This window comes from Sitophilus oryzae, unplaced genomic scaffold (genome assembly GCF_002938485.1).
Source record: "Sitophilus oryzae breed Bouriz unplaced genomic scaffold, Soryzae_2.0 scaffold_227_pilon_pilon, whole genome shotgun sequence".
In the NCBI taxonomy this organism is placed as follows: Eukaryota; Metazoa; Arthropoda; class Insecta; order Coleoptera; family Curculionidae; genus Sitophilus; species Sitophilus oryzae.
Genome location: NW_022146782.1, coordinates 3,550,267 through 3,753,281, shown reverse-complemented (window position 1 = coordinate 3,753,281; position 203,015 = coordinate 3,550,267). Strand labels below are relative to the sequence as shown.

General features: G+C 32.0%; 6 protein-coding genes across 10 annotated transcripts in view; 3 read left to right on the top strand and 3 right to left on the bottom strand.

Moving 5' to 3' along the window:
• Positions 1-17,577: 17,577 nt before the first annotated feature.
• Positions 17,578-157,400, bottom strand: LOC115884291 (trypsin-like). 2 transcript variants are annotated; one of them, XM_030902831.1, is made up of 6 exons: positions 156,726-157,400; positions 114,641-114,724; positions 27,395-27,672; positions 22,837-23,000; positions 22,560-22,680; positions 17,578-17,759 (listed from the first exon to the last, which is right to left on the bottom strand). In XM_030902831.1, exons 2-6 carry the CDS (start codon positions 114,708-114,710, stop codon positions 17,598-17,600), a joined length of 795 nt encoding a protein of 264 aa, XP_030758691.1. In that variant the 5' UTR covers positions 114,711-114,724; positions 156,726-157,400; the 3' UTR covers positions 17,578-17,597. The 2 variants fall into 2 exon arrangements, with proteins under 2 accessions (XP_030758691.1, XP_030758690.1); XM_030902830.1 differs by having other exon boundaries at positions 157,166-157,399.
• Positions 35,488-158,488, top strand: LOC115884290 (tachykinins). Of its 4 annotated transcripts, XM_030902827.1 has the most exons (8): positions 35,488-35,714; positions 67,309-67,359; positions 145,437-145,632; positions 151,210-151,405; positions 155,239-155,352; positions 155,560-155,716; positions 155,807-155,986; positions 157,799-158,488. In XM_030902827.1, exons 3-7 carry the CDS (start codon positions 145,447-145,449, stop codon positions 155,949-155,951), a joined length of 798 nt encoding a protein of 265 aa, XP_030758687.1. In that variant the 5' UTR covers positions 35,488-35,714; positions 67,309-67,359; positions 145,437-145,446; the 3' UTR covers positions 155,952-155,986; positions 157,799-158,488. The 4 variants fall into 4 exon arrangements, with proteins under 4 accessions (XP_030758687.1, XP_030758689.1, XP_030758688.1 ...); XM_030902829.1 differs by lacking the exon at positions 67,309-67,359 and having other exon boundaries at positions 155,587-155,716; XM_030902828.1 differs by lacking the exon at positions 67,309-67,359 and having other exon boundaries at positions 155,807-155,971.
• On the bottom strand, positions 122,852-126,492 carry LOC115884289. Its single transcript, XM_030902825.1, has 2 exons — positions 126,295-126,492; positions 122,852-123,771 (listed from the first exon to the last, which is right to left on the bottom strand). Exons 1-2 carry the CDS (start codon positions 126,368-126,370, stop codon positions 123,041-123,043), a joined length of 807 nt encoding a protein of 268 aa, XP_030758685.1. The 5' UTR covers positions 126,371-126,492; the 3' UTR covers positions 122,852-123,040.
• On the top strand, positions 148,059-150,690 carry LOC115884288. The gene is made up of 3 exons (XM_030902824.1): positions 148,059-148,895; positions 148,951-149,134; positions 149,187-150,690. Exons 1-3 carry the CDS (start codon positions 148,779-148,781, stop codon positions 150,197-150,199), a joined length of 1,314 nt encoding a protein of 437 aa, XP_030758684.1. The 5' UTR covers positions 148,059-148,778; the 3' UTR covers positions 150,200-150,690.
• A 3,551-nt stretch (positions 158,489-162,039) lies between the features above and the next one.
• On the bottom strand, positions 162,040-180,477 carry LOC115884378 (exportin-6-A-like). Its single transcript, XM_030902938.1, has 10 exons — positions 180,289-180,477; positions 178,451-178,692; positions 177,841-177,981; positions 176,411-176,555; positions 173,995-174,526; positions 171,305-171,471; positions 171,051-171,245; positions 170,768-170,996; positions 163,758-163,994; positions 162,040-162,606 (listed from the first exon to the last, which is right to left on the bottom strand). The coding sequence occupies exons 1-10, from the start codon at positions 180,426-180,428 to the stop codon at positions 162,529-162,531; spliced, it is 2,106 nt and encodes a 701-aa protein (XP_030758798.1). The 5' UTR covers positions 180,429-180,477; the 3' UTR covers positions 162,040-162,528.
• A 17,765-nt stretch (positions 180,478-198,242) lies between these two features.
• LOC115884253 (1-acyl-sn-glycerol-3-phosphate acyltransferase alpha) overlaps positions 198,243-203,015 on the top strand; it is a 12,355-nt gene continuing 7,582 nt past the window's right edge. The window contains exons 1-2 of the mRNA XM_030902757.1: positions 198,243-198,370; positions 198,523-198,704. Coding sequence (XP_030758617.1) covers positions 198,534-198,704 — 171 coding nt within the window. The 5' untranslated portion in view covers positions 198,243-198,370; positions 198,523-198,533. The remainder of the gene's footprint in view (positions 198,371-198,522; positions 198,705-203,015) is intronic.

The window sequence follows — 203,015 nt, the reverse complement described above, 5'->3', positions numbered from 1 at the left end:
CCTGTATATATGTCATTTTCAGATTTAATATTATACTGCCATTTCGCGGTTTGACACTTGCCAAAATTCGAAGTAAAAAAAGTAGCCCTGGCAACATTGCGACAAATTACCTATAACGGATGCGAAAGAAAGCGACTGCATCGGAAACCGCTCGGCGATGAGTTTTGCACCGAAGAAAACATTCAGAGGCTGTTTGATATAATGAAAACTATAAAATTTGACCACCCATGTGAGAAATTTCCTCTTATTTACATCATTAAATTATTTATTGGATTGAAAATATTTTATGCATTAAAGTTTACCAAAAATAAAGATTTATATAGTCGAAAAAAGTCCGATAGAACCAATAGAAATTTAACTATTTTGTCACATCTTTAATTAAATTTTGTTAAATAAATTAATTTTTTATACTATAAATATCTTTTTTTTTCCTAATCTCCTACGAGCTGATATAATATGACGAGCAATCTATTAAATTACTGTGAGATTATACAGAAAAGTCCACAGACTTCGAGACATAGGAAAATCAAGTCCATTTAGCGTGTGTCCAAATTTTGACAAGTTTTCAAAAATGACAGTTTTGTTTAGGCTGACGTTTAATTTCACCTGACTTCTCGGTGAATGATTTCTTTTTATGGGGGTACATAAAATCTAAAATTTACGGCCATGAAGAAATTCAAAACTTGGAGCAGTTAAGGCAGAAAATATTTAATGCCTTTGACACTGTCACCCCTGATATGTTATCCAATGTGAGGAGGGGATTTTTTGATCGTTTGGGTTATTGTTTAATGCAAGAGGGGAGGCACTTTTGAACAATTTTTGTAATTTTTTAAATTTCATTATCCTGTTTTTTTACCGTTTACCCATTACCTACCTTGACGAACATGGGAAAACGAAGGTCCTTTTCAGGACCACAGATATTTTGATTGAGAAAATTGGTAACTTTTATTTGGATTAAAAAACAAAAGTGGTTAATATAATACCAATTTAAAAGTGTTTTAGTAGTTTTAATACACACTATGATATAAAATTTATTATTATTATAATGTACATTATTAATACTATTGTTCATTCGAAATGGCATTAAGGCCCAATTGCAACAATGATTTAAATTTTTCTTAAAGATAAGTAGAGCTTAGAATTAGCTGTACTTATATTTACTTTAATATTCACCTTAAATGAGGGAATTTGACTGATACAATTTTTGAATTTGAATTGTTTTTAATGATACTAACAATTTTAGTTCAATTTTTAATAAAATTTATTTAATATTAATAGAAATCCAAGAGATTTGAAACCTCTTTTAGCGATTTATAACATTCTCAAATGATTTACAGGTGCCCTTATTTTCTATGAAAATCACACAGCTTTTTTCATAGTCGCTGCAGTTGCTATAGCTATAAAAAACTATTTTTTTAAGGTGTGAAAATTGCGACACACGCTAAATGGACTTGATTTTTCGTATGTCTCGAAGTCTGTGGACCTTTTTGTATGCCTCGATAACATATTGGTGCAGATTATTTTCACTCAAACAAATAATAACCGAAACTATACATTGATGCGGATTGTCTATGAACTCTTTCTGAAGGTCACAGAAACCTGAACGCCTAATTCGGTGTTCTTTCGCATCTGTTATAGGTAATTTGTAACATTGCCACATACATTCGTCATATACTATTTTGATGACGTGCATCTCAATTTTTATTGCATTTACTATAGGTCTGCTCCAGTTAACATTTCGTCGATGGTTGAAGCTTCCGTTAGCTTGAGATTTTTACTGAGATTTTTCGACCTCAATGGTAAGGCAATGTGTATTGGCTATATATGGGGCAAATTAGAAGGTAACTGTTCGGTACCAAGGTTAATCAATGTCAATAACACAGGTATACAGACCAAAACACATAGGTTTAAAGAAAAAATAATTGGATGGGCGGATTTCGTTAATTTGTTTTGATGATGAATCTTTCCAAGAGTCTGCCTTTTTTTGGCTGGGTCTTATGGTGTCTTAGCCTTTTTTCTTGCAGATGACACATGAACTGATCGGTGATTCATTCATTATAATCAAATAATGTGTGATCTAATGAAAGTGACAACAGAATAGGCATAGAAATTTATAATATCATTGTATTTTTTGTAAATTTACTTATATTTTTATCAGTGTAGGCAAAATGATAGTTAGTTTGTTATAAAACCGAATGATCCCGTCAGTTCTATGGACGCTCTTCATATTTATAAACTTCAAAGGATCCTTTCAAAAATATATCCGTTTTTTAAAGATTATTACAGTGTTACTATACACTGTTTTCTTTAAATTTACCATTAAAAAGAGCCTAAAATACATTTATCTTATTTCTATATTCAGAAAAAAAATTGAAAAAACAACCAGAAATATATACTTTTTCCCATGTTTCCTTCATCAAACGTTCTTGTAAAAATAAAATGTCTCTTTTTTCCAAATGGTTCAGAATGTAATAAGACGCTATAAGTTTACAGAGTGGTTAAAAAATCTAATAAAATATACTTTTCTGGCATAATTTTTTTCGAAATGTTTAAATAAAATCAATGAGATAAATTCTAAATATACCGAAATTACACAATCCAGTGGATGTGCCATTGTTTAGTTATTATTGTTTCCTTGTCAATGTTATAAATTGAATTATTACTAACCGTATAATGAGCCGGTGTATTTGATTAGTAAACAATCGTTATATGAATATACATACGTACAAGATTTTTTTTTCAAATTTGAGTTGCGTTTACATTGTAGGTAAATTAGGTAAAAATAACAACATAGATGGTGTGTATATGTGATTACATAAATATACCCAACAAAATTTGTTCATAATTCATAATCATATTAAATTAATCTGCACATCATTTTTTTCATCATAAATAAAAGCAAAAATGAATTCAAGCAGTTCGACGAAACAAGTGAGTAAACAAAGCGTACGTTACATAATCAAAAAATTAAATAGACATACTATAGTCTGTGAAACGAATATATGTTACTGTAAATGTCCGAAATGTGGTAAAACCTAGAATAAGCGCGCTAAACCTAGGATTTACCAAAAGCATTAACTAATTAAGTTAGCCTGGTTATTTGGAGGGTCTTAATGCATTGGTTAGCCTGGTTATCTGGGGGGTGTTAATGCATTGGTTAGGTGGATATTTGGTGGGGTTGGTTGGTTTTTACTACCACTTGCTTTTGGTAAATCCTAGGTTTTACTGTATTTCGGACATTTACAGTAACATATATATTTAGAATATTTTATATATAATTTTTTGGATTATATTCGACACTATTTTTTTCATATGACACAACACTGATGAAGGCTATAATCAGAGTAAGCAGATCGCCGAGTAGCTCTCTCTCTTTTGACGTGTTTGACAGATAGACTACGTATTTAACTGCTCAACTTATGAAGTGGTCCTATAAACATGGTATACACTGCTCATAATTTGAAGTGGAATTAATTATAAAGTTTTATACAATTCGATGCCTGAGATATACTTGAAATAAAGTATATAGAGATATTTGATAAATGGCAACAGTGGCAACTTCGCTTCTTCATATGACAGATAACCTACTTATTTCGCGCAGCCGCAAAGAAAATTGAAAACGGGACTGTCGCTATTCGGCGGTTTACTTACTCTGCTATAATGTTAGCCGAAACATTTTTTTTTAACAAAAAAAAATGAAAAACCAAATGAAAACTTAATCAGCGTTTTTCCCGAACCTAAATCCCAAGAAAATCAAAAATTTTAGAATAATTTTACATATAAAATGACAGAGATCTTTATTTCATAGCCATCGCTGACGCCTTTTTTTCTATGATATTGTATTATTTGCAAATATAATTTTTCGAACATTGATACTTGCAAAATATGCATATAAATTTTGTGAATGTAAATAATAATACATCACTATTAGTAGATATTGAATGTTTTTTGTTAAATTAGATTTTCAAACCTCCAAATTTAAAATATATTTACATTTTACCCATTATCTTATGTACCTATTCATTATTTGTATATCGTAAAAACATTTGCTGCATTTGTATGGTTCATAGTTTATTTGCCAAAGTATTTATTACTATAAATAGGTTCATATATTGTATTTATTAACTGTATATTATGTATATTTCATGTAAACTATATCAATTTTAAAATACAAACCAAAAATACGAGGAATAATTATGTTTTCCATGTATTCTACAACATATTTATTAATCCGTAGTATCTAACTAGCGTGAGGTCATAAATCTCGCTCCGTGGCTGTTCTATTAGAGACGGCATTGGTCTGATATTTAAAAATGTTAAAAGCTGATAACATTTTACTTTTGACAATTATGTCATTCAAGTTGATTTTTGCAAGGAGAGGAAGAACTGTCACTTGTTTTATTATTTTCCTTTTCTATTTCACGAAAGTAAAAAGAGTTACCTATCTGATTCGTTCAGGCACTCAATTTAAAGAATATCAGTAACTTTTTTGACAGAAGGATTTTATATTTGCCATGTTGGAAAAAAATAACGGTCAAAATTCAAAGTTATTCATTTTATAGACTATATGAGAGGATAAAATATAATTTGAAATATTAATGGTATACTCTCTTTAATCAACTAGTGATTAAATGTTTTAAGAACATCTTCTAAAATTATAATTATGTACCTTTAAAAAAATTCGTTATAGCCGAAGTAGCTCCAATTATGACCCCGCTACCAAAACCGGTGATTAAAACTATGCTCGCTACCGTAGTTGAACTCATGTTTTTTTTAGCTGGAATAATAAATTATAATATAAGTTAGACATTCGGAAGATATCAAAATATTTACTTTTTTATTTTTATTTTTAGAATTTTCACAAATTATACTTTTAGAATAATTATATAATAAATTTTTCGTATACTAGCTATTTAAACCCGTGTATTTGTATATATCAGTTACTTACGATATCCTCCGATGGTGGCAGCACCGGCAGAGAATGCATATAGATATGTATATAATACATCTTATACAGGTCTATGGACCTTACTAATCATTTATATTTGCTATAACAGTATTAATGGTTATAGCAACTTAATCAAATTGAATAGATTTTTAGAACAATAGATTTCTAAGGCTAGGATTACAGTTCTAAACGAAATTTTGTCGGGATCCAGTCCATTCTGACAGTAGCTAACCCACTATCGGTCTTCAAATGAGGATTAATGAAAAGTACGCCTGGCAGGGTCCTACATCAATAAACAATACCGTGATTTATATAGGGTTTATTTGTTAAAAACATCACTTTTAAAAACCCTTTCCGTATAGCAGAGAGACCTAATCATAAATAATCGGTTTACTTCATAGAGGCAAAATATTGTCGGTTGTGTGTACGTCTTAAATTTATATAGAAAAATATATAGTAGGTAGCCAATTGTCAAATTGGATGATTTAATAGTTAATATTTCTATAACCTGATATGGGAAGATATGATTCATAAAAGATAATGCTTTTTAACATATTTTTTATTCATATTACTGAAAGGAAATACCATACGATCAAAAAAACCGCGTCGGAGTTGGCTTGGAAATGAAGATCGCTGTCTTGATTTTATATATAAAACTATATGGGGTATGTTATGGATTATGAATTTGAAAATTGAATTTTTGATCTGTTTTCTCATCTGGTTTGTATACAGGGTGTTAAAAAATAGTATATCTAACTGTATCTTGGTGTAAATTTCGGGGGACGATAATGCAATTTTTGGTTTCTATGTAATTTGACAAATAAATAAAGCTGTCTCTTCAGTTGTCACTGTTGTCAGTTTTGACTCAATATTTTTTAATTCTCTTTCGTGTCGAGTGCTGATTAAATTGGAGCCAGAAATGGCTCAAAACAAAATAAGTAAATTACCAACAGATGTTCCGGCTGAGGCGACACACAAACGCCATATCCAAACTACTTCAATTTAAATCCCGAATAACTTATGAAAAGGAATACAAAAATTTTCAAAAATGGAAGCAATTAAAAAACGTTCGAGAAGAAATAAAGTTTTTAACCTATCCTCGCTGTTAAAGTATCATTTAATCTACCCTTGTGGTTAAAGTACTATTTAATCTACTATTTTTGATAGATATAAGGGAATTTTAACAGTTGCTATGGAAAAAATAAACAGAATATATTATTTTTATTTAACCATTTGAGGGCTGTAACTTTTTCAGGAAGCATTATAGGACATACGTTCATAGGAACGTAGTTTTTTGACACTCTGTATGTTGGATATCTTGAATCGTTTTGTACAGTCACGTAAATACCATTCCCTTCAATATTCACTCTGTATACAGTAACTTTTTTTTAAAACTCAGTTGGATTTGTTACAACACAAAAAAAGGAATTCTTAAGAATCAGGAAAATAATAGCAATTTCTTAATCCTAGACGCGTGAAGTGAACCTGGACAAGCCGACACAAAACGGGAACAAAACGCTGAAAAGACTGGATAGAAAGTTGTCCGCAGCTCTGGATAAACCCTGAACGTTTCAAATGTATTTACCACGTCAACCTCAGGATCTTATTACTTCTCCACGAGCTATAGAATCGTTTATGACATTCTTTCGCTGCTACTTATTTTCGCTTTTTTTTTGTTAAGATCTGTATGTGCTCTATTTCGTTAAAAAAAAGTAAAAAAAAACATGTACAGGTTGTTCTCGAAGAGCAAATTAGTTTTAAGGAAAAAATATTTTCACTTAAAATATAGAAAAAATATATATATTTTATTTTTTAATATTTTTGATACTACTTAAAGACCTCAATTTAAATTATTTTAATCTATATAGCTTTTGACCAGAAAATTATGCTGTAAATCTGACAGTTTGGTTAATATAACCCGGAATTATAATACCGAACTCGTTATAAAGCCCTAATAAATTAGGCCATATCAAAATGTACCTGGATTTATTATAATTTATCTGGATATATGTATTTGTTGTAGTAAATTCGCGTATCTCATAATGTATTTGCGATTGTATCAGGTTTATTAAACGTTATTATTATATTGATTCGGATGTACGTAATTATTTACATCTATTACTGATATCTGACACCAAAAAATAATTTTCTAAAAATTATTATATTAATTTATTTTATACTAGTGTGTACTAGCGTGTACTTCGTTCGCGTCAAATTAATCATTTGTAATGGTGATGATAAAGCAAAGCAAGAATTTCCATTAAGATACAAACTGGATAAAATTTTCTCACATTTATGTCAGCATGAGAAAAAACAATATGGCGATATTATTATATAACTTGGTAATATTTGAGGGGTAGTTTTATCTCATTGGAATTTGACTTTCGAAAAATCCGTTTGCCAAAAATAAGCTTTTTACGTCAAGCAGTTTAAGCAGAATCGTGGTTAAGAAATTACCCAACTTTTTGAAACACCCTGTATGATTTTTTAAAAAATTTCAAAATATGTAAAAAACCAAATAAATTATGCTTGTCCAAGCGTTTTCTCGAAAGACTAATCGTTTTTTAAATAACAAATATTGTAATATTGGAGGGGCGTTTTCACCCTCTTGGAATTTGAGATTCGAGAAACCCCTCCTTATCGAACCTCTACACGCCACAGTCAATCCGTTTGCCAAAAATCAGCTTTAAACGTCAACCAGTTTAAGCAGAATCGTGATTACTCAATGGTCATATTTTACGAAACACCCTGTATAAATTTATAAAAAATCTTAAAATACGTAAAACAACAAAATAAAATATACGTGTTGTGTTTAAGAGTTTTTCCGAAAAACTCACCGGTTTTTAAATAAAAAATATTTTAATATTTGAGGGATAGTTTCACCCCCTTAGAATTCGAGTTTCGAAAAATCCCTTCTTATCGAACCTCTACACCCTAAAGTCAATCTGTTTTCCAAAAATCAGCTTTTTACGTCAAGCGCTTTAGGCAGGATCGTGATTAATCAATGACCAGATTTTTCGAAACACCCTCTATACATTTATAAAAAATCTTAAAATATGTAAAAAAACAAAATAAAATATACGTGTTTAAGCGTTTTTTTCGGAAACTTGACCGTTTTTTAAATAAAAAATATTGTAATATTTGAGGGGTGGTTTCACCCTCTTGGAACTGGAATTTAGAAAAATCCCTTCTTATCGAACCTCTACACCCTAGAATCAACCTATATGCCAAAATTGACCTTCTTACGTTGAGTGGTTTGAGCATGATCGTGATTAATCAGTATGTCAGTCACATAAGGATTTTATATATTAGTATAGATTACATCCCAAAAAATATACACAACGTTATTGGCGTAGTTTCAGGGTCTTCACATAAACAGAAAAAGTGTACCAAATATGAAAAATATGTACATTTTGAGACCGCATACAGTATATGAGACAATAGTTACTTTCCTGTTATTATTACAGTATTTCTTATTAACACACTGCAACAATCTATAAATTTTTGTTTAATACCCATGATTTTTCCTGAATCTAGCAAGCAAAGTTAGCTTCTAAATTCATATTTTTGGCGTAATAACCGAGAAAATTGGAGCAATAATATCCAGTTAAAAAAAAAGGAAAATATATCCTAGCTTCCCACGGCTGGATAAGTGTCAATTTTTCATTTTTGCTTTTGTTTTGGAACTGTAAAATAGTGAGAATGAGAGGTTGCCAAACCTAGATCACATAAGCTGTGTAGATACCGTTACACTATAAGATTTTTATAATAACCATGTTTCCTACATCTCTAACATGATATGAACTTATAGAGTTGTATTCACTTCCAAAATTAGATAATATTCATTATTACATCACTTAAATGAACCAATACCATAAATTTTTGGAAAAAAAACTGGTGATTTCGCCAATAAGTGGAGTAAATTTTATGAATTATTCTAAAAAATATTTCATATACATGGGTCTTGAACTTCCCCTAGGGGATGCAAGACCTTGTCGTTGGTGGGGAAGCTCCTGGTCAGGTGCTGGGGGGAATCCCCTCTAGCACTTGGCTTGGTCTAAGAAGCATCTCACTCATCGTCTTGTCCCTGACTGTAGTGTCGTGGCCAGGGAATTGCACCAAGACATATAACGATACCGGGCGGGGCTACGAACAGCCTCAACCTTGGGGTACCGGGGGGCACCCCATTGTATTTTACCCCTTACTTCTACATGCGGGGCTCTGTAGAAGTGGACCGACTGTCCCTAGCGACTCATAGGAACACTATGAGATCTGATAATAATAGTAATAAACACATCACCGGTGAAGCTGTGGGGAAACACCCTAGCGACACTGGGAACAGTAACAATGAAAGTTCCAAGGGGCCAAACCCAAAGAGAACTACAGGAGAGGTGGCTGACACTTGCGTGAGACCATCCTCCGCAAGTGGCATACAAGCTACCACCTCCTCCAAGGGTCGGGAGCCTACCTCCTACCTCTAAACCCAACAGGCGACACAAGCTACCGTTTCGTCTACCCGGCCTGGGTCGTAGCTCCTCGACTGTGAGGGACACGGGTCTCCGTAGGAAGTCCTGGGACTGTATGATGAGTTATAACTCAAGAAAGGGGGACACAATAGATCTCTAAGGTCGCAGAGATTAACCCCCCTCCCACTTATTCTAATTCTAATGGGTCTTGAAATGAAGTTAGCAAAAACTAAAGTATCATTTAGTTAGCAAAAACAATTATCATAGTAAATGGTGCCCGGTGGCGTAGAGGTACAGGCTCTCGTCTACCAATCTCAAGGTAGTGGGTTCGAATCCTGCAACCGGCATTTCATCAGCCGACTATTTTTATAAAAATAGTTTGGGTACCTAGGTCGACTCAGCCTTAAATGAGTACTTGGGATTCACAATCCTGAGGTAATAATAGGGGGTTGAAGCGTAGTGCTAGCCACATTACCTTATCATTCACAGAATCCAATCTTTGAAGTGGCAAGATATGTGCAGGACATCTGGCATGAAGGACCGACAAGAGAAGGATCATAAAAATCACATCATAGTACCCACGAAGAATTAAGAGACCTAGAAGAAGACAAAACCTAGGATGGAACCATGATATTAGGAAATTATCAGGTAAAACTTGGGCCCGCAAAACCAACAATAGTAACGTAAACGATATTTGCCGACATCAAAGTTGGCGCGTTATAGCTTTATCCACGAGAGTAAATATATGCTCTATGGTGCCAAAGAACGATGTTATCGTCAGACGGGGGTCATATAATGTCGAAATTTAATCTGTGGCCCGCAGGAGGCCCTAATCGGCAAATTTATCTCTTAATCCCGTGCGCGACTCTGTACAGATTTTAATGAAAATTTGTAATCAACGACCGCTTGGACAGTTTTTTTGCGCCACCGTGTAATACCGTTAGTTGTCTGGCGTTAGTGGATGCTAGTTGACCAAAAACAACAGAATAGAAGATAAAATAACTATTCAAAAACAGAACTATATGTATATATAGATTATATTATTAAATACACTTTTACCCACGTGATTAAGCTTGGCACAGCGTGGTCTACTTTTAGATATTTTCTTTTGATCAGAATATTTTAGAAAACAAAAATAAATTAATTATAAATATATAAACAGTTATTATTTACATCAACAAAACTCACCTCCTTAACAGAACTTAAGGCACATAAAGGGCTATTACTACCGATTTTCCGATCAAAATATTCTAATAAAGTTGCGATGAGTTTTTTTACGGCTATTAAGCTATCTTGTACACTTCGCACTAAAAGAGGTTCTAAAAAGAACAATGTTCGTTGTATGCTTAAAGTATCACACGATTAATTTAAACCAAAAACTCGTAATACAAAACTAAAGCAGAGTACGTAGATCGTCGAGTAGCGACAGAAACCGTCGGCTCTTTTGATGTGATGGGACCAAATTTTCTTTCTCTCTCTTTTGACGTGTTTGACAGATAGACTACGTATTTAACTGCTCAACTTATGGGCTGCGTTCAGGTATTGCGGACGACAGTCTGTTTGGACGTGACGTAACAACCTAAAGTTGTTTGTTCTTGTTCCACTACATTAAAATTTTATTAAGATGTCTCTCTCTATAAGAATATCCTTTATTTTAGAACGTTAAAGAACGTAAATTTTATGTCCGGAGTGCATATAGACCCTGAATATCTGAACGCAGCCATGAAGTGGTCCTATAAACAAAGAGTAGATAAGACAAGAGACGACAGTGAACAAAGAAGTCGAATTTCGCGAGAGAGACGCAGATATATTAAAATTTAAAGGTTCCATCAAGTCCCATTTTGTCTGTTGCCAAGTATATTTCTTTGAAAAATAAACAAGATTTTCTGAAAATAAATTAATAATATAAGAAGGATATAAGTAACGTATGTTAATACGGAAATGTAAATTTTTAGTTTAGGTTGGTTTAGGTTCTTTTTTCGCAATGTACTGATAATATCAAAGAAACAGAATGACTAACTAAGTTGATCGATTTCAAAGATTAACAGATAAAATCTGAGAATCTGACAACGGCGTATTTTATTAATTCTAACCTATGATTTTAGGACGCTAATCAGCTGTGCTAATCAGGCTTAAACATAAACAAATCTGATTAGTAGTTTTCTTGCATTTTTGCCTTTTTAAAGTGTGTTTTCAGAGTTTTTCGATATAATATCGTTTTGAGAGTTTTTAAGGTTTAATTTTAGTATCGTTTTTGTTGCGTACTAAATTGTAATTATTGTTAAATATGAATACTGAACAGGATTCGAGTAGCAGGAAAAGACGAGGAGGTGGCAATGTGTGTGCTTATAAAGACTGTAAAATTCTTCGACTGTCTTATTCTTCGACAAACATAATATTTCACTCTTTTCCAAAGGATCCTGAAAAGTATTTTTATAGAAATATACTATATAATTATGTTATTAAACTAAATGTAATCCATAGATCGAAGACATGGTTAGAAGCTTGTAATATATTTTTACAAAAAAAATTGAGCAACTATTTTTTTTACATAAACTCCAAATTGTGATATTACACTTGTTCAAGTCCATATGTAAAAAAATACACGTAAATAAAACATTTCTTACAAATCGACTTGATCACTTTATCTTGTTTACCAACGATATACAAAATATTGCTTTTATTATTTTTATTCCCCGACAAATATGTTTCTAATTATAATTTATTTTATATAATATTTAGAAAACTCATTTTTTTTCGTTTCTATTTATTTCTTTACCCATACAGTAACTATTTATAAGCTATACGGGCAAGTTTTAATAATAGTCTATTTCAAATTTCCCGCGAAAAAATTACGAAAATTTAAAGGGACAAGCGAGACGAGGTCACTCTCCCCACCACTCAAACATGAAAGGTACCGAGCGAACTGTCGTCTCTTGTCATATCTACTCTTTGCTATAAACATGGTATACACTGCTCACAATTTGAAGTGGAATTATTATAAAGTTTTATACATATCTTTTTTGTTTTGTTTTATCCTTATTTCTAAGTTTGAATGTATAAAATATCTTACTGCTAATAAATAATTAAAAAAACGATTCGTTGCCTGAGGTATACTTGAAATAAAGTATATAGAGATATTTGATAAATGGCAACAGTGGCAACTTCGCTTCTTCGTATGACAGATAACCTACTTATTTCGCAAAGAAAATTGAAAACAGGACTGTCGCTACTCGTCGGTTTAGGTACTCTGACTAAAGTGTCAAAACGAATGACAATATCAGGAAATAAATAAATAACTATGACAACTTGACATTTTTTACAGCAGAACTACCACCTGATTCCCCAGCGCGAAATTTACATTCCAGTTAGTCAGCCTGGCGCCGAATATGTCCATGGTTGGCAACAATGAATTTAAAAATGGCGCCCTCGATTACGTAACTTAAAGTTTAATTGGTATTGAATATATGTACATATATTAAGTGGAAAAAATAAGAGACTGATTAGGTTTCTTTGACAAGCTGCGAAATGTTGTGAGACTATTATAGAGCGAATATTCCGAGAGATGGAATGTAGAAAGTATATAATTTGCGGAATTTGCAACCAAAACGAAAACTTTCGTAAAGTTCGAAAAAAATTCTATTTATGTAATTCCTAAATTCTGGAATATTGGGTATATTCACTTGCTATAATATATGATAAAATTTAATACAAAACAATTCTACTACATTGTAATTCTTCCTTCAAAGTTACATTCACAAACCGTAAATTCTGGAATAACTTTTGTTACATTTGCTAGAATTGCTTTCAATGGAAAATCCTATAACTAGGTGAACTGCCAATAGGAAAAAGGTTGAAAATTTCGAAAAAAAGTTATAGTTGCACGTAAAATTTCGGCGAAAATCCGAATGCAAACAGGACTAAACGAACCGATTAATAAACTCGATAAGACAGAATCAGTTTAGGGCCTTGTGGGAAACCGAAACCTCCATAGAGACATCAGTGGCGTACAGCAAATATTAAAAAAAATCTATTAATTTTTTTACGTTGACGTTTAAATTTTTTTTACCATTTCCACAGTTGTGTTTCCAAACCAACACAATCGGTACGCACTTTGAATAAGAAGACTAAGGAAGGAGCATATCAAAAATCTTAGGTACACCGCGATGGGCCTCAAATATGGCCGACTTAAATTCCGGTTGATCAGTGTCGTTCTAATTTTATTTAAAAAATGTAAAACTATGATGTAGGGTAGACTCAATAATTTGTTGTTTTATTTTACGTTGTGAATAAATGTTGGTAGTTATTAAAATTGTTATAAAAATATATAATTCTAATAAAAATAGATAAGTTATAATAAGTATTTATTAACACAAACATCCGATACGCTACTGAAGCAGGTAAGTCAAATTAACGTATCTAAATTCTTTGACATCTAATCTTTGACAAGTAATAAATAAAAGCTAAAATGCAAGAAAAATATATAATTTAGTTAATTTAAGTGAATTTCATAAATGATCGGTTTACTACACGTATATATATTATATAGTCACTTACTAGCGAAAAGTTGTTCCACTATTTCACTCAATTTTTGCCGAGATCTACCGCACGCTACACAACCAACTATTTTAGAGTCTTTTTCGATAAATCGCGATAGTGTCACTGTTAATTTAAGGTCTGCCACAATTTCCATCTAGATTTACTACCTTTATACAACTATCAGTAGTAGAATAAATAATAAATAACATGAAATCAGCTCCGTAAAGACTGACAAATCCACAAAATTTCAAATCAAATTCAAATGTGTCAAATGAATCGTCAAACAGAACTGTCAAGGATCCCCACCCTAGAGAGCTTTTATGGTGCCTTTTCCGCCCACCATGCATGAATACATGGATAGCATTATGCTCCTTCCTTAGTCTTCTTATTCAAAGGGTACGCAGCTAGTCGGATCAGAAAGTTATTTTTATAAATATAGAGTTATGAAACAACAAACTGTTTTTTTTAAATAATATATACAAACGTTGATAAAATAGTAACGAGGGCACAAAACTAACGATAACTATGAAAATATTGTTCAACTCGTAAGAGATAAGCGGATTATATTTTTTTGATTGGAAAGGATTAAATATATAATGCGCACCTTTATAATTACTTGCTATGAAAACATTTTATATAACAAAATATTTTTTAGAATAATTTTAGGTAAAAATACGGTAAATTTATGTTATACAATAAATCATTATTCTATTGATTTTATGGATAGCACTGTTCATTAAAATGTTGTATCCTATGTTATAGGGATTGTTTCTCTCTACAATTTCCTGTCTCACAATGCACCGTTTGTGTCCGGGAAGGGTTCATAGTTTCATAGTTGTCGATTTTAGAAAAAAATCAGTACACGTATATTATTTCGTATATTTTAAATTTTAATTTTATTGATTTTATGGAAAGCACTGTTCATTAAAATGTTGTATCCTATGTTATAGGGCTTGTTTCTCTCTATAATTTACTGTCTCACAATGTACCATTTATGTCCAGGATGGGTTCGTAGTTTCATAGATGTCGATTTTTGAAAGAAATCAGTACATGTATATTATTTCGTCTATTTTTCATTTTATTGATTTTATGGAAAGCACTGTTCATTAAAATGTTGTATCCTATGTTATAGGGATTGTTTCTCTCTACAATTTACTGTCTCACAATGTACCGTTTGTGTCCAGGAAGGGTTCATAGTTTTATAGACGTCAATTTTTGAAAGAAATCAGTACATGTATATTATTTTGTATATTTTTCATTTTCTTGAGGAAAGCACTGTTCATTAAAATGTTGTATCCTATGTTATAGGGTTTGTTTCTCTCTACAATTTCCTGTCTCACAATGTACCGTTTGTGTTGGGAAAGGGATCATAACAGCTATTAAATTGAAGGATTTAATGGACATGTTTGAAAAAGTGACTTATAAAGTAATCAAAAAACAATTTCATATATACCACCCAAAATACGCACTTTTATGCAAATGCCTAATAATGTTAACCCTTAATTTTCTTTAAGAACAGAAAACATTTTGAACCTAACCAACAATTCGTATTTATAGTGGTTTACAGTAGTTTTGTTAACTTCTCTCTACAATTTCCTGTCTCATAATGTACCGTTTGTGTCGGGGAAGGGATCATAGTTTCATAGTTGTCAATATAATTAATGTCAATAAATTTTCGAAAGAAATCAGTACATGTATATTATTTCGTATATTTTTTTCCTTTATTAAAACCCTTTCTCTACGCCTCTGGATAACATTTTCAGGTTAACTAGTGTTTTCCAAATACGCGCCGTGAATGCTAAACAGGTTTCATTTATAGTCCGCCGTTACCGTTTTGAACTTTTATCCAAAAATATTTCGAATACACTCCGATATACATCCTTTGTTTTTTTTTTGAAATGTATAAAAAGCATGCCTACATAATAAACTCAAACCCCCCCAAAAAAAGGAATAAAGCATAATATAGATACATTTCCCGATAATATCTTTGACCTGTAATGCGTTTTGTGCTGTAAACATACGAATTTAGTGTGAGGGTTTGATTTCTGAGGATTTTTATTGTTACTATGGCTTTAAAACAGTAATAAAGGGATGTTTATGATCAATATAATAAAACAGGGCATAAAAGGGAAGGTAAAAGAAGGGTAGAGTGTCACATATAAAAGAAATATGTATGCAAAGAAAAACCTTTTTAACGCTGCCTAGTTTAGTAAGTTAGTGTTCGGATTTTATTAGATGATAACACCGAATAAATTCAGAATAGAGAAATTTTCAGCTACATTAGCTCATTTAAATCATACTTATAAAAACTTCAGGGGGTGATTCCTTGTTCAAAATAAAGGGTAGTTTGCTTTATAAACGTTAGGTCAAAAGTCAACCATTAGGGAGATACCGCGGTACAAAGATGGCGGAAAAATACTGTTTTTATTTTTTATCTTGAAAACGAAAAGAGATAGACTAATGAAATTGAGGTTGAAATAAACTACTCCTATCATTCTTGTTAATGAAATTTAAAGAAAAATCTTATCAAACACATGCAAAAAAAAATAATTTTGATAGTTTAGTTTATTTAGAAACTTTTTTATTTCTTGTGTTTTTTTGATAAAACTCACCGATTTGAAATTAAAAAATAAAATGTAAAGCATTACATGTCAGGACAAAAAACATTTTTAGATAAAGAATCTAGTGGGCAGCTGTAATTTTTTTAGGAAAAAATCTAGTCGGCCGCTGTCACTTTTTAGGATGTTTCTAATATTGTTTTATTTGACATTGCCCTACTGCAATACGTTATTATCTAGATTATTATTATTATCATTATTATCACTAGATTCTTAATCTAAAAATATTTTTAGTCCTGACATGTAATGCTTTACATTTGATTTTTTAATTTCAAATCGGTGAGTTTTATAAAAAAAATACAAGAGATAAAAACGTTTCTAAACAAACTAAACTATCCAAATTAATTTTTTTGCATGTGTTTGATAAGATTTTTCTTTAAATTTCGTTAACAAGAATGATAGGGGTAGTTTATTTCAACCCCTTCCACTCATTTTAAAAAAGTGAAAAAATTACCAGAAAGTGTGTTTCATAACAGTAATGCTTCCATAAAATTTCATTAGTCTATCTCTTTTCGTTTTCAAGATAAAAAATAAAAACATTATTTTTCCGCCATCTTTGTACCGCCATATCTCCCCAATGGTTGGCTTTTAACCCAACGTTTATAAAGCAAACTACCCTTTATTTTGGACAAGGAATCACCCCCTGAAGTTTTTCGCATTTGTTTTGAAACACCCTGTATATCTGTAATTAATTTATTTTTGTTTCCTAGAATATTTTCATTAAAAGAAAATATAAGTGATAACATAGACAACGCTGTGCCGGTCAAGCTTAATCATGTGACTAAAAGTTTATTGGGTAAGAACTGTATAATATGGTACAATATAATCGAAAAAAAAACCGGCGTCAGCGATGGCTTGGAAATGAAGATCGCTGTCATTTTATATGTAAATTTATATGGGGAATGTCATTGACATAGTCATTTCCAAGCCAACTGGACGCCGCTTTTCTTCGATCATACGGTAAAATATTATGTTAGGGGTTTTAAAAACAAAAAGAAGTTATGCGTACTGTTATAAAATATCTATTTAGTCTTCTCTGTATTCCTCCGGTAGTACTTCCTCCATGAAATCCAGGAAATTTCCCACTTTAGTGAAAACGGTGGTTTTCTTGTTCGGTTTTAATCTTCTGCCGAACGATACCAATCCTACTAATTTCCCATTAACTGTCAAAGGTCCACCGCTGTCACCCTAAAACATTGACAAATTTAAGAAGTCTTTAAAATTGAAAATTTTGATGTATATACAGGGTGAGTCATATATAAATGCAAATATTTTTAGGGGTAGTATATTACCATCCCAGAAACACGTCTGAGTTTTTTTTTATTTTTTTTTTAATTTTTAGTTAAGAAAGATAATATTCTTCTAATACTGTACTATGGCAACATATAGGTAGTAGATTACTAGAAATAAAACCTATAGAGAAAAGATCCAGCGGTTCCCAAAATTGAAGCAAAAAATATTTTTTTTATTTTCAAAGTAAAATAACTCGGTTATTTTGGGCTTTTAGAATTTAGAATTTAGAATGAGTGGGAGGGGGGTTAATCACTTCGACCTTACAGATCCATTGTGTCCCCCTTTCTTGAATCATAACTCATCATACAGTCCCAGGGCTTTGACAGAAGCCAGTATCTGGGACGGTTTTATAGAGGGTAGTTCTCCATCTCCAATATCAGTCGTACCAAAATTCATGGCACGAATGGTTGTCGTCTCGGCGCACTCAGTGATGAGGTGTACTGGTGTTTCCCCATCTTCCCCACAGAATCTGCATTCGCCGTTTCTTCTTAGTTTCAATCTACTGAGGTGTTCATTGAGGGAGACAGTGTCCTGTTAAAAACCCCTGACAATCCGAAGATTGTTCTTACTCAGACCTAGGAAGATCTGTGATTTTTATTGATCATAAGCCCTCAGAAACTTCTTCGAGTGTCCTAGACCATTGCAAGATTTCCATTCCAGGTTGCGGATGGAATCTTCCAAGTTCTTGAGTTCCTCCTTGAGTTGGTTACCACTTGGAAAGCAGAACGGTTCTGGTCCAGTTAGTGGAGTGTTCGCTCCTTTTCTACCTAGATTATTTGCTTTTTCATTGCCTTTTATCCCTTGGTGAGCAGGCACCCAGTGTAGGAGGACTTTGTTTTCTTTGCCTAATTTATTCAGCTTCTCTATGTATTCTTTGACCAATTTCGAATTGATTGAGACTGAGTTGATCGCCTTTAACGCTGCTTGACTATCAGATAAGATGGCTATTTCTTGTTTCCGATAGTTCCTATCTAAGATAAGTTGTACGCATCTCTCGATAGCGTAGATTTCTGCCTGTAGGATACTAGGGTAAGTGCCCATTGGTTCGGAGTAATTAGCTCTCGGCCCAAACACTCCGATCCCTGTTCCCGTATTGGTTTAGGAAGCATCAGTATACCAAGTTATGGTATGGTCTTTTAACTGCTGGGCAAGCGTTTTGCTCTTCCAATCCTTTTTATTGCCCAATACTACATTGAGATGTTTCTCAAAGTTGTAGGTTCTTGGCATATCGTCCACTGGGAGTTGCAGGAGTGGTATTTCCTTTATGAGGGTGTTCCAAGCCCCTGATCTGACAATTCTCCCAGTACTAATTCCGTTAGTGACCATTCTAATCATTGTCGCATTGGCATATATGCAATGACAATGTGCAGTGGTGTTAGATCTAGAATGACCTCCATTGCTGCTGTTGGACAGGTTCTCATGGCTCCTGTGATGCAAACGCATGCTAGTCTCTGGACTTTGCATAGGTTTAGCCTTGCCGTCCGTTGCTCTAGTTTTGTGTACCAGGCAACTGCTCCATAAGTAATCATGGGTCTTACTATCATGGTATACATCAAGCGCAAAATGTTAGGGGAGCAGCCCCTATTTTGGGCTTTACCCTAAGCCTTAGGGTACCTACATACTGAGGCATCTAGATGCATCGCGGCGAGCATCGCATCGAGATGCCCCACTATGTTTTTACAATTAGTTAAAAAACGGTAAAGAGAAAATATGACTCTTTTATCGAGATCTACCAGCCCCGAAAATATTTACACTTATTTTAGACTCACCCTGTATAATTTTGTCCTTAAGGACTAACTTAATTTAAATCTCTTCTCTCTAAATATTTGACATTTACAAATAAAAACATTTTTACGCAAATCTGAGCATTCAAATTAACAAATACAGTACGATACGCGCAGAGCAAATTTCAAAATATTAGTGTCTGTAATTCGTAATCTTCTTCATTAGGAAAAGACGTCATAATACAAAACCGTAGTAGATACACACGGAGAGAAGCACGCTTGGTTTAATATTTACCCCGTAGCAGCACCATCGATATGAAGGGGAAACTGTAGCTGTAGCTTTTGCCGCTCCAAGCTATGTTTGCCGATTCGTTAATAAGCTGTAGCGGGAGGAAAAATATAAAGGGAGAGAGTGGGGTGTTTAAGAACAGACGGCGGTATTAGGGGAAGTGGATGATAAATGCCTTAATATTGTTCACTTTGTTCACAGAGTTTAGAATTTAGTATGCTATTTTTTTACATTATACTCTGTTTTTTTTTCTCAGGTAAGATTTCGACAGACGATGACAGAAGAAAAGCAGATGACGTCCCATACCAATCTATTTATTTTACTAAAAAAAGTTTCTAATAATTTTTAAGTTTTTTTTAAATTTATGGATGGGTTTAAATATAAATCCGTCATGCGTCGTGTCTTGTTGTTTTTAACCAGTTTTATTGGTTTATTAAAAAAATGACAGATCGTATTTCAATTTTATTGGTTTGACGGAACGATGAACGACAAACGGACGCCGATGCGTATGAACTCGCCTTTAGATTTTTGTCATTTTTGACGCTTGTCAAAGTCTTGCCAAATTATAGGTTAGAATTTTGTGTCAACTTTTGTTAAATACCCTGCGTTTTGGAAGATGATGCATTTTGATTCGTATTATTACGTGTGTTTTGTGTATTTTGAAGTCAAGTGGAGGAAAAATCGAGTGAAAATTAACTGTAGACCCAGAGCACAGTTTATGGTTTATACTCGCTGCCCAGGCAGAAAGTTTTATACACCAATGAAGTTGCCATCGATAAAGTTTGTATACCATTTCGTCGTAGATAAGTGCATCTCGTATATGGTAGAAGGATCAAACTAAATGAGTAGCTGTAAAATATCTACATCGCACGATAGGTAAATAATGGATTTTAGTACTGCAGAAAAATAATGTCAAAAGGTACTGGTTTAAAAAAATTAAGATTAAAGTTAATTAATCAACCTTTAAGGTATAAAATTTGGTAGGTGTTATTATTAATAAAATAGTTTGTTTTATTTACCTATGTTGTTTTATTTATTCATGTGGAATATCACAAATTTGTATTTGTACATAAGTTATATTGATAAATATAATCATAAATGCGGGAAGTTTCATAAAGCTTGAAAGTAAATAATAGTTCTTTTTCATATTTTTTTGGTATGTAGTGTCTTGTTCTTGTTTGTTTTGTATTTACATATACCGTTTGTATTAAATAAAATTCTCTAAAAACTCGATTACATTTTTTCAGTTTTATACAGTTTTTTTCACAATATTTTGAAGTAATCACTTGTCATCTTGTCAATCAAATTTTAAATATATCCTGCTATGCGTTCCAGTTGTACCAACTTATTTCTTTGAAAAATAAAATAAACTACTTTGAAATTAAAATGACAGACACATCTATCACTGTCAAGGATCTTCTCGTTGGACAGACTATATGTAAAAGTACCCCTAAAAATATTTGCACGTATTTAAAACTTACCCTGTATAATAATTTTATTATAGTATTTTATTAAATTATAAAGAATTTTTTCCATGAACAAATTTCGATTTTTTTCTTCAAAAGAAGAAAAGAACATTTTTTAAGGATTATAATAAATTTGTGGTCATACAATCTGAAAACTGTATGTTTCTATATGTTGGTAATTACATTCAAAAATTATTTTAGTCCACCCTGTATACATTTAATACACCCTCCTACAGATAATGTGCGAATTATTTACAAACGATCTAAATTCAGATCAACATACATAAATTTCCTAGTTCATAAATAATATTAGAGCCAGGATGATATTGATCACACCACTCTATTTTGGATTGAATTCCTGTCATCTTTACAAGTTCAATTAGTAGCTTTGTCAGAACGTATCCATTTTGAATGCTGTAGGCCCCCTTTTGTAAATACGAAATCGAATTATTGTAAAATTAGAGATCGATTCAGTGATACAGGTATCTATTTTCCGCTCAGAGAATCAAGTGGACATAGAGATAGATGCCTTAACGAAAAATAATTATTTATTGTGTCTTATGCTGAGTCCACAACAAGGAGACAAAAAGTAAACACGATTTTGAGACAAAAACAAGACAAACTTGCGACAAAAAATGGGGAATTCTGAGAAGACAAACTCGAGACAAATTGTCCACACCGCAAGGACAGAAGAACAATAAGGTCAAAAGTTTGTTGCGAATCAGTTTTATTAACCATGTGTGATTTCACTGCGCCGACAATTTGTCGCAAAATATACGAACAAAACATAGACTAGATTTTGAAACAAAACAAAAATGAGACAAAAATGTTGCAGAAATGTATTGGATTTGTCGCAATTTTGTCGTAAAACATGAACGTTTCTGTTTTGTCGTTGTTTTGTCTTCTTGGTCTGGACCCGGCATTAGAGAACATTTTATCCCAGGCAGGAATGTTTAAACGTAATTTTGAAAATTTGATTTTAATGTCAATGAACACCACCTACACGTTTTTGAACTGTTTTGAAGATTAATAACTTTTCGCCCCTACCTGTATTGCACTACAAAGAGAAAAGAAAATAGTTGGTTGATGTTTTTGAGTAGCTTAAATTTTCATACAAAAATTGAATTAGGTTTGTTTCAAATAATGTGGCAGAAATAATTCCATATAAAGAAACAAAATCCTAGAAATATTTTTCTATACTCGATAAATTTCTTACGTAATAAGTCGATTTGTAGTGTGGTTTGACGCAGACCATGTTGTCGGTGATAACAGGATGAAACACTCCAGGGAAATGTTTTTGACAGTTGTTAGCATCATCTATGGTCAAATCTACAGCTCTGAAAGTCAACTAAATTAATATCAAAAATTACTATAATTTTATCCATAACATACAGGAATTTCAAACAATAAATATTTCTTGTATTAGTTAACATAAAGATTTTGTGTTAAAAAAGTTTGAAACTCTGGACATCAATCGAACTTAGAAGAAATACCTCAAATCCCTGGACTGAGAGCCTGTTTCTGTTCTACCCCATCCAGAGGCCATGGCTCTCGTTCCTTCTGGATGGTGATCTGTGGATACCTCAATATTTCTCGCCTTTTGGCTGAATCGGATTGGTTCTTTCAAGAGAATGACAGAGATGTCACTGTCCAAACCCTAGAATAAAGAAACATACATTTTATTTAGCTATTATTATAGGTTATTGTACTTAAAAAATATCTGAAATTTCTTTTTAAAGTGTATTTTAAACATTTCTTAATGTAACTAAAGCAAAAACATAACAAAATTCGTAATATCTTGTTATGTACCGTGCAATATTTGGCAAACTTTTTTAACAATTAGATTTCACAGTGAAATCTCTTATCGAACTCTTTCTTTACACAGGTAGGCGTTCATTATTACCAAAAATTCGATGTTTAATAAAAAAATCTCTTTCAAAACGTTTATTAATTTCTCAGTCGCTGTCAATGGAAAACTTTGTCAATTTCCGACATTTTCCCTCGGGTCTAATACGAACCTCGTTGTAGATTATAGTTTTTACAAGATTTTAGACATGGTAGTTTTAGTTGTTTTATTAAATGTTAATTATTATTTTAAAAATACAATTTATAGAAGTTTGTTTCTTTGTCTAAATTTTTTCTATTTTTTTTTAATTCTATTCTATTTTGAGGATATACATGGGGATTAAAAATAATTACAAACTATTTAAAGTTGCATTTTTTTAAACAAAATATACAGGGTGAGTTTCCTACGATGTTCTCTATGGGTATCTCGGAAACTACTGGAGATAGAGAGTCGTGTTAAGCCACACCTAAAATTCAAAACACACGGGCTTTGATTAAGGCTTGATTAAGGTTTGCAGAGCTTCAGCATTTGCCATAAAATATCGAGCAATTTGTTACAAAACCATATAAATTATATATCACTGTAATCACAAAACTTCAATCTATTTCCGTATTGTAACGGAATTTTAAATTGTGTCTTTATTTTCGAGAAAATTTAGTCCAAACATAAAGAAGTTTTTATTGATGTTTGACCATCAAAATCTCAAAAATAAAGAAGTTGTCTAAAAATGTGCTACAATACGGATATAGTATAATCCTTTATCTTTAATTTCCTTCTTCATTTGTGAGAATATACCTAGCCAATTTTACATAAAATGTTAAATGCCGAACGCTTATTCTGCTACTTTTTCGGACTAGTATGATATGGACTCTTAAGGCACAAATTACCTATAACAGATGCGAAAGAAAGCGACTGCATCGGAAACCGCTCGGCAAACCCGACACGCCTATTGAGTGGTGTAAATACACCAGTCGTTTAGACCGGAAACCTATGCTGTGTCGTATTCGCTTGCTAGAATGACATAGTGCGTGGTTTTGTATTTTTGTATATCTTATTTAAAATGGGATGCAAATGTGTTTATTTATAAGGAAAAAAAAGATATTTATAGTATAAAAAATTAATTTATTTAACAAAATTTAATTAAAAATGTGACAAAATAGTTACCTTTCTATTGGTTCTATCGGACTTTTTTCGACTATAATATAAATCTTTATTTGTAAACTTTAATACATCAAATATTTTCAATCTAATAAATCATTTAATGATGTAAATAAGAGGAAATTTCTCACATGGGTGGTCAAATTTTATAGTTTTCATTATATCAAACAGCCTCTGAGAAATGTTTTCAACTCAAAATGCGTTTAATTATGTTTGACTACATCATTAAAAAGGGTCTTCAAATACATCAATGTGATATTTGTCTAAAATTTGCAAAAGAATCCGAATCTCTGGATAAATCGAAAATTTTACCCATTTTAAAGCCTTTGATCATGAAAGTGGAAAAATTTGTTCATTTTATTTACTGGAAATGGAAAAATTATTTATATTAAATTTTGATGAGTTTTGCACTGAAGAAAACATTCAGAGGCTGTTTGATATAATGAAAACTATAGAATTTGACCACCCATGTGAGAAATTTCCTCTTATTTACATCATTAAATTATTTATTAGATTGACAATATTTTATGCATTAAAGTTTACAAAAATAAAGATTTATATAGTCCAAAAAGTCCGATAGAACCAATAGAAATGTAACTATTTTGTCACATCTTTAATTAAATTTTGTTAAATAAATTAATTTTTATACTATAAATGTCTTTTTTTTTTCCTAATCTCCTACGAGCTGATATAATATGACGAGCAATCTATTAAATTACTGTGAGATTATACAGAAAAAAGTCCACAGACTTCGAGACATAGGAAAATCAAGTCCATTTAGCGTGTGTCCAAATTTTGACAAGTTTTCAAAAATGACAGTTTTGTTTAGACTGACGTTTAATTTCACCTGACTTCTCGGTGAATGATTTCTTTTTATGGGGGTACATAAAATCTAAAATTTACGGCCATGAAGAAATTCAAAACTTGGAGCAGTTAAGGCAGAAAATATTTAATGCCTTTGACACTGTCACACCTGATATGTTATACAATGTGAGGAGGGGATTTTATGATCGTTTGGGTTATTGTTTAATGCAAGAGGGAGGCACTTTTGAACAATTTTTGTAATTTTTTAAATTTCATTATCCTGTTTTTTTACCGTTTACCCATTACAGTACGTCTGTCCGTTCTGTAGCTACGGGGTATCCGTGAGAGGGGAAACGATATTCTCTCGATGTTTTTCGTAAAAAAATAGACGACGCGTCCCATCAATAAAAATTCAACAAATTTGCAAGTAGCCAATAAAATGAGTGGGCGGAGCGATTTGCGGTGACGCACTCGTCAGATCGACGTATAAAATATATTGTTGTTTATTTAAATGTTTTTTGTCCGCATTTCTTTCATAGACACATATCCAGCAGATGTACTGTACCTACCTTGACGAACATGGGAAAACGAAGGTCCTTTTCAGGACCACAAATATTTTGATTGAGAAAATTGGTAACTTTTTTTTGGATTAAAAAACAAAAGTTGTTAATATAATACCAATTTAAAAGTGTTTTAGTAGTTTTAATACACACTATGATATAAAATTTATTATTATTATAATGTACATTATTAATACTATTGTTCATTCGAAATGGTATTAAGGCCCAATTGCAACAATGATTTAAATTTTTCTTAAAGATAAGTAGAGCTTAGAATGAGCTGTATTTATATTTACTTTAATATTCACTTTAAATGAGGGAATTTGACTGAAACAATTTTTGAATTTGAATTGTTTTTAATGATACTAACAATTTTAGTTCAATTTTTAATAAAATTTATTTAATATTAATAGAAATCCAAGAGATTTGAAACCTCTTTTAGCGATTTATAACATTCTCAAATGAATTACAGGTGCCCTTATTTTCTATGAAAATCACACAGCTTTTTTTCATAGTCGCTACAGTTGCTATAGCTATAAAAAACTAATTTTTAAGGTGTGAAAATTGCGATACACGCTAAATGGACTTGATTTTTCGTATGTCTCGAAGTCTGTGGACCTTTTTGTATGCCTCGATAACATATTGGTGCAGATTATTTTCACCCAAACAAATAATAACCCAAACTGTACATTGATGCGGATTGTCTATGAACTCTTTCTGAAGGTCACAGAAACCTGAACGCGTAATTCGGTGTTCTTTCGCATCTGTTATAGGTAATTTGTGCTTAAGGTATAAATAATAAATTATATTTCATAATCAATAATAACATACAATCTTATTTAGGATTACAAAATAGGAATTATTATGTGCTGTAATAGATTCTCTGGCCTTTAAAATATATCTAGATCTATATACCATGTATATGTTGGACAGAACCTTGCTCGGGGATAATCCTTTCCTTGAATAGACCCTGTTATGTCTGTGTATATACATATACCAAGCCATCTACTTCATCTTTAAATTAAAAATAAATATTGCAATTTCGCGAAAAGACATCGCGTGTTTACATGAGCTGCAATATAGAAAGAAACTTGCCTAAAAGATATCGGCAAAATTTCCGGTTGAATATTTGATATCTTCTTAAACTTGGTGTTGTTAAGTTTTCCAGCTTATAATTTCCCACGGGTGACTTAATGAAAAAATATTGTTTTCTACCGCATAAATATTTTGAAATTGTCTAATATTAAAATAACCTTAAGATTCTTAAATCAGCTTAAATGGTTTAAACTTCATTAGACTTGAAGATTTCTTAATTCCCAACGTTAACACCATCAAAATTGTATAATTTTACAGTAATAGATTAAATGTTGATTAAAAGCTGAAGAATTTAGGAATTTACAGAGTGGTTAACTTTAACCGTGAATAACTTTCGAAGGAGTAGGTTTATCGAAAAATTGTGAGAGACATTTTTTGTAAAACGTTCAATTCTGTATAAGAATATGTAATTACCATGGCTACAAGAGAACAAAATAGAGATAAAAAAATTATTTTTTTATCTCTAAGGTTTATTGTGAATATTAAGGATTTACAATGATCTGTTATTGTTATTGTTATTGTTTCGAGGGCGTCGTGCGTCGTGAGAGAAATGATCAATAAATAACGGTCACCCTACTGTATACTCACGTGATATGAGAAATCCGGATGTTTGAACACTTTTGCGATGTGATGCACGGCTCCATCGTCGTCTTCAACATGGTTGGCACCGGCCAGAACAGCTAGGTTCTTTCTGGGTTGAAGATCTCGGGTATGGGTACAATGGGCAGCAGTGAAAACCACTCTGGGTTTAACAATGACCCCTCCGCAAATTATTTTGTTGAATTTGGTGTTGAGCAGAGCTATTTGGTGAGGATGATCGGTGATGTCTACTACTTTACCATGAAGGATCTTCTCGTTCTTCCCACCTAGAATAGATATAGATAGTGTTTTAAAACTCTTTTTAGACACTTTTAATTATCTGGTGATGATTATGATTGCAAAATATAGTTGTTGCACAACAATATTTAGTAATGAATTAATTATGTCTTCTGTAAAAATGTGAAACACTGTAGCTAATTTGGTCTGGCCTTAAAATGACTTTTATATATTGTCAATCACCTCGCAAAAATATTTTTGTGACGTTTGAAAAAAAATATAATTTTTTCACCACTTCAGGAAATACTATGTATAAATGCAAATTAAAAATTTATTTTTGGAGTTTATTTAATTAAAATATACAGGATTGTGCAAAGAGAAATGCAGATTTCAATAATAACTTACATTGAGCTGGTCGGTGCCAAAAAAGAACAACCAAAAACAAGCAAAAGCGAGTCATTTTCGTACTGCGAGAGAATGAAAAATTAAAGTTGCGCCTTTTATAAGTGTTACGGTCCAGAGACTATTTGGTTTCGCGCGGCAAGCTAAGATTTCAGGCAAATCGGGCAGTTTGCGGTCTCAAACTATAGATATTATAAGTTATAGATAAAGTATTGTCCTTTTTATGCCTATTTGAGATTTTTCGATCTGTTATTTTTAAGGTTGCCTCTGTATGAGTTTTTGAGAGGCGGACTCCCAACTGTTTTTCAATCTTTTTGGAGGTCTTCCAGATCTTCTCTTACCAACAGGTTTCTAAAGGTGGGCAAAGAATGAACGAGTCGTTCTTTTGAACGAGTATTAAAAATGAATCGTGCGAATCGATTCAACGTTTAGAATACTGAATCGTGGTCAGCACGAATCCATAATATTTCAACGAACGAGTCGTAAGAATTGAATCGAATCACAATGCGATTCGTTCGTTTCTACGGTTCGTTCGTTCAAATAATAGCGAGAATTGATTCAGTGCTTAGAATATGATTCGTTCAATTAAATCCAGGCCAACACAGATCCATAAAATTTGAACGAACGAGTCGTAAAAAAGAGTGGTGAGAATTGAATCGGATCACAATGCGACTCGTTCATTTCTACAGCTCGTTCGTTCAGTGACAGGTGAGAATTGTTTCATTGCTTACAATATGGTTCGTTCAATTGAATCGTGGCCGGCACGGATCAATAAAATTTGAACAAATGAGTCGTAAAAAAGAGTCGTGAAAATTGAACCGGATCACAATGCGACTCGTTCATTTCTACAGCTCGTTCGTTCAGTGACAGGTGAGAATTGATTCATTGCTTACAATATGGTTCGTTCAATTGAATCGTCGCCAGCACGGATCCATAAAATTTGAACAAATGAGTCGTAAAAGAGAGTCGTAAAAAATGAATCGGATCACAATGCGACTCGTTCGTTTCTACGACTCGTTCAAAGAATCGTGAGAATTGATTCATTGCTTACAATATGGTTCGCTTAAAAATGAATATTATAATTATAGTTTGATTACTGGGTACCCAAACGTTTGTAATGTAGGTAGTAGCAATGATATAAATATAGAGAAGTAATAATTATCTTAGTAATAAAATGTTCTATTACACTAATTTGATAAATTAATAATTAAATAAAGTGTAATTTAACGCCATCTTCATAATTATGAAGAATGCATTTTTATGTAGCAGGGCATCAATAAACTCGAACAAAAACTCTAAACAAACATCATGAAATGTGTGAATGCAAACGATGTAAAAATTATTTACAAAAAAAACTATTTATATTGTGAAGCGTAAAATGTATTTGTAGTTTGTTCAAATGAATGAATCGTAAGAGTCGATTCAGTATGAGAAATTGAATCGCGTGATTCGATTTTAATGCCCATCACAAACGGTTTCTCGTCCAGAGCTATACGTGGTCGCCTTTTTCTTTTTATACCCAATTTTATTAAGACCTTTCTATATTCCACAAAGTCAAGAATTTTTCAAAATCTATTATTTTTAATATTAATGCTTCAAGTCGTTTGGGATTTAGACCAAATTTCCCTTTCTTTCAATCTTTGCTATTTACGCGTAATCCTCGTTTGGTATTTTTAATGCAATAAATTATCAATAAATATTGCGGTTTAAGAACTATATTAATCCAAATAGAAATATATTTCTGTTTTTTGTAGTAAAAATTTAAATTTATTAATCGTTGCTAGGTTTAGAGAATTGAAGTAGTAATTTTTGAACTTTCCTTGATACATTTTTTTTTTAATATCTATCAAATCTTTTTCTTCTAACTTTTGCTATTATAATAGTTTTTTGGTTTTATTTTTTTTTCATGTAGTTATCGTTTTTTTAGATTTTTCTTTCATTTTATTTCGTGTCCTAGAAGTAGGTATTAGCAAATAATATTAGTTTTGCAAAATACATTTTTAATTATATTTCAATGTTTAAATATTGTCTAAATGGAATTATTGCTTGCTTACAAAATTTTGTAGCCATATAAAAAAAACACCCTTACCTTTGTGAGGCTTTGTCTAAGTCAATTTAAATCTAAATGTATTATGTATTTTAAATTTCATGCCTATATTAAATCTTTTTATACCATTTTATTTTTTTCTGAAAAACATGATTGGTATACATGGTGCGTTTTCTTGTATTATGGGTTTATAATCTTATCTTCATGTTTATTTTATTTTTTTTTGATTAATCTGGGTAATATTTTAATTAAATCATGTTTTACATTACACAACAAAACAAAATGTTTAATTTATTACAAGTATGAGCAGTATTTGGAGACCACGGAACAGAATACTTTGCTGAGAAGAATTATAATATATACCGGTATGATTGAAAAAACGGCGTCAAAAAAGGTTGAACGATGATAATTTTGGCGAGGCCAAGCCTTGCACGTAATTTCCTTGGCCCGTACTCGTCTTTACTCTTTAGTGGCCCCTACTGCCAGCTGGTCTTAAGAAGGTTCTAATTTATTTTTATATAGACTAAGTTTTTAATCATCTGCTGATGATGCTAATATGGTTAGCGAAACGCGCGTCCAGTGTAAAAGTAAAAGTGTTTTGGTGTATTGTGGTGATTTAGTGTTTTATTTTGCTGTGTAACACCAAAGGGTCCAACCCTCAACTCTAATATAGACTAAAATATGATTTTTAAAGGCGTAGTTGAAAATTCGAGAAAATATGTTTTTGGATATAGACTTGCGTGTCTGGATGTAAGGAACACTCTGTACAGGGTGGGTCAAATTCGACGCTTTTAAATGCAAACACCCTTTTCTATAGGAGATAGACAAAAACTAATATCGGTGTCTGGAGCTCAATTTTTGTCAAAAACATGATGGTGAAAACCGCATATGGATATCTGTTACCGTTTCGGAGTTACGGGGTGTTTTTCAAAAATATGCATTTTTAACAAATCGCTCTAATTTTTTTGCTGTGGAAAATTTTGTATTTTTATGAAAACATTTCCGAAGCACCTTTTTACGTAGAATTTAATGGTTTAAGTATAATTTTTTTTAAATTAATAATTTAAGAATTATCAACAAAAAATTTGATTTTTTATATGGGACACCCTGTATATTTTTAATTTATTGAAAAGAATTTAAAATTATCTTTCTAAAAATATAACACACTTGATATTTTGCTCGATTCCTCTTCGAGATATAGAGTATATAAAAATTCGCCCGATTTAAATAAGTAGGCTTTGAACGGCTTTAATGCAAAAAAATTCTAGCTGTGAGCATCAATTAAAACGAAAATAATATTTGCTATAAGAGATGCAGAATTTTATAACAATTTAAAATATATTTAACCAACATCAGCACATTTAAACTACATCTAATAACAATAAAAATAAATAGCAAACCAAGACATGAAATTTTGCTACAGGTGTTCGACATATCAACCGTCTTCTGTTATGGACAGACGGGACAGTTTTTGAACATTTCTCGCGGAATTCACTAACTCAGTAGGGGTGAAAGATACCCTCTCATAACTGCTGAGTATTTGTAATTCTTGTCTAGATTATACGGAAGAATAAGGAACCTTTATTCTTCCGCAAATATATCTATAGGATTAGATCCATGGGCACTAAGTCAGGCGGCCTCGACGGCCAAGGGCTGGGATCTTGGTTAGCTACTCAATTATTCTTGAATTTGGCTGCAAAAATTTGTTGATAATTTCAGCGTTCGGAGGCGGTGCGTCGTCTTATTGGAAAAATATGTTTTCGAGTTCCATTAAGGGCATATCATCAATAGGGTGTCAAAAACCTACTAGTTAAAAGTGGCGAACTTTTAAAAATTCTGTATTTCGAAGGGGATTATAACAAAATATCAAGTGTGCTATATTTTTGGAAAGGTAATTTTAAATTATTTTCAGTTAATTAAAAATATAGAGGGTGTCCCAAATAAAAAATCATTTTTTCTGTTGATAACTCTTAAATTATTAATTTTAAAAAAATTATACATAAACCATTAAATTCTACGTAAAAAGGTGCTTTGGAAATGTTTTCATAGAAATACAAAATTTTCCATAGCAAAAAAGTTACAGCGATTTGTTAAAAATGCACATTTTTGAAAAACACCCCGTAACTCTGAAACGGTAACAGATATCGATATGCGGTTTTCACTGTCATGTTTTTGACAAAAATTGAGCTCCAGACACCGATATTAGTTTTCGTCTATCTTCTATAGAAAAGGGTGTTTCCATTTAAAAGCGTCGAATTTGACCCACCCTGTACATGTATAACTGTTTTGTATCATATTCATTTTTCTGGAACCTCTCCAAATAATACTGGAAAAAATGGGTATGGATTGTTTGCACGGCTGTCACAGATAATGAAGCACAAATTACAAATAAATGTTCGATTATTTATGAACTATCTGAAATCTATTTGTATCCACTCGAACTTTATCATAATGGATGTGTTTAGTCTCATTTAGATAGAGCAAAAACGTATATTATGTTTTATTTTTTCTCCTGTAAATAATCGGAGAAAAAATTGATTATGTACATAACAATGATTCAATCTGATGAAATTAGAAATTCTTAGATTTTTGAGTATTATAAAAATTTGATTCGGAATAGCAAATTATTTCACTATTATTAGTTAAGCTTCTTTCATAAAATAATTAGAAAATATAAACAGAAGTTTTTAGTTCAAAAATACCCGACTTTTGATGTACGGATGGAGATTTTCCAATATGTTTCATTAACTTTGAAAAAATTGATATAAAACATAGAAAAATGTTTTAACGATGTAAGCTTTGTATTAATTTTTCAATGGTATATATCTGTAATACCCTGCTAGTAGCAATTACTGGAAAATCCATAAAAGACAAAAAATTCTGTACTAAAAAAGTAGGGAATTCATAAATTCATATGCATAGATTTTTGATAAAAATATCTAGGATAAACAAGAAGATTTAGGAGAATTGAGAGTTTCAAAATATTTTTTGACCTATATATGGTACAGAAGACAAAATAAATATACTGAAAATAAGGATGGAAAATTCTGTTCTAATATCCTGACATTACATAAAATCAAAGTTATCATTCAGTACCTGATGTGGTGAGACAAAAAAGTTGAAAATGTCTGTATATGGAATATTTTTTTGCAAGATTTATGTTTATGGTGTTGTACTTCAAAAATCAAAGGAATAGAACATATATAGCTAACATCTACATAATATATACCTGAGCAAAATATTTATTTATATATGATTGGATTATAAGCCTCTTTTATTTCTCGTTTAGGCGATCATTTAGTTCTGTAGTTCAATTTTTCCATTGTTTGCAAGTATATATATTTTATGGCTTATGTCCGATGAATGGTTTAAAAATTTTAGATTTACAATTTTTTTCAATAATCTTTGTTAACCTTTTTAAAACCTCGCAATTAGTGAAATAAATAAGTGGTTTCAATTACAATTTATACTTTTTAGTTTACGATCATTCACAATGTTAAAAAAACACAATTAAAATTAATAGAATATCCTAGCAACAGCTGGGATTAGTCAGTTGTATCCATACAACAATCAACTTTTGAACTCAATTAAAACCACTTATTCCAGTATTTCGAGGTTCTGATTGAAGCTTACTAAATAAAATATGATCGAAAAAAAATGGGGTCAGCGATGGATTTGAAATAAAATCGCTGTCATTTCATATGTCAAATTATTAGTCTCATTTGTACTATTGTGTTTTCAATTTATTTTCTTACTGAAATTCAGGCCCGTTCCTGGGGTATCTGGCGCCTATATGGAGCATTCTTTGGTGCGCCTTTTTTATATTTAAATCAATTATATATTTTAATCTTAATCTCAAAAATTTAAAGAATTTATATTCTGCGACAAACGAGCAATATGTAATTGGAAATGTAAAAAACTATTCTAATTAAAGTATAAAAACATTTATTAAATAAATAAAATAAACAAAACCACAAAGATTTAGTAACAAAAATAGTACCCTAAAGAAAAAAACTGACCCATTTTATATGAAATACATAAAAACAATAAACTAAAATTCGGAAATAATACAGATGTACTGATTTCTTTCAAAAATCGACAACAATAAAACTATGAACCCTTCCTGGACACAAACGGTACATTGTGAGACAGGAAATTGTAGAGAGAAGCAAGTCCTATAACATAGAATACAACATTTTAATGAACGGTGCTTTCCATAAAATCAATAAAATAAAAAATATACGAAATAATATACATGTACTGATTTCTTTCGAAAATCGACAACTATGAAACTATGATCCATTCCCCGACACAAACAGTACATTGTGAGACGGGAAATTGTAGAGAGAAACAAGCCCTATAACATAGGATACAACATTTTAATGAACAGTGCTTTCCATAGTATCAATAAAATGAAAAATATACGAAATAATATACATGTACTGATTTCTTTCGAAAATCGACAACTATGAAACTATGATCCCTTCCCCGACACAAACGGTACATTGTGAGACAGGAAATTGTCGAGAGAAACAAGCCCTATAAGATAGGATACAACATTTTAATGAACAGTGCTTTCCATAAAATGAATAAAATGAAAAATAAATAGATGAGATCAATGTGTTGCCGACAGATTGCCCTATAGACTTGTTTATTCGTTCGGCCAACGCAAAAAAGACGCTAAGCAAACTTCATCCTATGATGGTTTAAGTATTTGTTTATTGGCAAGAAAGCGTATCGGTTTTTTGTTACAAAAAGTACTGATTGACCCTTGACGTGCGTGCACGCACTGCACGCTCGCCAGGAACGGCCCTGCTGAAATTATATAAATATTGTAACTAGTACATTATAGCTATATATGTAATACATTACATAGACTCTTCAGAAAAGTATTTTAGGAATCATATTTATATTAGGGTAAATTTGTGAGTGTTTTTAATATCTTGGGTGTTCTTTGTTAACATGTTCCACACTCATTTTGGGTTAATTTATGTAATTGTATTACTTGGAACTAATAAAGATTTATCTATCTATCTGTCTACGTGGTTAGGTGAATGTCATCAATCGAAGTTAACTGGACACCATTCTTTTTCGAGGAAAAAAATACAGTTATAACTAATAATGAAACTATTTGTATTAAAGGTAAAAGTAAACATTTTAAGACGATTTAAGTTATCTCTCATCAGTTACCACATCTTCTATTTTTGGCAGACGTCCATCCTCAAAACAGTTCTATGCAACTACGCTAAAAAATAGCTCCACTTTTCTTAAACGCATCCTACACATTCCTCGCCTACTCGTAGCTAACTTTTAACCGACACCTTCCCATTGGTCGTAGCGGAAAGCGACGCGTTTCCATTGGTCGGATAGCGCAACTTTAAAGCTGCCAAAGCTTTGGCGCGTCGCTAGTAAGCTTTCAAACACCTGCGAAATAAAGACCGAAGCGGCAGGTTTGTGGTGTGCTCCATTCTAATAAGACCTGCAGAAGTTGCGAGATTTTAACAATTTTTTTTCTAACTTGGTTTTGAGGGAAAATCAGTAAAAATTAGAAAGAATATTTTAATTTTTGTTTTTAATTTTCTTACACGAAAATTAGATTTTTTTCGGTTGACTTGTGGCAGACCCTAGAAGATTAATCTATCGGTAAGTCATTTAAACTTTAAAAAACTTTATAGACACTAATGAATTTTCAAAATTATATTTATTGAAATGTGTTTAATTCTATTATTTTGCGTGCAATATATAAATATAAATTTTATTAATATTAATTATAAATAAAATGATGTTAATAATTTCTAGCTAAATAATATAGACTCGTATTATTTGTATTATACAGTATGTCCCCTGATTGGCTTTGCAAGAGGGAATTCCTTTTATTATTAATTTTTTGAGACAAAATTCATTCTTTATTAAAAGTTTTTGCTTGTTTTAAAATAAGAAGAAAAATAAAAAGTATATCATTTTAAAACAAACAAAAGAAAAAAGTTATCAATAAAAAGGTTTTTCCTCTTCTAAACATAATCTGGGGACATACTGTATACTGAGTGTGGTTTATTGTACGGCATTATATTTGAAAAAAAAAAAAACGAAGAAACTATTTTTCGTAGTTTCTTCAATTTTATAACAGAACTTATTATTGTTTAGTTTTGTACAGGGTGAGTCAACGATAGTGTAAAATTTATATTTTCATTTATTTTGAGAATTACGAAAAAATGTTACATAGAAAAAAAATTAGAGAATATTAAGATACATAATTGAAAATTAATTTGGCTATACACAGTGCCTTAAAAAAGTGTGGCGGATGAACCATTACCCTATTTTTATATTTTGCGTAAAATTCTATAACTTTTTTATATTGATATTGTGTATAATTGGTAGATTTTGTAAATTTTAATTTATTTAAAAAATGTTAGATTTTTTGTTAGATTTAGTAAAAGAGTTTTATAGAGATGAGGAAAAATATATGTGAAGATATTTCAGTTAGAGGTTACAGGGTGTTCAAAATAAATCAATGAATTTCTATTGTTTAAAATTAAAAAATCCCAATTTTTTTAAATGACACACAAGGTATATTTTTTTCTGGTAGATTTGACAAAATTCTTCAACTCTTATGAAGTATGTCGTGTACTTATTTTTAATAGTTTGCGATTTATTCTAAATTTTTCAGATTTACTCTTCTTAATTAATTTGATTAATTTAGTCAAAACTTATAAGTTTTAAACACCCTGTATCATCTAGTTCTAATATCTTTACATATTATATCGTTTTCTTCATCTCTATAAAACTACCTTTACGAAATTTCAGTACACCAACTTCAGAAACAATAGTACTACCGACAATTTTTTACCTAACTGAAATCTAACATTTTCTTAAATAAATTGAAATATTACAAAATCTACTAATTTTAGGCAGGTAGTGTTACATACAGGGTGAGTCTTAAATAAAAGCAAATATTTTCAGGGCTAGTAGATCTCCATAAAAGAAACATATTTTTTATTGACCGTTTTTCAAATGAGTCCAAAATAGCTGAGTTTATTTTTACTTTGAAAATAAAAAAAAAATTGTGCCTACATTTTGAGAACAACTAGATTTTTTATATATGTTCAATCTGCTACCTATGTTGCCATATTATCAAAATATTATTTTTTAACTGGAAATTAAACAAAATTAGAACATTCAAAATTCGCATCTATTTTTTTCGCGAAAAAAAAAACATAGACGTGTTCCTTGAAACATCCTACCCCTAAAAATATTTGCACCTATTTAAGACTCATCCTGTATAGCTTCCATACAGTGCTTTTTTAAGTATGCACCCAGTAAAACAAAGTACCTAAGTAAAATTTAAAATAATATTTTTGAGAAATTTTTCTATAAAATATTTAAATTAAAGGTAACTTTCTGTTACACTTTGACAAACTTAAATAACAGTGAACCCAGTTCCTGCATTATTGAACTTCTTAGAACAATAGCCCTTTGCATGCGAAAGATAACATATTAGAAAAAGCATGTCGTGCGAGTATATTTAAAATAATTTATATTAGCATAACTCAAAAAACTTTACTTTAAATATAGGAAGTTTGTGTAGAAAATTTATATTTAAAAAATGTGTATATAATAAAAATTATAATTTTTTTTCCAAAACAGTTTTATAAATAATATTAAATAGATCAATGAAAAATCTGCCAGGCAAAAATTTAATTTGAAAATGTCCAATAATAGTAAAAGAGACCTCCCTATCCATTGAAAATATAATATGAGTTAAAAAAGTAATTTAAAAATTAATAAACTAACAAAGCGGTAATTTTCGCTTTATTTTAAATATAGTATCTTTATTAAAAATAAACGATGCTTTTGAATATATTTTTAATTAAGGTTAACTTTATTTAAAATTGAAGTAATAGTAGCTATCCAAAAAAATCCTTTATGGGTATTTCGCCACTGCACTGCAAGAAAATCTACAAAATAAAATAGTTATTTTTTGGAAACACTTCTGCGCTAAACCTAAACGGACGCTGCTTGTCAGAAGTTACGTTTACAGTAATACAAATTTGCCTAACAAAGAAAAAAATGCTTAACGTTTCGGAAAGTTATCTCCTTCCGTCGTCGGAAGCAAAAAAAATACAAAGAATAAAGAAAAAACTATTTAAAATATTTAAATTCAACTATTCGAGAACACTTTACTTTTTTAAAACAGATACGTCTACAACACAAAACATCCCCCTTTAGAACTTCGTCTGTCATGTTAAGAAATGAAAGTAAATAATAAAGCGCCTCTCGTGTTTGTTCGCACTCAAAAAATTTCAATTAATGCCTGTATATATTTTAATATATTTAAATTTACATTTTTTTAATTGTAAAGTAATATATTACATTTAAATGGAATATATTACATTACAATTATGTCAATTACACGATTACAAGCTTGTTTTCTAACATTTTTTAAATAAAACGAATTATTAAATTTCAATATATGCATATTTATTTGTCGTAGGTATGAAAAAAGTAAAATATAAAATGGACAAACGCTTACTTACATTGCAATAAAACTTCCACTTTTAGTTTTGCAATCCAAACGCAATATTTCTATTTCACAAATAAAAATATCCGACAACACTAAAATCACTGAAATTTCCGCGGCTGACAACGAAAACTGAAAAATATAACGGCACTTTCTGTTTTGAACCTGCATATCAACATTACGCGGTACTATTATGTGTTTGTTGTTGAAATAATATAAAATATCTAATTATAACTTTTAAATTTTAATATTTTAACATGGTTTTAACTACTTTTGACAATAACTAACTTTTTGTTATCAAGATGACATTTTAGACGGCAACTGACATATATGTCATAATATTTGAATCTTAAATATGTATGTAATATAATTTAAATTACTATAATGCAACTTTATACTTAGAAAACATTTATACATTTACAAAATACAACAAAGTCCAATAATATAGTTTGAAAGCAATGAATGTTGAATTAAAATTGAAAAAGTTAAGCCCGACCCCTTGTGTCAAAATTAGAAGATTAAATTTTCGCAATTTTTACACCATTTGATGACCGGTGGCGCCTCTAGTGTTTGTTCGGGCGGTTGGGCTTTTACTCCCGCTTATGGCCATTAAAGAAAAAGTTCTAAAGGGGGATGTTTTGTGGTCTACAAGAAACCGTTGACGTTCTGTTAAAATGACATTTTTAACTTGATTAAAATTAACAATTACTACCTGATAGCAATTACTTAATAAGGTAAAACCCAAGAGCCCCAAACTTTCTGTATGATTATTTTTACATTTTACGTAAAAATAATAATATTAATTTAAATTTAACTTGATATCATGTCATTGATATAATACCTTTTTTAGTTATCTTAATTTTATAAAAATCGTCTCAAAATATTTTATATATATTTTTTTCTTGATAGAATAATAAATACATATTTAATAACTATTATTTAATAAACTATTGTAGGCAAATTAAATAAAAGTAAACTGGTATAAATTTAAATAAAGTCCATAAACTAATTTTTATTTTGAAAATAAAAAACCCTAGAGAAAATACAGAGTGTTGTATTTGAATTAATAAAGTTTTTTTTGTAAAATAAATATTTAAAATAGACCAGCAATTTTTGATACCCCTGTATACATTAAACGAAGCAATCAAATTTTTCAGTAAAGTTTATTTCTTTGGCTTAAAAGTCAGTACAAGAATTAATTCTGAAAAGTAATGTACAATCTATTTTATTATAGCATGCATATTTAAATACCTTAAATATCTAAAAAACCAAAGTTTGTAAAAATATTTAACCCTTATAATAAAGGCCTTATTTTGTGTCCAAGGGTCCAAATATGAAATAAAATACCGAGTGTTAAAATATAACTTTGGTGTGGATCTTTGTTCTGACATACCCTGTACATTTCAAAATAATTTTAAATTATGCACATTCCTTCCCACATATACAACCATAATTTTTTTTTTCTACATCCTTCCGTTTTCGTATAATCAACCGAGACGAATGAGGTGCGTCACCCTGTATTTCTTTATTATATCATGAATTAAAATTTTAATTATTGCTAAAATCTCTGTCCTCTTTATATCCATAGTACCAAAACCCTGTGCAAAAGTCTTGTCATAAAACTCAATTTTGTTCAGTAAAAAAGTTCGTATAAATGTATGTCCTAATAGTTTCGGAGATACAGGGTGTAGAAGTTACATTTTTATTTCGATTTTTTCCAAATAATTTCTGAAGTAACGTCAATATTTGGATGAAAATTGGTGTCTGGAAGTTTTTTGACATGAGAAATTTAATTTTGATGTTAATATGACTCCTACTAGTAGAGGGCGCCACGTACACATTTTTTAACTGGTTTGACGAGTAATAACTTTTCGTCCGTACCTGTATAGAACTACTGAGTAAAAAAATATACATTTACGACGCTTTTTAAGTAGTAAAGGTTTCTTGGTAAAAATCACTACACGTAATGGTTCTGGAGATATTTGGAAATGAAATTATCAATACCTGTCATCATTGACATAAATTAAACATGTTGAACACATGAAATCATAAATTTGAAATGTTTTTGTGCCAAAAGTTCAACAGAAACTATTTTATCATCATTTTTGCAGAAAAATTTATGATTAATTTAAAAAAAAATTCCCGAATTTATTCAACTCAGCGTGTTTATTTTTCGTCAATAATGACATGTTTTGACTATTTCCATTCCAAATATCTTAAGAACGGTTGCTCGTAGCGATTTTTACAAAGAGATATTTTTTACGTAAAAAGTCACAGAGATTTATATTTTTTCGCTCGGTAGTTTTATACAGGTGCGGCCAAAACAGTTAAAACACATGTAGGTGGCGCCCTCTACTAGTAGGAGTAATATTGACATCAAAATCAAATTTCTCATGTCAAAAAATTCCCAGACACCAATTTTCGTCCAAATATTAACGTTGCTTCAAAAATTATTTACAAAAAATCGAAATAAAAATTACATTTCTACACCCTGTATCTCTGAAACTAAGCATTTTTGACCATACATTTATACGAACTTTTTTACTGATATTTATCTGCAGAATATGCTGCCCAAGTTTCCAAGTTCAATGTAATTTTTACCTGACAAGAATTTACTTAGATAGGTTCCTAATATAGAAGCACTAAATGAATATTCTTTGCCAGAATTTCTATATTAAGTGTATTCTTGCTTGAAGTTTAAATCTGAAGAGATTAGTTTTCAGCCGTACAATTACCAACGGAAGGAAATTATTTCCATTGAGATTGAAATTAAGAGACGATGTCTAATATCTCAAACTTGAGTTTGAAATGAAAGGAAATTACTTGATGTTTAACAGTTTCAACTACATATCATTAAAAAAAATGTCTTTATTTCGGTTTGCCAAGCTCTAAAAGCTTTTAATTCTTGCACCTTTACCGTAGAATTTATTCTAAACGTTGTTTAAACTTTTTACATTAACTTTAAAACCAACCGCGAGCTAGGTGTTTAACTTTTCTAATACATATACCTAACTTTTTCTTGAATTCGTGCTACTCTAATCTACACACTTTAGCACGAATAAATATATCTCTTTAAGGTCTACAAGAAAAAATAGCTATTTATGTAACTAGTACCTAAAATGATGTTTTTTAGGACGAATCATTACTGTTTGCGGACGAGGCGTTAGCCGAGTCCGAAATAGTAGATGAGTCCTAAAAAACATAATTTAGGTACGTGTTACATACACTATTTTTTGTCATACGCTTTTTACAGTTTTTTAGAACGCATATTTGCAAATTTTCCATATTTGAAATTATAATGTTTGAAAAAGTTGGCTTATAAATTCATATCTTAGTAACGAGTTTGTTTATTTCATCGCATTTTGACATGTCATTCGAAATTTGTCACAAAATCACACAAATTCATCAACAATTTTAAAATGTTCCAAAATCCCGAACATATTGCTAATAAGGCCAAAGAAATCGTGTTGGATTTACTTCCTGTGAAGTCTCGTGCCATTTACCAGAAAGAATATGATGTTTTTAATGAATGGAAAGACAAAATGGCGTATTCGTTGTAAATGAAGATGTATTGCTAAATTATTTCCACGAAAAGTAAGTACCTAGGTACCTATTTAAAAGAGGCTTTTTAAATTAAAATATTCTTAAATTACAGTCACAAACATTCAAACCATCGTCAATTTGGTCGAAATATTCCATGCTGAGAGCAGTGTTAAGTGTTAAAGAAGATATTTATATTGACAAATTTCCAAAACTTATTGCTTTTTTGAAGAGGAATTCGGTTGGTTACGAGCCTAAAAAGTCTAAGGTTTTGTCCATAAAAGAGATCGGTGATTTTTTGGCCACGGCTAGTGATGAAACTTATTTACTTACTAAGGTAAGTTTGCGATAATGATTTTTAAAATATATAGATGGTTTCTTATTCCATTGTATTTGATTTTTAGGTAGCTCTTGTCATTGGCCTTTGTGGAGCATGTAGAAGAGAAGAATTGTACTCTCTACGAGTGCAAGACATCATAGAAAAAAGACAACAGCTGCCTTTTAGTTACCCTTGCGGATACAAAACTAATATCAAAAGAGTGTTTCCGGTGGTGAACGAAGGGAACGTTGTCAATCCAGTTGAGTTGTATAGAAAATATGCTTGTCTTAGGCCAAAAAATGTACCACATGATTATGTCTTGTTTGTGACTGTAATTTAAGAATATTTTAATTTAAAAGCCTCTTTTAAATAGGTACCTAGGTACTTACTTTAAACAAATAACTTAGCTTTTGATATTGTTAGTATTTAATAATTTAATTATAAATATATGTATAATTTTATGTGATTTTGTGACAAATTTCGAATGACAAAATAAAACAACCAAATAACGAATTTAGACATTTTAGTCCATAAAGGTTGCCATGACGACCTTTACGGCCTAGGCCGAAAAAGAAACATTTTACGGACTGAAATGAGTCCGTAAAATAGCTGTTTTTGGGAGCGTATGACAAAAAACAATTTATTTAAACTCTGGTTACCTAAAATAAACCAAGACTTATAGTACGAGAGCTAGCAACGCCGGAAAAACAAGTATTTTAAGACGTCTGGCTCTTTGATACATCTTTTACTATGCTCCCTAGAACAGCATGCGGCCCGTCTGGCTGCCGGTAAACGTTGCGTTCCCTACTGCGCATTGAAAGAAGATCCTATATTTTTATTAGTCCTTTAAATTCTAGTTTCTTCTAATACTTTACTATCAGAATTTAAACGAAAATAAAATAAAAAAGTCTTTGACCTGACCCGGATTTGAACTCTGAATCATCGGTTCGTGGTCGGAAACTCTACGCACTGCGCTATGGAGACATGTTCGATTTACATTTAATACTAGAATTTATAGGACTAAATTAATAAAAAATATAGGATCTTCTTCCGATGCGCAGTAGTAAACGCAACGGGTATCGGCAGCCAGACGGGCCGCATGCAGTTCCAGAGAGCATACTAAAAGATATATGAAAGAGCCAGACGTGTTAAAATACTTTCTATCAAGGATATATCTTCATTAAAATAGGAAGTTAAAAAAAGGTTTAGATGTTTGCTTCAAGAGGTGTAATTTGTGTTTGTAATTGTGGTTTGTACAACTAATTTAGTCTAATAATAGTACCTAATCAAGGTAATTGATTAGTATTGTTTTGGCCTGACTAGTAGGTAGATCTTGAATTCAATTCAATTTTCTCTTACTCTTAGAGAACTATTATTACAAAGAAATGTATATAGTAATTAAATAAAATATACAAATAGTTCTGACGCTATTTTTAAACGAATAAAATTTTCTAGTATTATTACTAATAGTTATTTTTTTATACAAGACGATAAAATATTCTTTTTATTCTTTTTGTAATTTTAAAGGCTTAAATTTTTTTGAATTGTATTATTTGTATTGTGTATTTTTTGTTGTTTGTATTTTTTTGTGATTTTGTTGTTTGTGAGTGCTTTGTCGATGAAGCTGTTTTGACTTTTTGCACAATAAAGCGTTGTTTGTTTGGTATTTTATCGTCGATCGAAAAGATTTCGCCAGACGATAATGCAATTTTATCGTCGTATGTAAAACAATATTTTTTTCCATAGCGATTTACGTTTTAAAAAATATTCAGAAATTATTATTTCAAGGAATCTATTACGAGTAGAAAAAATATTGTGCTGGGTTGGCGTTGGTTTCTATGTAATTTGACAAATAAATAAAGCTGTCTCTTTACTTGTCAGTTTTGAGCAGGGGCGGGAAAGTGAAATAGCAAAAGCGGTTCCACCGTTTCCACGGAAATATCAAATAAAATAGTTCCAGCCTCAGGCGCTAGGTGGTAGTGCAATTAATTTTTAGGTTAAGAAGTTGCTACTAGTTATTGCCAGATGGCGTTAAATCAGAATTTTTTTATAGTTTCCATAGTTTCCAACGACCATTGTCATACTATTGTCAAATTCTCAAAAAATATTGTCGTTGTCATAGCGCCAATCATAATATTATTAAATGATTATATGATGATTATCAAAACGTTTTTCAAACTATAATTTGTTACATGTGTTTTAATTAGACAATTCCTTATGAATTCCTTTTGTTTGTGGCCCTAAAAATATAATATAAGTCTTTTATTTTTGCCATCATTTAAGTACCTATTTATAATTACTCCATTTACAAAACTTTGGGCGTATTGCGTTGGTCTTGTTTTATTATAATAAACGATGTTCCAATATTTGACTTATAAATAAAAACTTTAAATAATAAATAATATTTACACGTTTGGCTTTAACTTTATTAAATAATTGTATAAATTATACTGTTAAATCTTATTTTTTACACATCACAACGATACTTGTTATTACTATTGTTGAATTTGTGTAGAAAATAAGATTTAATAATCAAATTTAATTATTTTAGAGTAAAATTCAATAAATAAGCTGATTTAAAAAGCCCGCGCTTCGATCCATTTAAAACAAGCCCTACTCAATAGATGGCGCCACTTCTGTAGGACCATTTTTCAGTATGGCAGAGTCCACTCTTTTTCTAGCTAGGTATATTCTTTGGTTTTGAGTCAATATTTTTTAATTCTCTTTCGTGTCGATTGCTGATTGAATTGGAGCCAGAAATGGCTCAAAACAAAATGAGTAAAATTACCAACAGATATTCGATATATATATTCGATTATTATTCGATATATAGCGACAAACGCCATATCCAAACTACTTCCATTTAAATCCCGAGTAACTTATGAAAAGGAAAACAAACATTTTCAAAAATGGAAGCAATTAAAAAACGTGCGAGAAGAAATAAAGTTTTTAACCTATCCTCGCTGTCAAAGTATCATTTAATCTACCCTTGCGTAAAGTACTATTTTATCTACTATTTTTGATAGATATAACGCAATTTTAACAGTAGCCATGGAAAAAATGAAATTAATTCTAATAATTCGAATTTCCCTAAATAGTTCTGTTATTTTTTCCATACATATATTTTTTCTCATTTTTTTCATCGTAAAATGGGTTTAAAAATAAAATGTTTAACAAAAATCATTGTGACTATTAACTTTTTACTTATAATTCATAACTATATGGTGAAATGTAAGCTAATTTAACAGGATAAAGCTTGTATGGGTAGTTTTACTAACTATTTCTTTACCAGCTACGTCCTCAACATTTTGAAAACCGTCACGTTTAAACTTTATTAATAGGTTTAATTGAGACTACTCCAATTATTTCGGTACAATTATAATTACTGGAAATTATACAGAATTTTACGTCTAATTTAATAAAATACCATTTCTGCATTATTTTAATTGCATAATTTTATAAAATATCTTTTTAAAATAAAATTATCTAATAAAACTAATAATAATAGTACTTTACGTATCACAAATTTGAAGTCTTAAATGGTTTTATTAAGTCGATTTTCCCAACCCTTTTTTTAAATCATTTTTGATGATGGTTAAAAGTTCTCCTACATCCAGTACCATAGATATATCACTAAAAAGGACAATATTTTCTTATTCCACGCTTTTTCAATATTTAATAACAATAGTTTCATCAAAATCGCCCATTTTTATGGTGTATGAAAAAAAGTCGAAAAATTGGTATTTTTTTTTTATTTTTCACTCGATTTTAGAGTGCTTGGAAGACTAGTAAAAATAGTAATAATATTATAAACATTTTAATATTTTTAGAGAATTTTATGCACTTTTAGAATATGCAAACCTTTAAAGGCTTTAATGTTTCGGTTTTATTAGACACTCAATTTCTTCCACCCTTGTTTTTGAAAATTATTGAAACTTTACCTACATCTAGTAGTGTACTCGTCCAGCCCAAAAAGCCAATAGTTTTACATTCTACACATTTTATTTAGTTAAGAACAGTAGGTTCATCAAAATCAGAGACTTGATCAAAATCTAAAATTTTCATGTAAGGAAAAAATTTAAAGAAAATTGCCATTATTGGCTATTTTTTACGCGATTTCATAGGCCTTGGAAAAATAGTAAACATAGTGATAAAATTATGAAAATTTCAATATTTGTAGACAATTAGTCAAGAACAGTAGGTTCATCAAAATCAGAGACTTGATCAAAATCTAAAATTTTCATGTAAGGAAAAAATTAAAAAAAGTCCCATTATTGGCTGTTTTTTACGCGATTTCAGAGGCCTTGAAAAAATAGTAAACATAGTGATAAAATTATGAAAATTTCAATATTTGTAGACAATTAGTCAAGAACAGTAGGTTCATCAAAATCAGAGACTTGATCAAAATCTAAAATTTTCCTGTAAAGAAAAAATTTAAAAAAATCCCATTATTGGCTATTTTTTACGCGATTTCAGAGGCCTTGGAAAAATAGTAAACATAGTGATAAAATTATGAAAATTTCAATATTTGTAGACAATTAGTCAAGAACAGTAGGTTCATCAAAATCAGAGACTTGATCAAAATCTAAAATTTTCATGCAAGGAAAAAATTTAAAGAAAATTGCCATTATTGGCTATTTTTTACGCGATTTCAGAGGCCTTGGAAAAATAGTAAACATAGTGGTAAAATTATGAAAATTTCAATATTTGTAGACAATTAGTCAAGAACAGTAGGTTCATCAAAATCAGAGACTTGATCAAAATCTAAAATTTTCATGCAAGGAAAAAATTTAAAGAAAATTGCAATTATTGGCTATTTTTTACGCGATTTCAGAGGCTTTGAAAAAATAGTAAATATAGTGATAAAATTATGAAAATTTCAATATTTGTAGACAATTAGTCAAGAACAGTAGGTTCATCAAAATCAGAGAGTTGATCAAAATCTAAAATTTTCATGTAAGGAAAAAATTTAAAGAAAATTGCCATTATTGGCTATTTTTTACGCGATTTCAGAGGCCTTGGAAAAATAGTAAACATAGTGATAAAATTATGAAAATTTCAATATTTGTAGACAATTAGTCAAGAACAGTAGGTTCATCAAAATCAGAGACTTGATCAAAATCTAAAATTTTCATGTAAGGAAAAAATTTAAAAAAAATTGGCCATTATTGGCTATTATGAAAATTTCAATATTTGTAGAAAATTTTATACAGTTTTAAAATATATACACTTTTAAAGGCTTTAGTACTTTAATTTTATTATTAACTCAATTTTTTAAGGATGTATAGGAAATGTATAGGAAAAAGTCTGTATTAAAACAAGTAGAAAATTTTCCTGTACCTGTTTTGTCAATATAATATTTTTTTTATTAAAATCATATATTTTTCACTTATTATCATTTTGCAATTTCCTAATAAAAAAAAATTAGCTATTTTTAGTTTAAAATTAACAGGCTGTCTATGAAAACATATCTAAGCAAAGTACAGACCAAATTTAACGAGCAAAGGAATATTTATGTTAAAATGCTACACATTTTCATGCCTAATTGAAACTTATATAAAATTTATAGTAGCTTTTAGGTCTAATGTACTCAACTATTTCAAAAATAACACTGAAAAGAAAATACATATTTTTATTTACATTTTAAGCTTCTTTTAATATAATTATATTGAGAATTATTTCCTTGGATAAAATTTAAAAATAATTAAATTTGTTAATGCAAGGCAGCAATTGTAATTGCAATCTGTATTGTTTTAAGCCTTTGACGTTAAAATTAAATACATTTGTCACTTTTCTAAAAACAGTTTAAAAAACTTTTTGAAAACATTTCGGGATTATGTTTTTTCATTGATTTAGTTCTGTTTTTAAATATATTTTATCGGTCTTTTGAACTAAAACTGTGACTTAACAACTTTTAATTGGAATATTTACCCGTTAGTTAAAGTTAAAAGTAATTAGTCAACTAAACGACGTTACCTAATAGTAAAAAATATTTATTTTATATTTATTAAACTTTTTATTAATTGGATTTCTTTACCCCTTTCATGTTTTTGTGACAATTTTGATATATTTTTTTATATAATAACGGTTTGATATAAATTCAGTTCAACTATAAAAATCATTTCTAATCTTCGTTTTATAAAGGAGATTTTATATGTGGAAGCAAATTTTTGTTTGCCTTTCAAACTCAATAAATCAGAACAATCCTGCTTACATAAAGTCTTATATCATTTACTTTTTGTCGCAATAAATTTCAAATTTTTTCTTATATGCTAACAAATTCGATATATTATGTTCTTGATTATTGTTGTGTTTGTTCAATGCTTGTGTAGTGTTTGTTCAAATATGCTCAACATAAATATATAAACGGGATTTGGTTTAAGTATTTAATACTCATTTCCAACTACAGCCTATTGCTGCCTTCCCGTTACCCTACGCCACACATCTCGATTTAGAGCGTCATCAGCTTCTAGGTTACGAGCTTCCATAGCTTCCGCAACCGTTCCGTTCCAGGATTTTCTAGGTCTACCTCTCTTTCTTCTGCCCTGGGGAGCCCATTGAAAAACTCTTTTTGGCCACCTGTTCTCCGGCATACGCAGAACATGTCCAAACCATTTTAAGCTGGATTTTTCGATTCGATCCAGTACTGTCTCCTCCGATGCATTCATGATACGCCTGACCTCGATGTTTGTCTTTTTTTTATCCTAGATATACCTGCACTTCTTCTAAGGTAGTCCATTTCAAAAACTTGATTTTGCGCTTCGCGTCTGCACTCAGAGTCCATAGCTCTGAACCATAGCAAAGAACTGACTCCACCAATGTTCTTCCAAGTCTCTTTTTAGTTGTTGCAAACAAGTTTCGGTCCCATCAGAGGCTGTTAAGACATCCAATAACTTGTTTGCTCTTCTGAATTCGGGTTTGCATTTCTACTTTGCCCAAACCCTCGTTGTTGATAGTAGCACCCAGGTATTTAAATTTGTCTACTTGTTGAATCTGGACGTTATCATTAATGAAGACTTCAAAACAAGCATTGGAATTGACAGCTAAGTATTCGGTCTTCTTTAGACTAACCTGAAGTCCCCATTTGTTGTATTCTTGATAAAGCCTCTTAGTCATGAACTCTAGATCGTATGAGTCCTGCGCAATCACGACCTGATCGTCTGCAAAGCTCAGGGTAAATAGTGTGTTGTCCCCAATGGGTATTCCCATACCTTGACATTTCGTCTTCCATTCCCTAAGGGCTACTTCGACGTAAGCGTTAAAACATGCTCAACATAAATGGTATAAAATTAAGTCATTCTTTATCTGCTATATCTCAGAGGATAGATAAACAGAAACACAAAATATCTCACTAATCATTATTTTTTATCCTACATAAAATTTCCTACAAATGCTGAAATTTTCATAATTCTACAACTATGTTTACTATTTTTCTAGGCACCCTGAAAACATGTAAAAAATCGACAAAAATGGCCAATTTTTCGACATTTTTCCATACATACAGTCATGAAAATTATTGATTTTGGTCAAACCACCTATTTTTATAAAACCACTGTTATTGGTTAACAAAAAGGCATAGAATATTAAAATATAGTCCTTTCTGGTCATACTAGTACCATACAAGATGTAGCCGAACTTTTAGCCGTCATCAAAGTTTGTTCAAAAACAAGGGTTCAAAAAATGGCATTTATAATAAACCCATAGCATTTAAACCTATAATGGTTTATACAGGGTGTCCCAGAAATAAGTGCAAGTATTTTAACTGGTAGTATAGTTCAACCCTAGAAACTCGCCTATGAGGTTTTTTTCGCGAAAAAAAAAATTGAAAATTCGGAATTTTTTTTTTTCGCCAAAATTTTTTTGGTCAAGTCACCGATTTTGATAAAACTATTGGTATTAACTGATTAAATAGCGTAGAATATGAAAAGATAGTCCATATTGTTCGTACCCGTACGATACTAGATGTAGAAGAACTTTGATTCATCATCAAAAATTGTTCAAAAACAAGGATTGATAAAATCAATTTTATACTAAAAACGATACAAGCCTAGAAAGGTTTATTTTTTTATTAAGCCTAGAAAGGTTTATATATTATAAAAGTACATAACATTTCCTACATATCTTAAAATTTTCATAATTTTATCACTACGTTTACTATTCTTTGAAGCACACTGAAATCGAGTAAAAATTAGTCAAAAATGGCCAATTTTTTGAATTTTTTCCATACATATATATAGTCATGAGAATTGGCGATTTTGGCCAAGTCACCGATTTTAATGAAATTACTGTTATTAACTAATTAAAAGGCGCAGAATATGAAAATATAGTCATATTGATAAAACTTTTATTACCTAACTAAAGGACATTGAAATTGAAAATATGATTCAAATTTTCATATTTTATCACATACAATTAATTAAATTTTATTACATCCATTTCCCTTGCTGTTGGCCATAGAATATGTTTGTAAAGCTTAAATGAAACAACTCCAAAAGTTGCTTGCGGTGTAAAGCATTATGAAAATTAAAGTGCCTCCAAAATTTACCTTAAAAATATAAAACCGTTCTGTTGTATAGTCTGGAAGTGACACGTTCTACCTGTAATAAAGTACTTTATTTTATTCCGTTTGTAACAAAAATTCTATTCAGTTCGTTTTGAGTATTTTGGGCTATATATATGCTAGAAAGTCTTTCAACCATGAATGATATAAGGTTTAGGTACATTTCTCTGTGTAACCATAATATATTTTATAGATAAATGTATACAAAAATCAACAAAACGATATTTTTGAGAGTTACTATTGTGTCAATAAGTTTCTATGATGTAATATATAATTTTTCATGACTTACTTGTAAAAGAATAGTGCAATGTGTATCAAATTAAAAAAAACTTAGCAACTTATTTAAAAAAAATCTAAAATTTGGTTGAAAAGATGCATTTTTGGCCATTTATCATTTTTGAACATAAAATTTGAAAAATACTTGAATATATTTATCTAAATAAAACCAAATTTTAAGAAAATGGTAATCAGACTCTACTGGATTATGTAATTATTTTGAATTATTGTTTTAAAAAAAGCGTCACCAATTTTTTGCAAGTTCAACTGTCAATCCTCGTTTAGATATAATTCTGTTATATCAATTTTATTATAATGTCGGTCATATATCAAAGGGCTATGGGCAGACTGAGTAAACATTTTTTTGATGGAATTAACCCTCTGAAGGCTCATAAAAAAAGCACCACTAAACGCAAATTTTTTGATAGATTTGTTTTATATGCAAAATAGATTTTCAAACAAAATGAAATACTCTAAAAATTATATAATAATAGATATACTTAATAATTATATAATAATTATTATATATTATTTTTTATTAATATTTATTATATATTTAAATAAACTTCTAGTCACGTGATTAAGCTTGACCGGTACAGCGTTGCCCACATTTACATATTTTCTTTGAACCAAAATATTTTAGGAAACAAATGTAAGTTAATTATAAATACAGGGTGTCCCACTTAAGATTGATACAAGCCAATATCTTGGTTGTTTGTTGAGCGATCTTTTTTATTACGTCTTATAGCCATACAGTCTCCTGCCAGAAATGAAAAAGATCGCTCAACAAACAACCAAGATATTGGCTTGTATCCATCTTAAGTGGGACACCCTGTATATAATTATTCTCAAAAATGTTTATTTGAAAAAATATTATTGATTTTAAATTATAAAATATGCCGTTGGAATTTTAGTCTACATTTTAGTGTAATCTTCTGGTAATATTGCTACTAAAACAAAGATTTAAAAAACAAACTATCTGTTTGTATTTTATCTAAAAAAATTGCTTTGAAAATTTACTAAGACCATTTTAATGGGTTCTTTACATAAACACAAAGTGGTTAATCAATTAGTCTTCTTTTCGTAGTCAGAAATATCAAAGAATGAATGAAAAAAAAAAGATAAACAAATTACCAAAAGCATCTTTAAAATACTGGTTTTTTGATAAGCAAATCATACATAGTATAAGACAAATAAATATCTACGCACATATTTCAAATACCTGGATGTTATAGAGAAGTTCTGAGGCTACATCTACCGAATAATTCATAAGCTGTTTAAACTTTCCCTGAGCTGATAAAACTTTATTAGAATTAAATAAGTTTTGTGCACGGTATCGAACTTCATATCAATTTGACTCGAAATGATGTAGAATTTAAGCCCCAGCAAATTTACTGAAAAATTCCTCGATTCACAGTAAAAGTTAATTTTATTTTTATCTGGTCTTGAATGAAACCGATAAAAAAATTCTCAAATTTAATTTTCAGTTGATAAGAAATACAACTTTTAAAATAACTAATGTATAAATATAAAAAAATAGTAAGTTTGATTGAAATCTATAAATAGAACAGATTATTTTTGTTACAACATTTATTAATAAATCTATTTTAAAAGATACAAAAACGATAACTACTGGCGAGTGTGAAATGTCAGTGTAACACCAACACAATTGCGATATAAATTCTCGATAAAAAAGCAAGAAAATAATAATATATAAAGCTGTAATGGGTGGTGAAAATAACGAGGTGTGAGTTAGTGGGACGACAGTCTGTTATCCTGTTTCTTTTCGTAATTTCTTCATGTGTGATGCACGCTTCTTTTTTGGTTTGGTTTAGAGATAAACCAGTTTTTAGTCTGTTTTGTCTTACTCGGTTAGAAAAAAAAAACGTTTCCTTATTATTGAACTGTAGAAACTGTTATTTTTAATATACTGGGTGATCCTTGGGTTATACAAAATGTTTTTAAAAATCCATGACGTACGATTACGAGTTACGAGTACGTAATTAGGATTTTTTTTTGCGAAAAAAAATGAAATTTGGAATTTTCTGAAATTTTTTTACTTTTAAGTTAAAAAACAAAATTTCTTGATAATATCGCAACATATGTGGGTAGTAGATTAAATTTAGAAGAAAGAAAACCGAGAAAAGATTCAATGGTTCTCAAAATTTAAACAAAAAACAATTTTTCTAAATTTTTAAAGTAGAATAACTCGGTTATTTTGAAAAACGGTAAAAAATATGTTTGTTTTATAGAGATCTAACAGCCCTGAAAATATCTGTACTTATATAAGGCTCACTCTGTATATAAATAAGAAGAAAAAACATTCATTATTTAGTCTAAAACACATATACCTCCTAAACGTGTGTATGTAATACAAATGCTTGAAAAACTCAATAGGATAAATATAATTGACTTTCAGCATGGAGTACAATATCTTAAGCCTATGTTCTCAGGTCTTGCAAATCCCTTTAGGAATTTATAGCCATTGAATTGGATCTTCTAGCCTTTCAGTTGTCCAATAAATTTTATAATGTATTTCTATTATCATTTGATTGGATAATCAATTAAAGAAATGTGTAAGAATGACATTTTTAGTGCTATATTAGGTAACAAAAATATTTTTAAGTTATTTAACACTAAAATATTTAACTTTACCGCCTTTTGTGCCTTGGTGCCTCTGGTTTAGTTAGTTAAACAACATTTTAGAAAATGTTCATCATACCTTACTAGATTATGTAATTAGATTTTAATCATTTATTTAAAAAAAGAAACATCAACTTATTAACATTCCAAATGAAGATTTCTTAATAAGCTGGTAAACATTTTTTAGACAAAACTTAAGGTGCTAAAAAAGATCGTTTAATGTTTCTCATTTTTATATGTACCAGAACAATATATAAACCGAAATATAATCTCTTATATAGAGATAGTATACTATTTAGTAATCGATACCCCTATTTTATTAAATTAGGTGCCTAATCGCATTATTTAGGCCCTTTATAACACCATAATATTGAAAGGGAAAGCTGTATTTCAAACCAGCTCAACTGACGCGTCTTAGACTGAACGTTGTTGCTAAATAGAATGGTAGATTGGATAAAATAATCTAGAGATGCACATTTATTTTGTATTTTATATAAATTTCTGTTCATATATAACTTAGATAAAAATTAATATTAGATATACATAATTTGACTTTAAATTTAATTTGCAATCAAATTTTCACAACAACCAGTTTCCTAATTATCTTGCTAATTAACAAAGGAGCAAATCCATTATTACGTTTAGTTCCTTCCTAATGCAATATCTTTCTGCTTCATATCTTGCTCTATTAAGCGTAAAAATGAATGGTTTATGTGTTCGGAAGTTTAGGTAAGTAATTTTGTATTTAACAGAATACAAGTAGTGAGAAACTATCTAACTATAAGTATCTACTCGCAAGTGAAATCGTAAAAAAACATGAGAATATGGCACTACATTTTTTTACTCCACTGTGAGATAAAAAATAGCTGATGTAGTATAAGAATATATCAGATATTTATTCATACATAGAAAAGAATCTCAATTTTTGGAATTTTTAAGAAAATTCAATTGAAAATACTTTGCCACAACGTTCTTTACATAAATCCCTTCAATCGGGTATTAGAAATATCGGCAAAATAATTTCAAAGAAGCGTTTCTTTTAAGCCAATTGCATTTTGTTGAATTCCCTGTCAGGCTATAGACGCATAGTTTTCTAAAAGACGTCTAGATACCGACGTTAGAGTATAAATATTTTGTGGATACCCTAAGCAATACACAAACACCCAAACATCTCAAACATACCTAGTTTACTTTCTTGATTTTACTTTTCTTGGCTTAAAAAGTCCATGATAAGCTGGTGTAGTATGTGCCATAGTAACACATTTGCTTTCAGTGTTAATTCTTAAACGGTCAGGACTACATCTGCATTTCTTTCTTCAGCTTCATTCTTACTCTCTAATTGCCTGTAATTTGAGACTTGTTTAATTAATTTTAAATTATTAAGATCTAGACAGTGTTCTTTATCAACAATATGTTCGGCAACGCAAGATTTATCCGGTCTACCATATCTTATCTGAGCTAAATGTTCTTTAAATCTAGTTAATATTGATCTTCTAGTTTTCCCAACATATTTCTGATTACAATCTTTACAAGAAATTTCATAAATACCCGACTTTTCCAGTGGAGGTGTTTCATCCTTTAGATTACCTAATAATTGTTGTAATTTATTATTAGCACTATACACAAGTTTATAAATGACATTCTTAAAAATTCCTTTTAGACCACGGGATAACTCTCTATAAACGGTATTGAAAAAAATTTAGACGTATCTTTCCCCACTTGAAAAGTCGAATTTTCAGAAATCATTAATATACCTACGTTTTCTAATTAATTTATGAACTAGTGAAGAAGAATAATCATTACACTCAGCTACATTCCTAATATAATCTCTTTCTATTTCATATCTTTTGTTGGAAAGTGGGAAACTAAGTAATCTATGAACTAAGAAATTAAAACTAGCCATTTTATGTTCAACACTATGATATGATTCATTAGGGATATATCTGCGTGTGGTGGTATTTTTCCTATAGATATCAAATTCCAGGCAATTATTAGTATTTCTAATAACTAATACATCTAGAAATGGTAATCTGTCGTTGTTCTCAGTTTCATGCGTAAATTTAATGGAAGGAAAACGATTATTTAACTTTTTATCCTTTATAACCATATCCAATAAATTTATTAAATTAATAAAATTAATATGATTATTGCAAATAAGACATGATGTTTGTGTTTTAGATATGGAAGTATGGGATTCCCAAAATTGGACCAAGTAGCCATTCCAGATTTTGCAGCGGGTGCCATGGAAAACTGGGGTTTGGTAACATACAGGCAAGTCACAAATTAGTTTTAAATAAATTAATAATACAGCTTAGGTTACTAGCAGAGATATAAACAATTTTACCAAAGTACACCAAAACGTATTATGACAAAAATGATAAAAAATAAGTCACCACTAATAATTTTCTTTCAATGATATTCTAAAGTTTAAAATAACGTATCTTGGTGCTTTTTAGGGTTCGTACCCAAAGCACAAATTACCTATAACAGATGCGAAAGAAAGCGACTGCATCGGAAACCGCTCGGCAAACCCGACACGCTTATTGAGTGGTGTAAATACACCAGTCGTTTAGTCCGGAAACCTATGCTGTGTCGTATTCGCTTGCTGGAATGACATAGTGCGTGGTTATATGTTTCTTTTTAAAAACGCGTATATAAAGAAAATAAGAAGATCTGTGGTATATTATAGTCCCTTATCCAGGAAAGTACAAACGCTCTAAGGTTTCCACGCATACCACACATCGACCTATTACGGATATAGCAGCCGGACCTCTGCCGGCAAAGGAAGGAAATACTCTTGCTAGAAACGCAGGGGCTTTTGAAAATCGTGTACGAATTACCCAGTGTCGAGCAATTCGAAATAGAAAAGAACCAGAACGAAAAACCGACTTGAAATTTATGGATGGCTCTTGTAAAAGGCTCTTTCTTTCCTCCCTGCTTTAGTGGTTTACGAAAATCATCAACTAGAGAAAGAACTAGCTGGGGTTGTTAATGGACTAGTGATTACACTGACTTAACCGGTTCTGTACACTCTCGAATTTGCGGTGTAGGATTCTATACTTTAACCCTAAAAAGTAAAAAGAAACATATCGATAGAACTTCGAGTAATTTAGGATTATTATAAGCCATTCTAAAATGATTCCTAAATATTTTAATTTTAGCACTGAAATTGTAAAAATAAATTTGCTCACAAGAATGCTGACAAATCTTAGATTTTTGAAAATCTCCCTTTCCTAAATAATCTTTATGTTCTTTAATTCTAACATTTAAGGGTCTAGATGTTTCACCAATGTAAAATTTATCGCATCCACAGGGTATTTGGTATATTACATTTTTTGTTTATTGTTCTGTATTCATTGGTTTAGTATGTGATAAAATGGATCTAAGTGTATTTTGTGTTTTGAAAGATGTTCGTATGTTATATTGTTTTCCTATCCTTCTTATTTTTTCCGAGACGCCTCGTATGTATGGAATTATTGTAAGTTGTATATATTGTGTATTGTTATCATTGTGTCTATGATTTGGGGTTTGTATTTCGTTTAATGTTTTGTCCATAAAATATGGTGGATAGTCCTTTTTTCTTTCTGTATTTTTTATGTGGTTTATATCTCTATTTAGTGAAATGTCGCCTGTACATATTATTTTTGCCCTATCATAGAAACTTTTTATAACACCTTTTTTACACTTATACTGTGATTAGATGTGAAATTTAAGTATCTATCTGTGTTTGTGGGTTTTCTGTAAACATCTAAAATTAGTTTATTTTGAAACTTTGACACTACAACATCAAGAAATGGCAAACGATTATCTCTCTCTACTTCTAAAGTAAATTTTATGGTAGGTTCGCGAGAATTTATATAATCTAAAAAAATGTCTATTTCAGAAAAGTTTTGTTGCCATATTGCAAAAATATCATCAACATAACGCAGCCATATTACAGGCTGTTTTGAAAAACTATTTATTGTATTATTTTCAAAATCTTCCATAAAAATATTACTTAACAAAGGAGAGAGAGGTGATCCCATTGCCATACCGAAATCTTGTTGAAAATATTCATTATTTAATTGGAAGTAAATACTTTTAACACAAAGTGTCAACAATTCCAAAATACTATCTATGTTTAATTTTGTTCTATCTATTAAATGTATATCTTGTTCTAATCTATCCCTAACTATTTTAAGTGATTTATCTACCGGCACATTAGCGAAAAGACTAACAGCGTCAAAACTAACCATTAAACTGTTAGGAGTTATATTAATTTTTGAAATTTTTTCTATAAAGTGTGGTGTGTTTTTAATGTATGAATCGGTTTGGTTTGGTTGTTATTTGCAATCGGATTTAATATGTCTAGTAAACATTTTGCTAACGGATGGCATGGAGAATTTATACCACTGACTATAGGTCTAAAAGGTATACCCTGTTTGTGTATTTTCGGTAAACCGTATAAATGAGGTGGTTTACTGTAATGGGGTGTTTAATAATGTTCGTTGTAAGTCTGTTAATATATGTTTGTATTTGTATAAAGTTCTGTATATTTTTCTTTCAATAGTTGGTGTTGGGTCTTTTGAAAGTTTTGTGTAACTACCATTTTTTGCATTGTTAAAATCGACTCTGTGCCCTGTGGCCTATGAATGCTGACAAATCTGTGCGAAAATCTCCCTTTCTTAAATAATATTTATGTTCTTTAATTCGAACATTTATCGATCTAGATGTTTCACCAATATAAAATTTATCATATTCACATGGTATTTTGTATATTACATTTTTTGTTTGTCCAGTTTTCATTGGTTTAGTGTGGATTTAAAATGGATCTAGGTGTATTTTGTGTTTTGAAGTAAAGTAAAAACTAAGAATAATGTGAAATACTCTTTTTTATTCATACACTAGCCGTAGAAGTTAAAAAATTAATAAAAACAGTTCTTAAATGACATTTTATATATACTTCAAGTCGAAAACAAATTAAAACAAGTTCTAAAACAAAACGACTCAACTTACAAGCATCTCCTTTAAACAACCAGTTACTTAAGTCGCAACACTTAAGCCTTCTTTACATATATTGCGTTCCCACAACTTCTTTTCTGGATCTTAATCCTCACACGTGGTGCGGAGTTTGCCGCTGTCTATAAGTTCATTAAATTTACGAAGGGTAATTGGAAAATTATGCATAAATGCAATACGTGCGCGTGGGATCCCCAAGGATAACCGGGAAGGATACTGTGTCCCGAAAATTGCTTCCAAAACGATATAAATTTGGTGTTATCGGTTCGGAGTTTTAGAGTATAAGGATAATAAAGAGATACCTTGTTACTCTCTTTATATTTTTAAGTATTTATAAACAGTTTATAAGTTTTAATAACGTCGTTTTAATAACGTCTTTGACGCCTTTTTTTTTCGACAATATTAATAAGTATATAAAGTTACTTTTTCTAACATCATAATAAAAATTATGTGTTTATGTACTATATAAACAAATTACACATACTTTTACTTATTATAAAGTAAATAGTGAATCATAGTAAAATTGTGACAATATTTTAAGACCAAATTTTAAAATACAAACAATTTTGTAATAGCGATTAATTAAAAAATATTAATAAAATTAGTCTTTAAAATGTTAATAGTTTATAATCTTAAACTAAACAGAAAAACGCAAGAAATATGAATTATATTTTAATCAATCTTCTGGCTGTGTTTATAGTTCTTAGAAATTTAACGTTAACGTTAATACCACGTTTAAATAGTAGTCGTTTCGTTTGTTTTAATAGTCCCCGCTTCTACATCTAATGAAATATAGTAAATAAAACATTTTATTACTAGTTTAAGGCCAGTGTTAATTTAGTTTATTGGTGTAAAATAAATTGATGTATAAATACCCCGTCAAAACATAAAATGTAAAAAAATTTCAAGTCTCGCAATGCAGTTTTTCCACTACAAAAAGTTGTGAAGGAAAACAACAAAAAAAATTGAAATGTTCGCCTTAACTAATCCGCACCAATCGTCAAATCAAATTTTGAGTGATCTAGAATCTGTCAATATAAGCTCTAAGACCATCTAAAGAAGGAAGGGAAACAGGGTTATTTAGCAGAAGAGCAGCCAAAAACCACTCATCAGTAAGAAGAACCAGAAGGCCCGACTTACGTTTGCAAAAAAATTTTGCACTGGTCGACGAATGACTGTTTTAAGATGAAAGCAAATTCAATATATTTGGATCCGATGGCATATCGTGAATACATCGCTCAGAAGGGAAAAGATTTGATCCAAAGTATACCAAGGCCACTGTAAAGCGTGGTGGTGGATCTTGCATGGTGTGGTGATTCTTCTCGGGCTATGGCATGGAACCGCATGTAATAGAAGGAACAATGGATCGATTTATGTATTTGGACATCTTAAAGAAAGTGATGATTCTGTTTGCTGATGATAATTTGCCTATAACCCGGATGTTTCAGCAAGATAATGATCCAAAGCATAAATCGAAAGTCTTACAAGAATGGTTTTTGTCTGAACAAATTAGGGTAATGGACTTTCCTGGCCAAAGTCAATACCTTAACCCCATTGAAAACCTGTGGGAGGAACTAGATCGCCGGGTAAGACGAAGTCACATTAGCAATAAGAAAGATTAGATAAAAATTTTATAATATATAAAATAATAAGATAAGAACCAGATACCATAAGAAAAATATTGGACTCCATGCCAAAGCGATGTCGTGAAGTTATAGCTAATCACGGTTACTCTACCCATTATTTATTTTATTAGGTTAGCAACAACTCCCAAGTAGCATCTATCTGACTTCGAACTAAATCTGACCTGAAGCGACGTCAGACTTTGTGCAAATTTAGGTCGGGTGCTCGTGATACGACCTGTGACCTCGCTTTCCTATTAAAAGCGACGTCGTTGGATCCGAGTCGGTAAATCCAACGATCTGTTGACGTACAAAATAACAACATACCATTTTTATTAATTTCCCAACGTCGTTCCCACGTTGGCTTGCACGACGTACATATACTTGAACTAGCCCGACATCTACCCGTTGTCCGAATAGGATACGTCTCACTGATAATCCCTAAACTAACGTCCAATTATATTTTGTTGTATTTTATATTCATATTTATAACCTAATTTACGTATCTCTATTTACGTCCGTAAATACAACCCATTAAGTAGCATTTGCGACCTAATGAACATCATGAACATAACCTAATAAAAAGTTTTTGTAAACAAACTTAATTTTTTTATTATGCATAAAAAACACTAAAAATGCATTTAGACATTCATCTATATTTTACAGAAAGAGGTCGAGGCTTTTGCAAGATAATAATAGTAGTAGTGATGTCTTGCCTCCACCCGTAAATGCTTATTATCCGGAAGAGATGCTGCATTACACTGATGCATCTAAATTTCATTTTTTAGCTTAGGATACCAGCAGACCCCATCCTCCTCCGACATGTGAGGTTAGGCTTAAAAAAGTGGCTGCCCATTTTTTTTAACGAGAAAACAAAAACTAAAATATAGTTGCACAAATCCACAAATCACTGATACGCAAAACGCAAAGTGAGGTTACGTGGCGTACGTTGGAATTATATACGTCATAATACGATTGCCGGTCGTCCGGTTTGATGACTTCGGTCGTGTGAGACGACTAATGTTGGAGACCCGGTCGGAATTGGTATATTGGTAGTTCATATTAAGTCGGACACAGAAATCCGCCATTCTTAACACGTATCCGATTGTCAGCGATTTTAAAATCGTTTTTTGTTTTTAAAATTTATATTCACATTTCGATTTCTAGTAGAATAATATTGATAAGGTTGAGTTTCGGGGGAACCACAGTACAGTTTTATGATTAAACCAGCTAGAAAATTAAAAAAATATTTTGCGAGTTACTTTTTTATAGATATTTTTATTTCATAAATCTACCTATAAAGGCGCCCGTTGTTTTCCGGAGTATTTTAATCAGATATATCAAGAAAGTGACTTCCGTTGACAAAACTGATGTCTGGATTAATGATTCAGAATTATTATAATATGATATTAGGTAGGCACTTATAGTTATATTCGAGGAGTGATTATGAATCCATTTGTAATTAGGTAGTTTGGTTAGGTTTTTATGTATTCTTGGTAGCGAATATGGAACCTAAAGTAACGTAAGTGCTTAGCGACGAATTTTAAGTGACTAAAATCCAACGTAATATGACGTTGGTAATTGGTAGAATTACATTCCCTATTAGGTCAGATACCGACGTCGAGGCGACCCGAATCTGTATTCCCCATTTAGGTGCAAATAAGGGTCGTCAGGCGGTCGAACCGACGTTGGTACCCGACGTCGGGTTTATTGAACGCGACGTATACCCGACGTTAGATAACGTCCAAATGCTACTTGGGCTATGTACTTGTTATTTTTATATTAATTTTTAGTTTTTCTATTTTTGTCCATATAGTTTTTTATTTAAGGTGGATGCAACGACGGACGTCCCGTAATCTTGCTGTTTGCATTTCTGCGACATTTTTGTCTTATTTTTGTTTTGTTTCAAAATTCGGAGACTTTTCAATGTCCCGTCTCGAGTCGGTAAAGATCAAAGTGTCTATGTTTTGTTAGTATATTTTACAAGTTGTCGGCGCAGCGAGTGCTGCCAACAGTAAGAGACCAGTGAAATCACATATGGTTAATAAAACTCATTCGCAACAACCAAACTTTTGACTTTGTTGTACTTTTGTCCTTGCGGTGGGGACCATTTTTGTCTCAAGTTTGTCTTGTTAGAATTCTTCATTTTTTGTCGCAAGTTTGTCTTGTTTTTGTCTCATAATCTTGTTAAATACTTGAAAAATTGTTTGTAAATTTTGAAACAAACCATTTGCTTGTAAAAAAGGATAGTTTTATCTATATAAATAGTAACGTATTAAAAATAATACTTAAAATACGAATAAATCAAATTATTTATCTGTATCCGGGAAATCCAACGTAAGTCCACAGGCAAACAATTCGTAATTTTTCCTGACCTCAAACAAAACACCGAATTTCCGCGTGGAAAAAAGGAAACGAACCATTTCCCGGTATAATCGCCGGGATCATTGCAGATTTTATCTCTTGTTTTATTGCGATAATTTGTCTCTCTATCTGATAATAAAGAAGAATTACGGGGGATGAGAAAAATTTGATTTTCGAAATTTTCCAATATTCCTCGAATGAAATAATGATTCATGGTTTGTATACTCTGTTTTTTTTCTCCGGTAAGATTTCGACAGACGATGACAGAAGAAAAGCAGATGACGTCCCATACCAATCTATTTATTTTACTAAAAAAAGTTTCTAATATATTTTAAGTTAACTATGGATGGGTTTAAATATAAATCCGTCATACGTCATCTCTTGTTTGTTGTTTTTAACCACTTTTATTGGTTTATTTCAAAAATGAACATATATCAATTTAATTGGTTTGACGGAACGATGAACGACAAACGGACGCCGATGCGTATGAACTCGCCTTAAGATTTTTGAGGCTTGTCAAAGTCTTGCCAAATTATAGGATATTTTTTTGTGTCAACTTATGTCAAATACCCTGCATTTTGGAAGATGATGCATTTTGATTCGTGTTATTACGTGTGATTTGTGTCTTTTGAAGTCAAGTGGAGGAAAAATCGAGGGAAAATTAACTGTAGACCCAGAGCACAGTTTATAGTTAATACTCGCTGCCCAGGCAGAAAGTCTTATATTCCATTAAAGTTACCATCAATAAAGTTTGTATACCATCTCGTCGTAGATAAGTGCATCTCGTATATGGTACGGAGGATCGTACTAAACATATAGTAAAAACTGGAGTAGCTGTATAATATCGACATCACACGAGAGGTAAATAATGGCTTTTAGTACTGCAGAAAAATAATGTCAAAAAGTACTGGTTTAGAAAAATTAAGATTAAAGTTAATTAATCAACCTTTAAGGTATAAAATTTGGTAAGTGTTATTATTAATAAAATAGTTGTGTGTCAATTTTTAGTAAATGATATCTAGAGATTGACCTCGCCAATAGTATCATCAACTGTCGATCATAAAATCCCCTCCCCGGTACTTGATATCCGTAATTATTTTAACCAGACAGATTTTTTTCTTTTTCTGTTCGAAAAATACAACGAACGACGCTACGGTAGAAATCAAAATATATCTGTTTATATGCTCGTTCTATTTGTTTTATATACAAACTCCGTGCATGCAGTCAAAATTGTAAATACGCTGACGAATGTACGACAAAAATAAAACATTTTTTTTTCTTTTCGTGTATGTTTTTTGTATCTTGAAAGAAGGGAAGTTATAAAAAACAGAGTATATATGAGCATACATGCCATTTACTGTTTTAAATATCTAATTTGAAATAAATGTAAGAATATAAATATGTTTTTTTTTTCATTTGAAAAAAAAGATTCTAAAGAGCACATTTCAAGAATTATTTAGATATTATTATTATAGTTCTTTTTTCATATTTTATATATTTATTAAGGACTTCTTTTTCAAATATTAACATATCACCAACATGTTTAAGCTAAATTTCATAGACAATAGGCAATTAAATATAACAAAAACTAAATTAAAATTAATTTTGAATAAAATAAATACTTTTATTTATTTATAATACGTAAATATTTATGAACATGCCAGGAAAAATATAATTAAAAATAAGGTGAGATAGATTTACCCAAGGAAAAAAATTAAGTATTTTGTCCTTAAGAAATGGAAAGAGTAAAATAGTTATAACTAAAACTGTTTTCACGTGATGCTTCAATGCATTATTATCATGTAGAATGTAGAATGAGTAAGAGGGGGGGGGGGTTAATCATTGCGATCTAGAAGATCTATTTTGCCCCCCTTCCTTGAGTGACACGGTCTATAACCCATCATACCCCTGTTGTAGAGGAGACAGGGTATTTCCCATCCTCCTCTGACAACAGTTCTTTCTCCGAGGATATACACACCCCAAGTAGCATTTGGACGTTATCTAACGTCGGGTATACGTCGCGTTCAATAAACCCGACGTCGGGTACCAACGTCGGTTCGACCGCCTGACGACCCTTATTTGCACCTAAATGGGGAATACAGATTCGGGTCGCCTCGACGTCGGTATCTGACCTAATAGGGAATGTAATTCTACCAATTACCAACGTCATATTACGTTGAATTTTAGTCACTTAAAATTCGTCGCTAAGCACTTACGTTACGTTTGGTTTCATATTCGCTACCAAGAATACATAAAAACCTAACCAAACTACCTAATTACAAATGGATTCATAATCACTCCTCGAATAGAACTATAAGAAGTTAGATTGAAAATATTTCATGCATTAAAGTTTACAAAAAATAAAGATTTATATAGTCGAAAAAAGTCCGATAGAACCAATAGAAATGTAACTATTTTGTCATATCTTTAATTAAATTATGTTAAATAAATTAATTTTTTATACTATAAATATCTTTTTTTTCCTAATCTCCTACGAGCTGATATAATACGATGAGCAATCTATTAAATTACTGTGAGATTATACAGAAAAGTCCACAGACTTGGAGACATAGGAAAATCAAGTCCATTTAGCGTGTGTCCAAATTTTGACAAGTTTTCAAAAATGACAGTTTTGTTTAGACTGACGTTTAATTTCACCTGACTTCTCGGTGAATGATTTTTTTATGTTTACTCATTACCTACCTTGACGAACATGGGAAAACGAAGGTCCTTTTCAGGACCACAAATTATTTGATTGAGAAAATTGGTAACTTTTTTTGGATTAAAAAACAAAAGTTGTTAATATAATACCAATTTAAAAGTATTTTAGTAGTTTTAATACCACACTATGATATAAAATTTATTATTATTATAATGTACATTATTAATACCGTATGATCGAAAAAAAATGGCGTCCAGTTGGCTGGGAAATGACGATCGATGACATTTCCCATATAAATTTACATATAACATGACAGCGATCTTCATTTCATAGCCATCGTTGACGCCGTTTTTTCTTGATCATACGGTACTATTGTTCATTCGAAATGGCATTAAGGCCCAATTGCAACAATGATTTAAATTTTTCTTGAGTTGATATTTACTTTAATATTCACCTTAAATGAGGGAATTTGACTGATACAATTTTTGAATTTGAATTGTTTTTAATGATACTAACAATTTTAGTTCAATTTTTAATAAAATTTATTTAATATTAATAGAAATCCAAGAGATTTGAAACCTCTTTTAGCGATTTATAACATTATCAAATGAATTACAGGTGCCCTTATTTTCTATGAAAATCACACAGCTTTTTTCATAGTCGCTGCAGTTGCTATAGCTATAAAAAACTAATTTTTTAAGGTGTGAAAATTGCGACACACGCTAAATGGACTTGATTTTTCGTATGTCTCGAAGTCTGTGGACCTTTTTGTATGCCTCGATAACATATTGGTGCAGATTATTTTCACCCAAACAAATATTAACCCAAACTATACATTGATGCGGATTGTCTATGAACTCTTTCTGAAGGTCACAGAAACCTGAACGCGTAATTCGGTGTTCTTTCGCTTCTGTTATAGGTAATTTGTGATTGTGGTCCATCTGTTGTCAGTCCTCCTTGCCAGGTGTCCTGTCAATTGCTTCTTGAGGGATTTGATTCTGTCTTTCTTATGCATATTTTACTGTAAATAAAATTTTTTTCTTCTCCTCAATACATAATGTTTACATAAAAAATAAAAAACTGTTTTGCTCTTTCTCTGTGCGTTCCAAGCCTTAGGGATTTAAAATCAATTTTACTCGAAAACGACACTGCTATTATCTGTTAAGTACATTTTTATGCGAAACAATACCGTTCGGCGGCTGTGTCTAATTAAACATTTTACAACTGGAAATAAAATCCTAAAGGATCGTTTGTCTAACGATTTACAGCGTGGAGATTCACCGTTAGAAGTAAAATAATTTTTAATCTTACGACTGTTTTAATTGATCTAAATGGTTACAGTTATGACTTAATGTTGTTAAGTGTTGTACAAAATAAGGTTTAACAGATTAGAATCATTGTAAGGTATAAGTAATACTTGCCAAACATTATTAATTCTGATGAATAAAATTAATCCCACAAGATTTACCAAGTTATTTCATATTTATATTGTTATAATGAATATATTTCTATAAATATAAGAATTGATTTTCATATGACGTAAATTAAAGGTCAATTTTCAAGTTTTCTCCGTCTTAGACGAAGGGTGTACTGTCGAAAAATGGATTAGAACAAAACTTCTGTAATTTGATCCAGTTATTTGCTTAAACGTGACTGTTAAGCCGTTTAGTAATATCCTGTTTGGTAATTATATATGAAGTTAAGGGATAGCGTAAAACTCTTGTCTCCCTTTCAGGTTGGCCCTAAACTGATACAATATACGCACTAGACTTCAGACTTTGCGTTAGCAAGTATCAATACTTTAGTAAAAAGTAACGTTTGTCCTTTAATAGCATTAGTTTATCTTAAGATATCTTAAATGTCTTTAAATTTGAATCAAAATATGGTTATACACTACAGACAACATTGAATAAAGATAATAACGATAAGAAACCACAAGAGTATTCCCAAATTACGCTGGGAAAATCAGATAAGTCGATGTTGAGTTTTTTGGAGACGATCGTAACGAACACAATCTGCGGTTCGTCGTGTTTATGAAATTAATATCGCAGTAGCGTGGCGTTTATGTTTGCGTTCTGGGAAAATAAAGAAAAACCTGCCTGGCGTATACGTACGCACACACATGCACAACGGAGTGGTGTGTTTAAAATTAAAGTGTTGATACGGATTAATCGATACAAACGCGCTTGTATTAGCCTATTCCTTTAATTTTCCATATACTTTGACCGCTTTTATAAATTATTTTTTCTTATTTATCGTTTGCTTGCTTTTACTGAACTAATTCAGTCGAAAATAAATTTTATATACTGGGTGGGGCATCGTCATTGGAAACAAAGGAAATCCCATGCAGATTTTGAACTGGCTAAATATTAGCTCCCCTATTAACTTTACAGCTAAGTAGTCTAGCCAAATTTGAACAATTTTGGGCAAGCCGATTTTTAGTTATTTTTTATACAAGACGATAAAATGGTATTTTACCACCACGAGGGATGAAATCGCGAGTGAATTAATTCCGGGAGATGATAATGCAATTTTATCGTCGTGTATAAAACAATATTGTTTTCCATAGCGAGTTACGTTTTAAAAAATATTCAGAAATTATTATTTCAAGGAATTTAATATGAGTAGAAAAAATATTGTGCTGAGTTGGCGTTGGTTTTTATGTAATTTGACAAATAAATAAAGCTGTCTCTTTAGTTGTCAGTTTTAGGTCAATATTTTTTAATTCTCTTTCGTGTCGATTACTGATTGAATTAGAGCCAGAAATGGCTCCAAACGAAATAAGTAAATTACCAACAGATATTCAGGCTGAGGCGACAACCGCCACATAGTAGGCAATATGTCCAAACCAAGTTGCAAAAAATAACATCCACAGTTAGCATTTATGGCAATAACATTAGATTGGAAACATATTAGTTAAGAGGAAACCACATAAAACTAACAAAAAAACATATTCGGAGTCTCTTTCGAGGGGCTGTAAAACGAACTTTGCGCAAAACCTACATTTTCAGTTAATTTGTGTCCAATAACTGCCTTTTTTCTACAATTTTTTAAATAGTAGGCGTTGCATTCAAGTGACACAGTATTATAACAATTGAATCGGACGACCTTAGCTTGCTGTCAATAATTATTGTGAAATTGTCATAACGTGTTTTACGTAGATTCCCGGTTGCCGTAAATTTAATGTCAAGGTAAGTAAAAAAGTATCTTTTATTTTGATTTTTTGGATAAAAACTAGGTAAAGGTCAAAGTAGAACATAATCATTTAAGGGTTTTTTGATAGTGGCCTATATTCTGTCTTAGAAAAGTTGAGTCAAAAAAATCGCAAAAAATCGCAACATTAAATTTATTGGAAGCGTAAGTCTCCATGCGTATGTGTATAGTAAGATCCTTTATGTGGACACTTCTCATAAATTAATTATTATAGTAGCTAGAGAAGAACTTGAAATATAAAGTTACGTATTTTTTCTCAAGATTTCCGAAGAGGTATGTCATAAATGTCAAATGACATTTTTTGACAAATTGACAAATTTTGACAGTACCAAATTTTTTAAATTAAATGAAATGGATTTTTCTTTCAGATTTAAAAATGTGCACTTCGTGACCATTGCATCCAGCTGTTATAAAACAAAATATCAGTAAATAGTAAATGGTAAAATAAAATTTAGTTATTTTTAATAGGTATAAGTTCTGTTATTTTCTAAATCGTCATTGTTTAATTCTCAGAATATGGTTACTTATTTAAAATATAATAATAAATATTGTTCACATATTGTCTGGTATTATTAGAGACCCAACTTATTGAAATGACAAACAATCTTGAATAGATTGGATTAGTATACTCAGGGTTTTCTTTTATACATTGACACCCCCTTTATCTTTTTTATTTGACGTTTCCGAAAACTGTCTCAAATGAAAGTGGTTTTGAATAAATTTGCCAAAAAAGTCTATTTTGCATATACAAAGTGCTTCAAAAAGTCTGGGCATGGTTCAACTATCTTATTTCAAATTAGATATAGAAGAATATATAAACAAGGGTATAGGCTATGCTACATAAAAGGATTTTTAGGAGAAAATAAAAATCAAATAAGAAATTGGGTACTAATTTGAAATAAGAAAGTTGGGCCACGCACAGGATTTATAAGGCACCCTGTATATGCTAAGAAGGCTGTTTTGAAAAATGTATTCGAGACCATTAAACTTTTATTCAAAACACTTTTTTCGAAAACGTCGAATAAAAAAGATACAGAGGTTGTCAATATATAAAACAAACCCTGTATATGCCGGAGGAATAATAATTGCTCAATATTTGTCTGTTTCATCTTGGCTCTGCCAAAAATCGTAAAATTTAGTGAAATATAAAATATTCTTACCGCCTTTTGGTAGCTGTATTAGTCAATAGATAATTTTTCCCATTTTATGAATCCCCCCCACCACCCCCAACCAGTCTTAAGTCAGCCAAAACTAACTGGGTTCACGGGCTACTAGCATAGAATGTTTTTACCAAATTTGAATGAAATCGTACAAAAAAAGAATTTTTGCAACATACTTCTGGATTTTTGCCCACTGTGCGCCATATCCAAACTACTTCCATTTAAATCCCGAATAACGTATTAAAAGGAATACAAAAATGTTCAAAAATGGAAGCAATTAAAAAACGTGCGAGAAGAAATAAAGTTTTTAACCTATCCTCGCTGTTAAAGTATCATTTAATCTACTCTTGCGGTTAAAGTACTATTTTATCTACTATTTTTGATAGATATAAGGCAATTTTAACAGTTACTATGGAAAAAAAGTAATTTAAGAAAAAGTTTTTCTTGAAACTGAACAGGTAACAATGCCAAAATCAGTCAAATGTGAATAGTGTTATAGTACTTAGGATTGTAATCAGAAATATGTTGGGCAAACTAGAAGATCAATATTAACTAGATTTAAAGAACATTTAGCTCAGATAAGATATGGTAGACCGGATAAATCTTGCGTTGCCGAAAATAAATTGATAAAGAACATTGTATAGATCTTAATAATTTAAAATTAATTAAACAAGTCTCAAATTACAGGCAATTAGATGCATATGAAAGCATCAGAATTAATAAATGTAAAGTTAGTATGAACAGAGACAACGGTCCAATTCCTTCAAGTTCTTTGTTCCTACTACTCTAGTGGCGGAAATTTAACTGTTACGCTCGGTGGGCTCTGACTCGGTTGGCTAGATTTTGCCACGCCCACTCGGTGCCCACTGAGCGAGTATATAAACGCTCAACTTGTAGATTGTACTTTAGTTTATAATCATCTGCTGATGATGCTAACATGGTTAGCGAAACGCGCGTCCAGTGTAAAAGTAAAAGTGTTTTGGTGTATTGTGGTGATTTAGTGTTTTTATTTTGCTGTGTAACACCAAAGGTTCCAACCCTCAACAGTAATAGTTATGTATTTTTGTAATTGAAAACCGGTTTGAATGAGGCAAAGGTCGATCATTTAGAAAATAAAATTTGGCATTTACAAAATTACAGGATGACAACTTTAGGTGCGTTGGCATCATAGATAAAGGAAAATAACCATCTATTGTTGGCACATTTGCCTAGTTTTGTTACCTGTTCAGTTTTAATTTAAAATATAAAATAACTTAAAATCGGTTTGTCCAAAATTGTTCACATTTGGCACGTGTATTCAGCATACGCAGATATTTAAATTTGTATTTCTTTATTAACTATTAATTATTATATGATCTAATAATTCCTAAATAGATTGACAATATGTCATATTTTTTCTCGTCTAATAAACTCATAAAATCTCTCTATTTTCATAGCCAAATTCGCAAATATTACCCATTAAAAATAACTATAGTAATTCATTCAAGCCGTTGATAAATATTACATGTACTATAAAATCGCTTAGTAATGGAATCCCTATTAAGGTTATGATTTTTTATACTGAAACAGCCCTACCCTAGCTAGAAAGATAAAATTAAAATTTTTATGTAATTAAATATTTTTGTGGTTATGTTGTGTAATTTCTCTTACAAATAAAACTCTTTTTTTTGAACAGCATTTTTACCAAAAAAAATTCTCTATTTATTATAGATTTAATACTAGCTGATCCGGCAAACGTTGTTTTGCCATATAAGTATTTTTTTATGGGACAACAGTCATTTTTGTCCAAATTTGGTTGAAAATTATTGAATTACTAATATTGCTATTAAAAAATAGGGGTTGATAGTTAAGGGTGAAAATTAAAGGTTGCATGTATTTTTAATGCCACATCATAAAAATATAAAAATAAAAGAGGTTGTCCAAAAATTAGAAAAATATAGAAAATTTGGGGTGGACCACCCTTATCACTTAGGGGTATAAAAAATAGATAACAACCTATTTTCAGACCTACTAAATAAAGATATAAAATTTTATCAAAATCGGTCAAGAGTATGGTAACTAAAACTGTGACACAAGAATTTTATACAGAGAAGACCAGGCTACTAGTAACATAGCAAGTTGCCGGACGAATTTACGTTTACCCGTTTTGCGTTCGTACTCGAGATTCACTGCCGGCTAGTCGGCTGGTCAGGCAGTACGCAGTTGCAGTTGTGCTTGGACGGGTCGGTCGTGATAGACTAGGAATACGACTCGAGGAGTGCCGAGTATTTAATATTTTCATTTTAAGTGTTTACCTTCACTTAAAGTAACATTTAAAATGAAAATACTTAAATATTTATTATTTGAGTGTGTTTACAAGCCAAAACTAAAAATAAGTAAGTTCTCTAAACCCCCAAAAAAACTAATATATTACCTTAATAAAAAAAAGTTATAACAAGTGTTCAGAAAGACCATCTTCTTGTGCTAGATAGAAGCCAAGGCGGTCGTAAAATCCCCGTCTGACATTGGCTAACATATTAGGGCTAATAGTTTGGAAAGCCTCTCGTATTTTTACTTGAAGCTCATCCAGATTATTAGCCCTATTATGACCATACACTTTGAATTTTACATAACCCCACAAAAATAAGTCATTGGGAGAAAGATCTGGTGATCTAGCGGGACACAAAATAGTTCCATGTCCACTAATTAAACGGTTGGGAAAAGTATTGTTCAAATATTCGTGAACAATACGGGCATTGTGGGCAGGACAACCACCTCAGCAATTTGATTACTTGAAAACGTGGGATTCTGATCCGCGGTAGCACAAATGAACACTTGCTTTAACTCCTGTTCTTCATTAATCAACACATCAGACTTTTTTTGTTTTTGTGGGAACACGAACCCATGTGTTTCAAAATTATTAATAACTCTTGATACAGTAGGTAAAGATGGAATTGGCCTGTCTACAAAAGTTTGTGGAAAAATTGTTTGTATATCCCGATAAGACCTATTTTGGAACATAAATTTTACACGAGAACTGTTGCGAGAATCTATGTATTCGTTTTGGCTATTAAAACACGAATAAATACAAATTCTGAAACATTCTTATCACATATCTACCTATTTTTATTTTATCGCATTTTTTCGCCTGCTTTTTATGCGGCGGACGGGTATACGCTAATTCGTCCGGTTCTGCCTATGTTACTACTACGGTGGTCCGGTCTGTATATTAGAAGCTTCTTTCCTTGGGTTAAGAAAAGAAAAATAAACAAGCGGTATAAGAAAACCCAAAAAAGTAAAATAGATTTTTTTTTTATTTTATTACATACAAAATTTTTAACCAAAAGCACATTACTTTTTTAGTTTATTTATTTTTTAAGCACTCATTAGTCCTCTAATTGACTCAAATAAATCTTAAATAAACAACCAAACGTAACTTTAGACTCTTAACAAAAATTTAAGTATCAAAGTTGGTAACACTGAAAAGAAATAGGCAGCCAAATCGGATAAATCGTATTTTATAGTTTGGGGAAACTTTGTAAAATGGTTAGTGGACTTTTGAAAAGAATGCGGAAACTGGATTTAGTAATCTTGTTTTGAATCAGTTTAAGATGTTACTTAGGAGAAAAGTAAACAAAGGTTTATTTGTTAGTTTGGTTTTGTGTCAACAAACTTACAAGTATAAAGCGATAAACACTGACTGAAATATATACGGAGTTACGGTAAATTTCGACCAAAAAATAATATAAAAATGTGATAAAATCAAATAAACTTAAATTAAAACATGTTTATATTGATCTCTTATGGATATTTTTAAAACAAAAATCTGGCTGACCAGAGATCCTTCTCCTTCTGAGATCCTCTCCAATCTGAACTTTACCTCAACAAGGTCAAACCTTCATTACATACAAAATTTTTAACCAAAAGCACATTACTTTTTTAGTTTATTTATTTTTTAATCACTCATTAGTCCTCTAATTGACTCAAATAAATCTTAAATAAACAAGCAAACGTAACTTTAGACTCTTAACAAAAATTTAAGTATCAAAGTTGGTAACACTGAAAAGAAATAGGTAGCCAAATCGGATAAATCGTATTTTATATTTTGGGGAAACTTTGTAAAATGGTTAGTGGACTTTTGAAAAGAATGCGGAAACTGTATTTAGTAATCTTGTTTTGAATCAGTTTAAGATGTTACTTAGGAGAAAAGTAAACAAAGGTTTATTTGTTAGTTTGGTTTTGTGTCAACAAACTTACAAGTATAAAGCGATAAACACTGACTGAAATATATACGGAGTTACGGTAAATTTCGACCAAAAAATAATATAAAAATGTGATAAAATCAGATTAACTTAAATTAAAACATGTTTATATTGATCTCTTATGGATATTTTTAAAACAAAAATCTGGCTGACCAGAGATCCTTCTCAATACCTTTAATTACGTTATACACCTGCGGCATATAATTTTCTCCAAGTTCTCTATGATTTCATTTGAAAGCAAACTCGGTGGCTAATCCAGCCAAGCCACAGTTAATTATGGATAATTGTTGATTTAGCTTTGTCGAGCCCAGCCCTAATCAGCATCTATCGATGTTGTTGTTAACTAATGTTTTCCTCGATGAGAAGTTATATTTAGTATTCGTCTCGCATGTAGCTTTCTGTTTGCTGTTGTCTTAGATGTTGTGTCGTTATATTTGTACGTACACGAAATTCTTTATTTCTGGTATCACAAGGGAGTCATTCTTTCTCTGTGTGCTATTTTTCGACAAAATTTATGATATTGTTTTGTAGTTAAGAGATTTCTGATGGTTCAGACCAGCATAAGAATTAAAAGAACGATTCAAAAGCTTAACTCGCTACCTATTCATAATTCTGTAAAACATGATTGACTTTTTTTTGAAAAATTTACTGATTTTTAAAAAATATATTAAAATAATTTTTATTCGGTGTGTACTTTTCGCGTGTACTCTATGACAAAAAAACGGTGTCAAAGACGGCTGGGGAATGACATTCGATTATAATTTTGGCCAGATCAAGCCCTAGACTGTATTTACTTGGCCTGTACAGGGTGGGTCAAATTTGACGCTTTTAAATGGAAACACCCTTTTCTATAGGAGATAGACGAAAACTAATATCGGTGTCTGGAGCTCAATTTTCATCAAAAACATGATGGTGAAAACCGCACATCAATATCTCTTACCGTTTCGGAGTTACGGGGTGTTTTTCAAAAATATGCATTTTTATCAAATCACTGTAACTTTTTTGCTATGGAAAATTTTGTATTTCTATGAAAACATTTCCAAAGCACCTTTTTACGTAGAATTTAATGGTTTAAGTATATTTTTTTTAAATTAACAATTTAAGAGTTATCAACAGAAACATTTATTTTTTATTTGGGACACCCTCTATATTTTTAATTATCTGAAAAGAATTTAAAATTACCTTTCCAAAAATATAGTACACTTGATATTTTGTTACAATCCCCTTCAAAATACAGAATTTTTGAAGTTCGCCACTTTTAACTAGTAGGCTTTGGACCTCTTATTGATGATATGCCCTTAATGGAACTCGAAAACATATTTTTCCAGCAAGACGACGCACCGCCTCTGAACGCTGAAGTTATCAGCAAATTTTTGCAGCCAATTTCAAGAATAATTGAATAGCTAACCAAGATCCCAGCCGTTGGCCGTCGAGGCCGCCTGACTTAGTGCCCATGGATCTAATCCTATGTATATATTTGCGGAAGAATAAAGGTTCCTTATTCTTCCGTATAATCTAGACAAGAATTAGGAATACTTAACAGTTATAAGAGGGTAACTTTCACCCCCACTGAGTTAATGAATTCCGCGAGAAATGTTCAAAAACTGCCCCGTCTGTCCATAACAGAAGACGGTCGATATGTCGAACACCTGTAGCAAAATCTCATGTCTTGGTTTGCTATTTATTTTTATTGTTATTAGATATAGTTTAAATGTGTTGATGTTGGTAAAATATATTTTAAATTGTTATAAAATTCTGCATCTCTCATAGCAAATATTATTTTCGATGTAATTGATGCTTACAGCTAGAATTTTTTTGCATTACAGCCGGTGCCGTTCAAAGCCTACTTATTTAAAGCGGGCGAATTTTTATATACTCTATATCTCGAAGAGGAATCGAGGAAAATATCAAGTGTGTTATATTTTTGGAAAGGTAATATTAAATTCTTTTCAATAAATTAAAAATATACAGGGTGTCCCATATAAAAAATCAAATTTTCTGTTGATAATTCTTAAATTATTAATTTTAAAAATATTATACTTAAACCATTAAATTCTACGTAAAAAGGTGATTTGGAAATGATTTCATAAAAATACAAAATTTTCCATAGCAAAAAAGTTACAGCGATTTGTTAAAAATGCATATTTTTGAAAAACACCCCGTAACTCCGAAACGGTAACAGATATCGATATGCGGTTTTCACCATCATTTTTTTGATGAAAATTGAGCTCCAGACACCGATATTAGTTTTCGTCTATCTCCTATAGAAAAGGGTGTTTCCATTTAAAAGCGTCGAATTTTACCCACCCTGTACAGGGTGAGTCAACGATATAGAAAAGTCCATTATCTCATTTGTTTCGAGATTTAGAAAAAAATATTAAATATAAAAGTTATAGGGACAGTTAAGATACATATTTTAAAATTATTACAGAGTATACAGGGTGCTTCAAAAAAGTGTGGCTAATATAACATATGTTTTTTAAATGCAACACCCTATTTTTTATTTTATTTTTAGATTCTGCGTAAAATTCCGTAACTTTTTTATATATAATGTTATATACCTAAAATTAATACCGTATGATGGAATAAAAACGGCGTCAACGATGGCTATGAAATGAAGATCGCTGTCATTTTATATGTAAAATTATATGGGAAATGTCATCGATCGTCATTTCCTAGCCAACTGGACGCCGTTTTTTTTCGATCATACGGTAGTTTTTGTAATATTTAAATTTGTTTAAACAAATGTTGGATTGCGGTGTGATAAAAAATTGTCAGTGATGCCGTTGTCTTTGAAGTTGGACAACTAAAATTTGGTAGTGGAATTTTACAGAGATATAGAAAAAGACCTATGTAAAGATATTTTAGTTAAATGCTACAGGGTACTCAAAATATATTTATGAATTTCAACCAAAAATCATCGATTTTCATTCCCCAGCCGTCTCTGACGTTGTTTTTTTTTCGATCATACGGTACTTGTAAGTTTAAAAGGTAATATACATGTCTGAACAGTTTTATCTATATTTAATCAATACCAGAAATACGTGATGGCCACAACCACACGTATTTGGGAGGATGAACGGGACAAACATCTGGAAACTTTTAAATGTTTAACTATAAGTGAATTGCATGAACTTTTAAAACATTTACTTAAAACATTTAGACATTTTGTTTATTTGTGTTTAACACAGTTGTTGCACAAACTTAGATGTTTATACATTTATTGGAGCTCTCTAATTTGTCTTAGTAGGAACGTTCCTTGAAACACAACAGTGAATTAACTGTTCCTTGAAACACAACAAGGATAATTAACTAACTGTTTTGCAGAATTGGCAACCCTGTCACGTAGACCTGAACTGAAACAATCCAGTAAAGGTCAGAGTTAAGAGTAGCATGTGTTCATTTACTGCAACTTGTTTTACTATATACAGAGTGGCACAAAAGCTAGGTATTTCAACAATAAACGAAAAATCAAACAATGAAGGAAAATTTAAGTAATTTATGCTCCCCTGTATAACTCGTAGAATGTAGAATGTTTAGGAGGGGAGTTAATCACCGCGATCTTATAGATCTATTGTGTGTTCCCCTTTCTTGAGTTATAACGAGTTATAACTCATCATACAGTCTCAGGGCTTTAAGAAAAGCCAGTATCTGAGACGGCTCCACAGAGGCCTGCTCTCCATCCTCGACATCAGACGTACCAAGGTTCATGGCACGAATGGTCGTCGTCTCGGCGCACTCAGTGATAAGGTGCTCTGGTGTTTCCCCATTTTCCCCACAAAATCTGCATTCGCCGTTGTTTCTCAGTTTCAGCTTACTGAGGTGTTCGTTGAGGAGACAGTGTCCTGTTAGAAACCCCGTGACAATCCGAAGATTGTTTTTACTTAAATCAAGGAAAACCTTTGATTTTTCTCGGTCATAAGTTCTAAGGAACTTTTCGAGTGTCTTAGACCGTTGGAGGACACTCATTCCAAGTTACGGATGGAGTCTTCCAGATTCTTCAGTTCCGCTTTCAGTTGGTTCCCGTTTGGAAAACAGAACGGTTCTGGTCCAGTTACTGGAGTGTTCGCTCCTTTCTAGCTAGATCATTTGCTTTTCATTGCCTTCCATCCCTTGGTGAGCAGGCACCCAGAGTAGGAGGACTTTATTTTCTTTGCCTAACTTGTTGAGCTTCTCTAGGCATTCTTTGACCAACTTCGAATTGATGGTTACTGAGTTGATCGCGTTAAGTGCTGCTTGACTATCGGATAGAATGGCAATTTCCTGTTTTCGATAGTTCCTATCTAAGATAAATTGTACGCATCTTTCGATAGCGCAAATTTCTGCCTGAAGGATACTGGGGTAGGTGCCCATTGGTTCGGAGTATTCAGTTTTCGGCCCAAATACTCCTATCCCTGTCCCTGCTTTAGTTTTGGAAGCATCAGTATACCACGTGATGGCATGGTCTTTTATATGCTGAGTAAACGTTTCTTTCTTCCAATCCTTTCTATTACTCAATACTACAGTGAGGTGTTCCTCAAAGTTGTAAATTTTTGGTATGTCATCCACTGGGAGTTGGAGAAGTGGAATTTTTCTTTCCCTGTATAACTTAGTAATGTTTCATTAAAATGTTAATAAAAATTGCATGCTTTTAAATGTCATACGCTTAATCTGTTTAGAGAAGTATTGCATAGAGCAAAATGTTAGTTCATTTCAACGAATAACTTTTCTATTTACATTTTTTTATTCTGATTTTTGTTCAGATAGGCAACACGCAACTATAACTATTTGACGCCAATTATTACATCGATTGTTTTTTATACCTTTTAGTCAGTTATAGTAGCTTTTAAAGTATAAAAAAGAATTTTTTATTTTTTACAAAAAAAATTCATATTGTTTGTTGGTTTCATATAATATTAAAACCCTTTTTTCTTAATAATTCTATTTAAAAAATATGTATAAACTTGTAACAGCGCATAACTAGAAGTAAATTTAAAGTTTTAATTTTTAACTGTAGGGCATACGTTTAAAAAGTTTAAATTGCCCAAAAAGGTTTCATTTTTCAGAACAAAATTAATTTCAAAGTTGTTAAACAATATACCATGACTTAAGAAATGTAATGCATATAAACAGACTTTTCCTTGTCAATTTTTGGAGATAATTCTTAAAGATTATTATAAAAAAATGAGTCCGAGAAGATTTTAGAAAAAAAATTTTTTAAAAAAATTAGTTTTTAATTTTTTTCTTATTGTTCCACCACATCAAAAAACTCTAAAAAATTCCTGAGTGTAAAGAAGTATAAAAGACATTTTCTGACGATTTTTAGTGAGTGCGATATTTCACAAAGGTTAGAAAAATGAAGATTTTAATTTTCTTTCCTCCGCTAAAAATCGGCTTTTCGTTTAATAATCATGATCATATTATTTTTTCATGTCTTAGGCTTCTAAGAATTAGCAAAAAGTCATCATTAATGAATTTTGAATTTTACTATAAAAATAAAAATAAAATTGAAAAAACAGTTTTTTTGAAAATCTCGAAAACCGTTTGAGTTAAAGAGGGTTAAAAATTTAGGTGGATTATTTTGATTCGACACCAAATCGATTCCCTGAGTGCGAGTCAAAAAAGCCGTGAGGCAGATTTTGCACATATTTTTTACCAAAAGACATGTAAGATTGTCATAAAATCGAATTAAAAATAAATAAATAAAAGGTCATAGTTTAGAACAAAATAAAATCTCCCCAATTTCATTCAAAGCAAAATTCATTCATCGGAATGATGCAAAGAAGAAACGAATATTAAGTACGAACTTCAAGTGAAACAATACAAAAAACGGCATCGTTAAGGCTCTCTATATATTCCAGCTTTTTCTCGAGAGCCTTTTTTAATTTTAATGTTTCTTTCTTGCTGCTGAAACAATACCGAATATGCCCCGGTATCATTAGAAGGTTGCTGCCTTTTTTTGCACTGTTGCCAACACAATAAACCCCCCAGTCAGTCAGGATTAAAACAAAAGTATTGTCTTACTAAAAAACTTGTTCGTTTCCTTGAGCAATGTAGGCCATTTTTTGAATGTTTATTCTTGGAAAAAAATAGGAAATACTCAGCTAGCTCATACGTATGTTTTTTAAAATTAACTTTAGTTCAAAGAGGAAAATAACAGTGAAGTTAAATGGTAGATAAATATCCGTTTTTCGGAATTTTAATCCCAATTAAGTAAAACATATTATAGTTGTATTTTTTTTAAATGGAACACCCTGTATATTCTATTTTCAGATTCTACGATTGAAATAAAGATAAAGTTGATTATAGTTTATCACACTTAAACTTTACCGTTTTTGAGATCTTTTCAGTTTTATGAAATTGCAGTAAAAATTTTAAGGCTTCATTTCTCTCAAAGTTTTTGATATTAAATAGGTATTTACTGAGGTTTATTTATTTATCAGATATTGTGTTGCAATAATAAACAAAATAATACCTTATACAGAATGTCTAAAAATTTATATTAAATAATTACTAGCTTTAAAGGGCAATAATTTGTTTAATTTAAATGGAACGAACATCCTGAATATTTTACGACAATCAAATGCACAATTTGATTGTCTATCAAATTGTATTTTACCATTTTTTACTTATTTCTTCAAGTTTTTGTAGAAAATGCATTTTCTTATAATTTAGACCTCATTTGTCACTATACCCATGGAATATTGACATATTTATTGTGCATCATTCTCGTAAAATATGGTGTTCAGGGCATTCCATTTAAATTAAACAAGTTATTGACGTTTAAAACTAGTAATTATTTAATATAAATTTTTAGACACTCTGTATAGTGTAGTATTTTGTTTATTATTGAAACCCAACATATAATCTTCAGTAAATATTTATTATTAAAAACTTTGATACTCTTGGAGAAATGAAACCTTAAATGTTTTACTGCAATTTAACAAATTTGAAAATATTTCAAAAACGGTCAGGTTTGAGTACAATAAACCTTAATCAAATTTACCTTTATTTCAATCGTAGAATCTAAAAATCGAATAATATACAGGGTGTTCTATTTAAAAAAATGCAACTATAATATTTTTTACTTATTTGGGACACTCTGTATCTTGTAAAATTATTATTAAATTGTAGGTTTAATATTCCTTCAATGAAACGAAAACTTACAATTTGTAAAAATCTAATCGTTTAGCTACAATACTCCGTGTAACAACCCTGTATATTTATCTTTTTCGTAAAAAATATCTAAGATTTATTTTAATTAATTATTTTATTTATGTTAATAATTTCATATGATATTTTTCATACAAGTTTCTCAGTGATTTAAAGTAATTTGGAATTTAAGAAATATCTGTATCGGAAAAAATACACAATTTTGACGACAAAGTCTCAGGCAGACAAAGAGAAAAAGCTCTTTCATATTTTAACATAATATTTACACCAATCAAGCCAGAAATTTATGCAAATAAAAGGTCAAATTTAAACGAAAATAATAAACTTTTTCCTGAATATTTAATTCGAATATTCTTAGGAAAATTTCCCTTTTTTCATCGTGTATATTAATAAGAACAAAAAGAAATGTTTTAAACAAACAACAAACGGGTATATTTTATCAATCAGTGAAATAAGTAAATATAGCACACCTCTCTATATTAATTTATTTCTCTCACTTTTAAAACAGAACATAAATATTAATAATAAATATTTACAAAAGAACCGTTCGACAGAAGTTCCTATTTGTTTGTAATAAGTATTTTGTTCAATACGTATGTAATATAAAACTGTTTCAATTAATAAAATATTATAAAGCTCTCGATATAACAATACAACTGGATTGGAGTTTTGGAAATTGGAATAGTTGCGATATATTTTATTTGCGAACTTTGTAGGGTTCATTTCGTTCAGTAATATCAGTTAAATTTATGGATAACGAACACTAGGAATGCAGGTTCTAACGCACAGTTTTAACTTAATACTTTTTGACTGAACAAATATAACTGACAGGAAAACCGTTATGTGTAGATAAAATGCTTAATAAATTAAGATGCTTAAGATAAAACTTCTATTTAATAAATTTACTCTCTACAGGGTTGTTTACCACATACGACACGGAGTGTTGTAGCTAAACGATGAGATTTTTACAAATTGTAAGTTTTGGGTTCGCTGAAGGACTATTAGAGGTACAATTTAAAAATAATTTTACAAGATACAGAGTGTCCCAAATAAGTAAAAAATATCAAAGTTGTATTTTTTTAAATGGAACACCCTGTATATTATTACATTTTTTGTTTCTATGATTAAAATAAAGGTAAATTTGATTAAGGTTTATTATACTTAAATCTTACCGTTTTTGAAATATTTTCAATTTTGTGAAATTGCAGTAAAAATTTTAAGGCTTCATTTCTCCAAGGGTATCAAAGTTTTTAATACTAAATATTTACTGAAGTTTATTTACTGATCAGTTATTGTGTTGCAATAATAAAAATAATACTACCTTATACAGAGTGTCTAAAAAATTATTTTAAATAATTATTAGCTTCAAATGGCAATAACTTGTTTAATTTAAATGGAACACCCTGTACACGAGAATCAGATGCACAATTTAATTGTCTATCAAACTATATATTACCATTTTTTACCTATCTCTTTAAGTTTCCGTAGAAAATGCATTTTCTTGTAATTTAGAACTTATTTATCAATACCCATGGACTATTGACATTTTAGATTATTTTTAAAGATGTACCAAATTTTTAAAGAGTAGGGATACTAATATTGTCGATATAATTCGTTTATTTCATTAAAAAATAAAAAAAACTGTTTAAATATTTGTTAAAGAGGACCAATTAATATGATTCCAGTATTCAAACTACATTAACTGACTGTTTGCGTTGATTAATAATAATTGCTCCAAATACTAAAAAACTGAATTTTGTATGGGCATTAGACAGTGTGATAAAAAGTAACACCTTAAAAATGATATTTCATTTTTTAATAAATGCTTATTTATAACGACAGAGACTTTAATTTGATAACTTATTATTATATTGATTTCTTACTCAAATCCACATTTATTTATAATAATTTATTAACGAACACAATTAAGTATGTAATTAATTAGTATATGGGCGGAAATAATGGTGTTATATTTAATTAATGGTATACTCTTTTATAAAGATTTAAATAGTTTTCTTTTTGCATACAAATGGGCTTGGCAATGGGTTTTGCTAAAAACGATAATATTACTAGTCTGTACATTTTTTACATTTGTTGCTTTAAAAACAATCTAAAATGTCAATATTCCATGGATATATTGATAAATGAGGTCTAAATTATAAGAAAATGCATTTTCTCCGAAAACTTGAACGGATAGGTAAAAAATGGTATAATACAATTTGATAGACAATTTAATTGTGCATCTGATTCTCCTAAAATACACAGGGCATTCTATTTAAATTAAAGAAGTTATTGCCGTTTGAAGCTAATAATTATTTAAAATAAATTTTTAGACACTCTGTATAAGGTAGTATTATTTTTATTATTGCAACACAATAACTGATCAATAAATAAACTTCATTAAATATTTAGTATTAAAAACATTGATACCCTTGGAGAAATGAAGCTTTCCCAAGTAACATTTTTCGGAGCCTAAAGTTTTATTAAAAGGTAACGGGTATTTATAAGAGGTTTATAAGGAGCCTTAACATTTATAAGAGTGTTTAAAGTCTTATAAGAACACTACTGGTGTTAAAAGTTTTGTAACACCTCGAAAAAATATCAAAATACTTGAAGTTTTATAATATTGCATCCAAAATGTTTTCGTTACCTTATTTATAAAATCTTTGGTATTGGTTACTTACGGTTTTTTAAAAGGGTTTTATAGCGTTCTTAAAAACCTTATTATAAAACTTTTACTCTTGGCTTACTTCGTAAAACCCTTATAAATCCTAAGGCACCTAATAAACATTCTACAGGTACTACAAAACCTAAAGAATTTTATAAAACTTATAGGCTCAGTAGCAACTCCTTTCATGTGTAGAATAGGGGGCGCTATATTTTTAAGGTTATGTTATGTTTTATGTTCCTGTTTTGCTTTTGCAAATCAAAAATGGAAGGAGAAAGAAAAAATTGGAAAAAATTAAATACAATAGCAGTTTTTATAGAAAGTGCGTTAAAACCCGCGAAAATATTTTGGGAAGCACACCACCCACAACTACTAAAAATTACCAAAACTTAGACATTTCTCAAGAAGATATATTGCCAGATACTTCGACTGAATCGACTGCCACCGATGAAGGAAGGGGCATAGGACCTTTGGAAGAATGTATAGATATCAGGGAAATTTGGTCAAAGACGGTGTTGATTTTCCATCTTCTGTGGTTTGGACAATTTTGAAGTGCATTGAAGGGCTTTGTTTTAATTATTTTGATTAAAAAATTGTTTTGCAAAAGCGAAAACGCCCGAAACAAAAAGTGAGGTTATAGTCAATGGTCAAGTTTCTATAAATACCTTTTTGGTAACTTATAAAACTATAAGTATCACAAAAGCACCTAAGGTTTTATTGGAAGAGGAAAATTCCCATGACACCTAGGGAAGTGTTTTTAAAGTGTTGATGATTACTTAAAGGCCCATATAAAACTAGAGGTTTTTAAAAGGCGAAATGGCGAACATGACGTCCTTTTATAAGGCGGCCATTTTATGTTTGTGTTGTACTTACACAAAAAAGAATAATATTGCATTTTAAGCAATATTACCGAAGCTTTAAGACGTATTTTTTCAAAAGCATGGGGTTAAGAAATGTTGCGCAGTTTATTTGCAAAAAAAAACAAATCACGAGACGTAAATTTAATTTTTTGGTTTTTACAAAATAAATTATATTTGAGTTCTAAACGGGGGCGCTTTAGTTTTAAGAAGGGTAAAATGTTAATATTACTCGATAAATTTTCCGTGTCAATAAAATTTAGTCCTTATAGAATTCTTACAGAGTATTTAAGTTGTTATGATAATTATTATAACACGCCATTTTCATCAAAGTGAAAATCCATTGCTGTCAACTTTAAACTACAAGCAGAATAATAATGACAAGGACTTGAAATAGAATATATTGCAAACAAACGTTGTAGAAAGAGATGAACTTAAAAGGGGCGTTTTTTATTTTGGTGTTTATAAACACTATAAAAGGAATATAAAGGTTTTAAAGCAGTAACGAAAATGTATTCCTTGCCGCTATAAAACTTATTTATGGTTTATAAAGGTAAAGACAACCTCTTAGTTACCAATTAATGGAGAGTAAAGGTCACGTTCAAGGTTTTATAAGGTACTAAAATTTGGTCACCGTTACCTTTATAAGATTCTCCATTTAAGTGCTATAGGGGTGTTATAAGGGTAACGAAAACGTTTCGCGAAAAATTGATAGGTTCTTAGGTTTTATTAAGTAGGTTATCGAAACGTAACCATTACCATTATAAAACAAAAAATGTTAGTTGGGTTAAAATTTTTACTGCAATTTCACAAAATTGAAAATATTTCAAAAACGGTAAGGTTTAAGTATAATAAACCTTAATCAAATTTACCTTTATTTTAATCGTAGAATCCAAAAATAGAATAATATACAGGGTGTTCCATTTAAAAAAATACAACTATAATATTTTTTACTTATTTGGGACACTCTGTATCTTGTAAAAATATTTTTAAATTGTAGCTCTAATAGTCCTTCAACGAACCCCAAACTTACAATTTGTAAAAATCTCATCGTTTAGCTACAATACTCCGTGTCGTATGTGGTGAAAAACCCTGTATAAATAAGAAATATGTCAGAACTCGAACAGTACAATTAAATGAAAATATACTTCTTACAACTTAATACAAAGTAATACAATAAATTCCAAACTTTTATTACACAACAAGGGTTGATAATTCCACTTGTCTCTATGAATATACGTCACTAAAACCACAAGAACGACATTTGTTAACTTGTTTTAAATTTATATTATATTCTCAGCTATAAATTCAAAACTTTTTCCGTTTCTCTCTAATAAATTTGACTCATAATATCCACTAGGTAAGAACTTCTGCTTTAGGACAAGCCACGGGGAGTTTGATAAAAATGTGGTTTTAAAAAATGTCAGACAAAAGAAATATTTGTTCTTCCTTTAGCCAAAGGATAAAGACAAACTCTGCTCTCTTAAGATATTCTGTCTCGTAGGCAAAAAACGAGCTCTTAACTATGTTAGTGACGGTGTTATTTTAGTGTGTTATTCTTCGACGGTTGGAGATACTTTGTTAGGAGGAATAATATTCCTTAAAGATGTCATAAAGCAGAGGGATAGAGTTCATAAAATACATGTTAGTTTTATACAGAGTCGGGCATCTACCGGTTGCGTCTCAAAAGTGGCTCACCCCCTATAACTTTTTTATTTTTTCAGATAAAAAAACAAGATTTAATATGTTAGTATATGACATAAATTAGGATTGATTGACAGATTCATTTGTTTTTGGTCATTTCCTGTTTCATCGGAAATCACTACAACTTTTGATTTTTAAATGGCACCCTCGGTATTTTTTTTTACTTTATTCGATAGAAAATGGCATTCTGAATAGAATGACATATCATATGTCAACTTTTGACATACTCATGTTTTAGTAGTCTCAGAAATATTAATAAATAAATATAAACAAATACTTCTTCAGTCTTTTTTAAAAATGAAATATAAAAAATATAAGAAATATCCTTCGTCCCTTTGGGCGATAGAGTGTCTCTATTAAAACTGCAAACAACTCATAGAGATTTAAATATAATTCAAGTTTATGCCCCAACAAATGACAAACCAGATCAAGAAATCGAAGAATTCTATAACAAAATAGATGAAGTAATGCGGCTCACAAAGGAGGGAGAGATAACGATTATAATTGGAGACTTCAATGCCAAAATTGGCCGTGGTGTTGAGGGGGATAGCATAGGGGCATACGGTCTGGGCGAAAGGAACGGTAGGGGAGATAGACTTGTGCAATTCTGTGTAGAGAATAACCTCTTAATCGCTAACACCTTTTTTAAACAGCACCCCAGAAGACTGTACACCTGGAGGTCACCTGCAGATAGGGAGAAAAAAATTGTCAGGAATCAGATTGATTTCATTTTGCTCGGCGTAAGCTTCAAAAGGTATATGAAGTCAACAAGAACCTACCCTGGAGCAGACATCGGCAGTGACCACAACCCTGTCGTGCTGGACTTTAGGCTCAAGAGATTCTTGAGAGTTAAAAGAGAAAAACGGCAAAGAAAATAGACATCGCACTATTGAACAACCCCGAGAAAAAGAAAGGGATCAGTTCTAAGATCGAAAAAGAACTAGAAATGGTAGAGGTACCTGTACGGGAAGAGGATGTCGAAAAGACATGGAATGATTTAAGAACTAGAACAACAAATATCCAGGAAAAAGATATTGGATTCACGGCAACCAACAAAAAGCAGGAATGGACAACACAGGAAATACTAGACCTCATGGATGACAGACGGAAGCAGAAGGCAAACCTGATAGAATACAAACGCTTGAATGGGATCATTAGGAAAAAGTGCCAGGAAGAGAAAGAGATCTGGATGTCAACAAAATCTCAAGAAATAGAGCAACTACAAGCAAAGTATGACACCTTCAATGTTCATAAAAAAGTGAAAGAATTTACAAACAGACACAGAAAACACCAACAAACAATCCTAAGAAACGATAACAACGAGATAATTCTGGGAGTAAAGGCTAAGCTTGTGGGATGGAAAGAATATATCGAAACACTTTTTAATGATGACAGACCCTGTTCCCCACCACCGATAGATCACATACTGAATGAAAAGGCTCCAGCAATAACCAAAGACGAAGTTGTTCATGCAATAAAAGCGCAGAAAAGCGGAAAAGCTACCGGTCCCGATAAAATAAACGTTGAAATACTTAAACTCATTGCAGATAACGAAAGCAGAAGATTTGGTAACAGTATTATTTAACAAATTATATAGCTCAAGCAAAATACCGTCAGATTGGCTTAAGTCAACATTCGTAACCCTGCCAAAGAAACCCAACGCCTCACAATGTGATGATAGGTCTTATGTCCCATGTCCTCAAAACCTTTCTTAGAATCTCCCACACTCGAATCTACAAGAAGTGCGAAAATCAGATGGACAACACCCAGTTTGGCTTCAAAAACGGACTCGGAACGCGTGAAGCACTCTTCTCCCTAAATGTAATGACACAGAGGTGTAGAGACATGAATGTGAATGTATTTGCATGCTTGATAGACTATCGTAAGGCGTTCGACTGTGTTAATCATCAGAAGATGATCAAAATTCTAAGAACAACCGGAGTTGACGAACAAGACCTACGTTTCATATCAGAACTTTATTGGCATCAAACGGCGGTAGTTGAGATGAAGCAGTCAACATCGGAAGACATACAAATCAGACGGGGTGTTCGGCAGGGTTGCGTCTTGTCTCCGCTCCTGTTTAACCTGTACTTGGAGACTATATTTAGAAAAGCACTGGATCAAATCCAGGGCGGAATCAAGTTCAATGGAATCCCAATAAACAATATCAGATATGCCGATGATACGGTTATAATAGCCAACGATATACAAGAACTGCAAAGCATTATAGATTCCGTAGTCCACTATAGTGAGATGTTTGGACTGCATATCAATGTCTCCAAGACCAAAGAGTCTTTTCTAAGACTCCAATAAATGCACACCTGCGTGTCAAGGGACAAACAATCGAACAAGTAACCTCAATAAAGTATTTAGGAGCTAACATCAATAGTCAGTGCGACCCGAAAAGAGAAATATTTTCAAGAATTGAGCAAGCGAGAAAAATCTTCGTGAGAATGAAATAATTTTTACAAGAAGAGACCTCAGTGCGGATCTCAGAACTCGAATGGCCAGATGCTACGTCTTCTCTGTGTTACTCTATGGATGTGAGAGCCGGACACTGGATTCACAGACCGAGAAGAGAATAGAAGCCTTCGAAATGTATGAATACAGACGGATGCTGCGAATCTCATGGGTACAAAGGATCACCAACAATGAAGTACTCCAGCGCATGCCGAAACAAAAAGAGATACTGAACACCATCAAGGAAAGAAAAATGCAATACCTGGGTCATGTGATGAGAGGTGGTAGATACGAAATACTGCGCCTCATAATAGAGGGCAAAGTGCAAGGGAAAAGATCAGTAGGAAGACGCCAGAACTCATGGCTAAAAGATTTGAGGAGATGGTTTGAACGCTCGTCTGCGGAAATCTTCCGGGCTGCAGTTTCCAGAGCCACAATTGCCATTTGGATCGCCAACCTTCGGCAGGAGAGGGCGCGATAAGAAGAAGAACTTACTTGGCTCTAAATATCATAATCTTAAACTATACAGGGTGTTCAAAATTATATGCTAAACTTTCTAAAATATAAAATAATTTTCTTTTCCAAATATCTTCGAAAGTAATTGGAGTTTTTAAGATTTAAAACGTCGTAAGATCAAGCAAGGCGCAACTTTTCTCTAATCTTTGTATCTCTTCTTATTTATGAGACACTGTTTTGTGCATTTTTATGTCGGACACTCTGTATAATGAATACTAAATGAAGAATCAATTAAAAACGAAACTCTAGGCCTATATTTATCTGATTCAGTCTCAGTCTGTGTTCGATTTAAATATGAAAAGAGGAGAGAAAAGGGTCGGCTGGCTCGCTTAAGAAATTCTCTCTGAAAATAATAATGGCGAGATATGAAATCCCGACGAGCCAGGTATTCAGTTGAAACTAATTTGAATAGAAAACAAACATGCGCAAATCCCTTTTGCGAGAAATAAATAGAAATGTATCTATCTGTGGTGAGGGTGAAGGTTTGAGGTAAAGCATGGAGGTATAGAGTGTATTGTGGTGTTTTATGTCTCTTGTAAAGGGTTGTCCTACAGAACGGAGTAGGGATTAACGATACCGTGATTTTTAAGTCACACTGTTAGCTGATAGCGGTGCTGCCACCATCGGAGAATATCGTAAACAACTAGTATATCCAAATACACCGGTTTAAATAGCGAGTATACGAAAATTTTATGATAATAATTATTCTGAAAGTGTTAGGAAGTATAATTTGTGAAAATTCTAAAAATAAAAATAAAAAAGTAAATATTTTAATATCTTCAGAAGGTCTAACTTGTATTATAATTTATTATTCCAGCTAAAAAAACTTTTTAGATGAGTTCAACTACGGTAGCGAGCATAGTTTTAATCACCGGTTTTGCTAGTGAGGCATAACAGCGCTTTCAGATGGAGCGGACCGACCGCGACTTCGAGCAAGTACCATGAGTTTATATGAACAATTTCACATGGGTCGCGTATGCTCAACAACGCCCTAAGTACGCTCTCCTTTACTTTTATCAACATTTGAAATTGTCACAACACGACGCCTAGTTCGAGTTCTTTTTCACTTATTTTTTACTACCCGAAAAAGCATTACATCACACAAATCACGTGCCTGAGTCACAAATTACCTATAACAGATGCGAAAGAAAGCGACTGCATCGGAAACCGCTCGGCAAACCCGACACGCCTATTGAGTGGTGTAAATACACCAGTCGTTTAGTCCGGAAACCTATGCTGTGTCGTATTCGCTTGCTGGAATGACATAGTGCGTGGTTATAAGTTTCTTTTTAAAAACGGGTGTAGGATTTTTGTTGAACTTTTGAACTGTTATTTCTAAGTTTTGGTAATTTGAATATCTTATTTAAAATGGGATACAAATGTGTTTATTTATAAGGAAAAAAAAGATATTTATAGTATAAAAAATTAATTTATTTAACAAAATTTCTATCGGACTTTTTTCGACTATATAAATCTTTATTTGTAAACTTTAATACATCAAATATTTTCAATCTAATAAATCATTTAATGATGTAAATAAGAGGAAATTTCTCACATGGGTGGTCAAATTTTATAGTTTTCATTATATCAAACAGCCTCTGAGAAATGTTTTCAACTCAAAATGCCTTTAATTATGTTTGACTACATCATTAAAAAGGGTCTTCAAATACATCAATGTGATATTTGTCTAAAATTTGCAAAAGAATCCGAATCTCTGTATAACTCGAAATTATTTACCCATTTAAAAGCCTTTGATCATGAAAGTGGAAAAATTTGTTCATTTTATTTACAGGCTGGAAAAATTATTTATATTAAATTTTGATGAGTTTTGCACTGAAGAAAACATTCAGAGGCTGTTTGATATAATGAAAACTATCGAATTTGACCACCTATGTGAGAAATTTCCTCTTATTTACATCATTAAATTATTTATTAGATTGAAAATATTTTATGCATTAAAGTTTACAAAAAATAAAGATTTATATAGTCGAAAAAAGTCCGATAGAACCAATAGAAATGTAACTATTTTGTCACATCTTTAATTAAATTTTGTTAAATAAATTAATTTTTTATACTATAAATATCTTTTTTTTTCCTAATCTCCTACGAGCTGATATAATATGACGAGCAATCTATTAAATTACTGTGAGATTATACAGAAAAGTCCACAGACTTCGAGACATAGGAAAATCAAGTCCATTTAGCGTGTGTCCAAATTTTGACAAGTTTTCAAAAATGACAGTTTTGTTTAGACTGACGTTTAATTTCACCTGACTTCTCGGTGAATGATTTCTTTTTATGGGGGTACATAAAATCTAAAATTTACGGCCATGAAGAAATTCAAAACTTGGAGCAGTTAAGGCAGAAAATATTTAATGCCTTTGACACTGTCACCCCTGATATGTTATCCAATGTGAGGAGGGGATTTTATGATCGTTTGGGTTATTGTTTAATGCAAGAGGGAGGCACTTTTGAACAATTTTTGTAATTTTTTAAATTTCATTATCCTGTTTTTTTACCGTTTACCCATTACCTACCTTGACGAACATGGGAAAACGAAGGTCCTTTTCAGGACCACAAATATTTTGATTGAGAAAATTGGTAACTTTTTTTTGGATTAAAAAACAAAAGTTGTTAATATAATACCAATTTAAAAGTGTTTTAGTAGTTTTAATACACACTATGATATAAAATTTATTATTATTATAATGTACATTATTAATACTATTGTTCATTCGAAATGGCATTAAGGCCCAATTGCAACAATGATTTAAATTTTTCTTAAAGATAAGTAGAGCTTAGAATGAGCTGTATTTATATTTACTTTAATATTCACCTTAAATGAGGGAATTTGACTCATACAATTTTTGAATTTGAATTGTTTTTAATGATACTAACAATTTTAGTTCAATTTTTAATAAAATTTATTTAATATTAATAGAAATCGAAGAGATTTGAAACCTCTTTTCGCGATTTATAACATTCTCAAATGAATTACAGGTGCTCTTATTTTCTATGAAAATCACACAGCTTTTTTCATAGTCGCTGCAGTTGCTATAGCTATAAAAAACTAATTTTTTTGAGGTGTGAAAATTGCGATACACGCTAAACGGACTTGATTTTTCGTATGTCTCGAAGTCTGTGGACCTTTTTGTATGCCTCGATACCATATTGGTGCAGATTATTTTCACCCAAACAAATAATAACCCAAACTATACATTGATGCGGATTGTCTATGAACTCTTTCTAAAGGTCACAGAAAACTGCTTTTGAAAATTTGGATTTTGGAAAAAAAATTTGGAATTTTTTTTAGTTTTTAGTTAAAAACATAATTTCTTGATAATATGGGAACATAGGTAGTAGATTAAATTTAAATCAAAGGAAACCCAGAAAAAATCCAGTGGTTCTCAAAATTTAAACAAAAAAAAATGTTTTTTGAAAGCTTTTAAAGTAAAATAATTCGGTTATTTTGGACTTATTTGAAAAACAGTAAAAGTAAAATATGTTTCTGTTATTGAAATCTACCAGCCCTGAAAATATTTCCACTTATTTAAGATTCACCCTGTATAATACACGTTACGTGGAATAAACCTATCAATTTTGAAATTCACATAGAATTAACAAATTGTATATTTTTTCTAGCATTTTAGCTTTTAAATCGATTTTAAATCAAATGACAGTTCGCTTAAATATTTTATTGTCACACGACATATTCAGTTAAAATTAACTTGATATACCGTTCGTGTATATTAAAAAATACATTAATTTCAAGCCAATTTCGATTTTCTAAAGCAGCGACCTCGTCGAGGCTAAAAACAAGCCGTCGACTGTGATCGTGGGTGATTTTGTTAAGATTTTCCGAAGGGATTCTTCGTTTTTTCAACCCTTTTTAACGCAACGCCCGTAATTAATCAGAACCAGGCTCGGACGGCCTGTTTTTGCATTATTTGCTCGCCGACACCTGTGGAATTTCTCAAATATTCATCGCTTTTTATAGCCGACGCAGAAAACAGCCGCAAAAGCGAAATTAATTTAGTATTTTCGATTTTTTTGCTTAGATATGGGGAATAGGAAAGAATGGCTGTTGTTTCGGTAATTGGTTTGATTTATTTTATTCTACGGGGTGATGAAACTGGAAATAATGTTGAAAATAGTATTATAAATAGTGTAAAATCGGTATTTTTGGGGCTTACTCAACCGGGTCTCACAATGCAAATTCACCTCAAATATCCATTTAGTTGGTCATTGGCAAGCACTCTCTCATTGTACATGAAAATAACAAAACAAACTTTTACTGATCTGGATAAAATTGATAGTTAAATAGTAAGACTCACCCGGGGGTACTCCGCCACCTAGTCACTGACATCACTGATATTCTATTCAATATATCACATTCCATATCTTCCATCTAATTCAAATATTATTCGGATCTATTGGTTAATAATCTTCAACAACTAGCTAGTGTCACCTGAAATAGTATAGGGGCTTCCCCCGGACGCAACTCTGCCGCTAAACAGATTCGCATCCCAATCGAATAGGCTAGTGGGTAGCTCACTATTCCAACGCCGCATCGTCAATCGAGAAGACATTATGGAGACCTCAAACTCTCAAGACCAACTCGTAGGCAGGACGTCCCAAGAAGTTTTCTTACCGTGGTCAAACGACCCCGTTGGCTTACAGTCAAACGACTTGCAACTATATTAGTCAAAAGACTCACAACCTCCATTTGTCAGCTCTGTGACAAAACACAACACTACACAGTTGGCCGGCCTATCAACGACTGACTGACCTGCCGCGCCCGTGCAAGCTGAGGCACCTCTTACATCACAATTTTACCTGATCACAAATATTTACATCGCTTGCCAATGAATCATACTATTTTCTCCAATCGACTTTCATATAGAGTGTTTTAGCATTACTAGATAAATAAATGGTGAGTTTCTGAAGGAAAGCATATTTTTTATTAGAATAGTGAATAAATAAAAGCATTATTATAAGAAACTTATTTTCCAAGTTTTGCAATAGCTTCATTATAGAAGACATCAGAAACTATAGTCCAATAAGCCTACTACCAGTAACATATAAGATATTCACAAAAATAATAAAGAATAAAAGAATACAAAACATGCTAGACGCTGCACAACCACGAGAACAAGCAGATTTTAGAAGCGTCTTCAGAACGATTTCGACTCGAAATATACTAAGACAATAGTAGAAGCCCTAGCGAAACAAGGTATTGACAGTTATATATCGGAGTTATGGGGTGTTTTTCAAAAATATGCATTTTTAACAAATCGCTGTAACTTTTCTAGTATGGAAAATTTTGTATTTTTATGAAAACATTTCCAACGCACCTTTTTACGTAGAATTTAATGGTTTAAGTATAATTTTTTTTTAAATTAATAATTTAAGAATTATCAACAGAAAATTTGATTTTTTATATGGAACACCCTGTATATTTTCAATTTATTGAAAATAATTTAAAATTACCTTTCAAAACATATAACACACTTGATATTTTGCTCGATTCCTCTTCAAGATATAGAGTATATAAAAATTCGCCCGCTTTAAATAAGTAGACTTTGAACGGCACCGGCTGTAATGGAAAAAAATTCTAGCTGTGAGCATCAATTAAAACGAAAATAATATTTGCCTATGAGAGATGCAGAATTTTATAACAATATAAAATATATTTAACCAACATCAACACATTTAAACTATATCTAATAACAATAAAAATAAATAGCAAACCAAGACATGAGATTTTGCTACAGGTGTTCGACATATCGACCGTCTTCTATTATGGACAGACGGAGCAGTTTTTGAACATTTCTCGCGGAATTCATTAACTCAGTAGGGGTGAAAGATACCCTCTCATAACTGCTAAGAATTTCTCATTCTTGTCTAGATTATACGGAAGAATAAGAAACCTTTATTCTTCTGCAAATATATCCATAGGATTAGATCCATGGACACTAAGTCAGGCGGCCTCGACTGCCAACGGCTGGGATCTTGGTTAGCTCTTCAATTATTCTTGAAATTGGCAGCAAAAATTTGCTGATAACTTCAGCGTTCAGAGGCGGTGCGTCGTCTTGCTGGAAAAATATGTTTTCGAGTTCCATTAAGGGCATATCGTCAATAAGGGGTCCAAAGCCTACTAGTTAAATGTGGCGAACTTTTAAAAATTCTGTATTTCGAAGGGGATTATAACAAAATATCAAGTGTGCTATATTTTTGGAAAGGTAATTTTAAATTCTTTTCAGTTGATTAAAAATATAGAGGGTGTCTCAAATAAAAAATCATTTTTTCTGTTGATAACTCTTAAATTATTAATTTTAAAAAAATTATACTTCAACCATTTACTTCTACGTAAAAAGGTGCTTTGGAAATGTTTTTTTATTTATAAACATTTATTTAATTCTGTTTTAAGTATTTGTTCTTATAGCGGCAACATAGATACATGATCTGTAAAAATTTCAACTGTCTAGCTATAACGGTTCATAAGATAGACCTTTGTGACAGACGGACGGATAGTGAAGTCTTAGTAATAGGGTTTCCGTTTTTACCCTTTGGGTACGGAACCCCAATAATATAAAAAATTAGTTATTATAAGTAAAAATTACGTCGCAATTTTAAAGATAAAAGAGAAAACAACAGATTTCATCCCACCAAAACGGCAAACGGTTTGAGATAATTAAGGAAATGATAATTTTAATCCAGTTTAATTTGTCGGGCCGAGTTTTCTCCTGCTAGAGATTAGCAAATCGGAAAGTTTTCACTCTCTCTCCTTCCGATGGCGAGTAGGCAAAGTTGATTTTACTAGGCAATCAATTAGAAAATTACCAAATTAATTGCTTTAAAAGGTTTTTCGGAGCGTTTGTCTCCTTGGAAAACAGAAAGGACGCAGAATTTGATTAACTGGATAGAGTTAAAAAGGGAATTAAAATTATATTAGTGCAATTTGTGTTTATTTAGAGAATTTTGTTGCTCCGAGTATTACTGTCATTGTAAAGGACCTTCAGTGATATTCGAGGTAAATCACAAACAATAATATTGTTTCTCTACCTACTGTGACGTCTATATCTATTTGCAATATCCTTTTTGTTAAAAGATCAATTAGCATTAGATTATATTAGATTTGAATTAAACAAAGGCAATAAAAACAAAAATTTTTCTTCAACAACAAATAAAAATTAATTCTACAATTTTTTTTAGAGCACTGTGTATATAATACCCCAATTAACCGTTATGAAAAAATACTATTCATTTTTTTTTCAAGCTAATTATTTCGTAAAATCAAACTTGCCACGGTTAACAATAATTGATTGATTCAGCTCATTCGTTTATACCTGTCTATAAAAATTGTAGTTCTTCATTTACTTTTGTAATTGATTTGTTTCTAATTAGGAAAATCCAGCACAATTACTATAGTGCTTAATCACAGAATCTGAAATGGGAAAAATTAGAGTAAATACTTCGAGAAACCGAATATTAACTCATAACAATTAAAAATAATGAAAAGCGTGGTATAGATAAACGAAAAAATATAACGTCTAAACAAATACGAATAGCTGACGTTATTCGCTAATAAAAGGAAATAATAGATCGAAAAATAACATGTCAAGTCCTATTTGGTTAATCAGAATGGAAACAAAAAGATTTGAATGAAGCTTTAGTTATTTGTAACTACGAGCCCTAACAACTATATGCTGGGACAAGGTCATATTATGGAATTATTGCACTGGTTTTTCAAAATGACTGAAAAATATATGTTTAATTTTTTAAATATAAACATAACCATATATCCTAAACAACTTGACAATATTTTTATGAATTTGTAAATCAATCCATATTTACAGTAGCGGATTTTGTTCATAAAAGGACAAATTTGCTGACAACTAATGTTGGGACAAGTATTTTTAAATAATTAATATCATCATATGCGGCTTTGCTATAAACGTCACAAATGTCGCAAACTGTTTACTTCAGCATTGACAGCTTGTTAGTGACTCGATACTTTGAGTAGTGAGATTTACTGTAGAATTTAGAATTTAGAATGAGTGGGAGGGGGGTTAATCACTTCGACCTTACAGATCCATTGTGTCCCCCTTTCTTGAATCATAACTCATCATACAGTCCCATGGCTTTGACAAAATCCAGTATCTGGGACGGTTTTATAGAGGGTAGTTCTCCATCTCCAATATCAGTCGTACCAAAATTCATGGCACGAATGGTTGTCGTCTCGGCGCACTCAGTGATGAGGTGTACTGGTGTTTCACCATCTTCCACACAGAATCTGCATTCGCCGTTTCTTCTTAGTTTCAATCTACTGAGGTGTTCATTGAGGAGACAGTGTCCTTTTAAAAACCCCGTGACAATCCGAAGATTGTTCTTACTCAGACCCAGGAAGATCTGTGATTTTTCTTGATCATAAGCCCTCAGAAACTTCTTCGAGTGTCCTAGATCATTGCAAGATTTCCATTCCAGGTTGCGGATGGAATCTTCCAAGTTCTTGAGTTCCGCCTTGAGTTGGTTACCACTTGGAAAGCAGAACGGTTCTGGTCCAGTTAGTGGAGTGTTCGCTCCTTTCCTAGCTAGATTATTTGCTTTTTCATTGCCTTCTATCCCTTGGTGAGTAGGCACCCAGTGTAGAGGACTTTGTTTTCTTTGCCTAATTTATTCAGCTTCTCTATGCATTCTTTGACCAATTTCGAATTGATTGATACTGAGTTGATCGCCTTTAACGCTGCTTGACTATCAGATAAGATGGCTATTTCTTGTTTCCGATAGTTCCTATCTAAGATAATTTGTACGCATCTCTCGATAGCGTAGATTTCTGCCTGTAGGATACTAGGGTAAGTGCCCATTGGTTCGGAGTAATTAGCTCTCGGCCCAACCACTCCGATCCCTGTTCCCGTATTGGTTTTGGAAGCATCAGTATACCAAGTTATGGTATGGTCTTTTAACTGCTGGGCAAGCGTTTCGCTCTTCCAATCCTTCTTATTGCTCAATACTACATTGACATGTTTGTCAAAGTTGTACGTTCTTGGCATATCGTCCACTGTGAGTTGCAGAAGTGGTATTTCCTTTTTGAGGGTGTTCCAAGCCCCTGATCTGACAATTCTCCCAGTACTAATTCCGTTAGTGACCATTCTAATCATTGTCGCATTGGCATATCTACCAATGACAATGTGCAGTGGTGTTAGATCTAGAATGACCTCCATTGCTGCTGTTGGACAGGTTCTCATGGCTCCTGTGATGCAAACACATGCTAGTCTCTGGACTTTGCATAGGTTTAGCCTTGCCGTCCGTTGCTCTAGTTTTGTGTACCAGGCAACTGCTCCATAAATAATCATGGGTCTTACTGTCATGGTATACATCCAGCGCAAAATGTTAGGGGAGCAGCCCCATCTATTTCCGGCCAGTCTTCTGCATATCATGAGAGCCTTTATGGCTTTGCTGGTAGTGTTCTTAATATGCCTGTTCCACAGGAGTTTACTGTCCAGGGTTATTCCCAGGTATTTAACTTCCTGTGTTGGCAGTATTTCCTTTCCATCTAGTTGGATTCTTTTCAAGTTTTTCAGACTTCGCCTTCTGGTGAATGGCACTATCGCGGTTTTGTCTGAGTTGATACTCAGCCCGACAGTCCTACACCATCTCTCAGTGATACGGAGTCCTCTTTGGATAATATCACACAAGGTGCCTTCATGTTTCCCCCGAGCGATCATGACTATGTCATCTGCATACCCAATGCAGTGTATTCCCGCTAGAGTTAATTCATCTATAGTCTGTCCAACGAGAAGATCCTTGACAGTGAGAGATGTGTCTGTCATTTTAATTTCAAAGTAGTTTATTTTATTTTACTAAGAAATAAGTTGGTACAACTGGAACGCATTGCAGGATTTATTTAAAATTTGATTGACGAGTAGAGGTGGGCCAGTCTGCGATTTTTGTGGAGCTGCTACGCTCTGCGACTGCTCCAATAAAAGCACTGTGACAAGTAGCAGCGATTTTTCGGAGCAATTAACCTATAAATTAAAAATGTAGTTTTATAGGTTAATTGCTCCGAAAAATCGCACTCGGTGTTCGGCACCGTTCGTTGCATTTACTAAAAAAGTACAGGACTATAGGTGTGATTATGATAGGCAACATCATCGTCTAGTTTTTATTTATTTATATCGTATGATAGCTATGAAATGAAGATTGCTGGCATTTTATATGTAAAATTTATGGGGAATGTTATCGATTGTCATTTCCAAGCCAACTGGACGCCGTTTTTTATTTCGATCAGTAGTGGCGATTTTAACGTCTGTGCAATCGGGGTAAGTCACCGACGGGCCCCAAGCCTCCCGGGCCCTTGCGAACAAGATTCGAACTTTTCCGAACTACGGGCCCCTAGAGCTCTTAAAATCGCGGCTGTACGGTACTATACTGATGTCTTAGTTTGATAGATGTTGCTATATTTTTTTAGTCTATTCAGAAGAATTTGAGTGTTTCTAAGTACCAAGCACTTTGCTATAAATATCTTAAAGAGTCTGTTCATTTTCACAGAGTGGTGGCCCATGGTAAAAACTTAATGTTATATTCAATTCAAAGTCGAAACTGTCAAAAAAATCTTTATTAGTGACCGGTTTCGGCTATTTAGCCATCATCAGACCTTAAAAATAGATATAAATAATAAAACTTATATGAATGTATAAGATCAAATAAAAGATTTAGGATATACAACAAAACACAGATACAAAATTAACTAACAAATAAACATACTAACAAGTTAAAAATTACCTTTGTCAAAAACATCTGTTTGTGATTAATATATAATACATAAATATCTTATTTAGATTCATGAAAGAAAAAGCGAACGCTGCTACGTTTCCCGTTCCCAAACTCCCAACAGCTCCAGTACACAGAATATACTCAATATACTATGCTCCAGTCGACTGCGACCTGCGACGACTGTGACTGGAACAGTCTGACCGGGCGACGGGGCTAGGAGCATTTTCAGAATTTACACTATTGCCTGCTATTGCTCCTATTGCTACTCACGAGCGCAGATGTCCTAAACTTGTAAACTGCTCCGAAATGTCACTGCGATTTTCTTGGAACTGGAGCAGTCACATACTGCGACGTTGGTGGAGCTGTGACAAAGTAGCGGACTGCGATTTCACAACCCACCTCTATTGACGAGATGACAAGTGATTACTTCAAAATATTGTGAAAAAAACTGTATAAAACTGAAAAAATGTAATCGAGTTATTTTATTTAATAAAAACGGTATGTGTTAATACAAAACAAACAAGAACAAGACACTACATACCAAAAAAATATAAAAAAGAACTATTATTTACTTTCAAGCTTTATGAAACTACCCGCATTTATGATTATATTTATCAATATAACTTATGTACAAATACAAATTTGTAATATTCCATAAGAATAAATAAAACAACATAGGTAAATAAAACAAACTATTTTATTAATAATAACACCTACCAAATTTTATACCTTAAAGGTTGATTAATTAACTTTAATCTTAATTTTTTTAAACCAGTACCTTTTGACATTATTTTTCTGCAGTACTAAAATCCATTATTTACCTATCGTGTGATGTCGATGTTTTACAGCTGCTCCAGTTTTTAGTATGTGTTTAATTTGATCCTTCTACCATATACGAGATGCACTTATCTACGACGAAATGGTATACAAACTTTATCGATGGCAACTTCATTGGTGTATAAAACTTTCTGTCTGGGCAGCGAGTATAAACCATAAACTGTGCAGTACAGTTAATTTTCACTCGATTTTTCCTCCACTTGACTTCAAAAGACACAAAACACACGTAATAATACGAATCAACATGCATCATCTTCCAAAACGCAGGGTATTTAACAAAAGTTGACACAAAATTCTAACCTATAATTTGGCAAGACTTTGACAAGCGTCAAAAATGACAAAAATCTAAAGGCGAGTTCATACGCATCGGCGTCAGTTTGTCGTTCATTGTTCCGTCAAACCAATAAAATTGAAATACGATCTGTCATTTTTTAAATAAACCAATAAAACTGGTTAAAAACAACAAGACACGACGCATGACGGATTTATATTTAAACCCATCCATAGATAACTTAAAAATTATTAGAAACTTTTTTTAGTAAAATAAATAGATTGGTATGGGACGTCATCTGCTTTTCTTCTGTCATCGTCTGTCGAAATCTTACCTGAGAAAAAAAACAGAGTATAGTGAGATTTACTGTAAGAAATTTTCATTTTTTTAATGTTCAATTTTGTTAATTTAATCTAAAGTAATGGTCCGTGGAAAAGCTACAAATCAAAAACTACGCGAAATTATCAATCGTCAATACAGTACGGGAAAAACAATTCGAAAAATTTCTGATGATTTAAGTATTCCAGAAACCACGGTCTTTAATATAATAAAAAAATACGGCGAATCTGCCAACGTAGACGTTAGAGGTAAAAGTTCGGGTAGGCCAAATGTTGTATCTCAGAGAGATTTACGAAATTTAGTAAAAATTTGCAAGTCTGCGAGGAAAGTCTACTCTTCGCGAAGTAACAGTTAAATTGAATACTGTAACTGGTTCAAAAATATATCAAGAGAATGTTGCCGAAAATATATCCACAAATGCGGTCTGGGGTTTACAAGGTAAACTTTATTTTGTGTGGATAATCAATTACCTGAAGATTATTGATACAAATTCTTATTTAGGCCAAAGAAAAACCGCTACTGTCAGAAATTCAAAAGAAAAATCGCTACGATTGGGCAAAATCTAAATTATCGTGGACACAAAATGATTAGAATAAGGTCATATTTAGCGATGAGTCTAAATTTGATGTTTGCGTTGGAGATCATCGAAAACGAATAATACGAAATAAAGCAGAAGCCTTTCATAAAGATTGCTTAAAGAGGGCTGTTAAATTTACTAAGAGGATTATGGTTTGGGGTTGCATGTCACCAAGAGGTTTGGGCAAATTAAATTTATAGATGGCACTGTTAACGCCCAAAAATATCAACATATTCTTGAGACCTCACTTTTGCCTAGTGCTCAAGAATTGTTTCCAAACGAAGACTATATTTTCCAACAAGATGGAGTATCGTGCCATTCAGCAAGATCAACTAAAAATTGGTTCGGTAATAATAATAAAAAAGTTCTATCCCATCCTTCAATTAGTCCGGACCTCAATGTTATAGAAACTGTGTGGCATAAAATGAAGCAATATTTAAGAAACCACCATCAACGAACAATTTTTTATTTGCGGACAAAACTGCAGGAAATTTGGGATAATTTTTCTCCTCAAATGTGCCAATCTTTGGTAAATACAATGCCATTAAGAGTTCAGGCAGTTGTTAAGGCGAAAGGTGATGTAACTCCGTATTAAACAAATTTCTTATTGTACTGTCCCAATATATAGTTGTCAGCAAATTTGGCTTGATTTTGAAAAAATAAGCTATTATCAAAAGTGATTTGTTTGCAAAGTTATAAAAATATAGTAAAATTGTCTAGATCATATTGTAATGTTTGAATTTAGAATAATAAACAAAATAAATTGAGTGGTTTTAACAAATTACTATTTTTATTGCAAAAAAAGACCTTGTCCCAACATATAGTTGTTAGGGCTCGTATTTTACAAAAAAGATATCCACATACATACTTTTTTTCAAAGAAACTAACAAAAAAAAAATCCTGTTAAAATGTAAACCTATTAGCTGGCAAAGCTACGTAAATTCTGGCTACTAGCAAGCTCACTTAGAGCATTTTATGAATTATTTAACAGTACATTTTGCAGTCCCTCGGGGCTTTTTACTTACGTGTAGATTTTATGGCATTTTTTAAAAGGCGTTTTAATTCTTATTTTATCGTAGAAAGTGATATAGGAGCTCAGATTTCAGCATGGATAGAACAATTAAAAACTAATTTTAAAATATAAACGGTTACTCTAAAATTGGTCGTTTCTTTTTAAGTGTAGAATTTAATCATTTTTGTATCTCTTATCTTGAATAAAAATACGAGACTCATTGTTAGAAAGCATAAAAATTACAAAAGGCCTCAAGCAGGGATGTTGCCTATTTCCTATACTACTCAAAATATACCTGCAACAAGCACTAAAAAAATGGATGCTTAAGTGTAGGGGAATGGGAATCCGCCTAATAAATGAGGACACCCTATACACCCTATTTTTTGCGGACGACCAGATAGTCCTAGCCCAAGATCACGACGACCTTGAATAGATGGCAAGGAAGCTGATAGAGGAGTACGAGGCATGTTTATTAAGTAAGTACCGTTTTGGAATTAAAAAAAAACGTGCAAAGATATCGCAATAATTTTATTTTTACATGAAAGCCTGTACCTTAATCTACTTTTCTACATAATTTCCATGAATATTGAGGCACTTGTCATAACGTGGCACCAGTTTTTCAATAACCTCCTCATAAAATTCTGCCGCCTGACTGGTTAACCACTGTATCACAACTGTTTTGACTTCTTTATCGTCTTGAAGACGCTGACCGCCCAGGTGTTTCTTCAAGTGCAGGAATAAATTGTAGTCACTGGGCGCCAGATCAGGGCTGTATGGAGGATGATCTAGAGTTTCCCATTTAAAAGATTTGATGAAATCTTTGGTCCGATTAGCCACATGTGGACGGGCATTGTCATGCAGCAAAACAATACCCTTACTCAACTTGCCACGTCTTTTGTTTTGGATTGCACGGCGCAGATTGTTCAATGTCTCACAATAAGATGCTGCATTGATTGTCTCATTACGAGGCAGAAACTCCACTAGCAATACTCCTTTCTGTCCCAAAAACTGTGCACATGATTTTCCGGGCAGAAATTGTTTGCTTAAACTTCACTGTTTTGGGTGATGATGAATGTCGCCATTCCATGGACTGTTGTTTCGATTCTGGTGTTTCGTAGGCCACCCATGTTTCGTCACCAGTAACAATTTTGTCTAAAAAATCTTCACCTTCATTGTGGTACTGCTCAAGGAAAGTCAATGCACTGCCTAAACGTTGGGTTTTGTGCAAATCCATCAACATTTTCGGAACCCAACGTGAACACAATTTCCGGTAATTCAAGTTCTCGGTCACAATGCGATACAAAACACTACGAGAACATTGAGGAAAGTAGTCGCACAATGATGAAATTGTAAAGCGTCTGTTTTCTTTCACCTCTTTGTCCACTTTCTGCACCGAATCTTCATTAACGACCGAAGGACGCCCACTCCGTTCTTCATCATGCACATTTGTGCGGCCATCTTTAAATGCTCTCACCCTTTTCCTTACCATTCCATCACTCATAATGGTTTGTCCGTAAACTTCACAGATCTCACGATGAATATCGATCGGTTTTACGCCTTTAGCACTAAGAAATCGTATGACAGCCCGTACTTCACAATCGGCGGGGCTCACGATTGTCGGAGGCATCTTAAACACTCAATAAACAACGTATACAATGAAGAATCAGACTGTACTGGCGTCTGTGCATAGACAAGAGATGTAGGTAACCAGCGCGCATGCGCGGAACGCCGACCGCAGCGCTACGGCGGCGGAATCGCAAAACGGTACTTACTTAAAAAACATGCCTCGTATAAGAAATAGGGGTTGGAGGTAAATATCACTAAAACTGAATGTATGACTGTAGGGGGGCCACAAGAGAACATAGTCTTAGAGGATGGAAGCGTGATAAAAAACTGTGACAAATATAAATATCTCGGATTGAAAATAACTAACGATGGAAAACTCGACGAGGGTATAAAAGATCGAATAATGCAAGGTAGGAGGGCAATATCTATGTTGAATGGTGTGGGATCAAGGAATCTCTAAAGCTAATAAGAAGAACATATATAATACGATAGTGAAAGCATAATAACTTACGGAAGCGAAGTATGGCAGTTGAAAAGCAGAACAGAGAACATGCTATTAGCGACCGAAATGGATTACTGGAGGAGATCTGCTGGAAAATCGAAAAGAGAACAAATAACCAACAACAGAGTAAGAGAGATTATGGGAGCAGAACATAAATTGTGGACGACATAAGAACAAAACAACTCATATGGTTTGGTCATGTGCAACGAATGCCCGATCACAGAATACCAAAACAAATTTTACTGTGGACACCTCGAGGCAGAAATAAAAGAGGAAGGCCGCGATGAAGCTGGAGGGAGGGTGTGGATAAAGAACTAGAAAATAGAGAAATACCTGATGATCTCTGGCTAAATAGACCAGAGTGGAGGTTAGGTGTCGGAAAACGTAGTAGAACGTTCTGAACCGACTTATTAGGACTATGTCATCAGCGAATCTTAGATGGTTAAGATATTCTCCATCTATTTATAATCCTTTGTTGGTCCAGTCCAGTTAACTGAAGATTTCTTCTAGTGTTCCTGTAAACAGTTTTGGTGATATTGCGTCCCTGTCGTACTCATTTGCCAGTTGGGAATACTGGGTTTCTTTTATATATCATTAATCTTGCTTTGGATTCTCTATAAGGTCTATTCTGAGTTGAAAGCCTTCCCGAAGTCTGTAAAGGCTATAATTTTGTTCTCGGCTAACATATTTTTGCATTAATATTCCTTAAAATGTCTAGATATTACTATGCTTTGATAAAACGTATTTCAGCAATTCAAATAATTTTAATAACAACAAAAAAAATATCAGGATTTTGGAGATGCCTTGTTTTGAATCTGATTGCGTACAAATAACACTCCTCAAAGAGAAAGCTGAAATACTTCACATTGTCTTGGGGCTACCGAAAACAGAGAATTTCATGCAACTGGAAAATATATTTGTGGCTGAAAATAGCTGAATGTATACTAAAGTAAATATGCTAACTACTAAATAACTCGTTAACTAAATTTAACTTTCCTAGAAACTTTTTGTTTAGTTCAGGATACATGCATCAAGGCGCATTTTTTTTATTTTACATTTTACATTATAACTTAACAAAAATAACATCTAATTTTTTTTAATAAATAATCTAACTAAAACAATTAATAAGGGTTAAAACCTGCTAAATAATGACACAAACTTATTCTTTTACGTCAACACCTTAGAAGAAAGTGTCTACCTCTTGCAAATAAGTACTGTCATTAATTTTTATGACTCCTTAAGGATTGCAGTGTCACGACTTTTGCATTAAATAAGAGTGAGGTAGGGTCTCCCCAAGGGAAACACCCTGTCTGCACGACGACCCCAGGTTTATGAAAGTTTTAGCCCTACAGAATTTTGGAATTAGGACCATAAAAGGGTATCATTAATAGAACATGTTATAGAGCTAAAAGAAACGTTACACAAGAAGATGAGCATCATAAATATAGTTGAAAATTTCACACCTCTACTTTTCAACCAATAACATGCTTTAATGTTGACTAGTTACCATGGCAACTGAAAAAATTTCCGGAAATTTTTTCGAGGCGCCACGAAACTTTAGTGGAAATTTTTTGACGTTTATAATGACAGAATATATTTTTGAGAGTCTGGTTTTTATTTGTTTACATGATAATTTTGATACATTTCAATTACAAAGCTGAGATGAAACTTTGTATGCTGCTTCCATACGCTTGACTTCGATTTCCTAGTATTCGCGGGTGTCAACTGCTTCATCTCCTGGCGAATATTTTCTTTGCTTTCATGACCGAAGCGAAACATTTTTTTTAAGCCGTGCCGCTTGACAGCTTCAAAACTGAAATAGTTTTTAGGTTTGGATGTCACTTTGTTGTCATAGTAGCTAAATAATCAATTCGACCAAAAATCGAAAACTACATTTTAATTATTTGATTTTCAAACACAATTTGGTGTGGAATTTTCTTACCGAATACCACACGAAGGCAAATTAAATCCGGACATTTTTTCTCGCTGATGAATATTTTTAGAAAATTATCCCTCGTCTTCGACTCGGGATAATTTTCAAAATATTCATGGGCTCGAAAAAATTTCCGGAAATAATTTGACCTCTAGTGGTATTACTAGTGAAAATACTGGGCGATAACAAAAATATTTGCACAAATTGCCATTTTTTATTTTTGAATAATAATATAAATTGTTCAACTAAATAATAACACCCTTTATATATTTTTTTGATTAACACCTCTATTCTCGAAAAACTTGGTCATCCTGTATGTGTACAGGGTGTTTAAATAATAGTGTGTGTTTGAACTGGTAATAGATGTATTTATTTTTGGCCAGAGTTTTTAGCAAAAAAAAAAAAATATTTACAAATCTATACTAATATATAAAATCTTTAAGTGACTGACATACTGATTAATCACGATCCTGCTCAAACCACTCAACGTAAGAAGCTCAATTTTGGCATACAGGTTGATTCTAGGGTGTAGAGGTTTGATAAGAAGGGATTTTTCGAAATTCCAATTCCAAGCAGGGGGTGAAACACCCCTCAAATATTACAATATTTTTTATTTAAAAAACGGTCAAGTTTCCGAAAAAACGCTTAAACACGTATATTTTATTTTGTTTTTTACATATTTTAAGATTTTTAAAAAATGTATACAGGGTGTTTCGAAAAATCTGGTCATTGATTAATCACGATCCTGCTTAAAGCGCTTGACGTAAAAAGCTGATTTTTGGCAAACGGATTGGCTGTGGGGTGTAGAGGTTCGATAAGGAGGGGTTTCTCGAATCTCAAATTCCAAGAGGGTGAAAACGCCCCTCATGTATTACACTATTTGTTATTTAAAAAACGGTTAGGACAAGCATAATTTATTTGGTTTTTTACATATTTTGAAATTTTTTAAAAAATCATACAGGGTGTTCCAAAAAGTTGGCTAATTTCTTAACCACGATTCTGCTTAAACTGCTTGACGTAAAAAGCTTATTTTTGGCAAACGGATTTTTCGAAAGTCAAATTCCAACGAGATGAAACTACCCCTCAAATATTACCCAGTTATATAATAACATCGCCATATTATTTTTTCTCATGCTGACATAAATGTGAGAAAATTTTATCCAGTTTGTATGTTAATGGAAATTCTTGCTTTGCTTTATCATTACCATTACAAATGATTAATTCGACGAGAACGAAGTGGCTGGTATACGCTAGTTTGACATAAAATCTGAACAAATTTCGGCAGGATTTAGAAAGTTTTTCAAAGAAGCAAGTACCATCGGCACCCCAGAAAGGCGAAAACACACTCTATTAAAGAACTTATTAGTCACAGACCACAAAGTAGGACAGTAGTTGAAAAGGGCCTTTGTGTCGAAAAGTCATTATAGAATTTATGGCGTTTGTGGTTGGAGTACCATTTATATCGACGGCCCTTTTTGAAATATGGTGTCTTTGCGGTTCTTAAAATCGCTGGTATAGCAGCCTTTTAATTATTTTTGAGTCTTTTATATTCTATTTCGGTATGAACCGATTTTAGTACCTATCAGCAAAATCGAGAGATTAATCTATACTAATATATAAAATCCTTAAGTAACTCACTGATAAATCACCATCCTGCTCAAACCACTCAACGTAAGAAGCTCAATTTTGGCATACAGGTTGATTCTAGGGTGTAGAGGTTCGATAAGAAGGGATTTTTCGAAATTCCAGTTCCAAGGGGGTGAAACCACCCCTCAAATATTACAATATTCTTTATTGAAAAAACGGTCAAGTTTCCGAAAAAACGCTTAAACACGTATATTTTATTTTGTTTTTTACATATTTTAAGATTTTTTAAAAATGTATACAGGGTGTTTCGAAAAATCTGGTCATTGATTAATCACGATCCTGCTTAAAGCGCTTGACGTAAAAAGCTGATTTTTGGCAAACGGATTGGCTGTGGGGTGTAGAGATTCGATAAGGAGGGGTTTCTCGAATCTCAAATTCCAAGAGGGTGAAAACGCCCCTCATGTATTACAATATTTGTTATTTAAAAAACGGTTAGGACAAGCATAATTTATTTGGTTTTTTTACATATTTTGAATTTTTTTAAAAAATCATACAGGGTGTTCCAAAAAGTTGGGTAATTTCTTAACCACGATACCGCTTAAATTGCTTGACGTAAAAAACTTATTTTTGGCAAACGGATTTTTCGAAAGTCAAATTCCAACGAGATGAGACTGCCCCTTAAATATTACCAAGTTATATAATAATATCGCCATATTGTTTTTCCTCATGCTGACATAAATGGGAGAAAATTTTATCCAGTTTGTATGTTAATGGAAATTCTTGCTTTGCTTTTTCATCACCATTACAAATGATTAAATCGACGCGAACGAAGTCGCTGGTACACGCTAGTATATAATATAAACAATTTTTTTTTTCGAATTTTAAACTATACACCATATAAAAATGAATTTTACCCAATATAAAAATAAATTTCAACCTTTTTCTCTTTCAACCTTCATCTAGGGCTTGACCTCGCCAAAATTATCATCGATTATCATTCCCTAGCCATCTCTGACACCGTTTTTTCTCGACCATACTCTCTTTTGCAGCTATCAAAAATAAACCTGTTGACCGTCTATAAAACCACCCAAAACACAATGTATCGTAATTAAATTAAAAGCATCCCGTATATTTACCGATAACTTTGGCTGGCAAAGGAGAGCAAAGACAATATTTGGCGTTCGTTAGGGTTTGGAAAACCCGCCACAGCGCTTTGTAAATTTTCCGATTCCGCCAAAATGAGAAGTTAGCGATTCAAATTGGTTTGATTAGCGAGCTCTCCGCTGGCGGATTTAGCAAATTAGCATGCTTTGACGCTTCGGAACAACAAAATGCGACTGTATTTTAAACGTAGCCACCTACCGACTTCTTTATTGCTGCTACAGAAATAATTCAGATGGCTTCCTTTTTGCTGAGTGAACATTTTAGCAATGGAAATCAAGCAAACGTTAATTAATTTCAAGTGATTTTTTCTAATATGCTGTTCAGTAGAAAATCTTCTCTTTAAAACTGGGCAACGCTGTACCGGTCAAGCTTAATCACGTGGCTAAAAGTTTATTTGATATGAACTATATACAGGGTGGTCCAAACTGTATTCCGGAAACTTCGGCAGCATATTCTACTAATAAAAATAAGTAAAAAAGTTCATATAAATGTATGTCCTAAAATACTTACAGTGGTGGCCAAAAGTATGGAAACTTTTTTAATTTGTCATTTATGCTGAGAAATTAAAATATGAAATAAAACGACTTATATAATCGTGACCTACAAATAATTTCCTACAAAACCTAATACATATCAAAAAATATATAAAAAATTATGAATATTTTCTTGGTCAAAAGTATGGAAACTTAAGAAGAATGTTTATTAAAATTCAAGATAATGTAAAAATTACTAATATTTAGTGGAATATCCCTTTTTTTATATATCCCTTTTGAATTAATTACTTCTCTACATCTTCGTGGCATCGAATCGATCAATCTCGTACAATCTTTACTGGAAATGCCCGCCCATTCAGTTGTTAGCACTTCCCATAATTCATTTTTATTTGAAATAGAATGGCTTCGAATTTTGCTATCCAAATGATCCCATAAATTTTCTATGGGGTTAAGATCCGGAGACTGTGAGGGCCAATCCATTAGTGGAACATTATGTTCATTTAACCAATTTTGAACAAACCGAGATTTGTGCTTGGGATCATTGTCTTGCTCGAACAACCATCTGAGTGGCATTTCTTCATCAGCATGAGGCAGTATATTATTCTCCAATATGTCTTTGTACAAAAAAACGGTCCATTATCCCATCAATTTTAACAAGAGAACCAACACCTGAGCGAGAAAAACACCCCCATACCATTATACTCCCACCCCCATGTTTTACTGTGGGCATCTGGCTGTACCGTGTACCTTTTGGTCTTCGAACATAACGTCTCCCGTCACTACCAAACAGTTGAAACTTGCTTTCGTCGCTAAACAGTACAGTATTCCATTTCTAATAAGACCAGGTGAGATGATCTTGAGCAAATTTAAAGCGGGCCATCCTATTATTCTTTGATATTAGTGGTTTCTTCACCGCAACTCTTCCAAAAAGTCCCATGTCATCCAACCTTCTTCTCACCGTGCGTGCAGATACCGATATTCCCCTTTCACCCATTTCTCGAGAAATGTCTGTGGATGTTTTTCTTGGATCTCCCATTGATATTCTCTTCATTACTTTCATTGTCCTGTTGCACAACTTTCTTGGTCTTCCTGACTTAAAAGCTGTTGAAACGTTCCCTGTTTTATTAAATTTACGAATTATTTTCGAAACGGTGCTTCTTAAAATGTTTAAATTTTTACTTATTTGAATTTGTTTATAACCGCTCTTGTATAATTCAACTATTTTATTTTTTAAATCCGTAGAGAAATATTTAGACTTGGGCATGATGTTTATATTTATCTGAAGCAAATCGTACCGTTTATCAGCTTAAACTAAATAATTTTAATGTATTTATTTATAGTTTCCATACTTTTGGCTACAAGAAATCTATTGTTCTCCTACAAAAACTGCCAAACAGATTTTTTTCGCTGTGTAATTTTTGGAATACTTTTATTTGCTGATAAGCTGTTCATTTATATTCCTGAGAGTTTAAGCATAGCAATATTTTCTGTGATATTTTAAAAAGTAAAAAGTTTCCATACTTTTGGCCACCACTGTAGTTTCGGAGATATAGATACAATTTTTTTACTTATTTTTATCTGCAGAATATGCTGGCAAAGTTTCCGGAATACACTTCGGACCACCCTGTATATTTTCTTTCCTTTTTCTTACTTTATTATATTAACTCATAATGTGCGAGAATGAAAGCCTTTATATAAAACTCTGTAAATATTTGTTTGTTCCTTTTATTTCGCTGGCTTTTGTTATTAGTTTTAATATTTTCTTAGTAAATATTAAAGAAAATAGCGGTGTTCTGTTGGAGCGTGTTTAGAGTTTAGAGTTTCAAATAATATGATAGTTTTGGGGTATGATCAAATAATTTTTTCGTCAGAGTGGGATCTACACTATGTCCCCGGATTGTCTTTATAAGAGGAAATACTTTTTTATTATTGACATTTAGAGAAAAATGCATTCTTCTGTTGTTATTTAGAACACCCTGTGTACCTTAACTCACAGAATACATGAATACATGTATGTCGTGCTCAGGTCAAATTAATGCTAATTTTAGAATAATTATCTCATAAATTTTCTTAACCGTTACAGTTTTTCTCTGTAAAATTGCGAAGTTAAAAGACCAGGTATAAGTGAAGTAAATTTTGATTTACATAAAAATAATATTAATTCTAATAAGGTATGATTTAAAACCCATTTAACTTTTTTTAGAAATATACAGTTATGTGTTTTCTAATTTCACTAAAATTAAACATGCACTGAATATTATGTAAAGATAGCTTTACATGATATTCAGTGCATTTGTATTGTTTACGCGCTTTAAAGGGCTTGTAAACAATCTCTTTGTTAACTTAATTAGTTATTTGAGAACAAGGATAACTCACAAATTTTGCAAGATGCATTATGGTATCAAGCAAGTGGAAATTTTCAATCAAAATCCAATTTTGAATGTTGTTTATTAATTTAATCCTGTGGAAAATTTTATGTATTTATACAGGGTGAGTTTTCTACGATGTTATCTATGGGTATCTCCGAAACTACTACTGGAGATAGAGATTTTCAACTACAATAACAAATCTATACTAATATATAAAATCCTTAAGTGACTGACTCACTGATTAATCACGATCCTGCTCAAACCACTCAACGTAAGAAGCTCAATTTTGGCATACAGATCGATTCTAGGGTGTAGAGGTTCGATAAGAAGGGATTTTTAGAAATTCCAGTTCCAAGAGGGTGAAAACACTCCGCAATATTTTTTATTTAAAAAACGGTCAAGTTTTCGAAAAAACCGCTTAAACACGTATATTTTATTTCGTTTTTTTACATATTTTAAGATTTTTTAAAAATGTATACAGGGTGTTTGGAAAAATCTGGTCATTGATTAATCACCATCCTGCTTAAAGCGCTTGACGTAAAAAGCTGATTTTTGGAAAACGGATTGACTTTGGGGTGTAGAGGTTCAATAAGAAGGGATTTTCCGAAACTCGAATTCTAAGAGGGTGAAACCACCCCTCAAATATCAGAATATTTTTTATCTAAAAACCGGTGAGTTTTTCGGAAAAACTCTTAAACACGTATATTTTATTTTGTTGTTTTACATATTTTTTACAAGATTTTTTAAAAATTTATACAGGGTGTTTCAAAAAATATGACCATTGAGTAATCACGATTCTGCTTAAACTGCTTGACGTTTAAAGCTGATTTTTGGCAAACAGGTTGACTGTGTTGTGTAGAGGTTCGATAAGGAGAGGTTTCTCGAATCTCAAATTCCAAGAGGGTGAAAACGCCCCCTAAATATTACAATATCTGTTATTTAAAAAACTTTCGGGAAAACGCTTGGACACGTATAATTTAGTTTGTTTTTTTACATATTTTGAAATTTTTAAAAAATCATATGTGGTGTTCCAAAAAGTTGGGTAATTGATTAACCACGATTCTGCTTAAACTGCTTGACGTAAGAAGCTTATTTTTGGCAAACGGATTTTTCGAAAGTCAGATTCCAACGAGATGAAACTACCTCTCAAATATTACCAAGTTATATAATAATATCACCATATTGTTTTTTCTCATGCTGACATAAATGTGAGAAAATCTTATCCAGTTTGTATGTTAATGGAAATTCTTGCTTTGCTTTATCATCACTTTTACAAATACTTCAAAAAAATAACATACAAAAAATCTTCCATTAATATCAAACTACAGCAGAGGTAATACAATTTTCATCCCGCTGATATTACCGAGATTGGCCTTTGTAAAAGTCGGAAAGCTCTAGTAATTCTCTATCTTTATAGAGAAATCTCCCGGCTCTTAATAGAGAACGTACAATGTACCTGTTGCTCTAGAAAGTGTTGGTCGGCGCTGATAGATGAGTCAATTTCGCGAACTGAAACTCATTTTTCTCTATTTCTTTAAAAAAAACTGCAAGTGTAAAAAGTGGTAAAGCCAAGATAAATTTCCGGCAATTTTTTTAAAGTTCTATCAAAAATTTTCATTAGAAATCTGTATTAAAAATATTTTTGCGTAATACAAAAAAAAACACTTACCTAAGTTGATAGTTTCTTCTTCATAAAGTGTCATGTTATGTATAGGGTGTCCTAAATTGGAAGCAACCATTGGAATCTCGGAAACTATAAAAGATAAGAAGATAATTAGGACAGAGTATCGCAATTTTATGTCACTAGAATAATATTTTGAAAATTAGTTGTTCTTGTGCTGATGTAAAATAGTGAACAAATAGCTATGAAATAGTTTAAAGCTAGTTAGTTTAAAGATGATAAGTATTTTTTTATTAATTGTTGGATATACAGGGTGGTCCGAACTGTATTCCGGAAATTTCGGCAGCATATTCTGCAGATAAAAATAAGTAAAAAAGTTCCTATAAATATATGTCCTAAATGCTTAGTTTCGGAGATACAGGGTGTAAAAGTTTCATATTTATTTCCATTTTTTCCAAATAATTTCTGTAGTAACGTCAATATATGGATGAAAATTAGCGTCTTGAAGTTTTTTGACATGAGAAATTTGATTTTGATGTCAATATGACTCCTACTTGTAGAGGGCGCCACCTACATATTTTTTAACTGGTTTGAAGAGTAATAACTTTTCGTCCGTACCTGTATAAAATTATTGAGTAAAAAAATATACATTTACGACGTTTTTTACGTAAAAAAAGTCTCTTGGTAAAAATCGCTACAAATAATGGTTCTCGAGATATTTGAAATCGAAATTATCAATACGTCATCACTGACATAAAGTAAACGTGTTGAGTAAATAGTTATTAGACTGAAATTATAAATTTAAAATGTTTTTGTATCAAAAATTCAACAGAAACTGTTTTATCATAATTTTTATGATTAATTTAAAAAAAAAATAAAGATTTCCCAAATTTATTATTTCAGTCAAATAACTATATCTACTCACACACAACGGGTTTATTTTTGTCAATTATGACATGTATTGACTATTTCCATTCTAAATATCGTCCCATTGCTGCCAAAAGTCACTAACTTACTTTTTATTACTTCCGAGAAAAATGCGTCTAAAAATGAATTGCATTGCATAAAGATGTTATAGTTAGGAACTATTCGGTATTTAAATAAAACATAAATAGCCAAAAATCGTAGTTAATGACTTTTGCAATCGATTCTCCGCTTCAAAATATAGTTAGTGATTGAATTTGGTTGTTCCGAAAAATGTTAGTTAGTGACTTTTGGCAGCAATAGGACGATATCTTGAGAACGGTTGCTCGTAGCGATTTTAACCAAGAGACATTTTTTACGTAAAAAGTTACGAAAATGTACATTTTTTTACTCAGTAGTTTTAAACAGGTACGGACGAAAAGTTATTACTCTTCAAAACAGTTAAAACACAAGTAGGTGGTGCCTCCTACAAATAGGAGTCATATTGACATCAAAATCAAATTTCTCATGTTAAAAAACTCCCACACACCATCCATCCAAATATTGACGTTACTTCAGAAATTATTTGGAAAAAATCGAAATAAAAATAAAACTTCTACACCCTGTATATCCGAAATTAAGCATCTAAAGACATACATTTATACGAACTTTTTTACTTCTTTTTATCTGCAGAATATGCTGCCAAAGTTTCCGGAATACAGTTCGGACCACCCTGTATAGTATTAAGAACATATTATCAAGTCCGTATTCAATTGACATTCCTGTTAAATGTGGAAAACTTTACAAATTATTAACAAAAAGCTCTCGGTCCTTTGAATATATTTTAGAACTACTCGAAGTTTATCTATTTCTCTTCTAATTTCGAGTATTTAGTAAATAACCTAATGAAAACTATTCGCCTCCACTCAAGAGCCCTTAAAGTCCATTAACCTGTAGCACCGGCATAATGGAAACTCCTTCCCCAAAAACGGAAGCAACACAGCGTCGGCCGAATCGATGTCCTTTGAATAATAAAGCCCCCATGAATATATCTAACCACTTCAGAGGGAAGGCCCGTCTGTACGTGCATCCAGCCCCCAGGCCATGCATTTAAATATGGAGAGAAAGCAAGGAAGGGCCCCAAGCCCTATACGCGATCAACTTAAAGAAACCACCTTTCATAGGATATCCACGGAGATGGAGGGAAACAAACGTATTTTGGAACTTTGTGTGTTCGGGTTGTTTAAGACGGATACAATGGACGTTTGAACGGAATTGTGCTTAGAATGGTGAACAATTGGCTTTGAAATGGTTAAAACTAGTTAGTTTATCTAGGTACAGATGGAAATACAGAGGGTTTATTTTAAATAAATTCATTTATTTTAACTGATCATATATTTCGAACCCTAGAAACAGGCCCTTGAGGTTTTTTGCTAAAAAAAATTACAAAATTTTAATAGTTCTTTATGGTACTAGTGTGTTATCTCACATATAAGTCGCGCTGGGAAATGGGAAATGTTTAGCTTTTCTCAAGGGCTAATTTTCTCAAGTGACTTATACCGGGTGTTGCATCGTGGAGCGGGACATAGGAAATCCCATGTAAATTTTAATGGGGTCAATTATTGGCTTCTCTAATTATTTTAGAGAATAATTCTATTTAGGTTTATTGAAGAGCACTAAAACCCACATTCAAAAGAATAACTTTAGATATTTTTTATTAGCCCGTTTATGAGTTACCGCCGATTTCTTTTTATATATTTCTCCTTTCTTATTATTGGCCCTGTATTTACTTATGAGCACCAGTCAAGGTAAAAGATAACTGTCAAATGAAGTTGTCATTTCAGAAATTTATCTATTTAGTGCTTTATTATTATTATTAAAAACTCATACCTACATCGAAAATATTAGCCATGCATTACACTACCGAAGAAAAAGTATTGATGATTAAATGGTATTATCAAGGAAATAGTTATTCAAAAGGGGTCGAACATGTTTGCTGCTCTGTATCCGAATAGACCGATACCTGGAAAATCTACAATCGCAAGGAATATCCAGAGATTTGAGACCAAAGGTACCCTAATAAATAACTGCAGATGTGAAGCAAGGCAGGAACAATGAGAAGATGCAAGAAATGATACTGACTTGGAAGTTTTATTGTGCGTGGAAGAGAACGATGGAAAGATCAGCACAGGAAACTTGAGGATGAAATAGGAATAGATCACACTACAGCGTTTCGAATTTTCAAACGATATAAATACTATTCCTTCAAATATGAAAAGCACCAAGAGCTACGAGATGGGGACGAAATACGGCGGCAGGCGTTTTGTTTTGATATGATGGAAAGAGCAAACACGGATAGGGATTTTTTAAAAAACATATGTTTCACTGACGAATGCACGTTTACCTTAAATAATGAACCCGGTGTTCAAAATTATCGATATTGGAACAAAGAAAACCAACACAGGTTTGTCGAAACAAGGACGCAATATACACAGAAAGTAAATGTTTGGGCAGGGATATTCGGGCACGATATTATCGGGCTATTATTTCTTACGCGAAAATTAAATGCAGAATATTATTTCGAACTACTCGAAAATCATATTTTACCTGCTTTACATGATGCCGCTAGGGAAAATCAGGAAGTTTGGTACCAAATGGATGGCTACCCGGCACATAGTACCCTGGCTGTTCGGGAATATTTAGAAAATAGTTTTAACGGAAACGTTATTGGCCTAAATCATACAGTAAATTGGCCAGCAAGGTCTCCTGATATTTCGCCAAATGATTTCTTTCTCTGGGGCCATTTAAAAAATAGGATATACAAGGATAAAAAATACCCAAATCTAGACGAGTTAAAAAATGGTATTTCTGCCGAATGCAATAGAATTTCAGTTTACCAACTAGCGAATGTAAGAAGAGAATTTTATGATCGCCTGGGTTATTGTCTAGCAGTCGATGGAGGAATATTTGAACATCTTCTTAAATCCTAAAGTTCTAACAACTTAATAGTACCTAAATTAATAAGTTATTGAATATTGTAATAATACTATAATTAACCTTTGTAAGTGATTACTTTAGTTTACTTTAATTCATATTAATTTGTATTTATAAATACATCTTTAAGATTTCCCATGTAGGAATGAGTTTTCAATAATAATAAAGCACTAAATAGGTAAATTTCTGAAATGACCACTTCATTTGTCAGTTATCTTTTACCTTGACTGGTGCTCATAAGTAAATACAGGGCCATAAGAAAGGAGAAATATTTAAAAAGAAATCCGGCGATAACTCGTAAACGAACTAATCAAAAATATCTAAAGTTATTCTTTTGAATGTGGATTTTAGTGCTCTTCAATAAACCTAAGTAGAATTATTCTCTAAAATAATTAGGGAAGCCAATAATTGACCCCATTAAAATTTACATGGGATTTCCTATGTCCCGTGCGACGATGCAACACCCGGTATGTTATAACACGCGAGTACCATACAATATTTTATCCAACAGAAGAACTGTTCCATGTCTAATCTCTAAAGATTAATTGATTTAAAAGGATCTACCAGTTCTCAGCAAGTCAGATTTTAAAGAAAAATGATTCAGGAAGATCTTCCGCAAGTACTTGGGCCTACAACATCCTGAGCAATACAATGGCCATTGTATGAGAAAATCATCCGCTACATTACTGGCAAATGCAGGAGTGACAACATGACAACGTCAAAAAGACACGGAGGATAGTGATCTGCAACGGTTGCGGAAGGATATATCGAAGAGTCCATCAACAATAAAATAGAGATTGCGAAAAAGATTCAAGGTGCTGTAAGTGTTCCAGAACGAGCCGTTATAATGACAGAGCCTATTTCAAGCAGTTGAGGGACAGCATCTGGAGGCATACAATGTTTTACAATTTCTGAATCTACAAAAAAAATCATTTTCATTTAATGTTAATGTTAATTTAAATAAATAATTGAATTAGTAATTTACGAATAAAGCTTAATAATTTCCATAAAATGGTGATAATATTCTGATAATATTCTGTGCATTTAACCCTTATTACTAGATATTAAAAAAAATAACTGCAAAACAAAACAAGGTGAATATAAAACTTTATGGGAAAATGTGTAAAAACTGTAGCGGCAATTTTGCTCACGTACACGTGCTATAATAAAAAAGAAATATTCCGCGCTTACTTAAAGGTTTAGGGTGGTTTTCTTTTTAGTTTAACAGCTATTAAAATAACAGTCACAGTTAACAACTAAGTTAATTATAAGAGTATGCTTTTTTTATTTTAACCTTTATAGGAATTTTCATTTCTTAGGCTAGTATTACACTATACTATTTCTTTTTCGAAGATTTTATTTTTTTTGTCAGATCAAATAAATAAGAAAAAGCTTTAAACAGAATATTTCAACAGAAAAATAAGGCTATATGCTTTAGTTAACGTTAGTTAAATAATGAGGAAACATTTAAGTACAGAGTGGGTCAAATTCGACGCTTTTAAATGGAAACATCCTTTTCTATAGGAGATAGACGAAAACTAATATCGGTGTCTGTAGCTCAATTTTCATCAAAAACATGATGGTGAAAACCGCACATCAATATCTGTTACCGTTTAGGAGTTACAGGGTGTTTTTCAAAAATGTGCATTTTTAACAAATCGCTGTAACTTTTTTGCTATGGAAAATTTTGCATTTCTATGAAAACATATCCAAAGCATCTTTTTACGTAGAATTTAATGGTATAAGTATAATTTTTTTAAAATTAATAATTTAAGAGTTATCAGCAGAAAAATTGATTTTTTATTAGGAAAACCCTCTATATTTTTAATTAACCGAAAAGAATTTAAAATTACCTTTCCAAAAATATAGCACACTTGATATTTTGTTATATTCCCCTTTGAAATACAGAATTTTTAAAAGTTCGCCACTTTTAACTAGTAGGCTTTGGACCCCCCTTATTGATGATATGGCCTTAATGGAACTCGAAAACATATTTTTCCAGCAAGAAGAGGCACCGCCTCAGAACGCTGAAGTTATCAACAAATTTTTGCAGCCAATTTCAAGAATAATTGAATAGCTAACCGGGATCCCAGCTGCTGGCCATCGAGGCCACCTGACTTAGTGCCCATGGATCTAACCCTATAGATATATTTGCGGAAGAATAAAGGTTCCTTATTCTTCCGTATAATCTAGACAAGAATTAAAAATACTTAGCAGTTATGAGAGGGATTCTCTCACCTCCACTGAGTTAAGGAATTCCGCGAGAAATGTTCAGAAACGGCCCCGTCTGTCCATAACAGAAGATAGTCGATATAACAGAAGGTTTGCATGTCTTGGTTTGCTATTTATTTTTATTGTTATCAGATATAGTTTAAATGTGTTGATACTGTTGATGTTGGTTAAATATATTTTAAATTGTTATAAAATTCTGCATCTCTCATAGCAAATAGTATTTTCGTTTTAATTGATGCTCACAGATAGATTTTTTTTGCATTACAGCCGGTGCCGTTCAAAGCCTACTTAATTAAAGCGGGCGAATTTTTGTATACTCTATATCTCGAAGAGGAATCGAGCAAGTGTTATATTTTTGGAAAGATAATTTTAAATTCTTTTCAATAAATTAAAGACATACAGGGTGTCTCATATAAAAAATCAAATTTTCTGTTGATAATTGTTAAATAATTAATTTTAAAAAAATTATACTTAAACCATTAAATTCTACGTAAAAAGCTGCGCAATCACGACCTGATCGTCTGCGAAGCTCAGGGTAAATAGTGTGTTGTCCCCAATGGGTATTCCCATACCTTGACATTTCGTCTTCCATTCCCTAAGTGCTACTTCGACGTAAGCGTTGAAGATCAGAGGAGATAAGCTGCATCCTTGTCGCAACCCTTTTGTGGTGTTAATTGGATTAGATAGCCTGTGTCCTATCTTAACGTACGATTCATTTTCTTTATATAGCTCTTTTATTATATTAAGCAAAGGTCTATCTACTTCTAAGATATTCAAGACTTCCCATATCTTGCTGCGGGGAATAGAGTCGTACGCTTTCTCCAAATCAATAAATGCTAGATGGACTTCTTGATCTACTGCTATCTTTTTTCCATCACCTGCTGCAGGACAAAAAGGTTATCTGTGCAAGATTTCCCCGGTGTGAATCCGCTTTGGTCTTCCGAGATTTTGTCACCAATACTGTCCCTGAGCCTACCCTGTAGCACCTTTCCAAAAGTCTGCTGACCAAACTGTTAATGCTTAGGCCTCTATAACAAGTGGGGTCGTTACGATTTCCTTTTTAAAGATGGACACTATGTGAGCCACTCGCCATTCTCGGGGTAGTTTACTTTGCAGGCAGCACTGGTTAAATAGCTCTGCCAGACGCCAGCGCAGTCTTTGGGTTCCACACTTTAACAATTCCGCTACAATATTACCAGGACCTGGTGACCGTCCATTTTTCATTCTTTTGAGACTTTGATGTACTTCTCTTTCGCTTATCATTAAAGTGCCTGCAAGGTTGTTCTCATCTTCTACTGCTTGGAATTCTGGTCGGTTTTCTGTCAGTAATTCTGCATAGTAGTTGCGCCATTTTTCTATATCCATTCTATTCAAGAACTTGTCCGTTTGATTGGTTTTCATTTGTCGGATTGTTCTCCATACCTCAGTACTCCGTGCGCCCCCTATTAGGCTTTCCACTTGCTGGCACAAGACTTACAAACCAATGTTCTGTCACAAGACTTACAAACCAAAAAACATCCATGCGTCTCGAACGGTAGTATAATAGCTATTACTTAATACCTATTAGCTCTTTTCGTCGTCTGATTTCTCTCTCTCCGGTTTTGTAAAAAATATTTTAGAAATCAATAATTTTATTTATGTATACAAGGTGTCTTAAATTGAATGTATTGAATTTAAAGAAATATATTTATTTTTAAATAATAGGCGGTTAATCTCATTTAGAAAACATTGTTTCAATTTTTTACGATGTGATTTTTATGGATGTAATATTATGCTTTTAACAGAAGAAAACAACACCCTGTAATACATTTATTTAGATATAAAAGTTCATCTATACTTAACCTGCCAATCTACCTCATGTTTATAAACATTTTTTTTAAAGAAAAATACTCGGTTTAAGTCAAAAATTTATTAAATTTTGACATGAATTATATGATGCGGGATGCTATTGCTTTCAGTATTGTATTTTTTGGCAGTTTTCAACCTACACATATGAGATTTTTGCGTGAGAGGGGCGTATAATAAACTTTTAGAGTTATACAGGATGTCTCTTAAATAAGAGCAAGTATTTTAATGGTTAGTTAGATCTTAGATCGTTTATAACTCAAAAACGGCATTAAAGAATAGAAATTCAATGGAAAATAGTGGGAAAATTTTTATTCAAATCTAGAAAAATACTTGTTAAGTTGTATAAAGCTTTGTATCTAAGATAAGATTGGCATTATCTGTTCTAATATTGCTCTAAGTAAAAATATTATTATTTTATTAAAATTACAGGGTATAACAAAAAAATCATCGTTTTTTGGTGACAGAAATCTTTTATTTATACACACTGCTTAATCCACTCGACAGCAACCCACTCAAAGGCCTACCAAATCCAAAATTCTGACTAGTTTCCCTCGTCGCATCTCCTAGAACTTGAAACTCACTCCTCGCAAAATTCCCCACATTCTGAGCGGTTTTCTGAGCTGTATTCAACCCAGTTTTAAACAGCCCCAAAACCGAAGGTTTCTGATCCGTTCCGGCAGAAAAACCTGGCAAAATTTTAGGCAAATTCAACGCGGGTTTTCTTGATTCTATCTTGACATTTCCTCCGTTACCTCCACCACCTGTTTCTTCTGTTTTAGACGACCCCTCTTCAGTATCGATATGAAATCGAAACGGTGATTGTGTGGAAACTGAAGAATTGCTGTTTTGTCGGACGTTTCTTGAGTTAGTCGAATTTGATATGGAGTTCTGTGAAAGTAGGTCGTTAACAAACTCATTACCGGTTACCAGAGTTTGGGATGGTGAAGGGGTAGGTCTGTTGGCAATAAGTCCACTGGCAAGTTCTTGTTGAGAGACTAGGTTGAAATCGGGGAATCTTGCTTCGTTTCCTGAGGTGTTTTCGAGGATGTGATCCAAGTTCGGTAAGTCAGCACCGTTGTCGAAGTCCGCGAAATTGCCAAGGTTTGTTTGGAACGTTGTAGGTGGGTTTCTGGTGTTGGCAGTGTCCTCAAATTGTTTTAGTTTGTCTGTGTAGAACGAGGCATACAGAGGGTGCCGTTTGGCTACAAAAAAGGAAATACAAATATAGGAATTCAACTGGTTAATTTTTTTAAAAGTTTTTAAAACTTAGTATACCGAGAGCTTAAAATTCAACTCTCACAATTGGGATCTGGGAAACGGTAAGAGATACAGGGTGGCTTAAATTGGGCTAAAGTTGCCTGTTAGCAGTGTTGCCGACTTTCTGAAATAGTTTTTCCCACGAAGACGGTCAAAATTACCTTTTTTTTTCTAAAAATTCCCTATGTATTTTTAACTGAAACAGACACAACAAGAATAATGTCTGATACCAATCGAAAATGTGTATTTAGTTGCGGTTATGTTAGTTTGCATTTACTCACTTTGCTAAGAAATGCGTATACGATAACTATTTTTTTACGAATAATACATGTTTTTAGAATTTTCCACAAATATGGTGTTGTGGGTTAAAATTTCACTTTTCCAGAGGGAAAAGGTACTGGTAGTATAGTTCAACCCCAGAAACACGCCTATGTTTTTTTTCGCGAAAAAAATTTTGAAAATTCGAAATTTTTTGAACAATTTTTTTGAAATTTTTTAGTTTTTAGTTTAAAAACATAATTTCTTTAAAGGAATTCCAGAAAAGATCCAAATTTTTCTCAATTTTTTTTTTTAAAATTATTTTTTATTTTAAAAAATCATTTTCTTGGAAATTTTCAAAGTAAAGTAACTCCGTTATTTTGGACTTATTTGAAAAACGATAAAGAGAAAATATGTTTCCTTTATCGACATCTACCACTCCTTAAAATACTTGTACTTACTTCTGGGACACCCTGTATACAGGATGAGTCTTATATGACTGCAAATATTTTCAGGGCTGGTAGATTTTGATAAAAGAAACATACTTTCTCTTTACCGTTTTTCACGAGTTATTTTACTTAATTTGAAAATTTCCAAAAAAAAAGTTTTTTTCTTAAATTTTGAGAACCGCTATGTGTTTTATTTCTTGTATATTTATTTTAATCTACTACCTATGTTGCCATATTATCAGGAAATTATGTTTTTTAAGTAAAAAACTAAAAAAATTCAAAATTTTCTTTTTGTGATAAAACCTCAGAGTCGTGTTTCTGGAGTCGGATCAGTGTCGTTCTAATTTTATTTAAAAATTGTAAAACTATGATGTAGGGTAGACGTGAGGTAGACTCAATAATTTGTTGTTTTATTTTACGTTCTGAATAAATGTTGGTAGTTATTAAAATTCTTATAAAAATATATAATTCTAATAAAAATTGATAAGTGATAATAAGTATTTATTAACACAAACATCCGATACGCTACTGAAGCAGGTAAGTCAAATTAACGTATCTAAATTCTTTGACATCTAATCTTTGACAAGTAATAAATAAAAGCTAAAATGCAAGAAAAATATACAATTTAGTTAATTTAAGAGAATTTCATAAATGATCGGTTTACTACACGTATGTATATTATATAGTCACTTACTAGCGAAAAGTTGTTCCATTATTTAATTTAATTTTTGCCGAGATCTACCGCACGCTACACAACCAACTATTTTAGAGTCTTTTTCGATAAATCGCGATAGTGTCACTGTTAATTTAAGTTCTGCAACAATTTCCATCTAGATTTACTACCTCTATACAATTATCAGTAGTAGAATAAATAATAAATAACATAAAATAAGCTAAACTTTCAAATCAAATTCAAATGTGTCAAATGAATCGTCAAACAGAACTGTCAAGGATCCCCACCCTAGAGTGCTTTTTCCGCCCACCATGCATGAATACATGGATAGCATTATACTCCTTCCTGAGTCTTCTTATTCAAAGCTTAAAACTAACTAATTATATATATTTTTTTACAATTTTGTGTTTATTTACTACTTGTCAAAGATTAGACGTCAAAGAATTTGGATACGTCAGTTTGACTTACCTCTGCTTCAGTAGCGTATCAGTCGTTTGTGTTATTAATAATTATTATAACTTATATATATATATATATATATATATATATATATATATATATATATATATATATATATATATATATATATATATATATATATATATATATATATATATATATATATATATATATATATATATATATATATATATATATATATTTTTTTTTTATTAGAATTACATATTTTTATAACAATTTTACTAACTACCAACATTCATTGACAATGTAAAATAAAACAACAAATTTTATTGAGTCTACCCTACATCATATTTTTACACGTTTTGAATAAAATTGGAACGGCACTGATTAACCGGAATATAAGTCGGCCATTTTTTTATACCCCAAGTTTTTATACCCCTTCCTTAATTTCTTTATTCAAAGTATAAGAAGGTATTTGTAGATTTTTGCTAACTGTCAAAATACACTCACAGTAAAGAGGAAAAGAAAAATCGGAAGTTTCAGTTTTTTTCGCCAATTTAAGCCACCCTGTTTGTATTACACCCTGTATATTTTCTTTCATTAAAAAATTATATCCTTTAATGCTTTACCAAGAAATCTCTCTGTATTTTACAACAAAATATACTTACCGAATAAAAGATGATTACGAAATCCAAGCACATTACTTTCAAACACCGCCAAAATCAACAACCCCAAAACAAACATTTTTTAAAATAATTATTCTGCACCTATACTGACTTAAACTGATCTAATCATGACCAGAACTGATGAGATAAATATTTCCCTAACGGATATAAAGCTAATAGTCCTCGCCATGGATTCTCCCATTTTTTTTTTCTATGCTATTATCCGTTTTATACCGTGAAATCCATTATAAACCTTTCAACAATGCAGTTAATAGAGTGTTGAAACTAAATTAATAAAGAGTGTATTGGGTTTTTTACGTTGCCGTTTCATTATTATTATTATGCACGTTCATATTTACTTTGAAATGGTACGTATAATTTTATTACAAACGAAAACGCAACGTATCGATGTATTTAATTACACAATTATTTGAATTAATAATATTGAAACCGCGCTTTCAGTGGAACTGTCAAGGGAAAAAACGGAATAGTATTTGAGTTACATCGGTAAATGTCAAAAAAGTTTGTGGCATATTGTGTAACGTGTGTGGGCTTTATGGATTTTAATATTTAAAAAGAAATTATAAAAATAACGAATAAACCCTATAATATACAGGGTGGGACTTAAAAAAGTGCAAATATTTCTAGTGGTGGCGCAAAAGTGGCTTACCTCTATAACTTTGTAGTGTCATCATCATTATCATTTAGCTTATACCGTCCACTGCTGAACAAAAGCCTCCCTTAACTCTAGCCATTTCCTTCTATTTTGTGCCACTTGAATCCAGTTTCCAGCCACCCTCTTAATGTCATCTGTCCATCGACTAGGAGGTCGTCCTCTGCTTCTATAGGCCTCGTGTCTCGGTCTCCATTCCACAAGTCTCTTTGTCCACCGTCCATCTGTCATCCTAGCCACATGTCCTGCCCAATTCCATTTAAGATGTAAGACAGATATCACCGCATCTCTTACTCCTGTTCGATTTCGTATTGTATGATTGGGTATTTTATCTCTGAGTGTAACTCCCAACATAGACCTTTCCATTTTCCGTTGCATGACCTGTATTCTATGTATGTTCTTTTTTGTCAAAGTAAGCGTTTCAGCGCCATACGTGAGGACAGGCAAGACACACTGGTTAAAGATCTTTCTTCTTAAACATATGGGAATATCAGATCTCAGTATATGCCTTAGTTTGCCAAATGCCGCCCACGACAAACCTATTCTTCGTAGAATTTCGTGGGTCTGATTATCCCTTCTAATACCGATCTCATGCCCTAAGTATTTATATATATGCACTTGTTCCAAAGGTATGTTATTAATGTTTAAATTTCCACTTAGTACTAGGTTTGTCATGTATTGTGTCTTTGACAAGTTAATTTTCAAACCGACTTTTTCCGAAGCATCATTCAGCATATCCAGCATATTCTGTGCCTCCTGTATGTTGTCTGTTATTAAAATAATGTCATCTGCAAAACAGAGATGATTTATCAATTTGCCATCGATGTTAATTCCTGTTGAATCCCAGTTTATCATTTTTAGCATACTTTCTAGCACAGCAACGAATAGTTTAGGGGACAGTGTGTCGCCTTGTCTTACCCCTCGATCGATATTGAATTTATCTGTGCATTGATTTGTCGATATTCTGACGTTTGCCGTGGCATTATCATATATATGTCTTATGATTGAGGAGTATCGATGATCGATGCGACTCTCACTTAGTGTCTCTAGAAGCTTCCGCTGGTCTACCGAATCGAAGGCCTTCTCGAAATCCACGAAGACAAGCATTAGTGGTCTATTATACTCAATGCATTTCTCGATAAGGACCTTGACTGTTAGAAGATGGTCATTTGTTCCGTAACCTGATCGGAAACCTGCTTGTTCGCTCGAAAGAAAAAAGTCTATTTTATTTGTCAAACGCTTGGTGAGTATTTTAGTAAATAATTTGTATACGTGGCTAAGAAGGCTGATGGGCCTATAGTTTTTAAGGTCTGTAACGTCACCTTTCTTGTGTACAATAATGATGGTTGCGTTGTTCCACTGTGATGGGGTTATTTCTTCTTCAATGCATTTATTAAATAGGACATTTAAAGCTTTGATGATTTCTGGTCCTCCTTCTTGGATTGACTCTATTACCAGTCCATCGTCGCCGGCAGCTCTATTGTTTTTCATATCTCTAAGGGCACTGATAATTTCTTCCTCGGTTACTTCTGGAATTTCTTCCGACCCCTGAGGTTTATAGTTTAATACATTCAAAACATGCCACATTTATATCGTTCAAAACTGAAGAGGTTTTTTTTGTTAGTTTAACGGGTCCCCACCCGTAGGTACGAAGTCCCTTGTTGCGGAATCGACGCTAAAGTTGAAGGTTTGGCGCCAATATCTTATAATTTAATAAATTGTAAGTTATTCTATGAATTATTTTATTTATTGTTTTTGTTCGCCCTTTTCCGAGCTAAGATATTCACCCATGCAAGGTCGAAAATTGTTAGTACACTCAACAAGGCTCTTATTCTCACAAACCACAAACATCGGCACGAAGGAACAGTAAACGATTTTATTTAGATTACTTTTAAACTGAAATTATTTACAGCATAAATAGATTCCATTTAATGCATACACATGTTATATATTGTCTTTGTCAGATCAAATGAATGAGGAATAACTTTAGAAAAGAATTACAACAAGAAAACAAAATAATATGATTTAGTTAACATTAGTTAAATAATGAGAAAACATTTGCTTTACCTTTAATAACATTCTTTGTCACAGAACTCAAGAACCAAAATAATATCAATGCGTCCGAACGGTAGTCTATAAGCTATTATCTAACAACTATCACCTCTGTTCGTCGCCTGATTTCCCTCTCCCTAGTTTGTGAATAATATTTTAAAAATCAATAATTTTGTTTATGTATACAGAGTGTCTTAAAAATGAATGTTTTGAATTTAAATAAATATGTCTATTTTTAAATAGGCGGTTCATCTAAACTTTTTTATTTTTTCAGATAAAAAAACGAGATTTCGCATGTTAGTATATGATATAAAGTAGGATTGATTAACGTATTTAATTGTTTTTGATCACTTCACACATAGGCACCCAAAATCTCATTCAAATCGGGATAACGGTTTTTAAAATATCTGAAAAAATGCGTGTTTATTTTTTTAAAGTTTGAAGCACTTTTGCATAAATGTAAATTGTATCCAATGAACTTATTTTGATTTCAAAAATACTTAGTAGTTGTATGTCCACGGAATATTGGGACACCCTGTACAACACACTATCTACCAACACACATCCTGCATGTCCTGACTGTAAAAGCCGTCAAGTAATTAATAATATAGCCTTCCAAACTCTGTCAGATTTAGATTCAGAGTCTATCTCCGTTCCACCATGCCCCCAAAGCAAAACTGCCCTAGGGCTAGTTCAGCCCCTAAATAATTATCTGCCAGTAATAGCAGTTATTAAGATAAAAGGAACGACACGGATGATCTTGCGGCACTGACTGATTTCGGTATAACACATATGCCCTGGTGGGTGTTTAGCGAATAAAGGGGCTAATATGGTGTGTTAACTCTATGGATGTATTACTTAATTTAAAATCGTTCGTTTGGAATGATTAAATAATGTTTTATACTGTATAAAATGGGCATGTACAGTTCGTCTGCTGGATCTGTGTCTATGAAAGGAATGCGGACAAAAAACATTTAAATAAACAGCAATATATTGCTGTTTAGACTTGACGGGTACGTCACCGCAAATCGCTCCGCCCACTCATTTTATTGGCTACTTGCAAATTTGTTGAATTTTTATTGATGGGACGCGTCGTCTATTTTTTTACGAAAAACATCGAGAGAATATCGTTTCCCCTCTCACGGATACCCCGTAGCCCCAGAACGGACAGACGTACAGTAAGAACTACGGATATATTTACGAAGCTTTATGGTTGATTCTCACTATATAGTCTATAAAATGAATAACTTTGAATTTTGACCGTTATTTTTTACCAACATGGTAAATATAAAATCCCTCTGTCAAAAAAGTTACTGATATTCTTTAAATTGAGTGCCTGAACGAATCAGATAGGTAACTCTTTTTACTTTCGTGAAATAGAAAAGGACAATAATAAAACAAGTGACAGTTCTTCCTCTTCTTGCAAAAATCAACACAAAATGTCATAATTCTCAAAAGTAAAATGTCATCAGCTTTTGACATTTCTAAATATCAGACCAATGCCGTCTCTAATAGAACAGCCTCGGACCGAGATTTATGACGTCACGCTAGTTAGATACTACGGATTAATAAGTATGTTGTTATACATAGAAAACATAATTATTCGTCGTATTTTTGGTTTGTATTTTAAAAATGATATAGTTTACATGAAATATACGTAATATACAGTTAATAAATACAATATATATATATACCTATTTATAGTAATAAATACTTTGGCAAATAAACTATGAACCATACAAATGCAGCAAATGTTTTACAATATACAAATAATGAATAGGGACATAAGATAATGGGTAAAATGTAAAATATATTTTAAATTTTGGGGTTGTCGATCTAATCTAACAAAAAACATTCAATATCTACTAATAGTGATGTATTATTATTTGCATTCACAAAATTTATATGTATATTTTGCAAGTATCAATGTTCGAAAAATTATATTTGCAAATAATACACTATCATAGAAAAAAAGGAGTGATGGCCATGAAATAAAGATCGCTGTCATTTTATATGTAAAATTATTCTAAAATGTTTGATTTTTTAGGATAAATTTTGTGAATGCAAATAATAATACATCACTATTAGTAGATATTGAATGTTTTTTGTTAAATTAGATCGATTTTCAAACCCCAAAATTTAAAATATATTTTACATTTTACCCATTATCTTATGTACCTATTCATTATTTGTAAAACCTCCTATTCATTATTATACATATGTATATATATTGTATTTATTAACTGTATGTTATGTATATTTCATGTAAACTATATCATTTTTAAATACAAACCAAAAATACGAGGGAATAATTATGTTTTCTATATGTATTCAAAACATATTTATTTATCCGTACTATCTAACTAGTGTGACGTCAAAAATCTCGCTCCGTGGCTGTTCTACTAGAGACGGCATTGCGTCAGCATGGCCGCAAGTTGCTAACCTAATAAAATTAACACTAGAAAAGCCCGCGGGAACTGTCAAATTCAAAGTTATTCGTTTTACAGACTATACCTTCCGTTTCCATTGTATATCCGTTCAGTAGCGTGTCGTGGATAAAAGGGCGGAGGGGGCGAAGACCTTAAGGGGCGCAATGATCAATAAAGGATCAAATAAATTACAAACTTTTTTTTATATAATAAGACTACATAAAAACGTTTATTTTTTTTTAATTATAAATTTGTTTATTAAAAAAGTTAGTATACAAAACAGTTATTTCAAAGATAAAAGCGTCTTGTTTTAACCGATTTAAAAGAATCAATTATTTCGTCTATATTTAGATCCTGGGCTGTATCTGCTTCAATACTGAGAAGTGGTAAATAATTGGTTCTATCTTGTGTGCTGGTGCACCTCTGGTAATTATTAATTCTTCCTAATCTACTGAAAGATTGTTCTGCAGCAGCACTGTTGGTTGCTATAGTGTAAAAAATCCTCAGTAATGCACATAAAGATGGATATGAAGACTCTGGGCAATGGAAATTAAAAATGATAAATATTCGTCAGGTGCAAGTTTGTTATCATCAGCATTAATTTCTTCTAATAAACTGCAAAAATGTTTATATTCCTCAATTAAAGAAGGTTTAATATCCACTTGGTACAATATTTGTAGATCCATAAGACATTTTAAATTGTCATCATTGACATTCATATCCAATGAACAATTAAATTTTTGGCATATTAAGGAAGTCTTAAACCGATTCTCTAGAGTACCAGCTAAAGTACCATAAAACACTGATATCTTGAAATTATCTTCAGAATTTTGATGTAGGTAATTATTCTGGATTTTATCATGATTTTTTTTCATTCTTCTTTTTCTTTTTGTGGAAAATTATGTTGACTGGAAAATTATGTATTGCATTTATTTGCCAAAATAGTAGCCTGTTTTTTTTAAATTTTCAAAATATTTTTCACTTCCTAATGATTTGAGATCTTTAGTTACCGCAGAAATCATATGAGCAGCTGTACATAAGTTGATATTAACCTTTTGCAAGTGATTGGACAATATATTAATTTTATTCAGCACTTCATTATAATCGATTATATTTCGGTCGGTGATTCCCCGAATTTATTTACTTCGCGACTGCTTTCGTCTTCAATGGTCTAGCGGTAGCGTAGTTTCAAACCCATATGAAAACTTTCGTATCTACGCATACGCCTTCTTCATTAGAGATTTAAATTATTAAATATAAGTAAACATTAATAAAAAACAAAAATAAAATGTGAAAAATATATACGTCATTTTTTATCTTGAAGAGCTAAGGGTAGGTACGGTAGGGCACCGTTTGTTTTTGCGATAAATTTAGTTTTTCTATTTTTTTTTAAAAGGGCGCCAGAGGCGCCAAGCGCCTAGGGGCGGAGGGGGCGTTCGCCCCCCCTGGCCCCCTATACGACACGCCACTGTATCCGTTCCGTATTTTTGATTGTATTTACGCTATACAGTACATCTGCTGGATCTGTACAATGTGTACTACCAGTGATGACCTATGCATGGGAAACCTAGACACTTAAAACGGACATCATAAGGAAACTGAAGGTCGCACAACACTCAATGGAACGAAATATGTCGGGAATAACCAAGAGAGACCTTAAAAGTATAGAGTGGATACGAGAAAAGACCCAGGTAATAGATATCAACCACAGAGTCAAATCCCTCAATTGGCAATGGGTAGGACACCTCACTTAAACTAAAAGACAACCAAGGGGTCGTAACAACAAATAGAGAAAGGCTGTTGAAAATAACAGAAAACTTTTACACTGAACTATACACAAGTAATCACCAACAAACATACAACAGTCAACAACGTCTGTGCAAAAAGATAGTTAACCAGGGATCAGAGGATATACCGGAAATAACTACAGAAGAAATCAGAAAGTCTTTAAAAGAAATGAAAAATAAGAAAGCCCCGGGCGAGGACGGCATAGTGATTGAGGCTGTAAAACTCGGAGGAAGAACACTATTAAAATGGATTAAAGACTTATTTAATCTATGCCTTGAAAAAGGAATAATCCCGTCTCAATAGAACAACGCCATAACGATACTTCTCCATAAAAAGGGCGATATCACCGAGCTTGAAAATTATAGACCGATAAGCCTTCTTTGTCACTTGTATAAGCTGTTTACCAAAATCATTGCCAAACGTCTCTAACGTAAACTAGATTTCTATCAACCAAGAGAACAGGCAGGCTTTAGGAAAGGTTATGGAACAAACGATCATCTTCAAGTAATTAAAGTCCTGATAGAAAAATCTGTGGAATACAACAGGCCCCTAGCATTGGTGTTCGTTGATTTCCAGAAAGCATTTGACACAGTAGAATTAACATCAATAATAGCAGCATTGGAGCAGGGAAGAGTAGATTATAGGTATACAAGGCTTATAGAATACATATATAGTAATGCCACCACAACTGTAAAACTTCACGAAACAACAGATAAAATTGAGGTAGGCAGAGGAGTTCGACAAGGGGATACTATTTCGCCTAAACTTTTTACAGCTGTCCTTGAATACGCAATGAAATCACTCTCTTGGGAGAATAGGGGCATAAATATCGATGGTGAATGGTTGACACACCTCAGATTCACAGATGACATCGTCCTTGTCTCAGATAACATCGGAGATTCAAAGCAGATGCTCGAAGAATTAGTGCAGGCCTCATTAAAAGTCGGTCTCCGGATAAATACGAGTAAAACTCAAATAATGACAAACTTAGTGCTGACCCAGAACATCAGAATAGGTGACGCCGACATAAAAGAAACACATATATACAAATATCTCGGGCACGAAATACAAAAATCGGAAAGAACAACCAAACACTCGAGATACAGCGCAGAATAGGTTTGGGTTGGGCTGCTTTTGGTAAACTGCGGGAGACCTTTAAAAGCGATATACCCATATGCTTGAAGAGGAAAGTTTATGAACAATGCGTCTTGCCGGTAATTACATATGGAGCGGAAACTCTAACATTAACGAAAAAGTCAGCAGAAAATTTAAGAGTAGCCCAGAGAGCCATGGAGAGCCATGCTTGGAATAACTAAAAAGAGACAAAATTCCTAATAACACTATCAGACAAAAAATCAAAATTAAAGACATAGTGGAACACGTAACTCGAATGAAATGGAGATGGGCAGGTCATGTGGCGAGAACATCTAAAGACAGGTGGACTAGAAGATTTTTAGAATGGCGACCTCGAGCAGATAAACGTAGCAGAGGCAGACCACCACGCTGGACCGATGATGTAAAGAGGATTGCTGGAAATTGGATGATGACGGCCCAAAATCGAGAGACATGGAGAAATATGGAATAGGCAGTTCAGTAGTGGACAACGATGGCTACATGATGATGATGATGATGAGGACACCTCACAAGAAGGACGGACAATAGATGGACCACAAAAATTACAGCATGGTACCCACGAGGAACTAAGAGACCTAGAATGAGAGCGAACCTAAGATGGGACATGATATTAGGAAATTAGCAGGGATAACTTGGGCCCGCATAGCCAACAATAGACAACAATGGGCCCAACTACAAAGAGAGTATCTAAATTGTAGCGTTTTTTAAGCAACTACCACTGCGAACGGCAGCTTTTCATCGGAGAGCAGTCGTGGATAAGGTATTTCACTAGAGAGAAAATTAATCAATAATAATAAACAAAAGATATATAGATATTGGGCGCCAGGCATGTACAGAGAAAGAAAACACAGTTGTATAATACTTAAAACTAATGACTATATTTATTCGTGATGAATTCTGATGGTAAATAGCATTGTACAATTAATATAATTATTATAGTGGTTACTTGTTGAGTAAAACTATATATGTAAATAATATTAAATACGTTCTATGAAAAGACTATAAAGAAAATACAATGCGTGTAACGTTATAGAAAATATAGGAAAAGTAGCATTACTTTATTTAAATTGTTAAATTTATACGGTGTTAAATCAGATGTGTTGCAACCTGTAGATTCTAGAATCTATCTCGTTATTCATCTGTTAGTATAGCGTAATAATAATGTCTATAGAAAGTAATACTATTACAATGCGTGATATTATGAAATCTAAAATCTAAATCACACTTTTACTACTGCATCGACATAAATATCCTTAATAATCTAACCACTAAATATAGTCTGTACGCTATTGTTTAAAATGTACGTTACTGTTTAAGACTGAAAACATTTTAGATGTTAAATGCAAAACTAGAACTTAAATATACACTTAGCTGTTCTTTTATGTAACCCTGCTTCAAACAGTAGCAGGCGAGGAGGTCTAGCATCTCTGTACTGTCTGTCGGCGATCCAGGCTTAGAAATGGGGGTGAAGCAGCACGGGGCTCAAGCCACATCCACGCTGGGGCACTCTATGTGTAAGACAAATCAATCCTACTGGGGACACTTGTCCATGGGACATCCGTCCATAAGATAGTGGCACAAGAGAACACTACTAGGACCTTGAAAAATAGTCCATACCTTGGACACTTGTCCGTAAGACAATGTCCGTCCGTAAGACCCTAAGAACACGAAACTCTTGTTTAAAATCAAACACCGTCTAATAAACAAAATGAACCTACCTCGAAATACTTCCGAGGGCTCAATAAATAATAAACAATCTGTCCTTTCTTCCAAATGACATTCTGGAGGACAAAAGCAAAGGGACGCCAACGTGCCAGCCAAATACAAATACAAGTTGGGACATCCGTAACTCTACCCTAAAAATATTCACTAATAATATCGAATCTAAAAGGAAAATAACTCAGCTTTACCTGTAGCTTCGAAATGGCAGCTGATTCAGATAATACAGCCAGATTTAAATGACCACCATTTCTCAACACTGGGACTAATGGCGTCTAAGAGGCCAATCGGTCCAACCAAAAGTGAAGTTAGACCACAGAGAATTGACAGAAGCGATGTTGACAGCGCGCGCTCCCACAGAGCGATACCAGGGTTGTGTCAAACAATAACAGGGTTGGCGACTAGGGAACGTAAAAATTACGCGTCAAATAAACTATCCGGCCTGAACGAGAGGGAATCCGGTGATGATAGGCCAGACATCATATATCATAAGTAAAAAAGACATGTAATGAACTAAAAACGTTACAAAATATGCGAGGGAGGCTACACCATAATTGGAAATGGTTGAATAAGCTGAAAATGATGATGATAGTGAATCTATAGCCCTTAGTTTTCTAACTCCATCCTCATTGAACGCTGATGCTGTTCGTTAATGCGGCGTTTCGACGAAATGTCGGTTTTGGACGAGCCGTCAAAAGAAAAATCATGAACACAGTAGGCAAATTTCCAAACAAACTAACGAATAACCTCGAACCGCATCAGAGAATAGTGAGTATGGGGTTTAATCCCCCTGTTAAAATTTACTCTTTATCTTTAAAACCAATACTCTTAAACTTTATGAGTTTTTATCTTGACTCTTGTGTTAAAATTATTACTTAAAACTTATTAACGAGAGGCCCAACGAATTAATCGTAATAAAAGTTAAATAAAACCGTTGCGACTTCTGTTGATTCGTCGGATTTCCTGCTCTTAATGGATTCCTGTCCCTTTTGCAGGAAGGCACAGGCCAACTTTCCTCTCAAAGTTGTTATTACGAATCATTTTAATAATAACAGGCTATTACATTTTAAAAAATGTGTGGATTAATTTAATCCCAAAGAAATTTTATATAAGAAAAGGTCTAAATCAGTGAAATTAAAGCAGAAAAATGCTTATTGTTAAACTAAATGTCATGTGGTTCGGCCTTTTTATACCGAGAACGAGACCGAGATCTAGGTCTGATTTTCAGCCGAAAATGACTGTAACCGAGACCGAGATCGAGATCTCGGTAGGACGTTAGAAAACACCAGAACACCTCATCACACTGAAAACAATATTGTTCATAATATTAATGAACATTCATTATTAACTGTTGTTTCATTGGGGCAATGATTTTTTTCATTATATTAATGATTTGTTAATCATAGATCGATGCCTGATTTATTAACACTATGAATCTAATTTCATCAATATAATGAAAATCTGGTTATTAAATTAATGTAAGATTTTCAACGTATTCATTGGGACAATGAACGCGTTCTTTATTTTAATGCTGAAACTTTAATGAACACATATTCATTATATTAATGTACTAAATCAGTGATTAATGAATTATGCATTGTGAATCGTTTTCAATGAACAATGTTATTAATACAAGGAACACACTACATTATATTAATGTACGCGGTTATTAATATCAGGAATAAAATATTAGGACATAAATGGTGGCCATCTTGATCGGTTACTTTGGCACTTTAATAACGTCTGTGTGGTTGTGTTATTCAGTGAGGCTTTATTTTCATTAGAGCGGTAAGTGTTCTCTTCAATATTTTAAATATTTTAAATAAAAGTCTTATCGTATTGTAGTTAATTTGTTGTGTTGTCAAATCAAATTCCGCTATGTGAGATCTCTGGTGTGGGTATTCATTAAAAAAACAGCAGTTTCCAAATATGTTTCGGAAGATAAAAAACAAAAAGAAGAAAAACATAGTAACAAGTCGAGGCATGAAACTGATTATGGTAAATTCCAATGTTCTTTTAATATTTGGCATTTTAATTATTTTGATATACGTCGCTTTTAGAACTAGAACAAGATGCTGAGACCTGCCTTCAAGCCCCCAAATTCAACAATTTAACATCGGACCCACTTGATCCGAATTGGAAGGCTTGTTGCAAATTCGTCTATTCGTTATCAAGTCTAACTATACAGCTGATATAATAAAGAAATGGTATTTTTATAGAAATCCCTCAGGATATCGACTGGTAAATTAATTTTCTTATTATAATTTACCCTAAAATTAATAATAACATTACTATTCTCGTCGATTCGATTTTTTTTTTAATTTTTAACTTGTATATGCTATATCAAGTTTCAATAAATTATTATTAGTTTATTGCACTTGTTTTTTTATTGCCCTAATGAAAAATTTACTGTGTTCGTAAGTAAGTTCCCAAGTAGCATTTTCACGACTTGCGACCACATGTTTACTAAACATAACGTTGGATTAATTACAAATAATAGTTAGCTCCCTACCTTGGGTATTAAACTAAATTTAAACGTTTTTATAACGTTGTGCCGACGTTGGACTAGTACTACAGCAAAGTAGAAGCTTCTGCGACGTCGAATAAACGTTGTCTTGTAACCTTTTTTGCTTAAGTGATCTTTAGGTGATTCGGGCGTCATCAGCTTCTAGGTTACGAGCTTCCATTGCTTCCGTAACCGTTCCGTTCCAGGATTTTCTAGGTCTACCTCTCTTTCTTCTGCCCTGGGGAGCCCATTGAAAAACTCTTTTTGGCCACCTGTTCTCCGGCATACGCAGAACATGTCCAAACCATTTTAAGCTGGATTTTTCGATTCGATATAGTACTGTTTCCTCCGATGCATTCATGATACGCCGGACCTCGATGTTTGTCTTTTTTTCCATCCCAGATATACCTGCACTTCTTCTAAGGTAGTCCATTTCAACAACTTGGATTTTGCGCTTCGCGTCTGCACTCAGAGTCCATAGCTCTGAACCATAGCAAAGAACTGACTCCACCAATGTTCTTCCAAGTCTCTTTTTAGTTGTTGCAGACAAGTTTCGGTCCCACCAGAGGCTGTTAAGACATCCAATAACTTGTTTGCTCTTCTGAATTCGGGTTTGTATTTCTACTTTGCCCAAACCCTCGTTGTTGATAGTAGCACCCAGGTATTTAAATTTGTCTACTTGTTGAGTCTGGACGTTATCATTAATGAAGACTTCAAAACAAGCATTGGAATTGACAGCTAAGTATTCGGTCTTCTTTAGACTAACCTGAAGTCCCCATTTGTTGTATTCTTGATAAAGCCTCTTAGTCATGAACTCTAGATCGTATGAGTACTGCGCAATCACGACCTGATCGTCTGCAAAGCTCAGGGTAAATAGTGTGTTGTCCTCAATGGGTATTCCCATACCTTGACATTTCGTCTTCCATTCCCTAAGGACTACTTCGACGTAAGCGTTGAAGACAGAGGAGATAAGCTGCATCCTTGTCGCAACCCTTTTGTGGTGTTAATTGGATTAGATAGCCTGTGTCCTATTTTAACGTACGATTCATTTTCTTTATATAGCTCTTTTATTATCTTAAGCAAAGGTCCATCTACTTCTAAGATATTCAAGACTTCCCATATCTTGCTGCGGGGAATAGAGTCGTACGCTTTCTCCAAATCAATAAATGCTAGATGGACTTCTTGATCTACTGCTATCTTTTTTTCCATCACCTGCTGCAGGACAAAAAGGTTATCTGTGCAAGATTTCCCCGGTGTGAATCCGCTTTGGTCTTCCGAGATTTTGTCACCAATACTGTCCCTAAGCCTACCCTGTAGCACCTTTCCAAAAAGTCTGCTGACCGAACTGTTAATGCTTAGGCCTCTATAACAAGCGGGGACGTTACGATTTCCCTTTTTAAAGATGGACACTATCCATTCTCGGGGTAGTTTACTTTGCAGGCAGCACTGGTTAAATAGCTCTGCCAGACGCCAGCGCAGTCTTTGGGTTCCACACTTTAACAATTCCGCTACAATATTACCAGGACCTGGTGACCGCCCATTTTTCATTCTTTTGAGACTTTGATGTACTTCTCTTTCGCTTATCATTAAAGTGCCTGCAAGGTTGTTCTCATCTTCTACTGCTTGAAATTCTGGTCGGTTTTCTGTCAGCAATTCTTATGAGGTTATGAAATTATTTCATTGTTATCTTAACTCGTATCTTAAGAGGTTATGAAATTATTTCATTGTATTAATGATACGGGTCATTGATATAAGGGTTTAGGTACATTATATTAATGAAATCTGTGTACCAATGACTGTGTTCTTCAAATTAATGAACACTGTTCATTGATTTAATGAACTTAAAGTTCATAGAGTTAATGAATTACTTTTCATTGTGCCAATGAAATTCTGATGATTTAATTCATTATATTAATGAACTTTTTCATTATATTTATGTCGACTTTTGGTTCAGTGCACTGACTACACTTAGAGAACAACAACCATAAACTTTGGTACGACTGATATCGAAGATGGAGAACTAACCTCTGTAAAACCGTCTCAGATACTGGCTTTTGTAAAACTCCTGAAACTGTATAATGAGTTATAACTTGGTTATAACTCAAGAAGGGAGACACAATAGATGTATAAGCTCGAGGTTGATTAACTTCCCACCTCTCATTCAATCTACATCTACATCTATTATTAAAATATTATGTTTCAGGCGATGCAACTTGATTATAACTGGGTTTATTACATGTTTATACAAAATAAAAATAAAAATATAAGCTTCTCGAAAACTATCCGCAACAGCGTGGAAAACTCTCGAGATTATTGCCAAACGGGAAAATTCCATAGACGCTCTAAAAGTTTAACAAACAAATTACACGAAGAGGCGCGTATCAAGAGTTATTTCCCCAAGGGCCCCCGGCGCCGAAGTTCAAAAACAAGAAAATACGGTCCTGCTGCCGATAATTGTCGATGGAGTTCTGTGTCTAGCCGAACAGGCAACTTAAAACAGAATTACACATAAATTTTGATCACTATAAATTACTGTAGTTCGTAATTCGCGTCACTGAATTGTCTAAACCGATAAATATCCCAGAAAGTTTGACATTTGACGGCTTCTTAAATACAGGGTGACTCAAACAAGAGCGCAAACTACAGGGATCTCGTAAATTAGAAAAGATTGTAGATCATATAAATCTATTGTGTCCCGCTTTCTTGAGTTATAACTCAACATACAGTCCCAGGGCTTTAATAAAAGCCAGTATCTGAGACGGTTTTACAAGATGTTTCTTCTCCATCACCGATATCAGTCGTAGAAAGAATCGATTTTTTGGATCGATCTAGATCGAATGACCGCGAATCGATTCAAGAAGAATCGCAAGCTAAAAAATCGATCTTGTATTGTATTATACAGGGCTGTTCACCACATACGACACGGAGTATTGTAACTAAACGACTAGATTTTTACAAATTGTAAGTTTTGGGTTCGTTGAAGGACTATTAGAGCTACAATTTAAAAATATTTTTACAAGATACAGAGTGTCCCAAATAAATAAAAAATATCAAAGTTGTATTTTTTTAAATGGAACACCCTGTATATTATTACATTTTTAGTTTCCACGATTAAAATAAAGGTAAATTTGATTAAGGTTTATGATACTTAAACCTTACCGTTTTGAAATATTTTCAATTTTGTGAAATTGCAGTAAAAATTTTAAGGCTTCATTTCTTCAAAGGTATCAAAGTTTTTAATGCTAAATAATTACTGAAGTTTATTTATTGATCAGTTATTGTGTTGCAATAATAAAAATAATACTACCTTATACAGAGTGTCTAAAAATTTATTTTAAATAATTATTAGCTTCAAATGGCAATAACTTGTTTAATTTAAATGGAACGCCCTGTATATTTTACGAGAATCAGATGCACAATTTAATTGTCTATCAAATAATATTATACCATTTTTTACCTATCTCTTTAAGTTTCCGTAGAAAATGCATTTTCTTGTAATTTAGAACTTATTTATCAATATACCCATGGACTATTGACATTTTAGATTATTTTTAAAGATGTACCAAATTTTTAAAGAGTACAGATACTAATATTGTCGATATAATTCGTTTATTTCATTAAAAAAAACTGTTTAAATATTTGTTAAAGAGGATCAATTAATATGATTCCAGTATTCAAACTACATTAACTGACTGTTTGCGTTGATTAATAATAATTGCTCCAAATACCGTATGATCGAGAAAAAACGGCGTCAGCGATGGCTATGGAATGAAGATCGCTGTCATTTTATATGTAAATTTATATGGGAAATGTCATTGATGTTCATTTCCCAGCCAACTGGACGCCGTTTTTTTTCGATCATACGGTACTAAAAAACTGAATTTTGTATGGGCATTAGACAGTGTGATAAAAAGTAACACCTTAAAAATGATATTTCATTTTTTAATAAATGCTTATTTATAACAACAGAGACTTTAATTTGATAACTTATTATTATATTGATTTCTGACTCAAATCCACATTTATTTATAATAATTTATTAACGAACACAATTAAGTATGTAATTAATTAGTATATGGGCGGAAATAATGGTGTTATATTTAATTAATGGTATACTCTTTATATAAAGATTTAAATAGTTTTCTTTTTGCATACAAATGGGCTAGTAATATTATCGTTTTGCTAAAAACGATAATATTACTAGTCTGTACATTTTGTACATTTGTTGCTTTAAAAACAATCTAAATTGTCAATATTCCATAGATATATTGATAAATGAGGTCTAAATTAAAAGAAAATGCATTTTCTACGAAAACTTGAAGGGATAGGTAAAAAATGGTATAATACAATCTGATAGACAATTTAATTGTGCATCTGATTCTCCTAAAATATACAGGGCATTCCATTTAAATTAAAGAAGTTATTGCCGTTTGAAGCTAATAATTATTTAAAATAAATTTTTAGACACTCTGTATAAGGTAGTATTATTTTTATTATTGCAACACAATAACTGATCAATAGATAAACTTCATTAAATATTTAGTATTAAAAACATTGATACCCTTGGAGAAATGAAGCTTTAAAATTTTTACTGCAATTTCACAAAATTGAAAATATTTCAAAAACGGTAAGGTTTAAGTATAATAAACCTTAATCAAATTTACCTTTATTTTAATCGTAGAAACTAAAAATGTAATAATATACAGGGTGTTCCATTTAAAAAAATACAACTTTGATATTTTTTATTTATTTAGGACACTCTGTATCTTGTAAAAATATTTTTAAATTGTAGCTCTAATAGTCCTTCAACGAACCCAAAACTTACAATTTGTATCTAAATAAATAAAACTTACAAATTGTATCTAAATCTAATCGTTTAGCTACAATACTCCGTGTCGTATGTGGTGAACAACCCTGTATATTGTATTGACTAAGACACATTTTGTGAAAATGAAGAGTAAATTTTAATTTGACCCGAAAAGTTATACAGGGTCAGACAGAATTAATACGGAAAAGTAGTCACTTTTAAAAGCAAGTTACACCTTTATTTTAAATGGAACCCCCAGTATATTTTCCGGTGTTCAATGCGGAATTAATGTATCTTTAAAATATTATTAAGGTTGCCTACCCCTCAGATAAAGATTTTCCTATATATTTTAATTTTTATGATTTTGCGTCAGTAGATCTTTATTATTTGAAAAAATCTCGGGTGGCTGTGTGATATATCTTTTGTTAATTTAACAAAAATTCAAGATTGTAGAGTAAAATCTCAACGGTAATAAAAAGATACACGTTTAAAACATATTTGAATTATTACAAAATTAAAAATAGATATAAACCAGAAATTAGCTAGATGAAATCAAATGCTCAAAATGCTTCCTTTCCTGTTAATTGCACAAAATGATTGTCATTTCAAAAGGATCTTTTCATTTTAAAAGGCATATGTGAGTTCTACCTCGAAAAGCAGCTACAATCATTTCTCTCATGTTGTCGACAATAGTTGGTCGAGTTTTGTAAACACTGTGTCTTTAACATATCCCCATAAAAAAACAAACTAGATACAATCGGGAGCATTTAAGTATTCTACTAATAGAATAGCTACCAATGTTACCAAACTAATAGAATCATATCAATTCTCTCTGATGTAGGATAAATTTGCATGTTCGGCAAATTTCTGAGAATTATTTTTTGTTTTAACTGACACAAAATGATAACTAGTTGTTAAAGTTGGACTAATTAGACAGCTATGTTGAAGTAGTAACGTCACAAATATCACAGCCACCTAGATTTTATCAAATAATAAAGATCTACTCAGATCAAATCATGTAAATGAAAATATCTAGGAAAATCTTTGTTTGAGGGGTAGGCAACCTGAATAGTATTTTGAAGAGACATAACATAATTCTCCATTGAATGTCGGAATAATATACTGGGTGTTCCATTTAAAATAGAAGAGTAACATGCTTTTAAAGGTGACCAATGTTCAATATTAATTTTGTCTCACCCTGTATAACTTTTTGCATCAAGTTTTAATTTGGTTTAAAGTACAATAGTTTATTTAACTGCATATTAGGCTATACCGGGTAAATTTCAATTTAGGTAGCTTTTATTGTAATTTAAAAAGTGTTCTTTATTTCTAGAAAAGGTTAAATATATGTCAAAAACCTTACATTTTAGTCATATACTCAAAAAAAACTCACCTTTACTTTTCTCATTGAATCCGAAAATCAATTAATATATAGGGTGTTCCATTACAAAAAAACACAACTATAGGTACTGATTACTTGGTTAAATTAAACTGGTCGATTTAGCGACCATCAGCCTATAAAGGGCCAAATCAAGGAAAACCTTAGATGACAAAAAACATGTACCATCTCCCGTTGGAAAATTTTCCTCACGTAAAAATAAGATTTTTTTTCAGAATAATTAAAAAATATTCAAAATATCTTAAAATGTACATCTATAAGAAAAATGAAATGAGAATAACACTGAAGAACTCCTATTAATTCTCAATATGTTTGAGTTTTCAATATCCGAAATACATATGCATTGCTACTATTACATTTCTATTGTTTCAGTCTGTTTGCAAACTGTTTGCATTTGTGGCAAATGTAGATTTGAAGTTTTAATTTCCTGATTTCGCTTCTGGTCAAAGAACCTCGTATATATTCTATTTAAATGAACACCAAAACGACGATCTGTTCTTTGGTCATGTATTTACATATAGGTACAATATGTCTAGAACTGCTATTGTATATTTTATGCAAAAGAAAAAAATATAAATAACATCTAAAATAATTTTTTATATATAGTAACTTTTCTGAAATTATTTTTTTTGTTCCAGAGGAGTCGCAATGATTCTGAACCGATTCTGCACTACCTGGATCTCAGTTATCGTTTTGGCAGCTGCTTATGTCAGTACCGAAGACGATCACCACAAAAGAGCACCTTCTGGCTTCACTGGAGTTAGAGGAAAAAAGTCGATACCAGACGGAGCTTATAGTTCTGATGAACCCGAGCACGAGAATTTGATACAGCAAGTTAGTTACTTCTTTTTAGAATCTTAAAAAAATAGATTTTACTAATAACAACCTATTTATAATCAGCCTGCCAACTTTAGATCAACTGCAGCAATCTACTACACGATCTATGCAATCTACGACATTCTACCTAGATATTCAATTACCATATGAAAAAAGTGGGATTCTGATCTCCGTAATCTAAAAAAAATGAGTCTGCAAGTGCTCTAATTGTTTCGATGTGTACGAAAATAGGAGTAGTATAAGCTGATACTTAAAAACAAGATGACCATCTGGTTCTAAATAAGCTGTGATGACAGGGATAAAAGTGTCTCATATAGAGGGTGACTATTTGAAAAGTAGCAGTAAGGAATATCTGTTTTCCTTGTATACCGACGACATATTCTTTGCTCTAGTTATTAATACCAAAATATTAACTTGCGAAAGGTTTAGGTATATGTCATTTTTGTTGTCAATTTTACAAATTACGTTTTGTCACAAAGGATTTTTGGCTCAGTTTAATAAAAAAAATATTCTCACAATGTCCACGCACATATTTTTGACCATAAAGCACGTAAGATGAAACTTAGGCTGGGGAATGAAAATCGATGATAATTTTAGCGAGGTCAATCTCTACAGGGTTGTTCGCCACATACGACACGGAGTATTGTAGCTAAACGATGATATTTTTACAAATTGTAAGTTTGGGGTTCGTTGAAGGACTATTAGAGCTACAATTTAAAAATATTTTTACAAGATACAAAGTGTCCCAAATAAATAAAAAATATCAAAGTTGTATTTTTTAAATGGAACACCCTGTATATTATTGCATTTTTAGTTTCTACGATTAAAATAAAGGTAAATTTGATTAAGGTTTATTACACTTAAACCTTACCGTTTTGAAATATTTTCAATTTTGCGAAATTGCAGTATAAATTTTAAGGCTTCATTTCTCCGAGGATATCAAAATTTTTAATACTAAATATTTACTGAAGTTTATCTATTGATCAATTATTGTGTTGCAATAATAAAAATTATACTACCTTATACAGAGTGTCTAAAAATTTATTTTAAATAATTACTAGCTTTAAACGGCAATAACTTATTTAATTTAAATAGAACACCCGGTATATTTTATGAGAATCAGATGCACAATTTAATTGTCTATCAAATTGTATTATACCATTTCTTACCTATTCCTTCAAGTTTTCGTAGAAAATGCATTTTCTTATAATTTAGACCTCATTTATCAATATATCCATGGAATATTAACATTTTCGATTGTTTTTAAAACAACAAATGTACAAAATGTACAGGCCAGTAATATTATCGTTTTTAGTAAAACGATAATATTAGTAGCCCATTTGTATGCAAAAAGAAAACTATTTAAATCTTTATAAAAGAGTATACCATTAATTAAATATACCACCAGTATTTCCGCCCAAATACTAATTAACTACATACTTAATTGTGTTCGTTAATAAATTATTCTAAATAAATGTGGATTTGAATCAGAAATTAATATAATAATAAGTTATGAAAATGAACGTCTCTGTTATAAATAAGCATTTGTCAAAAAATTAAATATCATTTTTAAGGTGTTACTTTTTACCACACTGTCTAATACACATATATAATTCAGTTTTTAGTATTTGGAGCAATTATTATTAATCAACGCAAACAGTCAATTAATGTAGTTTCAATACTGGAATCATATTAATTGGTCCTCTTTAACAAATATTTAAACAGTTTTTTTTTTATTTTTATAATGAAATAAACGAACTATATCGACAATATTAGTATCTGTATTCTTTAAAAATTTGGTACATCTTTAAAAATAATCTAAAATGTCAGTATTCCATGGGTATATTGATAAATGAGTTCTAAATTACAAGAAAATGCATTTTCTACGGAAACTTGAAGAGATCGGTAAAAAATGGTATAATACAATTTGATAGACAATTAAATTGTACATCTGATTCTCAAAATATACAGGGTGTTCTATTTAAATTAAACAAGTTATTGCCGTTTAAAGCTAGTAACTATTTAAAATTAATTTTTAGACACCCTGTATAAGGTAGTAAAGTTTTTATTATTGCAACACAATAACGATCAATAAATAAACTTCAGGAAATATTTAGTATTAAAACTTCGATACCCTCGGAGAAATGAAGCCTTAAAATTTTTACTGCAATTTCATAAAATTGAAAATATTCCAAAACGGTAAGGTCTAAGTGCAATAAACCTTAATCAAAATTACCTTTATTTTAATCGTAGAAACTAAAAATGTAATAATATATAGGGTGTTCCATTTAAAAAGTACAACTTTGATATTTTTTATTTATTTGGGACACTCTGTATCTTGTAAAAATATTTTTAAATTGTAGCTCTAATAGTCCTTCAACGAACCCAAGACTTACAATTAGTAAAAATCTCATCGTTTACAGTTGGGTCAACGGATCTTTGCGTGCACGTCACAAAACTATGATTAACATCAAATCAATTCCCTTTTATACGCTCTCTTTCTAACTTAAGCAAGACAATTCGAAGAAATACTGAACGTATGTCTTCATAGTTATCCGACATACGGTCGGAGCTAAAGTTATGTGTAAGACAAGGAAAACCCCTAGCCAAGGATCACTCAAGTTTCTTTTCTAAACATTTAAAGTCAATGCCGGCGAACGCAAAAATAAATCGATTATTTATTTTCGGGTTCTCGTTTTAAAAGAAATGTACTAAATTTAGTATATTTTTTTAATAAAGGTACACTGGTGTTCACTTCATACTAACTTCATTTGCATTATAATTTCTTGTTTTTATTTTATAAGGGATCCAAGAACTACATCCTATTAAAAAAAAAGACAGCTTTTCCTTTATAATTTCCTAAAAAAAGTAACTTGTACTACAATTTAGTACATTTTGTGGAGACGTGCGTACATCTGTAAAACCCTGGCAGCATCCATGCATGACATTTTTGTCATTCGGTGTTTATGTTTATGATTTTGTCATTTTGTCAAAAAGTTAGGGAAAGTTGTTTTGTATCTTTATTTTCTTTGGACATCGTTTATTGCGACTAGCTTTTGTGAAAACTTTTTGTGATTTAACAACAGTTCTTTCCAAAATTTATTTTTCGTGATTCGTTAATATAATTTAACATTAACATTGAAATGCCAGGAAAACGTTTAAATTCTCAAGCACGTATCCTTGTTGGAAATCTTATCTCTTATTTTACGTCTGAAAAAGAGAATAAGGGGCCACTAATTTCCCTGAATGCTGTTCAAGAGGTAAATATATATTTTGATTTATAAAAATACAAGTGCCTAACTAATAAATTTACAGAGAGTTGCTGATGCCTTGAAGATCAGTCTAAGAACGGTTTCAAGCATTAAAATGTCTAAAGATCGAAATGAGCTACCCTCAACACCGGGAAAGAACAGACCTCGAAAAAAATGTAAAACTCAAGACTTGAATGAAGGTTTGAAGATGGAGGTTCGCAATATTCTGTATGACTTGTATGCACAAAGTAAGTACCAATATTATTTTACTGAACTATTTTACTAAATTTATATTTTCAGAGAAACAAGTTACAATTAATAAACTAAACGAGGAGTTGCGTCGCAGAGAAATTGTTGACATAAGTTATGGAAGTCTTCGAACACTCCTTTTTAGTTTGGGATTTAAATACAAAAAGGATGATAACAGACGAGCATTAATGGAGACATCCAATATAGCTTCTATGAGAGCAGCCTTTTTCAGAAAATACATGGAAAACAAAAATTCGCAATTTCCTCGTCAACTCGTATTTTTAGATGAAACGTGGATCTTTTCCAAAGGCAGTAAAATGAGATCATGGCAGGATGATAGTGTTAAGAGTGTTCGTAAGCCAGGTGGTTTTGATGGCAAACGTTTCATTGTATTGCATGCCGGACACTGTGGAGGGTTTGTTAAAAATGCTGGTTTAATTTTTGCTTCAAAATCTAAGAAAATGGATTATCATGGGGAAATGAATGCAGAAATGTTTACAAAGTGGGTAGAAAACCAGCTCATCCCAAATTTAGAAGAACCTTCCCTTATTGTAATGGATAATGCTCCATACCATTCTGTTGAGTTAGAGAGACAGCCATCATCCTCATGGAAGAAATATGAAATTGTTGAGTGGTTGGAGAAAAGTAATATACCTTATGATAAAAAAATGTTTAAACCTGAACTATTAAGCATAGCAAAAATTCACAAAAAAACAAAACAATATAAAATAGATAAATTATTACAAGAAAATGGTCATGAAGTATTAAGATTACCACCTTACCATTGCCAGTTTAATGCAATTGAAATGATATGGGCAGATTCAAAATATTTTTACAATGCCCACATTGGTGAAAATGGACATAAAGATGAAAATGTGCTAGATATGTGGAGAAAAGCATTAGAGAAATGTACACCAGAAATATGGCATGCTAAGGTGGTTCACACTGAAAAATTAATCGAAGACTGGTATGATAGGGAAGTCATTATTGAAGAAGTACCCCAAATGTTTATCAATGTCAGTGATGAGGAAAGTTCAGAAGATAGTGAGAGTGGGGAGAACTAAAGTGGACTACGTACATTTTTCAAATTTTTTAATTTAAATACTATCCATGCTATTTTTAAACAAATAATTGTACTGATCCAAGTTACTTGTAAAATTAATAAATTATTTTTCATTTTCATTAAATTTATTATCTGTTGGAGGTATTATTTAACAAAATATTTAGACTTTTTGTTTTAACCTACTTTCTATAATAGTAATTTGGGTAAAATCTTGTAAAGTTAGATATCTAATACTGTATAGAACTTGATTTCAATATATTAGTTAACAACTCAATATTTCGATCACCAATTATTGTCCTCTTGTAACAACTATCCTATTGAATTATACTGTATAGGCATACTATTGTTCTGTATTTTCCCCTTTTTATGACCTTTTTCCATAAACAATTATTTATTCTAATTTAAAAACGTCCAAAAACTTTACAAATATTTTGGAAAAGAAATTATATTATTTCTTTTAAGTATGAAATAAAATGCCGCTGGCACTGGTGGTAGTTTTGTCACAAAGGATTTTTGGCTCAGTTTAATAAAAAAAATATTCTCACAATGTCCACGCACATATTTTTGACCATAAAGCACGTAAGATGAAACTTAGGCTGGGGAATGAAAATCGATGATAATTTTAGCGAGGTCAATCTCTATAGACGCATTTACTAAAAATTAACACTAATTATAGAAAGTTTAAAAAAGGATAGAACGTTTCCAGACATAACAATCTATTTCCGAAATTGTTTTTTTCTCGAATTTTAAACTAAGTAAGAATTTTAATCATTTTTACACAATATAAAAATAAATTACAATATTTTTAAAGCCAATTGACAGTAAGAGCCATTAAAAAATAAAGAAGAGTACTTACGAGCCAAGTAATGACGTCTAGGGCTTGACCTCGCCAAAATTATCATCGATTTTCATTCCCCAGCCGTCTCTGACGCCGTTTTTTTTCGATTGTTTAGTATTTGAGGCTTTCTCTGACTCAATATTGTTATTGTAGAATAAAACATTTTTTTTCAGAATTATGATTCCTATGGACCGAACACTCAACCCCCTTCATCGATAAACTACCTGGAAAAAAGAGCACCATCAGGCTTTTTCGGAATGAGGGGTAAAAAACCCTGGAGTTATCCGGAAGAATTTAAACGCGCGCCTATGGGTTTCGTGGGTATGAGAGGAAAAAAAGCGACCAGTGACGACTTTGACTATGTTTTAGGTAAATACAGTAGTTAAAATACAAAAAATGTTGATTTTTAATTATCAATTTAATAATATACAGGGTGTTCCATTAAAAAAAAAAACGAAGAAAAATTATTTAAATTTTAGAAAGTTTTGAGTGGAATTTTGAACACCCTGTATCATTTGATAGGAAAGTAAATACAGCGAACTATAGTAAATAAAAAAAAATAATTCAAAAAAGGCTCAATTTTTTTAATTTATTGATTCTATTTATTGATTTTATTAATTTATCTCTTTAATCCATATCCACTCATACTTTTTTTAACTACCCTGTAGAAGTTAAAATATTTTCATTAGATTTGCATTTAAACAAAATTCCTAAGTTTTTATTATAGGAGCTACAGATGCCCGACGCACTGTTGTACCCTCTATACAGAGTGAGTCTTAAATAAGTGCCAATATTTTTAGGGGTAGTATATTTCGAAAAAAAAATTGAAAATTCAATTTTTTTGAATTTTTGTTTATTTTTTAGTTAAAAAACATAATTTCTTGATAATATGGCAACATAGGTAGTAGATTAAATTTACAAGAAAGAAAACACAGAAGAGATTCATTGGTTTTCAAAATTTTAGCAAAAAATCGTTTTTTTTGGAAATTTTCAAGTAAAATAATTCTGTTATTTTGGACTGGTTTGAAAAACGGTCCCAAGTAGCATTTTCACGACTTGCGACCACATGTTTACTAAACACAACGTTGGATTAGTTACAAAAAATAGTTAGCTCTCTACCTTGGGTATTAAAATAAATTTAAACGTTTTTATAACGTTGTACCGACGTTGGACTAGTACTACAGCAAAGTAGAAGCTTCTGCGACGTCGAATAAACGTTGTCTTTTAACCTTTTTTGCTTAAGTGATCTTTAGGTGATTCGGACAACGTAGTTACAACGTTGGGCAATATAGAGTTTTCCGACGTCAGTTTCAGGACCTATTCCAACGTTATGCAAACGTCGTCTATTTTACTAATTCCAACGTTGTTTAGATTTCCTTATTCTTACGTTGGTAGGACGTCGAGTTACTACCTTTTTGCAACTGTATTGAACCATAACCTTAAATCTTAAATTTTCACTTCATTGTTCTGTTCAGTCAGACAGTTCAGTGCTGCTTTTGTTTTTATAAAAAAAAACTTAATTAAAATGGGACATAAGAAAGGTACATATAAAACTAAATTTAAATATACATTGACATATATTACCGATAGTTTATCCACTCCCTCGTTTATTTAGATTATAGAGGGCGGCACAAGCTAGACTCTAGGATGACTAAATTAGGCAATCTTGCGACTAGTATACTACCTGTTAAGGCCGAACTGCGACTTTATTAGTCCAGTATGCGACTACTCGAACTACTCCATCTTAATCTCCAAAACAACAAAGTGAAAGCCGCCATGTTGTTAAATAAGTAAATGTTTCGTTCCTAAAATAGCAATTCCTGCTTTTTGAATACATTAGCTTGAAATATTTGACCCTAAAAAACACGCGGAAACAATTTTTTCGACTGCGAATAAATTATTTGCATTTTACTAAAAAAAAATTCAAGAAAAATTTTAAAACTTCTTTAATTTTAAGGCCCATTAGTATTTTTCAAAGTAGAAACAATACATTTATCAATAAAGTTGTTTGCGTTTAACTTTTTTGCCTTGGGTAACGAGTTACAGAGTCGGTTAAAGTGTTTCAATAATTATGATCTTCAAACATCCTCCACACTTAAATATTTTTGTTTTGTTTTCCTTCACTGCCATCTGACATATGTCTCTAACTAAATCATAAAAATAATATTTTTACTATAATTATCCCAATTTAGGATAAAACGCGACTTAGACGCCATATTAGTTTTGTATTTCTGTGAATTAGGATTTTAAACAACGTTGCAGTTTGTACTAAATTAGGCTTCTAGCCAACGTCGGTATCCAACGTCGTTTCGACCCAAAAATTATTCTCCAAACTAGTGCAGACTAGGGTTGGCACGAGGTTGTGCCGACGTTGCGCCCCGACGTTTGGTCGCGTGACACAACGTTGTCCCGACGTCCAAATGCTGCTTGGGATGGCAACATAGGTAGTAGATTAAATTTACAAGAAAGAAAACACAGAAAAGATTCATTGGTTTTCAAAATTTTAGCAAAATATCTTTTTTTTTTCGCGAAAAAAAATTGAAAATTCGATTTTTTTGAATTTTTTTTATTTTTTAGTTAAAAAACATAATTTCTTGATAATATGGCAACATAGGTCGTAGATTAAATTTACAAGAAAGAAAACACAGTAGAGATTCATTGGTTTTCAAAATTTTAGCAAAAAATCGGTTTTTTTTTGGAAATTTTCAAGTAAAATAATTCTGTTATTTTGGACTGGTTTGAAAAACGGTAAAGAGAAAATATGTCTCTTTTATCGAGATCTCCCAGTCCTGAAAATATTCGCACGTATTTAATACTCACCCTGTATATTTTTAAACGAAGAGAGAGAGAGAGAGAGAGCAGACTTCAACAATGCAAAAAAATCTAATACTCAACACATACATATACCTACAATAAAAAATTTTGATTTTATAGTTATTTCAGATAGCCACTTAATTTTATAAAATTAAACTTAAATAAAATGGTTTGGTTGGTTTGCAAAATCTATGGCTTCTCGCTACCTATTCAGCTTTAATTGTATTTTCCACGGCAAACCGGAAAAATTGCCCTTTTGCTAGCTAATGCAGTTAACGAGAGGAAATGTAAATAGGGCAAAGGAACGACATGGTTTTAAATAATCTAGAGTGAAACAGGCCACAGGGCTAATTAGGGCTGGAACAAGCAAAATGCTGATAGAATTCTAGCAATAGGATAACGCAACCGAAAATTTAGGTTCGCAGCGAGATAGTTTTGTGAAGATGAAGTTGATTTTGGAAAAATAACACAAAAAATTCTATTAATTAACCTCAATAAAATAAGATTATATAAAAATATTTGTTGATAAATGCTGTAGGTTTTTGGCTAAAGGTCCTCACAGACGCTCAGTTTTATCGCACAGACCAATAGCCATCTTAGCCTATAATAGTCAAGCAGCCTTAAAACCGATCAACCAGTATCCATCAATTCGAAGTTGGCCAAAGAATGCCTAGAGAAGATGAACAAAGTAGGCAAGGAAAATACCGCGTATGATCGAAAAAATCGGCGTCAGCGATAGCTATGAAACGAAGACCGCTGTTATTTTCTATATGTAAATTTATATGGGAAATGTCATTGATCGTCATTTCAGAGCCATCGCTGAGGTCGTTTTTATTCGATCATACGGTACATGCACACAGAATGCAAGAAAACTATATCTCGAAAATTATTTTCACCGCATAGAAAATGCGCTGAAACTATTAGTAGATGCGTCACTCATTTCACTGTAGACTGAAGGCAAATCTGTGCTATAAAACTGCGTGCGTGTGTGTGTGACAGATTACAGATTAAACTGCGCAGTAGTACAGATTATACTGCGCAAACTGACCTGCACAATCAGCCTGTACTAAAGAACTGAAAGTCTATGGGAGCTTTTATGGCATATCTTTATCTACAAAGTTTATAGGGCATCTTGCAATGTTGCCACATTTCACAGGACCACAAATGTATAACCAAAACAGAAATTTAACAACAATTTTTTTATTTAATGTTTGTAATTTTATTTTAGTGTAAACGAAGATGTATAGATTATTATCGATAGTGTTATTTGTAGCAACATTCCTTGTAGAGGTTTATTATTAATGAATATGTAAAAAATATGAAGTAATAATAATAATAGTAACAAATAAATAAATAACAGTGCATATAATACTATTTCTTATTTTTAGACGATTATCCCAAGAGAGCACAAATGGGTTTCTTCGGTATGAGAGGCAAAAAATACTTCGTACAACCTGGATATTCTTCTGAAGACATTTTAACCAGATTAGCACCATCCAGAGGTTATTATACTTTTAAATACATTAAAAAAATTTAAAAAAAATCTTTAGAACCGACTTTACATCGTACAACTTGACGTACAACACTTTCCATCGTGTATGACCCGTTTTAGTACATAAATAAACACGATTGAACACTTAAATACACAAAAATACGTTACTTAAAAATGTTTTAAATGAATGTATTAAAGTAGTTTTATTTTATTTTAGATAAAAAAGATTTTGAAAATTCCTCAGGGTATTTTGAAGATAAAAGGGCACCTGCCGGCTTTTTTGGAATGCGTGGCAAAAAACGACCTTCTGGATTCTTTGGAATGAGGGGCAAAAAGTACCCTTATGAGTTTAGGGGAAAATTTGTCGGAGTCAGGTAAATCAAAATTGATTTAAACATGTTTTGCAATTTCTACAAAATTTTTAAAAAATGGTATACTAAAAAAAATTTTTGCGTGTTTTCTAGGGGCAAGAAATCTTTGAATGACGTCACACTGCCTGACAATTATTTGACAGATCTGTCTGCGGGACGGTTTGGCGAGGACTTAGACTGGAACCAACTGATGTTGTTGCTGACTGAACAGAACGAAGCTGCTGACAGTAGTCAGTAAATGTTGTTCAATTTTAGCTCGTAAGAATTTATTTTGTAAGTACACATACAGGGTGAATCTTAAATAAGTGTAAATATTTTCAGGGGTAGTATATTTCGACCCCACAAACCCGAAAAAATCGGCTTTCTTCGCAAAAATTTTTTTTTTGAAAAGTCTGGAATTTTTTTGAAATTTTTTTTGGGTTTTTAGTTAAAAACATAATTTCTTTATAATGTTTCAACTTACGTAATAGATTAAATTTACAATAAAGAAAACCCAGAAAAGATGCAGTGATTCTCAAAATTTAAGCAAAAAATATTTTTTTTAATTTTCAAAGAAAGTAAAGAGAAAATATTATGTTTCTTTCATCGAGATCTACCAGCCCTGAAAATATTTGCACCTATTTGAAATTCACCCTGTATAATAAAGGTACTAAGTCAATAACAGTGATCAAAAGCTTTTAAATTATATAATTAAAAAATCAGCGCAAACTGCCAAAAAACTGCTGTACGTATATATACCGAACTTCCCTCAAAAATATTAAAATAGACTCGTCCATACTTGTCCGATTTTATTAAAAAGTTTTTTTTTTATTAAAATACACGAATCACTGACACAACTAGAAGATCTAATTTTCTTTAAAATAAATTACTTGCTCCAAAACGCATCACTAATATTAAAAACCGTCAATAATATGTATAAGTTTTTATTTTTTCTAAAAAAGAACTACTATAGTGATTTTGCGCTTATGGACAACTATTTCATTGAAAAATATTGAAAAAATAGTATTCCTACCTTTTCTTACGCCCTGTATATGCTCGTGGAAAGTAGTTTTCTTCTTTAAAACACTGTATAACACTGATTTTAGAAATTAATTACTAAGCCAACAACACACTGATCAAAAACATATAAACATAAATAAGTAAAAAAAATCAACTCAATCTGTGACAATAGCGCTATTCATCCTAACTTCCCTCAAACATACTAAAAATAGACTCGTCCATTTTTGTGCAATCTTAAAAAGTTTTTTTTGTTAAAATACCGACATTGAAACAACTAAAAACTCTAAAATCTAATTTTCTATAAAATAATCTCACTATAGCCGTTGTATAACTTTTAAAAATCGTCAATAATTACGTAACAGCTATTATTATTTCTAAAAACAACTTCTGTAGAGGTTTTGCGCTTATGGACAACTTTTTCATCGAAAAATATTGAAAAAATAGTACTCCTACCTTTTTATACGCCCTGTAGATGCTCGTGGAAGTATTGTTCTTCTTTAAAACACTATATAACACTAATTTTGCAGAAATAGTTTACTTAAACCGACAAGAAAACTGATAGAACACTTAAAAAATTAAACAAACTTCTAACAAAATCAGCGCAAACTGCGATAATTATCGCCGATTAGCGCTTTATATACCCTACCTCCCCTCAAAAATATTCAAAATAGACTGGTCCAGTTTTTCGCCTAATTTTTTGCGACTTTCTTAAAAAAAAAACATTTTTCTTAATAATAATTAGAAAACTATCAAATAAGAGCCTTCAGAGAGAGCCTTTCTTGTTTTTAAAATCATATAATAATGTAGTTAATACCAAAATTTCTTTTTTAATATGATGTTAATATGTATTGTATTCCTGTCAAATTTTCAATTATTTCCATGGCTTACTTTACACTAAACTGATTATCTCTGGCTGTTGTCTTCAAAATTAATTCGTAATAAAATAGGATCAATTGCTTTCGGTACATACAGGGTGAGACAAAACTTTTCGATATATACAGGATGAGACGAAAATCTCAATTATGGATTTTTTTCACAACAATTGGACACATTGAATACAAATAAATGATTTTTTCTCTTTTGCAGGATTTCAATCACTGAATGATGAAGCCCATTTCTTCTAGTCAACAGACATAGACTTAAAGACAAATAGTAACTAAAAATATAACTAATTATAAAGAGATACTATATATTCCATAATATATAAAGGATGTTTCAAAATCTAATCTTAAAAACAAGAATTTTTCAAGTGACAAAGAGTATTATTTAAAAAAAAATTATATGTTGTAATTTTTAGTTTTTATGGTAATTTAGAAAATATATTTGTTACATGTTAAGTGTAAAACAGCAGAGATACAATGAAAAATCTAAAAAAATACTTTTTTTCACTTGAAGAAACACAAATTAGGGTATTTAAATTTTTCTTAAAAAAAGGCTGGACATAGAAAAATTTAATAACTAAATTTTCTGTTGTTTTCATTACTTAGTCCGTCCCTTAGCATGTTCTAACCTCAAAGTTACCCCGGTTTATTTTTATTACTAAAAAATATATATTTTGCAGAATTTTTTCATGTAAAAAAATATTATATTTGTATTTTCTACTTTGGTTAAAATTATTTAAAAAAATATCTTGTAGATACAGATAAGTTCTATATGATAAGGCATATAGTAGTTACATATTGTGTAGGTAGAATAAATTTTAACTATATATTTCTGTTAAACTTAAAAAAAACTAATGTTTAAGAATAAAATAAAAATTACTAGTGTTTGAAACGGCACTTTCTAATTTCTTTTCATTATCCCCAAGATATTCCCTAAAATAATAAAAATACCATACGATCGAGAAAAAAAAACGGCGTCAAAGACGGCTGAGGAATGATAATCGATGATAATTTTGTCGAGGTCAAGCCCTAGACTTCATTACTTGACTTTAAGAAGGTTGTAATTTTTTTTATTTATTTACTTTTAGTAAACGATGTCTAGAGATTAACCTCGCCAAAATTATCGTCGATTGTCATTGCCCAGCTGTCTTTGACGCCGTTTTTTTTTCGATCATATGGTATTTTCAATCAAATTAAGTGTATACTTTCTTCTTCTCCAAGTGAAATGAAGATCGCTGTCATTTTATATGTAAAATTAAATAGGAATGTAATCAATCATAGTATCTAAGCCAACTGGACGCTCTTTTTTTTCGATGATACCATATAATTTTTTTATCCAGATCTACAACGCCTTAAAATACTTGCCGTATGATCGAAAAAACAACGGCGTCAGCGATGGCTATGAAATGAAGATCGCTGTCATGTTACATGTAAAATTATATGAGCAATGTCATCGATCGTCATTTCCAAGCCAACTGGACGCCGTTTTTTTTCGATCATGCCGTATGTACAGAGCGATTCAAACTTATTTTTTGATTAAACTTGTAATAGAATGCTATAATACCGTATGATCGAAAAAAAACGGCGTCCAGTTGGCTTGGAAATAACGATCAATGACATTCTCCATATAATTTTACATATAAAATGGCAGCGATCTTTATTTCATAGTCATAGTTTTTTTTTTAAAACATATTGTATAAAACTTATTCAAAAAGAGGATACCAATGAAAGTAGCACTTGGGTCTGTCATTTTAATACACAACTCAACTAAACTATATTTACTGTCATTTTTTGACAGACTCATTAGAACAGACTTTACTTTACAGATCATACCTCGACTTATATGAAAAGTAAGAAAAACCAAATTGAACAAAAACAATTTGATCTAATGGTTTTTTTTATTATATAAAAAAGCCATTTCTTGGCTCTTACAAATATTACACAAAATTGAGCGGATCACATCGGCCTATAAATACTTATTTATCGTTAATCTACGGGGTGTTTTATTTTCTTCAATTCAATATAAAATATTCGTAGAAGAAAATACGAAAAAAATATATTTTTTAAAATTAAATAAATCAAATCTGTCAAGTAATGATATGCTTGGCTGTATGTCATTCTTCCTTTGACAGATAAACTTAACAATACAGTTTTTTTTTACTTAAGCTTGATTTTCATGCGTCCGTTATTCGTTGATACGATAGTACGACGGCGCTCTGATTCACTATAGCGTTTTCGCGCTACTTTTTTGACAAGATTAACCTAACCTTAATAAAAATATAATAGTACAAGAGCTAGCAACGTCAAAAAAACGAGAATTTTAAGAAAGCTTGTTCTTTAATATATATTTTGCTATGCTCTCCTGGCCAGAGTGCGGGCCGTCTGGCTGCCAGTAGACTACTGCGGTTCACTACTGCGTAACACATTTGTGTAGCTGTGTACCAAAACTGTAGCTGTTAAAACAACGCAAGGAACTCCACAAGGTGGAGTAACCTCCCCTTTGCTGTGGAGCTTGGTGGTGGATGAACTACTAGACGAATTAACTCTAGCGGGAATACACTGCATTGGGTATGCAGATGACATAGTCATGATCGCTCGGGGGAAACATGAAGGCACCTTGTGTGATATTATCCAAAGAGGACTCCGTATCACTGAGAGATGGTGTAGAACTGTCGGGCTGAGTATCAACTCAGACAAAACCGCGATAGTGCCATTCACCAGAAAGCGAAGTCTGAAAAACTTGAAAAGAATCCAACTAGATGGAAAGGAAATACTGCCAACACAGGAAGTTAAATACCTGGGAATAACCCTGGACAGTAAACTCCTGTGGAACAGGCATATTAAGAACACTACCAGCAAAGGCTCTCATGATATGCAGAAGACTGACCGGAAATAGATGGGGCTGGTCCCCTAACATTTTGCGCTGGATGTATACCATGATAGTAAGACCCATGATTACTTATGGAGCAGTTGCCTGGTACACAAAACTAGAGCAACGGACGGCAAGGCTAAACTTATGCAAAGTCCAGAGACTAGCATGCGTTTGCATCACAGGAGCCATGAGAACCTGTCCAACAGCAGCAATGGAGGTCATTCTAGATCTAACACCACTGCACATTGTCATTGCATATATGCCAATGCGACAATGATTAGAATGGTCACTAACGGAATTAGTACTGGGAGAATTGTCAGATCAGGGGCTTGGAACACCCTCATAAAGGAAATACCACTCCTGCAACTCCCAGTGGACGATATGCCAAGAACCTACAACTTTGAGAAACATCTCAATGTAGTATTGGGCAATAAAAAGGATTGGAAGAGCAAAACGCTTGCCCAGCAGTTAAAAGACCATACCATAACTTGGTATACTGATGCTTCCTAAACCAATACGGGAACAGGGATCGGAGTGTTTGGGCCGAGAGCTAAATACTCCGAACCAATGGGCACTTACCCTAGTATCCTACAGGCAGAAATCTACGCTATCGAAAGATGCGTACAACTTATATTAGATAGGAACTATCCGAAACAAGAAATAGCCATCTTGTCTGATAGCCAAGTAGCGTTAAAAGCGATCAACTCAGTATCAATCAATTCGAAATTGGTCAAAGAATGCATAGAGAAGCTGAATAAATTAGGCAAAGAAAACAAAGTCCTCCTACTCTGGGTGCCTGCTCACCAAGGGATAGAAGGCAATGAAAAAGCAAATAATCTAGCTAGGAAAGGAGCGAACACTCCACTAACTGGACCAGAACCGTTCTGTTTTCCAAGTTGTAACCAACTCAAGGCGGAACTCAAGAACTTGGAAGATTCCATCCGCAACCTGGAATGGAAATCTTGCAACGGTCTAAGACACTCGAAGAAGTTTCTGAGGGCTTATGATCAAGAAAAATCACAGATCTTCCTGGGTTTAAGTAAGAACAATCTTCTGATTGTCACGGGGTTTTTAACAGGACACTGTCTCCTCAATGAACACCTCAGTAGATTGAAACTAAGAAGAAACGGCGAATGCAGATTCTGTGGGGAAAATGGGGAAACACCAGTACACCTCATCACTGAGTGCGCCGAGACGACAACCATTCGTGCCATGAATTTTGGTACGACTGATATTGGAGATGGAGAACTACCCTCTATAAAACCAGATACTGGCTTTTGGTTTGGTTTGGGACTGGGACCCTGGGACTGTATGATGAGTTATGACTCAAGAAAGGGGGACACAATGGATCTGTAAGGTCGCAGTGATTAACCCCCCTCCCACTCATTCTAAATTCATTCTAAAAAACACATTTGTACAGGGTATCACGTTTTTGTGTGTTTTATGGGATTTCTCGTTTACGAGTAGAGATACAATGATGCGATTTTCACATTACTTTGCATCTTTTTTATGAAACTAAATATGCTACACATAGGTTTGTCCCAGCCTCCTTAGTTCCTGAAATACAGGTCGAATTTGTGATGCGCAGTAGTGAACAAATGTTGAATTCAACTAATAAAATTAATATCGTATCGTCGAACAACGGATGCATGAAAATTAAGCTTAAAATTAATAATTTACCTAAGGCACGTCCACACGTAACGTTTTACCTGTCAGTTAAAGACGGGAAACCGTTTAGAGTACTGAAATTAAAATTCAGTTCAAGTAAAATATTCGTTTTTTCGTCTACACACAAGATTTTACTTGATTACTTGTTTTGAATGAACAGGCACGACTGACAGGCAAAACCTTATGTGTAGACGATACTTAAAACAGCGGTTATTAAAAAATAAAACACCCTGTATATGTATCATAATTCATACAAATCGTAATTTCGTAAAACGTATCGTTCATTTGATGAAAATAAATTAATAGTATTATTCAGTTAAAATTAATTAAAAAAAATACTAAAGCGTTGTCAAAATAATTACAAAAAAAATGATTATAACAAAATTACATCACTTTCAAGATGTATTGCACATTCGGAAATGCTGATACTCGTTGGCGAAACTCTGTAAGTGTTGCATAAAAGTCGGAACATCCTAAAAAATTAATAAAAGAATTATATACAGGGTGGTCCAAAGTGTATTCCGGAAACTTCGGCAGTGTTTTCTGCAAATAAAAATAAGTAAAAAAATTTGTATAAATGTATGTCCTAAAATGTTTAGTTTCGGAGATACAGGGTGTAGAAGTTTCATTTTTATTTCGATTTGCTCCTAATATTCTTCGGTAAAAAATAAAATACTCTTTTACCTCGCTAAATAATCAAATGTTTTTATTGTGGGTAAAATTTATAGCAGCACTATAAAAATATAAAATGCTTTATGCAACCATTTTTATACGACTTTTATTCTGTTGCTTTTTTTGTTTCTTAGATGTGACCACGTAATACAAAATAAAACTAGTTTTATAATAGTTACATATATAACGCTGTGTAAAATAGTTGCGTAAGAGTTGTATACCCTTTTTATAGAACTTCTATACTACTAAACGGTTGTATAAAAATGGGCCTTTTTTGGTTGTAAAGCTATCATATTACGGTCTTATAGCACGTTATACGAATTGAGGTATCCTATAAAAATGATCACATAGCTGTTTATACAGCCTTTATAAAATAAAATTTGCTACTTGGGAACTATCTACTCTACTTGTTTATTGTCAATATAATGACATCTATTGACTATTTCCATTCTAAATATCTTGAGAACGGGTGCTCGTTGCGATTTTTATCAAGAGACATTTTTTACGTAAAAAGTCACGGAAATGTATATTTTTTCACTCAGTAATTTTATACAGGTATGGACGAGAAAAGTTATTACTCTTCAAAACTGTTAAAACACGTGTAGGTGACGCCCCCTACAAATAGTAGCCATATTGACATCAAAATCCCAAATTTCTCATGTCAAAAAACTCCCAGACACCAATTTTCATTCAAATATTGATGTTAATTCAGAAACTATTTAGAAAAAATCGAAATAAAAATGAAACTTCTACACCCTGTATCTCCGAAACTAAACATTTTAGGAGATATATTTATACGAATTTTTTCACTTATTTTTATCTGCAGAATATGCTGCCCAAGTTTCCGGATCACCTTGTATTTGGTTTTTTGATTCATCTGAATAGAACTTTAAAAGATATCAAAATTTCAAGTATTCCATTTTTCCTCATAAAAATCTAAAGGTACCCTTACACGGTCGGAACTGTTGTTCAGATGACCGACCAGCGTCTCGAACTGCGTCGGCGTGATTCCTTCCAAATTCTGAACGTACTGTGGTAGGAAGGTGTAGAAGAACCCCTGGAAATCCACCTCGGCCATGCTGTATATCGCCAGGATGATGTCGTCGTTTGATAAGCCTTGTCTCTTGTACAGGAGCATGTTCAGAAGAACCCTAAGTAGATCAGAGAGCAAGTGCGTTCGGAATATATTCTAAAAATTTGTAAAAAAAACACTAAATAAGATATTATTACATGAAGATACCAGATTGTTCATTGTAAGTGTGCTATTCGGCCATTTATGGAGCATTACTTCATGGTAAAGCTTACTTCATGGTAACAGCTATTAAATTGAAGGATTTAATGGACATGTTTGAAAAAGTGACTTATAAAGTAATCAAAAAACAATTTCATATATACCACCCAAAATACACACTTCTATGCAAATGCCTAATAATGTTAACCCTTAAATTTCTTTAAGAAGAGATAACATTTTGAACCTAACCAACAATTCGTATTTATAGTGGTTTACAGTAGTTTTGTTAACTTTTCTCTACAATTTCCTGTCTCATAATGTACCGTTTGTGTCGGGGAAGGGATCATAGTTTCATAGTTGTCGATTTTCGAAAGAAATCAGTACATGTATATTATTTCGTCTATTTTTCATTTTATTGATTTTATGGAAAGCACTGTTCATTAAAATGTTGTATCCTATGTTATAGGGCTTGTTTCTCTTCACAATTTCCTGTATCACAATGTACCGTTTGTGTCCGGGAAGGGTTCATAGTTTCATAGTTGTCGATTTTCGAAAGAAATCAGTACGTGTATATTATTAAGTTTATTTTTCATTTTATTGATTTTATGGAAAGCACTGTTCATTAAAATGTTGTATCCTATGTTATAGGGCTTGTTTCTCTTCACAATTTCCTGTCTCACAATGTACCGTTTGTGTCGGAGAAGGGATCATAGTTCCATAGTTGTCGATTTTCGAAAGAAATCAGTACATGTATATTATTTCGTATATTTTTCATTTTATTGATTTTATGGAAAGCACTGTTCATTAAAATGTTGTATCCTATGTTATAGGGCTTGTTTCTCTTCACAATTTCCTGTCTCACAATGTACCGTTTGTGTCCGGGAAGGGTTCATAGTTTCATAGTTGTCGATTTTCGAAAAAAATCAGTACATGTACATTATTAAGTTTATTTTTCATTTTATTGATTTTATGGAAAGCACTGTTCATTAAAATGTTGTATCCTATGTTATAGGGCTTGTTTCTCTTCACAATTTCCTGTCTCACAATGTACCGTTTGTGTCCGGGAAGGGTTCATAGTTTCATAGTTGTCAATTTTCGAAAGAAATCAGTACATGTATATTATTAAGTTTATTTTTCATTTTATTGATTTTATGGAAAGCACTGTTCATTAAAATGTTGTATCCTATGTTATAGGGCTTGTTTCTCTTCACAATTTCCTGTATCACAATGTACCGTTTGTATCCGGGAAGGGTTCATAGTCTCATAGTTGTCGATTTTCGAAAGAAATCAGTACATGTATATTATTTCGTATATTTTTCATTTTATTGATTTTATGGAAAGCACTGTTCATTAAAATGTTGTATCCTATGTTATAGGGCTTGTTTCTCTCTACAACTTCCTGTCTCACAATGTACCGTTTGTGTCCGGGAAGAGTTCATAGTTTCATAGTCGTCTCAAATTTATTATAGTAATTTCATGACATAGATCGTTACCTAGAGCATAGAAAATAACCTAACGGATAAGAAAGGAATCTACGTGTTAATTTTTTGACGCTACATAGTGGCGCCATCTAGTTGAGCAGCGCGTACTATTCATTAAATGGCGGGAATATAGCGCTAAAAGCAAAACTTATAAATTGAAATTTTATAATCTAAACATTAAATCTGCTAAGCAAAATGACCAAATTGAACTTATGCCGACAAGTACAAATTATTCTACTTTTGTTTCATTTATTTATAAATAAAAAAAAAATATTTTTTATATTTTTCGTATTTATATATATAAACGATAAAATAATTTGTAGATGTTAGCTCAGAAAATTGGTCATTTTAGCTTTAACAGATTTATTGCATAGACTTTTATTAACAAGTAGGGATTGTATTATTGATTAATCTTTTTTTTAATTATTTATGACAATTTGGCGAAGTAAAATAAAACACAAAAAATAAACACAATTAAATATTATATATATTACAAACACAATTATATATTATTTCATTTATTTTTTAAATGTTTCATACGTCTGTATGCCTCAAAACAATTCATTTCTAATATATTTTTGCTGTCAGGATTCAGCTTACCCATTAATATATTATTTAATTTTTTAACATAATTATATATGTATATTTTGACAAAATGGGAGAAAATAAAAGTTTCTATTTCCTCTCTGTGAGGGCACTCTTCAAAATTAAAATTTATTTTGCACCTTAAAACGGATATAATTCGGACTCGTATATTGGTTTTATCAATCGCAGAAGGTACGTAGCTTTGTAGCATTTCATAAATTTTAATAATATTTTTTATAAGGTCAACATTGGCATAAACTAATTTTTTTACAAATGGGTCGTATTCTTTAATAGATACAAGTTTGTGATGAAATTCATCAATATCTGCGTTGTTGTGTAACAAATTTAATTTACAAATGTCACAACCTGTTATTTTTTTAAATAAATGATTACATATAAATCCGCTGATGTAGCTTAATGTAGCCTTTTCAATTTGTGTTACATCTTGTAATGTAACTTCAGGTGGATGCCAGCGATCAGGTACTTGAATTTCCTGATTATCTTTATTGCTATGTAGCATTTCCCTTAATGTGGACAAACAATGTGACATATCGTCTTCACAATTTGCCGTTTGAGGGTGGTATCTAATGTTTTTGACAATCAAGGCTTTGTAAAAACTAGCAAAAGCAGCACATGTAGGATTTGTATTTCTAATACCATATTGTCTTATTTGACAAAAGAAATTTTCGAGCGGATCTTGGTTAAACATGCGTGGAGCAAATGCTTTGAAACCATGAACCATTAGAATTCTATTTATTTGTATAAATCCCCTGATAGTTTTTATCCAACCATTTAATACTGGTGGCTTGGATCTATCTGTTGGTTTTGATTTTATAAATTCCATGGTTTCTAAAACATTTACTGCACTTCTCCAAAACCTAACATGGGCTGATTTGTCGGACACAAAACCTCTTAATGGTTTTCCTGCACTTGACTGTCCAAAACTACCATTAGTGCTGTCAAACAGGTTATCAAAAAATATTAATAATTCGGCAGTATCTAATGCACTCGCATCCAACTCTGAAGCTCCATCGGCGGATTTTATTCCTGATATTGCACAGTATTTTATTGCAGATGCCACTGTTGCACTAAATATTTGTGCTGCAATAGAAACTTTCATTTTTCTCATTTTATCTTTGTAGATATGTTGATCTGTTATTTTTCTCATCACCCGTATATTATTAGATTTGTCTATATTGTAGGCTTTAATAATATGTGACCACGATCCTAACATTTTTTTATTATTTAGAGTAAATGATAAATTTTTGTTTAAAAAATTATTTCTTGTGCTTTTTACAAGATGCGGTGGATCAAAAAGTGGTAAAACTGGTCTATCCTTTATGTAAAGCACTGTATCATCCCAATTTTCATTATTGGATATTTTTTGCATTCTTGTCTCTTCACGAAGCAAACTTATAGCTTTTACATTATTAGGACCTTGGTCACATATTAAACCTACTAGAGTCAGACCAGCTGAGATTACTTTTTCTGTAATAATTTTAATATAAAAAACAATTTCAGCTGCTGGCATAGCAGATTTATTAAATATGTATGCTACAGGCTGTTTCCATTTACTGAAAACTCCCCGTAACATAAAAACTGTGACATGATCAGCCACATTTAGATTTTTGGTAAAGCCTACTACCATATCCAAGTTATAATTGTAATCTAAATGTGGCTGAAGAGACATTTCGTCAAAAATTAAATTACAATATTTATCTTTGTTTTTCATATTCTTGGACATATTTGTAATACTAGTAAAAATTGACTCTGAAATGCCCATTTGTATAGGAATTTTTGATAACAACTTATTTAAAGTCCTTGGTGTAGGTAATGAAAATCCGAGCCTATTTAAATTTTTGTAGGTTGTTGGTGATGACTTCCACAGCATCAACGAGTCTAACTTAGTATCTAAGTCAAACCTTTTTCCTTTAGCACTTTTTTCAATGTTTCTAAATTGATTCTGGAAAAATCTTCTTTGGAAAGAACTCATTTTCCTGAACAGCCTATTGCCATTAACATTGAAAATAAGTTTCTTTGCTTCTGATAAGCGCTGCTTAATGGAAGCATTGCGGCGTTTTAATCTGGAAGCTTCTTGTTTCCATTTCCTTGATTCTTTATATAATGCTAGTGTTTTAGGTGACATGTTCTTCTTTCTAGCAACCATAGTAATGCTCTTGTGAGCTGGAAAATAATTTATATTCATTAGAATTAAAGAATATTTTATAAAAGTAAAATACTAATATATGTCATTATGTCTCTGGATTGTCTTTACAAGAGGAAATTTTTTTTATTATTTTCAGAAAAATGCATTCTTCATAAAAAATTTTGCTTGTTCTTAAATGGTTAATCCCCTTTATACTTTTCCAAATTTCCATACCGTTTTAGAGAAAATTCCAAAAACATGGAAATATAGTTGAATTTCTTAAGTTAATTTAAGTCCTAGGAATCAAAACGTGTTTCTATGGTAATATAATTTCGTTTTCATTCTTTGATAGAATCATTGTATATGGATAGAATTTTAATTAACGTCGTAGTTTTTGCCACTTTAAAATGTTATAGAAGTACAAAATTTATTTAGTTCAATGCTATGGAAAGGATGATAATAGTTATCGGAAAATGTGATACTTTTACAAATGTTTAACAACAGCAAAAAAATGCCGTTAATCAAAATTAATAATAGCCATCCATCAATGAATGAAATCGAAAATACCTATATTACCATAGAAACGCCTTCTGATTTTTAGAAAAAAATTCAACTATATATTTTCATACCTTAATTTTCTCTAAAATGGCATGGACATTTGGAAAAATATAAATGGGATTAACCACTTTAAAAGAAGCAAAATTATTTTATAAAAAATGTAGGTTTTTCTCAAAATGTCAACAATAAAAAAGTTTTTCCTCTTGTAAAGACAATACGGAGACATACTGTAGAAAATTTGCTACATATAATTTTTTTAATTCTGCCTTTTTGGAGTTATAACTCTAGGTAATATCTGTGGTACAAGGCATAACCCGATAATATCAAATATGAAATGTGAAATAATGTGCACATTCAGGGACATTCAGCGGCTGAGCAAAATTCTCAGCGGTCAGTTGGCCGCTGTGTTCCCGGAACGCGCACAATGTTAACATATTCTGCCTTAGTACCACAGATATGATCTAGAAGTATAACTGTATATTGTATATACATGCTGAGAAAAAATTAAAAAATAATTACCTGAAGGCTTGAATATGTCACTGACTTCTACATCATGTTGTATGTGCTCTTCTTGAGGTGCAGCTAGCAAAGTTATGTCTTCTAATCTAATTATCTTTTGGGTATTACAGTCCCTTTCCGATAAAGGCAAAGGTCGTTTAAATGAAGGCCCTCCCTGGTCTACTTCCGTTGTGGTAACTGTTATGTTGGTGTTACTTTCCAAAGTATCTATCCCAAATGTGAGTTTTAAAGGATCTAAAAATTAATGTATCGTTTTTACTTGAACATACAACTTTTCTTCTATTTAAATCTATACAATATGATCAAAATGTCTTATGTACAAACATGCTTTGAATAAGCACAGTTAAACACTTCGTATGAAAATTTACATTAGTATTTTATAACTGTAAAAGTCAAAAGTTTACGTGATACCTAATAAAACTTTCTGATAGTATTCCTATTTAAAAGTACAAGATGATCATGCTGGCTTTAAGTTCAATAGTTACAAATGAAAATTCTAATAAGAACTGTTTTTCTGTCAAAGTTATACAAGTCACATAAATATAAACCTTCTGATCACATTGTACCTGTTTGTCGATTAATGAATGGAAAATTATATTTAACTAATGAAGCTAGAACAAATAAAATGTATGTATAATTATTTACCTGGGAGATGTAAAGAGGGCACACAGTTCTTTATTTTCTTTAGTAGCAATTCTACATCACTACTAGTAAAATGCTTATTACAAATATACACTTTCTTGTATACTTGTTCTGGTGTCAAGGTAGAAAATTTAGCATTTCCTGTTGCTCTCCACCAAGACAGGAATAAATCCCATTTATATTTGGGATTAGGAATACGAAATAAATATACATTTTCATCGTTGCGGTAGCTTCTACCACAACCAAACACTCCACAACTAAAATGAGCCATTTCCTAAAAAATAAATAAAAATTAACTACTTTTACAATGCAAAACTATTTATAATAAACTTACTGTTTATACGTACGTTGATATATGCTAGAAATAGGGCACAAGTTAATATTATAGTAATCACGAAAGAAAAAAAAACTCAGCAAACAAACGATCAACACAACATTCGCAAGCAAATAAAAATTTTGAAATCGACGCGTGCCGCGTACTTCACCTGACAGAAAATGGCTGACTTATAGGTGTTTAACTGGTTGCATATGGGATGCATTCAACACCTAGCGCCATCTAGTTCAGCAGCGCTAATTAATTTCTTGAAAATATTTGGCCTATAAAGATTCAGGCCCCTGACCTAGAGCGAGTTAAATTGTTTTACAAAGGGGTAGATCTGCCCCGCCTGGGGTAGCTGTGGCAACACTGCTGTTACCACTTTTCATGACGCTAGCTCGTGTGTCACGGCTTTGAATTTTTACTCACAACGCGCGTAAAGAAGTTTCATTTCAAAAAATACGATAAACCAACGATTACCCACCTTATGATATATCTTTTTATTGTGATTCAAGTCTTGTAATATAACCAGGCTTTTTCTGAAAATATTCACGTCATCAACCAACAGACCCTCGCCAAAAACTTTAAGCACAGCCAACAATTGGTCGGGTCGTTTGGGTATATCTGGACCAACCTCAGTGTCACTACCACCGGGTGAATATCCTAGCATTACTTGGGAATTGTAGAAGTACAGCCAATGAAAATTAAGAATACTAGAAAAAACATAATTCGTGAATTTTTAATATATTACTTACTTTTAATTTTACCTATATAGTAAGTCTAAAAAAGTTAAAAACACGTCGGGACTTTCACAAGCTTGAGGAAGTAATAGCGTGTATATATTCTCCATACACAGTTGAAGAATATCAGGTAAAAAACTTTTGTTTGTCGTTTCCCGAACTACCATACAGAAAATATCCAGGAGTTGTTGGATTCCTGACAAACTGTTGGCTTGCTGTTCACTAAAATCACCGAAATTCATTGATAAAAATCATAGTTTTTGTTTATATAATTTTTTTACCTGATGGCAACTTGTAGAAACACTTGTATGGCGTTTTTAGTAAACTCAGCCCCTATTTGAGACTGTAGGTTTTTCAGTACGGATATGAAAAACCTGGAGAATATTTTGTGTACTTCTGAGTACCTCATGTAGGTTGGAAATAGATATAAAGCGTGGTCCAATGTTGGCTAAAAGAAAGATAGAAAAATACTGTAATTTTTCGGATTTTTTTTCCTCGTTTATTTCAAAGCAGCTAGAAAGATAAGAGATATAGTCCAAAATTGTTGAAAAATTCAGGGTTTGTAGCAAATTTTATGTACTTTTTCGAAACATCACCGTTTCAGGGCTTAAGTGCTTTGTTTTTGTGCGAAAATAGATTTTTTAAGCCATTGTTGTTTAAAACTTCGTCTGTGTCTAATATCGTACTCCTAATGCTAAAATGGAATATGTTTTCTTGTTCTACGCCTTTTAATTAGTCAATAACAGTAGTTTCATAAAAACCGGTGACTTGACCAAAATCGACAATTTTCATTACTATACAGGGTATCCCAGAAATAAGTGCAAGTATTTTAAGGAGGGTAGATCTGATCCTTTGAATAAGAAGACTAAGGAAGGAGCATAATGCTATCCATGTATTCATGCATGGTGGGCGGAAAAAGCACTCTAGGGTGGGGATCCATGACAGTTCTGTTTGACGATTCATTTGACACATTTGAATTTGATTTGAAATTTTATGGATTTGTCAGTCTTTACGGCGCTTATTTTATGTTATTTATTATTTATTCTACTACTGATAGTTGTATAAAGGTAGTATATCTAGATGGAAATTGTGGCAGAACTTAAATTAACAGTGACACTATCGCGATTTATCGAAAAAGACTCTAAAATAGGTCGTTGTGTAGCGTGCGGTAGATCTCGGCAAAAATCGAGTGAAATAATGGAACAACTTTTCGCTAGTAAGTGACTATATAATATACATACGTGTAGTAAACCAATCATTTATGAAATTCACTTAAATTAACTAATTATATATTTTTTCTTGCGTTTTTGCTTTTATTTACTACTTGTCAAAGATTAGATGTCAAAGAATTTAGATACGTCAATTTGAGTTACCTGCTTCAGTAGCGTATCGGATGTTTATGGTTATAAATAATTATTATAACTTATCTATTTTTATTAGAATTTTATATTTTTATAACAATTTTAATAACTACCAACATTTATTCACAACGTAAAATAAAACAACAAATTATTGAGTCTACCCCACGTCTACCCTACATCATAGTTTTACATTTTTTAAATAAAATTAGAACGGCACTGATAAACCGGAATTTAAGTCGGCCATATTTGAGGCCCATCGCGATGGACCTAAGATTTTTGATATGCTCCTTCCTTAGTCTTCTTATAAAGTAAAAATCTATCAAAGAATGAAAATGAAATTATATTACCACAGTTTTGATTTTTGGGACTTCAATTTTGGAAAAACAATTCAACTATATTTTCATGATTTTTTTAATCTTCTCTTAAACGGTATAGAAATTTGGAAAAATATAAACGGGATTAACCATTTTAGAACAAGCAAAAATTTTTATGAAGGATGCATTTTTCTCAAAATGTCAATAATAAAAAAGTTTTTCCTCTTGTAAAAACAATCTGGGGACATACTATAGATAAATAAACTTGACAATCGCTTACCCATTGCCTGGAAACTTATATGGTGAAATTTTGATAAAATAATTTAGTACTCACTAAAAACACGGTACGTCGCTAGTGGTAGGAAAAATAATTTTTAGAGGTTACTAGTTAATTTGGTTGCCTGTGATATGCATATACAGGGTGTTTCCTAATTAATCTAAAAAATAAAAAAAATCGTTAGAAAACGGCTTAAGTTGGACTCTTAATAAGTATATTTATTTTTTTCTCGGCAACCGTTTGATGAACAAGAAAAACTCAAAAGATCAATTTTGTTGAAAAAGGATGGCCAGTCAAGAAAAAAATATATTTTCTTTAAAAAAGCAGTAGTGTACCATTTATGTTAAGTAAAATATCGATTTTTTTTTTAATTTTTAACACCCTGTAGATCAGAAAGGAAGTACTTTAGACCCAATGGTTGTATAAAAATTGTTTTAAGAAGACATGAGGAATCACACCACAATTTTTTAGACTAATTAGAAAAAACCCTGTATATTGTCAACTTGACAATGATTGTTGATACATCAAAAAATACCTTTTCTCTGAAAAAAGCCCGATTTTCGCAGGAAAAATTTTGGTTTTTATTGAATTTGGGCCTGCGTCTGCAAATACCGGTATGTTTTTTAATATTCTATCTCTCTAAATTTTAAATATCATAGTCAGAAATAGTTTTATTATTTATTAACTGTAAAAATGGTATATTTATAAGTTTTGTCAAATATTGTGATTTACTTTCTACCTTGTAGTCAAAATTTATATTTAATAAACTGTAAAATATATATATTCTCTTATGTTTTATTAAAGTTACTCTGATATACTAATATATCAGAGTAACTTTAAAACTAAATCCTTTGAAATCAAATATAAAGATAAAAAATATTTACAGCAGAAAAGGCGAAGGCGCCGGGTTAAACATAGTCTCTACTAAGAACACGGAGGGGCGCTTTGACCCAAAATTTTACTATTAAGTTTCATATCTATCTTAATAGAAGATTATTTTCTTTTATCTATGCGCTTACCTTAATGGCACTTGTCAGTTCCCTCTTGGCACCCACGGGAAACCCCCTACAGTACTCTATCACGTGCGACAAAGCTGGCAACACCTCCATAACAACCCCGCACACCTTGTTCGCGGTACTATTCACCTCCAACTCCTTGAAATCCCTAGTCATCTCCGTGAAGTACATCCCAATCAACAATTTGTACCGCTGAACGATTTCTTGATCAAACGATTTCAAATGCTTCAAAAGTATTTCACAGGCAGCCGAATTGATAGTGTCCCTGATATCGGCGTTGCCGTATCTCAAGCGAGGCGCCTCGGTGAGAATCGTGGCAACGCTGCGTTTGCGTAAGGGGCACAGCCAGCCGGGACGTTTGGACATTTCGAGGAAGAGCTGCGCGGCTGCGCAGCTGATTTGGGTGGGGACTTTGTCGCCGTCTTGGAGAAACGGGATTATGATTTCTAGGAAAACGTCCGAGTCTGGACATGGTTGGTTTCGGGCTTCTAACCAGCCCAGCCAGGTTTTTAGGGAGGCCAAGAGTTCGCTTTGACTAAACCAAACAAAAATTTAATTATTATAGCGTTGTATACCGGGTGTTTTTCAAAAGTGGCAGTCATAAAAAACCACATTTCGTATGTTATAGTCTTTAAAACGAATAACTTTGAATTTGACAGTTCCCGCGGGCTTTTCTAGTGTTAATTTTATTAGGTTAGCAACTTGCGGCCATGCTGAGGCAATGTCGTCTTTAATAGAACAGCCTCGGAGCGAGATTTATGACGTCACGCTAGTTAGATACTACGGATTAATAAATATGTTGTAGAATACATGGAAAACATAATTATTCCTCGTATTTTTAGTTTGTATTTTAAAAATGATATAGTTTACATGAAATATACGTAATATACAGTTAATAAATACAATATAATATATATCTATTTATAGTAATAAATACTTTGGCAAATAAACTATGAACCATACAAATGCAGCAAATATTTTACAATATGGCTGAAATCATACTCCATAGTCAATGTAGATAGTTTTTGTGTTAAGAATAATAATTTGAAAAAATATGTGGTCATCTTTTGACAAGTTTATATTAGTTTATTAATTGCAGTAAACATTATAATATAAATAAATTTTGTGAATGCAAATAATAATACATATATCACTATTAGTAGATATTGAATGTTTTTTGTTAAATTAGATCGATCTTCAAACCCCAAAATTTAAAATATATTTTACATTTTACCCATTATCTTATGTACCAGCTATTCATTATTTGTATATTGTAAAACATTTGCTGCATTTGTATGGTTCATAGTTTATTTGCCAAAGTATTTATTACTATAAATAGATATATATTATATTGTATTTATTAACTGTATATTATGTATATTTCATGTAAACTATATCATTTTTAAAATACAAACCAAAAATACGAGGAATAATTATTTTTTCCATGTATTCTACAACATATTTATTAATCCGTAGTATCTAACTAGCGTGACGTCATAAATCTCGCTCCGTGGCTGTTCTATTTGAGACGGCATTGGTCTAATATTTAGAAATGTCAAAAGCTGATGACATTTTACTTTTGTCAATTATGACATTTCGTGTTGATTTTTCCAAGAAGAGGAAGAACTGTCACTTGTTTTATTATTTTCCTTTTCTATTTCACGAAAGTCAAAAGAGTTACCTATCTGATTCGTTCAGGCACTCAATTTAAAGAATATCAGTAACTTTTTTGATAGAGGGATTTTATATTTGCCATGTTGTTAAAAAATAACGGTCAAAATTCAAAGTTATTCATTTTATAGACTATAGTACGACATAAAAAGAAGTCATTTTGAATAGAACGACATATTATCATATGTCAACTTTTAAGATTTTTGCTTAAAAATAGTATTTCAAATTTCAATTGAGTGTGAATTTGACTGAAAATACAAAGTATGTGCTACCAAATAATTCGTAAAAAATGTTTTCTTCAAATATCTATTGGCATCTTTTAACCGGTCAGGAAATGTCATAAAAACATTAGACGCTCAAATCTATTTTTCCAAGGCTCCTTGATTAAAAATTAGTGGTTTTAACACAGCCATTGCATTCTAGATTGAAATTTAAAATACTATTTGCCTTAAGCGCAAATGTTAAAAGTTGACATATGATATGTCATTCTATACAGAATGTCATTTTTTTATAAAACAAAGTAAAAAAATACCGAGGATTCCATTTAAAAATCAAAAGTTGTAATCGTTTTCCAGTGAAACAGGAAGTGACCGAAAACAATTGAATACGTCAATCAATCTTGATTTATGTCATATACTAACATACCAAATCTAGTTTTTTTTATCAAAAAAAAATAAGAGAGTTATAGTGGTAAGCCAGTTTTCAAAAACACCCGGTATAACACTATGAAATAAATCGAAATACTTACGCGTCAATGAAGTTTCTTGTCAGCTTTGGATTGTTAAACCTAAGCAAGTACGACTTGATTTTCTTATAATTTGAGGCACTTTTTATAGTGTTTTCGATTAGAGTGCATATCAAAGGCGTGGCAGTTCTACCAATTTCTTCAATATCTACAAAAAAAAACATTGTTTTACCTTAGACCCTAGAGAAATAAGTAAATATACCGGGTGTTGCATTGTCGAGCGGGACATAGGAAATTCCATGTAAATTTTAATGGAGTCAATTTATTGGCTTCCCTAATTATTTTAGAGAATAATTCTATTTAGGTTTATTGAAGAGCACTAAAACCCACATTCAAAAGAATAACTTTAGATATTTTTGATTAGCCCGTTTACGAGTTATAGGACAGAACCATATTACGTAGATTCACCTGGTATACATATTTTATATTAAAGCATTCATTTATAAAATATTTCCTTGTTTTTTACCAATTTTTCGCAATAATTTTGCAAGTTATTTTTTATCAGAGTTATTCAAATTTAAAAATAAAAACTAATGTTAACATTTTGAGAGCTGCCGATTTTAGCCTCTTTTTATAATTTATATCGACGACCTATGTTGCCAGATCAACACAAAAGTAGCTAGTCGCGGCCTGCGATTGAAAATTAAGGAAGTATATGAAAAGTGACTAGGTTGAAAAACATAAAAAAATATCAGATGGACCTGCAGTTCTAAAAAGTTTCTTAAAAATTACTAGAAAATCTGAAAAAAAAACACTTTTCTTAGCAAAAAAGCTCACAGGCTTCTTTTACTACGTTTTAATAGTTCAACAAAGATCTGTGTTTGTGTTACAAAATTTTGTGATTAATTGTGAACAATATAACTTTTAATTACATTATTAAACCATGTCGTTGACTTATTAAGAACGTATGTACGAAGTGACAACGTTGGAAAACGTTCTGAAATGGTATCAGATGAACCTGCAGCTCTAAAAAGTTTTCTAAAAATTACTGGAACCCTGAAAAAGGTAAAAAAATTACTATTTTTTGGGAAAATCCTCATAAGGGTGATCTTAATCCTTTTAATAATGCAACAAAAAAACTGTATTTCTGTTAAAATGGTTTGTTATTAATTTTGAATAATATAACCTTCAATTGTGTTAATAATAATAATTGTGTGATTGTGGATTAAGAACGTGTGTATGAAGTGGCAACGTTTAAAAATATCTTGAAAAAAAAACAGATGAACCTGAAGTTCCAAAGAGTCCTAAAAAATTCAATAATTTGATTAGCCCGTTTACGAGTTATCGCCGATTTCTTTTTAAATATTTCTCCTTTCTTACGGCCCTGTATTTACTTATGAGCACCAGTCAAGGTAAAAGATAACTGTCAAATGAAGTTGTCATTTCAGAAATTTATCTATTTTCTTAAAAAATGTCAGGACTTCTGTACTCACCATTTAGATAAAACTGATGTGCTAAACTTGCTAAAGTAAAGGTAAGCGTGGAATAATCACGCAGTATATAAGTTAGTTTTTCAGTCTCAGAATTATTTGAATTGTTGAACCACAATTCAGAGTATTTGTCCAAGATATATTCTTATTATTGCATGATTTAATAAATTGCTTAATCATTTTTAGTAGTATTATTTGCAGTCTAGTCTCATAGTTAGAGTCACTTAAGTTCAAATAATTATAGTAAGATTTGAAGTTCATGGTAGTTGCACTCAACAGTTCGAGGTTAGTGTTGAAGTCTACTTAATAGTAACATCTTTTATGCCGAGTTCATAGAGTATAATCTCGTGGCGCCCTTTTATTAAGATCTTTGAACCCCGACCACTCGGCTGTTAAAATTAAAAGCTAGTGGCCTCTATGCAACTCATCCCGATTAAGTAAACTTGTGTTTTATTGAACTTCGAATTAGAAAAGGACGCGGCATTTATGCCAATTTTTAGTAATGGCGTCTAGAGATAGACATCGCCAAAAATTATCACCGACTGTCATTCCCCAGCCTTCTTTGACGCCGTTTTTACCGATCTCTACGGTATTATTGTTGTCGGTGATTTACTGACCACTTTGGCGCCCAGCAATTGGGCCTCGATGGCCGTTCGCAGGCCGCAAGGTCCGGCTCCGATGACGAGGACCTTGGTGCCCGAGCAGGCCTTGCCCTTGGCGTAGCACTTGTGCGACGCCCTCAGATCGAACTTCTTCCACAGGGCCTTGGCCCTCCACGAGGTCAGGTTCGCCTTCAGCTTCGGGTAGAAGTGCGTGAACACGTTCGGTTTCAGGTGAAGGAATTCGCACATAGACCTGGAAGAGAAAAAAAAATGTTCCATCCAACATTTTATAAATTTAAAGCAAACATCAGAACAGAAAAAAAAACAACAGAAAAGTTACTTTATGAAAACTACAGTTTTTTTTACGTAAATGGTTCATTAATTTTTTTTAGAATCTAGTTTGGATACAAATATACCGGGTGGATCTCAAAAATGGCTCACCCCTATAAATTTTTTATTTTTTCACATAAAATAACGAGATTTGGTATGTTAGTAAATGACATAAATTAGGAATGATTAACGTATTCAATTATTGTTTTTAGTCACTGCCTGTTTCACCGGAAATAACTAGTGCTGGGATCACTCGAATGAAAAATACTCGGTCACCCTATTATTCAAATCCTCAGTATGTCTCGAGGATTTTTGTCAATCCTCGAGGATTACTCGGCACGCAACTAACACCGTGTGTGGCGTACACGCTGAATCGAAAATACAAGGCAATTTATACTGAAATCGTTTCAATGAAGACAAGTAATTCTCCGAATTACTTGTTTTCATTTGACCTGAAAGATTGCTAGAGATAAGTTGATAAGATAATGTTCCTAAGCGCAACCCATAAAAATTTTATTTCTCACATTCAATTATATACGCGAAAATATAAAAAACTATGAAAAAAGCTATAATATTAATAATTCCGGTTTCTTAGGTACGTGCTAACAATGTATGAACAAACAGCAAGTATCGGGTATCGATCGATCGATAAAATTATATGACCGAGGATTCCTCGGATGATCATCCGATTATTGGAATCCTCGTGGATTAAAATCATCCGATTATTCCCAACACTACTTTTAACTGCTGTTTCTCTCTTATAATTCGTTTTGTTCTAGAAAGAAAGATCACCGGAAAAGTTCAGCTTGAAACATTTACTATTTGTTGTGAACATACATTTAATATGGTTATATGTATGTATATGTATGTATATTCTACAAATTGTATAAAATATTAATTTTACCCTTATACTACGGCTATGCCTAAAGAGTTTAAGATACAAAAAATACCATTAATTTTATTATTCTTCTCAGAAAGATGGGTGTCGCAAACTAGTTGCATCATACTTAGTTTTCCTTTGTAATTCATTTACTTTCAGACACGATGTCTGGTTTCTATTGACTTAAGAAATGATCATGTTTGTCCCTTTGCAAACCTACCATAAAATATTATTAAGAAATAGTAGGTACACCCGTGGATTCTCGGAGAGGGCATTCTCATAAAAGCACGGTCGCAGAAGGGACCGAAAGACATTCATAAAAAATCTTTCATAGATCTAAGATTGCTGAATTTTTGTTAGTTAAAATTTATATTTTGTATTAAAAATTTAAAAATAAAAAGTAATATCCAATTAGTAAGAATTTAATTATAAAAAAATAAATAATAACATTCCCAGCACAAGTGGTGTTACGAGTCAAATAGAGAACTACAACATTTGGTGACAGCGACTACAAGATTGGTGACAACGGTGTTCCAACCCAGGATCACAACAACTTGTATCTAAATTAAACCCTAATTTTTTTTTATGGAGCCAGTGGCGTAGAGAACCCTGTAATAATAATATCAAAATATAAATTACCTGTGATAGCCGAGGATGTTTTTGAGGGTGGTCGCGTTGAGAAAAGGCTCGAAGTATTCGTTGGCGTTGGCCGCGTCTTTGCCGGACACAGGCCGCCCCCGCAGGTGGGGCGGTGGTCCTCCGCCACTGTGACGGTCCATCGCTCAGAGCTACGTGCGGGACATCGGACTTTGGGGACAGGTAGCGTGATTATCTGCAAACAAAAATATATTATAAGATTATGTTTCTTGTCTTAACATTAAGTAGGTCTCAATACATATGAAGATTACAGGGTGTGCCATTTTCGTGTGTTTTATGAGGTCTCGTTTATGAGTAGGGATAAAAAATGCGGTTTTCACATCACTGTGAAACTAAAGATGAAATATACACACAGAGTTGTCCTAGCCTGCTTAGTTCCTGAAATACAGGACAGGACGAATTTGGAATTGTTGCATTTTTCGGCCTCCTTTGTATCTCGGATATCTTATAACTTATCGAAAAGGCAAAAACTGTGTTCCGTAGAGATTTTCGTGTAGAATCCAGTGGCTAACTAGTTTTTCGTTGGAAGCTGTCATTTTCATAAAGGCTCGAATATGTTATATATAAGTTATAAGATAACCAAGATGTAGGTAAAGGGAGTCGAACAATTGAATAATTTCAAATTCGCCCTGTATTTCAAGAACTAAGAGGGCTAGGACTAATCTGTGTGTAGCATCTTTAGTTTCATAGAAAAGTAGCATAATGATGTGAAAACCGTATCTCTACTCATAGACGAGAAACCCTGTAAAATACACAAAAATGGGACATCCTGTACAAAAATCCTGTACATCCTGTGGAAAAAAAGATTAGTCACAAAAGGTAGTTTTTACAGAATATTAAAATAGTATATTGTTTTATTAGGAGTAAAAATGATACTTTTTGCGGCGAGGCACAAAGTCATTTTTAATATGAACAGAACATGATATTTTAACGCCACAAATAAGTTTTTAAACAATTTCAAACTTCCAAATAATATAAAAAATTATTTAAAAGTAATACCCAAGTAATACCTTGTAAGCATTCACTGTCATAACTTTTAAACCAAAGCTAAATTTTAAGCCAAAATGTAGCACCCTGTCCGAGCGTTTTTTTGTACAGGCCTCCATGTATTTTCTACACTATAAAGCCTGTCTTATTGGACAGATTTGCAAAAATGGTCATTATTGTAAAATTACCGTTATTTTGCTGTGATCATTAACAGAGTTACATAGACATAACTTAATCAAATTTTCTTTATTATGTAGAGCGTAAGTAAATCAAAACATAATGTTAGCATTTATTTAAATAGTATTTGAGACTTGATAAAAAATTCCACGACCGCGTACAGTAAGGGAAAAGCAAATACAGTTGTCTTGGCATACTATAATATTTATCTATAAAACGTATACGCTGAGTACTTGAATTACTAGTCATTTAAACACAATACCTATTAACCCATTTCTGCGTGAAAACAAAAATATCTCCGGCCTTACTCAGCACCCAGTAATTACATCGACCCCGACCGGCGCGCGGCGCGTTTGCGAGAGAAGCTATCTCAGCAATTCCTTCAGTCGCTTCACGGCTCTTTAATTAATTGAATCAAAATTATGGGAAAAAACTTAGAAGTAAAAGATCGTTAAACTACTTACTAAGCATTGATGCGTCGATGCGGTTCGTCCTCCATGCTCATTATGCAGTACAGCACGCATCGCATCGACGTATCGTCACATCAGTCTCTACTCTCTACCTATGGATTTATTATATTATTGTTTTATTTCACAGTAAGTAAATACTAGAGATGAGCAAAAAATCCAATCGCAGCGATTTTAAAATCGCAATCAACCTACGATTGGCTCTGCCGAGGAAGCTGCGATTGCGATTTCTTCTATTGCCAAGATTTCAATTTAGGCAACCAATATTACTACAGTTGCGATTTGCAATTTTGTTATTTGCGAGATTCAATTTTGTAAACTGGACTAGTGATAACCTTATATCTGGGAGACAGATTTTTAGGGTATTGATAATAGTTGCAGCAGTTACAGCATATGTAAAGAAGTTTTAATACCTATAATCTGTTGCAGATGTTAAAAAACTTAAAAACTAAACTACTGATTATTATTAACTCTTTTGAACTGTTAAGCTATAGATACATGCAGACAATTATACAGGGTGGTGACAATTTAGATGCTCAACATTGGCATCTCAGAAACTACAGAGAGATACGAATTCGGTTAAATGGGACAAAAAGTTGCGTAATTAGAAGTTGGACAAACACCTATGAAGAAAACCCCGGTATCTTGATTGGTTTAGGATTTACGTCAAAAAAATGAAAATAGTACGTTTATATTAAATGACAATATCTTCAGACAGTATCTATTGGAACGTAAGTTGGTAGTTTTATATTTTGACACCGGCCAATTCAGATGCCGTTTCAGAAAAAATTTTAAACTTCTAGATTTCGCACAGTCAAGTTTTTGTTTTCTTATGGCCGCCATTTTGATTTTTATACTGTTAGAGCGAAAAAAAAGTTATACGGTGGTATCTAATTTTTAATCATTATTATGTAAATTCATTATAATAAATAGATTTTTTCAAAATTCGCCGAAGATCAAGTCTGCCTTAAAAATCCAAGTGACACTTTATATGTCAGCAAGCTATTTTGTTTTTTGTGTCAATCTAGACGCATAAAAATTGTATAGTAGAGTTCAATACAGGTCAATGCAGAACCAAAAATTTTATTGTCAAAAATGCCAGCTCAGACTTTCAAAGAATATATTACTGTAGTCTGGTTTCTCTAATTAAATAAGGATTTTCTTTCGCATAATAATGTGAATTTTTTTCTGTTAAATGTACCAGAATTTGTAAATAATGATTCATTCGTCCGTAATATTTTTCTAGAAAAAGGGGGCTCCTGAACACTTTCCCGAAACCATTTGCAAAATTGTAATCTTCTCTCGTGATCACCAGCATGTAAAAAAAATGTAAATTTGGTATACATTTAAATTTAAAGTTGTGATATTTATGTTTTTTGATCATTTTCCCTGCATACGAATCACTTATACAACACTCGCCAGTTATTTTACTTTACTATTAGAAGTTTCCGGATTTATTTCAATCTGAGCTGGCACATTAAAATCATTAAGCCTTTTAAAATATTGCCCTCTTTTTTCTTAAAGCTACCAGCAACTGCTAAATTTCTTGAAATCCTTGCGAAAATAGTACGATGAGGCTGCGTCCTTTCAGGACACAAAATGTTCTATAACTTGCGCATGCATGCCATATCGGAATTATTTTTAAGTAAACATCATACATATCTCGTGTTTCTTCACTTGTGAACATATTGTTAAAATATATTTTACACTATTTACTATAAATTTGTGTGTCAAGATTTGACACTTAATAGAGTAAACAAAATTAACTTGCTGTCATACAAAATGTCAATTTAGTTTCAAGGCAGACTTGATCTATTGAGCGAATTTTTAAAATCTTATCTTTTTAGTGAATTTACATAATTATGAATAAAAATTAGATGCCACCGTATAGATTATTTTTTTACTCTATCTAATAGTATAAAAGTCCAAAATGGCGACATAAAAAAACAAAAACTTGACTGTTGTTGTGCGAAATCTAGAAGGCTTAGAAATTTTCTGAAAACGACATTAATTGGCCGAGGTCAAAAAGCCTAAAACTACCAACTAACTTACGTTCCAATAGATACAATAGTTCTGCGAAAATATTGTCATTTAATATAAACAATATTATTTTCATTTTTTGACATAAATCTAAACTAATCAAGATATCGGGGTTTTTCTTCATAGGTGTTTGTCAAACATCTAATTACGCAAATCCCATTTAACCGAATTAATATCTCTCGTAGTTTCTGAGATGCCAATGTTGAGCATCGAAATTGTCCGGCACCCTATATACCTAGTACAATATTTAAATATTCAAATCGCAATCACAGGTTACAGTCCGCTGCGACTTAAAAATCGCAATCGCAGTTTCAAGTGCGATTGGAGAATCACGGATTTTGCTCATCTCTAGTAAATACACACACATACTTTTCAAAAATCGCCCCAGTTGCCATGTAAGGCATTCAAACAAAAAGGTTGCCTATGTCGTTTAGGTGCTTAAATTTTGGCTATTTACTATTCAATAGCGCTACGACACGAACAAGCCACTCATTTTTCTAGTCTATTGTCTTGCTTTAATCTTCTAAAAACATTCCGACATATACGATTAAAATAATGTAGTTTATAAGTACCTTTTAATCCCGTGACTTTAATATTAATATTACTCTTATACCATATAGGTTGATCATTTAAACAAATAAATTAATAATATTATTAACATTAATTAGATAAAATAAATATTATCCTCAACGATTTATCAAAAGTTTTAAGACAAATAAATTTAACCAACATCGTATCTCACCTTACAGTTTCCGAGATCCAGAATGATGAGTATCAATTTTTGAACACCTGTACATAACAGGGTGGGCAAAGATTGAACAGTATTAAACATGAATCGTGTGATTCGATTCACTGCTTAGAATACAGTTCGTTCAATTGAATCGCCAACCAACACGGATCCATAAAGTCGTGAAGTGATTTGTGCTTGCAATACAGTTCCTTCCAATTGAATCGTAGCCGGCACGGATCCATAACATTTGAACGATGAGCCGTAAAAAGAATCGCGAAGTGAATGGATCTGATGCGATCATTCGTTCAAGAGTCATGTGGTGATTCATTGCTTACAATACGGTTCAACTGGATCGTGGCCGGCACGGATACATAAGATTTCAACGATGAGCCGTAAAAAGAATCGTGAGAATTGAATCGGATCACAATACGGGAACGTTCGTTCAAAGAGTCGTGGAATTGATTCATTGCTTACAATACGGTTCGTCCAATTGAATCGTAGCCGGCACTGCGGATACATAAGATTTCAACGATGAGCCGTAAAAGAGATCGTGAGGAGTGAATCGGATCACAATGCGAACGTTCGTTCAAAGAGTCGTGAGAATCGAATCATTGCTTACAAAACGGTTCGTTCAATTGAATCGTAGCCATGCAGGACGGATCCATAACATTTAAACGATGAGCCGTAAAAAAGAGTCGTGATAATTGAATCGGATCACAATGCGATCGTTCGATCAAAGAGTCGTAAGAATTAATTCATTAGTTACAATACGGTTCGTTCAATTGAGTCGTAGCCAGCACGGATCCATAAAATTTGAACGATGAGCCGTAAAAAAGAATCGTGAGAATTGAATCGGATCACAATGCGATCGTTCGTTTCTACGGCGCGGTGGCAGCAGTGATATAGGCATAGAGTCAGTCAGGCACCAATATTTGACTTGAATAAAAGCCTTAAACAAACATTATGGGCATAAAATGCAAACGATATGAAAGTTATTTACAAAGAAAGAGTTTTTGAGTTTATAATCATCTGCTGATTGATGCTAACATGGTTAGCGAAACGCGCGTCAGTGTAAAAGTAAAAGTGTTTTGGTGTATTGTGGTGATTTAGTGTTTTATTTTGCTGTGTAGCACCAAAGGTTCAACCTCAACTGTAATCAAGAAAAAGAACTTATTTATATTTATACTGTGCTTAGTACGGGAGTATCTGTAAGGTATTTAATTTTTGGTTAATAGTTTTTGTTAAAATAATATTACCCACTATAAATCGATGTCAGACTAAAAGAGGAAATCGTGTTTTGCAACTCCAAATAAATTGTTGGCCCTGTTCAATATGATAGAAAAACGGCGTCAGCGATGATTTATAAATGAAAACCGCTGTCATTTTATATGTAAAAATTAACTATATGGGCAATCATCGCATGTCCATTTCCGAAGCCAACTGGATGCCATTTTTTTATCATGCGGTATTATATAATATTTATTATATGATTATTAAATCGGAATTAAAAATATGACTCTACAAATATTAAATTGGTATTAAGAAGTCTTTAATAAATAGTATACAAGGGCTGGCAAAGGTTAGTATTGGGTCGAGATTTCCGTATGTAAGAACAGTACAATGCGTTTATAATGTACTGAACAAAGAGAGAACAGTAAACACGTTGCCGAACGTACGAAATAAACCGAGAAACTGTGCACATCGCTAAGGAGACGTGGAAGGGGATATAGCAGATTTGTCGCAGTTGACCGGTCGACCCAAGACCCAATCAGTACCTCTGTCAGTACTTAAAGTTCTAGGGAAAGGTGTACATCATGCGTTCAGCTTCACGATTTAATTACGTCTCGTGATACTTTATTTGTTTATTTATTAAAGAGTCGTTGTATTTTTCCTTATAGCTTGAATTTTTTTAAGTGCAAGCGAGAAACACTTGCATTTTTGGTAAAAATAAGTGGAATTGAGTTGGTGTTCGATAGTGGTCGTGCTATTAGAATTCTGAATTCAAAAATCGATATCTCAAAATCTATTAGAAATAATTGATTGTAGTTTTATTCGAAAACTTTCATAAAATTTCTGCTATATTTTCTAATTTCTAAAGTACTAGTAATGCCCATCACTAGTACATAAACAAAAGAAAAATTTATTTAACTTTTTAATTCGTTTGCAGTGTCTCAGACACCTGCAGACTCAAAACATATTCTAAACCCGACTGACATTTAAACAGTACAAAGCAGGAAAAAAATGTCGTACGCACCTAATTGTATTCCGCACCCATGACTCCGCTAAATCGCGCGTTCCAATGTCCAACCAACACGACATATTGACCCGATAAAGTTTCGATTTTAAAGACTCGCCGGCCATTGATTTCTAAGATACACTACCGAGTATTATTGTTTCGTTGCATACACAATAGAAACTTTGCTTTCTATAGCGCTAATTCGGGTTACAGGTGGACTGGAAGTCGATGATGGATTGATTGACTCACAATAAGTGGAATTCGTTCAGTAAAGGTTGAGCACGGATAAAAAAAATCAATTAGATACTATAGAATAGGCACTTAAAATGCGTATTTTAATGTTTCCAATAAAAGTAATTTAATTTGATGTTTCTGATAAGCAAAATTATTTTTTACATTAAATTACCAGTAAGATAGCGAATTCGTGACAAAAAAAGTGTCCGAGATGTTCCTGGTATAAGGTCCGACCGAACCTGGATTTTAGTCTCGGCCGAGACCGAGACTGAGGCACGATGCAATATTTATTTAATAGTTTATTATATGAAAACACGTCTGATAATAATGTAACTAAAAACGTTATTTTCATTCAGAAACGGTTTATTGGGATTCACTACTCTAAAATTACTTCTTTTTAGTCTATGTTGTAGGCTAAAAGTATTTTCAACATTACATCCTTTCAAATTAATGATGTTTCATCATATACCTATTCTTTATAAATAGTTGTTTGCTACAGACAGCATTTGGTGGTGCAGACTAGGAAATTTATAGTTGCTGGTTTCAGAACTCTGTATGGAGGTGAATAACTACACACAAAAATTTTACTTATTAGTAGGATATACAAGTAATTCATCTAAAAGCACAATTCTATTAAATTTATAAAACTTACATTAAGAAGACACTAACATCTAACATTTCGTTCATGGTTTACATCGAAATACGAAGGCGATTTTTCAGCGTCCGGGAAATCCTTTGTGATTCGATCAAATCATAATATGGATCAGATGATCCATTCCTTTTCCGACTTCAGATGACTGTTCATCCACGCATCGATGGAACGATACGCTCAAAAATAAGTTAATTTGACGATCGTAAGCAGCCTCGGCCGTGGCCGATAATCTCAGCGTTTTTATGCCGAGAACGAGACCAGATCTCGGCCTGATTTTAGCCGAGTATGACTGTAACCGAGACCGAGACCAGATTTCGGGCGGACCTTAGTTCACAGCACAGCAGAGCCAAACAATTTGGAGTAATCAGTGTCGCCAACTTTCTGGAATAAATTTCCCACGAAGACGGTCAAAATTTCCGTTTTTTCTAAAATTCCCACGAGCTCTCAAATCCAATAGAGTGTCGTCAATACAATACAGATATTATGTTTTTTTTACAGTTGGAGATTGGAACCTTTGCTGTTAGCAAAAACCAAACCCTACTTTACTTGTTGCACTGGACGCCCGTTTCGCTAACCATGTTACTAGTATCACAGATTAGGTATCCTATAAGTATACAGATAAAAATCTTGTCCCTAATTCGTGGTACGAAAATATTTTTTTATGACGATGGCAAACGAGTAAATTTTCTTGTGCGCAAAATAAACTCCCGTTTAAAAAGCGTAATAACAGGGCGGTCACAAGGCCGGCCGCACGGTGGGGTATAGCATGAAAAAGGTGATCGAAATTCGAAAAAGCAAATGTGTTTAAGATTTCCCAAAAAAAGATAAATGATAAGTTAAATCATATCTGCCATGAATGGCTTTGCTATGGGTGTGTTTAGTGGCATTCATTTGTTTCAACGAAACGTCAAAGTTGTTACTTCTCACAGAGAAGAGGTAAATGGCTAAATTTTATGTTTAAAATTATAAATTGTTGTTGTTCTTGTGCTCTTTTTACGTTTATATTATTGTTTTGATTGAAAATGGCTCAGCAAGCTGCAGGTATGTATTCTACATAAACCTATTATTTATTTTGATATTCTCTATACTAACGATTTTTTTTGCAACTAAAAGTTAGGCGTTCAGAAAATTTGATTAAATTTGTAACATTTTTATTATACTTAGAGATTTAGTTGCGCATTTCGAAGAATTCAGCATATTGTCTATATACGTTTTACTTAGTAAACATTGGGCTTTCATACAGTAAAATAAAATACTGCGACTTTTCTTTCATACTGCGAGAAAAACATTCTTGGTTTCCTCTAATTTACCAATCAGTGATATACTAATGCGAGGTGTAAACCGCGATGGCATTGTTGTGTACAAAGCGATCGCATTAGTGCCATTAGCAGTATAGCACAATTTGGCATTAGTAGCGACTTTAGTGGTATGGGCATTGCTCGCGGATCTGTCGTAGCATTAGTAGTAGTAGTTGCGATATTACTACTGGCGCACTGACCGTGGAAACACTGGAACAGTGATTTTCTTTCTTTTTAGAATCGACAGATTATCCTTTATTTTGTTCATATTATTTCCTCTTTAATTGAAAATAGCAATAATTTATATAAGGTCTACATAAAAAAATTTCGATCAACTATCAGTGTCAAATACCCCCACTGTGGGCGGTTAGGCGCTGTGCACATTTTAGAGGCCATAAGTGGGCGTGCTTGTGCGCAAACTAGTAACCTAACTAGTGCGCGACTCCGAAAATTGGAACCACGAAAAACAATGCTTTTGACGATAACTTTATAATCTGTATAATCTGTGCTAGTATCATCAGCAGATGATTAAACTAGTAAAGTGTTTTGATGTATTGTGTTGAATTATTGTTTTATTTTCCTATTATAAACTCCTCGGCATAAAATCCCGTCACCCTAAAATGTTGACAAAGTTTGATGTAATAATAACTTTTTAATATGTAATCCGATTTTTATGATTATGGTATTAGTTTGTAGATAAATTTGTTGGCATTATTTATTATTTTAGTGGCATATACAGGGTGAGTTTCCTACGATGTTCTCTATGGGTATCTCAGAAACTACTGGAGATAGAGAGTCGATCATATAGGGAAAGAATTGCAGTTTTGGGGGGTCATAAATATGCGCCTTTCAGATTTTTGAAAAAGTTCATGGCTTACTAGATATTTCGAAAAAAACAAATTTCGGCTATTTTAAAAATTGTCTCTAATTCCATTATAAGCTATTTTAGACAAAAAGTTTTCAGATAAAAGTTGTAGATAATCACATCCCTAATGAGTTTGTGTTCTCCGATTTTTTCTAAAACCTGTCATTTTTGACATATGACACAAACATATGTATTTTTAAATGGAAACCATAGTTGGTCATGACTTCATAAAAAGCGCCATTTTTCAAGCTTTACAGCGATATAAGCTGTAATATGTTTTCTTCGAAAAATTACTCAGTTATAGCCAATTCTTATAATTTTTAAACAATTTCACTTAGTTAGCCATGGAAACAAGTTTAATCGTCTTTGCTCTCAGAAATGTGAAGTTGTCACATCCAAACTTTGTAAATTAAAATAAACAAAAATTGTAAATAATCATTTTTCAAATGAAGAAAAGCGAGTAGGATTATTGGTTCAACTTTTTTTGACCATACATTTTCGATACGTTGACCGGTGAATGTTACGTTTTTTAGAGAATGGTTTTCAGACATGTTAGAAAAGTTAAATTTAGTTATAGCCAATTCTTATCTTTCTTGACTAATTTCACTTACATTACATGGTGTTATGATTTATAATTTATAAAAAGTCACAATATATTATTAAACGGTTCTTTACAATTTACATTACACAAACTAAAACTTAAAATAATAATATCACTACCTACATACATATACTTTAATTTATTTTAGAAAATGTTCAATAAATCCGCCGTTGTTTTGAGTTGCATCTTTTTAAAACTGAATTACTACCTATTCTCCCAGAAGGACCGGTCGACTTAATTAAACTTCTCTTGTACCGCCATCGCCACTTCGAGTGCCTCTCTTAATTCATAAGTTTTTTTGTAAACCTTATTGTTAACCATACGGCATAAAAAAAGCTAAAATGGTGATCGAGGAGGCCCATGCAATTGGTCCGCCTTTTCCTATCCCTGATTTTGCATAATTATGATATAAATAATTTTTAACATTTCCTTCATTATGGAGGGGAGGGCCATAATGAAAGTCATGTTGGAACCACTCTATTGATGCGCGAGTATCTACACGCTTTTCTTCATTTGAAAAATTCATATTTACAATTTTTGTTTAATTTAATTTACAAAGTTTGGATGCGACAGCTTCACATTTCTGAAAGCAACGGCGATTGAACTTGTTTCCATGGCTAACTAAGTGAAATTTTTTAAAAATGATAAGAATTAGCTATAAGTCGATAATTTTTCGAAGAAAACATATTGGAGCTTATATCGCTGAAAAGCTTGAAAAATGGCGCTTTTTATGAAGTCATGGCCAACTATGGTTTCCATTTAAAAAAACATATGTTTGTGTCAAATGACAAAAATGACAGGCTTTAGAAAAAAACGGAGGACACAATCTCATTAAGGATGTGATTATCTACAACTTTTATCTGAAAACTTTTTGTCTAAAATAGCTTATAATGGAATTAGGGTAATTTTTAAAATAGCCGAAATTTGTTTTTTTTCTAAATATCTAGTAAGCCATGAACTTTTTCAAAAATCTGAAAGGCGCATATTTATGACCCCACAAAACTGCAATTCTTTCCCCATTTAACCGACTCTCTATCTCCAGTAGTTTCCGAGATACCCATAGAGAACATCGTAGGAAACTCACCCTGTATATTTCGGTTAGGTTTATTTTCGGTGGGTTTATAAATAAAGTACTAATATTTTTACAATCTTCAACTTGTTGAAAATGGAGCTGTCATTGTCCACCGTTATATTGAGGATGTCCTCCTAGAAGTTCATTTGCTCCTTTCACTGGAAATCAGTTTATACTGAGACATGACAATGCCAGGCCCCACGTTGCGCGGGGTAACTAGTAGTTAGCGAGTACCTGGATGAGGTTGGTACCTTTATTAATTAATATCGATATGACTAACAGAGGAGCTGTTATTGCTGCGAGAGGGTGGACATACACGCTAATAAAATTATTATAAAATTATTGTTTTTGTCAATAAAAAAATCTCTGAAATCAATACTTTACTTAAAAATGTGTAGCTCATAAAAGAATAGAGATAATGGGATAATTCAAAAAATGAAACGTTGGGAATACATCTAAGATTTCAGGAAAGTCTTTTTTATCCAAAATGCCCGTATAAACGGATGATAAAAAATGATTTATCCCGGTAGAAACCCACCTAACTGAAGAATATAAACCATTAAAACAATAAAAAATAATGCCAATAAATTTATCTTCACACTGATACCATAATCATAAAAATCGGATTACAAAATAAAAAGTTATGAAACATCAAACTTAGTCAAATTTTTAGGATGGCGGAATTTTGTGCCGGGGAGTATATTTTTTAACTTTATAATTAATTAATTTAAAAATGTTCCCTTTCTTTTCTTTTTTTTGTGCAAAAAACTCAAAGGCCGAGTCATAGGCGTATTCCATGGATAGGTAGGTAGGTGGCAGGAGGAACAAGAATATCTGATGCTAACCGAAAATGTGCATTTATTTAGTTGCGATAATGCTAGTTTGAATTTACTCAGTTTGCTACGAAATATGTATACGATAACTAATTTTTTATAAATAATACATGAATTTAGAATTTCCCACAAATATGGTGTTTTGGGTTAAAATTACCCTTTTTTCTCTGGATCTCGAAATTTCCCACGAATCAGAAACTTTCCGCGAGTTGGCATCACGGACAGCAAAGCTGTCATTTTAATTCGTTGGTTCATTGTAAGAGTAATGCTGTTGACATCAGGGCTTAGTTAATTTGCATTATTTTAGTTTACTGTAGCATTATTTGTTGAAGAAGGTTTATTTATAAAAATTGAAGTGTATGTAACATGTGATTAAAATGTATAATTATGCTTTTTCGTAGATAAATAGATCTAGAAAAATAAGGCGGGTTGAAGTTAGCCAGGTCAGCTAGTTTATCACAAAATGAACAAGTTTGTGGTTTCGAGATGACTGCAAAAATCAAATACCTCCTCTTAACATGCATATCAAAGAAGTATTTTATGAATAACCTAGATCCGTCTATAGCTCGTCGTTCTCCGCCGGCCCAACCTACGTTTCGGTCCGCGTTCGTAATTCCCTTATCAATTCGGCGCAACGTTTAATGGAATTTAATACAGCCAATGACGGTGGCGAAAAATTGGCACGTGCCTACGGTGCCGATCTCGGCCTTTTTACGCTCTGCTTGGCGCGGTATCTCGGCGACCGAAACGGCCGCGGCCTTTTGTTTATATGCCCCGATAATCCTCCTATGGTCCTCATTAGAACGCCGCTTATTTTCGTGAAGCCCGGGTCAGACGTGTGTAATGAATCATGTAACGTAACATGTAATGTAACACGAATTCTTGGCTCCACTTGTATGTCGCTTTTTTAGCGAATCTCTTTGATTGTTCCATTACAAGTCAGTACAGTTTGGGTGATTGTCCATATTTCTATCACATTTGTAGTAGATAAAGTGGTTTTAATTGTGGTTAGACGTGCTTAGAACTTTGGACTTAGAAAACGACCGAGAAAAATAAAATATATTTTTCTTGATTTATATAAGAACAATCTTCGGATTGTCAGGGGGTTTTTAACAGGACACTGTCTCCTCAACGAACACCCCAGTAGATTGAAGCGCAGAAACAACGGCGAATACAGATTCTGTGGGAAATATGGGGAAACACCAGAACATCTCGTCGCTGATGAGTGCATCGAGACGACAACCATTCGTGCCATAAACTCTCCGTAAACCGTCTCAGATACTGACTTTTGTCTAAAGAAAGGCTCCGATTCAATCATATACATGTTACATTACACATCTCTTGAAAAGAATTAATTCTGAGTTCTTCGTCACTAGAAGAAAATGTACAAAATATAAGTTATTTTTTGTAAACGACACTGTTTAAATCCAAACGGAAATCAATTTGTGAGTCGTATTTTACTAGTAAAACATGAGTAAAACAAATTGGCCTAATTGAGAAAAAATGCTTAAGTGTCAGGAAGTATATCTCTTCCCGTCGTGTCGGCTTCGTGTCGCTAAAATAATAAAAATAAAAAAACACAAAGAATGAAGAAAAAGCTACTAAAAATATCTAAATACAACTATTCGAGAGATACTTATTTAGCAGATACGTCTATGGCAAAATAAAACTGGCCTCTGTTGAGCAGTCTCAGACACTGGCTTTTGTCAAACTTTACTTTTGTCAAAGTCCTGAGAATGCATGATGAGTTATTAATTAAAACTGAAGTCAGTTTAACTGAAACTTAGTTACATGTTCTTGGTTTGGTTTGGAACCTATAACATGGTTAGCGAAACACGCGTCCAGTTCAAAATAAAGTGTTTTGGTGTATTGTGGTGAATTAGTGTTTTATTTAGCTAACAGCAAAGATTTCAACCCCCAACTGTAATCTAAGATACGTTTATTATAAACCGTTGACGTTCTGTTAAAATAACATGATATGAGGTCAAACTTCAATCTAGAGAACCACAATATCTAGATCGGAGATTTTTTGCACATCATTGTTTTACAACGAGATTATATCGATTAAAAATATTTTCAATATGGCGGCACTTCCGGAATTATCGGAAGTTGACAGCAACTTTCTTATTTTAAATGGGTGCCCCCATTTTTTATTAAATACTTAAATTCTCTGTAAAATTCTATGAATATTGATGTTAAACACTCTATATCTAACATTAACCGTTTTTGAGAAAAAAATTATTTAAAATTTTTGGACGAAAAAAACTACCTGTTAAAAAACTTTGTATAGCCTAAAAGTCAAATTTAGTGATTACCACGGCCACTGTGACATAAAGAGAAGACATGTGGCTATCTACTTCAAAAAAATGACTTATGTTAATTTTTAAATAGCTCAATTCTATGACAGCTGCGGCTATTATTATATGACATTCGAACAATTTAATTTGTGAAATAGATAGCCACATGTTTTCTCTTTATAACACAGTGGCTGTGGTAATCACTAAATTTGACGTTTAGGCTATACACATATTTTTGACAGGCAGTTTTTTTTAAATATTTTTTTTCTCAAAAACGGTTAATGTTAGATATAGATTGTTTAATATCAAAATTCATAAAATTTTACAGAGAATTTAAATACATAATAAAAAATGGGGGCAGCCATTTAAAATAAGAAAGTTGCTGTCAACTTCCGGTATTTCCGGAAGTGCCGCCATATTGAAAATATTTTTAATCGATAGATCTCGTTGTGAAACTATGATGTGCAAAAAATCTCCGAGCTAGATGTTGTAGTTTTCCAGAAACTTCTAATGCATGCTCAGCCTGGGACACCCTGTATATGATTAGTTTTTCTATTTAAATCAAGACCGCTGTCAGTTTATGTATATGTCAATTTTTATGGGAAATGTTACCGATCGTCATTTCCAACACAACTTAACGACGTTTTTTTCAATCATATCGTCGTTAATTTCACAAACTGACGTATCTCAAAAAATGCCTGTTTTGAGATACAGCCACAAACTCAAACCTAATATGATACTCTTTCATCTCACGAAGTGTCGTATCCCTGCGTCCTATGCTTTTTCGTCAAGTAAATAATTTAGCAAATATTTATTTACTTTAACCAAAGACATTATAAAGATAGACCGAACATCTCATTCATAAATACTCGTTGGAAGTGTATCAAACATTCCAATGTATCAAACAAGGACAGAAGAGACAGAGAAGTCTAAAATTTCCGACCCCGGCAACTAGGCGCATTTGGATTGTTCTTGCCAGTGGCGTATCGTTTTTTGGAAGAAATTTAATTAGTAAAGTAAAGTAAAGCAATTAGTAAAATTTTTACTCCATATTAATATACTACATTAACACTTTTTCGTCAGATGAGTTTTGTTATAAGGTCTAATATAATATTATAATTAATATCCCATATATACTTATGTTGAAACGTTAGTAGGTAGTTTTCGAAAATCGCTCCAACGTCGATTTTCAATTTAAACTTTCAGTTACTTCTATATAAACTTTCAGTTACTTTTGAATATTTACAGGGTGACTCAAGTTTCTGAAACAGTTCTATAGTAGGTTTGTGGTTGGTGACGTTTCTTTGAATTTTTTTTCCGAATATGGAGGCAATGGTAAAGCACATTTTAGACATTTTTGGTGTAGTGGACATAGGTGGCCGGAAGATATTTTCAAACTAAAGTTGTAGATTTGCCATTAAACTTCCATTCCAGAAATACCTAGGGTTGCCACCTGTCCTTTTTTGAAAAGGACAGTCCTTTTTTGGAATAACTTGTCCTTTTGACTTTTTTTGACTTAAAAAGTCATTTTTATTTACGTATTTTCCCTGAGAAAATTACCTACAGCAAACAGAAATATTCTTTCCGTCCAAATTTAATTAGAGATGTTATAAAACTTATAAATAAATTTTTCTTGTTTAGAATAGGCAACATTATTTAGAACTTCCCGTTTAATCTCAAATGATAGGTTAGGTTTTAGTTTTACCTTTTTTGATCTTAAAAAGAACTTTTAAAAATTAGTAATTAGTAACGATTTAGTTAGTTCGCAATCGATAGCTTCCTGTGAAGTACTGTGTAATACTTGTTTAATCTTGTATTATTAATAACTTCCTATACCTAAAATCAATATTTAATGAGAAAATTGTGTTTTTTGAAAATATAAGACAAGATTTGACTCTTTCGGCCTTCTTCTTGTATTATGATGGTTCTGATTATTACCTTTTAGTCTCTCAATAGAAGGCATTTATCATTAAAAGTATCAAATCTGTGTGCTACAGTATGGAATTTCTGTCGCATAATAATGAATATTACGTTTATTTACAAACCCATTACTTTAAAAGGTAGCTTCATCAGACAATCAAATTTTAGTTAAATGTCGCAATCTTCATGAACTGTATTAAGCATATGTATTGCGGTTTGAATCACCCTGTATGTTGACAAAAATATTTTGAAAATGTGCATTACAATGGCCCCCATCTTATGTAAAAAATTGAAATAAAAATCACAAACCAAAAACGTAATAGGTAAAAAGCTTTTTTGGAGGCCTGGGTCACTCTGTATATAGGTATGTATAAAACTAGTAGCCTAAAAATTATTTACAGTTCGTCCCATTAAAAATTGGTAAAAAATTGTCTAAACAAGGCCGAAGTGGCAGATATAATAAAGCAGTAAAATGTAAAAAAGGTCGGGTAAACACCTTTGTTTATTTGTTGAGCAAAATTCCTTTAGAATATCGTATATTATAATGACCAAAATATGACGCAATTTTAAGAAAAAATGTCACTTTCTGACTTATAATAAAGTTTCAAATGCAACGTTTATATTCAAATTTGTTATGATCTGCAACAGTTAGGTAGTAATTGAGACGAATTATAATTCAATTACCGGCTACTACGTTCTTGTTTTAATAGATCAAAATTCAACAAATATAATTAAAAATTATTTTAATTGTGAGGGGCTCCCTTGTGGGACGCCTATGTACAATTACGGCGGAAATTTGTACCTACCTGTGAAAAGACAAATTCGGTTAATTTGAGCTTATTTTTCCACACACTTGACACTGTCGTACCATAATGAAAATTCGCAGATTCAAAAGTACGTTAAACAAAAACAAAAACTACTGAAAAACACTGAAAAGTTCACTTCGGACTTGATTCCGACTTCAAACACACCGTAAGCTAAACGTAGTACGCTATAACGGACCAAGGGCCGTCGCGAGGGGTGGTGGGACGAACGGCTCATTTTCATTCTGGAAGACTAGCAGCGACGTTGCCAATAGTTCTAGACGTTTCAGCACATTAAACAGTAAACATGTCCTTTAATAGTAACGCATATATCCTCTGGTTAATAACCATATTATTACGCATGCTTCTTTAAAAATAAACTATTAATTTAATTAAGAAATTGAGATTTATTGATATCCGGTGAAGGTTTTAAAATCACCTTTTCTGCAAATCAAACTAAGTAGATAGGCGCAAATTTGAGATGTGGCAATGTCGCCTTCTCTATCTCAGTTGGTTTTTACAGTACGTAGTCAACCTCCGATTGTTTGATCGGGTTAAAATGCACAATGTGATATCTGTTCTTCCTAAATCTATGTTACTAACACTGAATTATTATGGATCTAAAAATTATTATTATCATTCAATGTTTCACTGTTTGAGAGCCACCCATTTAATGAAATTATTTTTTACAGTGTTGACAGATTGTGCTTTTTTTCAGGACAGCGGCCTATTTTGTCCGATGGATTTCATTTGTTATAGGCGTCAAATATGAGCTACGAAACGAAGAACGATTAAAACCCCAAGAACCCTACATCATCGTATCTAATCATCAAAGTTCCTTAGATGTTTTAGGTATGTACAGAACGGCGCAACGACCATATACAGGGTGTAAAAAAATAATGTACCATTAAAATATCACCCACTGTGATGTTTAGTACACTATTTCTTTTACAAGGTGTAAAATAAAATAGATAATATATAGTAGCCAAAATATTTGTTTGAAGGTCAGTTTCAAATGTGGCCCACGATGGGCAGGTGTACGGTCATCGCGAAAAGTCAGTTGTTTTGGGCGTGGCCTTTTGGTTTGGCCGCTTGGTTGGCCGGCCTGGTTTTTATACCGAGGGTTAGGAAAGAAAAAGCCAAACAAGTACTGAACGAGGCAGTGGAGAAGATAACTAGAGATAAGGTAAAGTATCTTTTCTTTACTGATTCTTTTTCTTTAATTTGGATTATCTTTTTGTTTATTTTGTTATTTTTTTTATTTATTTGTGTTGAAAAACCTCCAATTTTTGATCTTTTTATTTGATTTGTAGTTAAAAATAAGGGTATTTTTGTATAAATTTGTCTGTACCTAAATATTCTATCTACAGAGTGTCTCTGATACGGGGCGAGTCTCAAAAGTGGATCACCCCTATAACTTTTTTATTTTTTCAGAAAAAAAAACGAGATTTGGTGTGTTAGTATATGACATAAATTAGGATTGATTGACGTATTCAATTGGTTTTGGTTACTTCCTGTTTCACCGGAAATGATTACTTTTAACTTTTGATTTTTAAATGGTAATCTCGGTATTCAAAAGTGACATACGATAATATGTCATTCTATTTAGAGTGTCATTTTCTATCGAATAAAGTAAAAATATACCGAGGGTGCCATTTAAAAATCAAAAGTTGTAGGCGTTCCTGGTGAAACAGGAAGTGACCAAAAACAATTGAATGCGTCAATCAATCTTAATTTATGTCATATACTAACATATCAAATCTCGTTTTTTTATCTAAAAAAATAAAAGTTATAGGGGTGAGCCACTTTTGAGACGCACCCTGTATACAGGGTTGTTCACCACATACGATACGGAGTATTGTAGCTAAACGATGAGATTTTTACAAATTGTAAGTTTTGGGTTCGATGAAGGACTATTAGAGGTACAATTTAAAAATAATTTTACAAGATACAGAGTGTCCCAAATAAGTAAAAAATATCAAAGTTGTATTTTTTTAAATGGAACACCCTGTATATTATTACATTTTTAGTTTCTACTATTAAAATAAAGGTAAATTTGATTAAGATTTATTATACTTAAACCGAGACTTAAACCTTACCGTTTTTGAAATATTTTCAATTTTGTGAAATTGCAGTAAAAATTTTAAGGATTCATTTCTCCAAGGGTATCAAAGTTTTTAATACTAAATATTTACTGAAGTTTATTTACTGATCAGTTATTGTGTTGCAATAATAAAAATAATACTACCTTATACAGAGTGTCTAAAAATTTATTTTAAATAATTATTAGCTTCAAACGGCAATAACTTGTTTAATTTAAATGGAACACCCTGTATATTTTATGAGAATCAGATGTACAATTTAATTGTCTATCAAATTATATTATACCATTTTTTACCTATCTCTTTAAGTTTCCGTAGAAAATGCATTTTCTTGTAATTTAGAACTTATTTATCAATATACCCATGGACTATTGACATTTTAGATTATTTTTAAAGATGTACCAAATTTTTAAAGAGTACAGATACTAATATTGTCGATATAATTCGTTTATTTCATTAAAAATAAAAAAACTGTTTAAATATTTGTTAAAGAGGACCAATTAATATGATTCCAGTATTCAAACAACATTAACTGACTGTTTGCGTTGATTAATAATAATTGCTCCAAATACTAAAAACTGAATTTTGTATGGGCATTAGACAGTGTGATAAAAGTAACACCTTAAAAATGATATTTCATTTTTTAATAAATGCTTATTTATAACAACAAAGACTTTAATTTGATAACTTATTATTATATTGATTTCTGACTCAAAAATCCACATTTATTTATAATAATTTATTAACGAACACAATTAAGTATGTCATTAATTAGTATATGGGCGGAAATAATGGTGTTATATTTAATTAATGGTATACTCTTTTATAAAGATTTAAATAGTTTTCTTTTTGCATACAAATGGTATAGTAATATTATCGTTTTGCTAAAAACATGCTGTACATTTGTTGCTTTAAAAACAATCTAAAATGTCAATATTCCATGGATATATTGATAAATGAGGTCTAAATTATAAGAAAATGCATTTTCTACGAAAACTTGAAGGGATAGGTAAAAAATGGTATAATACAATTTGATAGACAATTTAATTGTGCATCTGATTCTCCTAAAATATACAGGGCATTCCATTTAAATTAAAGAAGTTATTGCCGTTTGAAGCTAATAATTATTTAAAATAAATTTTTAGACACTCTCTATAAGGTAGTATTATTTTTATTATTGCAACACAATAACTGATCAATAAATAAACTTCATTAAATATTTAGTATTAAAAACATTGATACCCTTGGAGAAATGAAGCTTTAAAATTTTTACTGCAATTTCACAAAATTGAAAATATTTCAAAAACGGTAAGGTTTAAGTATAATAAACCTTAATCAAATTTACCTTTATTTTAATCGTAGAAACTAAAAATGTAATAATATACAGGGTGTTCCATTTAAAAAAATACAACTTTGATATTTTTTATTTATATGGGACACTCTGTATCTTGTAAAAATATTTTTAAATTGTAGCTCTAATAGTCCTTCAACGAACCCCAAACTTACAATTTGTAAAAATCTCCTCGTTTAGCTACAATACTCCGTGTCGTATGTGGTGAACAACCCTGTATAATTGCAAATATTTTTTCTTTCAAAAACATTTTTTAGTAAACTTTTGTTTTTTTAACATACATCCTGTGTATTTATAAAATTTGAATACATTTTTAGTATGTTTAGTCTTTTTTTGGTATATTTCGTTTTTTTTTTTGGTAGGTTATTGAGACAAATATAGATAATATTTAGATTAAGAGCTAGTAATAATGAATATTTCATATCTATTGATATATTAATTATAATAAATTAGGGTAATACAACACTGTTCTGTTCGAGAATCGATAGACATGACATGGAGAGGTTTTTTAAATAAAATATTCATATACTTTATCAGTTATTACAGTTCTAGGAACATCTACTATGTATTTTTTATCAATCACAATACTTAAAGTTTTTTTAATGTGAAAAATATCATGATTTCTGATATATAAACAAAAGTTATTTATTTACACAAAATTTTCTAGGAATGCCCGTATGTTAATATTTGTTTTTCTTTTGAAAATACGACAATGTATTTGGGTACGTCGAACAAGGACAACAAATAATGTATATCAAGATCAAAAGAATAATTTGAAGAAAATGTGTTTTACATAATATAGTGGTTTATTTAGTATAAATTTTAATACAATAGGTGCATTTTGAGCACAACAGAATAAATCAATATTTTACATAGATTGATAGGTTTTTACTTAACCAGGGTTACTTGTAGACTTTACATTTAGAGAAAAATTAAATAATAGTATATTGTTTTATTAGGAGTAAAAATTATACTTTTTGTGGTGAGGCTGTACATTTGACATTACAAATGTCATTTTTTCATCAATTTCATTTCTCAAACGTCACAAATAATTTTTTAAACGTTCCAAATAATGGAAACTATATGGTTACGCTCGTTGAATTTGACACTTTATATCAGTTTAATAATATTAGCCCTAACAACTATATGTTGGGACAAGGTCATATTATGGAATTATTGCTCTGGTTTTTCAAAATGACTGAAAAATATATGTTTAATTTTTTAAATATAAACATAGCCATATATCCTAAATAACTTGACGATATTTTTATGAATTTGTAAATCAATCCATATTTACAGTAGCGGATTTTGTTCATGAAAGGACAAATTTGCTGACAACTAAATGTTGGGACAAGTATTTTTAAATAATTAATATCATCAGGCGGCTTTGCTATAAACGTCACAAATGTCGCAAACTGTTTACTTCAGCATTGACAGCTTGTAAGTGACTCGATACTTTGAGTAGTGAGACTTACTGTAAGTAATTTTATTTTTTTTAATTTTCAATTTTGTTAATTTAATCCAAAGTAATGGTCCGTGGAAAAGCTACAAATCAAAAACTACGCGAAATTATCAATTGTCAATACAGTACGGGAAAAACAATTCGAAAAATTTCTGATGATTTAAGTATTTCAAAAACCACGGTCTTTAATATAATAAAAAAAATACGGCGAATCTGCCAACGTAGACGTTAGAGGTAAAAATTCGGGAAGGCCAAAAGTTGTATCTCAGAGAGATTTACGAAATTTAGTAGAAAGCCTGCGAGAGGAAGTACTCTTCGCGAAGTAACAGTTAAATGGAATACTGTAACTGGTTTAAATATATCAAGAGAATGTTGCTGAAAATATATCCACAAATGCGGTCTGGGGTTTTACAAGGTAAACTTTATTTTGTGTGGATAATCAATTACCTGAAGATTATTGATACAAATTCTTATTTAGGTCAAAGAAAAACCGCTACTGACAGAAATTCAAAAGAAAAATCGCTACAATTGGGCAAAATCTAAATTATCGTGGACACAAAATGATTGGAATAAGGTCATATT

Bases quoted from the DNA above. Each gene is read 5' to 3' on its own strand.
- LOC115884291 (XM_030902831.1), bottom strand. From the start codon at position 114,710: ATGGTTGCTTCCAATTTAGGACACCCTATACATAACATGACACTTTAT. The intron at 23,001-27,394 runs GTGAGTATACAG...TCTTTATTCTAG, and splicing joins ATCCGGATTTCTCATATCAC to GGTTTGGACAGTGACATCTC. The intron at 22,681-22,836 runs GTATTTCTTCTA...GTTGACTTTCAG, and splicing joins TCTCAGTCCAGGGATTTGAG to AGCTGTAGATTTGACCATAG.
- LOC115884378 (XM_030902938.1), bottom strand. From the start codon at position 180,428: ATGGACCGTCACAGTGGCGGAGGACCACCGCCCCACCTGCGGGGGCGG. The intron at 174,527-176,410 runs GTAAGTATTTCG...TGTTTGGTTTAG, and splicing joins ACAAGAAACTTCATTGACGC to TCAAAGCGAACTCTTGGCCT. The intron at 171,246-171,304 runs GTAAAAAAATTA...CGGTGATTTTAG, and splicing joins TTTCTACAAGTTGCCATCAG to TGAACAGCAAGCCAACAGTT.
- LOC115884288 (XM_030902824.1), top strand. From the start codon at position 148,779: ATGCCAGGAAAACGTTTAAATTCTCAAGCACGTATCCTTGTTGGAAAT. The intron at 148,896-148,950 runs GTAAATATATAT...ATAAATTTACAG, and splicing joins CCCTGAATGCTGTTCAAGAG to AGAGTTGCTGATGCCTTGAA. The intron at 149,135-149,186 runs GTAAGTACCAAT...TTATATTTTCAG, and splicing joins GTATGACTTGTATGCACAAA to AGAAACAAGTTACAATTAAT.
- LOC115884290 (XM_030902828.1), top strand. From the start codon at position 145,447: ATGATTCTGAACCGATTCTGCACTACCTGGATCTCAGTTATCGTTTTG. The intron at 151,406-155,238 runs GTAAATACAGTA...TCTTATTTTTAG, and splicing joins CGACTTTGACTATGTTTTAG to ACGATTATCCCAAGAGAGCA. The intron at 155,353-155,559 runs GTTATTATACTT...ATTTTATTTTAG, and splicing joins CAGATTAGCACCATCCAGAG to ATAAAAAAGATTTTGAAAAT.
- LOC115884289 (XM_030902825.1), bottom strand. From the start codon at position 126,370: ATGTTTGTTTTGGGGTTGTTGATTTTGGCGGTGTTTGAAAGTAATGTG. The intron at 123,772-126,294 runs GTAAGTATATTT...CCTTTTTTGTAG, and splicing joins TCGTAATCATCTTTTATTCG to CCAAACGGCACCCTCTGTAT.